Source organism: Cottoperca gobio, chromosome 16, assembly GCF_900634415.1.
Source record: "Cottoperca gobio chromosome 16, fCotGob3.1, whole genome shotgun sequence".
Classification (NCBI taxonomy): Eukaryota; Metazoa; Chordata; class Actinopteri; order Perciformes; family Bovichtidae; genus Cottoperca; species Cottoperca gobio.
Genome location: NC_041370.1, coordinates 19,997,605 through 20,285,962, shown reverse-complemented (window position 1 = coordinate 20,285,962; position 288,358 = coordinate 19,997,605). Strand labels below are relative to the sequence as shown.

Genomic DNA, 288,358 nt, shown 5'->3' with positions numbered 1-288,358 from the left:
ATGAGTCAGTAGAAGTCAGTAGGATACATCGTCTGAGAACAATGTCTGTATAAATAAATTATTTCACCGGATAAGTAACAACTTTGACCTGCTGCTGGTGCTGAAATGACATCAGGGTTTATCCTCTGGGGACTAAGGATATCTGTTCCCAATAGTTGTTTAAACATATCCCCAAAAAAAAACAAATGACAACCTCATGGTGCAACTAGAGGAAAAGTCAAGGGATCAGCAAAGTCAGTGGGATTCATCCTCTGGGAACCATGAATGTCTGTACAAAATTATACGGCAATCAATTTTGATAGTTGTTGAGATATATCCGTCTGGACCAAAGTGATATTGACCGACACTGCTCTCCTACACAGCTAGTAAAAAAGTGCAAGTGCTTTACGTCTTTGCAGCAGCTTACTGTACATGCTCAACAAATGTAGCCTACTGTGTGTGTGTTTGAGTGTCTGGATGTACATGTCTGTGTGCACATTCATATTTCTGTATACACATACACATGCTTTTTACACTACTGATTCTGCAAACTTTTCAATATCATGCTTTAAAAAAATAAACTGTGCAAGGATGCCATTTACTTAATGATGTTGCAGCTGGTATACATTTTGTCCTGACCGGTGTAGCTGAGGGAGGCGAGCTTGGGAATAAAGCAGGAATGTGTAGTGGGTGCTGGGCAGCTGGTGGCTGAGCCCCGCTGGGTCGCAGGAAGCAAGGCCAGGCCAGCCACATGAGTCTCAGCTGATTCACACACCCAATGCCATGCACACACACAACCCAACCTGCTCACCAGCACGTATCTACTGCAACCCTGTCTCCTAAAAAATTACGTTCCAATACAACTAAACTGCATTCTCAATTATGTTTCGAAGCATATTTTTGTAAATTTAAGCTAGACAAAAGATAAAAAGGCAACAAAACTACGTGCTTAGGTTTAGTAAAACATTATGGTTTGGCTTAAAATAGGTCTGTTTGCTTTGTTATTTAAGTTACAGACATAAATTATAATTCTTCAACGTTGACTTTGACGCTCTCCTGGGTAATAGTCCCGTGTTTGTTTGACTCACCTGTCCACCCCAACCACGCAAGCTCCTCCCTACGCGGACTTCCCCCGGACTTTGCTTAGAAACGTATTTGTGATACGTCAAAAATAAACGTAATCTGGGAGAATACATTTTTCTCTCAAAACGTAGTTGTCAATTTTATTTTGTTGCATGGGAACGTACATTTTAGGAGACCAGGCTGATCTACTGTACAATCTGTACAAAGAGGGCCAAAACATCTGTGTGTGTGTGTGAAAGAGATGGTGCTGGATGATAACCATTAAAGCACAGAGCCAAACAGAATGCTTAAAACAGCTTGATACTAATTAAAATAGACATGTTTTTAATCATCTTTAAGCCTGATCGCTATTCACCCGCCCAACGAGCTGCACACTCTTCAGCAATAATCACAAGTTCTCCCTGTTTCCTCACAAAATCAACTGTTGACCACAAGTTAATGTAGCTGGCTCTCAACTTTAAAACTAATAAGGCAATTAACGATTACTGAGCAGAGTTCTTTCCAATGAAGCGAGAAGTTAATATTTCTTAGTGTAACTGACTCAACACCAATTAGCATCAAAACACCAGCTGTATTACAGTAATGACATGGCAAACACTCAGGTACCAGACTTATCAGTCTGCCCACAGCCGTGTCACACCATAAAATACTTACATGTCCAAGGTTCCTCACAGCATTTATAGCAGGTGCTTTTCCTTCTGTTTGTTCTCCAAACCTTATCAGCTGATGAGGGGAATGCAGGGATATTTCGGGAAGAATGCACCGCACCTCCACTTCCTCTATCACTTATTGTTAAATACAATGCTTACGTAACTACCACACGGGATTCAGATGAGTGTGAATGTGTACCTGAGGGAACTGAACGCCCATTTCTGCCATATAACTTGTAGCCTTTACTAACATCCTCTGGACCAAGCTGACCTCCAGTGACCCTCGCAGATGAAAAGCAGGGTAAAGTCCGTGTTTTAGGGCCCTGGCGTGGTAATTCTTTTGGGCCCTTGCCTGTTGTTTCCGGGACAGACAGAACATGTGGTGAGTTGCTCTCACATGCTCCAATCAGGAAACATTTTTCTCCCCCCCAAGCTTGTCTAAGAAGCTCATAAAAGGACTTCCAGCGGTCATTTAATGACATGGCACGCATTGTCATCAGCTGAGTCACATAAACACTCCCTGACATGCCAGCTAAAGAACTTTATCATCAGCACTCAGTTTCTTATGTATAAAAGGTTGTTATGCACCTGAAGAAATTGAAATCATACGTATACAGCCAAGGAGGAAAACGGTAATATCTGGAGTCTGGATTATTCAAAGGAAATAAAACATGAAGCAACATGTTCCCCATACAATTTTCCAATTTTCCATGGGAAATTAGCTAAATGAGGTAAAAGCAGTAAGCAGTTTGGATAACCTAGTCATACTATAGATCCCTCTTCTGTGACGCCCTCAACTGGTTACAAGTGGAACTCCCTGCTCTGCAAAACCACAACATCCTGCAGACTTTACTGGCATGAAATAGAAACGCAACAAATAAATCATTTTCTTGTGTATACATTTCAAATTAAGAAAATAAACAACAATGTGTTCATGAGCACAACGGGTACTTCAAGAAACATTTTAGCAAGAGCATGAAATTAGACCAGAACATGTGAGTCACAAATTACAAATCACCGGGGTTTCAACCAGCTGAAAGATATTTCCCCATAAAAGCATAAAAGGTCAACTTGTTGTTTTCTGATAGTCTGCTTCTCGTTGAGGAACTTTTACAGTAATTGCTGGTTCATAATTGGTGGAAATGTTATGTTATGTTACTTAAAGCAATAAAATAGTCCATTAACATGCCATATTTAGCTCAAATCAGCTGCTATATTAAGAGTTAAAGGGATAGTTCACCCCAAAATCAAAAGTACAAATTCTTCCTCTTACCTGTAGTGCTGTTTATCAATGTAGATTTTTTTTTATGTGAGTTGCAGAATGTTGGCGACTTCAGCCGTAGAGATGTCAGCCTTCTCTCGCATATGGAACTAGATGGCACTCTACTTGTGGTGCTCAAAGTGGCAAAGATAATTAGAAAACTCAACAGCAATGTTTCTTACCAAAAATCATGACCCGGTTACTCAAGATAATCCACAGACTTTTTTTTTTTCTACCAACCTACACCCGCCAACGATTATCAAGTTTGCTTTAAGTAGATGCACACTTCCTTCTGCGCAATGATACGGTTGGCGGGTGTAGTTTGGTAGAAAGAAAATAGTTCCTACTTGAAACTGCTCACAACAACGTCTGTGCATTATCTTGAGTAACCGGGTCAGGATTTCTGGAAAGAGAAATTGCTGTTGACTTTTTTAAAAGCACCACAAGCCGAGTGCCATCTAGTTCCATTATATTGGAGAAGGCAGACATCTCCACGACCGATATCTCCAACACTCTGCAACTTGCATCAAAACAATTTACATTAATAAATAGCACTACAGGTAAAAGGATAAATATGTACTTTTAATTTTGGGGTGAACTGTCCCTTTAAAATTTACATGAGCGCAATTACAAATGAGGAAACATTAAAGTGCAGCATCAGAGAGACACTCCTCGGCTGTTCACACCAGTATGTATTTGGTTATTAGTAGTTGCTATGATACCCACATCCTCTCTTCCCACTTCTTTGTCAGAGCCTCCTGTGATTTAGGGCACTATATAAACCCTACTGGGCCAGCCCTCTGTCCTTTTCTAGTTGCTGTCATTGTTGCGGAGCACAGGCCACAGTGTTTGGCTGCTCCAGCTGAGAAGAGAGCACCTACTGGGTTTTTTACCACGATGATGAGAGCCGCTCTGCTCGGCCCAGTCAGCAGGCAGTGGATAAGGCCCCCCGAGCCTCCCCCTCCCTCATCCTCCTTTAACTTCCCTCAAGTCATGATCTGGCCCGTAAATTAGTACCGGGAGAAAAAATAGGTTCTGTAAGATGAAACTGGGTTTCTGTGTGTATCAGCACACGACTTAGGGGAGACAAGAGAGAAGAAGCAGGCAGTAAATCCATTGGAGTCCACTGATAGCGCCTGTTTGCACAGCCACTGCCGCTTCCTTTGATCAAATGGCTGGGGGAGCGGGGGGTCGTGTGGCGCTGCCGAAGGTCAGCTATATATTACACTCCTAAAAGTGATTACTGAAATTCTTAAGTGAAACCATTCTGCTGCCAGGGTGTGCTCTAATCCCCTGCAGCGTTGTCTGGGCCGGGGCTGGGGCCGGGGCCTCTCTGTGGATCTGTGCGCCCAGCACTCCTTTTCCCCCTTCCCCACTTGTGTTTTCTATCATCAGAGCAGGCCTAAAAAAGAGCCCCTACATGGAAACATGGCCTATCCAGTTGCAATATCAACTGGTGGGGCTCGGAGGAAAGAGAGAGAGAGAGAGAGGAAAGGTAGTGTCAGGAAACATGGAAATATGCACACACTTCAAAGGCTGGGGCAGCAAATTAAGGGTTAGGCATTGGACACGACAGTAAGTGGCCTTTACATCAGAAACAGGGTAAACAATGTCTGGATTGTGTTTCGCTTCTTTCCTCTGTGTTGTTGCACAGAGACCCCCCGGCTCTGCATCTGCGCGCTGGCTGTGCTGTAGGTAGAGCACTAAAACAGCTCAATGCAGGGTTGTTGTTGTTTTTTCTAGCAAATAATTTTCATCAATTGAGTCATAGTGAAATGTTTCGTATCTGTGCCACCAATGTGTGTAAATGAGTGGAAAATCTGACATCAATTTTGCAGAATGATCTGCCTAAAAGAGTATGTCATTTAATAAAGCCTCTGTTAAAATTCCACAATTTATTACTGCTTGCTAATCCTTGCCACAATGTTGCACTGCGACAAATCAATTACAAGCGCTTACGAAACAGAAGTGCTGCTTTTAAGCGTGAAACAAACAAGCTTGAGGAAAGAAAACTGCGTGTGTGTGTGTGTGTGTGTGTGTGTGTGTGTGTGTGTGTGTGTGTGTGAATGCATGGTTTCTACTGCAGCGGCATCACAGTTGAGATCGAGCCAGCTAACATGATCTAAACAAGAATTATGTGAAGTCATGCTCTATGAAACTTTATACACATTTGCTGATCATTACCTAAGATTGCTTTGTGTTAACTTTGGCAGGCCTGCTCCTGGCTCTCGGATTGAAAAAAGGGATGATGTATTTCCTCTTATTTATTATTTGCGCTGGGCTACCGAGAGAGAAAAGGGAGGGGAAAAAAGCGAGTGTGAGTGGTATGCCTGTGACTGGTGCACCGATGCCAGGAATAACAGAGCGAAACTTGCTCCTCGGCCTCATTAGTGTGTAGAAAACAGATCCCAGGAGACACAACAGAGTGTAAATATATTTAAAACTCTTTACACTGCAGGATGCTACACGCCAACGTTCCCAATTTCTGCTTTTTCTTCCTACTTAAAATGAGAATGTAAACGCCATCGAGCGCTGCAAGTGTGTAGGCTTCAAAAGAGTTGCAACCCCATGTTGCACGTCTCATAAATTCTAGTGAGGGAATTCAAAGAGAAATTTATCGAGCATGGCATTCACACATGTTGACAGTAAAGAGGGCCAACTGCACACCGGGTCTTGGGAATTTGTAGCAGCACATGGCCCCTTCTTTCGCTTTGAAACACCCTCTTTGACCCTTTGTCTGCTTGTGAAATGTATTTGCCCTTATGAAAAAAGATAGGAAAATAGGAAAAAGACACAAAGGACCTCAGCAGTGTCCTATAAATTAGAGATGTCAGATATACTGTTGTCAACATAGGGAGATTTATCTATCGATGTTACATGGCCAGGGCTTGAGATACAGTATTTCTTCTTAAACCATTACCCCCTGAAACAGGTGTACTGTTATCCTAAATAAGGCAACATGCTATATCATCATCACTTCCCAACATTTGTTATAATATGAACACCTCCTTGCCATCTGTTTCTACCCAGCGCTGCCTTTTCTTCACTTATTTGTACAGTAAGGGAAGGTGTTTATGGTCTTTGGATGTTGCCAATTTCACTAGAGAGAGGACTGCAGAGCACCTATGGGATTCAGCATACAGGGCCACACTTTTGGCTCCATTGCCTATTGACACAGCTGCTATCATGGTGAAATTATCCGATTCCAGGGGTGGTGAATATGTCCGCGCACACTTACCTACATGCAAACAAAAAAAGCACATGGAGACATACATCAAATGTTTGCCTTTCCCTTTTTAAATGTCATTAAGTGCTGCTCAGACACAGCTTGATGTTGACTTTGGTGGAATAAGGGCGCTCTCACCCTTTGTTGTTGCTTGAGTTATGGTGGTTCATTCAGAGGCTGCCTCACAGGATGCCACAGAGCAGAGGTGACTCACATGACTCGGACTCAAGTCAGACTCAAGCCACAAATTTGATGAGTTTATACTCGACTTGACAAAATCGAAAAAGACTTGAAACTCAGCTTTTGCCTTTTGACTTGAAAAAACTCGATACCTAAACCCCGAAGATTAAAAAGTAAGTTATTCTTTTTAAATGTGCCAAGAATAAATCATGTTCCCTTCATTTCCTGAATCAACTAACATTGACACTTTTCACGCTCAGCAAGTCGACACTTAATTCCACAGATCCACTTTATTTGAACCAATCCAACAGCAGCCAATGAAGTTGCCGGAGAGAACCATAAAGAACTAACGTTATGTTACAGAGCCATTTGGAAAATGATACCAAAGATACATTTTTTTGCATATAAAATCTACGTGGTGGGAAAAAAATAAATGTGCAGTATGCAAAACGTGCGGGTCGAAATTGTGAGCGCATTATGTCTGGTTTAGGACTAAAGTTTAGGACTTGGATCTTAACTTGGGACTTGTCAGTCTTTAAATGAAACACGTCTGTCTTTACACGGAACTTGACTTGGGACTTCTCAGTCTTGTATCATTGTCTTCACATCTTGTACTTGAATCAGGAATTGACTCGGGACTTGCCTTTATTTGACCTGGGACTTGAGTGCAAAGACTTGAGACTTGCAGAACCCTGACCTCTGCCACAAAGTGTATCTTCCTCAGCTGCTGCTGTGATCACCAGAACAGGTCTTATTCAATTCTCCACCGGCCACATCCAAGCTCTACAACTCTGAGCCAACGAATAGGAGAGTGGGATTTTTTAAATCATGTTTTCCTTTTATTTGGACAACTCTACTTTTCTAGTTTTTTTCATAATGTGCAGAGTCATCTGGTTACTGTACAGCTGCTTGGCAGAGCTGTGTAGGTCTTGAGTGATGGAGAAAAGCTGAGAACAGAGAGTGAGAAAGTAAATAAAAATCTGTATGATAATAAATTGCATCACTAGTAATTCTATCCAGTGCCGCTGCACGGTGCGCAGAACCCTTTTTATATGCGGGGGCTCGGGGTGATCTGCTGATAACATGGGGATTGATGTAGGCCATTAAAGGAGCGTGTGTGCCGGGGTGGAGGGGCGCATTACATTTGGCCCCCACAACAGCACTGTATATCAGCATGTTGTCACCTGGGCTGATGTCACAGCAGGTCCTTCGGCTAAGAAAACAGCCTCTCTGTCTTGGGTGGGTGACCAGCGCAGGCTCACTCACTACCCACTAATGTGCTACTTGTGCTGAGGGGTGCGTTGTTTGGGGTTCACGGCCTCTCCAAATGTAATCCATAACCAATTAAGCATTGTGCGTGTGTAACTATAGAGACCTTGCAACAAAACAAAATGATGTGGTTCAGCATGTGGATGGAAAAAAGTGAAACATAGGCGGCTTCAGGACCAAACATTCCTGTTATAGTGCTGTTTTTATTGACTCGATGGGGAGGTTATGAAGTTGCACGACAACATTAAGGAACATACACGTTTTATGTAGACCATCAGGACATTGTGGAGAGCTCATGGCCGGGCTTTTTTCTACCTCTTCATGAGGTATGAGCTTAGTGACTCTCTCACTGGAACACTTTGGTCATTTCATATATCACGCAACAAGGACCTTGAAACAATCTGACAACCATTTTTGTCCCCCGGTGCATCCACCTCTCCCTGTGAACAGGGTCACTCCTGTTTATCTTGTCATCATCTCTTTCTTGCCACGGCCCTCTCCCCCCCCTCGGGAACATTGTGTTATTCTGGGATGTGAAAGCAGCAGCAGGCTTGTCATTACAGGATCATGGTTCTTTGGATTTAATCAAAGGACAATGTTAATTCCCAGCACCAGCTGGGTGTGATTCATGGTAAACAAGGTAAATAACGGTTCTGTCCCGTCTCACTTTTGTTCTGGTTCCATCTTTGAAGGACCAGCTGTAAAGCTGCACGCTGTGTTGATACCTGGGATAACACACTACATATACAACTAGCCAGTGGTGGAATGCAACTATGTACATTAACTAAGTAAATTTAAGGTAGTTGTACTTTGCTTGAGTATTTCCATTGTATACAAGCTTTTACTCCACTACATTTGTCCAACAGCTTTAGTTACTTTTCAGATTCCAATTTCCCTCTCCCTCCTGTCCACTGAAATTCATTTATCTCCAGATGTGTTTATTCTGAGTGTTTGTGATTAACTGAAGGACTAAGTGTTCCTTTGTGTGTTGAAAGAATTCTCCTATTTCTCAAGCTAAATATATTTTTAAAAACCCTCTTGGATCCATCGTCACAAATCTTTTAGATCTAAATCTAAAGGTTGGAGTTACGTGGTTCACAGGACAGAGACACTACAAACATGAGGATCTCAAGGCCCTGTCACACAGTTCTGTATGGCAGAAACATGCCGGCGTATATGAAAAGTAGCTCAACATGTGTCCAAAGTCCAAATACGTCCATCTTTTCCACAGCGGTGTTATAGCTGACGTATACATAACGTATACATATTTAATTATTATACGCATATCAAACATTAATAGTGTATCACTTACTTATTTAAAACGTGTCAGAGTGTCTGGCCAACGGAGCTGGAAAAGTGCCATCTGGTTCACGTCATGCTGATGCTGGAGAACGGCTAACATGCTGAACGCTAGCTGTACTGTAGAAACACGTTTAATAAGTTACTCCGTCGTCAGGCATCATCTTAACATAGGTTACGAATAGGGTATCCACTCGTTGTCAATACATTGGCTGTAGGATTCACCGTCAGCCGATGTAGCCCATATCTAACGTTCCTCTAACGTAGTCACGTAGGTATTCACGTACTATATTTCCGTAGGTAAGTATTCACGTATGTCTAACGTAACGTAACACGTCGGGTACGTCCGGTAATTTTGAACATGCTCAAAACATCAGCGTTCAACAACGCACCCCAGCGTAACACAGTGAGTTCTTAACGAATACTACTTCTACCTTACCTTATATCTACGTAAACCAGCGTGTTGCCGATATTTTGTATACGCCATATTTTTGTATACGTTATGCATTCGTTGGGTATTCGTCTGATACATTTTGTATTAGTAAGTGATACTCTATCAATAGGTTAGACATGTGTATCTGTATACGTTCACTTTTCCGATCCGATGAAAAGTTGGACGTATTTGGACTCTGACTAATTTTCGTATGTGCCGGCATACGTTTCTGTCATACAGATGTGTGACAGGGCCTTTAGAGAATATGATGCATTGCTGTAGATTAAACTACCAACAGTAAATAAAGGAGCTGATATTAACACAATCTTAAACATCTACAGCAATAAAATGCAACATAAACATTAATACTAGAAGTGATTTTTACACTTTTGCTAGTGGAGATAATGTGTAAATTAAATTATACTGACTATTTCTGCACCACGAATTCTTCACAGACAAACAATGACGCTTTATTTATGGCCTCTGTCATAATCCAACTTTCACCTTGAGATGAACTTGAAATGTACATTACGTTGGTCAAATGACTTTCTTGTGTTAAGAGAGCAAATTGAGACATGGCCCCTGACATCATATAAACATTTAATGTACTATTAACAATATTTTTAAGCATTTACTTCATGCGTTGCATCGTCATGGCAATACCACCTCAAACATTCAATACCATGCGCATTATAAAGAACTGCTACAAATGCTTTAGTTAAGACAATGAGGTCAGGACAGTAAAAAGATTGAATGAAATATATTATTATTTTTACATATCGATTTATTGTTATTATCACACTGTGTTTTACTATATTAAAAATGATTGTTGTTCAATAAATCAAACATTCATTATTTATACAGCATATCTCTTATACAAAGGAAAACTAAACGTGCAAGGTGAGTGCATAAACACATACGGTATGTGATAACTGTCGTCACAGAAGTGCGTGTAAGCATTTCGCTGATGCAAGAAAATCAATTAATTAAAAATATTTTGCGGCATGATAATATAGGCAAATGGTAAAAAACTAAAATTATGTGGCATGCTGAGCTAAGAAGGCTCTTATTCTGTGGAGAAGCTCTTTCTTGACGCTGTCCGGCACCAAGGCTGCAAAAAGGAGAGAGAGAGAGAGAGCGAGAAAGAGGGAGATTATTTCAAACTGATACAAATTTACTACAAAACTTGTGTCTATGCTCGTACCCACATCCATTTCTAGAAACATAACATCTCATGACTGCACCACCTCCTACTGAGGCTGCTGCCGGTGAAGTAACCGGCATGTCTGTGTCCTGTATGACGGATGCAAAATCATTGCCGTCTTTGAGGGAATGACACTAAAGTGTTCTGCTTTAACTCAACTTTACACTTCACAAAATGCAGTGAAAGTATATTACTAACATGTATTTCACAGTGTTGACTTTTAGGGTGGAGTTTTAGAAATCAGTGTGGGTAGCAGCAAAAATTACAAAAGCTAAGCCACAAAATTGAATTACACTAAAGATCTACCAAATAATCAAGTTCAGATACCTCTTCCTTTAGGAGTGATCTCTACCACCAGGTCCTCCACAGTGACATGCTCCAGGCCTTTTTCTTTGATTACTTCTGAAGAAAAAATAAATAAAATAATGTTTCAACAGAATTTATACGAGTTCCATAGCAAACCATTGCAATTTACACTCACAATCAATTACGTATGTACTTTAAGAATGGACATCATTTAGGACTTAATAAAGCTGTGGACGTTTTATTACAGTTTGGGGGGGTGTATTTTTATCTCACTTCAAGTGTAGCGCTACAGAACAAAGTGAGGATATACACATCAGTGTTATTATTGATTTCATTTTAATTAACATTTTGGACACATGGCACAGCAGGCTTTTTCACATGAGTCATTTTGACATGTTATTGTTGGAAACGCACAGGTGTAGATAATAAAATTAATGATGGCTGAATTCCATTTAGCTCCTTATTAGTACCACCTGTGCTCTTCCTACTACAAGTCAAAATATCTGCTGTGAAAAATGCCTGTTTGGCTTTGAAGACATCTTTTTCATTCTAGTGCTTTTTTCAGTTCAGTTTGACAGTGACACACTTCTTATGCAAAGAACAATTATATATTGAAACATGGGATCGAAATGTAAACAAACCCTCACAGTGAAAATAACAAACAAAAAACTAACTCAGAACCTGCCTTTAAACTGATTAATATGTGTTAACTAAGTCAGTGCTATTTTCTAATGCTGTAAAACGCTTGTGTACATTAGTATGGTTTGTTAATAGAAATGTTTTGTTTGGTATAGAACAATTAGTTTCTATAATGTAAGCCCTTTGGATATGTCTGAATATACCTTAAATTTATTTAAGCAATTAAACTGGATATTTAAAGTGGGAATTTAAGATTCATAGAGTGTAATTAGATGATGGCATTTTGTCATTTTTACCTTTGCAGTGAGCTTTCATCTGGTCCTTCCATCCACACTCAGTGAGTTTAGCCCGCAGTAACTCCTTCAGTCTATCAATAAGATGCAAACACATGTCAATTTATAGCAGGCTCAATTCATTCATTAATAACAGCTGACAACTTCCTCATCTTGATGACAACATTGATGATTGTGACCCTGATATGCACTATTCAGATTGTGCAGAGTGATGCTTCTCTGCATGCTGGAAAAATAAATATGTAATGCAGCAGCCGTATTCCTTGAAGCTATTCAGCAGTTCAGTATTCATGGCATGTTAAACATATAACAGGCATGTTTCTGCATTATAACTGCTGACAACCTCTGTCTTAACTCATATGTTGAGAATATCAAGCCATACCATTGACACATTATATAGATATTGACAAGTAACATCTTTCTTTGGGTTTGGAGCAGCTACACATATGCTCTATATTTAAACATATTCCAAGTTAATTCCTCAAGTTTCCCTTGACAGTAATGAATACAATACATTGTTAGTATCCCTAAACAATACTTCTAACTGTTATTGTTATATAGCACAGATTTAACCAACATTAGGTGGAGTATTGAGTAAAATAGAATATGCTGACGCTAATAGTCAGTGTTGACACAGTGCGTAAGGGCGGCAATACTACGCTATAACTTAACAGCCTGTTAGCTAACGTAGTTTAATAGTATTTACTACTTGTTATATCAAGCTGTCTGTAGTGTTTTCTGTCACCTCTCTCGTTCCCCCATCTCGGTCAGCTTCTGGTTTACTGTTGCCTTCATTCTGGAGTCTTTACTCATAGTCTTTCACCTACAAGGAGACAGACGTAACAGTTTAAATGTAACACAGCGTAACGTTAACGTAGCATTTGCTCATGCGGTAATTTACAAGCTAACATTACGTTACACTTGCTAAACCACTCTAAACAATTGTACCACGCCCAGCAGCTAACGTTGACTTACGTTTTATAAGTCAGTAAGTAAAATATTAAGTTATCAACGTTTACTCACACGCTAGAGAAGGATAAATAAAAGAGGTCTCACTCCTCAGTTGTACCACAACCTTGCCAGACTCTGTGGCGCAGATGAAAAAGTTAATATGAAATGACGCTAACTGGCACTGATAACACGGCAGGCATATTAACAACAACCATCTTAAAACCCGACAGTGCCTATCAGCTAAACTATGGGTTTAATTTACGTTTTAAGACAATTTAGCATCAAAGTTGTATTTGATATTGCTCTAATGAAAAGATAGGCTTTCGATGTTCACGTCTTTTACCATCAGAAACTACATTCCGAGCAGGAACACCGATTTGTACAATGGTTCCTAGGCCTCATTAAATGCAACACTCCGTTACACCACACAGCGGCAGTGTGGGTTAATGAATTTAGGTTCAGGTTCGGGAGCAGACTTTGACCTCTCACCTTATACACCTTATAAACCTTTTCAGTTCAGATGGGCAGCAGTAGTGTGTGTATTTTGCAGTCGGGGAACAGTGATAAAAACAGTTGTTATGGTGACTAGAAGTGCACACAGTAGTGTACATGTATTTATAAATGCGCTCTGATTGAAGCAAACACACTCAGTGATAGTGTTTATTTTAAGTGAGGTTGAATGAAATGTTATTTGCTTTGTTTACAAATGCAACGTATCACAGGCGCACTTGTGGGAGTCTGGTTCTTAGACCAGTTGTAAAAATGATAACACACTCTAATGCCCTTGAGCATCCCTTCATGAAGATGATGATGTTCAATGGCATTAGCCGTTAGTAGGTGTGTGTACATGTATTTTTGTACATGTGTTATCCATGTCTGACAAAAAGAGGCTGTTCTTGTTGAGCTGAGTTTGAGTTGTGCTAAAATGTTTATCGTACAATTGATACATCATGCATTTACTCGTTTCTAAAGCCACCACATTAAAAATGTTTGAATAATAATACAGATTAAACTAAAAGATTGGAAAATAATATATTTTTTAGTTAGCTTTTAATTAAAAGAAGACATTGTTGTCTCCAGGAACCATCACCTTACCATGGTGGAGAGGTTTGTGTGTCCCTATGAACCTGAGAGCTGTGTTGTCTGGAGCCTTGTGCTCCTGGTAGGGTCTCCCAAGGCAAATTGCTCTCAGGCGAGGAGCCAGAGTAAGAATGGTTCAAATCGACCTCATGAAAAAAAGGGAAAGAGAAGGAGAGACCCTGCTCGGAGGAAGCCCGGGGCCCCCGTCTGGAGCCAGGCCCAGAGGGAGGGCCCGATAGCGAGTGCCTGGTGGCCGGGTTTGCCACGGAGCCCGATCGGGCACAGCCCGAAGAAGCTACGTGGTGCCTCCCATCCATCCTGTGGGCCCACCACTCACAGGAAGAACCGCTGGGGTCGGGTGCGCTGTCACACGGGTGGCAGTGATGGTCAGGGACCTTGACGGACCAGACCCGGGCAGCAGAGTCTGGCTCTGGGGACGTGGAACGTCCCCTCTCTGTGGGGGAAGGAGCCGGAACTAGTGCAGGAGGTGGAGCGCTACCAGTTGGATCTGGTGGGCCACGTTGGAGTTCACCACAGCGGACGAGACGGTCGCCTCCCTACGCCTTCGGGTTATGGGGGGGAAAACTCTGACTGTTGTTTGTGCCTATGCTCCAAACCGCAGTTGGCCTTCTTGGAGACCCTGAATTGAGCCCTGCAGGGGGCTCCAGTAGGGGACTCCGTAGTCTTGCTGGGAGACTTTAACGTGCACATGGGAAACGATGGAGACACCTGGAGAGGCGTGATTGGGAGGAACGGCCTCCCTGATCTAAATCCGAACAGTCGTTTGTTGTTGGACTTCTGTGCTAGTCACTAAATGGCCATAACAAACACCATGTTCGAACATAAGGGTGCTCATAAGTGCACGTGGTACCAGAGCACCCTAGGCCAAAGGTCAATGATCGATTTTGTGATCGTATCATCTGATCTGAGGCAGCATGCTTTGGACACTCGGATAAAGAAAGGGGCGGAGCTGTCAACTGATCACGTGAGTTGGATCAAGGGGTGGGGGAAGACTCTGGACAGACCTGGTAAGCCCAAACGGGTTGTGCGGGTGAACTGGGAACGTCTGGAGGAAGACCCTGTCCGGGAGATCTTCAACTCACACCTCCAGCGGAGCTTTTCAGACATCCCTGTGGAGGTTGGGGGCATTGAACCAGAGTGGGCGATGTTCAAAACCTCTATTGCTGAGGAGCTGTGGTCTCAAGGTCTTAGGTGCCTTAAGGGGCGGTAACCCTCGAACACCGTGGTGGACCCCGGTGGTCAGGGAAGCCGTTTGACTGAAGAAGGAGTCGTTCCGGGTTATGTTATCCGGGAGGACTCTGGAAACAGTTGCAGGGTACCAACGGACTTGAAGGGTAGCAGCCTCTGCCGTGGCAAAGCAGCGGGTGTGGGAGAAGTTCGGAGAAGCTATGGAGAAGGATTTTTGGTCGGCACCAAGGTGCTTCTGGAAAACCGTCCGGAACCTCAGGAGGGGGAAGCGGGGAACCATCCAAGCTGTGTACAGCAAGGGTGGGACCCTGCTGACTTCGACTGAGAAGGTTATCGGGCGGTGGAAGGAGCACTTTGAGGAACTCCTGAATCCGACTAACACGCCCTCTATGGTAGAGGCAGAGCTGGAATCTGATGGGGGACCATCGTCAATTTCCCTTTTGGAAGTCACTGAGGTAGTCAAACAACTCCACAGTGGCAAAGCTGCAGGGGTTTATGAGATCCGTCCAGAAATGCTAAAGGCTTTGGGTGTTGAGGGGCTGTCTTGGTTGACACGCCTCGTCAACATTGCGTGGAAGTCTGGGACAGTGCCTAGGGGGTGGCAGACTGGGTGGTGGTTCCCCTATTCAAAAAGGGGGACCAGAGTGTGTGTGCCAACTACAGGGGTATCACACTTCTCATCCTCCCCGGTAAAGTCTACTCCAAGGTGCTGGAATGGAGGGTTTGGCCGATAGTCGAACCTCTGATTGAAGAGGAACAATGAGGATTCCGTCCTGGACATGGAACAACGGACCAACTCTTCACTCTCGCAAGGATCCTGGAGGGGGCCTGGGAGTATGCCCATCTGGTCTACATGTGTTTTGTGGATCTGGAGAAGGCGTATGACCGGGTCCCCCGGGTGATACTGTGGGAGGTGCTGCGGGAGTATGGGGTGAGGGGGTCACTTCTGAGGGCCATCCAATCCCTGTACGCCCAAAGTGAGAGTTGTGTCCGGATACTCCGCAGTAAGTCGGACTCGTTCCCAATGAATGTTGGCCTCCACCAGGGCTGCGCTTTATCACCAATCCTGTTTGTAATTTTCATGGACAGGATATCGAGGCGTAGTTGTGGAGGAGAGGGGTTGCAGTTCGGTGGCCTGAGGATCTCATCGCTGCTCTTTGCAGATGATGCTGTCCTGATGGCATCATCGGTCTGTGACCTTCAGCAGTCACTGGATCAGTTCGCAGCCGAGTGTGAAGCGGTTGGGATGAGGATCAGTACCTCAAAATCTGAGGCCATGGCTCTCAGCAGGAAACTGGTGGATTGCCTACGGGTAGGGAATGAGCCCTTACTAAGTGAAGGAATTCAAGTACCTCGGGGTCTTGTTCACAAGTGAGGGCACAATGGAGCGAGAGATTGGCCGGAGAATCAGAGCAGCGGGGGCGGTATTACATTCGCTTTACCGCATCGTTGTGACGAAAAGAGAGCTGAGCCAGAAGGCAAAGCTCTTAATCTTCCGGGCGATCTTCGTTCCTACCCTCACCTATGGTCATGAAGGCTGGGTCATGACCGAAAGAACGAGATCACGGGTACAAGTGGCCGAAATGGGTTTTCTCAGACGGGTGGCTGGCGTCTCCCTTAGAGATAGGGTGAGAAGCTCAGCCATCCGTGAGAGACTCGGAGTAGAGCCGCTGCTCCTTTGCGTTGAAAAGAGCCAGTTGAGGTGGTTCGGCATCTAGTAAGGATGCCACCTGGCCGCCTCCCTAGGGAGGTGTTTCAGGCACGTCCAGCTGGGAAGAGACTGGGAAGTCTTGGTGGAGAGATTATATCTCCTCACTGGCCTGGGAACGCCTCGGGATCCCCCAGGTGGAGCTGGCGGATGTGGCCCGGAGAAGGGAAGTTTGGGGTTCCTTACTGGAGCTGCTGCCCCCGTGACCCGACCCCGGATAAGCGGTAGACGATGGATGGATGGATGGATTGTTGTACCTTACTTCATGTGGTAGATAACTGACAACATCGTAAGCTGAGGAGACCTTTACTTGATGATCTGTCTGGTGTGCATCTTGGTTGTTTTTAATTATATATTATAACATGATGAAGGATTTCATTATTGTCATTATACTTCTGGACCTAAGGTAAAACAAGCTGAGCAAACAGCGTCTGAAAACTAGGATTTTTAAACGTGAAACTGCTTTATTCAGTGTTTTCACCGGTTCACCTACTTCCTACAGTAAAGGCTGAACTGAGGTCAGTTGGGAGCAGTGCGACAACATCGCAGCTTTATGAGCAGCAGTGTCCTGAATGGACCTGAAAGTTCATTTCATGTACACACATACAAACTTCCAGTGGCGGCTCAGAGGGGATCTGCACGCTGTGTGACCTCCTGGGGCTGACATTTGAATGTCGCCGCTGTCAGTCACCAGTGAGGGGAGCTCTGGTGCCAAACGTCCTGATTTGGTCAATGACACTGAAGATCCTGCACACTCAGAAAACAGGTATCTGAGACAGCCATGTGCCAAAATGTTTGCATCCATTTCTATCAAGTTAGATTTGGAATAAGACCGGAAAAAAATTAAATGTGAAACAAAGGATTTTTGGATCATTATAAAAGCCTTGTGTCTTGGAATGACGAGCTGTTATTATACACACTGGTTTTCGAGTAACAAATGCATGATTCAAAGTTGCCTTCAGCATTGTGGAAATCCTGAATCAGACTATAATTGTTTGGCAAAGAAATTGCAAAAACATCTTTGTCTTCCATCTGTTAAATAAGTGATTAATTCAGGAAAGCTTCCAGTTGTGCTTTAAAATATATATATATTAAAAATGTAATGCTGCTTTTTATCTTTCTTTCATACCTTCTTTAAGGGCAAAGCATCACATATTAATGTCTATCATTGAACTTTTATCATCCTTTGACAGCAACTTCTCCATTTTTCCTCAGTTATATCTTTTCGACCTCGAAACCCTTTGCTTGTCAAGACCTCTTGAGTCCTGCCTCGCTTCTTTGAGGTTATCACAATATTCTCTGCTGTCGAGGCAGGGCTGAGTGTCTTGGATCACCCTATTAATGTAAAAGATAGTAAAAGCCTGCAAATGCATCTCCAGAGAGAATTCTGTTCTGAATGTAAAAAACATTACGATTCAAGAAAAGGTGAAAAAATGTTGCCATGATAATCTTTCTCAGTTCCAAAAGGGTTAGGTAATACGAAAATCATCTGTGAATCAGTTTTGCCAAATGGAAAACAATGTTTTTGCCAGGATCATTTTTGTAATTTACTTTTTTTTTCATCTGTGAAAACAGGTGGAAAAAATGTTTTAGTAGGTGAACTTTCCTTTTTGTCATTCAAATGTTTGTTGTTGTAATATTCATTTTGGTCACAAGAGGCTGAAGTGCATCACTACTCCATGTTCTAAATAAGACTACAATAATGTGTAATGTAATGTTTTCTTCCAGGTAAATTTTAAGTTATCCATGCACCATAAACACAAGGTATGTATAATTTATCATGTAACATTACTGTCATGTCTTTCTTTTGGCTAAAAATATTGCTAATCTGTCGCTTTTAGTTCTATTTCTGACCATTATTTGTTTCACAGATGAAAAATAAATGAACTCAGAAAGATTATCCCGGTAAAACCCTTTTTTTCACTGGTTCTAAAGTTAGAAACACAATTTAGATCAGACTTACTAGCATACTAAAATGTCCACTGTTTCATTCCAATGCACAAATCAAGCAAAAGTTCTTGATGTATACAGTTATATTAATAAATCAGAACTTTATCGAGTCTAAAGAAGGGTTTAAAATGCCTTTTTATGAAATATATTCTGCGACACAGCTAGCACTCCTGTTCTGCTCAGTTGCTCTGTTTAATGAATAACTTCACTGACCTCTGTATAACTTTCACATGTTTAATTGCTTCTCTTTTACTTACTTTCCCTAAAATCCAGTCGGGTCAGATTAAGCTGCAACTGACAGACGCTTACTGCAGGACAGCAAGTCTGAAAATAAAGGAGAGAATAAAGTGACAAGATGACTTTATACGTAATGCATGAAGCTCACCGGGGCTTTAAACATCATGCCCATAGAAGAGAATCTACCTTTTGAAATCGGACCAAAATGTACTCCCTGTCTGTCTTGACGGTAGAATTTAGTATCTCTTCCTCTCATGTTCAAGTGCGAAATGCCTCCTCCTGCACCGTCTCATGACAGCCTGATTGACGCTCTACCTGCTGGCCTTTCCATGTGAGTGCAGGTTTACATGACGCTGAGAAAACCTGTCTGTCTGTGTATGTGTGTGTGTGGAGCTCTAGTTAATAATCCGCCTCTCTGCTGACAGTTGGCCGACATGATGAGCAAAGAGTGACAAGTTAAAGTTTTATTACTGCTGGTGGTCATTTTCTACAGCTCAGACACAATCTGAGGTGTTTATACATCTATTTAGTTTAGTGGACGTGCTCAAGCAGATGCTCCTTTGGGGAAAGGGGAGTGCCTCAGTGCAACAAGGTGTATGAAGACATTCTCCACTCTGAGCTTTTCGGATCTTCCTTATCTGCTCTCCCTCCCCCCTCTACGATTGGCAAAGTGTTAGCCTATTATCTTGGCAGAAGCAGCCGGAGGCAGCTGGACAGCTAGAGGAGATGTTCTGCGCTCCCAGCAAGGCAACAATCCACAAGTATTTTTCAATTGGGTAGGCCTAACCATAAACCACGAGATACAGTGGTGGTGTTTTTCATTCGCATTGCATGAGGTGCTTCCCTTTGTTTCATGTGAAGGCAAAAACATTATTTTAATTCTGGGATATTTTGTTTCCATAAGATGTCTTCTTTCAGACAAGTGAAAAGAAAACATCCAAAATATAAAAAAAATGTGATATAGTTATGTTACTAAATTTGTCGCTTTGCGTCTTTGATTTCTCCTAAAGATAAAGCCTAATTTCCATATTTAAAACTAATATTTCAGAAATACTTGTAATACAAAAAATAGTTATGGATACGTTTCATGGTGATAACTATTACCGGTAGTTTTTTTTGTACCCTATTCCCCTGTAGTGTGTTGCAAAATGTATGCAATTTTACAATACATATCTTTAAAGGCTGTTTTCTAAAAATGTGTTTCTCAGCTAGAAATCTTTACTTTCGTAGCACCAACATACACCAAACATTCCACTTTCATTCCTATCTATAGTCTGAAGGTTTTTACTCAGGGGCTTGTTCATATATCATTCATAATCCTATTTAAAGAACATTTTATTCTTAAATATATGGTGAAAACTAACCCATCCTAATACATTAAATTGGCTGCATTTTGCCACCCTCAAGCTGACAGCCCTGCCCACCCTAAGAAATCAGTTCAGTGTCTGATGTGCTAATAATAGATATATGGCTCTTCACACTTGATTGAATTGCAGGGAGAATTCTTACAAGATGCAACAGGAAACGTAGGAGGCGAGAACCACCTGCATTCAGCCAATAATAACTACTCCACAAATTACCATTTACATCTTAACACGATGACTAATTAATGTTGAGCAGAGCACAATTAATCTGAGCTATTGTCTTCCACTGACAAACAGCAGTAATTATCTGTTCCTGTGATATATATTTAACATGCTTTGTAAACTAGTGCATTGTGGGAAGAACAGCACCACTGTAGGGACGGACAATCTGTGCTCTTTTGTTCATTATACAATGATTCCTTTAACTAATTCCACTCATGAATTAATGTTGAAGCGATACTTAAGCGAAGTTTAAAAGTTGTCATGACGACAATGAATATTTAAGATGTTCCATTTCCTGACTGCGTAGCCTCCGGTGTCACCAGAGTATAATCTCTAAATGAGCAATCATTTCCAATTGCAATCGTCTCTTCCAACTTTCAAAAAGCATTTTTGCAGAAGATTCCAGAGGAGGGAAATGTGCATCACTCTCAGCCCTCTGCGCCCCCCCCCCCCACACTCCTCTCCAAGGGCATTGAACAGATTTCTCTGTACTCCACTGTTAGCATACATTGTGTGTGGGCATTTCCAGTAACTTGGACTTTTTGCACACCAAGAAAATCCCCAAGAAAAAAAAGTCTTTGTTGCAGACTCCGTAATGAAACATAGTATACATGTACAGCTTATCAGTATGTTCCTCACATAGTTTGGCTTCTTCTCCGTTCTAAGGGAGCACAGTTGTGTTTTTTTCAGCACACACCGGTGAGCGAGTTGCAACATTAAATGGCATCATCGCTCATGCTTTGGCAGTCTGATAAGCCAGAGGATCATCAGTGTGTGTGTGTGTGTGTGTGTGTGCGCGCGCATGTGTGAAGTTCGGTTATCTTATTGGTATCGGCCGTTAGAAGCAGGTAATTGTCAGTTATCGATATTGGCTGATAAAAATTCATAACGTGCATCCCTACTTGAAAACATATACTTCACTTCTAAGTCATGTTATGCTGGGAGTCTCTCCCTTGTTGTTGGTTAACACAGGGGATGGGGGTGGAAGGGGGGGAGAGAGTTTCGCAGAGCAGTGTGATCGCTCATGCTTTTCCTGTATGTCCATGTTGGTGGGAGAGGAGTGATCTGTGTGCTCTGAGGCTCCCCGACTTCATTACCAGGAAGGGCAGCCGGGCTTGATAAATGGTCCACTTGGTGAGAAACATTTGTCACCTCACTCACAATATAACACGTAGAACGCAAGCCTATACCATACACACACACACACGCACAAGCACACGCACACGCACACGCACACACGCGCACACGCACACACACACACACACACACACACATAACACCAACAGCAAACACATGGCTTCGCAGAGTGTAAAAAAGAACTTAAAGAAAATGCAGTGAGTTCTTTGTCAGACGAGAGCAGTTACAGGGAGACAGAAGCACTAATCATGGTGTCAGTGATGAAGTGCTGAAGTGTTTGCTTCTGACTGGATACGCTGTCACAACTCTGCATTCCTCATCACATTGATGAGCTCCAGAGTCTTATAATTCACCACCACTAATGCGTGTGGGAATGAAAAATAAGGATCAATTACTTTGCTTCTCAACTTTGGAGTGAGTTGGCACTTTTCGTCTGCCAATGTGCTTACTGAATGTTAAGGGACACTACAGACGATTACGCTAAACATTTTAAGTAATAGATGATCACCATGAAACTTCTCTTAGTTGATTACTTCATTAAAACAATTATTTTTTGTTTTCTTAAATATTATGTTTTAATATGCAAATGAGGCATTATCCCTATAAATATGTGCATGAATTTCTGTAACAGAAATCTGAATGACAGATTCAAAATGTTCTTGACATATTAGAGTCAAAGGTTTTTACTGAAGGAATTTAAGTACTGTCAACAGCCATATAAAAAAATTATATATTTTTCGCCATGTTTCTGGGGAATAAAATGTTCTACAAATCAGGCTATGAATGATATATTATCAAACCCCTCTGTAAAAACCTTCAGAATATAGAGAGGAATGCAACTTCAAAGTTTGGTGCATGTCAGAGCAACTGAAGTGGAGATTTCTGGCTCAAAGTCTGAGAAAAAACTAAGTTAGAGGAAAATGGCCTTTAAAGAATTGTATGGTAAAATGACAAACATCTTGTAAGACACTACAGGTGAATCGCATAAACATATATAAACTAATATATATCACCACGAAACTTGTTTACTTACATTAAGACAATATTTTGTTATTTGGTATTAGTATTAGTTTTCTGAAATGTTATGTTTAAATATGATAATGAGGCATTATCTAATGCTAACTTTTGGTTTAATTTAGAAAATATCTACAGAAGCAAAGAGACACAGTTAGTCAAAAAAAACCTAAATGTGTATTTTAAATGTTTTATTTCCACTAGTCTGAAAGAAAACATGCTAGGGAAGCAAAAAAGCCGAAACTCTCAAAGTTCACCAGTGCATGAAAAAACAATGTGTTGTCCTGTAGTGTCTTGCATTAATCACACCTGCCCTCATGCTGGATTTGTCACTCTGTTTGCTGTGAAAACTGGGATTGTCCCGCTTGTGTTTTTATCTATTGGAAATGTTTAATATATACTAATTTAAACAGTATCACAATTTCTTAAAACTCACCCATCTTGGCAGCTGGTGATGAGTAATCCTGCCAGACGCTCAGCACAGATGTATCTGATATGAATGTAAAGTATATTTCTTAATCTGGAGTCTGGTATGAGTAGACATTGATCGATGACTTCTATGAGGCGAGACAGAGCAGAGAGAGGATATAAAAAGTCTGTCTGGTAAACAGAAAGGTCATTAATGTGCTCAACGTCTGTGGGTAATCTCACCCTAATCGTATTTTCTTTTCACATGGTAGCATCGATCATCTTATCCAGCCAAAGGCCCTACTCTGTTGTCAAATTTAGATTTCTCACTGCTTTTGCAATCACTGCCTGTTGCATAAGCTTTTAAACACATTGATAATGCTAATTACATGAGAGCACCAATAGTCAGTTAGATGTTTCTTACTTTTTAATGAAAGCTGCAGGGAAATTTGAGGGATAATTTCATTTTGAATTCATACAGCCTTTTCCACTAAACAATGCTGTATAAGATCACAGCATGTCTAATTTCCCTCTTCTTCTTGCAAAAGGTCAAATTTCTACTTGAGTGAGTTTTAAAATTGGGCTCAGAATCATTCGCCCATGAAATACTGCGTTCAAGGTGTACTCTGAGCGGCTGGGTCACAGGTTCAGGAGTATCTACACCGAAAGTGAAAAGATTGAGGTCCAAAATGTGGAAAAGATTGAATTTCAAATCCAAAGATACAGAGACAATCTTTCATCCATTTATCTCCTGTGTCTTCACTTCTCTTGAACAAAAACCTATTGACCGGCTAAAGACTGTGCACAACCCAGGTGTTTTTTTTTAATCAGAACTAAGAGGTGGGACCACATCCTTTATCCTCCTTAGACTAGCTTGGATTGATTGTTTTGAATACTTAAGGGATAGTTCGTATTTTTTAAAGTGGGGTTGTACAAGGTACTTATCCATAGTCTGTGTATTACCTGCAGTAAATGTGGGTTTGCACACACCTAGTCTGGAGACAGTACCGGCACCGACGTGAAGCAGTTAACAGCCACTAGACTACAATGACAAAACAGAACCATTTTACAAACATGGGAGTTACTGACTCGATCGGTTAGTTTGTTATTTTTCTTATTCCTGCATTTTACTTGCACCATTATGTCTTTTGCACTGTACTATTATATTTCACTATTTCACTTTTTATTATTCAATTTTATTTCTCTTTTATGTAAATAGAATATACTAAATATACTATATGTTACATTGTTGGATGAGGCTGGGACTTGCATATGACAATAAATCTCTGGAATCTTGAATGAATCTTAAATCTCCCGTGTTCTGTGAGGAGTCTGGTGGCTTTGAAGAGGACAATATAACGGCTTCAGTTCAGCATCACAAAGGGCTGTCTGGTGGCAAGGTAAAGCAGTTGAAATATTTTTAATACAGAGTACACTCAAACTGATATAGATTTTTTTAGATTGGCCTTTTATTAGGAGGCTATAATAAGTTCTGCTGCTGCCCGCCTTCCACTGCAGTGCATTGCTTTTCTTTCATACTGTTACTCCTGTCTGCTTCTTCAAACTACTGTAGGTAATACACCGAAGATGGAGATGTTCCTCATACAACCCCCCTTCAAACAATCAGAACTATTCCTTTAGGTCTCTGTGGCCTCCTGGCTATATTTGTGACTATTTGTCACATCCCTGTAGCTTGTGCTCCTTGGACAGCACAGGTGGCATTACGGTTGGGTTAGATGGAGATATCAGTTGCATTGGTAACAAAACGCATCAATTTATCTGTGAACAACCTGGTCATGAGGTACCGGAAATAATGAAAATGAGAAAGCGGAGGCAGACAGAGAGGCAGAATTAGAACAGCAACAGCGGGGGGGAGACCACTTGTGACATGCTACAGTAGCTGCTCCAGTGCTACTCACTCCTGCTGTTAGGAGTGCTGTTAGCCCATCCATGTGTTTGATTCAGACCGAAAATGTGGCGTTGAAACACTACAGGGGGGGTGTCGTTCTAGACAGTGAAGAGAGAGGATGCGTTTCTTTATTCAATACTATTAGAACAAAGATGATACTGAACCTATCAGTAGAATATCTACCCTTGCAATACAATATCGCTTTTAACAACTAAAATGTGATACATTTTTTGTGAGGTTATGGCGAGGCATTTAGATCACTTGATGAAGAATAAGGAAAGATCTTGATTTAATGTGGGAAGATCCAGAGTGATTTGAGGCACAACAACATTTCCCCAACCTTAACCAATGGGCCTAAACCTACTCAAGCAAGTTTTTGCGGTACAAAAAGGAAGCACTTCTGTCACTTAACGAAACTGTTGCCTGAGAACATAATACAGGCAACTATTATGTTAATTATACTAAACACTTTGGAGGGTCGTACCCATAGTGTTAAAATCCTCTGAGCAGACTTTGGTTTGAACAAGGCTTTGCTTGTGCTCACTGTGATCAAGTAGATCCTGGGTAACACTCCCTCTTATCAAAACAGAGTCACAGCAAGACACCAAGGGCTGGATGCAACAAACCCTTATAGTAAACAGTGACCTATAGTGTGTTGACGTAGCATTTGTTTGGTTAACATCCTCTGCTACTTTGGTATTGCTCCAAATAACAGTACAAATCCCCATAAGGAAATATAACTCGCATTGTACAAGAAGTACAAATGTGCCACAACATCCTGATGAGGTTGCTGTTTTTTAGACTTGAATTATATGATTGGGTTTTCGTCTAGTACAACTAACTTTGACATTTAAACCAACCTTTGTCACTATTAGCTGGGGGTCATTAACCAGGCTTCAAGAGACATTGGAGATATCTCAGTATCAACGCAAAGCTGTTTCATACTTGCTTAACACCGACTTCACTTACAAATGGACGAAAGTTCCTTACTTTGGGCTCGTCCGGGAATTAAAACTACGACCTCTTGCACCCAAAGCGAGAATCAAACCAATAGTCTAACGAGACACTCAAAGATAAGTTCTGCAATAAGCCTCTTTCATAGAAGACATTGTGACATCTCACAGTAGCAAAAGCACAGGTGTAAATTATGTAGTGTCCATCTACAACGAGACTGACTCATTCTAAAAGTATGAAACAACCCTTCACTATATCAGGTTGCCACAGTAACTACAAGTGGATGGCATTACCGTGAATGGAACATCGTCAGTTGTTATAAACACATTGTGTACTCTCTGAAAAGGGGTCATAAACATCCCTGTAAAGGTTAATACACTACCTAATTCTCCTGCCCAACGCCTGCTTTTTCCAGTTGCTTATCTTCATTTAATGACCTATTAAGTCATGAGATTTGAAGAGGAAGGTTTTAATGTCACAAACAGTTGGCAATGGCTCATTTCATTTTCTACCACTGCTCTGATTTACTCATATGTCTAAATTAAATATGCAATGTTTTTCCTTTCTCATCATTTCTGTCTACATACAGGAACATTTCTTTTCATAATTAGTTTTGCTGACAAGAAGAACCAAGTGCTTTACATTTCATTAGAATCTGAACAGTATTATGAGAGGCAGAACACACTAAACCTGGCCACTAGGCAGACTAACTTAATAGAAATTTAAGGGGAGAGAGGCTACTTCAGTTCAAGAACACAGAACACATCCTATTATTATTGCTCTGCTGTATTGTTTTTCCACCCCAATGGACCTGCTTTTAACATTTTCTCTAAAGTGCACCATTTAAAACAATGAGAAGAGAAATGACAAACAAAAGAGAAAAAGCCGAGTTAAAACCCGTTAACAGGCTACATGATGAAGTCATTATATCAGCGTTCGCAGGAAAGAAGGTCTTTAAAAATGCAAAACTCAATTGTGCTACTCTCGACTGCACTTTATAGATGTTGTATTCTTATATATATCTGCATAAGTTTTAACTTTGTATTGGATGAACAGTGCTCTCTTCTTCATTGTGAAGTCATGCATTCAATCATTATCATGACGGTGACGGCAGTTGAGATCTGCAGGAGATGAAGACAAACATCTCCTGCGGCCGCTTTTCACAAATGTGAAAAGGGCCGCAGTCTTTTATGCGGTTATGAATCCATATCAGTGCTTAAACATTTCTTCTTCCCTTTACTTTTCTGGTTTAGGGTCATACAATGGACCTATTGTCCTGACAGTAACCCCAACAAAACGGAATTGATGAAACAATATCCGCTTTTCTTTATTTTGGATAAGACACTTATTGGTCATCACTTTTCACATATGAGTAACAGAAGGTATGAGATGTGAAGTGCGTGCGAGGACACAACACAGTTTAGACTGCAGATGAGAAACTAATCAAATGAACAAGACAATATGTAAAAAATACAAAATAAAATACAAAAGTTTTTATTACATCAAAATGTAAACAACAAGATATATGGATTGAAGTAGGCAATATTTTGGCTGGACTGAAAATCAATCATGTCAGTGTGAATGAATACTCAAAGGCAACATAAATAAACTCTATGATAGATATTCTCACTTCTAGTTTTTCTGCGAAGGTAGATCTCTGAGGAACATGTTGGAGGCAGTCCATTCGGCAGTAATGATGGCAATTAAGTTTCTGTCCCACAGAATTTACAGATGGAAGAAATACCTGTTACTGGTTCCTCTTGGGCCATAATATTTCTACACTTGTCTCAAGACTTCTTTTCTTTCTTCCACTAAGCTTTCGTGAGGAATCACCAGCTGTGGATATGGAGAACCCTGGTAAGCTTTAAAGCTAAGCAGATGCCTGTTATTTGCACATTTTGTCACCTAGTTCTAAATATAACACAATACACTGGCACAAGAAAATGAGCAAACATGGAGCTTATGTTAAAACAAGACTAGAGCTGCTGCCAAAGTGTAGTTTTTGCTTAGGAAGGTTCCTAACTGAGTGAAATTACCCAGAAGTCTCTTAAGTGGCACCCATGATAACAGCTATTCATATTCTCTAAATGCTAAGGAAAGGTGCTTTAATGCTTCTTTACTTATTTCCTTTAGAATAGGGAACACTGGACCATCACTGGAGATAAAGCCGTCCAACAATTACCTGCGGCAGCAACATTTAAAGCAACACACCTTTTGGTGTCCGCTGTTTCATTGTACACTATGTACATGTATGAAAACATCCTTCTTAGGAAATGTGATTCTGTTTTACACAGAAATCAGCATTGAGTTTGTCACTGTACTCATTTTCTATGGATTATAAAAAAACACCCGGCGTAGCATAGCTTAAGTGCAGTCGGTATCACGGTGTTACTCTGTGGCACAAAAAGTGGAAAATGAAAATGAATAAAGTTGACCTTCTGTGGCTCACAGTTATTTTTTGCACCCATAATTAACTACCAATGTTCTGTGAGGATCTGCCATCAGCACCTCGACCCACTTGACCCACACACACTCCCCTGATGTGTGACTGAAGATTTTACACTTGAAAATGAGGAGAAGGAAAACAGAAGGACAGCAGGCAGGTAAAAACAACACTTTTACAAAATTAATACTTTGTTCTTCTTTGTATATCTCTTCCAGTGCTCAAAAGGATTGTGTGTGCGTGTGTGTGTGTGTGCGCGTGTGTGTGCGTGCGTGTGCGTGCGTGTGAATACATTTAATAAAATTAATAAACACTGTTAAACCACTGAGTACAAGTGTATCTGAATAATCTATGACATTCTTGTTTTCCTTAAATATAATCTGTGTGGCTTTGTGAATTGATTTTGGAACACCCTGGGCTGTGATAAGCCATTCAAATATGTGATATGGGGGTTATCCACAGTCTGTTTATGTGCAGGAGGACAACACTATGCATAAATTAACTGTGTACGATAACCTATTCATAAATGATCTCCTGTGAGTAAATAAAAAGTCCACAAGGCAAATCCAATTCAAAGGCTTTAGAGGTCAGTTTCATTTCCCATGTACTCATCACAGAAGTTTGGAATAGAGTGAAAAGGGCAGTGAGAGCCGTGGAGGGAAAGTAAGCTGCAGGGAATATCAATAGCTACACCTGCACAACTGATTACATCCAGTCATATTGACAAGTTTTTCAGTTTCCAGCCTGAGATATAACGGTGGAGAAGGAAATACCAAACATGGAGCATCAACGTCAAAGCCGACACTCACCTGTGGAACTCATGGACGTTGTGGATGTCAGCTTTGTTAGATTTTGGTAGTATTTTAATGATCTCAAATCTAGCTTTTGTTTATGTAGAACTCAATCTCTAAAAGCTTAAAAAGGGTCTTGAAAGGTTTTTTGGGTTACTTACACAAAATATCTTGGCAATACCATTACTTTGCTGTTGGTGATCCTGCTTGAGAACAAAATAATTCGATTTAATGTGTTTATATGCATAATATCCTGGCTATGAACGGGTTGTGGAGTATCCCTGTTATGTGTTGCACATATAAACATTATAAACATCATGTTCTGGTTTCAGAAGCCCGGATAAGTATTTTTCCCCGTTTTGAGAAATGCTACCTGGAGTACATCTAAAGAAACCGGAATACTTTAGCATGTAAACACCTTATCCATGTTTGTGAACATGCTTTGACTGCTACAGAACATAATGACTGATATGGTAAGAAATGAAGACAAAACTGCACACAGATGACCCAGATACTGTTGCTCATGTTCCATATACACATCATATCCCAAATAAGATCGAAAATGAGATATAGCGCAAACACCAGCTTACTCGCCCATGTTAACACACTCAGGGGTGTATTCACAAAAAATTGATTGCTGTTGCTGATAGAACAATGAATTGTGCATCATTTGCAATTGCTCCTTGCCCTGTCTCAAGGTCCGACTGACAAAAGATATTGCTAAAGACATGATATTAGAGCGCAAACACGGCCATTAAGTTTTGCGTCAGATTGTAATTATCCATGTGGCAAAATGTTGCCTTTGCACCAAGAACACAGTAGGAAGAACAATTTATTCAGAATGAACAATTAAGAAATAGAAAAATACAATTTTCAGAACGTGAGCTCCAGGTCCTGACTGACAAAGTGCAGAGGCATTCTTTAAAACGTCAAGCAAGGAATTTAAACGTGACAGAGAGAAACCGTACTTTTAATTGAATCTCCCAGTCTGTCATAATGCTATGAATGCAATTCATTTTCCACTAACTCTCTGAAAATGATTATAATTCCACTGTAACTGTGTGTGGCTATTAGCGCTGATCGTTTTGATTTGGACTCTTTTTTTCAATGAGGACTATTTGCATAGAAAGGGGACATTTTTGTGCCACATATATGCATATGACCTAATTTAAATGCAAATAGCACAGGACTGCGAAGATGCTATTTGATTGGCAGCACATTTAGGGGTGCGTTTCACCCTTTGCGGGTGCTTTGAGAGTTATCCGGTTTCTTTTTATCTTAGTTGTGCAGGCTTAGCGGTTGCAAAAACAGAATGAAAACCATGTAAACTGTAAGCATGTAAATAATTTAGGATTTAAAACAGTTTAAATGACAAACCCACAATGTCCTTTTGGTTTGTTTATAAGAAAACTCCACAGGGCAACTTTAAATGAGTATTTCAGAATAATGGGTAAAAAGGATGTGTACATATACATTGTTGCTCCGGCTTCTGTGTGTGCTCCAACACCAAACCTTGTGTTTGATATATCATTTACCAACAAATTGTGTAAAGATTTTAGTTTGGACTGGGCAACAGAGAGAGAGGAGCCTTCATCACATTAAAGGTAACTGAATTGCTGAAATCCAATTTCTGTGTGTGTGTGTGTGTACATGTATGTGCATGCATGCATTTGTATGTTCTCAAACAGGTGCCTTGAGGCTCTCCAGTATCTCTTGTTGCTGCCATCCCAGTTGATTGACACTCATGCCATCAAGTGGCCATCTGCTCCTTGTTTATTCAGACTGACTCACAGCTGCTGTAAGGGGTTGTAAATCAGGTAAATTGATAAAGAGACCCATCTGTGTTGTGGCAAGATAGATGTTGCTTTGCAAAGGCCTGATATCAGCCTCTCATAGAGCTTCAGATTGTGTCTGTGTACATGTGTGTTTGTATGCAATCCCAATTGCATTCTCAATCATGGTACAATAAACCCCTCTACTTGAGCTCCTTGCATCATATCGATTTCTACTTCTTGCATGTTATTTGAAAAAATGTCAACGAAGCTGCGGAAGATCGGTCTGTGCATGAAGTGTAATTCAACTGTTTTTGTTCACATTGTATAAAGAAACAGGCCAGTTCAGGGAGTATTGCCTAATTTCATTGTCCTAATCGTGATAATGCAAATGTATGTTGACGCTGTTAATGCTTTGCCTATGTAATTGTCACATTTATTGCAAGATAATAAAAAGGTTAATCGTTGTCAGACGATAGATTTCGGCCAACGCGTTCCGCTTTTTTTGCTCTTCAAAGCCTGCTGGAACGTGATTGTAGTCTGTGTAGTATTGGCCAAACAGAAACCAAAACACATTTTATAGAGACTACATTGAATAAAGATCTGCAATGCAATTCAGTGCACCGAGGTGTCAGCTTATTCCATTATCTAATTTGTACAATGAAAACTGAACAAGGAAGTTGAGAGCTGATAACAGACCTGTGCAGATAATGTACAAATATACAAATAGACTACATAATTCATAACTGTTATACAGTTCAAGGAAAATCAATTCTTACGACTCATCACAGGTCGCAAGTCTATACAACCTTTAATGTTCATGCAAAATAACAGATTAAGTATCCTGACATTTGAGAATTATGTTCATTGTTTAGACTATGTGTTTATTTATTTAGCTAAACTCTCCTTAATTTGACCCCGGCAGCCAACACGCTTCAAAACACGCACTTTTACTTAGAAGACGAGTTGTCTCTGTTTCCGGCACTCGACTTCCATGTTCAATTTTCATTGCACAAGTTGGATAATTGAACAAGCTGACGCGCGCTTAATTGCATTGCACTTCTTCATTCAGTGCGACAATAATACAGGCAAAGCGCTAACAGCATTTAGGCAGTTCACGGTCGTGATTTGCATTATCATGAGTATGACAATGCAATTAGGCAATACCTCCTCAAAGCGAACTGCAGATGAGTTATGCTTCATGTACAGACCCATATCAATATATGATGCTTATTGAGTCTAAACAGCCAGCTATGTGCACAATAAAAAGATGATTCCCTTGCGTGATAGTGCCATTAGTTTGTTAATTAGAGACGGGTTGAAGAGAAGTGGTAACTGAGGACCTCAGAGGGAACAGGTGGTATGGTGAGCAGCGGTGCGGTGTGGCAGGCAGAGGAAGCAGGTAGACTGTTAAACAGGGAACAAACATTAATTCAGGTAAAAACAACAAAGAAAAAAAACTATTCTCAAAGATAAAAGAACTTGGCTTAAGTGTAGCTACCACTAAGAACAATGGAACATTTGGAATTTAAACCAAAAATAAATTGGTCTGGAACCCGAAAAGTTGGTTCCCAGCTGGAAATATTTTTTTTCCCTTGACCTTAAGTGTGAACTGTGACGACATAAATGGGCATGTCATATTCTCCAGGTTGTGAAATGATTATTAATCATCCAAATTCGAGAGGCTCGAGGAGTCATTCAAAAGTAAACTTAAAACACATCTTTTAGCATCAGCCTTTAACCTCTTAGTCTTCCCTAAAACACACAACTACGATTGTCCAACTTACACTTTTGTTTTTGTATTCATGGCTAATGCTGCTGTTGTTTTTATTGTATGTATTGTATGTGTCTAAGTTTCCATTTGTAATGCTTTGTATGTCATTTTGTGCGTTTTGCTTATGTTGCTCATTGCTGTTTTTATTATATGTACAGCCCTTTGAGGCATGTTTTGTGACATTGGGCTATAATAAACTTTGACTTGACTTGAAAGAGAGGACAGAGTCTTGCATATAATAGTCTTCTATGTCTTTTTATCATTAATAGTTGTTCCCTGCTTCTCGCAGGTAATCAATGCGATCCGCCGTCCTGCTACTGCTGTTTACCTCCATTGTGCATTGTGCACTGCTCTCTTAGATGACACATCCTTGATTACAATGGTTCCACTCAGAACTTGTGGAAACAGGTTCAAGAACCAGAGCTAATTTGGTGTAAACGGGGTGAGAAAGGCAAACTGGGGAAATAGAAACACACGGAAACACAAAGGAGAGACAAGGGCACGGACGTAGCCGTGACAGCCACCAAATCTTAGTATGTAAGGATATTGATGGTGACATTTCAATCATGGAGTCCTTACAGCAAATTATTATGGGTATTATGGAACTGATTTGCAGATGAATAATGCATTAGGAGATAATCGGGCACACTGTTTATGACAACACCAATGGTTGTCATATAGAAACTCAATGTGCACTCACTTTCTTAATCTCTTTTTTTCTAATCTCAAAAGTCTTCTCGATGCAAATATGTATTGTGGCACTGTGGTGTTTCTAATTGATCACTGCCACTGTTAAACTCCAGGAGTGGAATGAGATTAAATGTAATAGGTTAAAGCTGCTGGGAATAAGAAGCTCAGGTTTAAAAATGTATCAGAGTGACATTCCTCATGGATTTCCAGTCTGCCCAATACAAACAGGTTTTCCATGTGTCTGTCCAAGTCTAATGCCTTTTGTGGGGGGATTAAAGTATATCTCTGTTAATTCTACAAGATATTATGCTCATGCCAATATTATCATCCACAAACAATACTGAAGCAGCACACACACACAGACTTTGACAGCCATGTGTGCCGCTCAGCACACAGACTGAGACAGCAATCCCTCCCTCCCACATAATTCAGAAACATGTCCGCTACAACTTCACTCCCAAACCAACATTTTCAAAAGCCGCCCGGTGGGATTTGCAGTTGTTGCATGTGTCACATGGATTTTGATGTAACCAGTTTGTTTATGCGGAGAGGAGGATAGAGCCTGCCACGGCCAGCTGCTTGTTGACACTTGAGCAGAACCTCCCCCAGTCACCATTCTTGTTTCTAATTTTCCTCTGCTCCTGATAACACACTCTCTTGATCCTCTTCTCATTCTGCATTCATAGACTTTTTCAGCCTTGATTTGAAAAAAACGTTTCTGAGGGAATAACAGTAGCACTGTCACTGATGTTGAATTGTGCTCATGTGTATGCGTGAGGGCCTTTTAGCAGGTGTCTCTACCAATTCTTCAACTGCTCTTGACTCTTGTCATCGCAATCAAAGCCATACTTTCCATACAGGAGTGCAGTTGCCAGCCTGTGTCAAATTCAAGCAGCAGAAGGCAGTTGGATTAATCTTCGACACATCTGCTTGTGTTCACTCGTTCCAATGCCAGATCTTGAGTGGCTATACACTCAAAGTCCAATGCATTTTTAAAAGGCTTGAAACATAATAAAGTCTATTTTTCAATAGATTTTTGTGAGGATTAACCACACGAGGTACAAAATATTCATTATTAAGATTTAGAGGTGCTGGAAGGCAGATTGTGTGTCAAGGTCAGGAATGCTGTGTCCAATGTTAAGGCCCTGTCACACATTTCCGTATGACAGAAACGTATGCTGGTGTCTATGAAAATTTGTCAGAGTCCAAATACGTCCAACATTTCATCAGATTGGAAAAGTGAACGTATACAGATACGCATGTCTAACCTATTGATAGAGTATCACTTACTTATACAAAATGTATCAGACGAATATCCAACGAATGCATAACGTATACAAAAATATGGCGTATACAAAATATCGGCAACACGCTGGTTTACGTTGATATAAGGTAAGGTAGAAGTAGTATTCGTTAAGAGCAGGTGGTGTTACGCTGGGATGCGTTGTTGGACGCTGATGTTTTGAGCATGTTCAAAATTACCGGACATACCCGACATGTGCTTCATAAGATATGCAGACGTTACGTTACGTAAGATATACGTGAATTCGGAATACCTACGTGACTACGTTAGAGGTATGTTAGATATAGGCTACGTCGGCTGACGGTGAATCATACAGCCAATTTATTGATAACGAGTGGATAACCTATTTGTAACCAATGTTAAAATTATGCCTGTATAGTAACTTATTAAACGTGTTTCTACAGTACAGCTAGCGTTCAGCATTCTAGCCGTTCTCTAGCTCTCTGATACGTTTTAAATAGGTAAGTGATACGCTATCAATGTTTGACATACGTATAATAATTCATTATGTATTCGTTATGTACACGTCAGCTACAACACCGCTGTGAAAAAGTTGGACGTATTTGGACTCTACAAATTTTGAGCTACTTTTCACTTATCAACCTATTGCCGATATTTTATATACGCCAGCATACGCTTCTGCCATACGAATCTGTGTATGGCGTGTTTGGCGTAACGTCTGCGTCCTTCAAACGATCAAACTTACCCTTAATTTATATCAACCTATTGCCGATATTTCATATGCGCCGGCATACGTTTCTGTCAAACGGATATGTGTGACAGGGTTAGGGTTAGGGTTAGGGTTAGTTTTTTCATTGTACATTTGTAATTTGAATAACATCTCATCGATAAAGAATAACTATATAAAACAATGATAAAATATATACAGTACTTGTTAAATATTGAGCTATGCCGCACGTAAGATCAGTGATATGACAGCTAAGGTTGCCGGTTGTCGTAGTAATGCAACATTCTTTCAGGCAGGTTCGTTTTCCGGAAAATGATATGATGCTGCGAAATGCTGATAAATCTCATTGTTCCAGATGACTAAATTGAGATACTTTTAAACAAAACATAAAATTGTAAACTCTTAAAATAATAAATAATAGGATACTTGTTTTTTAGTCATGGTTTGTTCAATATGTAAATCCACACAGGTCTGTATTAATTTTACTTCATGTTGTTAGGTCATACATGTTATACATTTTACATCTTATTTGTTTTGTGAATCTACCATAAAAAACATACGAGAAATTGCTGGCACTCAATTACAGTTTTACAAGTCCCTGAGGTTTACACATGAGTACATAAACAAAGAAAAGTTGTTCCTATTATTACTAAGCTCCGTATTTTGTATAATCCTCAAGAAAGCCATCAGAAAAGCGTTAAAGGTCAGTGTGCGCATCTCTGACGACGCTGTTGCCTTAACCGTGACAGCTCGGGCTGACAAGGGAGCGTCAAGAGACTGATCAGAGCTGCAGCAGCCTCCCTGTGCGAGGCCTGTCCACCGTTAACATTTCATTCTGTCATGCACTATTGTGATAAGCCGACGTCTCCTCAAGCTCGGGTGAAAGAGGCTGACAGCTCATTTCCAGCAAAAATGGCAAAGGCCTGTTAATGTGTATGCATTTGTGAAACTAAGAGCGCAAACAGGTGTGCTACGTTTAGCTGTGTATGTGCTACCTGTCATGTGAAATGTAAATGTCAAATCTCTTTTGAAAACCTTGCTGAAGGTGCTTGCTGTGTAATGGATGATTCATACAGTAATGGCATATAGCAGTGAAAGGCTTTTAAAACTTCATTCTGGGCTGTGCTTTGGAGTACCCTGTACATGCTGGTTGAAGTGAGCTATTATATTGATATTTCTATAAATATCTTGGCTGTTCTCATAATGATCATGTATTTCTATTTACTCCAAGCTTTGGAGATGTGAGCACTTGACCATTGTATGCTGCCCTCAAAGCAGCGAGTAGAGATCTATATTTCTTTGTTGCAATCAGCAAGACACCAAGCTCACTGGGGTTCAACAGTAGCTGACATTTCTCCTGTCACGCCATCCAGTTCAACCCGAACTGAGGTTGAACAGACAGCCCCCACCCTCCAGCCTCCCCCTTGTCGAAACTTACCACCAAAGTCGACAGCTGTAGAGTCTCACTGGCAGGGTAGGAACTGTGTTACATTTTTATAGGTATTTGGTTTTCCTTTCAATCTTCATTTAATCTTCATTTTCAGCCTAAATTACTGTGTCACAAAGCAGGAAATGTGTTTATGTGTTAACTTCTATGTTCCATTATAAAGGCCAAACCAACAAATAAAAAAAATATTTCTGTGGATTCACACCCAGGAGCAAAATCCATGCAATTTTCTTTGCTCCGTTGACCAACATCAGGCTGTTTAGACAGGCTATTGTAGACTGTTTGCTGTCGTACACCATCAACTTCAATGTTCCTACTCTATGCTAATGCTACGCTACAACATGAGAAATGCATCTAATTGTCCAACAGACGTGACCACTTAAAATGGAGCAAAATCCATACAGTGCCGGCTTTATTTAATACTCCTCTGTCTGAATATTGAATTGCAGACAGTTATGACCATAGACTGTATAAGAGAAGTAGGACTAGGTCACAGTGATGTCACCAAGTGGTTTGCGGACTATGGTTTTGAAGCCACGAGTTTGGCACATTGGTTATCGCCATATTGGTATTTAGCCACCATCTTGTTTTTGACACAAGGGATAAGAGGATGGAGCAAAGTAATGCTGAACAAGAAACAAGAAAAGACAACAAACAAGAAAAACATCCAGATTGGACAACGCTGTGGTAGAAACCTGTCAATCAAAGGTAACCACAATGCAAGGCACACCCTGCTTTATTGTCAATTTCACTCTAAATATGTCTTTTGAATGAGGTTTGTGAACATGATGTCCCATTAGCAACCAAGCTAATGAGCTTGCTAAATTACAGTTAGCAAGGTCATGAGGAGAGTTTTTCTCTCTCTCTTTATTGACTGAAATGATGTTCAGTACATTCTGGATAAACAATAAACCAGTGTAGAGTTTAAACTGTACAATGCAGAGAAAATATAGCTGGTGATAGCTCAGGGATTTATTGTTTCTAATGCTAGCGTATTCTGGCTGGGTAGCATGTAGCATGTAACTTGGCAGCTACAGTAGTTCACTTGCCGCGCAAGTAGTCGCTACACGACCAAGCTTATAGAGTATGCCAAATATGTTCATAGAGAAAAGCCGATTAATTTCACTGTGTGTTTCTTAAGATCATACCAGACCTCAAGAATGGAAATTGTAATGAATAATGAATGCGATCTCTCACCTCTTCTTTCTACAGACAACTGGGTGGCAACATGTCATAATGCATACAAAAATGTATTTGCTCAACAGGTTTTTCTTTTAAAACTTGATACATGTAGATAATTTATTTGAATGAGACAATGTTTTGTGAATAAAATAAAACATGTAACGAGGTGACATGTAATTATGGGACTGGCATGTATACAGAGCAAAGCTGTTCTGTTTCTTCATGGCCTAAAAGCTGAAAAGCAAAGAGCTTTTTTTTCCTCACATGTGACTCATCAGGCTGAATCTCTAATGAATCTGTGATGATATTACGGAAGGAAACTTTAGAGTAAAGCTGAGCGTATTCAAACTTCTGAAGTGAAGAGCTTTGAAAATCGGATCACTCTGTCTAAGCCTGGTAATTGATTTTCTGTCTGCTATCTCCAAAGTCCTCTCTCTGCCTTTCTCGACGGTCCCGAGTATCTGTCTCTTTTATTCCTTCTCTCTTTGGCTACTTATCCCCCTCTGTCTGCACTCACCACCTCACTCAGCCATCCAGCGGGCCTGTCCTCATTAATCAGGCGTGTAGGCAGCATGAAGAACAAGGGTATGTTAATATTCTCTGTCAGGAGCATGCTGCACCGCACACATGCCTGCTTGCGTGCTTACTCCTCTTCCTACCTTCTAGTCTCCCTGTCTGGCTGTCTGCCTCCCCCTCCTGTCTGCCTGTAGGTGGCCAAGCACCAGCAGGGTTTAATGAGCCTTAGAGGACAGAGGTTTTGACATGGAGCTTTGCTGTTCATTTACGTCAGACCTGCGAACTCAAATGCAGCCTATCTCTGGGCTTGGTCGCTCACGCTGGGTGTAGAGAGAAACGGTATGATCTTAACCTTGGGCTTGTCACTTTGCTTATCACAAGTGACAGGTTTATCAAACCGATAATCTATAATGTGTCACATGTGATCATTAAAATGATGAGGTGACGATTGCAGTTTATGAGGTGCCTAAATAATAGAAGATGGAAAAGGTTAAGCACCCTTTCAGGTTACGGAGAATCATGCACAGAGTCTCACTCCTCTAAAGGAAGCCCACATGAAGCAGAAATATCTCTCCTCAGTCCTCAGGCACCACTGGAGCCACTAAGGGGAATGGATGGGTGAGGTAAGTGTAAGCTGCTCTGGGCAGGAAGACTCAGGTGGAGTGCAGCGCAGAGAAGCAACCATGGACCTGAGAGTTCGTTTTTTTCCCATCCAGGCTGTCAAGCCAGATCACACCTTTACATGTTGGACTGAAGGTTAAAAGAGAGTGTCATCGCCCCCTGAGGTAACTTCCTCCTCTGAAAAAAAGAGTCAGATCCTAGAATAAACCTTAAAAATTCTAAAAACATTTAGCTCAAAGGCGGAAGAAGCTCAGTCAGTGGGGACTTGGCTTGGGAACCATCATTATTTGTCCAAAAACTACATATACCTACAGTACATGTGAGTTCATAATGTGTAACTTGAGTTTTCATCTGTGAAGTGCTTCAATGTTATTGTGCTTCCCATGTGAAATTGATGATTTTGCTTGTAGTGTTTTACATTTCATGCGTAACATATCCAAAATTCCAAAGTCCAAAACATGTTCACATATAAAAAGGTTTTGTCTCACATGTGATACATTCCTTACTTAAGGTCCTGTCACACATATCCGTATGGCAGAAGCGTATGCTGGCGTATATAAAATATCGGCAATAGGTTGATAAGTGAAAAGTAGCTCAAAATTTGTAGAGTCCAAATACGTCCAACTTTTCCACAGCGGTGTTGTAGCTGACGTATACATAACGAATACATAATGAATTATACGTATGTCAAACCTATTGATAGCGTATCACTTACTTATACAAAACGTATCAGAGCGTCTGGCCAACGGAGCTAGAAAAGTGCCATTTGGCTCACGTCATGCTGATGCTGGAGAACGGCTAGAATGTACTCTTGTCGCAGCCTCTCAGCATCCTCCATGCTCTCTGATGATGGGTTGATGTATTCATCAAGACGTGCTGTGAAGAAGTGAGGATGAGCTACTCACAGGGACCCTATATACTATATTCAAATCCCAATAATCTCCCAAAACGCTAGCTGTACTGTAGAAACACGTTTAATAAGTTACTCCGTCGTCAGGCATAATCTTAACATAGGTTATCCACTCGTTATCAATTTATTGGCTGTAGGGTTCACCGTCAGCCGACATAGCCTATATCTAACGTACCTCTAATGTATTTACGTAGGTATTCAAGTAGGTATTTACGTACTATATTTACGTACTATATTTACGTAGGTAAGTATTCACGTACGTATTCAGTATTCACATATGTCTAACGTAAAGTCACTTATGTGTAACGTCTGCATATCTTATGAAGCACACGTCGGGTACGTCCGGTAATTTTGAACATGCTCAAAACATCAGCGTTCAACAACGCACCCCAGCGTAGCACAGCATGCTCTTAATGAATACTACTTATACCTTACCTTATATCTACGTAAACCAGCGTGTTGCCGATATTTTGTATACGTCATATTTTGGTATATCTTATGCATTCGTTGGGTATTCGTCTGATACATTTTGTATAAGTAAGTGATACTCTATCAATAGGTTAGACATGCGTATCTGTATACGTTCACTTTTCCAATCCGATCCGATGAAAAGTTGGACCTATTTGGACTCTGACAAATTTTTATATATGCCAGCATATGTTTCTGCAATACGGATATGTGTGACAGGGCCTTAACAATAGAGAGAACTTTAAATTGGCTAACTGAAACTATACATTTATAGAAAGCAGCAGAGGGGAAACAGAGGTTTCTGTTGATGCTCTTACTAAATTTTGCTTAAGTCAAGTTGGTGATAAAGCAATAAGTAAACCAAGACTTATAAATTCAGTCTTCAGTTTGGCTGTTTGGTTTTAACAACTCTTCTAAAAGCTCTAATTACTATGGTTACATCAAATGACTTTCTTGTCATAAAAAACAATTAGGTAGTGTTGCTCCCAGCGCTCCCTCCTGATGCTGAAAAAGAGCCAGTGCAGCACAGTTGACAGGCAACTCCTCCGGGAAGCTGGAACAGGGAGAGAAGCAGCGATGCAGTGGCTGAATCCTTAAATTGAAAGGATTGTGTTTTGCTAGTCTTAATCAATTTTGAATGAAGTTTGGTGAAAAGGCATGAATGCTTCATTTATCAAACAGATAACTTATCCCAAACACTGTCAATGCCTTGCAGCAAGATATTAACATAACATCTCAGATGGTAAATCACAAAGTGAGGAGGATGACAAGATGAGGACATGAACTGATTTAATCATCCTTATCCTTTATTTCACCTCGAGGATCATCCAGGAAGGGTCTTCATTTACAACGGCTGGAACGAGAAATGGGAAGCAAAATCAATAGAGTGAAATACTTAGTTATATTGAAGGATAACACATCATTGAAAAGTGTTGTAATGTAATGTAATTCATGACAGAATATAACATTTTAAGTTCAAGAGCTGAAATAAACCAAGATTGTTCTAGCTGCATATCTCACAGGATGGCAATGTCGCTCTGTCGGCCCCCCACACAACTATTAGACAGATCGCTATAACATTTAGTACAGACATTCACAGTTCTCCCCCAATGTATCTTAAGAACTTCCATGGTCGTGTGACTCTTCCTCTCGCCCCGCCATGAGGTTGACATTTGTGGTTTTGGAGTGAAATGTCTTCACTGGATGGATTACCATTACATTTGGTAGACACTATGATGTGTGAATTCTAATCACTTTGTTGAATTTTTAACTTTTCATCTAGCACCATCATCATGTTAATTTGCCCAATACTTTGATTTACGATCAAATACCTACCAATCTAATGACATTCCCATCAGCCTCAGCTGTACTTTGTGTTTAGTGCTAATTATCTCCGCCAGACCTAAGCCTTTGGGGAGATAATGTATGAGGTTGTGTGTGGGAGTTTGTGTGTGTATCTGTCCCAACTTTTTTTTTTTTGCAAATTAATAACTGTATGCTTGTGGACCGTTAGTGGTTGCAGTGATTCACAATAAAAAAAAAGAGAAGACTATTTTATTTACTGTTTTGTACCGCCATTGACTGCTGACTTTCTAGACTAAAAACAAGCCTCATCGTCTTTTTGCAGTCCACATTTTAGCCTTTTTCTTGGCTCAACCATTGACATCCATAGAAAAGTTTGACTCATATTGAACAGATGTGAAGATAAATTCCATACCCGATATGTGATGATCCACTAAAGTTGGGCACGATATGAGATGAATGAATTGCTGTTTTGTTATCTTCGCCGCCATCTTGACTTCACCAGGAGGTACAATTGAGTGAGACTTTTTTTGTTGGGGAGAGGGAGACACATCTGGCGGTGCACTCCACTGAGTGTACTTTACTAGTTATCAATTATAAGCATGCACACATGTTAAATTAAGATGGTAAACATTTAACATGAGCATGTTAGCATTGTCATTGTGAATGCGTTAGTATGCTGATGTTAGCATTTAGCTCATAGCTCTGCACGACCTCTGGTGAGGCCCAACATACTGTAGCTCTTCCAACCTTCAGCGTGAGCAGAGATCTAATCAGCCAGGACATGTTTCAGTAATATTTGGTGAATTACTTAACTTAAATGTTTATTAAATATTGAGTAGGACTAGGCAGTCCTTCAGCTTCAGAATCTTGTCTTGGTTGGGGAACTCAAGCCTGCCTGTTGTTTTTCACATACTCAGTGCTGGTGAACCTACTGTTCTGTGCCTGGCGTTGCCTTAGTGATAAGTATCATTAAATAAAATTACCTTTTGAACTAACAAAATGAGGAAAAAGAGGACACAAAGGTTTCAACTCATAGAAAACCAGTGTGAATAGGAAGCTCAAGTCTCACGCTCATATGACCTTTCTTCTCCGCTCCTCCTTGGGTAATTATTACTTTGATGTAATTGAAAAAAGATAATTTACACAAAATGAAATGTCTGGGCCATATTCAGTCATTTTAATTAACCAATACAAAACATGACAGTGTGTCTGGCCCACCGTGAATACATAAATGCCGTTCAAAGAATTGGCTGCAATTATTTTGCTGTCTAGAAGAAATGTTGAATAACATGTTGTGCCATTATTAAGCAAATTATTGGAAAAGCATCTCTCATGAGACCCAGTATAATAGATGTAACTAGATGTTACGCTGCTGTTTACAAAATGATTAAACAGACCATACTGCTGATAAGGCTGCAAGATTATATGTAAACATCTTCCCATCCATCCATCCATCCATCCATCCATCGTCTACCGCTTATCCGGGATCGGGTCGCGGGGGCAGCAGCTCCAGTAAGGAACCCCAATCTTCCCTTCTCCGGGCCACATCCTCCAGCTCCGACTGGGGGATCCTGAGGCGTTCCCAGGCCAGTGAGGAGATATAATCTCTCCACCGAGTCCTGGGTCTTCCCCGGGGTCTCCTCCCAGCTGGACGTGCCTGGAACACCTCCCTAGGGAGGCGCCCAGGTGGCATCCTTACTAGATGCCCGAACCACCTCAACTGGCTCCTTTCAACGTAAAGGAGCAGCGGCTCTACTCCGAGTCTCTCACGGATGGCTGAGCTTCTCACCCTATCTCTAAGGGAGACGCCAGCCACCCGTCTGAGAAAACCCATTTCGGCCGCTTGTACCCGTGATCTCGTTCTTTCGGTCATGACCCAGCCTTCATGACCATAGGTGAGGGTAGGAACGAAGATCGACCGGTAGATTGAGAGCTTTGCCTTCTGGCTCAGCTCTCTTTTCGTCACAACGGTGCGGTAAAGCGACTGCAGTACCGCCCCCGCTGCTCCGATTCTCCGGCCAATCTCTCGCTCCATTGTCCCCTCACTCGCGAACAAGACCCCGAGGTACTTGAACTCCTTCACTTGGGGTAATGGCTCATTCCCTACCCGGAGTAGGCAATCCACCGGTTTCCTGCTGAGAGCCATGGCCTCAGATTTGGAGGTGCTGATCCTCATCCCAACCGCTTCACACTCGGCTGCGAACCGATCCAGTGACTGTTGAAGGTCACAGACCGATGATGCCATAAGGACCACATCATCTGCAAAGAGCAGCGATGAGATCCTCAGGTCACATCTTCCCATGTTAACATCAAATAGAGAAGAGCACATCCCCTCCCACACTTATTGAGATATCATTTCAAACCCTATTTCCCAAGTCTATTTTCCCATACACTTAAGATTCTGTTCCGCATGCAGAAGAAGATCAGCTGACTGAACTCATTACCTCCACCCCCACAAGTCAAAAATAAGTTTGAAGCCAGTCGGCAACTTTTTCAGTCTACTGCTTACTATTTTGTGCAAGTGCATATAAAATGTATGAATAAATGAGCATCAGATGTCACACTCAGCCCCTCAGGCAATGTATTTTGCAATCAAAGCCCTTACTGTCAATTAATAGCAATTGACTGGCTGGCATTTGTTTAATAAGCTACTGTCCATGAGTTACCTAAGTTGCCTCAGGCTTGGCGTTTGTAGTTTAGGCCTGTGCTGTCCTAGTGTTTCTGTTAGTTAAGCACTTTGTGTAGAACTAAAGTTGCCCGCTACACTGTTTATCAAATGAGGCTCAGTGTAACTGGTACAAAGAGTTTGCATACAATATAACTTGTTATCTTAAAAGGCTTTTTTCTATATGATTAACTAGAACAAAATGGCTAGGCTTACTTTAGACTTAAAGATTGATGCCACCCAATTATGGACGAGGCCCATTATAATATTTTTGGCTATGCTTTCCATACAGCTTTTACTTACTGAAAACAGACTGAACCAGGCCCATCGCCACGAGGGGTCTTAACCATAGCCTCAGAAATTCTAAATAACAACAACATTGGTACGAATGTTTCAACATTGAAGAATACATTTATCAATCAGAGCATTATCAAAGCGCTAAATATATTTAGAATGTATGAACGATTCTCTGTGTAACAGTAGTGTGCAGCTTGCAGCTCTCTATCTTTGACTCTCCCTTCACTTCTTTGTCGGTTCCCTTCTGTCTGGGAAATCGGGGGAAATGGATCTAGGACCGAAAAGCAAGCAGCTAAGAAATCAAACTAAGTGACTCGTTCTGTCTATATATCGATCTGCTCCGCTCAGCCCCACACCTACACACATCCATTGCCACACAGGAAACAGCGCTGACTGGAAAAGAACAATGAGCAATAGTCATATATATCTCAGGAAATAATTTTGTTGTTTTAATAATTATTCTATTGATATTTAAAGCTTAAACACTTGGGGGGGGAATACAACTGAGAGGGCTCAGTCCCCTTAACTGAATTCATTATATTTTGTGAAAGAAATTGCCCCCTTTTCAACATTCCTCTCAGTCACTTCATTCTGGCGCTTGGCCTGGACTGAACCAAAACAATAAAGCTGCAGGCTGTAAAACCAAAGTAATGACCTGAAAGACACTAAAATGCACCTGGAGAACAGAGAGAAACTGAAGAGTCAGGGGATCATTGCTTGTTGGTTTGTGACTGAAAGTGACACTTTTTAAGTAACACATAGACATGTTTGCCATGTTTATATTCAGATATTGATAAGCGCAGACTTTGCAGTTTGAATATGTTCACTGATTTACCTTTTTTGTAATTAAGTACGTCAAACGTAAACAAATATAATGTGTTGTGAGTTGGAGAACCCAAGCTGATAATGTTGATGTTGCCAGGCAGACGTGTGTGTGTATGCAATACCACACAATACACTTGGTGATTTATGAGCAGAGCCAGTTAAACAGGCCAGTTCTCCACTCAGCTGAAATTGCTATCCCTGGCAAAGCTGATGGTCAACCATGGTGTGGTATCTTTTACAAGGCTCACAAATCAACCACCATTTCATTCTACAGCCTATAGTGTGCCTAGTCTTCCATTTTATAAGGCAATTGATCTTAGTCAAGGCAAAAAACCTGAAATGGCAATTTCTGAAAGGAGATACATTTATATCTACTGTATATAATTATGTTTCTCAGTAAAGCTGAACATTTTGATTTGAGTACTTTCTGGCCTGGATTCCCCCGTAGTTACAATGAAGGTCAAACTAAATCTCATGTTAGTGTTTAATAAGTTTGGTCTTACTCAAGGCTCAAAGTGTGTTTTCTTTACATTAACTTTCATCTATCTGCTGAACTATAGGGAGAACTACTATGATAACACATAACTAGGTCAGGCTTATGTAATCATATATACTTGACACACAATGACAAACACTGGTGCTGGCCTGTGAGAGCTGTATGTCAGTTCCCTAAGGGGAAAAGAGTGAATAAATGTATTTCAAGTGAACAAGTTTGTCAATACTAGTTGTTTTACTGCGGATGAGATGCCACCCGCCTGATGTGACCACACATCCTTGCAGTTATCTGCCATTTCGGTGTATGTTTAGAAGTCTCCCCGAGGAATTATGTTGTGTTCAGTTTGTGATGGAGGGAATTCAGCATGTCCAGACCTGAGCCCGGCTCCACTATTTCACATTTATGATAAATAAATTACTAACCTACAGGCTGGAGAAGATTCCTCAAACAACTTGTCTTGTTTTTCTGTGGAAAAGTCATGTTGATAGATTGGTGTTGATGTTGTGGTTTTTTTTATGTGATATTATAGCCTTGTGAAAGTACTGTAATATAACAAATCATTCCCATTTGTAGCAGATGGAGGTCAGCTCGACAGGACTGAAAGGTCAAAACTGAAAAGATAGCTGGAACAGATTATTACCTGTACGGATCAGTGAATTTGCTTTGATGTCACACACGGTTATACATGTTATTACTAGTGGTTTAATGGCAGTGGTGGTCATAGTATTTCCCTAACCTTAACCATAAGGGCTGTGTAAACCTAGATCTAATTACATGCAGGATGCAAACCCCAATCTCCAGTGTGCTGCACATTGTATTTTCTTTTATCTAAAAAATAGAAAGAATTGTCAAACACTGCTTACACCAACTGACCCTCAGTTTAAGCTAAGTTCTGATAACGCCCAGGAGTGCGTTAGAGCGAAAGTGAAGCTTTTGTTATGTCAGCATGCACAAGGGTTTATTGAACCAGATATATGGGCTTGAATCTAATAGAAGGAGACTGCAGAGATCAAACCAAGTTAGTGTTCATTTAGCTATTATTGGTCGAGTTAATGAAAGAGGCTCTTTGTTTATCATCATCATTCATTATGTTTTCTCCACTGCAAGGGCACTGCAGAGGGAACTTCATGCTTTCTCCACTGGAATGGCAAAGTAGAAGGCATTTGATCATGTTTTCTCCACTGCGAACTGAAGAGGGCACACACATTGTTCATTATGATGTTTTACTGTGTGAGTTCATACTTTAGGGACTGTACATGAAAATGGGGAGCAGGGCTGAATTGTAAATTCAGTTATATCAAAAAACAAAGCCCTCCACTGCGTTAAGAGTTTCTTCTTCGTACAAGTCAATATATTTATAGACAACAAAATAAAAATAAATCAATAATCGATGTTCACTGATTTTTTTAAAAAGGAGAGAATGATCTAGAGAGGGACATTGGAGTGGATCGTTGGCCTAATCTTCTGTGGAACGCCTGAGGGTCATCTTACTGTTAGCTCCTGAATACAGGAATCTGCTTCCAAAAAGAAATCTATTAACCTTTAGAATAATTGCAAAGTTCATAGAGAAGTGAGACCCGATTTACGTCTCACGGTTTAACAAAAAGTAGTCACCAAGCCTTGCCACCCATCAATAGTTATTAGACATATTCAAAAATACTTTCATGAATATAATCTTAAGGGTATAATTAAAAACTTCAACAAAGGGTAATTTATATTCCTGAAATGAGCAGCGGTAAAACGGAGGTTCTTTCTGTAAAGGACAGCTAAGCTCCTCAACAACATTTTCTTCCTCTATCAAAAGGAGAAAGGCAGGTCCAAGGTCAGGCTCTTAGCTGCTCACCCTGTCAGCAATATGACGGGAATGTGTGCTGCATAGGAAATGTGCTGCGCTGTGCATACACACCTGGCCCTGCTCCCATCCAGTCACTACCACACATTCACATCTCTCTTCTGTTACAGCTGTTTTATTCTTCTGTTTTTTATGTACAATTTGGTTGGAAGCAAGATACTTATTCAGCAAATTAACTAATTATAAAGTCTCGATGATACTTTTATGTATATAATAGAGCCTGCACTATTGTTGGATGAGGTTAATATTGATTGCACAAGTATATTTACTCAAGTGCACTTCATTACACATTGGAGGTACTTGTACTTTACTTGATTAGTTCCATTTTTAATGCAACTTTATACTTCTACTCCACTACATCTTAAAGGAAAATATTGTACTTTTTTTTACTCCGCTACATTTATTTGACAGCTTTAGTTACTTTTCAGGTTATAGTTTTACACCCTCCTTCTGCCCATTGAAAAGCACATATCTCCAGTTTATTTTGAATATTTGTGAAACTGAAGGAGGAAGTGTTTCCTTATGTGTTGAGAAACATCTCATACGTCTCAAGCAAAATAAACAATTTAACACAATGAATAATTTTACTTTACATTGTGCTGATAATACTTACTCTACATAGGTAAAGTTTTGAATGCAGGACTTCACAGTATTGGATTAGTACTTTTACTTCAGTGAAGCATCTGGATACTTCGTCCACCACTGATTGCTTGTATTTAAAGTTTCCTTACTTTCTTCATACCTGCAAGAGAATGGAAATGTTCCATTCAAATCACTGACTGTGTCAACATACACACTGTCAGCAACAGTCACAAGCAAATACCCACAAATCCTTATGTTCATAAGGAACAGGTCAGTGGTGTTTGAACTGTACAACCTAAGACCATCATCACAGATAGGAGCTAAATGACCTGAAGATCAATACACATCCATATGACACTTTTCACATGTGACAACAGAATCTAGAGCACCAGCTGAGGAAACAGAGGCACTCATTGTCCTGCAGTAGCTCCTGTTCGACAAAGAAAACACAGATTCAGGTGTCTGTTGTTGCTACTGTTTACCTTAACGCATTGTCTTGATTAATGTTGTACACTGTTTTTATAGCACTCTGAAATACCTTGGTAGTGGATAATTACCTTGTTGATGGTAGTAGCCCGTTTATTTTACTGTTGCACTTATGCTGCGTTCCAGACAACTTGGAACTCAAAACATTGACCTACTAGAAAAAATACTGTAAGTAATTCCTACTTCCAAATCCATCTACCCCGAATTTATGATGAAGCAGTTGTCTGACAAAAATGGAAGCACCCATTTCAAATGGTACATGTTAAGGACCACGGAACGAAAAAACATAGAATCCAAAATACACAACTCAAAACGTGTCGGACATTCAAACAAAAAGAGCTTTAATCCAAAGTTTATCAATTAATTTAACAAGAACCATACACTTGATTAATCTTTACAAGATCTTACAAGACGAACTGGCACAAGACAAGGGGATACAGGACTATTTATACATGAGGTAAGGGGACACAGGTGACAACAATCAGGGGCGGGGCAGGCTATCACAGAAGCGGGAAAACACACAAATCAGGAAGTTAAGTGACCTGGAACGAGAGGGGAAAGGTGGGTTTCAAAACTAAACAGGAAGTGCAAGACGACACTAGACAAGAGTGACGGTAACTTAACATCACGTGACCTGAGAGATATTAAACACTAAACATGAACTAAACTATAACATAAATACATGACAAACATTAAATAATCTGACGGGACATGATAGTAAACAATCAACTAAAAGGCAGCATAAAGTATATTTGCTATATGTGCTACACTGTACATTAAACAAGCAGAAATGACTTCTCTCTATGACAGTCAAAAAAAAAGATGAAAAAGTATGCAACGCAATGAATTGATCCACATCACCTGTATTTCAGTGCTAACTTCACATATTTGTGTAACTGTGTTGCATAAATCACACTCCTGCACTAATCCTCTACAAAACCTACCTTACAAGTGACAAGCTCATCTGACACAAATTGTTTTTTTACCGCCTCCTCCCCTCCGGCTTTATCGACCACTGATATGTTTCATAAAGGCTGCACTCCCGTGAGAGATTTCCTGGGGCGCCTGAGAAACAAGCTGTGACTATAAGCTTCTTTCATACTACGGTCTTTCTCCTTCTGTGAACAATTTGATTGGCTGAGGTGATGGAAACATGAGCCTGCATGGTCTTAGTTTCCCCTATTCAGTCAGGATTCATCATGCCTCACTTGGTTCTACATCAGTGCTGGTACAGCTTTTGTCTTAGAGCTGTTTTGCAGATTGACTTGATTTGTGCTCACACAAAATTGATGTCCCTTTTAACCACAAACTAATTCCACAGGAGCTTTACTGTTACTGCACAAAGAAGCTCACGCTCTCTTGTTTTTCTATTTTATTGCTGTATTATGTTTTTAAACTAAAAGCTTTTGTCCTCTGCTTCAGCGTTCCAAGTAATGGCTCTTTGAAAACTTGCTTCACATCAGAAAACACCAAACACATGTTTAAAGTAACTGCACTTTAGAAGAAAGTGTCATATGAAAATGTCCATGAGTCATTCAGGAAGGTACACTTAATTGAGTTGCGTCATAGAAATTTCATTCATGATTCATAGCGTGATCATTTATATAACGTGATTTATTTTCTGCTGGGAATTAAAAACACTGAAACACACTAAACTACATTCATACTTGTTACTTAAGACTTGTTTTTATGTATGTTTACATTGGTTTGAGTCACTGATGGAGTCTGTAGGTCATTGATTAAACTTGAACAAAACAAATGTGTCTATAGAGCATTAAATACAACAGAGCTTTACTTAAATTTAAGGTAATTAAATCTTCCACAGTTCTGATTTGCTCTTCTACTTTGACTTTTATTTTTCATAAAAGTGGATGTTATAGGCTTACACCATGGACCCATTTTGTCTTGGGGGGACAGGGGATCTTTAGGGGGAGATAGCATGTCATCAGTCACTTAGAAGTGGTGTACATCATCTGAAAGCTAGGAACCTGAAGATTAATGTAAAATGCAGCTCAGTGTGTCGCTAATGATAAACATGTAATAAACACTGTTTTGGTAAGGCACCTATTCAAATGTTGAAAGGGTATAAACATTATGATCTAATGATATTAGATTAGATTTATTTATTATGGTATTATGACCACTCACAAATGTTACCATTTTTTAACAGGATGTTAACAAACCTTAACAATATCAAAAACCTTTGACATTTGGAGGTTTCTGCAAGAATTGTATTTTTCAGAGATTATGGTAGATAGCGAGCAATTCTGTTGTGGAAACTGCTTAGAATCCCCCTTATTGTCAACATACCTGGGAAAGCCATACAATGATTGTCCTCGGTCTATAGATTGTGTTTGTAAAGTTTTACGAGGCTGAGGTCACAGCTCATATTACACAGTGAGGTCAAATTTCAAAAAATGGTCTCACTACAATGAAATGGGGATGAACATCATCACATGTGAGTGTCAGCTTTCCTCACTCGAGCTTTAAAACTGAGCCTGCTACAGTAATGTTGGACGAAGACAGCAGGGGTCCGGGGGAAAGAGAGAAATTTCAAACAACACCAAAATCCCAGTTGATCATCAGACTCAAAGGGAAGCTTGTGCAGGGTTTCAGATAAAGGGTCAACCAACAATCCCATGAGTTCGCTTCCTTTAATCCAATCAGCAGGTTAATAGTGAAACTGGTGGGCTTATTGGTTTGAGAGAGAACTCCAGAAATTGTCCCATAGCCTTGACCTCCCTGTGATTGTCTGCTGTGTAAGTTATAGTGGTTGTAGATCTAACCAATGTCTTTTAACCTCCTGATTTATGGTCTAGTACAGGGGTCACTAACAGGTGGTCCGCGGTCCGCCAAGTCCGGACCCAGACACCGACCTATCCGGACCCAGACCTATAATCAATAAATTATTAAGGGATTTTCAATTTTGACAAGGCGCTTCTATTTTAACCGGCACAGCTTTTCTTGTTTTTACGGCACTGGTTTAGCGGTTCAAGAAACTCACAGACCATGCAAGTTAAGCCATTCCATGTTATGCTACTCAGTGTGCATTCCAGGCGGGAAACATTGTGACTCTGAATACAAACAGATGAGAGGCGAGAGGTGCGTGACAGGCGGGAAGACGAGTTAGCGATACAGGGAGAGAAGACAGAGAAAGGGAGAGAAACACAGACGAAGAGACGAGTGAGCGGCAGACAGGGAGAGAACAATAACTACTCATGGCACTCTCCAAGAAGAGAAAAGTCAACAGAGCTTTCAACCCAGAATGGACTCATTCGTTCATCCTTCCCACTGGGAGCACAACACCAGCGTCTCATATGCTCAGAGACCGTGGTGCTCATTAAAAGTGGTGATGTGAAACACCACTATGAGGCAAAGCACTAAATTTTTGACCAAACAAACCCACTCAAGTCTGAACTGAGGGCACAGAAAATAAGCACTCAGAGCCCAATATGATGTTGATTTGTGACAAAATAAAGCAAATAGGCCACCTGTCAGCATCATCAGCCACAGAACAGTTTAACCCAGGATGTGCTAGTCTGGGTTAAACTGTTCAATTGTTAAGATGTGTTGAGAGTTAAATGAAGATGTGAAACAGTTCAAGAAAAAGGGAAACTCAAGCTGCTGCTACACTTTATTGTATTCTTCTAAGATTAAGCACTTTATTTTAAGATGCACAATTTTTCAAAAGCTATTATATTTATTTTCAATGTTAAGTGACAATAAATATTATCTAAATGTTTATAAATTGAACTTTCTTTATTAGATTTGACAGTCAGTTGATGACGTGCAGACGTTGATACAGCTACAGCTACTTCAATATATATCACACTAATTCATAACGCACGTTAGACATTATGATGCTCTAGACCTTTGCTCGCGGATATTTTCTCTAACTGGACCTCTTATAATTGTAGTTGAATACCCCTGGTCTAGTACATACATAGAATACATACAAGTATCATGTAATATGAATCCACATTTTTATCTTTTTGACAATCTTTTTTTTGTGAGACCATAAACCAATGCTTCTGCTATACATAATTAAAATTTTCATTTGACGTATTATTGATTTCTTCAAATGTTTTATATTCAGATACCATTACATTGTTATGGACAGGCCTAACTGAGAATCAGTTTTACATTTACATTAGGGCTGTCAAGCGATTAAGAAAATGTATCTAATTAATTACAAGCTTTGTGATTATTTAATCTAAATTAATCGCATATAATCAATCAATAATCATTTGCTGTGAGAAGCAATTCAAAATATTCAAATGGATTTTGGAAGATGAGTCAATGAGTAGGCATTATAAACTGGTCAACATGTCTTTTATTTCAATACTCTTTCTCCAATAGATCGTGTGCATGTGACGTCACACTTATTTCCCAACCCGGAATTCAGCCATCTTGGTTGTATATACACAACCAAGACTGCGGCCGTTCACGTGTGAGTTGCTGCAATTTTCTTTGTATTTAAACGTCTAAGATTGAAAGAAAATGCCAATCGTGTGCGCAGTGTATAATTGTGGTAATAACACTACTCGTGACCCAGTGAAACGGCTATTTAGATTTCCTAAAATCATCGAAAACAACGATCCACAAAAGAGGGATGAATTGCTGTCTACCGAACGCCGTAAGCTGTGGTTTAGCAACATAAATCGTAAGGATTTAACAGAAGAAAAAGCACAATTCACCCGTCTGTGTGGCGTCCACTTTATAGCTGGTAAGGGCTCATGCTAAAGCTAGGTTTTCAATGTTTATGTTAAACATTTGTGCTTATGATATTCCCGAACACTGTAAGACCTTACTTCTCGTCACTAGGAGAAGTGGCAAAGCTTTATGATAGCAGCCATTTGCTCTTTTCTTCTGTGCATGTTTTTGTTTTGCTTATTCTTGAGCCTACTTCACTTGCGAAAAGCAAAGCACCAATGTGAGAACCTGCTTCGCTTAATCCAGCCATACAATCACAGTGTGCGAGGATAACATTGCCGCTCTTCTCACTCACAAACCACGGCTTGAGCGGTGTATCTCAAGCTCTTTGAGAGTGATTTACACGGGCATGGACGAGCACCGTTATCTTTCACTGGTTTTGTAAGAAGACTACCAACCCAGCCAGAAACAAAGAAATTATAAGCTTCTAAACTCTTGTATGCCTTCATTTGTGCGTTGGTTTCCCACAATGTTTGTAGCACAAGGTAGTTCATAATATCCAGATATTTAATCGGCGGTAATGACTCTAAATCCTCAATATAATCCAACGGCTTTAGCGTGTACGGGTCAAGGCCGCAAATTTGGACTTTTTCCTCTGAATCTTGCCTTTGCAGAGGACTCCAGAGAGTCATAATACTTTGAAGAAGTCGGAGTTGTATTGTTGTTGTTCACATTGTTGATTTGTTTTCCAACCAACATGGCATCGCACGTATACGTCACACAGTTTTGTCACGTGTTTGCACACTACCTATAGCCTATCTTGTTTGCCACAATTATCTTAGACAACACAGACCAACAGTTTGACAAAGTGCAATTTAATATCTGGCATAAGATCTTTCATTGCACAATAAACAATAGCCTATGTTGTCGCGGCTTAAAAGTTGGGTCATTTGACGATTTCTCTAAAGCCTCCGTTAACCCCCTGTCCTCTACCACCTGCAGTCGATTACAATCCATTTTGCGATGAAGTTGTTAATGTGTCTCAGGTAGACTGACTCATTCTGCGTCTGAACACCTGATCGAGAGATGACGAGACGGGTCGCTCACTTTAGCATCAGCGGTGGTGCTTGCTAGCTCCGAGCTAGCTGCTAAGTGCTTTGCGTTGAGGTGATATTTCAGGCTTGAAGTTTTCCGATGGTTCGAACATTCTTTGCTGCAGGAATCTCACAGAACGGAGCATCAACATTTACATCCGGGAGTTTATTAATGTAAACTTTCCTTTCACTGGGCCAAATAAAGTTTTCTCATCCGCGTCATCATGTTGACGAGGCTGCCGTGGCTGCACCGTGTCAGTGACGTAAAGAGTCAAAGGGGGGGATCTAAGAGCGCGATTAATCTGCGTATATTTTTTTGTTGCGTTATTTTTTCTGTGATTAATTAATCGAAATTAACGCACTAATTTGACAGCCCTAATTTAAATGTAAACTGTAACTGTGAAAACCTTCAAGCACCTTGTCAGAAACTGATTAGTTACCAATCCTATCTGAGCTGAACTTGTTCAAGGTGAAAACTAATGATAGCTTTCCAAACGAAAAATACACCAATGATGACAGCCAAAATACAGTTTCTATGTCTCCATGCCAGTTGTGATCGGAACCATTATGCCATAGGGTTGTCTGTCCGTCCGTCCGTCCGTACAAACCACTAGCGGCCTGGAGTGAATTCTTTCTAAACTAAAATGTACTTAAAATGACCGTTCTTATCTACATGGAGTGAACCACATGGCACGAGTAAGCTCATGTTCCATGGTGGACATTTCAGTAATTCACATAGTTACAAACAAGAATGTGTTGCCTTGGTTTCACTCCGGATCTCTATCTGATCCTTTGAAATGCACAAAGCAGATTGAAAAAATTGGAAATAATTTAACTAATGAAATACTTGTGGTATTAGAATTGATTACATTTAATTATTGAGAAAAGAGACAGTCAGAGCACAAACATAATTATCTCTCCTGATCAATCCAATGAGCTTCCATCATTTCCCCCCCGCAATTTAGATGTAAACTAAGCTTTTAAATGTGTACTGATCATACTGAAAGTAATAAATGATAATATTTGCATTCTGTTAGGGGTGTTTTGCTTTTCAGTAATATCGGTGGCATTCAACAACAGCTTCCAGTTTCCAACAGGTTCTCCCCACTCAATGACACCAGCAGAGAAGCCAACTCTGGTTATCGGTAGCTCTATTCTGAGACACGTGAGATTTGAGATACCAGCGACCATAGTCAAGTGCATTCCTAGGGCCAGAGCGGACGACAGAGAAGCACATTTAAAACTGCTGGCTAAGGAAAAACATAACAACACTAAGATTGTTATTTAAGTTGGCGGTAATGACACCCGATTGAGTCAATTGGAGTGCACTAAAATTAGTTGTAGAATTGGTGTGTACATATGCAAAGACAATGTTGGACTCTGTAGTTTTCTCTGGTCCTCTGCCAAATCTAACCAGTGACGACATGTTTAGCTCCATGTCATCATTCCGACGCTGGCTGTCATGGTGGTGTCCAGATAAGGATGTGGGCTTTGTTTGTTGGTAATTGGTGGACTTTCTGAGACCAGGAGGCAGAGATGCAGTTTTACACGCTTCTCTGCGCTTCCATCCAGGCAGTCACCCACTCAAACCCCCATAGTGACTGTGTCTGCCCCACGACCACTGAAATGAATTAAATCAATAGTAAACAAAAGAGGAATTATACATAAAAATCTAATAAAAAATTAACACCACAGCTACAAATGTCCAACTAAATAGAAAAATGTAATGTGGACTCTTAAACATTAGATCTTTGTCATTTAAAGCTGGACTAGTAAATTATTTAATATTAGATAATTAGATGTGATAATCGCTGAAACCTGGCTGAGACATGAAGAACATGTCAAATTATTACTTGTGTTCCTCGAGGCACAGGCCGAGGAGGTAGAGTTGAAGCCATATTCAACTCAAGTGTATTACTCAATCCTAATCTAAACTATAACTCTTTTGAAAGCCTTGTTCTTACGCTTTCAAACCCAACATGGAAAACAATACAACCAATTCTCAAAATTATCATCAAGTTTAGTCCTTAAAACAGATAAAGTAATTACTGTAGGTGACTTTAATATTCATGTGGATGTTGATAGTGACAGTGTTCATGTAATACTGAGATAATACTGCGTTTATCTCATTATTAGATTCGATTGGGTTCAGTAAGAATGTAAATTAACCAATTTACTGTTTTAAATACACCCTGGATCTTGTTCTGGCATTGAAATTGAACATTTATTAGACTGTCCACATAATCCTCTTTTATCAGACCATTTTTTAATAACTTTTGAAGTCCTGTTACTGGACTACAAGCCATTAGGTAAAATATCCTAGGCTTGATGTCTATCTGATAGTGCTGTGACTAAATGTAGGGAAGTGATTCCATCTGCACTTAATTCAACATGATGTCTCAATATCAATGTAACGGCACATAGGGACTATGCTAACTTTAGTCCCTCCCAAATTAATCATCTTGTTGATAGTGTTGCAGGCTCACTGCTAGAGCAGCTTATTACTCATCATTAATAAAAGAAAATAAGAACAACCCCAGGTTTCTTTTCAGCACTGGAGCCAGGCTGACAGAGCCACAGCTCCATTATGTTACGCTGGGGAGAAGGTGAGGACTCAAATGTAGTACTCTGGACGAGGTCTTAACAAAAAAGCGAGTTTTATTGAAATAAAGCCGAAGCTAACAAAATACAAAAATACAAAGTAACAAAAAAACACAAACCAATCAGGGGACAATCAGGGGACGAGCAGAACACGAGCAGAACACGAGCAGAACACGAGCAGAACACGAGCAGAACACGAGCAGAACACGAGCAGAACATGAATGACAATCTGAGAAAACACACTGGGGCAGACAGGGATAAATACACAGACACCAAACGAGGGAACAAGACACAGCTGGGGGAGAAAGGAAAAAACACAAGGGCAGAGTAAATGGACACAGGAGGAACAAATAAACAATCAGAAGGGGAGGGTAAAGACACAGACAGGAAGTACAACTAGACATATAACAAGGGGGCGTGAACACTTCAAAATAAAATAGGACACCAAAGAACAAACAGATCGTTACACATTAAGCATTCCAATATCGCTCAGTAGTAACGACTTCATGAGCTTCTTTAACGATAAAATTATAATCACTAGAGACTAAATGAATCACCTCCTGCCCTCAACCAGTACCGACTTACTGTATCTTCAGCCACCGGATCCACAGCTGTAACACCTGAAATATATCTAGACAGCTTTTTTCCGATTGACCTTAACCAACTAACTAATCTCTTAGACCCGATTCTAACTTAGCTTTTTAAAGAATAATACCCTTACCCTTAATTAATTAATTAATTAATTAATGTATTTATTAACCTATATATGATCAACCTGTCTCTATTATTTGGCTATGTACCACAATCCTTTAAAGTAGCTGTAATAAAACCACTTCTTAATTTCTTTAATTTCTGGATTTAGAATGCATCATAGCACAGAACGTTACCAATGACCTTCTATTGGCATCACACAAAAGACTTGTCTCTGTTCTTAACTTGTTAGACCTCAGTGCTGTAAGGTTCTGTACTTGGACCTATTCTATTCACCTTATATATGCTTCCTTTGGGCAATCTTATAAGGAACCACTCTATAAACGTTCATTGTTATGCAGATGATACCCAATTATATCTAACTATTAAGCCAGATGAAACTAATCAATTAGCTAAACTTCAAGCATGCCTTAAGGACATACAAATGAGGATATCCTACAACGTTTTGATGTTAAACACAGACAAAACGGAAGTTATTGTACTCAGCCCCAAACACCTCCGAAATGCATTTTCTAATGACATAGCAACTCTGGATGGCATTAATTTGGCCTCCAGCACCACCTTAAGGAATCTTGGCGTTATCTTTGATCAGGATTTAACTCCCACATAAAACAAATTACAAGGACTACCTTCCTACGTAACATTGCGAAAAGAAGGCCCATCCTGTCTGAAAAACGATGTAGAAAACTAGTCCATGCATGTGTTACTTCAAGGCTGGATTATTGCAACTCCATATCTTCAGTTGATCCAAAAGGCTGCAGCACGTGTATTGACAAGAACTAGGAAACAATATCATATTTCTCCTGTATTAGCTGCTCTGCACTAGCTCCCAGTAAAATCCAGAATATAATTTAAAATCCTTCTCCTCACCTACAAAGCCATTAATGGTCAGGGTCCAGCTTTTTTTTAGAGCCATGCACTCCCATGCACTCCCAGAATGCAGTGTTCCTTGTGGTTCCTAGAGTCTCCAAAAGTACAATTGGAGCCAGATTCTTCAGCTGTGCAAATGTGTAATTTGTGATGTTGGACTACATAAATAAATGTGATTTTAAATTTGATAAAAGCAGCCACCTCAGATCCCATACTTTCAATAAAAGGAAGATTGAGCACAAAACAGTGGGTTGACTGGCATATTTCGCCCCTGCATTGTAAATATTTAATTGAGGCAACTCAGTACAATAATAACCGGTGGGCAAGGCTGGTTCTTTGTGACTGAACAAAATCATTTTAATTTCAGTAATGTATAAGAACCAGGCATGCCTTACAAGAGAGAGTGCAGGAAGGAAGGTAAGATGATTAACAGTTCAGAACCCAGATCAATCCCAATGGATTTTTCCTTTGTCTTTACACCTGCAATAGCTCAATAGCTCATTCTAAAAATAATGATTGTGTACCGATGCAACACCTGATGATTTTTCTAAACAAGAGATATTTGTTAAAGTGCAGGATGTTTCTTGTAGAGCTCACTGGTCTAAGCAACTATATAAATAAGGCAATATGTATGGCTTAGTTGGCCTGGGTTGAGTTGATGAATGCCCCTGAGGAATAAAACAATTAAAGATCGACAGACTGAGGTTCCAGGAAATATCAAATATGTATGCGCATCAGTGTGATGGGTAAAATAAAGCTTGAAAATTAGATTGACTGTAGGCTACAGTTTTTCAACTGTGTTGGTCCTTTGCCATATAAATAGTAAAACATAGATTTGCAGAATGAAATACTATACATCTGGTATAATATATTCTCAATCCAAGAATAATTCCACGGAGGATGGCTAAATAAATTGACAAGCATGCAAATGAACTGTTGAGAAGGAATAAGCGCCATGATTCATGTGGGAGTGAATGGTTGGTGCTATAGAGGATACCACAGCAATGTTATTTTCTCATGCAAATGTATCGGCATTCCGCTGATGGCAGAAGCATCATTTCCCTTCTTGTTACTCATTTTCAAAATGAGCATAGAAATGTACTCTAAATGTAACAGGGCTGGAAGGCAGAGGCAGGAAAATAAATGAGGTTCATTGGTGCAGCTGCCCACTGCTGAGGCTTTTATTATAATGCCTCATCCTCTGGGCTACTTCAGCCCCTCAATATAGCTTTACCTAATTTAATACTACAGAACACACTGTCATTCACTCACCCTTCTATCATGTCTCGTTTTTCTTCCTGCCTTTGTGTGCTTTCCCGCCTTTTGTGATTTGTTTGCCCCGCCCTGATTTGATCCTCCTGTGTCTAATCACCCTGCTGCCCTTGCGTCTTTGCCTGCCTCCTCCTGCTGTGTCCTGTTCTTGTGATTAGTTATCTGTGTATATACACCTGTGTGTCCTATTGTTCTTTGTCGGTTTGTTGTCTATGCTTCCTAATGTGATTGTTCAGTCTGCGGTTATCCCTGCGTTCATCCTGGTGTTCCCTCGTGTTCCCTTGTGCAAACCTGGTTTGACCTATTTTCTGTTACCTTAGCCTGCTTCCTCAGTTTTGTTTTATACCAGTGTGTAGTATTCAGCTTTGTTTATTAAAGCTCTCTTTACACAATCTGCCTGTTGTGTGTGTCTTCTTTTTAACTGCACTGAGACACAGACACAAGAGGTTGAGGTTGAATGGGAGCACTATTTACAGAGTGAGAGATATTTCAAATGCCATAACTCAACAGTAAAGTGGAGATTTGAATCACCTTTGAACCCTATGAATATGGAAATAGAAAAATGAGATGGGGAAAGGTTGGGGATTAATTCTGCCTATTTGAAGTACAGTTCTTTTCATTTTGATATATGAGGTCCTCTCTCTCTCTCTCTTTCAATATTGTTGGTCACTGGGTCAGATCAAGAGCCATACATTACATGGCTATGTGACATGGCAGACTACAAATCAGATCCTAACCAATAGCATATATGTCATCACAGTTTTAGAAAGAGAGGTTGTTGGATTGGCTGGTTGTATGTAGACTGAGCTGTATTATATTTTACATCATTTATACCAGCCATTAACATGCTATCTGTATGTGGATTTCCTTTCTGGATAAGGTAAAGTGCATGTTAATATGAAGTGTAAGTGAACACCAAACACATTGTGACTGGAATGCCATCAGATGGGCCAGTATTATTAGTAGTATTAATCTAGTAGTATTTTGATGCAGAAGGTTCGCCGGTGGTTAACATTTTAACACTGGTTAACATTGTGAAACTGCGCGGTTAACACTGTAAAACAAGATTTAAAGTTGTGAAACGGTCGTGGTTAGGTTTCAGCAACAAAACTACTTGGTTAGGGTTAAGAAAAAGATCATGGTTTGGATTAAAATAACTATGTTTATTACATAATTTAGGGTTAGCAACCAAGGTAACGTCATGTGACATAACTTCTCAGCGAAAATAACTTAACTTTTGCTTTTACACAGGACACAAATGCTGGTTCCCTGGGTGCTTGTTTGACACATCCCTCACTCGCTTTCTCCCACCCTTAAGAATTTCTCACTCTTAATAACACGTCCATTGCTCTGAGCGTCTATCAAATGGTTTACATTGGAGTTAGTTGAAAGCTTGGTGGTCTCATACAAATGCCAAAGATGTGCGTTGTGCTTCGGTATCAAAAATGCAGAGGGCCAAAAACGCATCTGATGCACTTGGAGTAAGACCAGGCCTGGCCTGGAGAAAGCTAGTAAGTAACAATCGTTACCAAGTCTTGTTTCACAAAAAGACAAACAGCTGATGAAATGTTCAGCGGTGGTCAAACAGTGCCTCAGTGTTCCCAGGACATTCTCTCCCAGCACATTAAGCTCTTTTCAGCTCTATAACATGGCATGGGTAATTACTGTAATATATACTCTATTGCCAGCATTATCAGTTAACCAAACAGAGGGATGTATCATCAGTCAGATATTATCTAAAGCTGCTGAACATAAATTCTGCGGGTGTCATATTGTTTGTGTTGAAAGTACAGTTTTGGCCTCTGATAGCTTCAGTGAGACTGAATTTGTGTCAAAGCAAGTCGCCACAGGCTGAGTGACTGCATTATGAAGCATCATCGGCTCTGATTGATGACCTCGGTGTGGTCATACCTAATACAGAAGCTATCTTTGCCTGATTCATGGCGGTCTTGGATGAGGCAGTTTCTTTAATAGCTGCTGGTAATAGATCAGTAGAAATTAAGGTTGCAGGGAGTTGGAGAAAAAAAGAGATTCAGAGACAGTCAAATGTAGCAATATTGCACCACCCACGAGGCGCTGTAATTATCGTCTGTTTATTATAGACAAAGAACAATAAAAAATACAAAACAAAACATTGAACAGCAAGAGCAGAAAAAGCTACCTTGAGACAGAAATGTGCACAAAGCAACGCCTCAGATGGAAATACATCAGATGTTAGATTTTGTCATCTTTGTGTTGAGCTCACTAAAGCTTGCGTTCATGCAGCAAAGTGTGCGTGGTGCAGAACAGAAGACATTTCCATTACAACTGTTATCGGTATAGCAATGTTTTGCCAAAAACAAAATGTGTTTTAACTGAGAGCAAAGGGAGGAATCAATAAAATTGCACAATGAGAGGTACTTTACGCTACAAACTTCAAACCTTTTTTTTTATTTGTCACATATTAAAGTTTGGTTTGAAATTATAAAAAAACTCACTAATGGAACGATGGATCAAAACAAGCTATTTTCCTTTTTTTTAAATGCACTTGCGGGCACACATTTGAAAACACAATATTTAATTTCACATTGCACTGCACAATTCATTTTAAGCAAATTTACAATAAATGAAAAGCCTGCTCTTCAGAATGATCAGGTTTCTACATTTAGTTAACCTAGTATTCATTCCCTCTGAGTGCTCTTTAATTTATACATACTGTATGCATAGCTCAAACAAACAGCACAAAATTCCTCTTTTAATAGCAGGGTGAGCTATACATACTGTGGATTGCACCAACTCAAGTGTGGCACTTTGTTGTGATCTATTTACACATTCCATCATTGCTCTGTGGGATTCGCTGAGCAGAAACATCACCAAAAAGTGCTGCACTCTCAGGCAATATCAGTGAATTACTGCCACGACAGTTATCTGACCCTTTGACCAACAGCCTCTCTGTCAGGGTTACATATTTCTTCCTCATTATTATACACTGGCCACTGACTACACAGACTACTCACAGTTTTCACAGTGGTCGTCTTCACAGTGACCAAAGCAACATAAAACTTTTGAGTGTCAGCCACTGTTAACATCAAAGTCCCTGTAGGAATCATTAGAGTCCAGGAGGTTTTAAATTGACACAGCAGGTTTAAATTAGTGTCTGTAATATCTGTCCTTTTCTTTACTTGGACCTTTTGAAAGGGTCATGTTATTCCATATCTGTGCTTTCTCTCTACCAGTGTGGTTGAAATGTCCCGGTTCATGGTGGGCAGGTATATGAACAAATAGGAAATACTTTTGCTACAAGTTATCCTGGGTACCAATGACATGCTAGGACTTGACCATATAAATACTGATTGTGACAGAAAAATGTCCTTTATTAGAAAATTTGAAACTTTGATATCCTGTAGATAAATTAGATAGCTTGACGACATACTATTACATATTATTACATGCTACCCAATCCCAACACAGAGACCAAGCTATTTCTGTCATATACAGATTTGGCCAAGTTACTTGAAAAATGTAATAATTTAAACATTACATATAATTAATTAAAATAAAGTTACTTTACTAATTACTCTGCAGAAAAAGTCATGCGAATTAGTTACATTACTCGTTATTTTACCATTGGTGACTTTTACACAACTTCAAAGCCTCCACATCCACACATTACATCTCACGTGTTTACCATGTGTAGAGAAGAAAACACAGCCAGCCTACAGTTTGGAGGTATTTACTGACCAACACCAACAGCTAGCTTGATGTTAGCCGTAGTGATGGCAGCGTGTCTATGTTCCCTCAGCTCTATGTTCCCTCAGATCAGTACCTCCGGCGCACATAGGAGACGTTAGGCCTCAGGGCTTTCTGCCAGAAAGGGTCTATATTAACCCAAACCATGTTCTTTTAATAAGTTATTTTAATAAGTGAATAAGTGTTTAAAATGCCATGCATACACACATGTATAATCGTCACCAGTCTTCATTTGCAGAGGGAACGTTGGGCCTAATTTGGATGGGGAAAGAAATGCATAGGTTCTGAGGGAACATAGGCCTGACACCCTAGTGACTGCAATAAATCTCGTTAGCAAGACAGCTAATAGGACACAATATGGATATAAGAAAAGTTTGAAGTTAACAGGAGTTTCTTTTCTTTTGGTGGAGGCTATCTACATATAGGCATGGCACTGCTGGTTGAGTTAACTAAACACATCACTGCAACTGTTTTGGTATCAGAAGTTGGATAGTTAGACCATGGATGTTCATTCCTATGAAAGTTTATCAGTGTTTCATGAAGCCAAAAAAGTTTGACTTCCTGGGTATCTATCCAGATCTCCATGGGCCCATAGAGCAAGCACACTAGCCTTTCCTTTAACCCCGCCTCTCGACCGCTCGGTCTCGTGCTCGTTCACATGAACGACAGAACCGAAATAACTCTAGATTCGGCTACAACTTTTAGAACATAATGATTTAATTAAGGGATATTGTAGTGTTCATACTGGTGAGCTGAAGTACTTCAAAAATAAATGATCAGCTGATTTACAGATGTCTTTTTCCCAACGTAAACCACAGATCATATAGTTGTAATTACACTACACTATGTCAAATTGGCTCAAAGCCCGGCGCTGTTCCTCGGGGCTTGAGTTAGACAGTAGAGAAGTGCACTTCCTTAGAGGAAACTTTTGTGTGTTGATACAGAAAGCGACAGCTCAGCAGCTCCAACAACCTTCAATGGTAAAGAGTTGCCGTGGAGAAACAAAGTAACGGTCAGTAGTGTGGCGTTACTTTGGCTGCTTATGTCACATTTCCACTGCATTATACGACACTGGCTCGACTCAAACCATTTGTTTTGGTTTCCATTAACAGACGTTTTTGAGATAGTCCCAAACAGGACAAGGCTAATTTAATTAAGAGTCTGACACTAAACTGATACTTTAGGTGATGTACAATGTTAGCGGGAGGACAGGAACTAATTTAAACCTGAAGCATCACCATATGATACTGCACACAAAGTGCAAGCGCTTGCACTCTCACCAGTAATTAGACCCACCCTTAGGAACAAGTAGCTCTTAGAGAAACACCCCTGCAACAAACTGTAACATTACTGACCCAAGATATGAGCTCCATGACTGCAAACATTTCACACAGCGGGATTCATAGGGATAGACTGACAGGATTGAATATTTTATGTTTCATTTTGGATAATTTAATCATTTAAATAGATATTATGTCTGCAGCTTGCAATATTCTTCATTTTTTTTCCGGGTTTTGCATCCTACTTAGGATGACTTCATTTATATCTCAATAAATATCAATAGAATTTGTTGAATATTTTGTCATATCACTCAGCCACATGATATTCACTTCGGAAACTTTCCAATATTAAGTGTGACATATTTGTCTGGTTCTGCTTTGTGTGGAGAGAGAGGAAAGCAGGTCACTTTAATTTAGTTTCAGTTTGTTGTATCAATAAATTCTACCTTTGCAAGGTTTGTGGATGCTCCCTGCTCTTCTTTTGTATACAATGCTAAAATCTTATCCAAAAAATCAAATAGCATCCTATTTTGCTTTTGGCAAATTGTCTTTGCCAAATAAAAGAACCATTTCCAAGAGAAAACACCTTGGTGAAATTAAATTGTAAGTATCTGGGTAATTTTTACTTAAAACTTCTCTGAAATGTCCCATGGGTGACTAAATCCATTCTACAGCTGCCAGAGTCTCTGCTATCCTCTTTAAGTGCAACGTTTTCTTTGTCAGGCTTTGCCATCACTCCCTGACAGGGATAGGTTTTGCGAACGGCATCTTCTTGGCACTTGGTAGGATGCTTGCAGGTAAGTACTGATCCGTTGGAGTGGTAACATCGTCCATTTCTGTCGTGAAGTGGTCAGGACTTTCCCCATTGGAAGACTCCTTGATGACACTGTAGGTGAGCGCAACACTGTAAGAAGCTGGTTTTTCCATACGCTGTGGGCCGCAGTGACACAACTTCTTAAAAGCAGCGCGGAACTTCTGGGACATAACGTTGTAGATGACCGGGTTGATGGCGCTGTTTAGGTAGATGCAGAGACGGCAGAAGAGAAGAAACCAGGTGTCCAGGTAGGCATTGTCCAGGAAGGAGTTAACCACCACTAAGGTCCGGTAGGGCATCCAAAGTAAGGCGAAGAGGATCACCACCACAGCCAGCATCTTTGTCACCTGCGTTAAAAGAAAATGCAATCACATAAAACTGGACAATTATTTTAACTTTGAGTGTTTTTCATGCACATGAGTCTATACACAATGTGCCACAGCACAATAATAAATAATAAGCCTTTTTCACAGCAGACAAGGTGTTACTAATAATATTAACAATGTTTTTAGTGTATCCGAGTGTCCCAGTAAGACGAGGCTGCATATCTATGTTCCCAGGGGCCTATGTCCCCCTGCTCAATATCCTTATGTTCTCAGCGTGTGTTTTTCCCTTGGTCATAAATGTTCAATAAACACTTTTCTATGTCAAATGTTGAAATCACCCAGTTTATATCCTGCTGATGTTATGCTCCTTAAAACCTTCGCCTTAAGTTTTCTTGACTTTAGACATTAATATATTCATAATGGCAGAATGTATTTTTACCATTCAAACGGCATTTAAACAATCCACCCCTTTTTTATTTTGCTATTTGAACTGTGAAGATAGCCCCAACCAATCTCTTACAATGAGAACACTGGGAACATAGGAATGATCAGCATATGGTCACAATTTGTTCAGTAATAGCCTTTCAGTTTATTAATATACAACCTCTCTTAATAGCCATTTGTTGGTGGCAGAGTCCACCTTTAGCTTGTGGGATTCAAACTATCTACCCACATACCAGGGATTCACAGGAACTGATGCATTTATGTATTGGCTGCACTGTAAACCGTTCCTTTGTCGTATTTCGGATAAAGTAGCTACACAGCAATTGAATTCTGGTAGCCTGTAGTATTGAACCAATCTGCACCAGTAACCACAGGTGTTGTCAGGACTTCATTCTTGATGGGTTATATATTTAGGTCTGTGATAGGTGCACAAGCCATCATGCCCAAGAAAAGTAATTTCCACCAATGCCTCTCTCCACTGAAGCAAGGCAAGCATTCAGTTCTTTTCAATCAATGACTGATGCTGTATCTTGTCTGTGAACACCGCTGCATCCTAACCACAGACGGTAAAAAGGGAAATCCACACACACACACACACACACACACACACACACACACACACACACACACACACACACACACACACACACACACGTTAGTGAGGAGGTGCAACAGTATGGAACATGGCTTCCTCATCCAAATCACTATGTTGTTTTCTTCTATATAGACCCAATTCACTGCAATGTCTCTTTAAAGTCCCGATGCTTATGATAATACGATGATTCTGGGCTACAATCCCGAGGAATTCATTATTACTGAATCTGATTGCGAAGTTAAATTTGATTGCAGGTATTCGATTGCAGGTATAATACACGGCGAGCGACAACGTCTGTGGCGTGATAAGGTTTATTCAACCTTGCAAAGTGAAGCGGTGTTGTTCCTTGACAAAAAACAACAACCTCTTTGTTCTCTTAACAAAGAACAAAGAGGTTTATTTTCAGATAGTTAAATTTACTACATTGATCTCAGAAATGATTCAAAAGAAAGCAGCATCACAACTTCACAACTTGAAGATGAATGCATCATAGACGGAATATAACTACAAGATTGTGTCAGGTAAGAGATTTATCAAACTTGTAGGTTTTCCACCAACAATAGTGACACCATCTGTGTGGGTAAAAATGTGACTCTAAACAAAGCAAGCTGTTCCTTGGAAAAACTTTAAAACCACCCTATTGTAGATCTCATTATCAGATCTCTCTTTATTTATTCAGATGCTGTTAATTAATTTCCAACAAGGAATACTGATCTGTACACTTCCATGCTATTAAATTGTATCCATATTTATGTTGTGTCATCTCGGCTGCAGTCAGGTGAAGATGATTGGATTGGATGGGGGCACTGGCAGTGTCATCAGTGAGCACAATTCCTAATCGTGGATCCTCATTACTGCTTGACCTTCTGGTCATTCAGTAAAGGTACATGGTAGATGGTATGTATTGTGTCCACAGAAACACATGTGATCGTGTGTTTGTGGTGGTGAGATAAACACCAGCCATACTGATAGAGAAAACGCCAAAAGCCAATTTGAGTTGGGATTAACTGATTAGACAGTCCGATAGAGCACGGAGCTCCCTCAGGGTACCACACCCCCCTGTCATTCCAGGAAGGCTTCTTCCCGTGATCTGATAAATAAACGTCTAGCTCTGCTATCTACTTGTCTGTCTGCCACAATGTGCCTGTAGAGAATTCTGCCTTATTTTGCGAAAAATAGGAACTCTTTTCAGGGTGTTTTTTACAGAGGGAAGAAGAGGATTAAAACAGCCTGGGATAGTTTGAATGTAATACACGTGTGATGACAAATGTGTTTTTGTAAGGCATGCACGTAAATACACACACACACACACACACACACACACACACACACACACACACACACACACACACACACACACACACACACACACACACACACAGCCCTTGTAAAGTAAGCACCCCTTCAATATAAACAAACCTTGAAAACTTCAAGAAAACTTTTTTTCAGTTGTTTTCTGTGAGCCTCTTTATAACGAGTGTACTTCCAAGTTTTAAAAAGGTGGATCAGCTCTGATCCACTGAAAAAAGATGCACTTCATTAGACTCAAACTGAAAGTTAATAAGGGCTGGCAGCACTTTGATGCACTGCATATAAAAAAGGAGGTAAGTAGGGGAGCTCGGGGTCAGTTCCAACATTTTCAAAGATTATTGCAAACACATTTTTATAGAAAGTGCTTAATTGTTTTAATCAGTTATAGATACACGCCTAATGGACCAACAGTTAACCCCTAGTACTGTGTTTGGGCTCCAGGAGATCCTGGGTCCTCTTCAACAGCTAAAATAAAACATACTTAAAGGTTTTCTATATTATATTCAGAACATTAATATTTGTTGGGGCGTCGTCCACAAATCAAGTGTCCATAGACAAGATACTGAACCTTAAATTGTTGCCGAAAGCACACAGCCATTGGTGTGTCAGTGCGTGTCGAGGAGCAGTACTTTAGATGATGAGCAGTTTGGCACCTTGTATGGCAGCCCTGCCATCAGCTCTGCCATCAGTGTGAATGGGTGAATGTACTGTACAAGAGCTTTTGGTGGTCAGAAGACTAGAAATGCAAGTCCCAATGTAACGGCCATCCTCAGATTCCCCCTCAGATTAACACTGTTAGCTCTGTTAGCACTGTTGCCTTTTTTTGTGCTGTTAGCACCGTTAGCTGCTAGCCACCGGCTTAGCCACCAGCTTAGCCATCGCCATGTTGAGAGCTGTGTGGAGGCAATCCCTCTATAATAGAAGGATATTTAAGCAATAGCTCACGACAGGACGTGGTATATGGTCATTATATCACAGTTAAGGGGCATGGTACAACCCCCTTAACTGTGATATAATGACCATATATCACGGTCTGAAGTGAGCTATTGCTTTTATAAAACGGTTGCCAAGTGTGGCAATATGAAAGAAAAATACACACTCCAATTTAAGTAGTTTTTATTATTAAATAATGATGTTCAAAATAAAATAGTCCCTCCGTTGTCTTCTGCACAAAACATAGTGCGAGGTGGTTGCTATGCAACAACACTAACAGCCAGCGGTGTTCTGTTCGTTTCGGGGTTTTTTCCATTTGGTCTACCTGCTCTTCACGTAGCTCTGCATGTCGTCTTTTAGGGGCTTTTTTCTCTGGAGATAGGCACTGATCGATCCACTCCTCCAGAGTAAAGCTTTGTAAGTTTGTTTCTTAACAGACGTAATTTAACAGCTGTAACAGTTGTAGCTTTTTCACAGACGCGGAGGGATACTGACTTGTTGTGAAAAGTAACTACAATTCTACCTGTGATATACGCTCATTATACCACGGCTAAGAATCAGATTGCTTGATTTGACATGTCTGTTTTATAAACCTATATATACATTTTTAAGAAGTCCACTACAGATCTTCTGTTTGGGACATTTTGGTCGGAGACTCCGATTTAGCTAAATACAAAGGATTTTCATATGCTCTATATCTGTGAGTGGTGTTGTACTTTTTCCCAATTAATGTGATTGTACTTTTATAACAGCGCAGAGCGACACGAAATAATCTTATATGGTGTTACGACAGTGCTCTAAACTCATTACCAGCCCCAACGCTGGTTTTGTTTTCAGCCTGTGAGCCAGTTTATGTGTGTGTTCATGGCAAAATGTGCTCCTGGAGACACCTAAAGTAGTGGGAGCCACCACAGAAGCCATTGTGAGTAATTTGCGAGGTGTTTTTTTCTGCAGTTTTCTGTGTGTGTCTGTGGACAGATTTTTGTTATTGCGATAGTGACACAACATGCGAGATACAGTGACACAACTTTAACAGATGTGTAGTTGAACTGTTGGAACTGTGTGTAGGTAATTTAATATTTTGACACATTAATATATTTTTGCTATGTTTTCCTTTGGTTATTGTTGTTGTTGTTTTCTATAACTGTTTATGCTGCTGTCTTGGCCAGGTCTTCCTCATTAAAGAGATTGTTGATCTGAACGAGCCTTACCTGGTTAAATATGGGTTCAATTATATATATATAATATACTATTATTATTATTATTATTATTATTATTATTATTATTATTATTATTATTATTATTATTATTATTACATTCATATCATTGGGGTATGTGGGACCCAAAACAATGACAAACACATGTCAACCAAACACAAGGGTTACTGCTAGTACATGACTTATGTAACTTTTTGTGGGATCAATACCTGCATGGTGTGTGGGGTCAATTGTAACAGTAGTCAGTGCATTATTCCACCTTTCTTGGAAATCACATTACTAGTGATCTAGTTACATTGCCCAGTAACTAGTTACCTATGTTGTTATGAAATTAAGTTGGTTTTGTCTTACAATGCATAGTGTTGTGGTTCTCTCTGACTTTGATATCATGTTTAACCCTCATCCTGCCAACTGGTGTCTCCGCAGACCCCAGAGCTATACTTTTTGTCATATCCCACCGGTGCTTTAATCTCATCATTTAAATGTTTCACGACTTTGCCAATCGAAGTGCTTTCTAAAGAAAATAATAATATGCATACTATTTATTGACTTTATATTTCCAATGGCTCTTAATTTAAAGTATCACACACTATCTGGGGGTCGGGGAACTCTGTCAGTCATTGTGATGGACACAGACACAGATTTCCTCATGTAGTCTATTTTCTTTTTACACTATATGCACATCAACTAACTTATTAATTATAAGTAAGTAAAAACAATTATTATCTGATTTTTTTCCAGATGACAATAATTACACAGCTAATAATGTTTTTGAGAATAAAGAATACTAAATATGTTGGAGTATGTAGGATGAGGCCAACTGATATGAGGGGACTGAATGACATCACTCAAACTTGTTTCCGATTGGAGGGAATTGAAGTGACCTGTGGTCCAGCTGGCCCCATTATCCCCTACTCACACAAGTGCAAACACAATGATTGATAACACAGTGATAAAGTTGATGAACAAACAGTGTCCCACCTGTCTGCGCGAGGCGGCCGTGGTGCTGCTGGAGGAGCAGGTGCTGATCATCCTCCCTCCCTGACTCGTCTCCTTCTTCCACTTCTTGCTGCTGCCCTTGGGATCTGAAGGCAGCGGGTTGAGGAAAAGTATCCGGGCGATCAGCCCGTACAGAACCGTGGCCAGCATGAGAGGCAGCACGTAAAACACCGCGAAATCCGTGAAGTAAATGGGCAGGTAGTAACTCCTGGAGACCTTGTAGGCGCAGCTGAGGAGCACCACGTTGTCGTACACCAACGTTTTTGTGTCCGACAGAAAGAGCCACATTACGCAGTAGACGGAGGTGAGCGCCCACACCAGCATGATGATTTTCTTCGCCCTGGATAAAGTGCACAGGAATTGCGCTTTGATGGGGTGGCAGATGGCGATGTAGCGCTCCACGGTGAATGCTGTGATGGAGCAGGAGGACGCGTTTATTCCCAGATACTGCAAATAAGTGATACCCAGGCAGCCCGCGTAGCCGTACACCCACTGTCCGTTCAGGGCGTCGGTGATGTTGGGCAGCCCGGCGGCCGTCAGCACCATCAGGTCAGCCGCAGCCAGGCTTACCAGGTAACAGTTAGTGGGGGTCCGCATGTGTTTGGTGGTCAGCACCACCAGTATCACCATCACATTCCCCACAATCCCCATCCCGCATATGAGGCACACCAAAAACACGCTGACCACTTTGTATTCACCTGTGTAGTCAGTCCAAACACCCAGGGTTGTTTGATTGTCCTGCACTGACGTGACATTCTCCATAGTAATGTTATCCATGATGAGGTTTTCCATAACAAATAAATCTGAAAAATGCTCAAGGCATCAATCACAATAATTCATTACAATAATTTAATAATTTCACCCACACATAATCCAGTCCACGTGCCTTTTCTTCTCCACAAAACCCACTTGCTGATATTGCAAAGCCATCAAATAAAGCTAGCATTCCATAAAAAGCAGATTGAGCCTTGGTTGTTGGTTGAAGTTTTAACTTGGTAGACAGAGGTGGTGTTGCAGGCAGCTCCACGCCCTGCTCCTGTCTCACTGCTCCACACAGTCATGACTGAGAGAGAGCTTCCTGCAGAGCCTCATACATTCACACACAGTGAGGTCACAGCCGGGCTCCCACTAGAACCACACACTTCTCCTTTCTTCTGTCAGGGCTTTAGGAGCTTCAATTATTGTGTTGCATACATTTTTTTCAGTTTTATGAATGTATTTGTCTACAGTTATAACTGATGTACAGGTCACAGATGCTGGATAACACTATAATATAGTTATAATTATATTTATTGATATATGATCACACTAATGAACACATTTTATAGTGCACATGTACAAATCATAAGTAGTGGAGAGTAACTACATTTACTCAAGTACTGCACTTCTGTACAATTTTGAGGTACTTGTACTTTATTTTCCACTTCCTGTTCAGCCAATTCATATTAATAACACAAAATATAACATAAAACGTTATTGACCTCTTGCTGACATTTACCAGCTACCAGCAGTATGAAATTAAATAAATACAATTAAAAGCTCCTCCTTTACCAGCTGCAATATTAAAGTGATAAACACACAAATACATTAATGATTATAATCCAATAATATAATATATTCTGAAATGGGCTGTTTTACATAATGAGTACTTTAACTTATGGTACTTTAAGAATATTTCAATGTTAATAGTTTGGACATTTTACGTGTAGTATTTCTACACTGTGGTATTACTACATTAACTTAAGTAAGATATCTGAGCACTTTGTCCACTCTGCAAATCCTTCACAGGTGGAATAATGTGTATACATTACTCCAAAACTTGTGAAAATACATTATATATATTACAACTATGTTTTGTTGTTAAGCATTTATTATACAAACGTTGTTGATGCTTCATAAGAGGAATAATATTGACAAATGCAAGATACTTGAAAATGTCCTTGTATCTGTTTTGCAACTACATTATAGAGTGTGAGTGTGTTATTGAGCATGTATTAATTAATTTAGGTAATAAATATAAATGATGAAGCAGCATATGACGTTTCGGGATATAAGAAGGACAATAAATGATCCCATAAAGCACAATGAGATCATTCTAAATGTCTTAATATGAATAGAATAGTGATATAGATATAGAATCGGAGGGATGAAACCCTCTTTTTAATGGTTACACATGTAGAGCACACAGCATACAGCACACACAGTGAAATTTGTTCTCTGCTTTTAACCCATCCTAGTACCAGGAGTCTAGTACTAGGAGCAGTGGGCAGCTAATGTACAGCGCCCGGGGAGCAATGGGAGTGAGGGGGGAAGGGGGATGTCAGGTGCCTTGCTCAAGGGCACCACGGCAGGGCAGGAGGTGAATTGGGACCTCTCCAAGTAGCAGTCACACTCCATTTTCTTTTAGGTCGGGTCAGTGACTTGAATCAGCAACCCTACGGCTCACAGTCCAAGCCCTTACTGACTGAGCCACTGTCGGCATGCTACAGGCATGCTGTTACGTTATTATAGGACTATTATAGGACTATTATAGCAATGGAGGAGATTTCAAAAAGAAGGACAAGGTCACTTTAATGATATCACTTTTTAGTGCAATATTGTGATGATGTGTTATTTCATGTGCTGGATCCAAAGTGCTCACAGCATGACTTGAAACCATGAGAGAAATGACAGCAGCATATTTACACTGTTTATTTCTGCACTCTGTGTCTGTAACTTAGTACAGCAGTTTGTCACTATTTAAATTGTCTGACACTTCAGCATCGGCTTCACTTTTCAGATCTGGAGGTCGCATTGGGTACCCACTGTTCAGTTAGATTACAGCATCATCATGTCGAAACAGAGGGGTGAGTTCTTTAGCGCTATCACAACACCCATGGGTGGCATGGTTTAAAGCAATTCTCCTCCCTGTGTGTAAACACCTGTGACATTAGACAGAGGAGCTGAGGGATGTGCATCTGATGGAGCTGCTTCTTAATTGAAGAGGGAGAGAAAGTCCTCTACTGTCTGCACTCGTCTCCATCTGCTGGTTATCCACTGTGGAACATTAAACTGAGACATACAAGTTTTATGATTTAACTACTCGTGATTAGCACCCCACCTCCCCCCTGGTGTTTTAGGACCTGCAGCCAAAAAGATAAACAAACTGGCTGAGGTTTCAGGCAGCCGCTCAGCATTAGTCCAGATTAGTGTGATTGTTATTCCCCGGGAAACTGCATGGGTTTGAGTGAAAATGAGAAGGCAGAGGATGAAAATTACTCAGATCTCAGCACAGCAGGCGATGCAGCTGTTTATATTACTGTCTATCTAACCTTCCCAGGAGGCTGGGTTAGCAACGAGAGCTCAGCAGTGTGCAGGAAAACTGCCTGGGCGGAAACGAGGCTCCGTCTTTAGGCTACTTTTTGTACTGTAAACAGATTAACTACAGATTATGTGGATAAAAACTAAGATTACCTGTCTATTAATGACAGATTTTTTAGAAGCAAGAGGATTCTCATGGTTTTAAATGCTCTTAAATCTTATAATCTTCAGCAGGTTACTTCGCTTTGGTAAACAGCACAGTCCTCCCAGAGATTTAATATCTGTGTACACATAATTTACCACGTGGTATTAATTTATTGTCACGTCTGTATCGATCCCCTCCGCGTCTGGAACGTCGGCTAAATTAAGTGTTTGGTTCAGGTGGGAGACTGTGACAGGTCATCACTCCTCACAGTCGGGGCGTCGAGAGGTAGAGTAATATAATTCATAATTAATACCTGTAAAATACTTCCATGTCAGAAACAGCAGGCTTGCCAAATAATTTTAAGTGCATATTGATTTTATTAAAAAAGGTTTTGGTTACTGTGATTCATTTCTGATGCAATAATATTCTATGGAGATTTAAGCCTACATAAACTACATGGGCTTGTAGGCAAGCATACTGAATGTCTTTATTATTCTAAGTATTTACTTTATGATCATAACTGCAACACTATTGGCTTATAGACTGATAAACAACCTCATTTGATGTAATTGTTTCTCTCACACTAAATTGGAAACTGTACTGCTAGCTGACAGCAGTGCAACTGGTGGATGAAGTATTTAGATATTTAAAAAGTAAGTTAATATTTTGAAGCTTAATTATGAGTTTCATCTTACTGCTTAACTGTCCAGCCCACAACTGTTTTGGTTCACTTTTAACCATACTTTTTAAAAAAAAGTGTAAAAACCCACTGGACACTACCAGCTCAGCAGCAGACAGCAGACACAGAAAGTCCTCATTATCCGGATGAATGCTTGTGAGTAGCATAATAATATAAACCATTTGATTATATTTATAATCTGATTCATTAATGTCTGAGCAGCATTTACTGTTCATTTTGAATGCATGTAAATATTCACGCACTGATATTCAACACTGCATCCTAATCTGAATCTGCAGAACATTTCACTCTAAAAAAGAATAAAGAGAATAAAATGGAAATACTCACAAGTACCTCAAAATTCTACTTAAGTACTGTACTTGAGTAAATGTTACACAAATGTTACATTTAAAATGGTTTCCACCACAGATCAGTGCATACTTCTCCTCATGCTGTTCTCCTCTCCTACAACACTGACAGTGGGTCTTCACTGCCACCTCGTGGTCAAACACTGCAGCTGAAACATTAAATAAGAGGTGAGCTAAATTATTATAAATATTTGGACCATGATCACATTTCCTAAAGATGCAATTTGTCTGTAAAGTCTACTGACTGTGATTACGTTGTAAATATTTAAACGTGTGAGAGTAATGGCTGCTAAAGCTTCCACACAGCTTTGTTTGAGCCTTTTCTACAAAAGATAAGAAAAGGCCACTTACATTGGTAAACTGGAATGAAGCCAAACTGATGCTTTGACCTGCAAAATGTTACTGAGCTTTGAAAATCAAAAGTTACTCTAATTTAATACCTAACTATTTAACATTTTGCTCCAGGTTTGTTTCCTTCCTTTGCTTCTAAATCCATTTATATTTGTGAAATGCATTCTTTCACATTTTCATTTGGACTGATATTTCACCTCCAGGGATTTTCTTCTTTTCTTCATTGGCGGACATAAAAACAAACCATGATGGAGATGTAACGGGAATACTCCCTGCAGAGGAAATGAAGAAATGTTGTGAGTGATTAACTCACCATTGCAAACACAGTCACAAATTCTCAACAACCTGACTTCTGTGTTAATATAATGCATTATTCATAAACTGCAGCTTTTAAAAAAGAAGTACTTTTATTCCTAATTGAAAATTCAAGGTAAACATCCCAACAGAAATGCAGAAGCAGAATTCCACCTGTGCCAGCAGACTACTCAATGATTGGCTCACTATATTCACAAAATATAATTGACAAATTTGGACTGAACTCAAGACTTTCTCATTTATCTAATGAATGAAACTCATCCCATCTGAAACGTTTGCCTTGTCCATACTAAGCAGCTGCTCTGACTTTGCTTCACCATTCAGTGAGCTCAAGGATACCGAGAGCCAAACTGAACTCAACTGTGCATTTGTCAAAACAAATGGGATCCGGTGGCTGAAACAAAATGTTTGTTGTGTTATAATTAGCGCACCATTATAACTGGGCACATCAGAGCAGCTGTAAGAGATAATTAGTGCTCTTGATGGAGACAGAGAGGTAGAAGACGGGGAGAGAAAATTATCATCAAGAGCTATTGAAAGTGTTACAATTCAAAAGTTGCTGTAAGGGGAATAACATTACATTAATTATGATAAAGAGGCGATAAAGAGAAGATGGGTCGATGGAATGGATTAATTAATTATCCGAGTCGGCTTGCTTAATCACCAAAAGGCTTTTTCCTTAAGTTTTATCTTTCCTCAAAACATAAATCTTTGCCTGCACACACACACACACACACACACACACACACACACACACACACACACACACACACACACACACACACACACACACACACACACACACACACACACACACGCATTCCATTATCCCACAGTGTCTGTGTTGAGGCCAGCTTCACCACTTCAATTAGTAAATTCACTGTAAATTAACTTGAAGGTCCAACTGCTAAATATTTCATAAGAGTGTCTGCCACAACCACCACACCCATCCAGGGGGGAAACCCTCCATACTGAACCTCAGTCTGCCTTTCCTTTCTCTTTATTCCCTTGCCATCCTGCTGTCTGCATGCACTCCCGTCTCTGGAAAGCTTTTTAGAAGCTACTGGAGGGTTCGCGTGCCAGACTTCCCAAACAAACCCAGGGGGATTATATACACCTGCTTATTAATAATCTACAGTACCCTGCTGTCGTGACACACTGCCCTGCCGAGGACCTCGATATGCTCTATGGCAGCAAGTGGTGAAGTACAGTACTGAAGGTTTACTTTCTTTGACCTACATCTTTTTCAATGTGTTATAAAGCTAAATAAACTCAAATAATTTTTGTCTTTGATTTGACTCTTACTAATTAATTATTTTCTTTTATCTTGAATTCTGGATTGGGTTGCACCAAGGGACCACCTCACATCAGATTTTAGGCCCTTCCGCATTATCTTCTCTTATCAGAATAAGAGAAGATAATGCGGAAGGGCCTACAATCTGAATTCTTTCTAATGACTCCACTGGTTGAACAAATAAGTCTGATTGTATAGACGTCTATGAGAAAATTACCCTACTTACATCCATCGTCTACCGCTTATCCGGAGTCGGTCACTTGGGGTATGCGCTCATTCCTACCCGGAGTGCCATGGCCTCAGATTTTGAGGTGCTGATCCTCATCCCAACCGCTTCAAATCGGCTGCGAACCGATCCAGTGACTGTTGAAGGTCACAGACCGAAGATGCCATAAGGACCACATCATCTGCAAAGAACAGCGATGAGATCCTCAGGCCACCAAACTGCAACCCCTCTCCTCCAGGATTACGCCTCGATATCCTGTCCATGATAATCACAAACAGGATTGGTGATAAAGTGCAGCCCTGGCTGAGGCCAACATTCACTGGGAACGTGTTCGACTTACTGTCGAGTATCCGGAAACAACTCTCGCTTTGGGCGTACAGGGATTGGATGGCCCTCAGAAGTGACCCCCTCACTCAATACTCCCGCAACACCTCCCACAGTATCACCCGGGGGACCCAGTCATACGCCTTCTCCAGATCCACAAAATACATGTAGACCGGATGGGCGAGAGTGAAGAGTTGGTCCGTTGTTCCACGACCAGGACGGAATCCGCATTGTTCCTCTTCAATCAGAGGTTCGACTATCGGCCAAACCCTCCTTTCCAGTACCTTGGAGTAGACTTTACCAGGCAGGCTGAGAAGTGTGATACCCCTGTAGTTGGCACACACTCTCTGGTCCACCTTTTTGAATAGGGGAATCACCACCCCGGTCTGCCACCCCCTAGGCACTGTCCCAGACTTCCATGCAATGTTGACGGGGCGTGTCAACCAAGACAGCCCCTCAACATCCAAAGCCTTCAGCATTTCTGGACGGATCTCATCAACCCCTGCGGCTTTGACACTGTGGAGTTGTTTGACTATCTCAGTGACTTCCATCAGGGAAATTGACGATGATCCCCATCAGCTTCCAGCTCTGCCTCTACCATAGAGGGCGTGTCAGTCGGATTCAGGAGTTCCTCAAAGTGCTCCTTCCACCGCCCGATAACCTTCTCAGTCAAAGTTAGCAGGGTCCCACCCTTGCTGTATACAGCTTGGATGGTTCCCTGCTCCCCCCTCCTGAGGTGCTGGATGGTTTTCCAGAAGCACCTTGGTGCCGACCAAAAGTTCTTCTCCATAGCTTCTCCGAATTTCTCCCACACCCGCTGCTTTTCCTCTGCCACGGCAGAGGCTGCTGCCCTTCTAGTCCTTTGGTACCCTGCAACTGTTTCCGGAGTCCTCCCCCTTCTTCAGTCGGACGACTTCCCTGACCACCGGGGTCCACCATGGTGTTCTAGGGTTACCGCCCCTTGAGGCGCCTAAGACCTTGAGACCACAACTCATCACCGCAGCTTCAGCGATAAATGTTTTGAACATAGCCCACTCAGGTTCAATGCCCACAACCTTCACAGGGATGTCTGAAAAGCTCCGCCGGAGGTGTGAGTTGAAGATCTCCAGGACAGAGGCTTCCTCCAGATGTTCCCAGTTCACCCGCACTACCCGTTTGGGCTTACCAGGTCTGTCCAGAGTCTTCCCCCACCCCTTGATCCAACTCACCACCAGATGGTGATTAGTTGACAGCTCAGCCCCTCTCTTCACCCGAGTGTCCAAGACATGAGGCCTCAGATCAGATGATACGATCAAAAAATCGATCATTGACCTTTGGCCTACGGTGCTCTGGTACCACGTACACTTATGAGCATGCTTATGTTCGAACATGGTGTTTGTTATGGCCATTCCATGACTAGCACAGAAGTCCAACAACAAACGACCATTCAGGTTTAGATCAGGGAGACCGTTCCTCCCAATCACGCCTCTCCAGGTGTCTCCATCGTTACCCACGTGTGTGTTGAAGTCTCCCAGCAAGACTACGGAGTCCCCTACTGGAGCCCCTTACAGGGCTCCATTTAGGGTCTCCAAGAAGGCTGAATACTCTGAACTTCTGTTTGGGGCATAGGCACAAACAACAGTCAGAGTTTCCCCCCCCATAACTCGAAGGCGTGGGGAGGCGGCCCTCTCGTCCACCGGGGGGAATTCCAACGTAGCGGCGCTAAGCCGGGGACTTGTGAGACACCCTACACTGTGCTGTGAAAGGGCCCAGGGCCATCCTGCATCCAAGATATGGTCACACCATACACCTCAGCCTGTCCACTATGCTCTGCTGCTGCCAATCCGCTTACTTCTCCCTCACTACAAATGAGAAACGTCTTCCGTTGCACACTGAAAACTCACCTGTTCAGACCGCTCCATTGCCCAAATAATAACACTTATACACTTGCATGATTCTTGCCATTTGTGTTGTTGTTGCATGTTTGAAAGCACTTACTGTAAGTCGCTTTGGACGAAAGCATCAGCTAAATAAATGGAATGTATTCATGGAATCTGGTAACTACGATAACTCCAATGCAACGCGGCTTTACTGTGTTACGACCAGGCAGCAACTTCCGGTACTGGAAGTGAAGCCATTGCACAAGTGCCATAAACCTGCATTCTTTCTAATGGCCAGCAGAGGGGAACTTCACTGGTTTCAAAAAGAAGTCTGATTGTATAGAAGTCTATAAGAAAACGACCCTACTTCTCACTTACCAATGTAAACATGAGTTTATGGTAATTTATACCTAGAACCGCCGAGTGGGTCATTTTTACCCCTCATAGCAACAGCTGTATAATGCTGCTCTTGACTTTTACGCCAGCCCCCGGTTGCCTAGGTGTCTTTTGATAAGCAGGCTGTCATATAACAAGCTATAGATAGCTAGATTTGATAGATAGACATGGAAATAAACATGAGTGAGCAAGAATCTGATGGGAGAGAGATCAATGATCAATGATCAAGGCTCAGGCTTCAGGTGACAGGAGACGGACCAGCCACTCATATCATCACAACAGCACTCCAACACTGTGACAGGACAGGTGAGCCGAGCTAAACGCATCCTTCTAGTTAGACATATCCCATTTAGCAGTTTGTAGCTACCTTACTGCATCTAAACTTCATATGAATATGTATATTATTAAGTGTCGCCTCATTCATTACTGGATCCGTGCCAGCTGGATGAGACTCGCAAGGACAGAATGGTCTGGAGAGAGAGAGCGCCCCCTTTCTTATTCACATAGCGTAATTAAAGGAACATGTTATTAACCAAAATTAGTTTGAACTTTTACTTAATGTTCTTAATCTACAATAAGTAAATTATTTAAATGCGTTAATTATTTTGTTGTTAGTTTGTTGTAGACCACAGTTTACTGATTCATTTTGAAATGTATGAACTTTTTGATCTGTAATTAAATAAACTAAAGCAATTGTATAATGATTAAACCCAATAAAGTGAATTTTAAATTGTTATTTTCTTAAATCTTACTTATTATTTAAAGAAATAGATGAAAATGAACAACTTAACTGTTACATCTCTGCCAGCGCTGACAGGCTGATGGAGTGTTGGTGGTTCTAGTGATGAACTGCCTTCACATGATAGAAAAATGCACTCTTCATGTAAATTAATGTCTTGTTGAGCGTTTGTTTGTACTTTGCTCCACCCTCTCATGTCACTGCTGGTTCCAAACAAAACAAAAATGGCGACGGCCAAAAACCCAAAGGTATAAGATAGGTTGGTAAGGTTAGAGAAGCCAGCAAGAGTAAACTAGATTATTTAAAGGATCCAACTGAAAAACCCCTAATGTTGTCAACTCTTTTCCAATGAGCGTAGCTAGAAGCACTAACTCCAAAAGTCACTAAATCTAGCGAGAAAGTCTGTAGATAAGCCCGTCCAATCATGTCGTTCGGGCCGAATGACATGATTGGACCGACTTATTACAGTCCAGCAACAACCACAGATTCTGGGTATGGTGCTACCCATTTGAAATGTATTCATGTGAACATTTGTGAGTTTGAACTTAAGACAAGCTGATGCAGCTGGCCTCTGGGTTTTTTCCTGTTCCTCATTCACACAGTTCTACTCATTAATATTCACACATATCTCACACAGTCTGCTAATGTGGGACACACTGACCAGCTTCAGCAGCTCCCAGAGCAGCTGGAGGTTAAGTGAACCCAGTCACTCCCTCATTCATTAATTGACTTCATAATTCACGCTCCAACACATACACTAACCCACTCTTCTCCATCTTACTGCTGTATTTGGATCATCACCTCCATCACCTTGTGATATCTAGAAAAAGCAGTGCTGCGTCCATGTTTCATAATTTCTATTCCGCATGTGGATCCATGCCTGTGGCAGGAGCCACACTATGAGGATTTATAGCTTTCAGAAGCACCAGCTACCCAGGCCGCCCCTCCTCTTCCGAGCCTGGTGTCCTTGACAGCAGGAAAAGTGGTGCACTGTTGCAGGAAGATAGCATCTGATAGTTGGCTGTTGTTACCCTACAGACGAGTGTAGTGTCAGATTTCTAAAGGGGACTAAAATCTGACCAAACGCACCATAAAATATTATGATCCATCATTAAATGACCCGGGAGTATCTCTGAACCCCCCCCCCCCCCCTCCCACACACACACACACACACACACCCCACCCCCCACCCCACACACACACACCTCTGCAAACTCATTTCTACAACAAAAATGGTGGAGTAAATCTTTGCCTCTCATCTCTTTTTTTCTCTCCCCCTCCCACTCTCCCTTTCTCTTTACTCATCTGTTAAATGGAGCCTTGTTGGGAAATGAGCCAAAGCCGTTCACCCAGCCACAAGGACTCCAGGAAAAGTGGCAACTATATTTATAGCTGCTGCCTGCTTGCGCTAAATAAGGCGGAACAGCCAGAAAATTAATATTTATTCAGTTTAAAGTGGGATTAAGCTGGTTGGCCCATCAACCAATTAACATCTCACTTACAAAGTTTTACTTTCCAAGAAAATGTAGGTGTTAATTGTTTATCATGTATCTTCAAAGATGCCACGTAGACATGGACTCTGAATATGTGGAATAAAATGTGATAAACCTCCCAACAAAGATTTGCATGGGGTCACAGATCAGATGCCCTATTTGATCTCTAGATTAAACATGGATTAGAAAGGCTTTGACATAGTGAACAGTAATCTTCTGAGAGGGAGCAGGAGAACAGATGGTGCATGATACATGCAGTTTAACAATGCTTTCTGCACAGCACCGCTGGATAGATGTTTCTGTTATGATGACTGATTTTTGCATGCATGTCTGTGATTTGAATTTCCTCTAAAATCACAAAAAAGAGCCTACAGTAGTCTATAGTGTAACTTTGGGTGTAAAATCACATTATGAGTATGTATCTCTACTGGTACCAGTATAATATGATCCCTGTGGTATTCAGTACTTCATAGCAACCTTGTGAAACTTTATGGCACTCGAGCTCCTGTAAATTCTCCTGTAGAGACTTATATTATGTCTTTGTGTTATTTTTTGTATCTCATAGCTGGCCTACTAACCTGTTCTTAGCCTCTATAGGAGCTTTACAGTTTCTATGGCATCAGATTCTCCTTAAAAATGTTTCCTCCGGGTGGGGCTTTGCTAGTAAAATCAGATCGTTAGGTCCCAAAGGTTCTGGCTCAACCCTGTAAAATCTTCATCCCGTTGGTGTGTTGACTGACTGGTAGTGATCTCAATCGGCTCACAGATAACGAGGCTCCTTTCAGCGCCACAGCGCGGGCAGCCGAGGCTCTGTGTGTGGGAGGGACTAACGGAGAGCTCTCCTCGGTGCAGCCCGCCGCCACAGCACCGAGCAGGGAGAGACAATATATTCAAAGCTATTCACTGATAAGGCTTTTTTTTGTCTCTGTCCCCGTTATGTGATCCCCACCTGCCTGTGCGTCTATGAAGAGGAGAGGGCGGAAGCGATGGTGAAGTAGCGCGGTGAGTTTCTGTCTTTATATGTGTGCAGCCTGAGGAGGGTTTTGTTGGGGATTAGAAACAGATAAAAGCGGGTTGTGCATGACTGGTCCACCCTTAATGCAGAGGAGCATCTCACGTCTTCTGCTGAATTCTAATAAAGTGTTCAGGAGTATTTCGACACATATCGTGGATGTATTGGATGCATTTCGTGTTAAAACTAGCTGTAGTGTGAAATCATTTCATGATGATTTTCTCGGATGTAGACCAACTGTGGTTATGTAAAATGCTATGTGTGATTTAGTGTGATCACAGTTTTGCTCAGGCATTCATTATATAGGCTGTGTCCATTTTAAAACTGAATTAGAATATAATCTCGGTTAATACGTGGATTGTTTTCCTAATTGGATACAGAGGCATTTGGCTAATCACAGCCACTATAAGCGCCTTTCAAAAAGGCTCCACTGATTTGTCTTAGACGATCTAATCTAACTTTGAAGTGCTGTTGATTTAACTATAGCCTAACTATAAAGATACATTTTGCGCATCGTTCCAAAGTGTTTGCGCATTGTGGATATAATGTTTCACCCTTTGAGGGCAATCTAATTAAGATGCACCATTTAACTTAGAGCTGGTGTGTGTCCTCTTGTTAGGGATGCTGTGGAGTGAAAACATCGTGGGAGGAAGGCTCAGAGCGAACCAGCGGGTGGTGAAACGCGAATGGCTTCGCCAGAGCTGCTTTCTGCGAGAGGCAAGCAGACCGATCTTCCGGACGTCCTTGACCGGGTTTCCAGCGCGCTGCTGCATGCCCGAAAGACGGGTGGATCAACAGGAGGAGCGCTCCCAGAGGAGGGCGTCTGTAACCCGGCCCGCACCTGCCATGGCCGGTGTCATTCAGCACCAAGGACGGCGCCGCGCAGGGGAGGCGCAGAGGTTAAACTCGGTCACCTCGGCGAGGAGAAAGTAAAGGTTTGTTGCGACGAGGAATTAGAGACATCCTTCACCTATATTGATGAGAATGTTAACCTGCGACTGGCCAGCCCGGACACTAAAAGTACTCACAGGCCCGTGCGCAACGGCGAGCCTTGCTCTGAGACTTTACCGGAGTTTTCCTTCATGTCCGAGGACGACCTCTCCTTCGGAGAGGGCCCCGGGACTTCTATAGACTACGGGTTTATCAGTGCAGTCACGTTCTTGGTGACCGGGATCTCCTTGGTGATCATCTCCTATGCGGTGCCTCGGGACGTGGTGGTGGACCGTGACAGCGTGTCGGCGAGGGAGATGGAGAGGCTGGAGATGGAAAGCGCGCGGATAGGGGCCCACCTGGATCGGTGCGTCATAGCGGGGCTGTGCCTGCTCACGCTGGGCGGCGTGGTGCTCTCCACGCTGCTCATGATCTCCATGTGGAAGGGGGAGATGTACAGGAGGAAGGTCATTGCTTATTCCAAGCGCTCCGCCAAATTGTACGGCTCCATCAGCCTGAAAACTAGATCCAGCCCCAGCCACTCTTCTGCGCACTTGTCCCTGGAGGACATAGAGGAAACTTTAGCTTAAAATGCTCCTCTATGTATGAACCCTTTGTGTATAACAGGAATTAATGCCATTCACACACATTATCTAACATAGTGTAGCCTAAAACTGTATTTATACATTCAAAGTCTGCAACATGTTTTGTCTCATACTGTAGAAATAGCTTAAATACTGTATTGTGCATCCACGTGGCAAACAGAAAGGAGAAGAAAAACACTCAAATGCAAAGTAAGGAATTGCCAGAAGAAAAAAAACATCATGTTTTATCTTGGGCTGCAACTAACGCTTATTTTCATTATCGATTAATCTGCAAATTATTTTCTTGAATAATCGCTTTGTCTTCGAAATATCAGAAAATAGTAAAAGATGTCCACCCCAGCTTCTCAAAGTCCATGGTGATGTCTTGCAATGTCTTTTTTTGTCAGTCCAAAACCCAAAGATAGTCATTTTAATATGATATAAAACCTACATTCATACATCAGGAAATCTCCATATCTGAGAAGCTTAAAATATTTTCTTCCTTTTTATGCATGAAAAATTACTTTAACGATCAATCAAGCATCAACATAGTTAGCGATAATTATGCTGTCGGCTAATCGTTGCAGCTCTAGTGGTAGCAAATAGTTTCCCAATGACTTACAATGGCTCCAAACCACAAAAGTGACTCAAGAGAATGTTAATAGCTTTGTGTCACATACACGATCACGTTTTTTTTTGTACCCAGGATGCAATCTCTGAGAGCTTCCATTTATTATTAAGGCTATTCATATTTAATGTGACTGTCTCCAACAGCAAAATTGTGCACAGACACTTTTCAGGAAGCGAGGGGAAGTGTGTGTCCGCAGGGCAGGAGAGTGGAGGAGAGATGTAAAGCTGTCCCTGTCCACTGTGATGTGGGAGCATCAGCTCAGTGGTCCACATAGTAATATCCAGTGACAGTCACTCTGGTACAGTGCTGAGGTAAGCCAGTAAGCCCAGCGTCGTGCATCCGAGCCAACGCTCCACATCGGTTTGTTTGGAGTGAGCAATTTGACTGCATTTGACTGTGCCGAAACACACCTCTGCACTGGCTTCCTCCTTTCTGCTCTCCTCCTCCTTTTACCTCCATCTTCTCTCTCCCACAGGAGACTTTCCTTTCTCCTGCAGTGTTTCAGCGCTCACCTCAACCTATGAACACTTGTATATTCACACTAAAAGTATGTGGAAAGGGTCCTGGACGACCACAGCCAAGTGCCTGTGACATTTCAAGGTTGACAAGCCTTTTCCTTACCTGCCTCCTCTCATTTTCTCTACGTGAGGATGGACTTAAGAACGCCTAATCACACATGAAAGAGTTGCCCCACTTCCCAAAACCTTAAGCCTTCACTACTTCAAAGAGCTAATTACATTAACAAAGTGAGGTATCATTCTTTTTAAAAGGGTATATTTGATGTCATCGCGGTGATTCACCGAATAAAATATTGCTGATGACACAAAAAGCTTAGGAAAAGAGGTTTATCATGTGCAGACTTGCTAAAAAAAATGTTAATGCCCAGACAAGTTACAAAGCAACTTCCTGTAACATTTTCTATGGTGCCTGGGTCTATAATGCATTAAACACATGCTTATAATGCATTATTATATGCTTATAGTGCTTTATAATTACAATTATAAGCTCTCATGAATATTCATAATGCTTTATACAAATAATCACAACACGTTATGAAGCATTTTTGAATGACGGAAAGGTCAAGTATCATAATACTTCATAATTGTCACTTAATTCTAACAATGATCATAGTGTATTGTAATTTTTTGATAGTTGTAATACATTATAATCACTGTGATAATGCATAATAATATGATTATTATAAGTGTTCATTGGGTGCTTTAAGTGAATAACATTCCTGAGATATAGGCATTTATAATACATTACAAGCTGGTTAGAAGTTACTATAAGTAGTCAATATTTGCTTTAAGTAAAGTGAAGAAATATCATAATATCTATGCAAGAGCAACACGCAAAATGTTGTAAAACCTATGTATTTGTCAGAACAGAATTTCCAATTTGACACAACCTTTTGATGAACAACAACTGAATAATGGACATTTAAATTTCGCTAATGTAATGTTTCCTCATAAAACAGACTTCACAGTGAAAAAGGTTTAAACCTTTCCTGTAGCTGTATATTTTACTTTTATGTAAACGTTTATTCACCAAATGATCATTATAAAATATTTTACAATAGGTTATAATTATTGCAATAAAGCATTATGAATATTTATGAGTGCTCATAACTATTTATATACAGTGTTATGAACAGATAACACATTATAATTATGTTTGTAAGGCATAGGTGTGATAGAAAGATCTAGATTTGAGTTTCTGTCTTTGCTCAGGCTCTTTCTCCCATGCTGTCTGAAGAGAAGAAAGAAGAATAAAGAATAAATAATGCCACACAATTCTCTTTAAAAACATTTTTCATGTAGGCTATCCTATAGGCTCATGAATCATGCAGGAAGCACTAGAATGAATTATTTGCATATATTCATGTACACAGCCAAAGACAAGCGTTAATGATTCTTATGCAGTGTCACTGTTACCTTGGTTTCTGCTCCTTTCATTTCTCAGGCTTTTAGTCCTTTTCCAAGGCTTATATTCAGAACAACATGAGTGAGCCACTAATAATGAGATGTGTAGGCTGATTGCTCTATGGTAAACAGCTCGAGGCCACAGCGCTGTTGTGTTTTCCTTCAGTTGCATTGCTTCTTTGTGTACTGTCACAGCCAGTCCATTGCACAGACTGATGAACCAGTCAAGTGAAAAGACTGGATCACGAAAGAAGTATCAAGCCGGCATTATCATTCAAAAAACATTTGTTTGCAGCAATGAACTAATGCAAGTTTGTGTTATTACTGTATCATCTTCTGTGACCACAGAGCCGACAAGTGTGTGTGCATCCCTGAAAAACAGCCATTACAGTACGTCCTGAAATGGCAATAAAATGCCCAATGAACAGATTTCCAGTAAAGGTAATAAAAATTAATGAACCATATGAGGCAATGTTGTCCTGTTCTCTTCGCAGAAGCTGTAAATCCACTACCAGTATTACAGATGTTAAAGTGATATTTCATTAAGCAAGCTTTTCAGGCGTTGTTGGCCGTGGAAACAAGGTGCGACGCCCAAGTGCTGGACGCATTTCTTACCGCTTCCTTTTTTCTTTCCCTCTCACCAATATATTCAAGTGAAATTAAACTTGTTCGCAGCCAACAACAATACTACTGATGCCAAAGATTCTGTATGATAATATTGAGCAAATTAATTAGAACTCTAGCAATTTAATGGCCACATAACAGATGCAGTGCATCAGTGCTTTCCACTCTGTGTCAGGGTCACATTCAGAGGTGGCATCATCTGTGAGAATATCACTCTCGTAACACACAGAGGATCATAAATGCCGGAGGGAAGCCATTAACATTGCAGACTTCAAACAAACTCATCTGCAGCATGTAATGCACTACGCTGTAGGTTTTCAAACATACTATACCTCCCCCCTCTCTCTCTTTCTGTCCTCCTCCATGTTTGGCTCCATGCCTCACAGCCAATACCAGGCTTCCCCTCATACAGCCAACTAAACGTGTTTGGAGGATTTAATCAGGGATTTGCTTGAAGCGACAGCATTTTACATGGCAAGCTCAAGTGTATTTCCAGAGGTCTCATGCATAAGCTCTTTATCCTTGAGCAGTGCACAGCTAAGTCACCCTTATTGATATTTGGTTGGTTCCTCTGTAAGTCGATCCCTTCAGGTAAGGCCGGGGAAGGGCTTAGCTGCTGCCATCAGCTAATTTCCCAAAGGTGTTATTACACTCCTCCATCTAGTCAATGCTTATCCTCTGAGTGTGCGCGAGTACGTGAGTATTTATATGACTTTGCAGAGGGGTTGTGTGTCATCTTAGATTAAAGAGATGCTGACCCTAAAATCATATCAAATAGTTTCTGTGGAGACATTCCTACCTTTTCCTAATAAGGCCTATATATACACACACACACATATATATATATATATACAACACACATATATATATATATATATATATATACACACACACATATATATATATATAGATATATATATACACACACCATATATATATATAGATATATATATTATATATATATATATATATATATATATATATATAGATATATAGATATATATAGATATATTATATATATATATATATATATATATCTATATATTTATATATATATATTATGCACAAATATATATATATATTACACACACACACGAACATAAAATATATATACCACACATATATTACCAACATTAATATAGATACAAAACAGATATAAGATAGAATAGAGTATATATAATACCACACACACACAAAAATATAAATCTATAAATAATATAGAGTAGTATATATGGATAATATTATATAATATTATATCCATCAAATATATATAGATATATATATATATCTATATAACAACATAATATCAATATATAGATATATCAGCCATTATATACACATTATATATATACACACAATATATATATATATACACACACACATTTATATATATATACACACCCTATATCATATATCTATGATATATATATATATATAGAGGTTAGGTATACCAAAGTACACATAATAACAGCAAAATCATCCTCAGGTTATTAAAGTTCACAGTTGCATCTGTATGAAATCATCTTTATCTCTGCGAGCATATGTACCAGCTCAAACTTGTTTATTTTCTGAGTTCTGCTTGTTCTTTTTTTGCCCTAAACCATTTATCTGTCTCATGTTGTGCGGGAAAGGCATCTTAATTTTTTAAGTTGCAGATAACACCTGCTGCTGCTTTAAGTGAACGCAACACAAGTTAACACACATGTGGAATTTAGCCCTATGGTGGTCGGAAAGATGATCCTCTGAGAAGAGTAGAGAACTCAAGAACAGAAGCCCTGCTGTGACCAATGTATAACCCAGCATGTGTCTTCCTGCCAAGACCCCACAGATATAATAACGCTCTACATTGTACTATCGTTGCATCAGTTAGGCCCCTGCAAGACAAGGTTTGCATCTACTCACTCTGATCTTCCTCAGATGTTCCTCCTCTCCCTTAAGGGAGGTGAGAGGGCAGAGCAAGGGTGGAGAACAGGAAAAGGGAAAAAGAAACCTTTGAATCAGTCATCTCCCGAAGGCACAGCGTGTTTCATTTTATACACTGCTTCCTGAACTAATGCCACTGATTTGATTTGTCTAAGGTAGAGATACACTTGAGCGCTGCCTTATTCACTTAGCGACTTTGAATTATTGTTAATGGGTGTGTGAATAGTTGGACTTTCATCGTGAGATGACAATGAACAATCAGGAAGACCTGAAGTAACGATAAAATCAATCAGGATTTGATACATGGCACCATCCAACGATATCCCCGTTTCAGTGCACCAGAAAAGTATACAGAACCACAGCTTGAGTTCTTCTCTCCAGTCCAGTCCAGTGTGACTGCAGTGAGCCACAGGGGGAGGAGAATAGTCTGGCTGAACCTTACCTCAAAGAAAACCCCAGCAGGTGCCAGAAACTCCCCAAACACTAAAAGAACAGAGCTGTTGAAAGTAAACAAATTAGCAGTTGGCTTTTTATGTTGCCCTTAGGTTTGTGGGATTTCATTAGAGTTGGAAGTACATGAAACCACAGGTAAAAACCCTCCTGGATGCAAAAAGACACGGTGTGTGTTTGAAGCGATAACCGCTGGGCCATTCCAAAAAAAGTACAGACTCTGTCCAGACCCTTAGCTCAAACTGTACATAGAAAGGACACAAGAGGGGGGAAACCTGCTAGCATGAAGAAAGACTTCACAATTTCTAAAGGTCTTTCTCAATATATACTACATCTAATACAAACCTGGCAAGTTGATATCGGGAGTCCAACCTCCTGAGAAGACAGGTACATTGTTCACTCAAATTGCAACTAGGACAGAATAATTCTTGTTTTACATCACACTGCCTCTGTTCATTTGCTGTTATGAAGCGGGCCTCAAATCTCATGCAACACTCACATGGTATACCTATCTCAATGCAATGTACTGTATATACTGAGTTTACCCTCCTCTAGTTATTTTTGGTCACTCCCTGCTAGGGCTGGGTTTCAGTACTCGGTAGCGATACAGTATCGACTGAAATACCCCAGTACCAACTAGTATCAAAATTATACCTGATCTAGAAAATAAATGGCCATTTGTATGGTTTTACTTGGCCCTCTATTGCAGCAGCTAAAACCCATACAGTCTGTGGTGTGGTGAAATCCAGTGCGGTATAAATAAATGTTTTAATAATTTGAACACTTTCAAAATGTGTGTGAGTGGTGGTGCCATTATATGCAACTGAATGCTTCCATTAACTTGATAGGTAATAAATGAAGTAGGAAAAAAAGGTACCAAATGAAGTACTATATTGGTATCTGCATCACTTTAAGGGTACTGGTATCGTAATTTTTTTAAACGATACCCAGCCCTACTTCCTACTCTCTGCTCTTCTTTATAGGGAGTGACGAGGTCGAGCGTAGATGTCAAATATCAGTGATCAGATATTTTACATTCAAATAGTCACCAAACTACATAAGTTTAAAAAAATGTAATTCATTTAATCAGGCAATATTTTTGAATAATTGACTTTGTAATTGAAATCTAAATAGTTATTCTCTGCTACATAAAGCTATTGTACACAAAGTAATTAACCTTTTTGAATGACATTGTCACAATAATACAACTTTTATTAAAGAAATGTACATACTACCCAATAAATAAAGAAAATATTTTTAGTATTAACTAATTGCCCACAGCATTTAAGATTATAACAACTGGAAATGGCCTGGATCTAAAAATATATATATATATATTGTTTTTTACATATATTTATCTACTAAAAACAAAAATGTGCCTCTTTTTCCCAATGCTCAGCCAAAGTCGAAGGTCATATAAATTCACTAAATCTGTAACTGCAAACAATGATGAAATACATTTTTGTACCGACAATTTAGTAGCAGCCGAGCCATGTTCAGTATTAGCTACAGTGGGATTTTAAATTCATATCAACAGGAGATGATGGTGCACTGTTGAGGCATCTGTTCAACGAATGACTCACATATCCTGCCGGATGATATACAATGCATTCAGTGTAAATTCTCAATTCCCATTTCTCTCCTATATTGAAAACAGTCAGAGAGAAAGCACAAAGGAGTGGATGAAATAACATTTGCATATTATACAATAGAGATTCCCTGGTTATGCTTGTCAGGAGACTGTCTGAGGAAGATGGACAGTGTGATTCAGTGTCCTCTGTGGTCTCTAAATGTGATGAATCCAAAATATCCACATATTTTCCCAGACACCCTATCTCTTTCATACTCCGGTCCAGCCAGCAGGCCATGTGTATTGGGCTTCACGCTTCCCAAGCCCCTTGCCTGCCTTCTACAGACCACGACTTCCTTCCACAGGACCCCTGCCGCTCGGCGAGGCCCTAAGGCCAGACCACTCGTCTACCCAACTCTAATGGCTCTGTTTAGTAACTCAGAGCCTTTCGCAGTTGAGCCAAGAACTCTCCAGGAGTCAAATGGCGAACCGGCGCACATTCTGACAGATTCCATACAAATGAAACAGGTCAAGTTGCTCCAGCCTGTATGGGATTTCATGTCGCAGGGTGTCCTTAAAAGGACCACATAAGAGGTTTTCATCTCTGGGGAACTTTTGGGGGACCACTACAATACCCATGATGATTAGCAAGGTGTCCCTCAAGAGTCTCCCACTGGCTCTTAGCAAGAAATGGATGAACACAGTTGATTGCACTTTGTGGTTCTAAGGATGGCCTCTCAGTATGTCTGTCGGTCTGCCACTTTGGTCCAGATTAAAATATCTCAACAGCAATTGGATGGATTGCCAAGATATTTTGTAGAGACATTCACAGTCCTCTGAGGATGAATCCTAATCACTTTGGTGACCACCAGACTTTATCCTCTAGCGCCAACAGTAGGTCAAAGTTTTGACTTGTCCTATGAAATATCTTAACATTGACAGGATGGATTTGCACAACATTTTGTACAGACATTTATGGTTCCCAGACCTTGTATCCTAATGACTTTGGCGTCCGCCTGACTTTTCCTCTAGCACCATGCAACAGCAGATGTTACATTTAGCTGAAAAGCACTGCTGTTCCTAAGTACTGCCTCACAGAGACCCTACTGTGGTAGTGCACTCTTAATCTTATAGAAAAGTCAATTACATGATTTAATTATCTCATCCACTTTATTGTAGTCTACAAAGCATAGTATGGTCAAATGAACTGTCCTTCTGCCATTGGCTGGTCTTTAATGACAATGAAAAGCGAAAGCACAATCTGTTCTTAGGACCACCATGATTACACTGTGTTCTGTGCATGTGTGATACGACTGCCAAGCCTTAGTGAAGAAAGAAATCCTGATGAAAGCGTCTTGGGCTTGGTCGTTCATTGAAAAAGAGAGAAAACTACAGAAAGAACAACATGTTCATAATATGGTCAAAAATCGGGACTCCATGTGTTGATTCTCAGAAATATCAAATGATTTTCTGTATGAATACAATATCTCCAGGTTGGACTGGTGCTGACTCAGTGTTAGTTGAGAACATGTGAACAGAGCAGCAGTAAAATCATGTTGGATCCTCATACGGCACTTTGACACTTCCCGTATTGAGCCATGAGATTTATTGAAGGGCCATGACAGCCGTTGAATTGATTTCTCTGTGTGGTCAGGAAGTGAATCTCAGACCTTCTCGTGCAGACCAAGCATGCCTATACTGCTACATGATAGTTTCAAACATACACGCAGTTCCAGAAAACATTAATCCCCAATAGTATATCATCTTTGCAAGATTAAATAAATATGTCCTTTTTCCAAACCTTGGTAAATGTGAGGAACTGAGGCAGAGATCAACTAGAGTCTACTTTGCAAATATACAGCACATTGTCTGTTTGAAAAGTTACACAGGATAGGCATTTGCCAGTCTATCGTCCAAAAGGTGGATTGCTTAATAAAAGCAAAGCAAGAGCAACATCATTGTATGCTTTTTAAGCTGTTGAAGAAAGACTTGATCAATTAATTTAACTGCAGAGCTGAATGTTTCTTTTTAGTAAATATGCACATCCATCACGCATCCACAGTCCATCATTTGATATGCAAAAAGATTTAAACATTTACCAATCAAAAAGCCAAAATATTACCTGATTGAATAACCTGAATTTGACTTGTGATCAACATTTTATGTGCAGTGGGAAATTAATTTAAAAGAATGTCTTGGTATATAAGTGAATTTATTAGCAAAATATTTTTACGTATCAATGTTGTTTAATCTTTCATCATAGTTTTATTTATTAAAGTAATACATTTATTGTTTTTCCTACAGGTAATAAATCCACTTTTTCGCATTCTGTCAGTCAGCTGTGCTCTGAAATTCTCCAGAATGATGGCATAGTTTGTGTTTCTTTCAATCACCAACTGTAAAACTTGGACAATATGCCAACACACCAACACTGCTGGTCTTATTGATTTCAATGTGTGATAAAACAAATATGATGTGAAATGAGTCCCTTCCAGCACACTGGCTCTGTTTGGAACAAACAGTATTTGTATTGTTATCCAGAACACAAGCTTATTATTAGCAGAATAGTAGAATATAGAGATTGTCCAAACACGGTTCATACTTCCAGTTTAATACTTGACCACCTAACTTAATGTAATGCTGATTAGCCTTATTTATTTATAAACACTTATGGATACATGTAGTTGTAATTTAAATGTACAAGAAATTAGCAAAAAATTATAATAATACAACAATAACAATACGCTCATTAAATTTAGTAGACAGCACCGCCACTGCTAACACTGCTGTGCACTTTTTGCTACTACTAAAAATAACACTACCAGCAGCTGGGGATTCACAGCCACTGGCTTTGTTGTCATTCAAACCCTCTCCACTTCAGCATCCATATAAAGCTCTGGCTTCCCACTTGACTGGCTGATGGTGAGTGACAGCATCCCTGATTCACTAAATCCAGAGCTGGCCAGCTTGGAGAGAGGAGGGTGAGCTGAGATGCCAGCGAGCTGGATCAGGGCATGTGTTCTGGATGATTTGGTACAGGCTGGTCTGGGCAGCCATGAACAAATCACTGCTTCTCTGCTTCTTGATGATGGACCATTTGCTTTCTATATTTTACTGTCAACAGACAAGGAACGATCGATCCAAACCTATAGCTCTTATTTTGGCTGGAGGGGCGGTTGGCGGTGGCAATGATATCAGCAGTAGCAGGACAATAAGTAATGAGATGGTGTGTATCACCAAGGAGAGTTATTTATTCTAATGAAATATACCTAAAGTGCCAACCCTTGATCTGTCACTTTGAATAATGGTGGTATGTGTGTCTGTAGGATGTAGCCAGTATCATTAATCTCTAGGGACTAGGTTTAGACCAGAGGGACCTTTTAACCCCTTCGAATAGGTAAAAAAGCTTAAAGGGACAGTTCACCCCAAAATACAAAAATACATATTGTTCCTCTTACCTGTAGTGCTATTTATGAACCTGGATTGTTTTGGTGTGAGTTGCAGAGTGTTGGAGATATCATCCGTAGAGATGTCTGCTAGGGACTCGGCTTGTGGTGCTCAAGGCGCCAAAAAACTCAACAGCAATTTCTCTTTCCAGAAACCATGATCCGCTTACTCAAGATTATCCACAGACCTTGTTGTGAGCAGTTTCATGTAGGAATTTTAGGAAAACTATACCCGCCAACAAGTGAGCACCAGCCTCTCGTCCATGAGTAGATGCAAGGGTCCTGATTACTGGAAAGAGACTTTGCTGTAGAGTTTTTCAAATGTATTTGTTTGCCGTTTTGAGCCCCACAAGCCGAGTGCCATCTAATTCCATTATATTTAAAAGACGGCAGACATCTCTACGCCCGATATCTCCAACACTCTGCAACTCACACCAAAACAATCTAGATTAATAAATAGCACTACAGGTAAAGGGGAAAATATGCATATGAAAACTGCCCCTTGAACTCATCCCTGCTCTTACTCGTTCCCCCTGCACCAAGGAAGCTCAACCTATTCCCCCCTCTCTTACAAATGCTCACGAGTCAAAGTCAGCTTTTCCCATGTAGATATACCACAATCCAAGTCTATGATACCATCGGTTCTAGTTGTAATTCAGAGGAGAAAAAGGCGTTTCGTCTTTCCTGGTTCAAATATGACCACCAAGCATTCAGGTAGACTTGCAGACTCTACTCCTTTAAGGGCTTGATAACACTCCAACTATGTATCAAAAGAAAATAAGAACCATAAGAGTGTTGACGCACGAGGGCAAAACAGTAATGCTCTCAGTCAAGGAATTTAATAGTTTTGGTTTTTTAATCCCACTCGCTGAGACCTCTAGGAGGAAAAATAGCCCAATTTGGGCTGCGAGGAAACCGGACCGGTCTCGATCTTGGACTGAATCATAGCCTCCACAACAAAACAAATTTGCATCAATGATTATTTTCCAAGAGGGAGAAAAATCTTGCAAAAACTTTCCAGAGGTATAAACAGCGCAATTATTGACAAACAGTCACCACAAAGGTAACCTTAGCCTTCTGACGAGTATGCATGGTTCAGCATGTGATATGCATTACTTATCCAGATCTTTACAAGCGTTGCATTGCTGTACGATACAGTGGACTTAATGTGAGCAGGCAGTGGCAATTGAGATTATTGAGCTGGACTAAAGTGTCTCGGTCGTTGAAAGAGAAGGTAAACTTTATTGGACCTTGCATAATTTGATATGTTAAAGAAGAATCTGATCTCCTCTTTCTGTTCGCTGTGATGTTGTTGATGCTCCTTTTGGATGTGCTGATACACAGCTACAATATCCAGCCTGGTGTCATTTAAGTAATTCTACCTAAAGCCTGTGTGATAGGATATTACTTAAAAAGACGGGCTTCAATCTTTTTACTTTTATTCAGTGGTGAAAGAAGTACTGAGATCCATTTCTAAAGTCAAGTAAAAATACTACATAAGTGTAAGTTCTGCATTCAACATCCTACTTAGTACAAAGTACAAAATCTTATCAGCAAAATTAACTGCAATTATCAAAAGTGAAATTACATATGTTATAATATTTGACATATTTTATTTCTTAATACAGAGGTTGTAATGCATACGCTACTGTTGTAGGTGGAAGTGCAGCTAGTTCATCTACTTTATATACAGTTAGATGGTTTATCATACAAAAAGGTCACAATATAAATCTGAGGGGTTGTGAGATGATTAATGGTGGAAGGTATTTTACACAAATGTATCTTATTTATGCTTTTATAATGAAAAAATTGATACTTTTATCATTTTGAGCTTTAAACTACTATTTAAATGAAATTCTAGCTGCCAGTATGCGTCAACAGACATACTTTCAGACGGTCAAACCGCTTCTAAAAACCCCTACCACCATGTTGGAATTGGGGAGAGGGCTGCGGCTAGTCATTTCTGTAATTACTTTCCGAAACCAACAATCCGACATTCACACCTCTTTCAGCAGCAATCGGTCAGGTGAGCCATGAAGTTTTCGATTCTGTTTGTCAGCAGGATTAAGGAAAATTTACAGGCCCAATTTTCATGAAACTTGGTGGAAGGGTTAAGCATAAGCCAAAGAGGGACCCATAACATTTCGGAGCAAATCATAATCATGGGTCAGTCACACGCATTATTGTTTTACTTATGGAGGTCTGCGGTCTCCGAGTACCCTTTTGGTTCTCTGTAGATTCATCACCCCTTCCACATCCTCACATTGTTTCACATTGTTATTTGATACCATAAACATATACATTTTTGACCTGCCAAGTGACTTGTGGAAGCATTCTTGATCATGAGCAACCACGTGAAGTAAGTTTGTTGTCTGCCTCCATGGCATATCTAATTATTTCCTCTCTGTGCTTCTTCTGATGCATAACTGATGAATAATTAAGAATGGACAAAGTGGCTCACTGCCAATATGGATTGTAATGCATTATGCTTTTTGCAATACAATCTGCAAATGTCGAATGTGTTACAATTAGCTGCAACAAGACTGACTGTGGAGACCCTCCATGCAGCACCTACACAAAGTGTTTTTATGTGAAAGATCCCACTTTGATCTAAGAGGAATATGTGGTGAAATTGGACTCTGTGGTTTGGCTCTCTGGGAGAACAAAGAAAAACTTTAGCCAACACTAAAACTGGGGGAAGGTCAAGGGGGCAACCGCAATTTAGTTGATCAACTGTGTCATTTAATATAAGAAATGTAATGATTAATGTGTGAGAATTTACACCTACCTTAGATTAAAGGAACACGCCTGTAACATTAATGTGATCACTCAAACCCACATTTAACAAGTATCATTAGTGGCTCTATGAATGTCTGGATGTTTTAGCGTTCTTGAAGTAGAAAAATGCATAATTAAGAGCTTTTTCTGTCCACAGTCCAAATGAACAAAATGTCCATTAAAATGCTGACATAGGTAATGTAGCTGTAGGCTTTGTAGCTTATGCTTTTTATACTCTGGCACGGATTCTAACTATTCATTTGGTCGAGGACCCAACTCATAAACTGGGTTCTTTTAATTTGTTTTTCTGTTTTTCTTTTGGTCTATTGGCTGTACCTCACAGTTCAAGCATTCTCTGAGTGTTTCTGTTCCTTACTTTATGTGTCTCCATGAGCAAACTCCCACAAACAGAACTCTCCCCCAATTAGCATTTATTAAAAAATCCCTACCTGGAAGTATTGGCGGAAACTGGCTCCAAGATTTACATGGGTAAGAACTGTATGAATAAGAGATTCTGTTGGGTTTACACTAAACTACGTAAATGTCTGAGAAATGTTACAGTAGCTGCCAGCGAACTGGAGAAGCGCTTTGTCGTTGTGCCGTGGCCCATGCTGTACGAAGTCCAAGCACTGTGGAATGAGGAGTGCTGTCTGGGAGATAGAGACTGAGTGGAACCCATCACTATTACCTTGGCTGTTTGTGGTCGTCCGCCTGCCATATCCCTCTCCCCGCAAGCAGATGGTAGCATCGCTAGCCTGCCAAGTTTACACTGACAAGAATGTGTGTGTGACACGAGTATCCATTGGTGTATATGTGTGTACGTGACCGCATACATTATCTTACGTGGCAACAACACGCTAGAGTTCATTCAGATCCATGGCGAAAGCAGGCTACTTGAAAATTCCCCCTTGTCTTCCACAACAGAGGGTGTATTGTATGTTTGCGCGTCTATTACAGATCGTGTCACAGGGAAAGAGAGTGATGGATCTTGACTGGATATATGTGAGAAAGGATGTAATACGGTAACCTTATGCTGCAAAATGAGACGACAAGTGAGCAGTGGGGAAACGGATACAGTCAAAGCGAGTCAGCAGACCACATTGCATGACAGTATGTCCTGCAGATGTAGGCTTGAATCTCTCACGGATGCCATAATCTACACATATCAAACCACACCAGGCTGAGTCAGGCGTTTCAACGATTTGTGTTTTTTAAACCCCTCCATGTTTGCCAGTTATCATAGTTGGGGAAATGAACAGTGACCAACCAACCCAGAGACGGTGGAGGATATAAATGGCTACCATGAGGATAGAGGGATCAGCCAACTGATAAATTAAACTATGCGTGGCCGCAGCTCCTATGCGCACATATGGGTGTAATTAATAACAATATTGCTGGAGATTACTACATTACATTACATTACAGGTCATTTAGTAGATGCTCTTATCCAGAACGACTTACAGTGAACTAACTACAGGGACAGTCTCCCTGGAGCAACTTGGGGTTAAGTACCTTGCTCAGGGGTACAATGGTGGCTCCAACAGCCTTGTATTTTTTAAATGTTACTTATGTAAAAGAATGCAAGTAGACTCCACCTAATTTATCAATTAGCAAAAGTAAAAGTACTCATAATGCAGAAGAATGACTCCTGTCATTGTGTTGTATTATCATATTATAATGCTGGATTATCATTAATACATAAGGGATAATGTATAGTGAGCGGGTCATTATTGACACAAAATATTGATTTAAAAATGCTTCCACAAAAATAAATAGCCCGCTCACTGTGTTTGTAGATCAGACATACATCCATAGCAATTTCTGCAATTGACTAAATCAGTATTCAACAAAGCTGTGTAATAAGGATTTATAAATGGCCAAGCAACATTTAATACTGGATTTAGATTTAGCTGGATGCGATGGAGCTTGTTTTAAAGCAACAGTCTAAAAAAACAAACACTTATTAGCTTTCTTGAGAGTTAGTTGAGAAGATTGATACCAATCATGTCTGCATGCTAAATATGAAGCTACAGATAGCAGCCTATCAGCTTAGTTTAGCTTAGCTTAGCACAAATACCGGAAGCAGGGAAACAGCCGACTGGTTCTTTGCTTTATAATACCTGAAAAGTAACTAGTTACTACAGCTGCCACATCTACTAGGTCGTCCTCAGACGGGCCCTCCATCGGTGCTTCCAGTCCATGCATCTGGCTAGCTCGCCAGTATTTTCTGCTCCCGCATCTTTCCTGAGTACATCCACATATGTTTTTGCGGGACGCCCTCGTGATCGGTGCCCGTGTGTTGGCTCCCACAGCACAAGTTTGCTGGCTGGCAGCTCTTGGTGTCTTTGGCAGTGACCTGCCAGCCTCATTCTCCTGACCACTGTTTTCTCACCCACCCTTAGCGCTCCCCCATACAAGTGCGTGTTGGTGACATGCTCATCCTTGTTGATGCCAAGTATCACAGCAGCATTCTCGTGTAGCACCCATCTAGGGATTTCTGCAGGGTGGGCTTCAGGATCCAGCATTCACTGCCATACAGGAGAACAGACTCCACTGTTGCATGGAAGAAGCTGAGTTTCATTTGTCGAGGGAGGTTGGAGTTCCACACACAGGTCATGCCATTCAGGGCCCTCCATGCAAGCGCCTTCCTCACTTTAAGGTCTTGCTCGGACGAGTTGACCCACGAGCCCAGGTATTTGAACTCATTGTCTTCCTTTAGAGCAGTGCCTCTAAATGGTCCGGGGGGATGTTATATGTTATGAACTCAGTTTTCTTGGCATTTAGGTGAAGGCCAACCTTGGCACACTCTGTCTCCACTCTGCCCAGGAGTTCCTGTGCTTGCTCTACGCGGTCAGAGAGCAGACTGATGTCATCCGCATAGTCCAGGTCCGTTAGGACTAGAGCGGGGTGTCGTCTCGACCTCCTAGGTGTTATTGTGAGGCCGAGTTCTAGCTCTCGTCCACTGATGGCCTTCCTGAGCGCATAGTCTAGGACTATGATGAAGAGGAAGGGGGCAAGGGTGTCCCCTTGCAACACCCCAGCCAAGATGTCAAACTCTTCACTGTTGCCATCTGGGGTTACCACCTTCCCTCTTGTACCCTTATATGGCCCGGAGTAAATTGGAAGGGACACCATAGGCCTTGAGTACCTTCATCATCTCTGTGTATCGAGTCAAATGCCTTTTTGAAATTGATGAAGCACAGTACCGCTGTCAGGTTGTTCTTCTTCTTAACCTACATCTGGTAGAGTAAAAAGTATTACTAAAACGTTGTCAAGTATATGTAGAAAGTATAAATTAGCATAAGTAAATAGTCAAGTATGCTACAGTTCAAGCATCTCAAATTGCAACATACATTGCTTAAGTTATAGTCTACCATTAACATTATGGTATGTGGGTAATCAAAATGGAGAGCAGGAAGTGTTCACACAGCATCAAAGCTACAACGTGGAGGAATATGTGAAACATTGTTCCCAGTTGGAATGAGGTTTGGCACCATGCCTTGAAACTCCTTTGACTCACTGTAGTAAAATAGTGTTTACTATTCCTGGATGGTGTCATGTCAGTGTACACAGATGAGATGTCTCACAATGCCTATGGAATAATAAAAGAACGCGTTACAGCTTGTATGCATTCATAAATCCATGTAAAACTTTGTCTGTAGAATTTCCCCTACTTCCACATACTCCCAGGCTCTGTTGCATCCCTCTCCGGGTATAACATATCCCTCTGTGGTTGCCATTAACATTCACCCAGGAAGCTCAATCAGTAGCCAATACTGGTTTTCCCTCCTTTTTGTAATTAGGCCCCAGGCCTTGTGTGGGGTATGCCTGTGCATTCTGGCTTAGAAGACGCCCTGAGAGGGGATTTGCGGTTTGGGAAGCCTGGGCTGGAAAGAACAACTGTCTATTGGAGCCAGCAACTTGCCCCTCTGATTTGACACGTGCCCCACGCTGTGACAGAGTCTGCAGACAGGATGCAGCCTCGACATGTGCACGGCCGAGGCTGCCACTGCCAGAAAGCCTGGAGCTGAGAAGCCGACGCAACAAGCAGAACGTGGAGGCCACAGAATATCCTCTGGAAGAAGATCGCAGCAGTCTGGAGCCTCCTGGTCAAGAGGTCTGAAGAGTACAAGCATGGCCTGAAGACAATAGTTTTAATTCCACGGGCAAAAGCCTTCATATTGTGGAAATTACCACATGCACTCACAAACTCAAGCTGACACAAAGGCATACCTGCACATTGTCTGCACACTCATAATCACACTTCCATAACCACACATTCTCTCCCTCACACACACACTTTTCTCAGGGATGTTTCTGCCTTGAGAGGAAATTCTTTCCCAGCATTGATGCCCTTGGAGAACAAAATTGTGGAAAGGGGGAAATATTACAGAATGAACAAGGAGATATTGTGCAATAACTAAAAAACTTTTCCAGATGACCTTACTGCTTCATATGCAATGATTGCATTTTATTAGGCAATACAAATCTCCCCCTTTGCACATAAACATACCACCTCTTTATCAGTACGTAGTGATGCAGTGTAAATGCTCTCTCTGTGCTGTGTAGGATGGATGAATGAGATGTGGTAAACCCTCAGCACAGCGTCCAAGGCAAAAAAAAAAAACTGCTCTGATGAAGGCATACTTGTCAAACATTATTTTCCACGACCTGAATCCCATCATGAAAACCGAGTTCATTTGACACGACAAGTTACGCAAATCTATGCAAATACACCAGAATGAATAAATGTGCATTTATTATGATGCATGTGTGTTAATATTCAAAGCTAATCGAATCGGATCACAAGCTTGGAAGCACATCGAGAGTTTCTGATTATTGTGAATTTTGTTAAAGTGAGTTCTGGAGGGTGACTGCGGTAGTTATCTCCTCACATCTCTCCTCTACATGTCAGGTGTTATTTGACTGATACATCCTCACTGGTCCAACCCTGCATCTCCATTTCCAGAGAAAAGGGAGTGGGTCAGGCCATCCTCGCTCATAGCCAAAACACTACTTTATCACCGGGCCCGGTTGTGTGACTGGACAGGGCAGGATTTAGCACTGCATGCCTCATCCATCTTTAGCGGTCCCAGCCTCTCCCCCTAAAACAGACAGAGATGGATGAGCTATAGCTGGAGCTTGCTCTCCCCTTCCACTCACTCCCTCACCTTGGGAAACTTCCCCATGCTCGATGCATCCTGAGCGTCACGGAGCAGTTTGTCTTGCAGCCCTCCACTTTCTTGTTCCTTCTCAGTTTCTCTAACCCCGACCTTCACTGAAATCGTGTCTTCTACCTCCACTTTGATCTCCCACAACAAACCCTATTTCTCTGGCCTTTCCACCAGCTTCATCCTCTGCTTCAAATAAGACTACTGTCATGCTTAGTGGCTCTGTGAATCTGTACTTTCAAGGAATACTCAACCCACAAAATGACCATTTGTAAATCAAATATTCACCCTTGAATTCCTGAAGAAAACTTAGTTTTTCTCTCATGCCTCCACGGTGAATAAAGAATCAAACAAGAAACACATTAATTCAAGTAAATGGGAGACGCATTAACAACAGGAAAACTATATTAAAACCTCCGTTTACAAAAACTCTCACGCACGAGAAGCGCGCCTGCGCTAGCCTGAGACAGTTAATGCAGAAGTGTTTGAAATAGTAAAGTTTAAGCCAAAATGTTTGGGTTTGGAAAGTAGTAAGCAAATTATTAGATTAGGGATGTGAACAGTGAGAATACTTTTGACCAGTTACACAAGTTGGTTTACAGGTTAATTTAATTTAACAGCCGAAAGTAAGCTCTCTGTGTAGACAGGACGCACCGCGGCGAACTGTACTAACTGGACCAGACTAGATAAATGAGACTTGAATTGTCCTGCACGACACATGTGAGGGTTTGGAAAATGATTTGTTCATATACAGTAGTTTGGCGTCGCTAAATGCGGTCCTCATTTAGTTAAATGTTCACCGTTTTTAAAATCCTCATGCACCGCCAATGCGATCGAGAAAAACAACGTTTTCTTCAAGAATTCAACGTAACACGAGGTGAGTAATAGGTTTACAAATGGTCTTTTTTTTTGGGTGAAGTACTCCTTTAATTTGTCTCTGAGTGCCAGCCTTCAGCAGTTATAAATCACCGTCATCACCCCTACTTTTGATGAATAGGATGATTAGGCACGGCTCTATCCCAGTGTAAACTCATCATCCCAGAGCTCATCCTGTGCAGCTAACCTGGCCACTGTGGAGCAGCCCAGGACAAGCAAACTCTTCAGGGGCTAATCTCCCAGGGAATCCAGGATTATGGGCAGCACTAATAGCGAATCCCCTACACACACTAAACTGAGCCAGCGGCTTAGCGGGGTTAGAGGGTTCTCTCCTCGCCTTCCTCTGTCTTTTGGTCTTGCTGTCCAGGTATGGGCCGACGAGATGTTCATAAGCTCTGAACTTGTGGGACAAAAGTTGAAAAGGGCTGTCAGGAGCTGGAGGTGTCGTAAACAGTGAGAAGTGGTGCTAAAGCTCTACAATACTCTGCACGAGGCAAACAGCTATTTTTCTTGACTCTACAAGGATATGTTTGGATTGCACATCTGAGCGCAAGGAACAGATTTATCAGAATTCATGACTGATAAATGAAGCGTAACACCACTTTTCTTGCTCAGCAAATCAGAGTTGCAGAGTGGCTAGAAATAACACGTACAACTACAGGTTCAGTTAGATGATGTTTAATGCATGAGAGCAATAGCCTACTTCCAGGTGTGTGCGGTCACTCATTGCAGTCAGTCAAACGTTTTACCCAAAGCCATGAGTTCTTCATCCAGACTACAGATGGCACTATTGCCTCAGAATGGCTGGCACTGGATACTAATATCTCACAATGACTGATCGACAACCTTAATTCCCCTAAATGACCTTTGCAAGTACAGAAATGTTTGCATGGAAGCAACAACTAAAATGAATCACTGCTTCAAATCAAACAGCTTTCACCCTGCAACTCTTCAAAAAGAGCTTCATTTAGCCTCAGCCCTTTTCCTGTAAAAATAACTCCAGTCAGTTTATGCTGAAACGTCCCCCTGGCTTTCATTGGTTCCGCCAGATTGGTGAGGCAAATCAAACGCAGACACATTTATCCACTGACCAAGGCCAGAGTATTAAAAACTTGAGCAAACGGCTTTCCACACTCTGGGCTTTTGAGCTGGTGACCTCTCTCAATTTAAAAGGCGTCCAAAAAAAAAAAAAAAAAAAGAGCATGAACTCAAGTTTTCCATCAGCCGAAGACTGACGAGACAATTGCCACGACTTAATAAACAAAAATAAATGGAAGTAACAGCTGACCCTGCACGGGTGAGCGACAGCTTTAGATGATCGTTTGGATCAATTCAAATTCAACAATTGCACCAAGTGAACCGAGCGTCTAACAGCAGAGGAAACCAGCGCTGCCTCAAAATGTCTTTCCTCCCCGCCGGTCATGAAAGTTCCCAGATTCGTGAATATCATTTTTTATTTGTATTTTCCAACTTGGGCGTGCTAATTACTGGCAGCGTTCTGCGAAACTCTCTAAACTGAAATGACAGAGGTGTTCTTCAGTGTGCTGAAGTTGGTTCAGCTGCTGTCCAAGGTAATTGAAAGGCAAGATTTTGCAGCTGGAAACCACTGGGAATGAAGAGAAGCTTTTTTTTTTATGTCCCTGTTGTTACCACTTCTCCCTTCATAATGACAAATGTCTTTCATCCTTTTCCAGGACATTTATAGCAGGTTCAAATATGTCAATAAATGTCACTGCTGGACATCCAAAGAAACAACCGACTAACTGCTGCTACAAACATAACACACATAAAGAAAACGTAGAGGCAATCAGTTCTACTTTTATTAAGACATTTTGATAGATAAAGATGTTTCATTTACAGACGGAAACAGTAAAGGACCTCAGTGCAGACAGGTGGGATCTCCACATTGTCTTTATAAATAGCTTTTTTTGTACAGCTTGTTACACGTGGTCACATGGTTAATAGCCTTGATGTGCTAATTAGTGATATCAGTTAAGAGACGGAACCTAAAAGACAGCATAGGATGGGGATGGATAAAATAATCCACAGCTGGGTTAATACTAAGTAGAACATGCTTAAATAAATGGGAGTACTTTGCTGTTGTGAGTTCCAGATGGGTGGGGGAAATATTTGCACTTGAGGGAAGCAAATGTCTTCCATCGTCCGTGTCGAGTTCAATCAATTACAGAGCCAAACTTGAAGGGATAAAGAAGAAAAGAAAGGGATCAGTTAAAGATCCGGTTGTGGTCACATTGCAAGGCTATTAGAGCTGCCGTGTTGCTCCGAGTGGCTGTGCGTGAAGAGGAGGCTGGAAGGAAGGCGAGGGAGTCTACGACATGGTGATCTGCATGGACTCCAGCATCTCCTCCACCGTCTTCATGGAGCATTTGTTCTCCTTGGTCCCGCGGCCGGCCATCTGCGTGTCGGAGAAGGAAGGAGGAAGACAGAGAGAGAAGAGAAGAGGGGAAAGGAGAACATCGGCTCATTAGGTCTCTCCGACAACAAAAGCAAAGAAGAGCCAAACACACTTGAACGCGGCACCACAGAGGACATGATAAGAAGCACACATAATCGGAGAGGCGACAGACTTATTAGATATTATTGGTAAACGGGGTCATGTAAAGTAATAGAATAACTCTCGGCAGGTTTTTCCTCAACTGTTGCATAAGAACCATTTTGTGATCCAAAACAGGATGCCCACATGATTAGTCCACTTCCATGGCCTCTAGTCCAGGAGTACATAACACTCCGCTCTAATTTCTGCACTGTGTCCGAAGGGTTTCCACAGGAAGTGCCGCAAATTATAATCCACAAACACATCCAGGATTACTCATGCGTGCACATACGGGCACACGCTTTTTTCTTCCCAATTAAACTTTGCAACAGACAAGGCATCCCCTCGAAAAATACCAAAGAGAAAGACAACTTCCTTAACCTTGGGCAGGGGGCCAGGGGTGTAATAAAGGGTCAGCCTAATTAACCTCCCTTCAGCCACATTTATAGATGGACATAAATCTTTACGAGATCTTTCTAAAAGAAGTTAAAAGTGTATTTTACAGTAAATGTAGCGAACCGATCCCACTGATCTCACTTTCCTTTGTATTTACAGTGTGTTAAAAAAACACTTTGAGCTAAAATGAGACGTAAAACCAACATTATTTATTGTTAATGTACAAGACTAGAAGTCTACAGCCGCACAAGGCAGTGGTGCTTTGAGCTAAATGCTAACATGCTCATGTTCAGCCAGTAGAGTGTTAGCATGCTAACATTTGTTGATGAGCACTAAACACAAGCTACAGCTCAGGCTGAAGCGAGAGTCATTAGTTTGGCAGGAATTTGGTCAGCAACCAAAGTATTGGACACATGAACATTTTAACCTGATGATGGCGCTAGATGTGAGGGGATCACCAAAGTTATTACAACTCATCCTGAGGGGGACATGAATCTCTTTATCAAATATCAAACATTTACTTTAGAATAAGGAAAGGAGAAACTACCTCATAACGTGATGAAAATCTAACAAAAGGGTTAAAAATGTGCAAATTAAGCCACAAAGTGATTAGAACATTTTCAAGACTTTTAAAGAAACCTAGAGCTAAATATAAATGAAAAGAAACACACTGTGGCAATGCTCGCCAATACATCCCAAAATCTAAAAGTAAAATCTACAGGATCATTTGCAGCATAAAATCATGTAATAAATCTAGAGACAAACCTGCTGCTGTGTAGAAGCATTGCAGATTTGTCAGCAACAACTAAAACGCAGCTGAACAGCAAAGGACATGCACAACACAACACAACAGCATTGTGGGGGTCCTTTCAATGAAGTCATTATAAACACAGCATTACCCCCCGAGTCAAACACAGACAGGGGATAATGTTTCAATGCTGCATGTCCTCCAAGGTGAGACATGAGCCCCCTGAGAGCGTGTGCACACTTGGTCAGACAGAAGCAAAAGCACACACACACACACACACACACACACACACACACACACACACACACACTGTAGACATCAGAATTTCAATACTTGGGACACACAGTTGGCTGAAGTGATTGTACCCTCGTAGAGTACGTCTCGGCATTCTTCCAAAACCACACACATCCCCTCCTCTACATTTGATATTTTTGTGGAACAAGACAGCGAAACGGACGATGCTATGTTCAACATCCAGAAATGCTTTGAATGCTGCGAGGCATTTATTAATTCGACATTTGGCCAGCCTTCCACAAACAGGAACCAACTGTAGCCTAAACCTAGCCTATACTGTATTTCCATGGCTAACGTTTTTTCCTTCCTCTTTTGCCAAACTCCATCTTAAGACAGGGCAGTTGGCTAAGGTGTGCAATTGGCTACGTCATTTCCAAGTGTGACTCATTCTTCTAGATGTAGGGTGTGTGTGGTGGGGTAGCTATAATGATCAGTGCATTTCATTGCCTTGCCGGCTAATGCGCCATTACCCCGGGCCCGGTAGTCAATTATCTCCTCGGCCTGAGGTGAGACCACCACATTAACTCCTGCCCTGTTCTACAACAGTAGGAGCAGAGCAGACAGCTCCACATCTATTTAGAGCTTCCGATAATAGAGTCATGACGCAGCGGGGTGCCTGTGGTTCGTGACAGAGGAGCTAATCAGAGAATCTGTTGAGAGAGTTAGGGCAGGAGGGCAGGGCCGTGTAGTGCTGCTTTGAAGCCCCCCGTACACCTACGACCCACACATCTCCAGCTCCTTTACATGTCAACCGACCCCACCGAGGTAATTGCATTTCTTCTTTTTAAATGAGCCCCAGTCAGTGGTGACCTCTCGCTGACGTCTGCTCCCACTTGCACTCACCTGCCCACCTTTTTTCTCACACTGAGGTATGACAATCACCAGGTACCGGGGCCTCATAAAAGTGGACGACTGACACGAGCAACGCTTTAAAAAGGGGGCCATCAATCAGCGCACACAAGCCCACAGCAGCCTGCAGCTGTGTGACGGAGGCCCACACCGCCCGCCGCTCCCTTTTAAAAGATCTCAGAAGTCATTTAACTGGAGGTGGGGAGGCAACCTTACACCTTGTCATTTAACTTGTCTCACACAGCAACCACAAAAACACATCTACAAGCGCACATGTGCCAGGCTTACATGCACGTACTGTACATACACACTCATGGCTGAGCTGAGCTCCCAGCACAACCCCTATATCACCAGGCAACTTAAATAAATACAAGAGGTTGTAGAGCAGGGCGAAAGCTCACATCGTGCTCCCTGGAGGACAAAGGTGTGACTGACTGAGGGGTGTCATTATCATCACCGGGGGGCTATAATACAATAGCATAATAATGCAAGAACACCCTTTAAAAGAGCAATTCACTTCAATTGAGATGAATTGGAATGTCAAAAAAAAAAAAAGATGTATATATATCTATGAAATCTATGCCCATGAAGCTTTTAGCACAAAGCATCTACCGAACTGAAGACAGATGTGTGTTCTGTGGGTAAACCCTCTGCCACACCGACAGAACACTGGTTATGCTACTGTCAAATCCCTGTAACGAGATTCAGAGGAAGCCCCAAAGTAATGTTATACGCGTCTGTACAAGCGTATTTAATATACTTATACACAGCCTGATAACTGCCTAAATTATAAATATAAAGTTTAGTGTATTTAGTGCAATATGCCGGGAGAAAAGAAGGTTAATTTTCGGACAGTATCAGGGTCCCTGGCCGTCCCGCCCAAGCCTGAACCCTGAACCCTTGTAATGTTACACTTCGATATCGGATTTGGACGCTGCAGAGTTCCCGCCAAATATGATTTTCTTTTTCACACTTTGTCCCCCTGCTTCTTTTAAGTGGCAGATTTATGATTTAAAAAGTTAGCAGTTTAAGATATTCATCTTTCCTCCTGCTGGGTTCAAAGAGTTTCTGAGAGAGCGAGGTGAGGTCAGCGAGCGTACATATCAAAGTGACGGCTGGTGTGAACTCCACATCAATCCAGGCATATGATTGACTAATCTTGGTGACCAAACCCACCTCTACATTTTTCCATTTATCAAGGAGATCTATATCTGCACACATATGAAGTGGTAACCTAATTTAAAGCAAGCGGCACCTCTTCAGTTATGATATTTTTAACCCAAACCTAAAAAAGGAAGCAGTAAAAAGCCTCGAGCTCTTCCGTGACACTTACTACAACAGCCATTCACCGTGACGTTACTCACATGCACACTTTTTCCAATAGAGCCCTCATACTTGTCTGAGTGCTCCACATGTGAAATGTGTCTGTACGTGTGGTGAGACGAGGTCTTAGAGGCTCAGCGGGGAGCCTCTTTCTCTCAAAAGGACCCACACATGCTGAGCAAGAAACCGCTTATTACATGTTTAACTGTCGATGCCCAAATAAGCAACACATATGGCCAGCATGGCAAATAAGATTTTTTATTTTTATTTATTTTTTAATATGCTTTTGGGTTGCTATAACAACGGCATAAACCATATTAGTGATACCATCTGAGCAGCTCTTCACTTTTTCCCCTCTCTTTGCTTTGCGTGCATGTGCGGACGCTAATATGTGCGAACACACACACACACACACACACACACACACACACACACACACACACACTTTATCTCCCTTGTTGGCTCCCTTTCTCACCCTCTGTACAGTCCTAAGGAGTCACAATGTATTCCTCAAGTTTCCTACATTTCACTTCATTCACAAATGGGTTCATTGGCAAATCAGATTTAATTTCAGGGACTCAAATTTAAATATCTTCCCTGATAAGTTAATTCAAGTTAATTCACTCTACAGGTGACTCAGGTAAAAAAAAAAAAAAAAAAGTAACTAATAGATATTATCATGAAACTTAAACCAGTTGACTAACTTTGATTAATTTAGGAGAAATCTACAGATGCAAAAAGTTAGTAAATGAAATACTAAATGTGTATTTTTATTTTCTTTCCCCTAGTCTGAAAGAAGGCATGTTATGGAAGTAAAACAGCCCAAACTATTAGCCTGTAGTGTCTCGCCTTAATACTAGATGTACATCTAGTTAAGAACGCTGCAACTGGAGAAATAACATTACAACGTATAATTAGGCTCGTCACTTTACTGGGGACCTCCGAGATGCAGTTCAAAGGCACTTGAGGGTCACTGAACCTCACATTGAGAACCACTGAACTAGACAACTCTCTGCTACAGTTTATCGCGATTGTGGTCCTCGGAGAATCAGCCTGTGGCTCCGCGAGGAGCTCATCTGTGAGGCCAGGGTGTGGAATAAAGTCTTAGCAGACGTTGTGGCCTTAAATCAACACATTAACAGTAAATGTACCCAGACACAGTGAAAGACACTAAGGTTGTTATTACAAACACTGCAAGTTGAAGGCCTCCTTCAGGGCTGCTGTGCGTGCAGGGGTCATTTGGTGGTGGTGAATGCTTTTCACATATTATACAAATGAGGGGATTTTTGATATTGTGTGCAAATAGCTCATGAAAGCTAAAACACAACAGAAGAGTCATAAGAAATAGAACTGGTGGTTTGCAGTGTCTGGCGGAATGAAAGGGGGAAAAAGTAAAAAAAGAAAAAAGTGTTTTGGTCGACTGTGAGAGGCACCAAAGATAATGGAGGCTCGACAAGAGTAATGAAGATAGTGGCAACTATAACACATGTAGTGAAGCTAGATTATCAAGCCGAATGACAATCGTTACGCGACTCACCTTATAGGCTCTATTTATTTGAGCGGCAGCCCAGGCAGCGTACTTCATATTGTCCTTCTTCACCTTGGCACTGACTTTTGGACTTGCAGCGATGTGACTTGCAGACTTGAGGAAAAAACAGAAAAAAGGGAAGAAGAAGTAAAAGGAGGGAAGAGAGGAGGGGAGAGGGGAGGGGGGTGTTTCTTATATCAAAACTTGGTGAAACAGCAATAAAAGCGTAATTGAGATGAATGTGCAACCACTCTTACCATCTACCACTCCACTAGTCATTGTGGCAGAAATTAAGAGAAAAAACAGACGTTGGCCTGAAGACACGGGAGAAATCATTTATGGGGAGGGAAAAAGTGAGTGTTTTAATGCTTCATACGTAAATTGTCACTTAACGGGGACCTAATTTCTCCAACACCATCGATTCACTGCGATGAAAGAACCTTGTATGTCTTTAAAAAAAAAAAAGAAGAAAAAAAAAGAGTGGCGCGCAGTGAGAGGAGCGCTGTGTGAATCACGGTCTCTGCCTGCCCTGACAGCTCCCCTCCGAACCACAAATCCCATGTCTTTCCCATGTTCCTTCCATCATCTCCACACAGCAAACCCCAGAGGGCTTACCCTGCATGCACTTCAAAGCCCTCTGTTGAAACTTTAACTGCACACCAATCAACCTGGCCCTGTTTTTTCTTCTACAAAATGGTTTGGCTTCTGTATTTTTTTAGTAAGCATTTTCTTTTACTTAATTTACTCAAGAGCCTCATTTAGATCCCGTCAACCCAGACAGGCTATCCCGTTATGGAGGGGAATCCCCACGCAAATGTTGTGAGTAACTAACCCACAACTGTGGTCAGGGCTACCAGGTCTGAACTGACTCAGATGGTGCGAGATGGTGAAAGTTTCCTGTCCTTTCACTGAACTTCTTGCACCTGTCAAGATCTGGACCACCGAGACTTGCTGACAATCTGCAAAACACACTCTTAAGATGGATCTGTGACTGATGAAAAGAATAAACTCCCACCTGAAGTATCCATTAAAGACCCGGGTGTCAGTGGAAGACTTGTCAGGAAGCCGTACAGGGGCCTGCTCTGTGTCCAGAAGCGTGGGAGAGTTAACAGAAGCGTATGTCTTGGTTTTGACCCTGCCCTGCGCCTCCTGTACTCTGCTTACACCTCGGAGCAGTTTCAGAGGGTAAGGAGCTGCTGCGAGGTGTTTGGACTACCTGAAGAATCCCAGAGAAAAACACTGGGGGTCTCTGTGTTCGACCTGCTTCCCCTCTCCACCTTTTATTCCCTGAACCACTTCGTTTGTGTTTTTATGTCAAGTCTCACTTACATATGATGCATTGGCACTAGCAGACAACATCCTGTTTAAACAAACATGTACATGAAAGGGCAGAGACTACAATCAAACTGGCAACTGGTCGGATAATTTGCCTTTGACAAAATGCTTGCAGCAGTTGTACTGCTCTCGCTTACACTTTTTTCTTACTCCACAACTACTTTATTTATTTAAGTCATAAACATAAAAAAACGTCTCACCAAAGGGGTATTATTACTAAAATAAAGAGCCCCAGAGGGGCAGACTTTTTCCAATGCTGGAGTTCATCGTCTGAGTCAGCAGTGAGCTGACCTGTCTGAGAGCCCCTTCTTCGCTCCCCCCCAAAACACACACACACTAGAGTACAGTTGTGCTTGACACACTCAGTGGCCAGCCTCAACCTTGACAAACCACAGGGCTAAAAAAGAAAAAAGAAAAAGGCTCTACCGTTTTGTTTTTTGTGTTTTCCTTTCTCTCCCACTTTCTCTTCATGCAAAGCAGTACTCACCATGTACAGACCAAACAATGCCCTCATGTTTCGGTTGTTCAGCCTCAGCGCCTGGGCAAAATACTTTCTGGACAGCTCCAGGTTTTCCAGCCCCCCCTGAGTGTACTTCACCTGTAGGAGAAGGAGGAGGAGGAGGAGGAGGAGGAGGAGGCATTAAACACGGCCAATAAGCTGTGCTAAAGGGCAGCTCGAGCAATGACAGCATGACATCTGAATAAGCAATACATGACAACCCTGTGTAAACACATCTTCTTTCATGAGCCTGTATTCCCAGTGACGTTAAGTGCGCGTCGGTGTCTCTCGGTTTTTACAGAGAGGCACCATTCACAGAGAGCTAACATTTATTCCACAGTTTGCCCCCCATGCTCGATGACGGACATCCAGGCGGGTATACCTACCTCAGCGTACTGCTCACAGTACAAGTGATTGTGAGGATTGGTCATCATCAGCTCCTCCAGGCAAAACGCGGCTTTTCCATAGCTGTGGAAATGACAAGGAAAACAGTAAGCCGATTGATACAGCTGTGGATGTGTCATCCTTTAGCTTGCTCAACTGTGAAGCACAACATATATGCCCAATAAATGTACAGGTATAAATCTGAATTCAGAACTACGTGGGGTGCGGGTCAGTTTAAAGCCTATGTTGTGGAGATGTGTTAAGATCCACCACATGACGTGACGTTTATTTACAGGCTTGCAGTAAAGGTTACTCAGTCCAGACAGCTGGAAAAGGTAAAAGCCTATCTAGTGTGGTGTTTTTCCCTCCTTTGGGGACACTGAGGATCAATCTGGTCCGTCTGTGTGTGTTTTTTCAGCTTTAATGTGTAGTTAACTACCTTCCTGAGGTCAGCACTACAGTAAGAGCTGGCACACTGTGCCTATACTCAGATGAGATCACTTCTCAGCAGCAGACTGCTGAGCTGTTGACCTCACACTAATCTGCTGCCACTCCACTTCTAATACACAGTTTCCCCTCCACAGGCCCAGGCCAAGACGAGCTCAGATACAGTATATCATTGAACACAAAGCCATAAAACGTCTGTACACCTAACAAAATAGAAGCCAACGCACACAGAAGCAGACCTACTGACAGAAACTACTCTGGCTGTCTATCAGCACATCCTGAAAGTTAAAGGGATAGAAACAGACAGGAGTACCAGCATACCAATAGCAATAGCAATGTACTGCTGTGGATGGGGACAGCAGCAAAACAGCCCTTTCAGATGGGGAGCTGGAGCAGTTATCTATGCACTCTTCACAGAACACGGCTGCCTCGACTGTGAATCCGAAACTAACCCTTTTAATTTTGCTTTCCAAGATTGTACTTGTTTTTGAGCGATCCTTATCAGATAGAAGAAATACCGAAAGACCACTGCTTCTACACTGGTATAGATGGGGAGTAATCTCACCGCTAGAAACGAGGTAAATGCTAAGATGCAACGTTTTTTGCGGGAACCAAATGAGCCGAATGTTGTCTGCCACAACATGAAGAACCTATTGGTCCATTTAAAGTCCGCCATGGTAACTAGCTGAAAGATTAACAGCAGAGGAGGGGAAAGGAAGGTGGGGACGGAGAAAGAAAGAAATAAACAGGGGGAAGGGGTTTAGTAGAGGAGGGGGGAGATCAGAGGGCTCTGAAGGTTGGGGGCTGCTTACAATTACCACTTCCTCTCCATAAAGACTTTCAGATGTGCTCATGCAGTGGCCGTGGCCTGCAACAGAGCCCTCTCCATCAGCCATCAACCAGAATCTTGTACCAGAGCCAGACCCTTACCTCTTCTACTCTTCCTCTAAAGCCATCTAACCCCCCCATCACGAGCTCCTCTGTACGACAGCTCCTAAGCCTACTCTTCACCACAGTGCTCGAGTAAGGTTGTAGCCACCATCATGTGCGAGGCTGTAAGAATCCTATTTGTTTATTTTAGAGGTTAGTAAAAACCATCAGCAGTGGCCTTCCCCCATTTCAACACCACAGTCTGACTGCACATAAGACTGAAATGGATTCAGAATACAAAAAGTATTCATATTTATCCTGTAATTGCGGATGACCGGTCCAATTTAGTAAGTCTCGCAGGCTGGGTCCGAATGAGAGCCAACAGTAGATTACGACCCGGGGCTTCGTGCAAAACTGGCAAACAGACAAAATGACCTCCCCGTCTAAACACCGCTGGCATGAGGAGTGTCAACTCAGAAGCTATTAATTACGTTTTTAATGAGTTAACACTGGTGCCTGCTGCAACCCAACAATGGCAGGGCAGAGACGCACTGCTTTGTGTACTTTTAGCTCCCAGGGTGTTGCGCAGTGAGGGGAGGAGAGTTTATTTTTCTTCATCGCTTCTCCATCACCCTCTGTTTTCTCTGGCTGGGGGGGGGGGGGGAAGAAAAGTGCCACCACCTTCTCCTGGGAATTTCACAGCAAGTGTTCTCTCTCTCTGACCCCCCCCTGCTCTATCCCTCTGGAAAAGAGTTAGCGATAATGCCAGGCTATCCGGAAGAGGAGGAGGAGGGGAAACGGGGAGTTTGTAACCCAAAATAAAGAAAACAAAGAAAAGAAATTGACACGCCTGTAGATAAGGGGCTGTGGGAGTGAATGGTGTGATATTAGAAGTGTTGGGATAAGCTGGGAGATAATCCTCTCACCCCTGGATTTCCTCTGGCTACTACAGCAATAAAGCCTCCCAGACAAAAGCATGAAATATCCAATAAGTAGCCTTCTCACTGCGCTACACATTCCTGCTGCCACTGCCCTCGCACCAGAGCAACCATAGAGTCAGCGTGCCCACACACACACACACACACACACACACACACACACACACACACACACACACACACACACACACACATGTAGAAAACCACAGTTCAACTGCAGACACTGCTTCACTAACTTCTGAGCCCCAGACAATTAAGGAGGGATAAAAGGTGACAAACAAAATAAAATAAAAATGTCTTACAATGTTCTCGTCTGTCTGGCAATTCTCCTTGGCAACTGAGATATCAGCGGGGGGCCAGGGAGTCTTTTTGCTCTCATATGTAGGAGAGGGGGCTTAAGACTGAAATCCTATTAAACTACTCTTATGTGACAAACATGGACAGGGCTCCATTCAGACCCCTGGCTGAGTCAGGCATCTCACCGCCTTCTATTGTGGCCATCCAACGGCCCGCTGGAGATCAAGCCATCAGTCTGATGTGAAGCTCCGTTAAACTGACAGGTACATCTCCAACATATGGCTGCCTTACTGGAAACATGGCACTTTTTATAATCATAAACATCTGCCATTAAAAAGGAAGAGTTCAGGCTAAAATAACAACTTAACACGCAGCAGATATACCTCAAACCTTCTCTTCAGAATGTATACAGTTTGCTATGCAGGAAGTTTGGACCTATCCCGATTGTTTTGTATTCGCTTTCAAATTCACATTCATATGCGTTGTTGTTGGTGGTGGCGTGCAGCATGGAGATGCCATGCCAACTTGTTTTATGAGTATAAGTACTTATGGTTCTTTTTTTGGCTTAAATGTTTTAAAGTGAGGTAAAGTGTGTGTGAGTTTAAACAGACACCTGGCTGAATACACTGCTCATTTCCTGTTTCACATCTCCTTTTCTGGTGCCTTTTCTCCATTGACATATCTACCGTTTCTCCCTCGTCATGGTTGTTTATCAACGTTGCTCTTTAGAAATCAATGCTCCATAATATGCATTAGATAATCCAATGAAGCAGAGATCTTATTTTATCCTCCAACTGTGTAAAAAAAAAGCTTCAGTTTACCCACTACAGCGGGTTGAAATGTCTTGCTTGATTGTCTATTGGCTTAAATGTGTTGTAGTTATAAATCATCCTGGGGGTTTAGCCTAACTATATATGTTATGTTGCATTATTAAAAAATATTTACTCGTGTTCGTTGATGTAGAGCTCTGACAACTCATGCCACGCTTCTTGGTCCCCAACAAACCTGTAAACACAAAATGACAATACATTACCTTCCTTTTAAAACAGGGAATGCATTTGTAACCTAGTCAAGCAAAACTGTAAGTATAATATTACAGTCATCACACTATCAAGTAGGAGAAACAGTTTGCTGGCATTGCATGCACACGTTGTGCCAGCTCAATTGAAAGCAAACTGGGTTTTTAATTAAAATAAAAGCCAGGGGAGGAGGAGGTGCCTGACCCTCTCCCCCCTCTTGGAGAAACACTCACTGCTCCAGATACTCATTGAGCTCCCGTATGGCTTCAGCGCTCTTCCCCTGGGCCTTCAGTATGGAGATCTTGCGCTTCCTTGCTGCCTGTAGAGCAGAGAAGTAAACAGGATTAGGAGCTCAGCTCCTCGAGTGTTTGTCCGAAGGAGGGGTGAGAGGATGAGTGAGTGTAAGAGTTGTGAGTTTTAAGTGTGTACATTAGCGTCTTTTCAGAGCACCACAATCCTTTTTCCAGGTTTCGCTGTGAGACTGAAACATTTCTATAAAATGAATCAGCACTTTGGTGCAGCCATGAAGTTAAAAGGACAAAAGGCACAGACACTTTTGACACCAAAGTTTGTCAAGTTTATTCATATTATTGCTGGGAACATTTAAATGAATATAAGCCTACCAACACATAATTGGGGCTAGTTAGTGGCCATGTCCAACAGGAGATGGACACACACATCCATGTTTGAGAGTTGGAATAAGCTCAGTGGCTGAGATAAAGTGGTGAGTCATCCCTTAACCAAGTGGGGAAAATGGCACACTCCCCCAAACCCCAACGCCTGTCTTCCTGCCTGCACGGCACGCATCTAGCACTGCACCAGCCCAACTGACATCAGCTGAAAATTGCTTTCCGCTTCGTTTTGATGTTGGAGTGACCTTAAAGTGGATTAGATTCTCATCAATCTGAATTAGAAAGTATTACTCCTGCGGCTGCGACTTTTCCAAATTTTCTCCAAACCCTCCTCCTCCTTCTCTTGGTAGTAAGTGAAAACCTTCGGAGGCTGCCGCTCTATTAGAAGCGTACTGCCCTGCCACAGCTCATTTTATTTATGGCCTGGCACTTGATTGAGTAGGGCTTCCTCTCCTGCGCTCCTAACCAAAGCCATTGAGGGCTGTGTGTGAGTCATGTTTAGGGAGCTGTAAATTTGGGCCCGACACTGCCGTCACAAGAAATCCAGTTATCCATCAAGCTGCGACGGGGACCTGCAGAGACACTGCAGCCCTAACTGACCAGCCATACTTTAGCCTCTCAAGAAAATAGAAACATAGGAAACAGGACAAAGAGTTGATCAAACAAAACAGCATTCTAACTTCTACCTGCACCACAAAGCTTTCTATTCCCAAACACACTGTTCACATCTGTGTGTATTTTTAGTATCAGAGAGGTCAGAAGGCCAACAGAGAAAATGAATAAAATATGTTATAAAGTTATTAAGCAACAAGGGACAGTGAAAGGTCAAACCTTTACTCCTTCGTTTATGTCGTCTGACACTATTTTACATCCAGTGCATTTCACCAGAACTCGATGCTATGTGAAATTCCAGAATGTATACTCACTTCAGACTAAATTACAAGCATGTGGGATGTTTCTTTATCCAATACCGAAAAAGGGAAGCACATATTTTTTTTTTTTTTTTTTTTAACAAAACACTACAGCGATGATGAATGTCAATTTTTGCACTTGGGAGCTCCCACCATCAACACACCCACCTCTCTCGACTCCCAACTTTTTTTTCTTTCTTTCCTAGATAAAGAACCACTTGGGGCTCAAATGAACATATGGAAGTTGGTAGCCCAGAGAGTCACACAGCACTTTATTAAACGAGAAGCAATTCCAAACCACTCCTCTCTCTCCTCCTTTCTCCAACTAATGATCCAGAAAAACCTGGCAGTGGTTCTGAAACCTCTGTTGTCGTGATTCTTTTTTAATTAGTGCTCCGAGGAGACTTAGGAGTGAGGACTGGATTATTTACATCACCCCTGGCACTTTGCTACGACCTACCGCAACCTCCCCTTATAATAAGAAACATCACAGCAAGGGTGGCACACCTCACACTGTATATACTTGCAATTGGACAGAAGAAAAAAAAAACCTGTTCAAGGTCTGCTTACATTTGTACATAGCAGCAATGGAAGCGGTTATTTTAATTAGGATCAATTACGAAACATGTCATTTTACTATCTGTAAGTCAAACTCCATTAGTTTTGTGAATATACTTCACATTCTCGTGGTGAAAAAAAATCTGTATTAAGGATTTAAATTGCAGATGACTTAAACAAATATAATCTTGTCATACAATGAATCTGTAATTGCATACGATTGTGGGTCCACCTCAGGAGTTGTCTGTATGACCTCAGTGGCTTATTTAAGAAATATGAGCTTTTTATATTGAACAATTAGGGTGAAATGGGAGCGTTGGAATTCAATATTAATGCAATCACTGAACAAATAAGAAATGTGGTGCATACTTGTATGCAAATGGAGGCGGTACTACATAATCTGAAATACTCACTATATGAAAAAAATAAATGAAAAAGAAAAAGGTGGAAAAAAACGCATTTACGCACACAGACAAGAATTTTGCCAGATCATTGCTGTAGGTATTGGAACATAGCAAGCAATGGAAGGGCTAAGAGTTTGAAACATTTTTTGGACGCCGCTATGGCAAAAAAAAAAACCTTGAGCAATTTTTGTTGATTCAACAATTTTGGTTAATGGGTACCACATCTATTCCACAGCCTGTAATTACAACAGCTCAGTTTCCAATCTCTGCTTCGCATGCTGGGATGCCTCGCAAGTCTTCCTTGTGGTCGCCAATTTTCCGCCATTTCTCAGGCCCGTCCCCGTCTCGATTCTTAAGAGCATGTTGGAGAACATGTAGGGAGGAGATAGCCCTCTCTTTGAGACAGGTGACCTAAACGATGCCATCATATAAAATCGCTCCACCCTCGGACACTACACCCAAGTCATTCAGGACAAGGATTGTGGGAAAAAAAGGTTTAAGGTTAACATCCCAGGGACAGAAGACCCATTTGTCTGTTTTGTTCCATTCCCGGCCCCGGGTTTGACTGACAGCCTGCACTCGCTCGGGTGGCAGTATCCAGCATGCAGAGACCAGGAAACAGACCATTCCCTTTCCGAGGATGTCCCTAGAATCCCCAGAGAATCTGTGCCATGTTTGGGGAGGTGTCCGGGGATTTACTGAAATTACAACTCCCTTTGTCAAAACACTGGCTAAATGTAAAACAATTTGTTGCAGATTACACCAATTACTTAAACATAACTTTGATGGAACAACACTCCTTTTGTATATGAAAATTAATGCGTTACAAGGAAATAATGTGATTTGTGGCTTTAACTTCAATCTTGTGTGGGACAGCAAAATATTTTCTAAGTCTTCACAGCAACAGTCCCAGTGTCTTTTCCTTGTCAGACATGGCAAAAAATTAGGAAAGTAGACACTGTGCTCTGTAGCATTTGTTTTAGGCAACATCATCATTGCGGGCAGCCCATGAAAACATTCCCTGTCCCTCGCTTTAAAGGCCGAATTTCCAATCGCACTAGCAACAAAAGCAGAAAATAAACAGAGATGGTCTTGATAAAGTGACGGTGAGAGTGAGACACGGTGGGAGGCAGCAGCTGTGGCTAGGTAAAGATGAGGAGGCTATTCCTCTGTGCCACAGCGAGAGCAAGCGGGACGTGTGCATCAGAGCGTGGTCAGGATTATTAGTGTTTTGCAGTAAGCCTTCCATTTGTTTAAAACCGATAACCGACGATGTGAAGAATCTTCGCATGGCATCCGAAGCACAAATGTCTACGCTGTGTCTGTAGGACTCTGCCAGCTGAGAGAAAATGTTTTAATATATCTAAAGCGATCCATATGTCAGCGTGGCGCAGGAAACTTGTCGAACATCTTTGGGGTAAGGGGTGAGGGGAACAGCCAAAATAAATAAGGTCATGGTTTCTTTTGAAAACCCTTTAAAAGATTTATTTTCTCGCATGGCCACATGTCCTTATGGAAACAATTATCAGCAGGTACATTATGCTTTGGGTTGGTGGTGTGGGATTGGCAGAACACTGGCGAGACATGATTCTGCAAGACACTGATGAATAGTGGTGTGAATCTTTGATTTCGATTCTTGGGGTCACGATTCAGTCCAAAATCGATTCTGGATTCAAAAAAAATCTGGATTCAGTACATACGGGCGCTACTTTCAGGATCTTCTCCATTCGACTGTGTGCCAAGAATGACGCTGTGGGAAACTATGGTCTGACAGAAAGTAGAGTGTGTGTAACATTATGTAGTCGTTATAGTTGAAAAGGTTGAAATTTGATCAACTGTTTGCAATAACGTAAACACATAAAGGCAAACCTAAGACAAAAAGATAACATGTATTTATGTTAATCCCGCACAATTAAATACTTTTTACTAAAAGAGTATTTCTCAATTCTCAGTGACTTCAAGGAAAATAAGTTGAAGTTATACAAAAAATGTAAATACTGCCCATTTCAAAAATATAATTGGGTATAATAAAAGGCTGCTGCCTGTGTGTGCGGCGCCAGGTGGAAACCTGCAGCCCTGCAGCAAGAGCCTGACCAAAGAGGCCCGCAGACAGCCATCCAACGCGAAAGATCAAAGTAAGCGCCGTAAAATGTCCGCTGTTATCGGTTATGTCATAGGTTTATTAACCGGTGGGGAAATGTCCTCACCGTGGCATCCCCACACAGCGGACCATGCACCTGAAGCCAGTAGACGACAATGAAGAAGGTGGGACAGCCCTGTTCACTCAGGGAGGGGATCTGAAAGGTCCAGTAAATCACCATCTTCAAAGGCCAGACCTTTATTTACGCTTAACTTCCACCAAACATGTCTGCCACTGACTAAGACCATGAATCACCCCCCACCTACCCAGCCCCCTCCCTTGGGTGAAAGGCTGATGAGCAGTGTGGTTGAGGTCAGAGAGGCCACAGGGAGTTTAACTTCGCAAACTTACACTGCTGACACCAAAGTGCCTCGGCAGAATTAAAGGCTTCCAAAATGCTGAGACCACAAAGCGAAGCAAAGTAGAATTCTAAGCTGAGGGACTTTTCCCTTTCTTTCCCTGCTTCTCTTACCGTATTGGTGGGGTCGTCTAGGAGAATGGCATCATAATGCTTGCTGGCCTCGTCGTACCTTCAGAGAGAGAGAAAAGAATACAAATTTGTTTTTTTTAACCAATCCCAGTCCCCAAGTTGGGTAAAATTAGGTGGTGGGGAAATCAAACACAGTTCAAGGTAATCAAGTTTCTGTATACAGCGTGGCAGGTTCCTATGATTACAGTGAGGCTGTTCAGAAATCAGTGGTGATCTAAAGGAAGAAATAAACACTCATTTAACGTTAAGGTTGCTGGTCACACAGCAGACATTGTGAGAGGCTTGTATCACTTCACGATGAGTCATGAAATCAATACAAACAAAGCACCGTTTTGAAGATTATATTTTCATTTGATTGTATCCAATTTGATTCACCTTTAAACAAAATTAAATTGCCGCTTTAACATCGGTCCAGATCCGCAGCCGAGTTGTCGGTTCAGTTGTCCGTCTCTTGGCCCATACATAATACCACAACACACACACCAATGTGAACGCAACAATATCCAACACGGCGCACCTTAAACTGTTGGACTGAGCCCACATGATTCTGTTTAAAGGGAAAATTTATGAGCTGTAAATATCAAATCATACGGTAAAGAAATCTGGGAACAGGAGGTATGTGCACTTCACTTGTCATGTCAAATCAGGCTCAGCAGGATGATTTTAGAACTTTTTTTTCTACTCTGGGTAATCTGCAACTCTGACGTTTAAGCAGCTAAAGGCAGGATTCAGTGATCAGAGCCCCGCCCACAGCCTGCAACAGACAGAAGCAACTCTGGTTCCCATTAGCGCTGAGAAGCCCCACTTCCAGCACTGCTGCTTCCCTCACTATTCACTTTATTACTCAGCCACACGTTGGGAGATTTCAGATGGCACCAGGCGACCACTCACGAGCCACTTTGATTTGCTTTATTTATTTAGGAGCCGTGTGTGTGTGTGCGCGTGTGTGTGTGGCGGGGAAGCGCCATGCTGTTTGAAGCTGTGTCATTCATGTGTAGCTCTGTCTGCTGCCAATTAGATCCCAATGTGCCGTTTATTTAATCTGACAGTGCCGAAGCAATCACTCTCAATTATCACATAAACTCTGACATAACCGATAAACCAGCAATGGCGATCCGGGCGGGGAATGCTAGCGAGGTAGTAAACAGGTTGCATTACCCTTACTTTCAGCTCAGTACAGACTAAAATACTCCCTGTTTATATTTTTTGCTTGTGCTCTCTAATCTGTTAACTCTTTTTTTTTTTTTATAAACTGCAGATTCATAAATAAAACACATTATTAGAGGGAGGGGGCGGGCGAGTTGTGGTGACATGTCAATATTTACAGGGCCAAGACATTCTCGCAGTATAGGAATCAAAACAGTACAGGAAAAGAAAGCTTGAAAATAGAGAGAAAAAAATAGAGAGAGAGACGAGGAGTAACAAAATAAGGAAACAACGGAGGAATAGAAACCAGAGAAAATTGAGGGACCCCCAGAATAACATTGGGATCCGACCACTTCCTTCCCGGGAATCCCTAACTCAGGCTAAAAGGGCCACAGGACTACCCAGTGCTGAACCTTTCCTCTCTCCGTTCCCCTTCTTCTCCAAAAGGAATGCTGGGTGATCCAACATAAACACAACCTACCCCACACACACACACACATACATACATACATACATACATACATACATACATACTGCACTTACACACACCGGGACCACTGTACCACTTAGGATCCGCTAACAGTTTCTCGCCCCCAAACCTCCCAAAGTACCATACATAGCAGTGCCTCTGGAGCTTTTGGTGCCCGATGCTTACCTTTCCAAAGCCTCCAGCCTCATGCCTGATAATCGCTTCACTCTGTGGCTATCTGGAAACTGCTTCCTCAGTTCCTGTAGACAGTTCTGCAAGGATGTGGGCAGAGGAGGAGAGAGAGAGAGACCAATTATAGTTGGCTGTAATTTAAGTTTATGTTTCACTCTTTGCTCTCACACATGTACCTCTCCAGATATGAACCACCTGTACTGAACATATGTCAGACTTTGCCTATGTTTCAGCTAAACTGACCTTTTCACAGTCAGTCCAATCTACTGTTACTACTGTATGTGAACCATTTGGGCAACCACGCTTGCTACAATAAAAAGGGGAGTGAGGATGCTCTCTGCCACTTCCTCTTCTAAACAGAGGACGTGTTTGATCGCACAGCAGTGAAAGAGCTAGGGAATGGCTATAAATCTCATTCAGCATTATACTGAATAAGATGAAAAAGTCTGCAGTATGACCCGATATCGAAGCGCTATCCATCAGCTGAAGGCTGCTCCTCATGCTTTTTCTGTCTGGCAGCGGAGCAGCAAGCAGAGCCAACAGACAACTAAGTCCAATGACTGGATTCTGCCTTCGCTGTACTCAATGACTCATTCTTTTTGGGAGTCCAATGGAGTCGTTACATCCATACTGATTAGAGATGAACCATTTCAATAATCAAAATAATATTTTTTTTATATCTCATGTAGATTTGAAAATGATCAGAATTATGAATATTTAAAAACATGAAGACATAAACATCACATTAAGCCTGAGGATGGCAAATGAATCGTGATGGGGGGAAAAAGCAGTTTAACTCCATAAAGGATCATGGCCAAGTTCAGCTAACACTTGAAGCATGCTTCTCCGCTCATTTGCTACACCCTCTAATTCCATCTCTGAGCAAATTGTTTTTCCAAAGAACAGACTAATACCATTTGGCCAAATAAAAATCAAGATTTTCACATTTGGCAGAGGGGGTACTGCAAAGTAGGAATGGCTGTGAGAGAGTGAACGATGGCTTTTGAAGCTCTAGGGCGTGTGAGGAAGAGCGGTAAAAACTTACCAGAGCCAAGTCATCCCGACTGCAGTCCAGCGCTGCAATCATCACCTGCTCATAAATAATCCATACTGGGCAGAAGAGACACAGACAAAGAAGACTGTGTTAACGCCCTTTCCATTCCACTGTCTGCTGTAACATGTAAAAATGATATATTGAACTGTACACTTGACGTCCCCACTTACGAGTCTTTCCCCAACAGCTGCACATCATGTTTTTTAACTCGCACAAACAAGCTTCCATGAAGTGAATCAGCAGCGTAAGAGTTTATTCTAAGAACTTTCCAATTTCATTTATTATGTAATGCTACATTTACTATTTTCTGTATGCAATTCATTGAAGTTAATGTTCAAAAACTAGACATTCATTTCAAACTTGGACAGAACTACGACCATAAATGCAGGACCATTTCAGATAAACGTCCTTATGTAAGGCATTAGTCATGTTATTCATTCCCCCATAGTGAGTTGGTAATAAATTACTAATTCAATTTCAGTAATAATGTTACATTTGAAGGAAATGCAGCGTAACATTATCAACGACAATTTTAGAAAATAAATTGGTTATAATCAAATGTCAAACTTGTCAAAGCTTAATGTCAAACTGAAGCTGAACTGTATGAAAAGTATTACCCTACACCGCCACTCAGTTAACTTTCCTCATTATTAGATGCCTTCCGCACACTTTGTATAGTATATAGTAGTAGAACAGAGACATGGAAAATGTGATCTTTGAAGGTATCAAAAGGAGCATTGTTAGAAAAACACTGTTGATGTTTTGTGAAACCAAAAGTAGCTGAACTAACATTTGTGTGAATGCCATGCTGTTTCTCATCCCTCACTCTGGGTGGTGTGAATGTGTTAACAGTAACTGTAGTTAACATGCCAACAAGTTTCAACAGCTTGGCTCGATGTGGTTGGGTTTACAACATTATGTGTCCGTTTTCACTAAGAATACATATGAAAATATCAGTTTCAACATAAACACAATATAACATTTATTTGATCAGTGGGTGATGTTAAAGCATTAGTGATACGTGTATATAAAAGGTTCTGAATATCCTGACGCGCCTCACCACGAATAGAATTATTAATGAATGTTTATATAATCATTTATTTGTTTTTGAAAGGCGATTATATTTTTAATCCCCAGAATCTTCCAGAAGGCTTTAACAACAGTCAGTTCTTAAAGAATAGGCTTTTTCACATCTCTGCAGCTTGTCTTTTAATAGAAATGGGCTAGAAAAAAAGACGATGCATTTTGTTCTTTACTGTGACATAATACTATATACTGATCTGTACATTATGTTGTAGTTGGTCATATCAACAATAGTATCAATATTAACCATCTCCGTTTTGTCTACTTCCTACTCTATGATGCTTATTGAGAGTTTAGGGTGGAGATCTCATAGTTTAGTATTGTCAACATGTTTAGTTTTTTTTTTAGATACATAAAACCAATCTCAAGCGAATCTGAACATTTCAGCACTATTGTACTATACATATGTTATATGTATATACTTGTAGAGCATGGCATGTTGAGCACCATTATTAACAGGCACAACCACTCCTTTAATACGTTTCACTTGGTGGTTAGCTATAAAGTTAAAAAATGAATGAAACGTTTATTGAAATGTTGTTTCATTCAGTCAACTGTAACATTATACGTTCTGACTAATAGCCTGGCTACAAAAGCCAATTAATGGAATTAATACAACATGTTAGACAGACAGCTCTGACAAGCAGACGGGACATGTTGGGCCAAATGAACACCCCCTTCTAATTGAAAAGAATAATAAAATCCAACTCCACCCAAAAACTGGCAGGTGAAGCCAAAACAAACAAAATGGCTTTAGTTTTTCTTGCCTTTAATGATTCCAACTCTTGCTTTGATAATTGCCATCTCGTTTCACAGCCAATTTAAGAGCTGGTTTCAATAAAACTAGGGCATGTTAAGTGTTTATCCGCGAATTTTGAGGACTGTATGAATCATACAGACTAGGGGGAAACAGGAGAGTTTTACGGGCTAATGCAGCAGGACAGTGCTGTTGTAAGGAAGACCATGACCTTTGATATGTTTATAGTAAGTAAAACTCACTCGTGCTTCAAAAATGTAATCTTATGAAATCAACAGCATACTATACTCAGTGCATTACTAGGCACCGGATTATACTTACTATTGCACCTTTCCCATTACAATTATTGTCTTGTTATCTTGATCTTTGCTTATATAGTATGTCTGGAATATATTCAGTTATTTTCTGCTTTTACTGATAATCTACTTGTCTATTTTTTGTGAATTTGCCAGCTCTTCATCTAAGACACCAAAACAAGGTAAAAAAAAAAAAAGAAAGAAAGAAAGTTAACTGGTTTCCATTCACGCTTTTCCAAGTTAAGTATTTTACCTTTCCCCCTTCAAATCTCCTAAATACATGTCTGATGGAAGCAATCTTGTAATTCTGAACTTGGCTTTTCAGCCATGACTGTGTCTATCTGTGTTTTCCACATCACAGGAAACCTAAGATCCTGTTTTAGAAATGTATCCAAAAGAAACATATATACCACAAAAGAGGAGAAGAAAAATCTAGCTAGCAGAAATCACCCACTTAGATCAATCATATCTCACAAAGTTGTACAGATGAACCCACAGTCAATAACATTAGCCTGGCTGTGGGACATTTAGCGGTTTTCAATACCACAAAGAAGAAGATCCTCATTCAACCATTTTTTTTTTTTTTTTTTTTTTTACTTTGAACAGACCTTCAGTCTGGACTAATCTTTGACTTTTATAATATGATGTCAGTACTGCCAAAAGAAAATGATGACAAGCTGTCCTTTGTGTTCTGTTCAAGTTAATCATTCCATATATATATATATATATATATATATATATATATATATATATATATATATATATATATATATATATATATATATATATATGGAATGATTGACTGAATTATTTAGTATTTAGTCTTGAGACACTTACTGTCATCTCCCAGTTTTGATGCATGTTCATTGATCAGCTCTTCGCCAACATCCACAGTTTGTTCACTATTTCTGCAGTTATCGTCTCTCCATTTACGCAGCTTGTCTCTCATCTCTGTAGACAAAGTTGGTAAATCATGAGGACAGATGTAATCTCCATCAACAGTTTTCAACACAAGTTATCAAACCTGGTCCTTTAACTCTGGGTATGCAATACTACACGATACGAGATGAGAGTGTGAAAAGCAAGACATCACTATAATGTGCAGTAACGTTTTTCATCAATTATCCGTCATCTGATCTGATGAGACTGAAGTTACTGGGGCTAGTCAGACACCACAAAAGTGACAACCATTACATTTAGTTCAAATTATCGGATTATTAGAGAAATAAGTACACCTCATGACCACGGTGGTTATGTGTGTGCTAGTAGTGCACTCACAACTAGATAAAATGGCTCTAACATTACAATTGCATTGTTATTACAACACTATATGTGTTTTGCAGTACCAGAAATCTATTGCAATGTAACGTTAACTTATAGCTGACGTTAGCCGTAGCCATGACTGCCTCGCTATGACCGGCTAGCATGCTTTAGCAGGCGTTAGGTGGTTTTCTGAAAGTAGTCAGACACCGCGTGCTGCTTTACATTGAACCCTACTTTAGCACAGTCTACACTAAATTACAAATGACGGCGATTGCGCTGGTACGGGTGTACTGTATGGGTCTACTGTATGGATAAACTCAATAAGTTTGCTAACGATGCTAATAGCATGAGCTAACTCCTTTACACGCCGACGTATTAGCTCGTATTTTCAGTCTGCTCTTGCAAATAAAAATACCAGGAAAACACCGAATGCATTTACAAATATAAAAACATGTCTCAATGACACTTGAGGAGAATCTATTTAATAGTCTGTCTTACCTTCCCAACCCACATCGTACATTTCTGATACCGACGCCATATTTTCTCTTTTGACAACAGACGCCGTGGCTACGTCATGGGCCAGCTGTGGACGTGCCTGACATTGTTAGAAGGTAAAGATATTATCACTTCTTTGGATAGTGAACAGTCTATGTTCTATTGTTAACCTTTTTTTCTTCGTTAAAAAATATCTGTTTACGAAAATTTTAATCCAAAAGCTAAAGTTACTCATTCAACCCCATCTTTTAAATAGTAGGAACATTTTATTTTTATTTTGAGTCTCTGAAATTGGTAACAAATAAGTAAAGTAAATACAATTATTCAGAGATGTTTGTTTGAAAGAGTCTGTCACCAAACAACTCTTACTTTTCTTTCCTGTTATTATTATTATTATAATTATAATTATAATTTTTACTACTTTCTGTACTAGTTATTTTTCTTCTTTCTTTATCAATTATTGTTTTATGTACTGTTAATTTAAATTGTAAATTGAAACAAATGCTTCATATGTTAAATGTTATATTGTCGATTCATTGTCAATTTTCTTGACTTAAATAAAGTTGATAAAAAAGCCAGATTTATGTATTATTATTTTATTATTATTAATAAGAAATAATCATAATAATAATAATAATAATTCTTAAATTAATCACATCTTATAACACTCTCTCTCTCTCTCTCTCTATATATATATATATATATATATATATATATATATATATATATATATATATATAATATATATGTATAGTTACATATGTATATCTACAGAATCACTTAATGTATTCAGGTCTTAAGTCTGGTGATTTTGACTTTCAAGCCCAAATTGCACATGTTCATTGCACAGGGCAAATGTGATTCTAGCATACTGTAAACCTAAACTTGCATACCCATTGCACTGTTCAGCAGTCAGCAACATGCAGTATGATGGTTAGCAGACATGTACAATCCAGATGACGTCGTTTTCATGCTCCATTTCCATTTTTATATAATCCCCCTACTAAGTATTGGATAGGACAGTCGGCTGAGCCTAATCTATCAATTTCATCCGAAAACCTGAAATGTGCTTTCCAAGCACATCTACCATTTTATCCTGATTTCCCCCAGGAGCCTCTGTGATTCTCATCTCCTCGCTATGTATGCTTGCTTACACACTTCTCTTACCACATTACACACTTGTTGATGTGGACTCAGCACAAACTTGCTTACAGAGACATTTTAAAGATCTGATGTCATATCCAGTGCTTCTCGCAGCCTACTGTTATGCATACTTTGTCAATATTCTATTGTGAAAAGGACAACAAGGAGAGGTTTCTCTGAAGGACACTGACATTGTAATACAGCTTAGCATCACCAGTAATGGGCAAGTGCACAAGGGAACGATGAAACGTCATCATCTCTGTCAAGGATGCAAATAATAAAACTGTGTACAGTTTAAGTTACGCTAAGCGTTGGCGATGTTTGCGCTTGTCATTTTCAAGTCTGCACATGGCAGTCAGTTGATATGTAGCTGGGTTTTTTCTGGAACACAAAAAAACCACGTTAAAACAATCGCACACTGTCCTCTGGGGTAGAGGGGCTTTCCCCTGTCAGCCAAGTTGCCACTGAAAGCCAGGGCCCTAACAGTGACCTGCAATAAACACTGTGCAGCGGGTGTGACTCTTTGGATTTCAGGACATGACGGTGAAAGCACTCTGTGAACAAGCTGTCTATAACTTTGAGATGCAGCTGGATGTGGTGGTGAAAAAAACCTCTTGACATAAGGCGACTGTTTAACTTGGAGAAGCTCTCTGGTACAGTAATGTCACAATATGGGAGATCAATTGCAGCCATCTGAAAACCCGGATTGTACTACTTGACTGGTGCTTACGTAGGTTTCCACGCACTGGAAGCCCCCACATATGGCACACAGGACAAGCAATATATTTTCCTTTTCAGTCTCCATGTATGAAAAAAAAGAAGAAATATTCCAGTAGAAACACTTCACAGGCATTATATTTTGATTTCTGACAGAAGCAATCAGAGTTGGCAATCTCTAAAATGAACAGTTATGGACTGAAAATTGAGGTAAGTTTGAGGTGCTCTCTGTGGTTTTCGGAATAGTTCTTGTTCCATCTAGATTTCTTTCTCGTTGGTGTTGTACAGTGAGTTGCGGAAAATGAAGACAGATGCAATTAGCAACAATGTTTGGACTCAGCCTTGTGGAGCCGGGCGGCACCGTGTTTACTTTGAAATCTGATTAGGTCCCCTGTCTGACCAAGTTGCTTTCACCTCACCACGAATAACTCCGTACAGATGACTTCAGCACGCTTTGCCTCTGATGGACTCCCTCTATTGCACCTTTGACCTCACCCATATCCTGAGTGAGAGGCCCTGAGCGGGAAATTATGGCACATCACACAATTAGGCTTCCTCACTCTCCTGCTCTTCTCTCTCTCGGCCTCAGTGCCAAGAACAATATTCAGCCCCATGTCAGAGCAGCACCACGCTGGTAATTGACATTACTCACACGGTACGAAGTTTAGGATGTATTGCTCCCCTGACACCCCTTGTAGTGGCGCGATTGCTTGTTGTGGATTGGAGTATTACCACATGTAGTATATTATGTGTAGCGAGATTGGTTTTAATAGCCAAACGTCCTTTCTCGTTGAATTCGAACAAGGATTTAGCATCACCACGCGTGAGATTACCTCCGAAAGCCTTCAGCACAGGCTGTATGTAGGTGATGGCGTTCATCACGACGAGTGATGGTAATTTAGAACGAGAGAAAGTCATCCTTATAAGCTTTGATTCAGATTTGATTTACACAGGAACACATTCCTGTGCTCCTGCTGGAATTTATTACAGTAAAAAAAAAACATGCCATTTTGGAGGATTTCACATTCAAGCCTAATCTTAAAAAACCCTCATGCAGTCTTATTAAAGAGAGAGTTTGATCTATAAGAGAGTATTTGGCAGCGACGTGACAATTTTGACCCCTCCGAGCCAAATATTGAAACATTTTTCCCTTTCGTATCCAAGAATCACATCATCTCCATCCTAAATTGTGGCAGCTGGTGAAGTTCATTCATTCCAGCCGTATTTTTTGTATGGAAACATAAAGCTCTTCTACAACCTCTCATGGGGTCTGAGTTGAGGTTTGACATACATAGAAGTCATGACTATTGTTTAGTGGTCTTACTTTCTTTTCATTATTTCAGAGTGATTTTATTCAGAGGCCTCCACTTTGGTATATAAACACAGATAATAGCAATTATTACACACATTTTGAATCCGCAGGAAGAGGAATATTCAAATCCCATCCCGCGTGCTGTGGAAGCCTGTAACTCAACAGCAGAATCTGGAGTTATCACATTTAATTTTTTTTTTCTGCTGAATGTTCGTGACCGCACATTTGGAGATAGCGCCGCGTTCTCTGCAATGTCATGTTTTAAAAACAAATTTAAAAGTAAAAATGAAGTTATGCATAACGAGAGGAGCGAGGAAGGATTAGAGGGGTCAACTATTGATAGAGTCCCCTGTGAGCCTTCTGTGATAATGTGTGTGAGTACAAGTCACTCCTTGTTTGTGCAGCAGCAGACATGTGTTGCGCAGATGTTCTGCCATGCTTGGTGCCGTTGGGTGCTCGCTGGAATTTCTTTTTAAATTGTTTTCTGGTCCATAGGCCCGGTCAATATCCTTCATCCCATCGCCATCATGTGTGGCAGTGCTGAAGTCAGCAGTGGGCTCCGGATCAGGAGTGCGGGCCGCTGATTTATAACCTGACATGCACTCGGAGCGAGGTGATGCATATCTAAAAAGTTTGCAAAAGGAATCATTGAAATTCATATGAGATGCTTTGAATCCAGATTCAGAGCAGGGATGCTTAGCTTTGCAACATGCAGCGGCGAGTCGTTTGTCTTTAGGTCTTATTGATTTACATTTTGACAGATATCAGAACGAGGCCAGTGGTGGGTGTCTCTGGCAGTGTCCACTCTTCTCCCGCTCTTGGATTCATTTGTTGACCAGGAAAGCTTCCAGGGAACTGGAGAGCTGAGGTTTTTCATGGAATATTTGGCCTGTCACTCCGACGCCCTATAAGTTCATCCCATTAAGGTCGAGGAGTATTTTCTGCAAGACAAACATGATGGATAACTGTTTTGCATGCTGAAATGTGTTGGTGTTCCTGACAGCATCCCTGTTTTGAGCCTTGGATCATGTGTGTCATCACTGCTTTGATTTAAAGTGACAGAAATGGAGGGTGACTGCTCATAATGACTCCACTTTTATGAGTTATGTTTAAAGTTTTGCTAAGTCCAAACCCCTTCATTCACTCGCCTGGCTGGGTACTGTGGGAGTTGATGGGAACAAATCATTAGTTTCATTCACTCTGATAGTTGGGTTGACTGAGAAGCACCTTGGCAGGAGGAGATTACATATCGCAGAAGCATTGCCAAGTCATAGCTAAATTGGAGAGCAGACCACCGTGAACTGTATCCACACATCTGATAAACAACAATCAGTTTGTAGTAACTGCACAATCGCATAGCCTTGGCTTTAATGGAGCAGCTTGACGTTTTAGGAAGTACGCTCATTTCCTTCTATGCCGAAACAAGGGGAAACAGCTAGCCTGGCTCTGTCCAAAGGTAATAAATTCCACCTAGCAGCACCTGAAAGAGATGGTAAACACATTATATCTTGTTTGCAGGGGTTACATTTGGATTTGTGAGGTGGTGGCATGAAAACGGTTGACTGTGTGGTCTGTGGATGTTCCTGATTCTGGAAAAATATGTTGTTTTTGAATTTTAGAAATATAATTTTTTATAAGCTGTACCACAAAACTAAATTCTATTCACATTCATTATATTGGTGACATTTCAAGTACAACTAGGGAGGAAATATAACTTTTTCATCTTTAGCTCTTTCTACTTACTTTCTTATTAATGTATTGGTCATTTGGGTGAAGCAACCCATTAAATGCATTTGAGGGAAAGAAGTTAAACTCTGTGAAGCACTTGTGAAGTCCGAAGAAAATAAATACTACAACCCGATCTATATAGTCATAAACTCAATTACATTTATAAATATATTAAATGACCTTATGATTTTTAAAAATTGCATCGAATTTATGTTTTACAAAATTCCAGACAACTATAGTATCTGCTTAGTAGAGCCTACAATACATTGTGTTTTCATTATTAGTTCTTCTATCTGTTGCCTTATTTTATATTTATGTAGTAATGGCAATACTGCAAACCTTACCATTATTAAGGCTTAGGTGCAGCACCAAAGTAGTTTTGGGTGCTGGTAATAATGATGATCCAAATTGATGTGAAAATGCATATATGTAATTAAAAAACGTAATATGTTCTTTAACCCACCAAATATGTACACCTTAGTCTTCCCCAACTGAAAACTCCCAGTAATCCACTTGAAACGCCAGAATTTCTTCTTTGTGATTCTCCAGAGGAAACAATATTTGGACTTTTGCTGAAAATAAAAATGTACTTGTGAATGACTCATCCTCTAACTTGGAATCTGTGTGCAACAGCTTAACTGTTTACTGTGCAGTAAAGCATTTAGGTGAATAAAGCTACCGTAAGATCACAATGCCCCATCAGAGGCTTTAAACATTGAAGTTGCCACGGCTGTGCGCACAGCCCCTCTCTCAATTTGGAGCCATGCTTATCGATCCTCCTGCTGTGTGATGGCCACAGCTATTTAATAAAGTTAAAGAAAAGGAGCCTACATGTGTTTGGTCAGCGTGAGACAGTGTCCGCGAGCATCATAGGATTAATATAGCTGATACTCAAGATATTACTGAGTGTCCAGCAGGAAATTGCCTGGATCCATCCCTCTGAATTACTTTATTGTTTGTCTTAATCACCCCTTACCCATTTCCCCAAAGCGCTGCAATTTAATGGGTTTGGCTTTGCTTTTCTCTAAGGGGATGGATGAGCAAGTTGGCACCAGAAGTTTTAAAAAACATGGGTTGTGGATTGTTCAGGCCTTAATGGGGCTCAGTGGCTAGGATTGTTGGGTTTGCAAATTTCAATATGTACTCCACACATACTCCTGCATGTCTGAGACTTATATTAGCGAATGTTAAAACTGCTCAAAGGCTTTGAACATGTTTTTGTGTGCTCAGGATGTTATCACCAAAATAACTTTAGTGTGGTGTCCTGAAAGAAAGTTGACCAAAATATGAAGAAGGGAAAGAAGAATCCAAGCGCATGATTTTCTGAAGTCCTATCTCCCAAGACTGTCTGTTTGAAACAAGAGAAACCAAAGCAACTTCATATCAGTGTTTAAAAGTTAAAAGATGTATGGTGTTTAACCTATCTGTGAATACTTATTGGCTTTGCCTGGACCGGTGAAGATTCCTCCCGCTGCTTCCTAATTCAATATTGTGTAATAACAAATATTATTGCCTGCACATAAAATCCAACTCAAATTATACTGAAAATGGATGACATAATGCATGTGTTTATGTAACACGGAGGAGCAATTATTGGGTTATTATTTTGCACTTAAATAAAGTTGGAAGGACACACAGAGGTTTTCCTGCTTGGTACGGGAATGTACAGACATTATTACTGCGGCGAGGGGATTGAACCTTTGTAAAAAGCTATTATAGCTATATATTTGTATTTTAATATATAAAATATTTAATTAACATTGTTAAATTAGTACATCGTGTTTAAACGTGTTTCCAAATGTCAACCTTAATGTCTTATTCCCTGTATATTACATTAGGCTATTAGATTCTTGCATATAACATCTTATTGGAACTTCTAACATGCACCACCAATATTCACATTAATGAGAGTCATATCCTCTATATAACTTTCATTAATGTGTATATTGGTGGAGTCAGCAATTGTGCACTTCCGGTTCCCTCGTCCCGAAGTCGATGTGTTTTTTGAATGGGTTTGGTTTTAGTTCGATCTGTGGTTAACACAAGCTTCAGAGATTTTGATGTTTTCTTCTACGACATAAAATACGTCAGTAAATAACCCACTCGTGAATTTAGAAGCTTTTAAATGTCTTTAAAAAGGGTGTTTGATTAAAAAGTGGCTAAATGAGACTACAGAGGTTATCAGGGACATTAAGCTTCCTCATGGCAAACACCATTCTGTCTTTAGCTTAGTGGTGGTTGTCATGTGACCGTAGTGTAATTTGTTTATAGCCTAACATTAGCTTTTTACTGCCGATTGCATTTACTCTTCAAAATTCAAAAGTGGTGTTCATTTGTGAAGACTATCTTGCTGAACAAAACGTTGAAGTATCATAAAATGTTCTTTCCTGAAATATTCCCTAATTCTATGGACCAATCCTATTGGCTTTTTGTCGAGGAAACCAGGGCGATGATCACTTCTGGGTTGGCTCCCTATATCTCATCCCTGCAGCACTCTATAGAGGCAGAACTGTTGTCTAAAAAGCTCACATAAAACATTTAGGAAGAAAAATGTATTAAACTACCCTCCCTGTCGCTTCTCAAAAAATTCCGAACACCCTGCCTTTAGCCAAAAGAAGAAAAAATACCTTATCACTTTTGTGACCCCCTCTCCCACCCTAATAATTTACAGTCCCTGACTAGAACACTTTATCATTAAGTGTGGTTTCCTGGGGGGAAATAGGAGGTTTAAACATCAAATATCACGATTATGCAAAACACAAAACTGAAATATATAAAAATATATTTTAACACAATGAATCATTTCAATACTTCAAGAAAATTGACAGAATAATATACACATACAGCAAGAAGACATGAACTTGAAGAAATGCATATATTGCATGCTAGCTGTTCACATTAGTGAAAACTGTAATAAAAAACAGGAACAGAGGAAGTATTTCATTGTGACCTTATAAAGCCAACATAGTGGCAGCCAAACTGGCTGGAGCTTTTAAGTATTCGAATTGAATTATCTAATAGAGGCAATTTCCCAAACGGTACTTGTTGCCAAACTGACCAAATCACTGTATGGGTGACTCTTTTTTCTTTACTGCAAAACCTTTCCTGAAATGAAGCAGACGACACAAAGGAGGCTTCAGCAGAGTAAGCGCTGTGTTTTCTCTTTTTTTTCTCATTTTAAGAGAGCTGCCACTGAGCCAGAGCTGCCTGTGTCAGAAGCACCCAGTAAAACAGCAACTGGCCATGGTGAGTGGTGTTTGTTTATGACTCATTTCTACCTGCCATCAGGCGAGAGGGAGAAGTGGGAGTGAAAGAGAGAGAGAGCCCAGTGGTAACAAGGGAAGAATTGTGCGAGGACACAAGACAGTGGCGTGTGGTGGTTAAGAAAACAAGGTACTAGTGAAACCTATTAGAAATGGGTCATTTAGTGGCCAATATTGGCTGTTGTTGGTCGGGTATGGTCGACACATGGGCACCTTTATGAGGCAGCTACTGAATTAAAGGAGGAGAAAGAAGGACGGTGAAGACATTCTTACCTTATGGAAAAGTCAAATTATTGGAAATAATCTGGTTGTTTTCATTCAAATTCAGTAGGCTTGTGAGTGGGGGTTCATCATGACTGTATTTGGCTCCCATGAAGAAGTCATTCCCAGTCACACACAGGCTTTTAGAAAAAAAAAAAAGATTGGTGGTGTCTGGAGCAAAGCCTATGTCTTTAAATTCAACAAAACGTTCACTTGGATTCCTCTTTATAAATTAAATGAAATGTTTTACTGTGTCAACACCACAAGGAAAATATGGGAATTTTGATAGGTTTACAAGTCACAGTAATGCAGAACCAATGAAGCAAAGAATCTATCTATCTATCTATCTATCTATCTATCTATCTATCTATCTATGATGTTGAGAATGTCGCTGATTGGTCAGTCCCTCTTCACACAGCTGCGACACACATCCGGTTCCCTTTCCCCGGAGCAAAGATGGCGGAATACGACCTCACCACCAAAATTGCCCACTTTTTAGACCGTCATCTCGTTTTTCCTCTGCTGGAGTTCCTGTCTGTCAAAGAGGTACGACACATATGAACATATAAACATTCCGTTACATTGTTTTAGCTATTTAAATAAACTATTAACACATTTTGAACCGTTTTTAAAGCCATGTGCTCTCAGGAGCTGGGCATCTTTTCTGTAGCTGTGTAAAGTAGCCATATTTAACCAGAGTGGAGCCGGAATTGTAGCCTCCTGCCTTCAAAATAAAAGTTGAAAAACACGTCACCTTTGACAAAAACGATAGATGTTCGGGGACAACAGAATAAAGGAAATTGGAGAACAACGTTCAAGCGATTAATTATATGCATTTAGTTAAATACAATCAAATATTACGAAAACAAAACTTATTTTGTATGTTTTTTTACGTTGGAAATAATGTATCGGAAGTCCTCCTTTTGATTGTGGTTAACTTTACAACTTTACAGTGGTTAAGCCAGCCACGCGCTGTTTTAGATTCAGATGATTGTAGGAGTGCGCCTTTGTTAAATTCAGAGAAGTAGCTACTAGCAGTAGCTAGTTTGTACAATATTGTTCGGTGTTTCTGCCTCACACGTTATCACTCTACAGGTCCTCTGTCTATGGTGTTGCCGCCTTGTAGCTAATTTATATACCGGGAAATGAACCAGTCATAACTGGGCTCTCTGGGGCGATGCTAACTCTTGGTAGCTGATACAAGTGCTTAATCTGCTAAAACAACATAACAAGTTGGAGTACACATTACGGCAACTGTTGAGACGTATCGCTTAACCGTTGAAAGATATGTATTAACAATGTTCACAACACTTTACACAACTATTAGGGCCAGCAAACACTGCGTCGGCTAGCTAAGCTAACCTCTAGTTAGAATTCTAAAGCTAACGGCGTCAGTTATTTTTTTCAGTTGGCTAGCAGTGACTTGAACGTTGTTACCTAGTAACACGAACAATAGCCAGAATAATTTTGCAATAATAATGTTGTGCTAATACACCCCCCCCCCCCCCTGTTATATATAATTGGCCATGTTTCTTAGATCTACAATGAGCAGGAGCTGCTTCATGGAAAACTGGACCTCCTCAGTGACACAAACATGGTGGACTTCGCCATGGATGTGTACAGAAGCCTTTTTTCTGATAAGGAAATTCCCCAAAGTAAGTGTTGACGCCATGTGAATACACACTACTCATCCCCATTGCTCAAGCAATAACACACACAACCACATTAATATTGCATATTATATTGATAGAACTCAAAGGGTTACAACCACTCACTCCATTGAGAATTGATTTAGCAGTAAAACCTTATTTCACAACGTTTTCCAGGCTGTTTATGGTGTTGCTGTAGAAGCTAATGACTTTCTTTATCCTCCCTGTGTCAGCTCTAAGGGAGAAGAGGACAGAGGTTGTGGCCCAGCTGAAGCAGCTGCAGTCAGAGACGGAACCCATTGTGAAAATGTTTGAGGACCCGGAAACAACAAGGCAGATGCAGTCCACCAGGTAAATCGTGTTATATTTTCAATCAAGAGTATTATCTTTCCCCTTTTATTTAATCGTTATCCTAAAATAGATTATTATGAAAGGCTTGATTAGCCTTAAAAGGGTTGTAAAAGAATATGATTCTGGGATTATTTAAACCTTTTATTTGAAACAGAAGACTGCATAGCAGCGTTGCAAAAAAAAACATGGACAGGATTTTTTTAATTCCATGCAAATGCATTTTTAATGAGAAATGTTTTGAGCCTTTTCAGGGTTTTGTGTGCAAAGACAGACGCAATATGTTGTGGTTAACCTTATTAAGACTGCATTGTCGTCTACAGTGATTAAAATACTTTGGTTACATTCAGTCTTTATCCTCTTTTGTTTCTTGGCAAGAGTGTGTACATTTAATCAAAAGCATTTTCCATTTCCCCCTCTTTTCAGCTTTTACTGGTTTGTTATATTATGTTAGTTGGGCTGTAGACATTTGTTTCTTTAAGACACAAATTTGTAGTAACTGTTGTGTGAGATTTGAAGCCTGATAATAGCAACATTGACTTAGCACATGTTATTGTTAGTTTGCTGCCACAATGAAGTATGGAGTTAAACCTCCTTTTTGGATGATAAATCATGTGTCTCTCTTAAGTTATGCATTATTTTTTCTCCATACCATTTGGATTTGTAAAACAATGAGAAACTCATCTGGGGTCAATGAAGAATCCTCTCAAAAGCCAAAGGACATGCAGCGGTTTTATTCCACCATTACGAGCTAAATGATCCTTGATGTAGTTGTTTGTTTTTTAACATTATTTCTGCTTTATTAGAGGATCATTCAGTGCAGCAAATGAGAAATATGTTGATATTTAAACCCCAATGTCCTGTCCTTCTGAGGTTAATGCACACAGATCCACAAAGCATTGTACCGGGTAATAGAAGCTAATGCTCCCGAACCTAAAGTACTTTTATTAAGCAGTTAGCTAATAGGCCTTTATGTCATAGCAGGCTTTATTTGGACTACTGAAGCCAGAAACAAAGCCCAGCTATTAGGGTAAATCATGTTAACACCATATCAATCTGTCATACTAAGATGCACTCTGGATTATGAACATCATTAAGATGATCTGTGATGTATGTTCTCATTTGTTTGGACTTGCAATGAAAAGCAATTTTGTCTTTTTGAGTCAACATGTGTGCCAATGTCTCTTTTACTTTTTCAGTGCAGAAGGTGGCAGTAATGCTGTGCAGACCTTTTCATGAACAGTTGCCACTTAGACAGCTCAGCAGCTAATTCTCATCTAAATCTCATAACAAGTGCAAAGCAAAATATATATTGTTGCATTTATGTTAAGATGTTGTGTCAGATTTAAAAGTAAACAAGAAGGCAAAAGAGGCATTTTGGATGCTATGGCCAGTGGCTGATAAATGATTAGGATCTGTGTTCCCACAATGCACAGCAGGCTGACATTCCACACTACAGGGACATCAGCCAGGAGCTTATACCAATATTTTCGACCATCCTTCGATAGCCGCCAAGCAGAGACAGTCCTGTCCTGAAGCAGTGAAGAGTCCTGCCTCAGCCTACATGAGATTCACTTATCACACTTGTGGCAGCAAATACACACTAATATTTTCACATTATAGATGTGAAAATATCCTAGAAACCAAGGCTGTACCGAATGTCATATGGTCTTTTTTTCTTTAATGTAACACTACTAGAAACACACATCGTTTAAAAGTGGTGTCCACATAAATAGCTTGATTTTAAGGTTAGGCAGTTTCATACCTTTTTATTTTGACATGCCAAAGACTCGAAGGCTGGGCTGCAAAATCAGTATTCACTTTCCTCACCAGACATAATTTGTTAGGCAAGGCTAGCATATATTTGTAGTAGCCAAACCAAATGTTATAAACAGCCCATCACACAAAAGTGAAATGGTCTTCATTTATATACATGTCTTGAATTAGACCAGAAGTGGAAAAATGTACCTGAATGGGACTCCAAACACCAGGATGTCAGCCAAACAGCGACTCAAGTTAAATGGCCTCTAACTGGGAACTGTCTTCTTCTTTTTGCAGAGATGGACGAATGCTCTTTGACTATTTGGCAGAAAAACATAACGTAAGTTGGCCTGATTTGCTGACATCTCACTTCTGCACTGCATTTCCCATGGCTCTTGTGTGAACCCATGGTTGTTTTAGGGGCGAAGTGGGAGGGGCAGGCTGAGCAGGGAAATGCAGAATTACTTCCCGAAACCCTTAACTCATTTTCGGGGTTTGTATGGCTTGCACAAATTCTGCGGACATTTACATTCTGTGGTGAATTGTTAAGAATAAACGGACTAGCTCGGGACTCGTGGATAGAGCCGCAAGAATGCCGGAGGTTCTATATTTACCGTGATGTTTGGCTTCTTACCCTCCCCTCCATCGGTCCCCTCCCACTCCGGTATCCCGCTGACCTGCATGCTGTCCTCAGTGCACCTCCACACAGCTCAGTGCCCCTCAGCATGCTGTGGGAAAGGCTTGGGCGGTTATACTGAATCTTTAGTGAATGGCCTGACGTCAATGCACACTGCTGTGAGATACCGGACAGCAGGAAGCACAGTTAAATATAGTAAGACAAGTAAGCTTGAAATGATAGCCCTATAAATATGAATTTCTTATTCACTTCGCATGACCACTTCTTGGCAGATTTGCCACCAAAGTGAAATATTATCTTGCGATTCACGGCAAAATACCACTGATATGCTACAGCAGTGTTTACTCTACATTCATTTCGCAGTGGTGGCGCACCGCAGCAGGAAAAATGATGTTACTGCTTCAAATATGAAATTAAAATGAGATTAGAGTACAATTTAGTTACGATGATCTAAAATATATTTGATGTAGCCCCCGTGTTTGTGAATTAATATCTTTATGATAACTGGGGCAGCAGCTACTGATTAACTTCATTTTCGATTTAATAAGCAATACATTCATTTAGTTGATCATTATTTAGTCTATGAAACGTCAAAAAATGGCCATCACAACTTCACAGAGCCACACTTTGTCTTCAAATGTTTGGTTTTTGTTTGACCAAAAGTCCGAATACCAAACTATTTAGTTTACAATTAAATGACAAAAACAAATCAGGAAATTCTCTCATTTGAGAGGCTGGCATCAGATAATATTGGAACGGTTTCACTATTTCTGCTTGAAAAATGACAACTATTAATCGATTATCAAAATAGTTGCCAATTTCTTTTCTGTTGCTGGACGTTCAGCTCTAATGACAACACCCTAACCCCAGACCGCCAATAGATATGACACAAAACTGGGATGTCCTTAGGCACCACAGCTGCATAAAATTAGAGAGCAAGCCCAATGTCTGATTTAAAAAAGATGTATTGTTTGACTTGGTCTGACAACGATTCCCATTTCCTGTGTTTGTGACATTGATACTTTTGTATTCCTCTTAAAGTTTCGTCAGGAGTACTTGGACACGCTGTACAGATATGCCAAGTTCCAGTATGAGTGTGGAAACTACTCTGGTGCTGCAGAATACCTCTACTTCTTCCGCGTCTTGGTAAGTTTTCAGCGTTTGTCATTGACGTTCAACACCAGTTAACATTAATAGTGATGTTTTACTAATAACCGTACGCCTTACCCCACTTAACAGAGTGTCTGTAGTATTTTATTATCCCCATTTATATACTGGCTGAATGCATTTCTCTGACATATTAAAATAGAACATCACATTATGTTTGCCAGATTGCTTTAATTCCTCAAAATGCCAATGCTTGCATAGGAGAGGAAAAGAACACTTAGAAGTAATTGAATGTGAAAAGCTTACGTCATTGCCTATTCAATTCCCTGCACGTCTTTTGTATTAGGGGGAGTCTGCTCCTCTAAGACTTGAGTAGGATCTTTTACTGGGCCAAGTGATCAGTGGTGGACTGCATAATCTGTCTGTAGTCTTCTCACGGGCGAGCCTCAGTAGACATCTTATTGATTTGAGTGCTGTGGCCAGAGAGTCCCTTGTCACGACTTCTGAGTTTATGGTGTGCTTAAGTTATGCAAGGCATCTCTTTAGTTAGCATCAAGAGGGTTACACACACTTTGCATGGTGTTTCAGGGAGGCTGCGCATGTACGGCTGCTTTTTCTTATCTTAATTTAAAATGAGCTGGAGGAAAAAGACAACTTTATACAATACAAATAGTTTGATTCAATCATTTTCAAAATAAGTCCAATGTATGTTTTGCAGAGAAGGATAATCATAGTTCACAGAGCGTACTGGCAATACTCTTGTTAGTGCACATGCACACTCCCTACTTCCTCTATAAACAAAGAGACTTGTTGCCTGGGTTTTGGCATTTGTGGCTTCTCTCCCTTTGCCCTCAGAAATGAGTGAAAGATGAACTTGCCAGTGAATGGGCTTAAAAACCTCACAGTGGCCTTGGTAGAGGAGTTTTGCCACATTCACATTGGATAATGTGATGTTTTAATTATGTGAAATATGCCACACATGTGACACCACATTTTAGATTTTTAAACAAGTTGACCCATAAATGTTTAACTGTTCAGCTTTATCGTCTGTATTAGGTCTTTCTTTGATTTAAAAATAAAAGGTAGACTAGATGCAGGTAACTGCATCATTGCAGTAATTAGTATTCTTAGTGACGTGGAAATGTCCACAGTAGTGGACATGTCAAGACACGACTACTGTCTTGGTTCAAAGTACCTTCACACTGTTGACTAGAATGGTACAATTCCAGTTGCTTTGAAGCACTGCACCTCTGTAAGTGACATGACAAAGGCTTGTGTAATATCAACAGACTTGTCACTGTGGGTCTCGTTGGAGTGATCTGGAGGAAAAAACACCAAGTGGACGTTGTGTGGCTCCTATTACTATTATTATTATTTTTGGAGAGAGAACCAGGAAGTGGTACCAGGACTTTTCACACATTGAAGATCACAACCATGGAGTTTACCAAGTGGTGTGAACTTTTCAGCAAGTATGAGGTCTGTATCCAAGGTGATTCCATCATTAGCTATGCAAGCAGCAGCGCCTTGGTGGCGTCAGTTGTTGCCTACTCTGGAGCGGCCTTCAAGGTCACATGTAGGGCATCTTCAAGCTTGTAGCCACCCCCATGTTGACTTAGATCATTGCTCCATTTTGAATAACACCAAATGAAAATGTAGCTCTACGTTGACTCCTTTGATGTCATCTTACATCCAGTGTTATTAAGTTCAACTCAACTGCATGTCCTATAATGACCAGTGGAACCAGTCTGCATAGTGAGTGCTTTCCAAGTGTCACTCACTTGTCCTCCAGGAGGACTCCTCCTGCTTTTCTCTTTTGTTCAGCATTTAGCTTTGCGGTAAAGCAAGGACTCATGCCAAAGCCAGCCCTGAAAGAATGGGCAAGAATAAGATCAACATTTTGTCTATTCATTAGAGTGAAAAACATTAAGACCGTCTTTGGTTCCTATTCTAATTGACATTTGATACTGCACTGCGTTGCCTCTTGTCTTTCGTCAGTGACTCCGGCTAGCCATGCTCATTCACTATGTTGGAGTGAAAGACTTGGCAGTGACTCTGAGCGGTGATGAACCCTCTTCGCTACAAACAACCCTCTTAACCCAAAGCAGTTGGGTACTTCATTTGATGGGTTTTTCACTGATCTGCTCAAATCTGTAGAAGGAAGAGTTTCATCCGAGACAAGATGACGGGTAATTCCCCCAAGCTTTCCACTTCCACTCCCTACCAAAAAATCATTGAGGAAAGTCTTCAAAAGGACATATCCCACTGTTCCAACAACAGTTGTTTATGGCTTTGCAACTCAGTCTAAATAAAACCATAATTGCTTTAATTGAGGTATGTTGTTCGAGGTCCAGCACAGATTATTTTTTCTTTTTACCCCTCAAATTGTTATACCCCTCATTTTAAGTTCCAGGCAGATCAGGATTTGTAACTAGATATCTGTTGCTTCCTCTTGACAATGCAAGAGGCTTTTTAGACGAGGAAAAGGTAGAAATGGATTTCATTAGTGGGAGTCAGTATACTGCTCCCCCCTCCCCTCTTTTTGGTGTTTTGTGGACCTCCCATCCTCACAGGCCCCTTGTCTGTCTCTCCCTCCCCCGTATGGGAGAGGTGAGGCTCCATAAAGTCATTTAACGTGGGAAACCCAGTCAATTAAACGAAGGAAGCCAGCCTTGCAAAATCCATGCCTCAGGTCTTGTTACAGTGTGGCCTAGCCCGAAAAGAGCAACTTATTCATATCATCACTTAATGCAGGGATTGAATGTTAAGAATAAAGATTAAGTATCCCGACGGATCACCAGCACAGTAAATTTATTGTTGCTGGTCAGTCAGCGAAAATGTGCCCGCTTCACAAACCAATGGAAACTTAAGGTAACTGCTGGAAAAACCCAGGTATTGAAACTTTTCTAGCGTGGCCACTAGTGAAAGCCAGACTGTGTGTGTCTGAGTGTATGTATGTGTGTGTATGTGTGAGTGTGTGAGTAGAAAGCTGCCATAATGACCTGGAGGTCAGCCAAACATAGCAGGCAGGGACTTCCAGGAGAGGGAAAAAAATAACAAACAAAACAAAACACTTTCAACAGATGAAACGCTGACCTTTCCACTGGCAGTGGAGCCAATTTTTTTTCTCTAGCTGTTACAATACTGATCATTCTTGTGACTTCTGCACTTTCATTCGTAATGAACCCAAGTTGTGCTCTGTGATCAAAGAAACTCTGCTGCTCTACTGGGTGGATGGACACACCGTCTTACTGTGTTCTCTTTTGGGGGAATACTACAGGAGATTTAACAAATATTTCCCCCTTATCCGCTACTGTCTCATATTCTAGCAGTGTGGTTAAATGTTATCAGAGTGTAACTGGTCTTTGCCAAGTAAAAAAAACAAAACCTTTTTACATCCGAATAATCTTCCCAATTTGTGGGGTTCCAGCGGAAACCTGTTCTTTTTTTAGTGTTTCCTCTACTTGTGCATCTGTCGTGTCTCACAGTCCACTTCAGCGGCTGTCCGACGGCGTACGGGGGTGTGTGGTTAGGATCTAGGCTTCTCTGGCCGCTCAGCAGACACCCACCCTGACTTCCTGCTTGACTCATGTCACTGCGTCTGGTGTTTGGTGTTATCGTGAACTACTGTGTCACAGAGTTTCCCATGAGCCCCAGGGTGTAGTCCAGTGTCCACTACAGAGTGATTTTCAACCTGTGTTTCATTACCTGATTCTTTTTGTTTGTTTTAGTCTGTTCTGGAAATCAGAAACAGTAGCCTGTGACATTTTTTGAGAGTAATTATCCTCACAAAAGTGTCTTGTTAGCGTCAGTTCATATTTCAGCCTAATTACCTTGTGATAACGACAGTTGCTGAAGGTAATGGATGGAGAGTATTGCACTTGTAGAGTAAAGCTTGCAAAAATGTTAACAAAGCAAATCTCACTGGATACATAAACTCACATTTAATGTACATTCAGTAATATTATTTGGCAGGTTAGTTAATTTCATGTTTTTAAGACATTTTTTGGTGATTATTTTGGTTTTCATTCTCACCACTAAAGCTGTAGTTATTTATATTAATTGTGTATGTGTAATATATAGATATAGATATATATAGATATAGATATAGATATATATATAGATATAGATATAGATATAGATATAGATAGATAGATAGATAGATATTTAGATATCTATAGATGTATCAATAAGAATATAAAATCCCCATCAAGTGGTTTCTTCAGATTTTCTAAGGAACTTTTCACAAATCAAGATTGTTTAATTTGCCTCGTACTCCAGCTTGTTCGTTTAGTCTGTCGTCTCTCTGTCTGTCTCTCTCTCTCTCTCTCTCTGTCTGTCTCTCTGTCCTTGTAACAGAAAGCAACAGAACGTGCCCTTGGGTGGGGATGATGTTGTTTCAAAGATTGTACTGTATAATTGTTTCACAAATCAGCATTGTGCAGCAACAATGTCACACTTCATTAGATCCTAAAACATTCTCATAAGAAATATGTTCTGGGGTCGGTGCAGTCTCCTGCCACCCCCTGGGTGCTATTCTTTCAGGTTGATGATTAGCTCATTTTTCAATTAATTGAAGTCAAAGGCACATTTTTGTCTGCAAACAGGACAAATGACCTTTGAAATACTTGCAGTAACTAAGCCCATAAAGTAACCTATGATGCTGGCATTGATTCTAAGTCTGTCATTGCTGATACACCATTAGTTTTGAGGACCTTCAGCATTACCCTATCAAGAAACTCCACTGTAACCAAAATGTTTTAGTTCTAGCAAACTGTTCAGCTAGCATAGTGACACACATGTTCCAAATGTGCCTTTAACTTAATGTGGTAATCTATTATCACACTGTATGGTGAACTGCAATGCGGTGGTTGTAGTATCTAAAAGTGCAGCAAATTTGTTTTTTATTAAAAGCTAAACAGTCTTTCATGATCCATTTCTCTTTTTCTGTCAAGTTCCATTCCCTTTGAATGACATAATTTAATCCATTTATCCAGTATAAATAAGAAAAGTGACGGCACAGAGCAGCAATGCCACTGAAGCCAAGCAAGCAGTGGCACTGTTTATGTCAACCCGTATGAGGAAAATGTGGAAAAACTTGTTTTGTATGTTGTGGTGTTGTGTGCTTCAGGTTTTAACAATGCACCATGTCTGTTCCCAAGGTCCCAGCTACAGACAGGAATGCCCTGAACTCTCTGTGGGGAAAGCTGGCCTCTGAGATCCTGATGCAGAACTGGGAGGCTGCCATGGAGGACCTCACCCGCCTGAGGGAGACTATCGATAACAACGTAAATGCCCCACTTCTCAGAATTTGATACCACATTTAGATTCTCTTACCTAGACTCTCATATTGACATTTCACTTTCACTTTCTAACTACTTAGGAACTTGGATTTGAGTATGAAGTGGTTGTATGATTGATTGATGGTCAGTTAGGAGGCAAGGAATAGTTTTTTTCTTGTGCATTACAGGAGAATAGAACAGCTTGTATGTGACTGGCAAAATGTAATTTTTGTGTTTTTGTGGACTTCTTTTTCACTTTCCTTCTTTTCTTCCCACCTGTCCAGTCTGTCACCTCCCCTCTCCAGTCTCTCCAGCAGAGGACATGGCTCATTCATTGGTCTCTCTTTGTCTTCTTCAACCACCCCAAGGGTAGAGACAATATCATTGAGCTCTTTCTGTATCAGCCACAGTAAGTAACGTTTTCTATTTAATTTAGTTTCTTGTTTTAACCCCCGCTTTTACATCCAGGAAATGGCAAAATGTTGGCAAAAGAATATCAGGAAGTATTTGTAAAGAAAAGATCCATTTCCACAAAACAAGGGCAACAGGAAAGGCAACGTTCTTTAGCTTGGTTGAACCTTGTGTTTATTGGCCCTTTTAAGGTACATCTAAATCCATGAATACATTTGTCACCATTTGGTGAAATTTGTCTTGTTAAATAAAAAATATAAACCTTCTTAATTTGTGTAGATCTAAAGAGCACGCCGGGTCTCGCGGCTACGTAGTGTGTGATGCAGAGGGTTATGGGACGCAGGGGAGTGAATCAATCCTGAGAAGCTACAGCAGCTGCACACTAAAAGCAGTGCATCGCAAAGTGAAGCTTAGACCTACTGTCAGAAATGTTACCTTTTTTCATTCCAAAGGATTTTGCAGGCCAGGAAATATAGTGATTTGGTTGGTTATAGTTCTGGTTGATTCAACCAAAAGCTTTCGTGTTATACTTCTTAAGAGACTAAATAGCAACTTTAAGACTCTGTATTTTGATAATGGATGTTCCTGGCAAATAACCTTTCCTTCAGTTGCGTTGTTATATTGAGAACATTTGTCTGATGTTTTGCATGTGTTGTGAGATACAGTATGCGTGTGGTTTTGATATTTCAAATGTTATCTTTGTTTAAGTATTATTATTATTATTATTATTATTATTATTATTATAAGAGGATTTGGAGAAAAGGTCAGTCATTTCATAACATCAAGTTGATTTCAGAGAAAACCATCTACTTTAATAACACATTTTTGGGTGGTGGGCTTCTTCATGAACCCCGCTGGTATTTTTTAAAGTGGTTTCAGAAGTGTGTTTTCGTGTGGTCTGTTTACTCTCCAAGTCGAGAACGAGGCCATGTGTATCGCAGATCGGAAACTTTATACACTGTGTTAAAATTTGCACACCGCCTATTTTGATGTTTTTGGTCCCTCCCCCTGTTCTAATTGCAGGCTTGTATAATTGTACAGATGATTGGACTCCACAGACAGTATGACAGGAGACCACAACGCAGCACACTCAAATGTCTGGTTCCCTGAATTTTACTCAGTTTTTAATTTTATTGTAGATGATTAAGGAGGCCTGCCCAATAATTACTCATGAAAAGCTCACCCAACCATCTGTGTGGACAAACTGAGGTAGTTTTGTGTGCTTTGCAGTTTCACAGTCTAGAAACCTCATGTTTTCCCCACTGAGGCTTGGCTCTTGCGTCCCAATCTTTTGACCAGTACTTCCTTTGGCAGAAGTCGGTGACCAGTGGCTGGCCTTCAGCTCCACAGTATGACCTCTCTTACCCCTGTAGTCAGCAGATGTTGGTCCAAAGCCTTGTTTGTGTACTCTTGACAAACTGCACAGACTTCAGGGGAAACAATGCTCAGTATGCAAGTATGATACAGGTGCATACTGGATCAAATACTACTAGGTCAAGGATCCCAATTTGACAAGATTTTGCTTCAGGGACCTCCACCTGAAACGATTTTGGCTGTTAAATATGATTAAGACCATCTATAGTTGTCAACTACAGTCGAGGAGATAACTATAGAGGGAGTGAAACCTGAGATCTGAATAGTCACACTTATGAGCCTTACTCTCATTGGGTTCACTTCTATGGTGAATTAAATAATGAAAATAAACTGTATCCCATTTTTCTGGGGTCCCACTAGAACCCCCTCAAGGACCCTTAGGGGTCCCCGGACCTCTGGTTGTGAACCACTGGTTTTTATCACTTGGTTAATTGTTCAACATTATTTTCTTCTCCAGACGTGCCGTGAAATGGGACCTTGTTACCCTGTCCCTTTTCTGTGTTCTCCCACAGCCCCCCCCCCCCCCCCCCCCCCCCCTTGAACAGAGAAAATTTGAACTCATACTTGATTTCTTGGCTGCATGCCTCAGTAGCATCTTCAGCAAACCAGTGCAGCAATGCTTGTTGCCTCAAAAAAAGAAAAAAGATGAAGTCCCCTAAGTGGAGTAGGGTGAATGCCCCCCAGATTTGGTACAGTGACTCATGCGAGATCGCTTGCTATTGGAGCCCCCCCTGGAGAGTGAGTAGGTGTAAGTTAATCAGGAACACAGTGCGGAGCGTTGCGGTTTTCCACGGGAGTCAAGCAACTACAAAGGGAGGGAGGGATAGAGCCCTCCTAAAACCAGAATGACTATGGCCCACAAGCAGCCCACTGCTGTTTTTAGACTCAACATCACTACTGCCACAGGTCCCCCGTCCCTTTAATTGTTTCAGCTAATTAAACCGTTGTCGGCACTCTTTCTCTGAACACCATGTCTCCCTCTGGCCTTCAAAATTAGACCTGTAGGGGCCCACTCCACTTCCTCTTTTCAGATGTATTTGGTCAATTTGTGGTTGAGTGGAGGGTGAAGTTCAAAGATAGATATTTAGAAACCAATAAGGAGTTTTCGTGATAAGTTGATGTCTATTGATTGCCATCTCAACAAGGAAAGTGCTGTGTGTGTGTGCTTGTGTGCGTGCAGACCTTACATGTTGTTTTTTACAGAACCCTGTCTCCTGAGTTGGTGTGGGATTAGAGTCAGCCTGTAACAGCGTCCTGTCTCTTATGTTCAGCCCTTAGCTAGTTGACCTGTGGTTGAAACATCAGTCCCTGATGGATTGTGTTTCAGCTACTGGGCAGGTCCCTGCTCACTGATCTATATCTTCTTGCCAGGGTTTCCTTTTCCTCCTCCCTCTCAGGACACTAATGAAAGAGACAGCTTAAAGCTGGGACCCATGTCCAGAAGTGAGGGTCCTGTTAGGACATTTATCTGTTAGCTGCAAAGGCTTTCCCTGTGTTCTAAATGCCAGGAGCCCAATAGGCAGCCAAAATGTTCTATTATGTGTACTTGTAAAGATCATGTCTTTGCTTACATCAGTCTGATGAGTGATTACCTTTTATCCTCCCTCATTCCAGATACCTCAATGCTATCCAGACTATGTGCCCACACATCCTGCGTTACCTAACCACAGCGATCATTACAAACAAGGATGTCCGTAAGCGTCGGCAGGTCCTGAAGGATTTGGTGAAGGTCATTCAGCAGGTACCACACTTTTTTCATTGTTCACCCCAAAATGCACACAGTTATCAGGTCAATGCTTATAGGCCATACAGGCTTTGGATGATGAGTAATTGTCTGACCATGCAATCCAATAGCATACAAACGCTTCCTTTTTAAGCTCACAGTGTATATGGTTTTGGGTTCAAGCTTGGAACCCATTACTTCTGGTGAATGTGTTAGTGTACCGATGCCCTCTCCACCAATGATGGTAGCTACTCCAGAGATCTTAGCACTACCTTGGTGGGTTGATGGTAATCATTAAAACATGTGCCCAGTGCGCTCTGTTCTGTGACCTCAGGTCAGCTTGGGACTCTCAAACCATGATTTGGAACTGCTCAGAGTTCAGAATGTGTTTTCACTAAAGCCCTTGTAAACTGTTATGTTTTTTTCACTTTTGTACTCAGCAGGTGGTTATTTTGACTACATAGTCTTTATTGTCACTGTCTTAAACCAAACTAGGATTTTGGTTTCTGGACATGCACCAACCACCACACAATCGGCCACTGGTCAAACCCAATCAGTCTCATACATCTGATTTTTTTGCCTGTCAAATATACACACGCATGATGGTTTTACGTCGAGCACACAGCGGCACAAATGGTAACGCCACAACCACACACAACGTGCTCATTGGTAAGTTTTGTCTCGGCGTGAGTAAGGAAAACATAAAGGTTGCAATTTGTTACACCTGCAAGTAAAGAAAAAAGAAAAGCTGTGGAGGAACAACCTACAAAAGATTATCCTATAACTTGGTTCAGTTTTGGAGAAAATATAACTTATTTAATAGTCAATGTTTTATTATGTAGCATTGAATTAATTTTTTTGTAAACTGTCTATTATAGTATGCACAAATCAGAAATAAAAGAACCCATACATAACATTTACATTTCATGATGTTTAATGTATATTCCTGCTTTTATTCTATTCAGTTTAACAAATATAAACATTGACTTTGTTCAAAAATGTAAGCTTTGATTCTTAAACAGATGTATTTAGGCATACTAAGTGATTTTTAAAAATATATATATTTCATTCTTTTCTTTAGGAATCTTACACCTACAAAGATCCAATTACAGAGTTTGTGGAGTGCCTCTACGTGAACTTTGACTTTGACAGTGCCCAGAAGAAACTCAGGGAGTGCGAGTCGGTGAGTAAGCACTTCAGTTAACCTCACCAACATCCATTTCAACCTTTTGTTCCCAAACTATGGAAAGTCTCGGTTTATTGTGCCTCTCCATGACAAAACAGAGGTATACCGAGGATCTCAGATTTGCAGGTCAGACTCCTGAACTTTTGCTGAAGAGCATCGTAGTAAATGTTGTTAGTAATCATATGATCTCGGTCTGACCTTTTGCCTGATCACACAGCGTTTCTATTTGCTGGACTTGTGTGTGGGTCCAGTTCAGTCAGAACAGTGATACTCTGTGCCTTGTATCATACTATCAGTCACAATACCACAAGCTCCTCTTGGACACTGCATGACTCAGGCTTCAGTCAGATTTTACTATGGCCTGTAATTGACCCATCAGGCTAGTAGTTAACAATAAAAGCTTTATAAGCAAAAGTCTCCACAGAGGCGTGCAGACACTCGTTTTAAAGAGGGAGATCTGTCATAGCACCGCCATTTAAAGCATTTATTTCAATTTTGGGTTGTAATGGCTAAATGAGTGATGTGAGAATAGAATATGACCATAAAAGTCCTCTTTGTATGTTGACTGCTAAGCTGAACACACAGTGAACACTGATCAATGTGATTTGATAAGTTAAAGTGACCTCAAATATGGAATTGTGTATTAGAATGCATTAGTTCTAGCTAGGTGTACCTAATAAACTGGTGTACATTTTATGAAGGAGAAAAAATATTAAACACTTTAAAACACAAGTTATAACAGTTCAGTAACACGATAAACTGCAACCTTAAAAATATTTTCATCTCTCTGATACAGTATAAAATTATAGTACGTTTATTTTTCAATCAAGAAAATGTGGTGTCTGAAACTATAAGACAATGTAAAAATAAATCTTTTGTTTTAGGTCAACTTCATGCCAGTACAAAAACTAGTTTTTTGTCTACAAATGCAAAAAGGTCTAGTTTTATCTTTTAAGAAATTTATTTTTCGTGTAGATAAAACTAGACCTGCATGTCTGAGTCTTATGAAATTCTGCCAAAATTGTTTTCTGTGCAGCATATTTTGAGATATTACAATGCATGTGTTGCAATTCCATTCCGTAAGATACAACAGGTGGATACAATAAGAGGAATGCCTGTAAGACAAAAATGATAAATGATATATTGCATTGATTGCACAAGTCCAGTAGACCCTATTATGACGGGCTGGTCAGATTCTTTAGCCGGATTCAGAACGAGAGCAGGTGTCCTAACTGGTGTTGTGCTTTATCTATATTATGCGTAACTTGATCTCTTAGTTCATTCTTTGCGTACACAATGTAATTTCCCAACAGCCTTGATTATTTGGACCTGCAGAAGAATAAAAGGCGATACTCTGGGTTATTTGGCCCTTTCCTCATGTTTTGCCTCTCCACGATAAACCTTTTAAAATGAAAAACATGTGGCCTGATCAAATGGCTCTTTGCCAGGAGTAAATGTTTATAAATCATGTCAGCGGTTTGCTGGCAGTTCCGTTTGGTTTTAACCTATTTTTTTTATCCAATACAAAAAGTCTTCGTCTTCCCAAATCACTGTTTAAAAAAACGAGGAAGTTATAACCAAACTCACTCGGGAAGATTTGTTTTTACTTAGTTATTCCCTCAATAAAATCTCTTCGTGGCCAGAAAAAATCCAAAGCATGTTCCAAGAGAAAATTAGATTTTTCCTGTGTAAAACCCTCCAGGGCCCTTCTCCAAATGATGAAATGTACTATCAACAATATTAGAGTTGTATCCTATTTCAGCTAAGACATGACACACGCACTCAATCACTGACCTTGTTAAACACTTGCACGCACTTTGTAGGAACTCTCTGGGTTGGTCTTGACCTCTCCTCGTGGGGTTCTGTTTACAGAGACTCTACTGTGGTTAAAACAGATGCTCAAAACCAAACTACTTCTCAGGTCAGAGCCCAAGTTATTCCAGGTGCTTTTAACACTGGTCTACCTGTCAGTCTTATCAGAGCATGTCCATTTGGCACACAAGCCCTCTATTGACCTCATTCATTTCACAAGCAGGTCTAGCGAGCTGGGTGGTTCCAAAAATGTTTAACAGCACTTTTTAATGCATTACCTGTGATGGTCTGCAAACATTTTCCCCAAAGTGGTCTTGTTTGAAGTCAGTATTTGCAGAATCCCCTGCAGAAATTCACACGTAAGCCTTCAAAAAGCGCATTATTTCAGAGACTGTGGAGTGATTGAGGTAAACCGATACCCCTTTGCGATCGGCTCTCGCCCTGATGAGCATTTGTAATGCATCAATTTTGAGCCATTGGCAAGATTGGCACCCATCTATTAACTGATTGCTGTAATAGCAAGATATGGGTATTGTTTTCAGCTCTCTTGTCTTCGTTGCTTTCAAATGGTTTAAATTGTCCTGTTCAGACTGTACAGGGGCTTCTTTTGTTTCCCCCCCCACTTCACCCAAATCTGGAATCACTGTCAGATGTTAGATGCTTGCATGTCAAAGATTGAAAAGTATAGGCCCACCTATAGTCAGACCTTCAGATTGCGCATAAAAGGGCTCTTCAAGCCCCTTTCAGAATTTGTATAAGCTTTGTGGTCTGAATCCCAGATGACAGTAATTAGGGTACTTAACTGTTCAAAGTTTATCAGCTCTTAGATAAGCGTGGTCATATCTGAAATGTGCGTTGCCTGATAGCGCCATGTAGTTGGGATTTATTCAAGCTGAACTATGGGCAGATAGGAGCTTTCTAAACTTAAGCAAACATAGAGCTGGTAATTCTTGGAGAGCTTTTGAAGCTCGAGGTCTGTGATGTGAAATAGCACTCGATGGAGAGTTGGAATGCAGCAAGCAGTGAGAAATGGGAGCATTTCACACAGTGGTACCTCTGGGGCCATAGCTGGGTCATGAACATTTACAGTAGATGAATTGGCCATGTGCAGTAGTGTCAAAGAGTCCAAGTAAGGCCGTATTTCTTACTGTAACAAGCCACAGGTGATGCAGTATATTTTCAGGCTGAAAAGACTTGCTCTCATCTGTGAGTTTATTTGGACTGGTGGTGCTACAGTTGTTGGATGACTGGCGATCCTGCACAGTGGAGTTGACACTGAACCACCAGACCAGATGACAGGTGATAAGTCACCGACAATGTGGTCATCTCTGTGGTTGGCTCTGTTCTTACTGTTCCGTCTGTTGTGGTGGTTTATAGACATTGAAGGTTTCTGGTTGATTTGAAGCACCTTGCGGGGCCTGGCATTGCTACCCTACACAGGGATCTTTCATCTGCAAAACCTTTGTCAAAACACACCTTTTGATAACGGAAATGTAGCCAGCATGGTCCTCCCTTCCCTGTTTACTCTGAGCATTTATCAAAAACAGATTGTAATTTGATTTTAGTGAATAAATTATTTCCTTAATTGAATAAGACATGAGTCTGCTAGAAGCAGACTGATTGAAACTTGTGATGCTACACTCATGACTATCCATTGCTGTTCAATCTGAAGGGTCCAGCTCGATTGTTCTAATGAATCTAAGAAAAGCTCTGAAATAATATAATAATAATCTGTTAAATCACCATCTATCGCTAATGAGGTAGCACAATAGTGATTGAGCCTATGGGCCACTGATGAAAGTATTGCAATATTTATATATTTGCAGTATTACCAACTGTGGAATGTGGTGACATTCCTGGAAAAAAATCCAGTATTGAGTTACTGCTAATGCAAAGCAAACATTTCCTACTGCTGCAGCTTCACATTAAAAGCATTTAAATGGCGAAACACACTTTTATCATGACGTCGTCACAGGAAATCGCTATCGTTCATCAAAAGTGCGTCTACAAAACAGCAGATCAGTTTGAAAAATTGCAGCGAATAATGGAAGAGTCAGGCGCAGCCACAGTGAGCTGCACAACCCCTACTTCTCAGCCAGGTAACCGACTACTTTCACTTCCGCTGTTTGCAGACTCGTGTCGTACGCCTCATAAAATCAGATCACGGTTGCTCACAGAATGATCGAAAAAGGCCAATTATTTCCTGACTTTCTTTATGAAATCGATAGTTTGTTTTGCTGCCCCATGTAATCTAGGACCTGTAGTATTAAACACCAATTGCCATTACCACCAGTAAATAGGGTGTCGCCAAATCAACAAGGACTGAAATCTTAAGGATTGCCACATTAAACATTTGTAAGAAACTTTAAGATTGACCTATAAACGCAGATATAACTCTTTGTGTAGTTTCTACACTGCTCTTATGTTACATGCTTTCTGTCTCTTAGGTTCTTGTGAATGACTTCTTCCTGGTTGCTTGCCTGGAGGACTTCATTGAGAATGCCCGCCTCTTCATCTTTGAGACCTTCTGCAGAATTCACCAGTGCATTAGCATCAAGTAAGTCACTCAATCCAATCCAAACTAAGCGAAACTAACATTTGCATGTTGAACTTCTGGGTTATGGTGACAGTGTGTGGGGGAAACTACGGTTGCTTTTAAATCCTGACCATGTTGCGCGGCAGGATTCAGACGCGCATCACTAACAGGAAGTCCTTTTTGCTATCACCAGACTTTGTAAGGAGTCAGTAAACAGGAAGTAAGAACATTGGCTTTGTGTTTAGTGGAATTTTCCTCGCAGATAAGTGTTTATTGCCCCTTCCACACACAGCCATGCTGACCCCACACATTTTGAGGATTAAGTATTGTGAGGTTTAACTGCTTCCAGGTCTCCACAGGTTGATCTGCTCACTAAACTTTTAAGACCACCTGTCCGAGGCCAATTCACAGAAAGTTTTCTCTCGGGAAGAGGTCAGGGTTAGACGGCTTTAGACGTTCCCAGCTGCTATAACAGCCGGGAATCTTTCAGCTCCATTGCTTTCGATGTAGGGAGGTCAAAGGGTTTTGTAGGTCTTTATCGACTCCTTAGTTCAAAATCCAGTTTAGTTACATTAAAATAAAATTGACCTTGAATGACTCCACAAAACCAAGAAATTTAGTCAATGCTAATTATAGTGAGCATTAGCGGAAAGACTCAAAATATTATAGTAAATGACTGCAATTAAGATAGATTATAGGATTTGGCTGCCTCTTTACATCAATTTTAGAGAGTGAGAAAGATAAAGAAAGAGCATTCAACCTTCTCAGCCATTAATATTCATCTTTGTAACGGTGGAGTTGTGCTTGTTGTTGCATCTAATCTGTGATATCGGGTAATACATACGTTATCCTTTTGTGAGGCCTCACTAATTTACAGTACCAATGCTTTCAGAAGGCTACGTTCATAGTCAATGCTGAAGATTTGAAGGAATGAGTGCATTTTAAATATGGTCCAAGAGAGGGAATGATTTACTTCTGTTGACATGAAAATGATTGCATTGACTGTTATATAGAGCCATGGAGGTCTGTTGTCAAGGTTGAACCGTGGAACATGATCAGACCCTGTCGAAATCTCCAGTTGCAGATTGTCTGGAATTGATTAGGAGTCCTGGTTCTTTTTGGCAGACTTACTGCAATTGTATCCATTTACTTGTTAAGGACCACAAAGGTTAGTGGTAACACTGAAAGAGGAAGTCGAACGGTGATTTTTCTACTTTTCACCTTTTTTCTGAATCGTGTGCTCTTGTTTGTTGAGGTTTCTAAAGCAGGAACTCATATCAGGGGCAGTTTTAGGGATTTCTGTATTTATTTTTGGTGGTGTTATGACGATGGACACAGCATGTCTATTTTGGAAAGACACCCAATTTCCAAGTCATTAGTCCTCTACCCAGAAGCCCTTTTGCACCCAAGCGTGGACTCAAATGAATTTGATGGCTGTTTTTAATGAGGACATTTTTACAGCTGTTGGCTATGATGGTTTCACAGATATTTAGCTCGCTTTTTGCTCACAGCTTGGGTCACAGAAGTAGACCAGAAGTTGGCATGATTGAGTTATTATATGCAATAAAGCTTAGGTCTTCAGCAGGGGGTCCGCGACCCCCAGGGGCTCCACGGAGGTACTGCAGGGGGGTCGCAAAATTGTTTGTAGATAAAGCAATGAAAAAAAAAAATATTTTTTTTTATATATATATATTTTTTTTTTGCTCTGCCATTCACATTCCCTCCTCCACTGTACTTCGCAAAGGTTTGTCTAGACTATTCTGTTTCCCATGTGTGTGTTTCCAATGTGGCTTTGTTTTCCCTGTTTGATTTACAGTGTTTATTTCCTTAGTCCTTCCAGTGGCGAGACCCTGCTTTGACCTCAAGCGCACACTTGTCCTTTGACATTTTAAGTAAATGCTTCAGACAGTTTTTTCCCTCTCCATCACCAGATTATATTTGTACACAAATGCTCAATGGTAGTTGGAATCAGTGCCTTGTGTGTTTGGATGTAACACTGAAGATCTTTCCACCTCACAATTGAGTCATTAAAAAGACCACATGATCATTTCAGTTTCCCCGAAAAATCAATTTTACCCCAAGCCGAAAGCGAGGTTGCTCCAAAAGGCTCGGAAGTCTCCCAAACACTATCATATGTTAGTGTTTAACAATGCATTCATTTCAGGCCAGCCGTGTTAAGAAGGGGGCTACTTTTGAGAAGGATCCCCCATCCTCTTCTCTCTTCTAACAGAGTTAGACCCCAATGCCTGACCCCTCTCTTCAAGTGTGAGGTATTGAGACCCAAAGGAGTCTCCTAGCCTGAAGTCGAAAGCGCAGGAGCCAGAGTGAGTAAGGGGTCGAAATGAAAGTGATCCCCTCTCCCTCAAGGAACAGGATCATGGTTGTGTTAAATAAAACCAGTCATGGAGGCTGTCTGCTTGTCTTAAGGGCCAAAGGATGTCAATAGTGGCGGTTGTATAAATCCAACCCATTCTCAGATCTCCCTCCTTTTCTTTCTTTTTTCTTCCCCTCGTTTCTTCGCTTCACCCTAAGGTTTAAGTAGAGGTAGCTGCTGTACACCTCTCAGAGAGACAATGAGATATAGTAACCCTCCTCTGATATACAAATGTCCTTCCTGGGAGGAAAACATTGCCAGACTTTCTTGTATAAATTAGATTAGAGGACTTTGGCTGGTACAGGCCAAGGCCCTGGGCCTTTTGGGGGCACTCTGTGTTATGTTGCACAGATCACGTTTAGAGGGGTTAGGGGTTAGCGTAACTCCCCAGTGAGGAAACCAGATCATGTTTGTTTTGATCATCATATCTGACCTGGACTTGACTGACATGTGCCCCCACTTTACTGAATTGCCAAACAAAACACCCAGTACCCCTGCGCAGCAATCACTTAATCACACGGGTAACATGGGAACCAATAACAAATTTCATTTAAGTTTGCCTTAGATTATTTGATTGTTAGGTAAATAAAGCGAATGTCAGTGAATATGTTGGAGTGGTGCTCTTAACAGGTGCTGGCTATTGTTTTTGTAGTTTTGAACTGTTGTAGAGCGAGATACAGGGGTGGACATTTATGTATTTGTCTATATATTGTGAGGCTTAGAGTTGGCAGTATTTGTTTGTTTTTATGACTTGACAAACTCTCACAGAACGAGAAATAAAATGGGTGAAAAGGAAAAAACTAAAAAGATAACAAGTGACAAAATGAAATCAATAGGATCCCTTTAGTAATTCAAATAATTAGTTTGACAACACAGATGCATTTAAAACTGGAATATACATGACAGGTAGAGCGTATTCACTGTTTTATGTAGTCCCACTTTGTAATGGTTTTTAGCAGTTATTTCTTCCAAAAGTAAATTGTCTCTTCAATTTATTTGTTGACAGGTGTTAATTGGTAGTGATTTTTGATGCTGTAGATTGAGTTGTCTTTGATTTCATTATATGGCATTACAATATTTTGTATTGCATTATATTGAAACATATGCTATTGAGCTATTAAGCTACCAATAAGAGCTACATCTATTTATCAATGTGCAATTTACATTACATGCAACTTAAAAAGGACTTAAATCCTTGATGCTAACTGTCTCTCTGTGATCGCTGACATGTGTTATCTATCACAACCTAAACTTGTGTTTCTAGACAGCTGCCACTTTCCCAAACTTGTTAGGTTCCCACTAATCATCCATAGGAGCAATTTGATTGTCAAGCATCATTTTCTCAAGGTTTTGATGGCCTGAAGTGTAATCCGCTGTGTTCGTAGTTAGTTGGTGTGAGTGACAGGTTGATCAGTCTCTCTGTATCCCTTTCCTCTGCACATGAATCAACTCACCACTGGTGCTTTTCCATCTCATTATCCACCGCCTGCATCTCTTCACTGTGGTGAAAGTGTTGAGAGATATGTACTGTCAGACCAAACCCTATTTTGCTAATTATGCTGAGGTAATGCTTTTATTTTTTGTTTATGCTTTTAATGCCCCATCCAGACACTGACATCATTTCACTTCCCTTCTTCATGTGGTTTTGCCACCATTTGACCAACATTCATGGGTTAGAGAGTGGTAGTATTTTTCTTTTTGAGCCTTGAGGTAAAACAGACAAGTCCCAAAGATTACTTTCCACTAAAAGAATGTCTTAAATAAGTCAGACCCAGAGAGCGACAGTTAAAATCAGTCTTGCTGGTGTTGGGATATATGTGTAGAGCTGTGGCGTGTTCCGATTCTAGCTTACTCACTGAAGGGGTCTCTCACAATGTGATGAATGGACCAGGAAGTGATAATTAGTAGAGTAAATTGTTTTTATATAAGCCTTATAACTCCTATTATTTTGAAGTGTGTGTGTGTGTGTGGATAGGTAGGGTAATTGTGGGCAGTGCACATAGGGGTTGAGGATATTTATTGGGGCCCTTATATGAAATGCGGTAGGCGTGGAGGGGGGGGTGGGGGTCAGACAGGAGGAAGGGGGCAGGAAACGCGGGGGGCTGGGGGTATCGAGGGGGGTCTAGTTATTTTGAAAGCCACAAGGAAAGCCAGCTGCACTGGGGAAAGCTTTGGATCAAAGAATGCCAGCCACCCTCATACAACCGCCCCCCCCCCCCCCCCCCCCCCCCCTTCTGCTGTGACACATCCATGTCTAGCTGTATCAAAGAGCAGGCCGGTCTCCAACCTGGCTTTCATTTTGAGGGACAGTCACCGTATGACCAGTGTGTCATGACAAGCTTTAGCAGCCAGGTGGGAGAGAGTGTGTCCAGGACAATGGTACAAAAATAATAATAAAGTGATAAGTAGCCACAGAGGCTCACACCATGGGGGTGTCCCAGCCCTTGTAATTGAGTTATTCATACAAGTCTGTAAATCAAACTAGTAGAGGGCTATTAGAAGTGTTTTCGGGGAAGTTTTCATGTTTTACACCTTTTTCCCCAAATACAATATGTTGGCCATTTATTAGCATTGTCTAAAGAAAATAATGACTAGTCACTTGGCACCTAATGTGTAACGTCCATCATAATGCAGTGTAGTGTTGACTGAGAGTTATTGCTGTACTGTATATGGATCAACACTCAGAGAGCAGCCCAGTTTAATTGAAGTCACTGTTTGCAAAGGACTCATCTTACAGAGGTATTTGTAACAACTGCAGTGATTGCCTGAGATAAAATACAAATAAAAGCCCTGTGCAGATGAGCCACATATTTTAATGACCGAGTAATTAGTAATAATAAGCAGCAGTAATTCAGTCATTTGAGCAAGAATATGGGGGATAATTTTGGGGGAATTTATTACATATACGAGTTCCTCAGATATGGTAATCTTAGTCCCATGCCAGCGGCGCTTGAGACCTTAGCCAGGGTCAGCATCTTTGGGTATTCTCTTCATTTTCGATACAATTTGTCTGAGATAGACATTCCTACCCTTTCTGTTGGCTTATGCTGCATTCCAGACAACTCAGAACTCAAATAGTCTGACGTCACACAGCAATGGTGTCACATATTGTGAATGGTAAACCATCAACTAAAAGGGCAAAGTAATGGATCTTTGTCTTAAGTTAAATAAAACAATACATGCTGTCATATAGTGAAAGCTGTTCTGTGTGTAAAATTGTTTTGGCTTTGGGGTTGGAAGTCGGATAATTCAACTGGGAGTTTCTGACCTCAGACTTTAATTGAAACAAAGCATTATAAACAGGTTAGAGCCTCACGCCTCTCTGCTTCCTCAACAGCATGCTGGCAGACAAACTGAACATGACGCCCGAGGATGCTGAGAGATGGATCGTCAATCTTATCCGCAACGCCAGGCTTGATGCAAAGATAGACTCCAAACTGGTGAGCCCTTCTTCTTCAATTAGTCGGCTCGCCACTTAACTGATTAATCAAAGCTTTTTTTAACAGCCCTTTGCAAATTGGGGGTGGTAGTGACAGTCAAATAGCTTTTAGATACTCCTGCTGTGTGACTTCAGAGGGACAAGGAGGCATTATTTATGTCCTGATTTTGTAATTGAAGGGTGCACTGTCAGGACATTGTAACTGTAATATCTCACCCTTGCTAGGTCCTCTTTGTGAGGCTCCATGTTGAAGCTGCATGTTTTGGCCTACACATCACAACAGTTCTCTGTAATCAGCAAATCACAGCCCAGTCCTCCTGAATGACATAGAATTATCTAGATGGGCCTACAGTATATGTGAATAGGACCACTGGTTGATGTTTGTAGGATGGTGTGTCTGCAAGACCAAATGTGATTGGCTTATTGGTTGTTTTTGTGAATCCCTTGTCCACTTGTGTCTGTATTTCTAGGGCCATGTGGTCATGGGGAACAACGCCATATCACCTTACCAGCAGGTGATTGAGAAGACCAAGAGCCTCTCGTTCCGCAGCCAAATGTTGGCCATGAACATTGAGAAAAAGCAGGTCCAGAGCACCAAGACCGAGGTGAGTAACGCACATACTGTACATACAAAATGCTTACAAACCCACCCTTCACAGCTTGTCGCTGAAGGCAGCCACCCCTTCCCTATTAACTGATTAGATTGCTAGAAGGTCAACACAAACTCAGGGCAGTTCAAAGTGTCTCAAATACTCAGCTCAAAAGAACAAGGCCAAAGAATGTTGATTAACAACCATCAACAAAAGCTCTCTTTACACGAAATAAGCCAGTAAGAGCAAGTTTAACAGAGCTGATGCTTTCATCCCTCCATTGCTCTTCAAAGGCCTAATGACAAGGTAGATTCCAAACAACCATAAAACGATGCCTGGGCTCTGTGACTCAACTCAGCAACGTAAATAAGGTGGACCCTCACACTAGCTTTTGGTGAACATTACTTAAAGCCTAGAGTTCCCTGCACTTAGGACCTGCTGCAGATGTCTGGCTCAGGGTCCAGTCATCCCATTTAAGTGTGTTTTTGATGTTGACCTTGTGTGTTTTAGTGGTATGTAGACCGTTCAAGCACTACAACTACAGAGTGTCATAATCACGCACATACTCTGAACGGTGAGCTGTTGCCTCGCACAGCTTCTCACTCCTTGAAGACACGCACGTCTGTCAAATCAGATTGATGGGCCTGACACCTGACAGCAAGGCCACAGAGTTGCAACAGACATGTTAAATGTTCACTTTTTAACTGTGCAGCTCTTGAGGGACTATCTTTTGATGTGCTCAGTTACCCTCCTCCCTATTGTTTGAATATTTGCAGCAGGAGTGCTGCCATAATCCTTTCCTGTAAAAAAGCAAAGACCCCCTCATTAAGGAGTTTTTTGTAATTAGACTAAAGAGGCAGCAAACAACTTGCAGAGCACCATTACTTCCTGCTGTCCTCAAGGCTACAAATCACTTACATATAGAGAACATTTACTGCCTACCATCTGGGACGGCTGCTTAGGGTCCCTGTCAACTCTCACAGCAAAAATGTCAGTACTTAACTGCTTGCACATGTATATTACTTTTTCACATTTCCCACAATCAACAACAACATTTTGTTTTGATCGGTCTCAGTGATCTACAAATTGTCTAATTTTATGTTTTCTTCTCACTTTTTTTCTTCCAGACACCAAACTGGGCAGGTCAGGAAACTGGATTTTAGCCACACAGTGCAGATGGATCCATCCTAGTCATTGTGTCTTTTCTTCCACGCTTTGTATCTCAAGGAGCACAGTGCTGTTTTGCACTTGGTTCAAGTCATCACCAATTCAATAAAAGTGACCAACAAAACATTTTTCACCCATGATTGCCTTATTTCTGGACATTACAAGCTGTGGTTTGAGGTTTGAGTGGTCAGACTTTTTTGTATCGTTGACACTTGATGAAGTTTTAATGTGTGCATTGAGTCACCGAGTTGGACAGTTAGGACTGCTGCGTGCGATGCGGATCATGCGAGCTGTTTAGTCTGTTGGTTTTATGGTGTTTTTAGTGGTTCGCTTCAGCGTGGCAGGCAGTCCTGCTGAGGGGGACGTCAGCTGGAGGGGCAAACAGAGGTGATGTACAGTTACCAGCGGTCACACTCTCTGCCAGTCATTCTGTCCATCTGAGGACATAAGAGAGCCATAAAGAACCATTAGCCAGACGGACACAATCTTTTTAATGTCCCGCCCCACCCCCGCTCTTCTCTGCTTTCGACCTTCTCATAACTCAGTCCTCTCTGTCCCTCCTTTATCGCAATTGCTCACAAACAGGCTTTTATTCCTTCACATGCCTTTCATTTTCTTCTACTTATGGTATAACTTAACTACTAAACATGGATTCTGTGTAGAAATGCACCTGCTTTATTAGGCTGAATCAAGTCTGGAGAGTGCAAAGGGTGTCATCGCTTCATGAAGTGATGTATCAGACAGAAATATGACTTATTCAAATAACGGAACAATCAGAGTGAAATGTATTTTCTCTGTATATTTCTGAACAGTGAACCGACTACAAGATAAATCATTACATGGTGAACCATAGAAATAGTACGAAACTGTGGCCATAAACATCTTTTTAATAGGGAATTAAGCTGCACTGCTTTACCTCGGTCAGTACTGTTTCACATGCAGGTGGTTTACGCACCTAGTCGGGATCACTGACCGAGAGCATGAAGCTCCAGTCATTCAGCACTGCTCTGTTTTTGTTTCCATCTGTTTTGTTTTGACCTATAATAAGTCAGTCCTGGCTGCCAACCGCAGCGCTTCAAGGTGGTAACTGCAACGTGTCTGAGTGGTGGAGCTCACTATATGTGTTTCAAGAATAAAATATTATTTATTCATTAAAAGTACCAGCATATTGACTTAAAGCCCCTAAAAACTTGGTTTCGGATCTTACATTTCTCTTTATCATTGCTCATAGACCATCTACACATACTGGGGTTGAGCACATTGATTCCTTATTAACCAAGGAGGTTATGTTTTTGGCTCACTTTGTCTGTCTGTCTGTGTGTCAACAGGATTACGGAAAAACTACTGGCCCCATTTTTAGGAAACTTGGTGGAAGGGTGTAGCGTGGACCAAGGAAGAACCCCCACTGCATTTTGGGGCGGATACAAACAAAATTTCACTTTTATTAACATTACGAGATAGGGCATTTGTTCTGCATTCATGTGTCGGAATAATTGAAAAAATGTGTTCCCGACTCAGAAAATTCACAGGAAGAGAGATCAGCGTGTTCAAAACGCTCTGGGCGATCAAATACAACAAGGAATGCGCTATTGGTCTTGCCGGAGGTCTATGCACCGAGTGAAGATGCACCGTTTCTATTATTAATAGTTTAACAGTCAAAAGCTCCTCCTCATGCTCAGTTAGATTAAAACCCTACAACAATTTAATTAAGATCCTGATTGGTGCACCAAAGTAAGTGACATCTCCTTTTTCCAACAAAGCCCCGCCCACTTAAAAACTATTGAGAAGAACATATTAAAAACATAAATCTCTCTGAGGAAACAACCAAAACTGTTCTGGCCCAAATGTTTGTATTCATGTATTCCGTGGCCTAAAGGAGAAACTGATTGAGAAAATAGGATTTCAGTCCATTCAGTCCAAATCCATTGCAGCCGCTGTGTTTTCAAGATGATTTACAGTCTCTGTTCTCTGTAACGGAGCCAAAAACTAACTTTTTTACAGCTTACAGGGGCTTAGAGTTGCATATTCAAAGGCTAGATTTTGACCAGATCACATGATCTTCATCCGCAGATGGAGGTTTCTTGGAATTGTAGATTTCCATTTTTTTTTTTTATCCATTTCCTTTTTCAATTCAAGCTCCAGAACAGCTAAATGGACCTTGAGGTGAGAGAGTTGTGTCTTCTGGATTCATGGTGACAATAAAATTGTATATTTACGTGTGGGCTGTAATGTTACAGCGTTGTTTGTGAATGTCATGTTAGATTTCTTCTGGACATTGACCTTTGCGTCTTACCACTTTGGAGCCACAAACATGGAGATTTTCTAAGTATAACTTGAACTTTCCCAGTTTGCCTCATTCCTATCCTATCCTTTGACATTTTCGAGATTTGAGAGGACTACTGTGGCCTGGAACTTTTTTCCTTTTACCTAGTAAACTGTGACGACAGCCCACGCTGAAGAGCGTCCAGTCTGGATCTCTGACGGACGGGGTGTAGAGCAGCTCCCCTCATTGCTGTTATGGCACTGAGGGCTTTGTGCCAGACCATCCAAATGCTGACGTCACCTCCACTTATGTGCACTGCAACGAGTACGAGGGAGGGGAGGAAAAGGAGAGGAGGGATGGAGAGAATAAAGTGATTGGTTTACCGGCCCCCTTCTCCATGACACATCATGAAAATAAAAGTGCTGGAGGCCTAAATTATCACATTCACCTTAACTGTGCACTCTCAGATGTTGTTTTAGAGAGGAATCTAAACCAAAGGCACTGCCTGCGGCTAACAGCCCTCCTCACCACAATGTCTGTCACTGCTCTCTGGATAAATAAAGACCCAAAGTCAGGACAAAGGTCACTATAGGTTTTGGCAAGGAAACCCACGATTCCTCCTTTTTTTCTTTACATATTGTTAGTGCCCCCCCCCCCCAAAAAAAAATTCTATCAGTTCCAGTGACGAAATGGAAACTTTGGTGTTTGAGTGAGTGTATGTTTTACTGCCTGAGGTTAGATTTTCGTTTTATTTTCACTGGTTTCTCTGATGTTTAAAGTGTAAAACCAGCGTGTAAATTATTGTTCTCATATTAAGATGGGAAGCCTGTGTGATCTCTGACGGCACCAGACTTAAAATACAAATATTTTAATTTTCATCATAATTTTAAACTGTTTTATATTATCATTATTGTCAAATAAATGAAGTCTGTGTTTGTTTCCCCCCTGACTTCACACTAGTTTGGATCATGTATAATCACTCACATGGACGATATAACTCTCACATGTAAATAATTTCTTGAAATAAATAACAGATTAAGTGCCACACCTAGTGGCTGAAGGGGGTAGAGCATTCACAACTTGTATTCCAATCAGGATGGGAAGCAGTTGGAGGGTGACACAAATAATACCAGAACTGCATTTTATTCATTATCAATTGTACTCCTAGCTACAGTGTGATTCTTCTCCTAGGAGCCTCTGTGACTAACTTCGATAACACCACTGTCGCATCTCATCTCTGATGTGTAATTGACGAGCAGCGTTTGAATGTCACAGGGGTGGATGGTTGCCAGCCCCCCCCCCCCCCCCCCCCCCCCCCCCACAAGGTAAGTTGGTTCTGACTGAAGGACAATCTGCCTCCATTGACCATCTCATATGTTGATGAGTTCGCGTGGGTCAGTGTGAGAGGCCCGGGCCTGGAAAAAGCCTGAATTTATTGGATGATTTATTCATGTCCCACAATTACAGCCTCCCCAACGATTACCATTAATTTCAGAGGAAGGAGGGTGGGGGCGTTTTGCTGGGTGCGCAATAAAAGAGGCGTGACGAGATGGTTGACTTGAGGAGCCACATCATTACACACATTATGTAGATAATTGCTTTTTTTTTGGTGAACCTCTAATTATTCAATAGGGCTATAGTCAGCGGAAGAAAGCTGAACCGAGAGAGTTAGATTTACTTCTTTCTTTTAAATCGACAATTGAGACACTTAAATTTGAAACGTATATTAAGAAATCCATAAAGGAAAAAAAAGCAGCAATTGCGTTTTAATATAAGGAATCGGGATTCCCATTGAAAAATAATTTAATATCTAAATATCCTGGATGTTGAAATAGCCTAAAATAAAGTTTACCAGGCGCAGACAAGCTGCAATCCTCTTTCCCCTTAATGACAAACTTTTTGTTTCCCTGTATGATGTTTCCATCTTTTTTACGCTCACTAGGACCCAGAGGCAACCTCGTATACCAGGCACTGTGGGTGAGTGCGTGCAGGGGGGGTGGGGGTGGAGGGCTGAGGTGGGGGGAGACTACACTAAATGTCATCTTCAACATCTTAAATAAGAAGAAACACAAAACGAGAAATCTCCACACGTGACAGCGGCACGGCGCTATATGAGCAAAAAGGCAGCAAGCATCAGGACCAGTTGGGAGTCAGTCACCGCTCAACCTCAGCAGCCCGGCAGCGCGCAAAACGCACACTCACTCACCGGCTCTCGTTTTCCGTTTTAAAGAAAGCAAACACATGTGAGTTTTGTTTCTGCTGCACTTACTACAGGAACACGGACCGGACAAGCCCCAGTGAGGAAACGCAGGTAAACGGAATCTAAGATTTTACAGAAAGGGAAAGGAAAGGAAAGGAAATCCCCCTTTCACCGCGACCACCTTTTTTCCTCTTCCTCGGACTTCTCTTCTGGAGACACAAGTTTCTCACACAAAGAGGGATGCTGCATGTTCCCGAGCCGCACTTGCACTCAGAGGGAACCTAAAAAAAAAAGTGGACCGGAGCGGAATTACACTTAATCTGATGCAAGGTATACACCGGCACGTTATTTCACGGAGCGTCTTGGCAACTATTACGCACGGCTGCGCTTATTTCTTTTTTGCAAGGGGCGTTTGAGCATTGCCTTTGTATCTTGTTCCAACACATTAACACACAGAAGATCTATTCTTTTTTCTTTTCTTTAAAAAAAAAAAAACCCACCCTCTTATCAGTTCAAGCATCATTGTTTAGGAAGGTGTTGATTTCATTACACTGTTATCACAGTAACCTCCTTTGTCATTCTTCCCGCAGAGCACCAAAGCGAACACTTTTGACTGGAGGATCAGCGCGCTTCATAAAATGATCCCAATCGGCGGCGTGATAACCTGTCGCATCTCGTCTGATGTTTGACACATTTGAGGATCAACTAAAAAAACTGGAGGAGGACATTACAAAGTCACAGAATTCATCCCGAGCCCACAACTGCTGACACCTTTTTTTTTTTTTTTTTTACTGGAGTCCGAACAACTGATCGCCGTCCAGATGCAGTTTCGACTCTTCTCATTTGCCCTGATCGTATTGAACTGTATGGAGTACAGCAACTGTCAGGCGCCGTCGAACCGCTGGAGGAGAAACAAAAGAGGTAATGTGGGGTTGTAGCCTACAGCTCTGAAAGGAGCATCCAGGGGTGGGTGGGGGGCTTTTAGCAGATGGCTTAAGAGTGTGTGTGGGTCACGGGAAGGCAACAGTCCTAAACAAGGCTGCTCACACATTTTGTTAAACGTCCGCATGTGCGCACAGAGCAGGCAGATAGTCCGCAAAAATGACATCAAAGTATCTCAGTTAGATTTTTTTAAACGCACAGGTGAGAGTTGCCGATCCAATTCAGGAACATCCCAGAAACTCACGCTGTAAGAAAATTATAATGTAAATCACAATGTGGTCGTAGCATCTGATATAATCTATTAAGCTCTTAAAATACGATTTCAGAGACCGGTAGCTAATGCATAAAATGTGCGCAAAATTGGCCACGCGTGTGGCTCTCCAAAGTGAATATAAAAACTCTTTGCGTCCTTTGATTGGCTAATTGTATTTAAAAGCACGATGTCAGACGGACTATTAACGCTTACTTCCCGATGCTGTGCCCCCAACAAAGGGCTCCCTATATTATTTACATGTGAAACTGCTAAAAAAGCTGCTGGCGCGGATCGGTCTATAGAGAGCTGGCGGCTTATGGGAGGAAAGGGGAGGGGGGTCGTATTGTTGGAGTTATTTAATGAATAGATACGGAATCCCCTTCCCCTGACTTATGAATTGCACATCTCCACTCCAGCCCCCCTTAAGCTGGTTTTAATTGATCTCATAACCACTTTGAACAGTTGGTAGGAAGCCCGCATAACAATCGCTCAGCGGAGGCGCAGGAGTTGAGGAGGGGATCAGCCCCTTTGTAAATACTACTCCATACTCTGAATGAATGAGGAGACAGTGGGATTAGTAAAGTGGCCCCAGTCGAGCCCTCTCCACAGACCGGTGACATAACACCAAGATCCTGAGGGTGACCATGAGAGAAGTCCGAGTTGCGCATGGGGCGCGGACCTTTGGGCAGCGCAAAAACAGTCCGCACAGGATATGCAGGACAGTAGAATCATTTAAAGTCAGGGGAGAGAGAGAGAGAGAGGGGGGGGGGCTTGTAAATTGTAAGGCAATCACAGATTTAATCATATGCGCTGAGTGCCAGGGGGAACCTCCACACTGTGCGAGTCCTCCACTGCCCATCTGCAAATAATCAGGCAATCACTGCGGGATACTGGCACACACAATTTTTTCAGCTCCTCTGTGTGTTTGTTTCTCTGAGGACTGTGATATTGTAGTATATACCAGATAGAATGCAGTCTTATTAGTATGATCCATCTTTTTTGGGAACTGCTTAAATCTGGAGTGTATTTTGGATGGTCAAGTAGCAAAACGAGTCCTAACGTTTGTCTGTGGGTGCCTCTTTATCTGTGAGAAAGAGGGAAAGAGTGAGAGAGAGAGAGAGGGGGGGGGGGGGGTAACCAATGGGGATGAGATCAAGAGGTTAACTTACACATTTGACCTCAAGAACAGCTTTAGGCTGAGCACTATAAGCTAGACATTGTTACACTTCCAGCTCTCAGAACGGATGTTACACTTGTCAAACTAATCCCATGCAAATATGTACAGGTTTGTTGGCCCTTACGGTAATGTTGAAAGTGTATGTGTGTGTTTGGAGAGGGGGGACAGCACTTTGGGCCAAAGTGCCATTCTAGCAAGCGTTGGCAGCCGGCCAACCTTTCGGTATTTGCTTCCTTCCTTTATTTATCACGGTTATATTGAAAGAAGCATGTGTAAGAGATCATCGTCCAATAGGCCCAGAAATGCTTGAATATTTTTCTAGCCCTCAAGGTTCCTGTGACAGCTTTATACACAGCCTGTCTGGCATGCATGCTGGAGCTATCCAAACCGTTCAGGAGTGTTGAGACCCAGACGCGTTGTTAGAAACTCAATTTGGCCTGCACACTGCACTCCCCAGGCATAGCTGTTTTATGGGTAACAAAACACATCCTGCATAATGTATTTTTTCATTTTTTTACAAGCACGAAAAAAGGTTTTGCCATTGATATACTGTGTGTGCAGCCACATGACCAAGGGAGGTGTAAGGGGTGGAGATGCCATGATAATTAGGGGATGTCAAGGAGAAAAAACAACATTGCGTATGACTCGAGCCCGCTGAAATGTATGATTGGAGGCGAGATTGGGATCTTTGTGTGGTTTCTGGGCTGATCTTGTCTTGCTCAATCATTGCATGGAATGACCCAACCTCCCATTTGGCTGTGGTAAATGTGCATATACATTTTTTTTTTCATGTAAAACAGATGACAGAACATATTAAATTTACACCTCTTTATCCCCTATCCTGCCCACTGGAAGCGGAGGAAATGGTGCCAATGAGCCCTTCTATGATATCATAGCGAGACACAAGAGTATTACTTTTCATTTTTATTCTCTGGCTAATGATGCCACCTGCTGACTACATAAAATCAGGCTTGAGTACCAGTGCTGCCTGCAGGAACACAGACACGCAGTGCTGAGACGTTTAAACAGGTAATGAATAGGTAATAGCAGTCGAGAGTGGTGAAAAGTTGCCATGTGATACCGTTAACCCCTTCCCCATCTACCCAAAAAAAAACAAATTTGAATTCCCAGCAGGCTGCAGCATGTGTCAGATCATATTCAACTGTGTAATCTGTTACTTTAACAGCGTTCCCAGATGTTTAAAGGACAAAAGTGATTAAATGAAACTAATGCAGCCTAGCAGGGTGGAGGGAGTGAGTTCAGAGATGCATGACATTTTGCATAGCCCATGACGGTCAACAAAAAGGGTGTGTGGTGACTTTTTTAAAGCCAACATATGCACAAAGTATTCATGATTTTGTGGCTGAATGTGCTATTCTTTCAACAAAGAATCTGTAAATCTGTCTTCTTGACACTTGTGATTGTGTTTATTTATTGTTGATAATAAAGCAAAAAGTAATTTGGAAATTCTTAAGTCAAATGCAGTTTTTTTGGCAGTATAAATGTAAAAACTTGGAGCATCTTTGGATGCCGACAAGTAATTCAAACACAGCAGCCTCTCTTTCTAAGCCCTGGAAATCAGGCCTCAGTGTGCTGAAAGCTCACATAGAGTCCCAGGTTTGTGGGTGTAAGTGTTAATGTTGGAACCCGCTTCTTTCAGCGCAATATAATACGTTGATTAAGTGCCTAACGGGGAGGCCAGCCTTGCCACTCTTGCCTTTGGAAAAAGTGAAAAAAGCCCCTGCTGATGGCACGTCTGTTAACAAGGCTTTCTCACATGATGCCACTCTAATCCAGGTGATGTGAGGCCTTTTTTGTAATCCCGTTTTCACAGAATTAGTTTATTTATTTTACTCCTCACTTAAAAGGAAATGGCGAAAAGTGATCTGAGATTTGACAGCGTGGAGGAGGTTGTGCCGGTTTGAAGAGAAGTGGGGGCTTTTTAGGGGATGAGGACGGCATATTTAAGCAGATCAGCTGGAAACGGCTGAATGTGAACAGCATCACCTGAGAGGGATTACAGCGAGCCGAGTCTTGACCTGAGCCTGAGCTCCGGAATCAAGGAACAGAGCTCTGTCTTTTTCCCTCCCAGGCCTCCATAAGTGTAACTTTGAGTGTGTGTGAGAAAAAGAGTACAGGGAGACACACGGACACCCTGCAGGTGCATGTTCCTGATTCTCTAATCAAGACATCAAATCCAGAACAATGTACACACACCAGCGCCCCACCATCACCCACCTCCAACTCCTCGACCAATCGCATCCACGGTTTGTCTCTGGGATTATCATGGCCATTAAGGACAATGATTCACTTATGCGCTGTATTGATAAATCACATTAGTCTGACCCAGCCTTCGAACTCTGTCGAAAGACTAGCTCCTTGTTTGACCTACTAACCCATGCATGTCGATCCCGGCCTGTAGTGCAGCTCCTGCTCCGAGTCACAGCGGTATCAGATGAAGCCGGTGAAAGGCTCCTCAGTGCGCTCATGCCATGCTACACTGCCGAAAAAACCCCAGCAGAGGAAAAAACATGCAGTGGCATGAACTTTCTGCTGGAGAGAGAGACACAGAGAGAGATTCTTTCGGGCACCACGTGACAAAGTGGCAGATGATACGTTTCACTTTTTCCCCATTGAAAGAAAAATTCTCCCGTCTTTCCTGTATCTGTAAAAGTCATCCTAATGAATTGAATTGGCCAAATGATCCTTTATCCCACGTTTTTATGCACCAGGTTTGTGAGTTTGAAAGAGGCGAGGAGGTGGGATACATATTCTTCTATCAACTCTGTGGGTGTTGCTCCATGTTTCATTATTTCATATGGATGAGAAAGCTTCTCACTTCTGCACACCTCCATCTATCACATCTCAGTGAAGAAACATTCATTGTGAGCAGATTAGTTTTTCTGTGGGAAATACACAAGGGGATCTTCTCTTCCACCCTCAATCATTGTCAATCCCCTATGCTGGCAAAGCTAAACGCCAAACAGATGGTTTTATTTCAGGCTACATTTTATCACACAGTAAAACTTCATTTTTTCCGGAAATGTGATATAAAATGAACGTATTATATAAAATCATCTTATAGACTCCATTTTTCCTCCTGGTGATTGGAAACTCCCAAGCAGCAGACACAAACTGCAGTGTCCCTGCAGAGCGCAGGGGCGATTTTGTAACCCTCACCAATGCCCATTCCCTCAATTGCACACTCCCCCGAAGCAGTTACACCTTAATACGTTTCCTTATAAAGCTACTAAATATGACCAGCCAATTTGGTCCGATTCTCTCAAGTTTATTGGGCCGTAAAAATTCTAATGTGGGAATCATTTCGAAGTGCCACACATAAAACAACAACACAAAAGGAGCATTTTTTGAAAAAATGACTCATACAAGGGCTTCACAGGTAGGAGAGCTGCCCAGAGCTGGAGACGGAGCCCCTAAGGCTTACACCAAAATGCACTTCCAGACTACTTACCTCTCACATTACTAATACACACCTCTAAAAGAATTCAGTGAAGAGCTGTTTTGAGGTAATGACGTGGGTACAATAGGCATCCATTGTGTTTTTTTCCCCAATGAATTTCATCATGGGAATTGTTAAAAAATGACCAATTTCCCCTTAGCTGTTTACAAAATAAAGTAACTAAATCAAACTGAAACTTAAAGGGATAGTTCGGATTGTTTGAAGTAGGGTTGTATGAGGTACTTATCCATAGTCAGTGTCTTACCTGCAGTAGATGGCCGTCAGTACGCCCCACGTTTGGAGAAACAGACAGGAATTACTGCACAGAAGCAGAGCAATATACAGCTGTTGACGGGGGCAGGAGCTAAACTTATTTTAGCGATGTAAAAGAAAGGCCCACCTTAAAAAATCAATATGAGTTTAAATGTATGCTATATTTAGAATAGTTTCACCTCTTTAAGCAATGGGCAAGGGAAAGGGTCTTTTACTGCAATGTTTGTTTGTGTTATCGTTTGGCAAATCTGCACTAACTAAAGCCAAGCCAAAGCTTAGCTTCTGTGCCGACTGCCGTGCACTGTAGGTTACACACTGACTATGGATAAGTAGCCTTCCTCATAGGCCTACAACCCCACCCTTATGTCTGTGCGGTAAATATGTAGCTGGAGCCAGCCGCTGGTTAGCTTAGCTTAGCATAAAGACTGAAAGCAGCTAGCCTGGCTGTCTCCAAAGTGAACAAAATCCACTTGTGGCTCTAAAGCTCAAACATTAACCGACGAAGCCACACTAGCTGTTTCCAGTTTCAGGTCTTTATGATTGACTAAGTAACTAGCTGCTGGATGTAGCTTCATATTTACCGTACAGGCATGGATGCCATGCCGTTGTCTGAAAATGTTTCCATTGGACGTATTTTTGGAGCAATGGGCTTTTGATCCATTGGGACTTTTTTCAGACTATTGGGGTTTGGGAATAATGGGCCTTCGGAACAATGGGCAGTCCCCCAGACACGAGAGTGGTATCGATCTTTTCATCTGACATTTTGGAAGAAAGTAAATAAGTCTATTTCCTACAGTAGTGTAACTACTTTTTTGCATGCAACTTGTTAACTGAGCCTATTTGATAGGCCATAAATTTGATTTTTCACCTGCCCCAAAGGAGCCGTACAGATTTAGGAATCGACGAGCTTTGGAAGGATGCTTAATGTCTAATGTTGCAAAGGCCACACTCTGTATATGCTCTTGTTTGCCATGTCACTGTGTTCTTCTGTGTGTACCTACTTTGCATTGATCTGCAAGGCCTGGAAATCTGAAACTCAAGGAGGCCCCTTAGAGAAAATACACAGACGTGTGCAGAAACAAACAGACACACACACTGACTCTAGTTTGACGCTTGTTTGCATCAATGCCTGTTCGAATGGCTGCCGCTCCAAAAACAGCGAGGCATGGGGCTCTGATCGCTACCCCTGTGCCCACCCCTTAACACTCGACAGATGGACAAAACTCCTTTTTCTCCCCCCCTCTCCCTACTTTTATGGGACCTCTAATTATGCTTACACTCCACATCAAAATAAAGCTCAGCATGCAGTGCCTTTGGTATGGAGAGGAAGTGAGCTGGTCCGATGCAATAAAGGGTCTCTCTGCGGAGCCCGTCTGTAATTTGGAGGCCCAAGTATGGACACGGAGAGGTAAAGGTGCAGCTGCCCCCAGTCAAATACTAATGTGTCCATTTGTGGAGTTTCAGCAAATCTGTAGCATTGATATGCTCCAGTACTTGAATACTTGATAAAACAAGAACAATAGTTTTTTTTAATTTAATTTTTCTGCCAATATGATGATGAAGTAATGTGAAATATATACCCAACACACTTTAAATGATGTGCAAATATGTGACAGAAATGTTTTGCCCCACCCTTGATGTATTCGAGCCAGGGACTGTAGGCAACCTCTGTTATGGTTTTGGCTGAGGTTGGGGTTAATGATGGTAATTGGGCACCCTTAGACTAAATGAAGACTTGCCTGTGGAATTAGGCTTGGACTAGTTGGGACAAGAGCTTTGAATGCTACAGTGGGTAAAGCTTACACTGGGTTTTGTTTTGTTTTCTTAGGCATAGAGCTGTGTTGAGGCTGGCTTGTGCGTCTATCTCCTAGCTCTTAGGTCCTGTGGTGTGAGGAGAGGAAGGCTGCCTGCGGAGTGCAGAAGCACCCGGTGTGTTTTTAATCAGGAACAAGGCTGGGAGTCATTACCGGGCCTCGCTGTTGAGCTCATTGTCTCTGACTCCCTCTGTGGAGAGAGAGGAAGACAGAGAGTGAAGGGCGGATAAACAGAGAGGGCAACGTAGCGTGCATGTCAGATGTCTTCGAGGGTCATCCACTGTAGATTTATGTGGTCAGAAGAGAAGGAGCAAAGTGATGGGAGGAGAGGATGCGCAGAGCAGTGGAGGAGTGATTGAATGAGACATACATCTGTCTGTTATCAGAGCAAAGCAATAAGATTTGTAGATCAATCATGTAATGTAAGTTACAGTACGTAATATTTTTGTCTCAAGGCAGCAGAGTGTATCGCTTGTTTCACTGTAGTTGTTCCTGCTCACAGCGCAATAACTGTTGCTCATCTTGATGAGCTGCATCTATGAGAAGAGAGCACCTCTGTCTGTCTTTACACAACTTCTAGCTAACTTGCTAGCATCCTAGATGTCAAGCAGTAAGCACATTAGCTCTGCCCCAGGTAACAGTGCTTTATGTTATATTGGGTCAAACCTGAAATCAACTGATTTCTTGGCCATTTGGGGGCAGCAGAAACAAGCTTTAAACATAACATTGACATATTATTATCTCATAAAGTTGATGTGGCTAACTTGTTAACGGAGAGGTATTTAGTTGGTTGCGATCTGCAACCTCACTGCCCTGAGATTTGAGTAACAGTCACATTCACATGGAGTTGTGTTTCTGGCCACGTAACAGATGTACGTCCAATACCCACTCTTCTTTTACTTGTGGTTTGGTCGCCACCATTTCCTGAGGAAAGTCTTTTGGTCTTTTGGTGCTTGGCAGGTTGCGGTAGGTTTTTTTTGCAAAAAACAACTAATTATCTCTAGAAACAGCAAAAATGCGAGTTGCAACACTTAACCAAAACATTAAAGACGCGGGCTATAAAACCAAATCAATCAGCTGAAAGACACTAAAAGGCGCAGTAGAACTGCAAAGTTGAGTGATAATTCTCTGTGTGTTCGTCACTATGACTACGACGGGCACCTTGCATGGTACACATAGACATTTGCATATTCAATGTGTGGATTGTTAGGCTCTGCAAATTCAAACATGGATCCAAAAATGGATCCAACAGTTTGTCAATCCAATTACAGTTTGCAATTTGCTTCCATGAATGTTGTAGAAAAAATCGGAATAATAGGACAAAGACTCAACAAATGCAGATGCTTCCACACAGGGCAGTGGGGTCACTGAATGGTTTGATGAAAAAGGTAGAAAAAAATTGTAGGCCGCAATACATACATATATAATAAATGTGCGTGGAAAAACCTCAGGTGTAATTGGATACAATGACAATCGTTCACTCTTTCCACAGTTCACTGATTTGAATTTTTCACTCCTGCACATTGGATGATGCTTTCAGTTCACCTGTCACTCAATGCATTTGTGTTGTCAGTTGCTTTCCCAAACTGAGATATTTCTTCACCACTGGGCCTGTAATACAGTGCATGTCTGAGCCAGTTGTTTTGCGGTTGTGGTCGTCATCGTTGTTTGTCTTGTTATTGTCTGTATTGACTCAAGCCCATGTATGTTTCTGTGCTTCGCTCTGGCTGCACGCCACGCCACGCAGGCCCAGGACACAGATACACACACATATTTTTTAAAAGAGCGTTTAGCACATTTTTATGTTGTCAAAGAGGACATCAATTGTGGTGACTGCTTTTGACTTTTCTTTCTCCATCAGGGTTTCTTACTAATCTTGTTTTAGGCTCCAGACAATGAAACAAGGCTGCGGCAGAGACGAATGCTACACAGAAAAAGTATAAAGCTTTAAAAGAAAGAGAAGTCCATTAACATTTCCGAGATTCCTTCACTCCCACCCACCCCCACCCCCCTAGTTATGCACTTGTATTACATCTTGGCTGACTTCTCCTTAACTGGATATTATTTTATTTGGACTGGGGCCAGGTCTCAGGAGCGGCAGCCTTAGCTGTGTAAACAGCTGTCACCCACAGGAGTCATAACTAATAGGTATCTGTAGACAGGGGTCACATGTAGTTTACATGTTTACCAGCTAATGGCTTTAGAGATGGTACTGCCTTGGTGCAGTAATGGGCAGTAGTGAAGTGTAATGGACAGTGTAGGGCTGGTTATCATCAGCATCACAGAGCACGAGGGCACACATGCATATATGCATATGAGTGGCCAGAACAGTATATTCTTAAAAAGAGCTTACATAACTTTTAAAGTTAAGGGGTTATTTTTTTGCAGAATAAGAGATTGCATCTAAAACATTCTTTTTCTGACTGTTTATAGAGGAGGAGACTCCAGTGGTTGAGTTATTGCAAAGGTCTTTGGTACTTTGGAACATTGTTGTAACTGCAACCAATACATGACAACCCAATTTGCCACTCATTTGTAGCAGTAAACACTGTGGCGTGTAGGCACAAGACAGGTACAGCTCCATGCATCTGTAGCTTGCATGTAATGATACTCATGCCACCCAGATACTTTGGAAGTCTCCATTTCTTCATCCAAAAGTTTCTTTTATCGCAACATCTAACACCTTTATTAGATTCTAGCTCACCTGCATACCAAAGCTTACTTTTTTTCTGGCAACAATTTACATTTCCACACTCAGAAGCACACGTAGTACTTTTACGGAAAGGAAATGATCTTCGCACCAAAGTTATGTGCTGGTCTGTGGAGGCCACTCACACTTTATGAAAGCATTTATTCCATTTAAGTCTCACAGTAGAAAATAAATGTGTGCTCCTGAGTGTGGCCTTTTGGAGCCAGTTGCTGTTAAGAAGCCCGGTAAGTGCCAGCCATTCAGGTGCACTTCTGTGGTGGTTTGAGAACATGAGGCCAGATGTGATCCAGACACCTGCTAGAGCATAAGGTGGCCCCTCTCAACTGGATACAACACAACAAACTGTATATCACAGGCCTGTGAAACACCTCAAGTGAACTTCTCTCTAAAGTCTTTGTGTGTGTGTGGTGGTATGTGCATATTGGAATAACCCTCAAGTTATTTAACACTAGTGCAAAACCTGTTTAGGCAACACAACTTCTTGGTTCGGTTTAGTAAAATATTGTGCTTTGGGCTAAAATAAGTATGGAAATGGTGTTACTTAAGTACAGAAATCACGTACCAAATAAATCAACGTTGAGTTTCACAGGAGACACAAACATCGGTCTCTTGTCCCGTAGTTTTGGACCCACCAATCCACCCAAAACGTTCATCCCACGCGTATTTGTCACTCTTTATACTTCAAGTGTACATGCTCACAATTAAGTGGGTTGGTTACAAATTATAGTGCATTACTTATCATAGGTATAAGTACGAACAATGTACTAAAACAGCCCGAGTTATTGATCAAGACATGGTCATTTGAATACAACTGGGACAACAGGTTGGCAGGTAGAAAAATCTTAGCTTCTGTCTAATATTTAACCCTCTATCCACCACAATAATGAAAATATTGTCCGCCCATTCCACCAGTAGGAAAAGGACTTTAGTTAGGTGATAAAACTAGCAAAGTAGTCTTATTTTACCATGAGACACTTAATTGTAGATATTGGATCCAACCCAGTTTTGCGGGGGAGAAAAATAATGCTTTGATGTTTAGGTTTTGTTGTTTTTTTGTGGCAGGCACCATGTGTGAAAGTGAGACCATGTCTTTGCCAAATGTCCCCTGTGGTGCACTCCACTTTTGACCCTGGCGATCACCTCACATCTCTCTGTTTTGCTCGGCGGGCGAGGAGGGGTGCAATGTTGTATCTTGTTGAAGGGTTAATGAGGTAGAACTCTGTAGCAGACGTCCTATGAAGGGAGATGGAGGCATAGGCTGTATTTTTGGTAGCAAGTTGTTTTTCCTTGCCTTTTTATTGTTTTGTCTAAAAAACAGAGCTTTGTTCTTCCCTGAGAGCACATGTCTATCAAACAGTATGATGTCTTCTTCCCATTCTGTTGATGAAACTTGAGTTTGTTTAGGTAGCGCTCTTTTGCTCATGCTAACTAGCTGCCTCTTCTATTTATATCATACAAACAAGAAATTTAAAACTCAGCACTTCTTGTGTGTCAGGATTTTTGTCTTCATGAAAGAATCATTAAACAAGCTATTTCATGCGAGTTCTAGCAATCAGCAATCAGCGGTTCAATGTAACTAAGGGCATTCACGCAAATAGCCTACTGTACTTAATTACAATTTCCTTTCCAATGTAATATTGTTACATTTGGACAGAATCAGGCTAGCTGTTCAACCCTGTTTGCAGTCTTTGTGCTAAGCTAAGCTAACCAACTGTTAGCTTCATATCCAGCGCACAAAGACAGCAAAGTATTTCGTGAAATGCCCCGAAACTTTTTCTTTAAGTATATTTAGCTCTGGTAATAAAACAAATTAAAATATTGGTTTTAACTTCTCTGACACATAACTTCACTTGTTAATATTTATAATAAACATTGATACTTTTGTGTACTTCTGATTGAATGATCCATCCAGCTTTTTCTAATTTTACTTAATTGAGGAACTTGGTTTCTTTTCCCAGCAATGTCGGTCAGTGACAAGAAGTAATAAAACACTGTTTTCTATATTAACATTTGATAGTCTTTTACTTTACAATCTGTTTTTATGTAACACTTCAACAAAATACGAATATTTCCCATCTGGCTTTGCAGCTTCAGTATGTTTTGCTTTCTGGACAGTATGACAAATCCACATCCAACTCGAACTCTGTTTTTCAGATGTGAGAGCTGGAAGTCGGGATGAGTTTAGTCAAGGTGATGACAAATGGGGAATGGAGAGTGAACACAGTTTAAGTTGTGAGAGACAGAGAAATGCTACATGGGGTGCAAATATGCCAAGCATGCCTGCTAACTTTACTGATCCCCGCCTGTGATGTCCTCGTTCTCCTCCGGCAACGAGGGAAACCTACGACCAGGTCCCGCTCAGCAGCGTGTGTGTGTGTGTGTGTGTGTGTGTGTGTGTGTGTGTGTGTGTGTGTGTGTGTGTGTGTGTGTGTGTGTGTGTGTGTGTGTGTGTGTGTGTGTGTGTGAGTGAGACTGAGTGAGTGAATTACTAGACTTCCAGCCCGTTGAGCTACAGGTGTGAAAATGAGGTGTGAGGTTTATGTGTGATAAATTACCAACATGTGGGCTAATCGGAGCCACTCCACCTTTTCATCCACCCACTTTCTCTTTTCCCTTCTTTTCTTCTTTCTGTTGGGGGGAAAACACATTTCTCCCACAGCTTGAGTGAATTTGAGGGAGTGTAAATATTGAAATATTCAAAGGTTCAAACTTGTCCCTTTCTTTTGGGGCACATTTCTTACTTCGCACTTCGCTTGTACTTCATCTGTAGTTTGTATTTTATTGGTTACAGTCAAAGATTCTGGAACTCGGGGGAAAAATCTTTATATCCATCTATGTTATCTTTGCTCTGTTCTCTGAATGGAGGAACACTTTCCCCACAGATTAAAGGATTTTGTGGGAGGAAAAACTTTAAAATATTCAGAATTTCACAATAAAGTAAAATATTTCAGCTAAATCTCTCATAGCATCATTAACACTGCATCCATAGTTTGCCATTGTCCTAATTAATTGACATTCCTGCAATAATGTTGACTATGGTACTTTCATTTTGATGCCTTTGATACATTAAGACCCACACTAGCAAAAATAGTCTAGATGGGTGAAAACTGCTTCTCATCAAAACACATTTCTTCTTTTTCTTCATTTTTGGGCACAAGCTCCATCAGTTGCACATGGTTGAGTACATTTTTTAACCTACTGTATTTTGCAAACACCTCCTGGACAGATGAAGTAATCATTTCCAAATGTGGTATGCATCATCTCTGGACTCTCACGCCTAAAAGCTATAAAAATGTATTTATTAAGTCCAATCCTCAAAACTCCTACAAATGTCATCATTTCATCATCATACTTCATTTGACACAATGTTAAAGTTTCCTATTGACTAAATCTGTAAAGTCTTAGTGCTTAGTTTATCCATATGGCCTTTGGAACCCACCAAGTTCCATTCGCAGCTGTATTTTAATGCTAAAATGCAGATATTAGATCATGTTGCATTCATGGAACAACACTGTATGTATGATGCGAGTTGCTGAGAAACGGTGGAGATGTCGGAAATTAATGGGGCGTTTCACAAGAACTTCAAACTTCTTCTTTGCAAGAGTGAATAAATAAAGATGGGCGAGAGAGGAAGAGCTGACAAGAAACATAAACCACATGCTGGTCTTCTAGTGCCTGCCGAGAGAGTGATAAAATCCAGCCCCGTCACCTCCAATAGGTCCCTCATTCCTGATTGTCATAAAGTCCTTTAGCACCTGCACAGACCAACCGTGGCGCATGAAGCGAGTAACACCGTCAAGAGAATCAAAGGCAGATGCCACTCAGCAGGAAGTTCCAGCTTGATTTAAAAAGAAAAGAAGAAAAAGATAGATAGATAAGAGATAAGAGAGCCATTGTTGGTTTAAGTCATTTAGCATGTGTAGAGGTTGAGGGAAAATCCTACTAAATGTGTGATGTTTCATGCATTATATTGCGGTGAAGTGTTGCAATTCACACAATGTTTTGGTTTAACCACTTTAAAGCTTTAAACCTATAAATGCAGCATCACCAGTAGTTATTTTTGTGTTAAAACAGCTTTAGAATGGATTGTTCCTCCACTGGAACAGAAGATTAAGCTGATTAGAGGTTTGCATTGTTTTAGTGCATTGTTTAAGCTATGTTGACAGCGACAGTGAACAGATATTCCGTTGTTTTCGAGGCTCGACTGAACTTTTAAACATTTTACGGGACCGCAACCCACAGTGAAGAGGCAATGCTGTGACTTGACCACCACATGAAAGTTATTCTCTCCTCTTTTTCCTCCTGTGTGACCATGGAGCTTTCCATGGCGGTCACATACTTGCTATGGTCAAGGGTGCTCGTGTCAAGTGTCCATCAATGTGGCAGAGAGTGTTAAAAAGACTGAGGCGCATACTGTGAGATTAGGTCAGCTGGGTCACCTTTTATTTAAAATTTTCTTCAAACAAGAATCACACATCCAGATGTGGGATTTGACCCAGGACATAGGATTTAAGTCATAATCCATCATAAAGATGTTAATAAGGAAGTGAATTTACCGAGGGGTCTTCATATAGAGTTGGAAAGAGTGCAGGGGGTGAGAGCCAAGATGAGTTCAGCTGGACAGATGGGCTAAAGCTGCAGAGAGCGTTTCCAGATTGACTCTGTCGGATTGGCTGCAGGTTCAGAAAATATAGGACAGAGATTTATCAATACACACTGTAAAGGTTACATTTTCTGGAGAGCTAATATAGTTAAATCAATGTTAAGGCTGCAAACCCACAAAATGATCCACTTGAACTATGTACCTTTTAAGAGAAGAGATAACACATTCTTCCTCTAACCCTTACAGGTTTGGTATGACCAGTCGCTTATGGTTGCCATGTTAGCTAATGTTAGCTTCAGGTCTGACGAACATTAATGAGTCAGTTGGCCGACTTTATGACTTTTAAAATTAGCTTATTAACTGGCTAATTATGAAACAATCCGATCGTAGACGTTGCCTGTTAACTCCATTCTAGCGTCTCAAGTTGATAAACAATTTATCGGCACACGGAAGAGGAAGTCTTGACCCCGATATCCGCCGGCTACACCGCAACCCCAGAAATATTGGATGTTACCCCAGAGGCTAAATCATCTTCAGTACAATGGGTTCCAAGCTTGGTAGTTCTTCTGTTCATCTGTTAGCTTGGCTTTGCATAAACTGAAAATGATAAAACAGCTAGCGTGACTTTGTCAAATTGAGAACAAAATCTCCCTACAGTACCAGCCCCTATGATCCTCACTGATGATTAGGTTAGCCTATACCTTAATTGTTTAATCTGTACAAATACTGCGGTTTGTCGCTTTACCAGCAGAGACACTGTTCCTGAGAATGTTCTCCATTTTCTTATTGAACTCAAACTGAGCAAATTTGCTTATTTCCCAAACTGTTGAAGTATTCCTTTAATAACAAGCACTTCATACAATGATGATTCAAATGTAGTTTTCTCATCTGCATGTGTATGTGCTCAACCTGTTGAATCTCACCAAAGTAAATTACCTTTAGCTTCTGTTTTTTTATTGTGCACTTAAAAGCGCAGCTTTAAATTGGCTCCCATTTTCCAGTTGCCTGTTAGAACCGAGGCTGCCTGTTTTACCCATTCACTATATAAACCCGCCACCCTTTCAAGTGAAGGTTGAAATCTCTGCGCTGCCCGTCTCGCTTGGTGGATCTGTGTCACAGGAACACTTTGGCCGAGCTAATATGTCTGACAGCAAATGTGTTTGCTCAGTCTCATGCTGCAAAATCATTATAAGCAGCAGGACTGTCCTAAATTATAAACACGTGCTTACAGTATGATCTGTTAAAGTAAACTGGGGGAAAAAACGTGGATCCTAAAACCTGACTATTTCCAGCTGGAAAAGAGTTGGAGGCAAGTCCAACATATTTTCTGCTAAATTGGAACAGAAATGTGCCTTCAGCGCACAGGCTTGAAGTACCCCCCTCTTACCCCTTCTGTTTTTTCTCCACAATTTTTAAGCTAAGTGCAATTTCCAGTTCCATGACAAATAAAGTCACGGGCCTGAAAGTGGGGGGTTTGATGTAATTTTCCATGTACTAGCTTTTAACGAGCTTGAACAACGTTGAGACGTTACAACGGCTGGTGAACTCTGAGTGTGAGGGTTGACACCGTTGGCTCTCTTGCCTTTAACAGCTACGCAGTATAATCCTGCATGGTGAGGTGGTTTGAACAGAGATCCAGAAAGCGCCTGTTGCTTCTTACGATTCTGCCCGTCTGCTGCACTACTGATCTGTCCCGTATCTGCCCTTTCTCTCTCTCCAAAGCTTTCTCTTTTTCCTTTAAAGTGGAGCAGCAGTAAGCTTATACCATCATTTAGGGGGAGGTGGACAATAAACAATAATTGTCTCAGTGCCACGAGGAAAGCGTATAATTCTGTTGGTGGATATGATGCTTTCCACATGAGAGCGCACATCTTCTTGACCTGCTGCTGCTATGCGACTCCAAAACTTGAGGTTTGCCATGGCTGCATCTTCACCATATGACATTTATATTTAGTATAGATGTAGTGAATCCACTTTTTTTTTCTTCGTGTTACTTGATGAAACTTCTCAGAGACTGTACTGTAAGTGCCTTTCCCAAACAATGGACAGTGTGGCTGCTGGTTAGTTGCATCCACAGGCTTTATTATTAGATTTACATACCAGGGGCCCATGGAGAGTTGGAAGAGAACTGTGAGAAGAGAAACTGTTGTGTTTTTAATATAAGCTTGTGTCCTCCCTTTGCCAGGTTTGGAATTCCCTGCTGCGTTACGATAGTGCATCAAGTCCGCTGCATTTCCAGATCAATTTAGTTGTTAATCAAGACACACATTGTCCAATTTGTATCCTGTGCTATCATTTTCAATTCTGTGTGGTTTAAAATGATACATGATAAGACAAACTAGAGTCTAATTACAACAACCATCTCATATATGTATATGTCATATACCTCTGCGCCCAATAACATCAACTGCAAATATTGATACATTTCAGTTCGGGAAAAAATCAATAATCCTTACAATAAACCAAACTGACAGCAACATACATGTACATGGATATAAATGCTTTGGCATTATGTAATCCAATTTTGTCCATAAAACATGAACCATAAGGAAATGCTACTAAACCTTTATTTGAAAATCAGATACGGTCCAGTTTGTATAGTCCACCTCTGACATGATGGCTATGATAAAGTTTATTATATTATATTTCTATTACTATAATGCATTTTCTTTATTTCATTCTTTAGCATTATAATAAAATTGTCAAATTTAAAGAGCTGAAAATGGTTCCAAAGTATCAGGTCTCAGCAGCGCTGGCTCTAAAAGTCGGCTTACAAGAACCCGCATCAGTGAAACCCTGCGTAAGAATGTTTTCTTGTTCTCAATGTTACGTTCGGGGCTCTAAAAGAAACACAAAAATGATGTGCAATTTGCCTTGTTAGGGTTTTGGGTTGCAGAAAGTTTGAATGGGTCAATGTGAATGATTTCATGGTTAACAGTAGGTGAGTGGAAGGCAGGAAGTGAGCTGGCCGTGGGTGGAACCCCCTGTATATGTGGAGGTTTTTGGCAGCCTCCAGCGCAGTCTGTCACGCTTGCTTTGGACTCATAAAAACGTACCTGAGACAGAGTTTGGGTTTCTGCTGGATCTCACTGCGACCCTAATTGCTTTTGAGCTGCTTCAGAGAAAACCTCCCAACAGGGCTACGGCTGTAGAATGAAAGTGCTACCCTACAAACATGCCGTCATTCTACATGTTGTTTCGAATTGAATGAAAGATCAGAACTTCGCCTGGACATGCTAGATACTTATCAATGAATATCTGCGACGCCATTTACCGTATAATACTGATTCTATGGTCTCACTTTTTTCATGTTTTCAAAAGTTTCAAAGATGGTGACCACTAAAAATGATTGGTCTAGGACAGTGGTTCTCAACCTTTTTTGGGCCAGCGCCTCCCTATCCATTATCCAGGTCCCTTACCCCCCCATCAAATAAAATGTACGCTTCTTTTTTGTCTCCCCTAAATTCTGATGTTGATTATTATGCTGTTTGTATTATTCTAATTATTATTATTATTCTTAGTATTTATAATTTATATTACATATATATAGATTATATTAATTTTGTATTTCAATTCTTATAATATTTTTCTTATTATTAGGCGGCTATACTATGTTATTATAAAAACTCAAATTCTCTGAGATTGAAGTTACATAATAAAATTTCAAAAATAATAATAAATATTATATTATTAAACAAATGTTTTGTTGTTTTTACCTTCATTTGCCCTGATACACCAGGTACCCAGGGAGCCAACAAAGACATTTTATTAAGGAGTGTTAAACAAATGCAACGGTAAGAAGATTCAAACTTTAATCTGTGCCATAGACTGCAGCCAATCAGAGACTGGTCAGACATTCAAACTGTAACCGGTGTTAAACACAGAAGCCTCAGAAATGTGAAATAATTTGCACTCTCGATAAACGAGCACAAAGGAACAAGTCTGAGGCGCTGCCCCCCCCCCCAACAGAACCCCGTGTTTTATTTTATATAAATATATAGCGCCTAATGTGCTCTTTTATTAAATAAACCAAACACTTATGTTATTTATCTAATTTATGTGCACGTTTTCGTGTTTACGCCGTTGCTTTGCGCATTCACATTACTTCCGTTTCGCGAACAAACGAGAGAGGAAAGGAGAGGAGAGAACGACAAAGTGCAAAAAAGTAAAAAATCCAACACATTAATTATAAATGGAGCGACGTCGACCCCAACCTTCAGAAACTCAGCCGAAAATATCCGCGTTTTTTAAACACAGCCTGAATCAGCAGCATTGATGCTGGTGTTAGTTCTGCAGGTGTTAGCTCTGCAGGTGTTAGCTCTGCTATAACGTTAGCGCTGCTGGTGTTAGCTCTGCTGCTGTTAGCTCTGCTATAACGTTAGCTCTGCAGGTGTTAGCTCTGCTATAACTTTAGCGCTGCTGATGTTAGCTCTGCTGGTGTTAGCTCTGCAGGTGTTAGCTCTGCTATAACGTTAGCTCTGCTGTTTGCTCTGCTGGTGTTAGCACTGCTACTACGAGCAGCCAGAGTGCAGCCGGTCTGCTGCTGGTCCAAGTCCCGACCAGAGTGTCAGTGTTAACATTAATTCAGATTAGTTTTATTCATGGTGTATCTTTGGAATAACATTAATGCTTTCGAACAGTGGTGGCTGAGGGGGACGGCGCTTGTTTTTCAAGCTGCACTTTATCGCTCTGCAAAATAAAAGTCTAAAAACACACAATGTTAACTTTATTCAAACGCACTCGACTCGTCCTTTCAGCTTGTGCAGTTTGGCATGTTTCGTGCTGTAATGCAGCTCGAGAGCCTTTTCCATGACCGCAAGTGCGTCCACACAAACACTGGCCTTTTACTTCCACAAAGAAATAAGCGTTCGTCCATTTCTCCTGGAACATTCCGCATCCACCTTTCTCTTTGTTACACTTGCCATGCCGCGTTTGCTGATGTCAATGACCGTCTCGTTTAATATTGAAGTTTTTGACATGACGTGACCACGTGATGACACGTTCCGCTCATGTTGTGTTCAAGTACACGTGAACGCCCCCCTTTCTAAAATATTGCTTCCAGCGCCCCCCGACGTCCTCTGAACGCCCCCTGGGGGGCGCTGCCGCTCCCGTAGAGAACCCCTGGTCTAGGAGTTTGTTTAATACTCGAAGTTTGAGGTAGGGCTGCAAGTAATGATTATTGTGGTCATCGATAATTTTCTAGATTAATTGATTCATCATTTGGTCTATGCAATGTCAGCAAATAATGAAAAATGTCCGAGGTCATTGTAACTGCTTAGCTTAGCATCATTACATGGAAACAGCTAGCTTGTCTTTAACAAAATATGCCTATATCACCTAAATAACATATTTTATATAATTTGTTTAATAATATGTTGTTTTCCACTGTTTATAGATTTCTTGCTAAGCTAAGCTAACAGGGTGCTGGCTTCAGATTTATATTTACACACATTCATAAGAGTGGAATATCTTCTCATCTAACTCTCGGCAAGAAAGCAAATATAGCGTGTTGCCCTAAATGTTGAATTATTCTTTTAAAACAGGCATACACATGAGTTAAATTTCCCCTGGTAATTTGCAAATTAACACCGAGATTTCTTCATCAGTCACAATATACTGTTGATGTGTGAGGAAGAGGACGAAGGATCCTTCATGTGGTCCATATAGAGCAGCAGCTTTGTAGCTTGTAGACATGACACATTAAGGCACTTGTTAAGTTAAAAAGTTCTTGCGGAGGCATCTTCAGTGATGGACCCTGGCTTTTGTAAATATAATACTTGAGGCTTAGAGGGCTCACCAGTTAGCTGTCAGAAGTGGGAAGTGTGGACTTGTTTTGTTTCACGTAACATGTATTCTGTGGTTGAAACCATAAACGACATTGGGTTTATCGTGCGCAGGGAGTGGCATTCCAATGGCATGTATACACTCCTCTCCTGTTTTAAAAAACATGTATAGTAAACCTGGTATTCGTAATTTCACAATGACCACTTTCTTTCTATATGTCTCGGTCACTTTGGTTTCAACATAATAGACAGAAGATACGCTCGATGAGCCGAGGTATTACATGATTTGTGGGGAAAAGAAGAAGCTGTAGTGAACTGTCGAGCTTCTTTTCAAATCACGATTGACATTCAGATGGACAGGGTTTGAATGCGTCTGCTAGTTTCAGTTTCATCATGTTCCTGCCAAATTAGGTTAAGCTGCAATGAGCAATAGAGACTTCAGAACTAACACTGAACCAGTTTCCGTTTTGATTTTTTCTTCTTTAGTGTCACTTAAAAACATGGCTGCTACATGCTTTGGCAAACTGTTTTCAATTTAATACCAATAAAGCACACTGAAGTAAAGATCTTTTACTCACAAGCCTGTTCCAAATACTTTTTTTCAACAATTTCAGTTCGGCTGTGAAAGAACTACTCTTATATTTCTTCTAGTCTAAAAAGTCAGATTCCAATGAATGAGTGTTTTCTTTAAGAGTGGCTGAAACCTGCTGGCCGTCGACAGATTGATGTAAAGTGCGCAAGACATTATACCGGTAGTGTAGGACGTGAGTTGGACGGCGCTGCACCAGACACTGTGAATTGTGGCCTCCTTCCTGACATACCTGTGGCCTGAACCTCCAAACCTTTCCACTGACACACACACACAAGCTAATCTCCCAAGATCAGCACCAAAAGAGTTTCTCTGCGCTGAATACGGCCTTTCCTTCCCCCCTTTTTCTCCCCGAATCGTACGCTAATTCCAGGATGTGGGATCTGCTGCATTCGAATGATTATGTCGTCCCTAATCAGCGTGCATTGTGAGATTAGCAACCAGCAAAACAAATGTTTGACAACAAAGAGTGAGCTGGATTTTTGAGCCAGAGTCTTGAATAAACGTTTTAAGTGACTGTAATTTCTCTACTGATTGACTGGCCAGAGATCTAAGATGACCACAAGCCCTGATCTAATTTTTTTTCTATTATTGCTAGGATAGTATTGTTAGCACTCTGTCAGTAGTTATAGAGTTGAGCCCGCTCGTAGGAGAAATAAGCTTTCCAGCTTCACAGTTCTTTACTTTTGCCAAGTTGGCTTGCCCTTCCTGACAGTGTTGTGTTCAAGTTTGGCGAAGGGCAGAGAGAGTAAATGTGACCAAATTAATGTGAATGTCAGTTTGCTGTAAACACATCCCTAACTGTATATTCTACAGAACTATATGGTTAAGTATGAGGTTTGGTCTAGTGTCGCAGTTTAGTTTTACTGAATGGAAGGATTGACAAAATGAAATGCAAGATATATTTGAGAGTATTCTGTTTGTGATGTAAGCTGAAACACTTTTAATACAGCTGTATACAGCTTAAAAAGAAAATAAAATACATTTACAATGAGTGAAAACATATACATATGAATAAATATCAAGATATAAATGCTTACATATTATTCTAACAATTCCTGCAATGCAAATGATTTAAAAAAAAGAATCAGAAAGACAAAAACACTTGACATATTGTACTTTACAATCACAAGTGTGTGTGATGAATTGGCTCCGAGCACACACCCCAGCTAGGCTGTGATCGATGGGGTGTCGCTGTAAACCTCATCCCTGAAGACCATCAGAGACACGTTCTGATTAGCACTTAATCTCACTTCCATCCACCCTGGCTTCAGGAGAATGAGTGTAGCTTGGCAGGGTCAGCATACCTCTCTGAAAACCAGCACACCAACAAAAGAAATGAAAAAAGATAAGTCTGACATTCGCTGACTGATTTTCACATGATTACAAACTGATGCTTGCACTGGGCCCACTTAGCGCTCACTGTCGTCTGGGTGAATCTGTTCGGAGAAATCTAATATGCGGATCGACGGCCAGTAACGCAGGCGTGCTCTGCTCTGTCTCTCAGGGTTTGTCCAGTTTGCTGCACAGTTTTTTATTAAGCGTTGTGGTAGGTCGCTCAGTTTGAGCGGCACTGTTACCCGGTCCCTGCTTGTGTTATTTAAGACTTGGCTTAGATCAACTGAAGTGTCTCTCGTTTGGAGAGATTGGATTTGCCCAAGGACATTTTCCTGTAAACGGGACGCTAAGGAGTTTACATTGCAAGTCACTTATTGTGGAATGGACTGTCTTCTTACTGGCTCCTTTGTCTTCCGCAGGCAACTCGAGCCGAGGCCAGAGCCACTGCGGTTTTTGGGGGCTTTCGTCGGCTGTCTCAACACAATCGTTCAGGAGGCCAGCTTTGACCAGAATTAATGCAATATTCACATTCATAACCAATCAGGGTTCGAACGTTGAGAGGGGAGCCAGAGTTTGCATGAATGACAAATTGTTGAATTGGACATATTTACTATGAATTATAGAATATCCTGCTGATATATCTATTATGGTTGTTTTGGTTTTATTCTTGTACTGGGCTTGTCAGCCCTCCCACAGTTAAGTCTGTTTCCTCGAGTTCACCCTGTCCTTGTCATCAGGTGAAGTCTGGGTCATCTGCACATAAGGGATGATATGACAATCTAAAATAATTCTGCTTTTCTTTTCCTAGTGCAGAATAAACAGCCTTCTAAACCACCATATTAGATGCATCTTCCAATTTCGGCTGTAGAAAAAAACCTAACAATAGCGCTGACCTCATATTTAAACATTACTACATTCTCTTCGGCCCACACATGATGAGCTGTAGGACCTATGCTCACTGTAGCATTACCCTAACCCTAATTGGGATTATGTCACCATCATGCACCAGGTAGCAGGAAACTGCCAGGAAATTTGAAAAACCATTGTGGAAACTTCTTGAAAATTGGGCACATTGTTGCTCAAGGTAGGATGCCAAGAAGATTGGTGTCTTCGCGCTGTCTAGAAGGGAAAGTTAAAAGCATATCTGCCACTGTTTACAGGACGTTAGCAAAGTTTTGAAGCCAGTTAGCTTGTGTAATGTTGTTGTAAGGCATCATGTGGTGTTTTTTGTATGCTCAAGTTCATTCTACGTGTTGTCCGACCATGTCTCAAGGCCAAAGTCTTTATTGCTGTTATGAACAACCATATTCGAAAGGGGTGAAAATCGCTGGTGAACCTCAATTTGCGAAACTTTGGGAAAGCTCTCGCAAGACTCGCTGACTGACAAACTATCCTAACCTTAACAATTTTAGTCAACGCCAAAGCCATCTCTCAAGAGTTTTGCAAATCGTGGACATGACCGGGAAAATCCTGCCATCATAGAGATTGCTGAGACATTTAAATTCAGATTACTGCATACACTTTAGTCAATATTTCCTGAACGGCAATCATGCACTCGAGGAGAACTCATTTGTTAACACAAAATTGTCATAAATAGTGTGAAGAATAAAAAAAGAAATTAAATTATGTTTTCTCACGACCATAACCCAGCTAATTTCAGATAGTTGCAAAAAGTTGTTGGAAGAAGCCCCAAGTTGATACCAGAAAAATGTTTGTGGGGAGGGTGTTTCATATATTGTGTGACCGTTTACTTCCATCTTATTAATCACCTTCAATGTTTACTCTTCTGTGTTTGTCCTACAGCTAGCTATGGAGCGTACCCCATCTGTAAAGGCTGCTCGGTGTGCTCCAGGGACAACGGCTGTGTAAACTGCCAGCCCAAACTCTTCCTGTTTTTGCGGAGGGAGAGGATGAGGCAGTATGGGGAGTGTCTTCACGACTGTCCAGCCGGATACTACGGCATGCGCAGCCCCGAACTCAACATGTGCTCCAGTAAGTCCTCTCAAGTTTTTAACCCCCCCAGCCTGCCTTGCACTCCCCCCCTACCCCTCACACTCCCACTCTGCTGACTTTCCTCTTCTTTTCCCCCAAAACCCCATCTTCCCCATACACACATACACAGTCCCTCAACATCCCCTTTTTCCCACAACACATGATTTATTGTCAATTACCCCAAGGAGATACACATACCTTGCAATTTGAACAGCTCATCCGTTCACACAGGTGGATGTAAGTAGTGAAGCTTCGTCTTAGCAGTGTCTCCCTCGGGATTTAACAGTGAACTCCAGCAAGGATGAGCACTGTTTCTCATTTCTCCCTTTACACCTACAATACCAAACATCCTATACTCACAAGGATGTTTGAAGGCATGAAATCCAGTTGCAAATTTAACCAAGATGCACTGAAGATTCAGCCAAACCTACTCCAGAGACTCAATCCCCCACATTGAAAGCCCTTTTGGCCATGTCATTCAATATCTTCTGAACTACAAAGGTGATTATATATTCGCATTAGGGAATGAAACTAACCTCTTTTGTTGCCTGCCTACAAGGGCTTGTGGATTTATAATTTCACTAGACAGTGTAATTTCTTGGCAGCCAAAGTAGCTTTTGACTTTGAACAGAAAGCCAGTCACAATTGAAGTGTCCAGATCCTCCACCAACAACTGTGCGTTCATTGAAGTTTGTCAAGAAAAATCTAAGCATTAAGTGCAGCAAAGCCCATAAGATCATCTAATTTCTAAACTTGGCTCGCTTTTAATTATTGTTTCAGCGATAAAACCATATTAGATATTTTGCTAATCGTCTCATAATAGTCTCATTGTTAGACATATTACTCTTGTGGTCTGCAGTAAAAATATTCAATGTTATTTTTTACCACATGTCGTTGTGGAAAATATTGTTTTGGTTCAATAACTGAAAACAGACCACACACTCTGAATTATCTTTAGCTGTTTAGAAAAAAATTGATATGCTCTCATGATTCTCGTAAAAAAATAACTCTAAAATCCAATTAATGAAATGTGTCCCTCTACTCCTCAAGTAGCACCTCAATCTCATAACCTTATTTTAACATGGAATATGCTCAGAGAGAGAGAGAGAGAGAGAGAGAGAGAGAGAGAGAGAGAGAGAGAGAGAGAGAGAGAGAGACAAAGAGACAGAAACACAGAGACAGAAACACAGAGAGCGAGAGAGAGAGAGAGAGAGAGAGAGAGAGACAGAGAGAGAGAGAGAGAGACAGAGAGAGAGAGAGAGAGACAAAGAGACAGAAACACAGAGAGAGAGAGAGAGAGAGAGAGAGAGAGAGAGAGAGAGAGAGAGAGAGAGAGAGAGAGAGCCTTTATAGCTTATAACACAGAGCCAGAGGTGTTGGCTGAGTGTTTCATATGAAAACCGAGAGGAACTTGAACTCATTTGGTTCCCTGAGCCAAAATCCTGACAGACGAAAGCGCCAGAAGACGGTGTCCGGACCTTTAGGCCCAATAATGTGAACATGTAGCAACCGCAGAATAAACACTAAATTCTGCTTACCCAATCACTCCCGACCTAGATGCAAGTACATCCGCTGGCTTGATTTGATTATGAAAATAAAAGAGCATGTTAAAGCTCTACCAGACAACTTTGGATGTTGGTACTTAGATGGTTTAAAGAACTGAAACTTCATTACCCAGAAATCTGGCAGTTCAACGTCGGAGCATGGTCATGTTTAGCTGGACAAGCTGTGATTCTACATTAGTTTTGGGCATTAATTAGTAACATGTTTCACCAACAAGTAGCATGGGAAGAGGCATCAGAGCATAACAGTTGCGGATTCCACAAACACTCTGTCTTTGATATTTTGGGGGTCGGCGTTGTTTTCTGTACTTTTAACCAATAACAGTCATTTCACCCTATTTTCATGACTCAGAGAATTGGAAGAGAAAGACATCTTGTTCTCTGGTAAAATAGTCTTTTTAAAAATATTTTACTTTAACTCTGCTATCCTAACCACTGTTGCCTATCCCCATGGTAGCTACAGTACATTTTGACTTTAACTGATCCTGATGTGCGGCAAGTTAATCTGAATCCATCTCTGTACAAACTGTTCAGAGAACAACATCTTGTATTGTCACGTAGCATCAGATCTTAGAGCGAGACCCACTTTGATGTGATCACTGCTTCAGTCATGGCTCTCTAATCCAGTTTCCTATTTGACCCTCATCCTCAGCCGCGCTCTGCATGTCACTTTCACTAGACAATTCACATCCAACCTCCATAAGCAAATATTTTCTCAGGTTGGAGGCTAATTGTAAGGTTAGTGAATATTATTTGTGAGTTGACACAGGCAACTGGTACAAGAGCGCAAAGGCACAGTGGACAAATGACGCGGTGTTCTTCACCGATGCGGTCAGAGCAGCCGGGTGCTCCTGGTTTCTAAAGAGGCCTGGAACATGGCATTACGTCTCTGTTATCATGAGCGTTTTAAACACAGGCTCTGAAATCTCTCAGGGACCAGCTGCTTATTATTACACCAGAGTTTGTCTGTGTGATCTTATCTGATTCAAGAAAAAATAATTGTGGACTTCCCGGATAAAGGAAAACAAGAGCAAGACAAGCAAGAGGCTTGTACACTCATCCACTCGCTGGCTGAAACCTCACTTTCTGTTTTTTCGACGGGGCTTCCAGAAGCATGTGACAGAAGGAGCCATGGGTGGAGAGAAGGGGTGAATAAACTTTTTACTCTGTGAGCTAGCAATATGCAGTTTGACACTAGGAAAGGATAGTTTGACCAATAAGGAGCTTAGTCAGTATCATACTGCTAATTTGAGATTTAAATAATCAGTTTGTGAGCATTTGCATGTACAGTTTATTTTAATTTTTTTTAACTTCTAAAAACAGCATTTAAAAAACATTCTTCCATATTCCTGTTCAGCACCATGGGTGGGCTGTAGAAGTAGAAGTGAAAAGGCAAATGGTAAATAAGGTAAACTTAAAAATATATTGCCAGGCTTTACCTATTCAATCACAGAAAATTATGGAATACTGTACTTTATTGAAATAAAGAGGTACAATATAAACTATACAATTTGCAAAGAAATCAGCATTCATTGCTGGTTTTAGAAACTTATGTTCCTAAGAGTTAGTGTCGTAAATACGTATAAAGTAATGATTCCTTACTTCTTAATTGTGAATACTGATTTAATGACCTTAAAATGACAATAACTAATTTTTCAGGACTACTTGAAAAACTGTGCGTCACTTGATGAATTTTTAATTTGCGGCTCACTATTCTGGGGGGATTTCCCTACACTGCAGAGAAAATAACGCTATAATTAGAGCCAACAACAATGTTAACTATACTTTCCGCAACATAACATAACTGGAAGCCCATTTACAGCTACACTTCACACACCAAAGAGGCCCGATAACAGCCATTACTGAGATATAGCTGGTTCGTTAGCAATGCCTTTTGTGTTGTATAATACCTTCCTGTATGTCCATAAAGTATGTTCTTGGGTCTCTGCTTTGCAAGAACTCTTTTCAGCAGCTAATTGATAGGATGATATGAGCCATAAACCATATTCAGTAACGCCAGTGTTATCCACAGGGGTTCTTATCAGCAGCCCAGAAGAGGGCCCACACCAGTGTCTGTGGGTGTCAACCCACCACTCAGCAGTGAAGATTTGTAGCAACGCTCACACAGTGCACTGCTTTATGTAAAGCCAAATATGTCTGAATGCAGTGCAGTCATGCTCTCGCCTGAGTCACATCTCATAATACCTCGGTTTTAACATACATTCCAAAGCCAAAGCATATTCAGTCATTTTGTATCACATGCAAGTTTTCTGGTGAAAAGAATTATGAGCTACTATCCGAGCTGTCTTTTAGAAAAGAGAAAGTGTTGAGAGGGTCAGCATGGAAGCAAGGCTGCATTCAAAACTTCCTCCCTCGGGGCGTATTATGGACCCCCCACTGCTACACACACATACACACTATAGCCACCAACCCAGATGCCTTATCCTACTGCAGCGGGCTTTAAACACGCGGAAACCACAGCTGTGTTTGCTGCCAACCAACAACCAGAGACTCCTCTGCCAGAGGTAATTGTTTTGGATTGCCAATTGTGATTTATTTTTTACTGCATTTCTCCCACTAAGAAAATATTTTACCTAATCCCATTGTTGTATTTCTCGCTGCTTTGTCACATCTTATTACATCTGGAAGTAGAAGGTGATTGGATGTGCCTTTTCCAAGATCATTTTATTTATTTTTAACATACACCATGGGAATTTGTTGGGTTGGAGGTGGAAAAGAGCCATGCATCATGGGCCTCAGCCAAATTGGTACCACGGCTATATAAAATAACTAATATGGGTTTTTGCAACCTTTAGCTGGCAGCCTCTCTCTGTCTCTCATTCAAGTTCTCTCTTTCTCGCTCTAATTCTGAGCTTGTGGGTATTTCCATTGCATAGTCTAACCAACAAAAAGACCAGTTTCTTTTGGCCTTTGAGCTTTACCAAGGGACATTTAATCATCACAGCTTCACTAACTGCTCTTTCAGATTTGCCAGACAATACAATGGACCCAACAAACCAAGCCCTGCTCCCAGGATATTACAGCCAGATGCAGAGTTGAATCGGGTTATTTCTCACAACTTCATTGTGCGTACTTTATTGTAAGTGGAAGGGCTGTCTGTGCTTGACCACTGTCTGAAGCTTGAGCTGTCTGTGTGTATGTTGAGCAGATACAGGAGCAGATGGTGGTATATCACAGACTGTATTCCTTGAAGTGAAGAAGCTAGGAGGACCTCTGACACATCTGTCATCGCTGTTCTCTCTCTGGGAGATACTGATTGACAGGAACACTACCTCTGCTTCACCTAGCTCTACGCTGAGATGCTGAGGAGCACCCAAGTGGATAAAACTCCAGCTCAGTTAGAGTTGAGAAGAACATGGCAGCTCTGGCCTTTGCCATGAGCTCCTGCCATCAACAGCTCCTGCCATTGACAGCTCCACACGACATGGCTGGGTGGCAGCGAGCAAGCCAAAGCTTCCATGTCAGCCAAAACCGGGGCCTAAAGTGTAGGTCAGTGCTGTTCGATTCAGAGGTTGGAGGCAAAGGATGGAAAAATAGGGCTTATTTTCCCCCTCACACTGCCAGGCCTTTTACGACACGGACACTCATACTGTGCAACGTCGGTTCTGGTTAGGTTTGTGGAGGAGTCTGAGACTGATGAGTAGTCTCACAACCCACCTAGAGCTCAGATAGCATGAAAAACCGAGTCCGGAACACGAGAGGTCCATCTTCACAAAATGATTTAGCGCCCTTCTCTTACACGGTGAAAACTTATGTAAATAAATGGAATGATTACACATGGGACTGTCAGCCTGCGGGAACAGCAGTTCACTGAAGCTGACTCGAGGCTTTGAGTGTGATAAAATCGGCGGGTTCCCTACCCGGACCACAGCTAAGGGACTGCCAAGCATGCAGCATTAGATCAGGAGTGACATCATCACTCAACTTCAAATGCACTTAACATGTAAACCACATACAATTCAGCGACACGGGGGAGGTGGTCAACAACTCTTCAGATCGCGCACCGTCAGTCACTTCAGTTTTTAAAATTCTTCTCAGAGCTGAAACACAAGGCTTTTCCTCCTGTCTTCATAATACAACTTACAGGCCAGAACCAGCCGGGAGATAATGATGATAATACGTTTAAGTCCCAGGAACAACGGGCCTTCAATGGGATCTGATGACCTCATTATTTCTCATTAGTCTCCCCGAGGCACCTATATGAAGATTTTAAAAGGTGGTCCAGAGGTTAATCCTGCAGGGAGAGTGAACCCGCTCCCCTGTATCAGTTTCTGGAGCTGCTGGCCGAGCTGCCTAACTGCCCATTGATCAGTGTGGGAGCTTCTCCAGTATCACAGATAGCCCACGCTGTCCCAGATAGCCTTTGTGCCAGATAACTGGACAGAGGGATAAATATCTGTCATAGCGATCCCTTCCTACCCGTCTCGCTCTCTGATGACCTCTGACCCTCCAGCTTTGCCTCCCTGCATTCTAACTCCCATGGAGCCACATTGATGTGTCATCCACCTCATCAATCTCACAGAGTGACATAATTACTTATCTTCTATTTAGAAATTTCCGGGCATTTATGCCTTACTACATCTGAAACCGACAGTGATGTTTTTATCAAAAAACTTGTCAAGTGCTACTGCTGCTGCAAGGATACAGTATTTCAAACATGTGTTGCTCCTATTTACTGTCAATAACTGAGGATTGCACAACAACCCCAGCGCTTGAGAGTACTGCCAGATGTTCTTGTTCCCCCCTCTTACTCTGTTAGTTTTTTGTTTGGGAGCTAAAAGTCTCTTAGGTGATGACAGGCCTGGGAAGTGTGAAGGGTAAAGGACAGCTCTGTGCTTTTCAATTAGCTCTGTGATTTATTAGCCTGTTCCTTGTATTGGGTTTGCCTTGTATCAAGCCTGACTGATTCAGTGTCACCCAGAGCAAAGTGGATGAGAGGCAAAGAGCTAGAATAAAAAAGACAGCAAAACGCTATACCTCGCACACATTCCTACCCAAAATCTCCACAGCACTGCGTAATTCCGGAGATCCAAGACATATGTTGAGATATAAGATAAAACGGAGCAAAACAATTCCAAGATAAGATAATATCAAAGAATTGAATTAATAATGTGATGTGAGAACACAGGAAATTACTAAAGAGATCAGTGATTTATGGTCAGTGTGTGTACGTTTTTCAGAATGTGGAGTACAGCTTCATTGCAAAGTGGGTTTATCTGCAGCCATATCTGATTGGTATGTGTGTGTTTGTGCATAAATGTGTGTATCCATGGTTTGTTTAGACTGGTCGGGAAAGCGTGAGACCAGAGTGAGTGGGCAGAGGCCATACTTTAGGGTTCAAAGTAAAGTGGGGAGGGACCCCCTCGTTTTGGAGGAATGTCGAGGAGGAGGCCTGATGGTTAGCTGGAGATGGTGTAATTAAGGGGTGTGATTGTGAGAACCTTCCCTTCCCTGGGCCCTGCAAGGGTCACAGATAAAAGAGCAGCCCTCAGCCTCCGTCTCCACTCTCACATGTGGAAAATCACAGTAACGCAGGTTTACACGGCGAGAAAAGCGCACGCGATAATGCATGGTTGCGTCCCCTTGCAAGAAAGAATTAGATGAGCAGATGACACCCTACCTGCAAGCGGTGGGTGATGGTGGCTGCAGGTTACCGATTGTGGTTCCCCGACATTGGAAGCCCATTGGGCCACATAGAGCCTGTAAGGAACGTCATAAATTAGCCAGCTCTGGGAGGCTCCTTCTAATCATGTGGGCCTGCGCATCGCCCTGTTGGTGTGGTTGTTGTAATTTGGCCCTGCCTGACGTGCTATTTGCAGAGCAAGAGCTTGATGACACATTGCCCAGCCTTTCTTTGCAAGCGCGCCGCTGCGTGTTACGCGCAGCAGGCAGGGTGTGGCGTGGGAGGATAATTGTGCTGTTGTGTTTGCTGACTAAATGCATCAGCATTTGTTTGGCAAGGTGGCAAAAAAATTGTTGAGCCCCCACCCACAATGCCTCCCTCTTTCTAACCCACCTTCAACCTCTCATATTGTAGCCAGAACTTAAAGGATCCTCACAGCTGGCCAGCAAAAAAGAAACCTGACTTCCCAATAATCCTCAGTTATGGACACAAACATGGATTGGTGCAGTGTGGAGTGATAAAATAGCATATTAAAGACACCTAATGGGATGTATTCTTCCTGTTCCAGCACATCGTTAGTTGAAAACATGTGAGCTCGTGTGTATCCAGACTATTGGATGTTAGTGCAATATTTTGAAAGAGGCCAGCATGACATAATGCCTCACTGTCTGCTGTTGTGTTTTCACACAGCCGATTTGCTCACTCTGAACAAGAACAGGAAGATGAAAAATAAAATATCTGTCAAGCAAAACACTTTTTCTGAAATACACTCGAGCCCTGGATAGAAATGATTCACAGGACATTGACAACTTTTTTTTGCAGGAGAGACAGCATAATCCTTTCAAGAACCCCTTTCCCCTTTCCCCAAACCCCTTAGCTTTCGATCAACTCCAGATGAGAAGGTTGCTCAGACCCTGAAGACTCTTCTCTTTCTCTCATTCTTCCTCCAGGGTGCAGGATAGAGAACTGCGAGTCCTGCTTCAGCAAAGACTTCTGCACCAAGTGCAAGTCAGGCTTTTACCTACATAAAGGGCGCTGCTTTGAGAAGTGCCCCGAGGGCTTTGCCCCGCTGGAGGAAACCATGGAGTGTGGAGGTACGTGAAACAACACAAATATGTACAAAAAATTAAATAAAAAATCAAGTGTCAACCTTGTCTTTTTGAGAAAGGTCTAGCTGCAGAGCTCCAGGCTTGTGCCCACTTCCTCCGTTGGATCCTTTCGGCCCGAAACAGACGATCATTAGGATATGATAGCATGCATTGCTTAGTTTGAATAAGCCACACGACCCTCACCGATAACCCCAAGTAAAAAAATATAATCTTAATATTTTGATATTACTGTAACTGTTATAAAGTTAGGTAACGTTAGGCAGCAAATAACTTGTACTAACCTTATGGGTTTGCTAACGTTAGCTAGCTATGCTAATGTTGTTAGCACAACACTAGGAAGAAAAAGTTGAAATAATTCCATTCAGCTTTTAGTATTTTTTCCTGTTGCGTTAAAGTTAATTTGCTAATTAATTAATTAGCATGGCTAGCATGGCTAGCTAATGTTAGCAAACGCATATGGTTAGTAGCCTACAAGTTATAAGGTTGTATTGTTTAGCTTGGTGTTATTGGTAGAGGTTGCGTGGCATGGACGTGATACAATGTATATATACACTACTATATAGACTACTTTATTTATTAACGATAAAACAATACACTGCACAATATACTGTGGCACGTACAATTGTTTATTGATAAAGAAGCACGATAAACACACATGATTTTCCATCTTGAGATGCGACCCAGCGATGGAGGTGAGCCCGAGCCTGGAGGATATGCAGCGGGACACTATAGTATCTTTTATGCTTTCTTTACCTGTAAACAGTATTCTATAACTTCTCAGTTGGCCTGCTTATTTTGGACCGAAAAACTAGCAGTTGAACTGGGACAACACACTAAGAGGTTACAAATACCAGTAAAGATCCTTCGCCCTGTGTTGACCTTGACCTGGGGTCTTTGACTTGCCTTTAAATTGAACTCTGCTGTGGTTTCACTGCACATCACTGCTTCTGTGTGTCTTTGCAGAGGGCTGCGAGGTGGGCCAGTGGAGCGAATGGGGAGCCTGCACCAGGAGAAACAAAACCTGTGGCTATAAGTGGGGTCTGGAGACCCGGACGCGGCACATTGTAAAGAAACCACCCAGGGACACAATACCCTGTCCCACCATCGCTGAGTCCAGGATGTGCAAAATGGCCCTGAGGCACTGCAGGAGAGGTAAGGATGTTATGCAGCCATATGTTGATGTGTGTGAGAGACATATTCTGTCAGTCGCTCCCTACTCCATCCATGTTCACTTTAAAGTTTACACTACTCTGGTAAATATTAAAGAAAACAGCCCACTTATCCCATAGGAGAACTGTTTCCCCTTCTCAGAGTTCCACCTGCTTCATGTAACCCTTGTACCTTCCACTCAGCTTTGTTTTTTCAACGTCTGAGTTTTTGAGGTGCACAGTGGCGTATCCGTTCATGAAATATCAGTATTTTTCCATGGCGCCCTTGTTCGAGCCAGTTTTTTTTTTGAGGTATATTTTTCCCTCCTTCCATCTCCCTTCCTCTCCTCCGTGGAATTCTTCAAAGTACGAACTGCAGGTTTCCTCAATGGCCGTCTCTGTTTCCTCCCGCCAGCTCGAGAGATATTTGCGGTGCACACAGCATGTATGTCAGGCCATTAAATGAGAAGTCAATTCTGGAATTTCTCTCTGTGAATACAGCTAAGGGAAATATTTTTTTTCAAAAAGTAAACCATCTCTCTCAGACGGTCCAAACACACCATTTGGGGCGATGGCCTCAGTTAGCAGTGCTTTTAAAATAAATGTCTTTACCCTAATGTACTTTCATGTCTCTCATAAACTTTGGATTAGGATAGGCCAAGTGTAAATATTTAATTCACCAAATAAGGAAGCAATTACAGTGGCAGATATCATTCAGGCTGTCAAAAAAAAGAAAAACATTGTTGAACAGAAAGAGGGAAATATTCTAACCTCGAAGATTTCTCTCCATTTTTGGCCTGGAGTGTTGGACGAGAGACTCATTTAGTGAAGTGGTGAAAGAGTAAATAAACTTGAAATAAACCCTGATAGTTTCTCATATTTCAGCACTAGTAAGGCAGTCGCTGCTCTCTGGGTTGGAAACTGTGATTCCATGGCACATTTAGTTCCTAAAGCCTGTTTTTTAGGGAAATTCTTCCCAACCCCCATGCACCTCTTTGTGACTTTGCCGTGGCTGCTTGACCTTTTCCAACAAACTTTATGACCTTCTTTAATTAAAATTTGGCATTGTTGCTCATGGTTACTGCCATTAATTATCTCAAGCATGAAGTCAGTGATGGAAAGTTGTTAAGTCTAAATTGAGTGAATAGCAGAACCATTCTTCTTCAGTCCTTTATAAACCGACAGCAGACTCCCCATGTCCATCTTACTTAGAGCTACTGTTCATTGCAAACCTCTCAGTAGAGTTCCTAACCTAATGGCTGTGTGGGGAAAAGCTGTGTGTAAACGTGTCACTGTGGGTGCATCGTAGGGCTCTTGGGCTCGTGAAGTGCTGCGGTGGCCCGTTTAATAAAGGTAAATTTCAGACTTAGGCATGTGTTGTTAATTCCTCACCGCTCGACCGCTAGTGAAAAGTCCCCACTTGGCAAAAGCCAGTGAAATGCAACACTCTTCAGTTCAAATAAATACAATGTAAAAATTTAAGCTGCTGAAGTCGAACAGGAGGAGATCCAGTGCTGTGTCGCATGAGAGCTCCACCGACTGACGTTGTAAAATAATCACTTCCCGTGAGTGATAATAAAGCAAAGTCCAAAGGGAGGAGTGACCACTGTCTCCTACAAAATTACATTCCCATATAACTAAATCGCATTCTCAATTATGTTTCATAGAAAATTCCTTTTTCCAATCAATCAAAAAAAACTTTATTGTCATTTAGAGATTATACAATGTACAATTCAAATGAAATTTCGTTGTCCTGGCTTACTGTAAAAGTGACTGTAAAAGTGATCATAAATATTTAAAAGTGTCGTGGTGCTGATGCATGAATATAAAATAAAATGTGTACTTAAAATATAAATGTACTTTATATAAATAACATATATACACTGTATACAATATATACATTTAAGAGTTCTTAGAGAGGAGTTCACATCACATTGCTCAGGAGAAAAGTTATTTCTGGTTCAACAGTCTGACGGTTTGGGGAAAGAAACTGTTGCAGAATCTGGTTGTTCTGCTCCTTATGCTGCGGAACCTCTTGCCAGAGGGCAGCAGGGAGAACAGGCCATGGTGGGGGTGAGTGGGGTCTTTTATAATGTTCTGGGCTCTGGTGAGGCAGCGTTTATTATCAGTGTCTCTGATGGAAGGAAGAGACGTCCCGATGATCCTCTCCGCTGTCCTCACAACTCTCTGCAGAGACTTCCAGTCTGAGGTGTTGCAGTTTCCAGACCAGGTAGAGATGCAACTGGTCAGTATGCTCTCTATGGTGCCTCTGTAGAACGAGGTGAGGATGGGAGGGGGGAGCTGTGCTCTTTTCAACCTGCGCAGAAAGTGCAGGCGCTGCTGTGCCTTTTTCACCAGTGAGGTGTGAAGGGACCAGGTCAGACTGTTTGTGAGTTACACCCCCAAGAACTTTGTGCTGTCTGTGGTCTTCACTGCTGAGCCGTTGAGGAGGAGTGGGGGGGGTGTGACAGTGCTGCTTTTTCCTGAAGTCAACAATGATCTCTTTTGTTTTGTCAACATTCAGGATCAGGTTGTTGGTGTGACACCAGTCTGTCAGATGTTTCACCTCCTCCCTGTAGGCCAGTTCGTTGTTGTCCCTGATGAGTTCCACCACAGTTGTGTCGTCCGCGCACTTCAGGATGTGGTTCGTACTGAACCTGACACAACAGTCGTGGGTCATCAGAGTGAACAGCAGTGGACTCAGAACACAGCACTGTGGGGAGCCGGTGCTCAGAGAAATGATGCTGGAGGTGCTGTTTCCAACCCGCACATGCTGGGGTCTGTTCGTAAGGAAATCCAGCAGCCAGTTACACAGGGGGGTGTTGAGGCCGAGGGGTCCCAGTTTGCTTACCAGATGCTGGGGGATGATTGTGTTGAATGCCGAGCTGAAATCCAGGAACAGCATTCGCACATGGGTGTTCTTCTCCTCCAGGTGGGCCAGGCTCAGGTGGAGTGCAGAGGAGATGGCGTCCTCTATGGAGCGGTTTGGGCGGTAAGCAAACTGGAACTGGTCGAGATTGGGGGGAAGTATGGAGATGATATGGTCCTTGACCAGCCTCTCAAAGCACTTCATCATGATGGGGGTGAGTGCTATCGGCCGGTAATCATTCAGACAAGTGATTGGGGATTTTTTAGGCACTGGAACAATGGCTGCTAATGGCTGCTGGAACAATGGCTACTTGAAACATGTTGGAACAATAGCCTGGTCCAGCGAGGTGTTGAAGATGTCCGCGAGGACATGGGCCAGCTGGTCGGCACAGTCCCTGAGCAGCCGTCCTGGAATACTGTCCGGGCCCGCCGCCTTCCGGGGGTTAACTTTCTTCAGCGTCCTCCGGGCATCAGCTGTGTCAAGGATCAGTGATTGTTCATCATGCTTGGGAACAGCTTTCATTGCAGTTGTGTTGTTTAGTGCCTCAAAGCGTCCAAAGTGATTATTGAGGTTGTTGAGAAAGATTGTGTTGTCCTCACAGGGTGGTGGAGCAGCCTTGTATCCAGTGATGGTCTGAATTCCCTTCAACATGCGCCTGGTATTCATGGCATCATTAAAGAAACTCTGGATTTTTTGACCATGGGTGTGCTTAGCTTCTCTGATGGCACGGTCCAGGTTGGCTCTTGCTGATCTCAGAGCCACCACATCACCAGATTTGTAAGCGGCGTTCCGTGCCTTCAGCAAGTCACGTGCCTCCGTAGTCATCCAGGGTTTCTCATTGGATTTCGGTCACAGTTTTAAACATGTGATTAAGGTTGTAGAAACAAAATAAAACAAAAACGCACAAAACTACTTTGGCTTTTAAAAAAAAGTATATTTGTTACGTTATTAAATATAAATAATAAATAATACATTAAATTAAGTAGATTTTTGGTTTCACACAAGACAGGAACAGCCCACACCTGGGTAAAGGTCCTGTGCTTGTTTGTTCCACCTATCCACCCCAAATTGTTCATACCTCAGACTTCCTAAGTATGATTAGAAACATATTTGTGATTTGTCAAAACAAACATAATCCAGGAGAAAATGTTTCTCTCTGTGTCCCAGTTTAGCCGAGATGCACAAGGACAACGCGAGTGATCTTCTTCCCTCTATGTCTGCAAATATCTAATCCCTCTGTAAAACATACACAGAGAAAGTAAAGCCCAGATAATGTCAAGAGGCGAAGAACTCACAGCAAACATGACGATTTCTATAAACCATGTCTGATGTGTTCCATACAAGGTTGCTGATCAGTGTAAACACCGTATATCATTTGCCCTGCTGGGATTCATTAGCTGTTCTCAGTCGGTGTTTGGCCAGAACAGCGTTGTCCTGATGACACGCTTTGTCCCCAAAATGGTGGGGAAAAGCGCACACGGACAGACAAAATATTTTAGGGTGTCACAAGCGCTGTTTCCATTTAACTGTCAAGCTAATTTTAAGCAGACTTTTGACGTTTAGCAAAAGGTTTGGCACGTTTCCAACAGCTGAGTTGCACGTAGAATCAAAAAGCCATATTGAATAGTTTGACCTGCTTATTTATTGTTGGCAGTGAGATTAAACAACCGCAGCATTATTTATTTGAGAAAAGTGTCCCGGATGCTATTAATCACTTTAGATCAGAAAACATCAAGCGATTAGAAAACCGTCCGTGTATTGTTGATGAAAACATTTGTCAAATTCAACTCCAATTTGGTTTTCATATAATACTTCAATTGATAATGTGCAAGACAATGGGCCTCATGCATCAACATTGCCTTACATTTCTCTCATATTTCTCTTCTATGCTACAGTATATATAGAAAAGTTCACTTCAGATGCACCAAATGTTTTTAATCATCCAAATCTGCTCTTACCCAGCTGTGCTGAATAATGCATCCCACTTGATCATAAATTAGAGGCGTTTATTATTAGCATAGGTTACGCCTCTAACCACTATATAAGTGCAGGTGTTGTGCCGTGTGCAAATACTGGTGTAAGAAGATGAACTTTAGCAGTGGTGAAATCGAGGTACTGTAAATAAACTTTACCAAAGTAAACGGGATTCTCCAAAGCGTCAGTACGGGAGTTACAGGACAATCAGAAAGCATTAGTTAAGCCATTCAGAAACTGAACGCTTGCAATTTCATCCTCCAAGATTCTTTATATAGTCTTAGTAAGGCTCAATGAACAAATAGCATTTCTCTAGTACACACATTTAAAAATCCAATCATTATAATTACTGTAATACTTATTTAAAATGTGATTATATCATATTCATGCTTTCAAAATCGAGAAGGTTTTTTCTTATCCTCCTAGAGGAATAAGGAAGTCTTGTCTCGTGGCTGCTTGGCTGGCGTGTTTGCCAGGCGCTTGCATTGTGCCCTTGAGACGGTAAAACGAGTGGTGCTCTGAACAGGCTATAAACAATAAAGAACTGTATTAATAGCTGCTCTGGTGCTATCAACATTGACATACTGGATTCCCCCCTCTCTGTCTTTTGAGCTGATGGGAGGAGAGGAGAGGAAAGGTGAGGGGATTGATAACTCTGCAGCGCCCGGCTGTTCCATATTGATACCATTAAGGAGTTCCCTATAGAGATTTCCCAGCAACCCCTGTCACCGGATTCACTGGTTACTGGTAACAGACGTGTGCCACAAGTTTGATTGCTTTATCTCTGCTTCTTCTTTTTTTTCTGCTAATCTTATGTTGCCAATCAATCCATCTGGGTATTTTCATTTATTTCTCTATTTCCCACCCACTCTACTATAATCTTTGAACAAAAGCTGCTTCTGCCATGTCAGTGACATTAGATATTGTGTAAACAATTTAAAATGTGAAAGCTCTCCAAACTCCCACGCTTAATGTAATCCTTGATTTGGGATTTAAGAGGGACTAAAGTCCAACACAAATGCACCATTGCAACCCAGGCTAATTTCCGACAGCTTTACAAATCGGATTTCAGATTCTCAGACGGCACAAAAGTCTTTATGGTAGCAGGTTGGAGTGACATTTGTGCAGCTCTGCTTGCTTGATTTCTAGATAAAAGTAGATTCATTTGAGGGGCATTTGTAGAGCAAGGAGGCGGCCAAGCCTAGCATAGTTAACCCAAACAAGAACAGAAGTTTTACGATATGAAGTTATGGAACAGTAAAACATTTATAGCTTAGCAAATTTTGGAACTGATAACAGAAATATATTTAAGACCTGGTTTTCCAGAACAATGCGGTTCGATTTACACTCTAAAAGCTTCTACGAGGCCATGAAGACTCACAGTCACCCTGCCAACCTCATGGAAAGAGAAAGGAAAGGAAAGCAGAAAGAGGAAGCATAAGAAAGAAAGAGTATATAATGATATCTTTGGCCATTGGATTGTGTACCTGTACTTGGAGAGCTACAGGCCTTTGAGGGAGTATCGATCTCCCGTGTATGTAACCAGAGAAACCATTAGTGATTGCGGGCTCAATCGAGGCCAAGCCCTCTATTCCATCAGTCATCTGAGTGATCAGATCCAGCCACCACTAATACCGTCTGTCATAACTTCTATGTGCAGCTTGTGTTTGTACTGTAACTCTTATAACTAGTCATGATGCCCAGTCTATTCCCAATTGCCATCAATTTGAAACCCTGGACAAACAAGTTACACGTTCTGTGGCTGGGGTGTAGAAGAGGATAAGACTCAGTTTACCACCTCATCACTCCTCTGCAGTAGGACATCTGAAGGCCCTGCATGATCTTCGTCTGTTTTTAAGACCATGGACATGACAGAAAGGCGGGCAGTTGTTTAATTTACCCCACAAGCACCTACAGTCTGGTGCAGAGGACCAAAGTGAACCCAGATCCGCCCCAGATCGACCAGGAGGTATTTGGTTGACTGGTGGGATTTAAGCCAGGTTCTGTCTGAAGCCAGTGTGGTTCTGCGGTGAATCCGCAGAGCTGTGGACCTCCTGGTCCTCACCGTCTGCGAACCATCTGCTCCAAAGTTTCTGCTCCTGTAAAACGATGCACAGAGTAACGGTGATTGCCTTTAAATCCGCTCTGGAGGAAACTCAACCGCCTTGTCTGTAGTGCACACTGCTCGTGACACCAAACAATTCTGGTTTCTGGCAGCCTTTCCGTACGAGCAAGCAGTTAACGCGTGTGCATGCGTACTAGCATGTGACACACAATTTTGGTGTTTATACTCGCCGAGCCAAGAGGTTTAAGCTCTGGCGAAAGATGCCATTCACTTCTGAGTATTTTAGTTACGCAGTCAGTGTGATCACATCTGAGTCTGGCCTGTGTTTGGCTTGGAAACCCCACATGCAAACACATTTCTGGATGTGTTTTTGTCAGATGAAAACTTTGACCATGAGGCCAGCTTTTTGTTCTGAAACAGATGCACGCTTTCAACTTGATGCTAATAGATGGAGCATGTTCTTCTCGTCTCAGCAGAAGAGTTCACAGTGCAGCAACAATCGTGGCCTGCTCGTGCCACCGCTCTGAATGTAAAGCATTTGAGGTTTGCACTTCTGTTCATTCATTTACTTATCTCATTATTCTAATTAATGTTTCCCGGGTGTGCTCTACGGGAAGTCAGGACTGGGAGAGCTGGTGCACAGATGACAAGTCCAGCTCTCATTTCTGCCACAGTGGAATGACGGGTGATGATTACCAGCAATATCTGGCCTAGGTAATATCACGGACAATCCGGATAAGTTCTTCCCGCCAGCGGGAGCGGCGTGAGGAGGGTTTTCCCAGGACAGAAGAAGAGCACTAATTGGCATCCGACCTGTCACAGTGATTATGTGTGCCTCGCACTGCAGCCTGTTGTGACTGGGGGAGCCACAGCTTAATCTTCATTTAATAAGGCCGCTCCATAGGGGCTGACACAGTAGCTGGTGAGAAGGCCTCAGAAGTAGCCTGCCTCCTTTGGACAGCATGTATGGCCTGGCTCCAGACACAGGGTCTGGATTTGCGTCTAACTTTGACAACCCCCCCCTACCAAGCTTGCATCGGTCAGTAATTTAATTAAATGCTGCAGAAAATTGTTTGTGAAAAAACTACATACAGAAACATAATGATGATTTCCTCATGCTGTACACAGGACTGTGAAACTGTAAAGCGTAAAGAGAGTATTTTGGAAGCTTTGCACTGTGCTGTAGTGAATAGGGTGAAGAGGAAAGACACATCAACCTGTCATTGACTTGGCCAGGTCTCCAGCATCCCCATGCCAATGGCGGTTATGGTCACCGCTGCGGTCTCAGTCACAAATTCAGTTTCAGCTATAAAATATTTGCAAATATCTGCCATAGATAATTATTTTTTTCCCTGCTGTCTCCACGCTTATGTTTCATATCTCCTACTAACCAGATGAAAATTGATTATCTAAAGTCTCATGTCTGGACAGGCAATCAACACTTGCTTTATGCTGATGTTCTCAAACCAAACTTTGGGGTTTATTTTTCTGCCTCCTGTGCAGTTTAGCGGTGTTAAATCTTCTGTCGGAGGAGAAAGTCATTACCAGTAGTCTCTGAGACTTCTCTGCCCTGGGTACATTCCTTTTTGAGGTGGGTGGGTGGGTGGGGGGGGGGGGGGGTGATCCTGGAAGCCGGGGGTTAGAAGGAGGAGGAGGGGGTGGTGTCTCTGATTAACTTCCCACTAAGTGCCCCTGCTCTCTGACCAAAATAAATATGGCTGCTGTCATTTTGTCAGCAACTGTCTTCAGAGAGCAATATTTGAAACACCCCATGATCCTGCTGGCTTTTATATGGAGAATCCATCGTCATACCACAGGCATGAGCCATAAACATATGGAGGCCTTTCAAAGACCAGGGGGTGGAGGGATGGAAGGAGGGAGTGGAAGAGGAGGGGTCAGCAGTGCTCACTGGGGCTCCATACTCCACATTATTGTCATCTGGTCTTTTCCAAGCAGGAAGAAAGAGGAGGGGTGCAAGTGAAGAGTTTTTTTTTTTCACACTCTTTGGCCCAGTTGAGTTGTGGTTTTGCTGAACTGCCTTTTGTAGACATATGTACACGCATAACACAAGGCACTCCTCTTTTTAGTTTGACTCACTTTATTGTAAAGCATGCATTGGTAGTAATGCTATTCCAACTAGAAGAGCACTCAGAGGGTGCAGACCTCCGCCAAAGCCATGCCCTGTCTCGCAATGTTAACAATCCGTCCCATGATTTGTATCCCCTCCTAATAATGGGTTCTTCCTTGACCCATGCTCCACCCTTCCACCATGTTTTAAAAAAATCGTGCCAGTAGTAATCCTGTTGACAAACAGACAAACAAATCAACAAACCCAAACGGAAATATAACCTCCTTGGCGGATGTAATAAATCCAGACTAGCGGATGTAGATATCTTTCTACCATACACTTTGATGTTGAGTAGATGTCCATTTGACAGCCAAAACATCCAGAAGTCTATTTTTTATACTCAGCCATGACTACAAGCTGCATACTGTTATGAAATCATGACCTGAATGCATCATTTGTAATCTTGAAAACCTGCTTGTTCAGTGCGACTTGCGAGGCTTCCATTGTCACCGTTCTGGCAGAGGAAATGAGGCATATGTGCTGACATCAACAGCCCCATCAAAAACAGACGTACACAAACAAACAAAGTGGCAGCAAACTGGAGGGGGGGAAGAAGAAAGAGAAGGAGGAGGTGGAGAAGGGGGAGATACTGTACAGAAGTGGAATGTTTTCATGTTCTCTTGTCCCACAAACGGGAGCTATTTCCCCCCGCTGAGCAGTATATGGGCTGATATTGCCCATGACACGGTCGTGGGCCGTAAAAGGTTCCCTTGACGGGCAGTTTGTGCTGTTACACCCTGTGATTTTTTACAGCAAACGAGACACGGTCTGTGTCTTTACAGGGATGGATGGCAAGAGCTTGTGATGAGAACTTTGATGTAGAATTGGACTCATATATGGACCTCTTTTTTGGGTCTCTAATAAAATATCCAGCCAGAGACGGCTACTTGTGATATGACAGATGTTAGCCCCTGAACACAGTCGGTGATTATTTCCTCTTCTTATATCAGAAGGCTGACCAGAGAAATCGATACAGTGATGTGTTAATGGATTTTACACAGCAGCTTCAGGGGTGGCAATCTGTAAAAACCTGTAATGAAACCTGCTTACCCTGCTTTTAAATTGATGGGTATAGATTTGGTGTGTGCTACGGTGAGCCAAATGTAGTTTTAGAGGCTCTTCCACTCTGACAGGCGTAAAATTCTTGGAAAAATGTTCTACTTTAAGTGTTTGGAATGGTGAAATTTAACAATATCAAATACACAAAATATAATCTGTTTTCTGCTTCAGTCCAAGTGTCTATATCGACTCCATATTTTGTCCTTTAGATTTAAGTCCCTGCAGCTCCTCTCTCTGTCGGCCAGACCTCCAGTCTGACACTGCTGCCAGCTCTCCTGTGGGCCGCAAGCACTTTCATCTCCACATCTCCGCCACACCAGGCATATGAGGATGCACACACACTTACAGACACACGTTTACACAGCCAGAGTGCGAGAAACACGTAATAGACACTGGCAAACAGTAAAACAGACCTCACAGGCAGAACAAGTCGCCACATTATCTACTCTTTTCCTCGTCCCTGTTTCCATTCTCTTTTCCTGTCTCACACTCAAATGACACTCTCTCGCTCATGTATCATATATCAGAGTGCTGAGGAACAATGCGCATGCCGCAGAGGAGGATGCGTTCGCATGGCGCACAATGTTCGAGGCAACGCTTCTTGCACCGCCGTCCTTCCTCTCCAGTGGTCTGGCTGGAGGAGTAAGGAAGGAAGGCGAGGAGCCTGAAAACATCTGGTGCACAGTTGCACTGGCTCAACCACCAGAAGCCCCTCTCCTCTCCTCTCCTCTTCTTACCACCGTCCTTCCCTCTCTTTCTCCATCTCTGGTGGGCGTCTTTATAGAGACATCACAGCTTTTAATTACAGCTGGTGATTCAGAGAGAGGCTGTGGCTTCTGACCAACTCATGTCCATGAGCGTGGACAGACATGCAGACACAACAAAGCAGCAAGTATAGACCTGCTGGCCATTTGGTGTGTGTGTGTGTGTGTGTGTGTGTGTGTGTGTGTGTGTGTGTGTGTGTGTGTGTGTGTGTGTGTGTGTGTGTGTGTGTGTGTGTGTGCGTGTGTGTGTGTGTGTGTGTGAAAATTAACAGTGACAAATACAGGGGGGATGCAGACTAAAAGCAGAGCCATCATAGTGGTAAGTAGAGGCCAGGGCCAATTTACCCAGGTTGTAGAGCACTACACTCCCATCAACACAAAAAATAAAAAACACAAAGGTGATGTCACAGGTTAGTAATTTCAGTTTAACAGAGAAAATGCTAGTACAACTCAGTGACCTTAAAGGAATAATTCACCCACAACATTTGTATATCAATTAGTCACCCTGTGTTACCTTAAATCCTTGTAGAAAATGTGTTTTTTCTCCCATACTTCATTAGTGAATAAAGAATCAAAAAACGGGAAAAGTCTTCATGAATTAAGTTAAAATTCTACCAAAGCATCCGTTTACAAACTCAGGGAGCGTACAGTGGGTTGATCAGAGATTTCTCGCCTTCTACTGTTAACGTGATGCTGATGTAGGCGACAAGACTTAACCAAAAGAGTAAAGTAAAGTCAAATCAAAAGTAAACTCAAAACTATAAACGTAAATGTAATAAACAAATTAATGTATTTAAATATACATTTTAAATGAAATATGTATGGTAATTTAGTTTAATATAATACAATATGCTATACAAATATAATGATCCCCTATAATAAATTAAATGAGAAAAAGGCAGTGTTTGCACAACATCATAAAGTTGTGCGCTGTAAAATAACTACAATTGTGTCTAAATCTTAACATTTTCTAGGGTAGGTGACCCATTTGGAACACATTTAGCGAACACTTTCCTCATGTTTGTATTTTGAGTGATCTGCTATGCGAGAGAATGAATATAACATGATGGCTCTCTGAGGAAAACCTCAAGACATGATTGAGTGGTCGGTGTCATGAAACTCAACCCATTCCCAGGTACCATATCAAATCCCTTCAAACGTAAATGCTCCTTCCCGCTGGGTGGCAAGGTTCAGGACCGTGATCCCGAACAGGCCTTGAGAATTTTTTTTCGGATTAGTGGGAGCTTAAGCATCCCTTTGATTTGATTCTTTTCTCCTTCCCCTGCTGCATCTCTGACAGATGCTGCTGCTGCCTTCTGGAGTACACAAACCTCTCCTCTACGAGGTGAGACCCTGAAATGACCGTTGAAATTGCACTGTAATCATACACAGCTAAAAACAACAAGAAAATGTCTGCCATATGCCTCAAAGCCCTCTGTTTGTGTTTTAGTAAATTGAAGGGGGATTATTGACAAAAGTGGGAGAGCCGTGCCTGGATAGAGGAGCTGAGCGGCGGGTGACTCTTATTGGCCGTGTCTGTGATCAGATCTGTCAGAGCCACTCAGCTGTCTGTCTGCCTGGTGTTTGACAAGTGTTTGATGCAGCACAGGCCTTAGAGAGGATCAAGCCCTTCCTGAATTGGCTTTACCTCTCTCCCTCGTGCAACAGGAGCTCTGCGAACACATCAAACATACCCTCCCCCCCCCTTTCTTCCGCTGTGAACTAATGAACTATTTTTATCAAAAAATCTGTGCAGTCTGTTGGATGATCAGAGGAGACGGAACAACAGTGCCTTTTGAGAGTTAGTCGAACAATCAAAGAAAACAAAAAACGCCGGCCAGACTTGATTCCCTCATCACTGGTCATTGCATGGGGATTGCAGCATGATCCTGATGGCCCCTGTCTCTGTTTTAGTGTCTAAGCCTGTCTGATTTAGCTTGGCTCCTCGCTTGTTAGGGTCTGGTCCTGTTGTGGGACAGTTGTGCTCCATGTCCAAACATGTGAGGGATTTCCTCCATGGGTTTCCCAGTAGAGAGACTGGCGGATAAAAGGACTTGTGTAGAAATGAGATATAAAGGGGGAATCATGCTAGACAATTTCCTCCTATATCCTTCCCCTTTCCCTTACAGACCCACAGAGACCAGGAGGATGCAGACCAGGTGGAATTAGAGATTGAAGAGTGTGTGCACGCACATGAACACACATACGAACTAGAAGGGCACTCGCAGCGCAGACATCCACCAAGGATGTAAAGTCAAATAAGTGAATGTTGACTTTACTTATTTTAATTTACATCTGCAACGTAAATAAGATTCAAGATTTTTAATGTAAACCAATCCCTGACCTCTTACTAACCCTAACCCAGTAGTTTTGTTGCATTTTTGTTGTTTTGTTTAAATTTACAACGTTAACCATGTGTTTAAAAATGGGTCCATAATCCAGGAGAAAAATGTTTCCCTCAAAATTGAAAATGCAGTTTAGTTGTATGGGAACATTTGAGATATGTTTGGTGCACTCACATACCAAAGTACAGGCTACCTTGGACTGTAGGCATATACTTCCTGCCAGTAGTAGCCAGTGTTAACAAATGCTTGTTGAAACCCTCATCCATCCTTCCCTCCTTCACCTTATAGCCCCATAGGGGTGCAGAAAGCCCCCTACTCTTAGGGCACCTTATTGCGTGCTCCCACATGGCTTAGTTAACATTTTATTCCTTTCCATAAAGTGGGGTGGTGTGCTTTAATGCAGAGGGATTGTTTGTGAAGACCTAGGGGCTCATGAGAGGGGTCTGAGCCAGGTAAATCCACAGGCCAGGGCTCTCAGTTGAGGGTTTGCCCCCCCATCCCCCCTTTACCCGAGGCCCAGACTCAACAGATCCTGGAAATGCAGATTCACCTCCTCGGATAAATAGCGAAGAGGATGTGCTTTTCCTACCTTGATCCATTGGCAGTATGAGGGTGCTTTTAGAAGTGCACAGTTAATCCTGTTGGGGTGCTGGTTTACCTCTGGACTGAGCTTATTTCATTCTATTAGTCAAAGGATGCCAAGCCTGATTTGCTATAAAAAGGAAAAGGTAGTGTGTAAAAGTACACTAAACTGATCTGCCAAGTCTAGCTTTTATTAGCTTTTACTTCTTAATGGCACTGCAAAGATAATGAACTACATTGAGCAGCAGCAAGTGTTAGTGTGTCAGTGTAAAGACATGGACACGTAGATGACAGTTGTTTCAGAGTAGCTTGAGAGCAGCTTGTTATCACAGATTGAATAGAACAAATAAATCCATGCGGGATCTTGAAGATTATTAATTTCATCAGCTCAATGCAAAACGCTTATCGGAAACTAAGATGAATGACTATCATAACTCTGGGAGACATTTCCTGCTTTATATCAAAGCATGTGGGAATTATCAAAGCCTTTATGGAGGCCTCATCGAGATATAGAAGACGTGGAAATCAAAGCGGAGTTCTTTGGCCCTTCTCTTGTTTTGAGTAAAGACAAACAGAGTCCACATCTGTAGTAACTTCCCTGCTAGAATGATGAATTTGCTACTGTATATCCCAGCAGGTTTCCTGATCTTTAGATCGGCGGTCACATTTGAAACCACGCCCTCATATGCTGCAGCTATCTTCAGCTCAGCCAGTCTCGCCCCCATGCACACAACGAATACAAAAACAAACAGACCCACACCAGCGGCAATCCTTCAGGAGCATCAGTGCGAGGCCTCCCTTTGATAAGTGCAGAGCTTTATATTTTTCTCATCAGAAATGAAACACAACATTAAGCCATTCATTAAAGTCAACTAAAGCTAATTATCCCTCATTTACCAAAGTGCCCGTGGGGCAGGAGAGCCCCATATACTTAGGCCCAGATGTGTCGATGAGTCAGTCGGGAGATAGCAGACCGCAGAGGGGGCTGCTCACTTCTCTCTGAGTCCTGTGGTTTCAAGGCGCATCAGACTGAGCGGGCCGGTCGTGATGCCTGTTCGCTGCATGGCTGTTGATGTTACCCTCATAACAGCATGAAAAAAAGTCGATAATGATCAGTTATATGCTTTAATTCAAAACTGAATAATGAAGAGAGCGTATCAAACCTCACTAGCTGGCACACTTTCTAAGTTTTGCCGTGGCTGAGTCACATAAACAGCAGGCTTCCATTCAAATGACCTCTCATTGCTGCAGGGGGCGACAGTGCACGTACAGTGCCGTTCAGCTTTCTGCTTTTAAGATGAACGGCAAGTCGTTACATTTTGGCAGCTTCAAGCGGAAGTGGGAAAACCGTAACGGTTGGCAGGATTTCATAGCCCAGAAACCATATAACGTCATGTGATTTAACTCCTCAGACCTAATTTCTTCTTCTCTGTGTCTGGTACCCCCACCAGACATTTAGAAAATAATAGCTGAGCCGCTTTACCACTGGGATGAGGAAATCTAGCCCTTGTTGCCAGTTGTTGCAGCTTAGGAGAGACATATTTATATTTTTTTGTAAAGTTTATATGAAAGAATTTCTGTTGCTGAAGCAGTTAATAGAAGTTAATTTGGTCAAAAAGGAAATAAGTTGTGTTTTTGCTTGTTCTTCCCTTTCTGATGAAATTGCGTGAATGCAGTGTTTGCCCATATTCGGTTAGCCTACAAGCTTCGCCCTGGTTTTGTTTAGAGTTGGAGGGTGTGTGATCCCTTCAGCTTCACTGTGTGGACAGGACCTCTGGAGCACTATGTGCAGTCACAGGGGCTCAGCTAGCTGTTGATAGTCAGTAAATACCTCGGAAGATGTGATGCATGGTTTTGAAGGCTTTGGGGGTTGTTTAAAGGGACTTTTTGCCACACAGATGTTTAAAGAGATTTCATGTATTCCTCAAGTGCAATGCTGTGTATCAACTTTTGAGGATTACAGTGTCATGTTGACATGCCAGCATCAAAGTGCGCCTCAGAAACCTGAGAAATCATGCACCAAGTTTCCAACTTGGAAATCTGACCTAAGGGATTTTGCCATTTCATTTTTCCTATTACAGTAGGAAGAAGTAATTCCCAACTTTCCAACATTTCTGAAACACAGCACAAGTGTGTAAGTGAAGGTGTAGTAGAGGAAATAGCTCTGGAAAGCCAGTTCTTATTTTTTGAGCTTTTTGGAAGTTGGCCTAATTTAACATCTGTCATGAAATGTTACAACTTGATAACCTACCTTTGAGCGCTGGAGCCAGAGTTGGTAACTCAAACAGCACAAGGGGACAGTTCATTTATTGTGAAATGCAGCAGAGCATGACTTTGAATTTAGACTGATTGAGAAGAACTTTAATGTGCGGGGTCATCATCTGTTCTGTAGCCTTCCTGGGCAGGTTATGGCTGCTTCTCGCTGGTGTGATCGACCTTCTCCAGAGGGGGAAAAAACATGCTGTTTGCACTGACCATCAGGCGTATTAATCACCGTGTCAGTCATGCATGTTTTGCGGGGACTTCTCTGCTTAGAGACGTTAATCTCCTAGTTGAGTTTTCGCTTTAACTTACTGTCAGTGAAACGAAGCTTCAAAAAGCCGAGCGGTGAGCTAACCTGCTTTTTAATCTCTGCGCAGATCCTCCGCCGGGTCATAGATGAGAAAATAATGACCGACTTAATCCCAACATTAGCTTTTAAATCGGAATGCGTATGTTTTAAATCATTCTCGCCTCATAGCGCGGTGATAGTAAGCAGAGCGTGGGGGGAAAGGGAACGAAGAATGAAAGAGTGAATGAAAGAGTGTGATCCAGAGTAACCTTGTTAGGGCTAAGTGACGCTGTGCAGAGAGCCTCTTGTCAGTTGGTTGGCAAGATGAGCTTCTTGTAAATGATTGTCCTCTCTGTCAAAAGGCTGATTTCTTTTTTCCTACATCTGACGTCTGGGTCTCTGCGGCAGTATTTCCCAGTAGTTTCCCTCCCAAATATTGTTGCTTTTTCAATTTGTCTGTAGTAAATGTTCATCCTTTTTACACTTGAGCATTATTTTCATCTGTAACATGTTCTCTGTTCCAATTCCCTCTTCTACAGCATTTCCCTGCAGGGAACAGCACAAAGCCTACGCCTTAATGAACTATTGGTCACTTGAGGTCACACCACCGTGTCCCACCTATAAATCATCAGAAAACTAAATTCAGCAGCAGTGTAGGGCATTGTGAACATCCCTAACCTTTTCCCAGACAGAGGAGTTGTCGGTGTGTAAGCAAAAAGAGCACTGGCTGGCTACAGAACCTTTCCCCTTCACAGCATTATAAATGTATGTGTGAGGAGGCCCTTAATGGCTGCTAATCCAATTTCTGCCACTGAAATCAAATCTCACTGGCGCCAGTAGTTCTCTCCTTCTCTCACAAATAATGGCCTCCGCTTTGGCCTGTTGATGAAAAAGACGAGCCGCCAAAAAATCCGGCTTTACCTTCCTTAAGTCCACCCGAATCTTCTTCAAAATTGTTTGGAGGTTTTTTTTTTCTGTCCCCCCCCCTCCCTTTCCTATGAAAGTCATTAATTGACTGTCTGCGTTGAGTGGAGGGATGGGGGTAACAAGAGAGCAGAGGAGAGTTTTCAGCAGTATAGGATGCCATTTACCGTATGTCTTAATGCCTTCTCGAGGTCATCCATCGATTTTTGTCAAACCGCAAGCAATGGAGATAAGATTAGGCCTTCGATTCCTGCACTGCCGCCGGAGCCGTTAGTGGATGAAATCACTTGGCTTGTGCCGAGAGTCAGTGCATTGCTCTTTTTTAGCAGGTCATAGCCTCTCTCATTATAGGGTATCATACACATACCCCCGCAGTAGCTTCAGGGCCAGCAAAGAAAAAAAAAAGTACAAAATCTTCTAAACTATGCGACATAAAGGTAAATAAAAGCCAGAGAATATGACACTGTTGCATTACGCAGACTTTCTCTCATAAACTTGTAAACTTGTGCATATTCTTGAGTTTGGTCCCCTTTTCCAAAACAAAGATATTGGCTTCGACACAGATGAAGGGAGCTTTGGCTTGGCTTCCGTCCCCCTGGATATGGATTTGACTGATTATCTTTCAGTACATCAGTTGGACAAGTAGTCATATTGCCATTCCGCAAAGAGATATTATTCTGGAGAGCGAGCCTAATAATATGATATGTCTAATAACGCTTAACTCTTAGTTGGACCTTCACCATGCAGTCGTCTCTATTATTGCTGAGAGCCTCAAATAGCACTCGCAGGGACATGGAGAGGGGAAAAGGGAGAAGGAGAATGATGGGGAAGAAAAAGAAAAGCAGTGGATCCCGGCTGGCTTTGAGAGGTTATTGTGGAACGTCCACCACAGTGCGTGCAGATGAGTTTAATATTTATTTGCTCACTGGTTTGGCAGCTGAAAAGATTGGAAATGGCACTAAGTATTTATCAAGCTCACATAGGTGATACAGAAGCTCACAATCACTGACGAACAGGCATAAAGGGCATGTATATCATTCACAAAAGCGCGCACACATGTGCACGGACACTTAAAAGAATTCCGCAAAGGTCATTTTTGACAGCGGTAAACAATCATCCCACCACAGGCTCTGCTTCTGATTCAGAAATACAAAACATTTTGATTTGCTCTGAGATTTTTGTTTGTTTGTTTGATTTAATTTTCATTTCAAACTCAAACACAAATGTCAAACTGGCAGTGGGAGATTGTATCTATGAAGGAAAACTAAACATTGGTGAAATTATGGTTTGCTGTAGTGATAGTAAATGCAGCCAGAACGGAAAGAAAAGTATAAAGAAGGATTATAATTTTCTGATAAATGCCATACTACTTGATTTGATCCCCAGTTACGACGCAACACAAAGACAGTAAATGATTTGAAGCCTTCTGTGCCTTCCAAGACTAAATTATCTCTACATGCTGTAAGATTTATGAATTTGTTCTTGGTTCTGAAAGCAATTGAGATGACTTAATAATTTCTTTCCAGGCAAATTAAACTGTTTCCTCTGTGAACCCTGGTAATCAGCTTAAGTGATTACATCGGCTGTAAATATGAGATGATGAAAGCTCAGTGTTCAGAATGCGCAGTGCCCTGAGGAAAGGCTAAATGGGAGTTCTTGGGCAGATATGACAGACCATCTCTCGTGTCAGATGCTGGGGGAAGGGGTTTATGTGGGGATTGGTTGCCCTCTAGCTGTCAGCATTGAGATTGGGTTATAAAATATGGTCTGAGATTGTAATGTCCGTGAGTTTATGAAGTGTCATTAGTCAGTTTGGAGAGTTTGAGCTGAAACACATTTAAAATGCTGGTATTGAGTCTGATTGTAAGTATTCAGTGTCTGCAGGGGAACTTGTCATTAACTTCTGGACAAACAAAATAATATGGAGAAGCTCTTATCAATACACTGGATTTTGTAAGACTAAGTACGGTATCCTTACAATAGCCCAAAGCTGGTGAGTTCTAAGATGCCATTTGAAAGTGATGACTGGAAAGCACCAGACATCGTTGATATGTTATAAGACCTACATAATACCAAAACGATTACAGCTACTGCACTCTGCTTTTGATGCTTGAAAAATCTACCAGAAAAATGTGTTGTTTCTGCTTTCTTGTCCATTGTATTTGTATGAAATACAGTCCACAGCTCATAAGGATTAAATGTAGCTCTGTTTGTCTAGGTGTCTGTCCATCTATCTATGTTGAAATCAATATAATAGATCAATTCGTAACCTAATACGTTTGAATATGTCATTTTAAGGTAACTTAACTACAGCAAATCACATAAATTAGACTAAAGTCAAAAGCTGAGCTATTGATACATGCTAACATCAAGCTAGTTTCCTTTAGCAGGAGTTAGCGTCATTTTTTCTTTATCATTTCATGGTTTAGCTACTGCGTTATTTAGCTATGTATAAAAGCAAGGTATTGGTTAATCAAAATGAATATTTATCATTTCCAGCTAGGAAAAAATCCAAATGTGAGTTTAGCAATTTTTTTGGCTCAGTTTTGAAAATACTGAAAAAATAGCATAGAAGCAAAGAAGGAAGGGGTGAAGTGATATGATTGGCTTACGTTTAAATCCAAAGCTTTAAAGTTGTCTTATCAATGTAAGATGACTAACCAGTGTACCTATGAAATCTATCAGCATATTAGACCTTTTGAGCTCAGTCTGCACGTGCAGCTGCTGAATTTGTTTCTTTTCTGCACTTTCGTGTGTGTGCCTATGTGTGTTATAAGCGAGCAAAACTCTCTGCCCAGTCCTGAACTAGCCAGGAAAAGTACTTTTTAACCTAACTCTCACATATGTATTTGTGTTTCAAGCAATTGCAGTAAATGCAGGCTTTTTCAGTTTAAATGCTGCCCTGCGTCCAAGAAATGGCCCACGAAGTCTTTGCCCGTTGCAGAGGGAGTTTAATGCTGCACATGTACTTTATTGCTGTCAAATGTAATTTGTCTTGAGTTGATTGCCGTGTTTATCAGGCACCTAGCAACACTGTTTTGAATGAAAATTACCTCTTTAAAGAGCAATTAGGAAAACAAACCTATAGGCCAAATGCCGTTCAGCTCCAGATTTACAGTACTTTAACAAACATTATCATACCGTAAGTCATGCAAAAAATCTAAAGTGGCATCAGCTAAGCAAGTGTACAAAGTCATGGTAATATTTTTCAATTGAAGGCCATGAGATTTTGATGGAAGAGATGTTAAAGTTGTTTTCAAAGGGTGATTTTAACTGGGAGCTTTGTGCGAGAAACTTTATTGCCATGGCTCAGATTGGAAATGTGACTCAAAATAACAAGATTAAATTAATTGCAGGAAATAGCTCTGAGATGGTTTGATGTTTGCATGCATCTGTATTATTCATTGGGAGACCCTATTAGCAGAGCAATATCTTGCGTTCTCATGCGTGTCGGCTTAAACGAGTGAATATTTTCAAATCTACCTCACAGTGTAGCCCTGAGAATAGGAAATAGGTCTTTTGTAGGGGTGCTTAAAATGTCACCGCAATGCCAGCACATATAGGAAGGCAATTATAGATAATGCGACATTTAACACTGTTAAACACTGTTACCTATTTTTCGTGAGAGAAAAAGCTTGAACAAGTGCAGTAATAAGAACGAGAATCAGGCAACGAAACGACACAACTTGTTTTTCAACCACGTTTTCCTGTGCTTCCCCCCTCAGCGAACCATAGCGTGGCTTGTTTCTTTGTGTTCTAGATCAGGATCCAGATAGCGTCTCATCATCCAAGCCTTACTCCACTTTTCCCCCCATTAGATTTTCTTTTCCCTTAAATTCCCTCACACTCACTCCCCCTCGCACACATACATCTCGCACACACACCTCGTTATCTTATTTGTGGCCTTGGCAGCCAGATTGTTGCCTTGCGGTTCGGTAGCCAGAGTTTGCTCTGTGACAGAGAGCCGTGGGTGCTGAATCTCCACCACACAAGCTTCCATGAGAGCAGGAAGTCAGTTCCCAGCATGCTTTGCCCATCCCTGTGAAACCTGGGATGGATTAACCTTGGGCTGGGGGACCTTTCCAACTTGGAAAAGAGAGTTATGCAATTTCCCATACTTATCTCCTCTCTCTATTACAGTGACAGTGAAAAGTGTTGGGCTAAATAGACATTAGTTTGGGGTTGGAGTAAACCAAATCCTGATATGTGTTCCCTCATATAAAGTTGACTTCTTTATGTAATGCAACCTTTTTCATTGACAACAGTTGCAGAACTTGTAAGACATTGCAGGGCCTTTTCGGAATCTTTACGAGCCATATCAATATTACAAGCACACTTTGATTCTTTTCAGCAGCTTGTAGTTAAAATCAAATAAAAAGATCTTCCTATTCCATCACCTTTTTAAATTTTTCCGAACTCTTGGACGGTGTAATCAAATCCAAGCTCAAGCCCCAAATCCTGAGTACTCCATCCCAAAATAAGCAGGTTGGATTCACATAATCCATTCCACAGCAGTCTGTTTCATGACTGTGTTTTTACATACTACCGTTTTACAGTAAAATCAATAGAAGTGGAGCTCACAGGTCATTAATCTGTTGCTTGAAAAGCAGTCCTTTGCTACCTTCAATATGTTGCGTCAGTGGTTGTTTGCCAGGACATATTCTGACCAGATGAACATAACATTGAAAAACTTTCCCGAATTTGAGTCTGACGGATGAGTGCAGTCACTCGTACAACAGCCCTGCCCTGGTGCACTAAAAGCAAATATGCTTAGTGCAGCACCACACAGTTGCCAACAATCTCTTTATAGTAAGGCCAGGTCAATGAGGCTATGTGAAGTAACTGTTTCGCTGTGTGGGACTGCATGGATCTTTTCACAAACAAAATACCTGATAAATGCTGACATTTTGGATTCTTTTTTCATATGGAGGCCTCAGAGCTTCTCTATATGGACTCAGCTAACACACATATGTGTCCAAAAAGATGAGAATTTATAGGAATTCAAGTTTAGTGGATTACATGGAACCAATATTCCTAAACTGGAACCTAACCGTGCCCATGGTTCGCTTTTAGTAGGATTGCAATATTTTGATTAAACACACATTGTATGCCTAAAATATTAAAGAGAAACCTATTGTTGACACAGGGGCCCTCTATAAGATGTGGCCGCAGGGTCACTTTAGGGCATGGTTTGACACCCTGATGAAAGCTTGATGCCAAAATGCATCAGAGTTTGTTTTTAGGTCTAACATGACTATCCCATTACAATAAAGGCATTGTTTAAAAAGAGAGTACCACAAAGTTTTCTTGTGATTTATGTGTCTACATGTATTCTTATCCAAACAGCAGCTAAACAAACTCTATTTGATTCCCGGAAGCACTCCTAGCCACACATTTTTTAGGGCATTTACCATTTTAGTTCATATTGTGTTTCGAACTGATTTACAATTAATCAAGTTTCCACAAAGTAATTGTCACATAGGCAACCTTTGGCCTCCAGGGCCCCTGAGTGTCTGGAGCCCCAGGGCAGTTGGCAGCTTTGCTCGGCTGGTAATCCAACCTCAGTCATCATGTAACATTTGCTCAAGAAACAGATCTCATTAAATTGAGTAGAAGGAGTTTGACTTGAGGTTGTACGAAACACAGGATAGCCGTTACTTGGAGAGTCTAACAAGTGTGAGTCGCACTGATTAAAGGGATAACCATTTCTCTCTTTTTCTCCCTTCGTTCCCAGGTGGCTCAGGGAAGCACCGAACCAAAGAACCAAAGAAGAAGAACAAGCAGAGGCTGCGGTTTCGGGCCCAGAACCAGCACAGCGACCACTTGGCCTCTGCGCGCACCAGCCAGTGAGGCCTGAAACTACGGACTTCCCATTGAACAAAGAAACCAACGCAAAGCTGCTAGCCGCTGCTGCACCCATATTCTGATCGACGACTATCACGAACCCCACCGCCTCCCCACCTCACCCCCCTGCACCCCAGGACATAACCATGACTCACAAGTCCGTCACTACAAAAAATATATGTCTAACGTGCGATATCGGTATCAATACACTAAACACAAGCTTCATGCCTCTGCCTCCCCCCCCCTGCTGCAGTGATCAGCCAGGTGACTCTGTTCTCTCAGCCCCACCCCTTGCCTTGTGGACCTTTACAGTTGACATTACCGTACTCATTTCCCGTCATTAACAATGTCATTAACCGTGCAGGGTGATGGAAAACGGAGGGGCAACCAGAGAGACGGGAGAGCCAGATAGAGGGAGGTGGATAGGAGAGGTAGTGAGGGAGTTGGCAAGCTAAACTGCTCGTGGGAGTGGGGGGTTTTGGACCGGGGCGGTTGAAAAAAAGAGGGAGGATGAAGAGACAAAGGAGATTCGGCTGAAGCAAATGATGCTGATGGACAAGAAAATGGCATCTTGAACTGAAAGAGACTGTTTTTTGTTCCTATATATTTATGTCAAAATTACCCTCACTTTCCCCTCTAAATGGAGACGGAGCGTTCCCATGTGTGGCCTTTATGTTATGTACATTTTTGAGAGTAATATTAAAGAAATTACCATGCATAGTTGCAAAGTATTTTATTCTCAGCACAAACTGTTTACGTTCAGACCGCTTTATGCTCTAACTGTATAGTGTGGATAAAAAAAAGAAATGTAGTTGTTCGACTAGCATGGCAACAGACTCATGTGTACATAGTTTATCTAATTATGAAAGCTTATTACTGTATTTTCAGTATTGACTTGTTCACCGTTCTAAATGTTTTAGAGATAAAAAGGTTGTAATACCAAGCTACAGATTAAAATGATTAAAAAACAAATAATAAACATAGCCGCCACATAGCTATTTCATTTATATGGTATATATTTGATTTATTTATTAATTCTATTTTGTATTTTCTTTTGTTCAGTGAGAACTTTTGCCTCATACTGTTACTCTTATATGCTGAAATATTCTTTGAGTTCCTTATAACAGTGCATATCTTTAACACGTGGAGAAGGTTTTTGTCTGATGTCACACAAAGTGTTGTATTACATTCATTTTGACCTCATCTACTGATTTCAATGTTTTAAAGAAAAAGAAAAAGAGCTAAGAACAAAACTATGCTTTGACGTATTCTAGGTTTAATTATTAGGATCCAGCAAATGTATGGTCATAGGACTGCATAAGTGTACATTGTGTTTTATTAAAATACATTTCATGTGACTGTATGATGAAGCCTTTCATTATTGTCTATGGCTATAATATATGTGGCTAAACTCCGAAACTGCTGTTTCCTTGTCTCACTTCACTGTACAATTATGTGATTTCAAAAACATTTGTGAAATCCATCATGTTGAACTGCATGACACAAGTGCTACCTCCAGCCAAAGGATTGGATATGGTCGATTGGGCCTTAACAGCATGACGGCACTGTTAAGGGTGTGTAATTCACTATGACGTATATACATGAATGGTACAAAACCCAGTGCATGCCGTTGGTGGCTTGTTCATTTCCAACATCGTACCGTAATGCCCTGACAACATGGATTTGGCTGCGGCACTCGCCCTTCATCACGCACACACATTCGATCACCTCTTTATGTGATGCATGTTGCACTTATTCACTTTTGTGGTCCTCAAAACATCAAATAAACACATTAAAGAAAGAAGTCGTCTCTAGGCTAAATCTGCCTGGTTCACGGGCAAAGAGAAAATGTTTTAATGAAAGCCACGGCTAATTTAGCAGATCCAGATCCACACTGTATAATCATTGTCCCGAAAGAGAAAAAAGCTGAATCTGCCGGACAGCTTAAGGATGCACAGTAGCAGATGAATCATCACTCTGTGTCACATATCATCCTGGGAGACACAGACCACAGTCTTCCTGCTCTGGATAACCCCCTGGAATCACACATGATATTTCCATAGGGAAGCTTTTTATATGCTCCGTGTCACTCTTGAGGCCTAATACAGAGGAGTTTTAAGGGCCTGAACATCTTTCACAGGTGTTCAAAGTGGCACGGCATGTTGTTACACAGGAGGCCATTCATTTTCACAGTTTAACACTTCAACCGAGTGACATTAGCGCTCTGGTGCCCCGAAATTGACAAAATGAAGTTAAAGGTTTAAGTAAAAAAAATAAATTAATATAAAGAATAATAAGCCACGTACAGTAGCTTAATAGGGACACGCCAACAAATCTTTAAGGGGTTTTGCACTAACCTGAAAAAGGTCCCGATTCTAGGTGTCAAACCATCAGCATATACCTGAATGGTAAAACATGGTAATGTATCTAACCACAAACATATTTTATATGTGTTAATTGTTATAAATTATAAATATGAAGAAAATTAAAAAAATGCACATTGTCAGTGTAAGTTAACAAAAAGCCCATGTCCAAAGTAAACCGGGTTGATTTTGAAAAAGGACCTTTTATTTTAAGTGTTCACCCCTGTTCAAAGAACAACCAAATTATACGACTACTACTACTACTACTACTACTACTACTACTACTACTACTACTAATAATAATAATAATAATTATTATTATTATTATAATTATAATAATAATAACGTTACAGCAAACATATGACAGTGAGAAGCATGGTCAACCTTAGAATACAATTCAGTTCATTTAAAGTCTAATAAAAACTTTATTCGTCCCTAAGGGGCAATTAGGTGCTCAGCATATATTATAAAAATAAATGGATTATTAATTTAAATTAATTTGGTCTAACTTTAGCAATTAAGGGCTGCTCGTATGTATGCAAACTCAACAGCAAAATGTTAAATATTTCATTAAATATTTTTCCCCAAGAAGGTCAGCTCAGGTCAAAGAGGGTAAATGGGCTGTTGCTGAAAACAAGAGAGACATGCATCTGAAGATAATTATGAAGATGGAAGCATGATGTCTTTGAATTGCTGAGTAACATTAACTAGGTAAGTTATTTGTGTTTGCTCGCCACTGTTACCAGAGTTAATCTAGTGATGCTGCAGCAGTATGCAGTGTATGAATGATTAACATTACTGGCTGGTGTAGTTTTATGATGAAAGCTTCAGTTAGGTAGTTAGCTCAGTGTGCAGCTAGCCACGTAGGTCTACTATACATGAACGTTGACCATCTCATTATCACATATGCTTAAGGAAAATAGGAAATGTGGTGAAGAACAGAAAAGGTTGCATATTTAAAATAGATAATAAATGAAATGTGTGTCTAGACCAAGTAATGAGGGAGTTGAACAATTTAAATGAGCTTTTTGTTATTTGTTTGACTTCTCTGATAACCTTTTAACACATATTGTCAGCTGCGTTACATTATTGTCACAACATTGCACATTATTTTAAAATATTACAATACAAAATGACAAAATGTAGCCAGATGAGCCAACTGGGGAATGAAGCAAAGCAAAAATGACTGTTGCAGAGAAAGGAATAAGGCGTAGATGTTGTGAGTTGTTTTTGAAGACATCTGCTGCTGGTTACAAGTTAATGAACGATTCACAGATGTCATCCCCTGGGCCAGACTATCACTGCTCCAGACTGAGGGATTAAACCTAAAGCCTTACGGAGAGGAACTGCACTGAAGTGGATTCATTAAGCACAAGACCACCACTACAGCACACATTGCAGCGTCCACAATGGAAAAAAAAGGCGTACAAAGAGAATCACATTGCACATTTTAAAGGAATGGGTCTCTTTACTTCCCCTCACCTTTCCCCTTCGACATCAATCCACTCATTTTTTTTTCTACTGCTGTGAGAAACAGGACACTGATGGTATTCTTAGTGTTGTTAAGAGGGTAAGCAGTCATCCACACATCAGAAGGAACGGTCCTCCCTGTGTAAACCACTTCTGGAAACTGTACGTGTTGCACCCTTGCTTCAGTGTGTGCCCGTGTTTTACTGTTTGTGCTGAATGTGGTTAGGTGGCTGAGACTGAAGCTCCCTTTTAATCTGACAGACAGCAGTTTCATTAGTTCTGTTGGGTCCTATTATTAAAGCATGCTTCAAAGGCACAACAAGTGAAACCACTAACAGGATATGACCCAGTGGGCTCTACACTGTATAGATCACTGATGTCAATCTGTTCTTTTAAAGCAGGTTGTTATGTCACGTAAATGCATCTATTGTAGGCTACACACCCGAGGTGTGGACTCGAGTCACAAAGCCGATGACTTAAGACTCAACTCAAAAATTTGAGATTTGAGAAAACCAGACTTGCAACTCAACTTGGACTTGAACCTTTAACTTTTCATGCATGAATTATCAGATGACAAAGTAATAAGTAATGTTTGTTTTTGTCCACTGCAATGGACGCCAAGCATCAATAGTATACAAAGCGATTCAATGAACTCAACATAGATCTGAAGCAAATGGTTTGCATACACATAAGAATATTTAATAGCAACTAACATGTTTTTTTCTGACATATATTCAAATCCATTGAATCACTTTTTGCACCCTCGATGCATGGTGTCAACTACTGGACGGATACAGTATACATCACCTTACTGAGAGCCAGTGCGCAAAAGAATTATACCAAAGATAATTTTGTTTGCATAAAACTATGCAGTGCTCAACAAAAAACAGATTGTCGATTGTCAATAAAACTGAAGAGTTTATGACTTAAAACTGGTGATAGTCCTAGTGGTCTGGTGGTACAGCTACCAAATACAACACCAGATGGTTTTGAGTTCAATACCAGGGCTGCCACCATTGTGCCCCTGAGCAAGACACTTAACCCTGGGGTTCACTGTAAGTCACTCTGGATAAGACTGTCTGCTCAATGACCTGTAATATAAAAACTCAAGACTTATGACTTGAATGCAAAGACTTAAAGGTTCAGGGACCTCTACTCTACATTCACATATACTGTAGCCTCCAGTGAGTGTGGCACATGTGACACATTCATTCTAATGCAGATGGCAGAAATGGAAGTTATGACATTGGTGTGGCAAATGAGATTGCCTGGGATAATAAATGTTTCAATAATTTGCAGTTTTTAATAACTGTATAATGAGCCATAGCTTGCCCTTAGAGTTGAGGGAAATCTTGGAATCATTAATCTTCATGCGGGTTAGCAATGGTGTTTGGCAGGGGCCGAAACAGCAACGAGTAGGAACATAGCGGTGTCAAAGCACGAGCACGTCTTAATATTCTGAACAACTTTGCCATATGTTAGCCATCATGGTGTGTACAAGCCCGCTAAATGGTGACATTAATGGGTGACTTTTATTACTAAACTCGCTCCTAATTGCAAAAATGCAATCCAAAGTCAACTGTCAGTGCAAATTTGGGGCTTCCTTTTGGAGTTGCTAGGTTACAAGTTAATCCCAAAAATAAATATGTTCTTCAATAAAAGCAAATTGTCTGTGACAGTTATTTGCTTTTCTGCAGAGACTTTTGAAACGGGAAACAGTAAAAATATCCTGAGCTGTACAATACATGACAATCAGTCATTTAGCCCTTCCACATGTCCCTCACCTGCTGGACAGGAAGTGAGAAAGATTAATGTTCTTAGTGCTCACCTTGCACATTAATATCACCATGCTGTGCTTGATTTGACAAGTTGGGGAATATTTATGAGTCACTTGTTGTGGCAGTGTTTCTGCGGTTGGGCCTCATAACAGCAGGTGTATTGAGGGCATGGGAATTTTTTATCACCATCTATTACCATAGGTACCGTAAGTATTTTTTTTGGCTTATTTAACCCCACAATCCTCTGAAATGCCTGGCTTTTTCTTTCACATTGGGATCCAAACACAAAGCCATTGTCCCTGTTCACTTGAGGGGAATATAGGCGCAGCAGAGCAGCTCTGTCCTTCCTCTCAGGATGTGGCACGCAAGGGCTTTATGACCTGAACTCAATCATACTGCGCACCTTAAACATATTATAGGCCGGGCAAATATTCCGTCTTACTGGTGCTCTGAGAGCCATGGGCACCACCATTATATTGGGCTCAAGAGCCAGCTGGTGAGGACAAATCCACAAGGATTCCTATTTTCCCCCGTCTGACTCTTTGGCAGCGTCACTCCATTCATTCAATTTTTATATGTGCCTAGTAGCCGTGTTACTACCGCTTTCAAGGGAGAATTAATCGGAAACAGGTCTTAATAAAGTATATTAAGACCTGCGGAATTGGATATAATGTGCTCAGTAAGGGCCCAGAAGGGTTGTATCAGAGCCATAGCTGACACTTGTGGCTTCTAGGAGCGGGGCTGTGTTATTCTGTAGTGGCACTGCGCTGGTTCCAGGGGGGCTATTCACTTGAGCCAACTGTTGCATTGTGGGTAAGCAGATTTTAAGTGGGTATGAGCACAGCAGGGGGTAAAGGAGGGTCTCATTGTCCAGGAATGTTTATCCCCCCCCCCCCCCACGCCTTCATTCAAGGCCGGATTATGGAGTGCCATGGTTCCGAAGCAACCTTTGCCTCCACTTGGAGGGTCTGCGGAGGAAATATTCATTCATACATATACACACATGTACAAACAGGCATTATCCTCCTTATAAGAAGCCGGGTTGATTGCTCCCTCAAGGCAAGTAGGTGGAAGTGGAGCCGCTGCTGCCGGGTGTTGTACCTCAGTCTCGCTCGGATCTCTGGGAAGGCTGGAGCCAGTGATGCTCCCAGTGTGAGCAATGCAGTCATCATCCTCAGCACAACACATTTTATTGGGCAGTGTGTGGGTTGTAGAAACGTGTTTAATCAACTCAGCTGTAGGGGAGGTCTTGACCTCATGTCAGTGGTTCCCAGCCTTGATTTCGAGTGTGTGTGTGTGTGTGTGTGTGTGTGTGTGTGTGTGTGTGTGTGTGTGTGTGTGTGTGTGTGTGTGTGTGTGTGAATGGCTCCCAGCCTTTGTCGTGGAGTGTGACCTGCGGTGGAGCCTCTGGTTCACACTTTGCTCTCTGCTGTTGTTGGTTTAAGTGATTAACTGTAGAAAGTGATGACTAATCTGTCTGTTAAGCGTCTGAAACAATTGCAGTCAAACGAGATATTACAGGCACTTGTATATGTTATGCGGCCCTTTGGATCCAACATTAATAGAGAGTAATTCCAGAGTTCTATTCCACAGTGTTAGATATTCATTTAAAAAAGGTATTACTCACAAGTCATCATTCACTATAGACATTAGTCTGTGAAATGTTTTATTTTTTACCAACCACAGATTAAAGTTAACTCATAGGCTTTTCAAGGAAATTAAATAGTCTAATTTCGTGCAGGAAAAAAGAAACGTTTGATTTAATCATTTGTTTTATGCATGCGAGCAGCGTGTCTGCTGTCCGGTCGGTTGGTCCACCACTTTGGTCCAATTATCTTAACATTCATGGTTCCCAGGTGATGTGTCCTAATGACGTTGGTGAGTTTCTGACTTTTCCTCTTGCGCCAGTGTGTACTTGAGTGAAATTTCTTGACAACTATTGGACGGATTGACAAGAAATTACATTACATTTATTTAGCTGAAACTTTCATCCAAACCAGCTTACAATAAGTGCATTCAACCATGTAGATACAACTCCAAAAGTACAAGAATCATGTAAGTACATTAACGTCATCGAATATGCTGATCTTCTTCAATTGCTATGGTTACAGAGAATAAGAGATGGACAAAGACGTTTTGTTTTTCCTTTCATGGGCCGAGGTGTATTCTGAACAGATCAGTTTTCAGTCTGACAGAAGATGTGTAGAGTTTCAAGTACCAGCGTCGTCTCGACAACAGTAACATCCTGTGAATTCTTCTGCTTACCACCGGAGCACTTTGTACGGTTTAAATACGCTAGCTTGGAGATTTATAGAGCTAGTATACTGTAGCTCACCGATGAACAGGCCCCTAATTGCTGCCTGCCTGCCTGCATTGTGTTTTGTGTGTGTGTATGTGGGTATGAGTCAGATAAAATAAACCACATGGTGTGTGTGTGTGTGAGGAAGCTGAACAGAACCCTCTGCTCTCATTTACTATCTCCTTGTGTGGTTTGGCAGCAGCTCTGTTGGTATGGGGGCGTGCAACGGGCATCCGTCTGGGCGAGAGGCAGGCCTGGCATGCCGCTTAGCCCCCTGCAAGGCTGCATGAGGGTGGGATCAGAGCAGGAGTCCGCCAGGCTCCAGACTGGTAGTCTGTGCATGTGTGACTGTGAGCAAATGTGTGTACATACACGTCTGTGTGTGTCTGGGTAATTAAATCGTAATCACATAGGTTTAAATAGCAACCACAGGTTCGCCATTGTTCTGCTTGTCACTTGCAATATGTTGACCCCTCTGTATTTTGTTTTCACCATTCATAGCCCTATCACAGAGTCTATCTGAGTCTGTGTGTTCCCTAATCATTTCTGCGCTTAGTTAACACCAGACCATTTATTTGACCTTTGTGGTCATTATAATTGTGAGGCGCGATCCAGCCATGCTGAAAGTAACACAATACCATGCATACCACCATGGCTAGATGCCATACCTCCCTTCACTCTACTGGATAACAAGCTAAGCACAGCAGAGCTGAGCTGGGCCTGTTTAGCACTTGGGACAGCAGACCACCCTTTGGAAAATGATGTTGCCTCTGTAAGTGTTGTTTGTTTGAGGCCAGTGGAGGATGTTACTTCCTTAATACCCCAGTAATTTGGCCAACGTGGTGGCAGACATTAACGTGTCAGTTACAGCATCCCCTATTTGTCAGAGAGTAATGCCCTTACACTCTCTCTTCCTTATCTTCATAGTTTTGTGTTATTTACACATTATATATTTATTTTTTGGTTCGGTTTGTTGGTCTGTTTGTCTGTTTGTCAGCAGGATTAAAGAAAAACTACTTTCCGGATATTCATAAAACTTGGTAGAAGGGTGTAACATGGGCCAAAGAAGAACCCATTAAATATTGGAGCAGATCCGAATCACGGGGCGGATAAACAAACTCATTTTCAGTTTCGTTAACATTGCGAGACTTTTATGCTGCGTTCATGTAGTGTTGGAATAATTGGAAAATGTAGTTCCCCTCAAGTCGCAACAACATTTCAGAAAGTCATCAAAATATTTGGTACACATTTCATGGCTCACCTCATCCTTTTGTTCTTTGTTGTCACACGAATGCTACAATAAAACAGGCTTACGACACGTCTTCATTGTAGCGTCCATGGTGTTTCCACATTACGACTAAAAGCCCATGAACAAACCAAAGTCGCTAGATTGACTTCCCAACTGGGAAGTGGGACCATACGAGGAGCAAAATAAATGCACCGTTGGCCTCGGCTGAGGTCTGCGCTGTCTGAGTGCCGTTCTAGTTGATTGTATGCAATTAAAGCTCGTACAGTACACAGAGGTAATGTGTAATGCTTTTATCTTAAATTGACACTTCATCCAAAACACTTCTCATCTTGATCACATGAAATTATTTTGACGAACTGAATGTGATGGTCCCCAATAGTACCTTCAGGTACAGTACCAAATATAAGTACATAGTAACTTCAGCATGACTTAATCCAGTGACATTAACTTTTGAATGTCCTGTTAATGAATTGCTCATAGATAATAGTCAACGTCATGTTCTTACTCCAGTGAATGTAAAGGCAGAGCTCTTCTAAATACAAATAAAGGTAAGTAAAACAGCAACTAAATGTTTTAGCAGGGAGATCTTAGTAGGGGCTGACTTGTTATCTAGTTAATAGATAATAGTTAATTATTTCAAGATCACTTAGATATTGTTTGAGATATTTGGTGACTTTTGTCAGCTTTTTGAGTTGTTCCCCCCCTGAGAGTGTAAAACATGCCGGCATTTATTTAAGCCACTGTTGCTTCATCACTGGCAGTACATACTTGCCTCCAGGAATGGGCTTGCATCACTCCCTGGGTGATGCTGGGAATGGTTATAGGAAATTCCAGAGGAATAGAAATGGGATGTTCTCCAGTTTTGATTTTTCTGATGTTGCAGAGCTTTATCATCTCATTTTTTATACCATTTTATATATTCTTAACTTTACCTAATCCTCCAGTATTTTTATGTTAGAATTTTATAGTTGTTGTTGTTGTTGTTGTTGTTGTATTGTTGTTTCTGGTTTTTATCTGCTGGCTTTCCTTCTGGAAATCACTTTGTAATCTTTTTAAGAAAAAACCTATACATATCAAATTTATTTTTATATTGCAACAGTCATTTTCTTACAATATAACCAATTTGAAATTTTGACCAAATTTTTAATTAGAATGATTTAATGTCTCACCTAAAATAACTTAAAACATTCTGTATTTGAGTTCATTTAAAAATGTTTTACATTACCTCAGTTTTAGTAATTAAAACCCTGTGTAAATATCTTAAGTGTAATATGTTTATAGTCATGTTATCAAAATAATTGTCAGTTTAGTCCTTTCACATTACGACAGTCATTTTTAATTTGAATGGTGCTCACTTCTCTTTTGATCTCAGCTGCAAAATGTTGTGAATGTAAAAATAAAATACAAGTAGGCTTTTTTCACAACAGACATTTTTACTTGTCATAATAGGAAAAGCACAGGTGTTACAAATAAAAATAAAGTTGTCAATTCACGTGTCCCAGTAAGTGTGACAGTGAGCCCACAACAACACACCAGGAGCCTGGAGAATAAGAAGCTAAATTGAATTCAGCCAATAATTCAGGTTTTCCTACTGAGACATGTCAAAATATCTTCTGTGAAAAAGGTTTACTTATATTTGTAATTAAAACACTTTCAAACACTTTCATAGTGACGTTCAAGTGTATTGTGATAATAAACTGCAGTATCAGATGTTTAGCACAAGATGAAATCTAGGAACATCTGAATTTTGCAAAAGTTGTTGCATCAGAATTCCTCAGAATCTGCAGCACAATCCGCAGACGCCGGGGGTGCAACAGCCGCAGCAAAATTTACACTTAACACCGCGCTTCTGTCTGTTGTTGTACGGCATCTGTGTGAGAGACAAAAGACATGAGCAATGTGTTCGTCTGCAGCCTCATCACTCTGTGTATTCTCTCTCCTGCTATGGAGAGCATCAGGGCACTTTGTAGGGAAAACACACATTTATTTACATTTAAATTCTCTCAATGTATTTGGCCAAATTCCTTCAGTTAACTTCACATACCTTCCACGAGTCCACTGATGTCTCCTCATGTTCAGTAACTGGACTGTCATTGCTCATTGGCTCCTCCAGCTCCTGCACCTGTTGATGAATTGTCAACATTTACAGTAGGAGACACTTTTTAGCATTTTGACAAAACATTAACAGTTACTAAGTTAATCAAATGAGTAAAGTGTTTACTTCAGTGACAGGGACAGCAGAGCTCTCCTGGATACAGATAAAGGTGAGCACGACGGCCACTGCAACTGCAACACTGAATGTCTTCATCTTAGGAGGGTTTCACTGCTTTAAGTTAAATCTTTGACTCTTGTGTTGACTTTTGTCAGCTCCTTAGACTTCTTCACCCGTCTGATGGTTGAGTGTGTAAGATGTGCTGGTATTTATACTCACTGAGGCCTCTGTTGCCTCATCAATGAAAGCACCTGCTTTCATGAAGGGGCTTGCATCATGGGGTCAAGGTGGGATGCTGGGAATGAAAATGGGAAATTCCTCACCCATTGTCATTTGGACATTTTCTTCTTTCTGTTCAACATATCAATCGTCAACTTTTAATCTTTTATTGTTATGCTTTGAAATACATTTATATCATAGAACATAATGTTTCTGCTTATTCTTAATTCTCAAGCATTTTATCAATGCAGAACCCACATAGCATGCAATATTAAATTACCAATTTAGTAATCAGTTATTGTCAACTATTTGGTTTTTTAGCAACTTCAGTTTATCCAAATATATTGTGCAATAAGCAATTTCCCCAACTTCACAATCACTACTAACATAGTAGTCACCTGGGGCCAGTTGTATAACACTCAGTGAAGATTCATGACTAAAACTGTGTGTAGACACAAATACAGAAATATGCATACACAATCTTTACTTTGGATTCATAAAGCCACACGTACGTTCATTATGGAACTGGGCTAAAACCAATGTGTCAGTTCCCGTCATAGTCTTGTCTTTTTGTTTGCCAGCAACAAATGTTTTTAGCAGATCCCCACATCGTTTTCTGGAAATGGTGTTTTGTGCAGTTTGTGTGCCATTTATTTGTCATCATTCAACCCTTGGTGTGTTTTGTTTGTGAACATGTGTAAGAATATTGGGCAGTGTATTGACATGTTTCCATTAACGTCTCACACCAAACTCATAGGTAAACTTTTATCATTTGGCTAACCCTAAGTGTGTTGATAACGTGTCTTTGTGCAGGGACTAGAGGCCGATGCAAACGTATGCTTATACAAAATATACTTCCACTCTTTGTTATAATGAAGAATATAAAGAACAATAATGGCACCTGATGATGACACAAACAATCAATTAAACTACAGTATATTGTACAAAAAGCAAAATCCCAGACTTATCTCACTCTCACTTACTGAAAACATGACTGACAGAACTTACCTGCTTCCAGTAATGTGTTTTGAATCACAACTGACTGATGCTTGGAACAGAAATGGGAAATGTTCTGCTTTCAACATTTGGCCATAGTGTTACTTACAGTACCCTCTTCTATGAGGGGGGCTTGCATCACTCTCTGAGGGATGCTGGGAATCAAAATCTGAAATTCCTCAACATTAATTGGAAATTCTCTATTTTTGTCTGTTCCACATATCTATTATTAATTTATCTTTTCTCCTATTGCTTTGTTTAGAAGTACAGCGAAATAATCAAAGTTATGCTTAATATACATATTCTGTACTTTGAAGCAGCTTTCAGTTACATACAATGAAAAACCCACATAACTTACGATATTTGAATGAAAGCCGATTTTGTAAACGCTAATGTTTGTTGTTGTGTCGTAAATAGAGCCTGATACCAGCTTGCTACATCACTGCGGTTAGCTTGCTAATGAATGATAATCAAATAATATGCTAGTTTCTTGATTAGGGTTAGGGGTTAGTGCTAACATGACCAACTCTAACTTTAAGCTGCTGTGTGCGAATGTGGAATTTATATTGTACAACTAGGCTACAGCTGCTAGCTAGCCAAGAGAGTCTTCTTTATCAAACAATCGAGTTAATGTATAACCTTCAACGAGGCATGGAGCAGTAGTGCTAGCTGGCTATGCTATGTGATGCTTATGTGTTGAAGATGTGTAATTTGTTTTGTACAGTTGTTAATTGTTTCTGCTAACTTATCAATACAAACTTTTTAAAATTAATTATTAATTTACAAATAACAGTATGGAGTTGTTGGTAAATTACAATAACCTACATTTATTTAATTGTGCCATTTATCAGTCAATGTAGCACTTTGAGCTTTGTTTACTCAAATGAAAAGTGCACTTATAAATACAATTTATTATTATTATTATTATTATTATTATTATTATTATTATTATTATTATTATGTCTGTGAAGTTTGAAATTGAGCTTGATTGGATTTTTATACTTTCTATGTATTAGTATTCTTGTCTGCATTAGTTGTTACTAAGTTTGCAGGAAACATGACATTTATATCATCAGACGTACATTATGCTTTCATGAACTGGCTCGATATTAAATCACTGATGGATATCAGAGTATTGTAGAATTGAGAGAATAGAGAAAGCCTTGAAAGTTGAACTATGATAATAATTTTTATTCATAAACAACACTTTTCCAAACTATATTCTATTCACAGTTACATTTATTGTTGATAGACTTTAGTATATGCAGACACTTGGCAAAATATGTAATCACATCATATGCAGCCATAAACTACAGCAAGATCAAATCAGAAACATCCTCCACATTTACATGTCATAACTACAATTGCTTCAAGACAAAAATCAGAACAAAGTATTATTTAGTGTTTGTTGCAGCAGAATTCCTCAGAATCTGCAGCACTCTCCGCACCCGCTGAAGCCGCAACAGTCGCAGCAACGTACACAGTCAGCACCACGCTTCTGTCTGTTGTTGTACGGCATCTGTGTGAGAGACAAAAGACATGAGCAATGTGTTCGTCTGCAGCCTCATCACTCTGTGTATTCTCTCTCCTGCTATGGAGAGCATCAGGGCACTTTGTAGAGAAAACACACATTTACTGTCATTTGAATTCTCTCAATATATGTGTTAAATTCCTTCAGTTAACGTCACATACCTTCCATGAGTCCACTGATGTCTCCTCATGTTCAGTAACTGGACTGTCATTGCTCATTGGCTCCTCCAGCTCCTGCACCTGTTGATGAATTGTCAACATTTACAGTAGGAGACACTTTTTAGCATTTTGACAAAACATTAATAGTTACTAAGTTAATCAAATGAGTAAAGTGTTTACTTCAGTGACAGGGAAAGCAGAGCTCTCCTGGATACAGATAAAGGTGAGCACGACGGCCACTGCAACTGCAACACTGAATGTCTTCATCTTAGGAGGGTTTCACTGCTTTAAGTTAAATCTTTGACTCTTGTGTTGACTCTTGTCAGCTCCTTAGACTTCTTTACCCGTCTGATGGTTGAGTGTGTAAGATGTGCTGGTATTTATACTCACTGAGGCCCTCTGTTGCCTCATCAATGAAAGCACCTGCTTGCATCATGGGGTCAAGGTGGGATGCTGGGAATGAAAATGGGAAATTTCTCTGCCACGGTCATTTGGACATTTTCTTCTTTATGCTTTGAAATACATTTATATCATAGAACATAATGTTTCTGCTTATTCTTAATTGTCAAGCATTTTATCAATGCAGAACCCGCATAGCATGCAATATTAAATGACCAATTTAGTAAATCAGTTATTGCCAACTATTTGGTTTTTCAGTAACTTCAGTTTATCCAAATATATTGTGCAATTAAGCAAAATCCCCAACTTCACAATCAATATTAACATAGTAGTCACCTGGGGCCAGTTGTATAACACTCTGTGAAGATTCATGACTAAAACTGTGTGTAGACACAAATACAGAAATATGCATACACAATCTGTACTTTGGATTCATAAAGCCACACGTACGTTCATTATGGAACTGGGCTAAAACCAATGTGTCAGTTCCCGTCATAGTCTTGTCTTTTTGTTTGCCAGCAATAAATGTTTTTAGCAGATCCCCACATCGTTTTTTGGAAATGGTGTTTTGTGCAGTTCGTGTGCCATGTATTTGTCATCATTCAACCCTTGGTGTGTTTTGTTTGTGAACATGTGTAAGAATATTGGGCAGTGTATTGAGATGTTTCCATTAATGTCTCACACCAAACTCATAGGTAAACTTTTATCATTTGGCTAACCCTAAGTGTGTTGATAACGTGTCTTTGTGCAGGGACTAGAGGCCGATGCAAACGTATGCTTATACAAAATATACTTCCACTCTTTGTTATAATGAAGAATATAAAGAACAATAATGGCACCTGATGATGACACAAACAATCAATTAAACTACAGTATATTGTACAAAAAGCAAAATCCCAGACTTATCTCACTCTCACTTACTGAAAACATGACTGACAGAACTTACCTGCTTCCAGTAATGTGTTTTGAATCACAACTGACTGATGCTTGGAACAGAAATGGGAAATGTTCTGCTTTCAACATTTGGCCATAGTGTTACTTACAGTACCCTCTTCTATGAGGGGGGCTTGCATCACTCTCTGAGGGATGCTGGGAATCAAAATCTGAAATTCCTCAACAATAATTGGAAATTCTCTATTTTTGTCTGTTCCACATATCTATTATTAATTTATCTTTTCTCCTATTGCTTTGTTTAGAAGTACAGCTAAATAATCAAAGTTATGCTTATTATACATATTCTGTACTTTGAAGCAGCTTTCAGTTACATACAATGAAAAACCCACATAACTTACGATATTTGAATGAAAGCCGATTTTGTAAACGCTAATGTTTGTTGTTGTGTCGTAAATAGAGCCTGATACCAGCTTGCTACATCACTGCGGTTAGCTTGCTAATGAATGATAATCAAAGAATATGCTAGTTTCTTGATTAGGGTTAGGGGTTAGTGCTAACATGACCAACTCTAACTTTAAGCTGCTGTGTGCGAATGTGGAATTTATATTGTACAACTAGGCTACAGCTGCTAGCTAGCCAAGAGAGTCTTCTTTATCAAACAAACAAGTTAATGTATAACCTTTAATGAGGCATGGAGCAGTAGTGCTAGCTGGCTATGCTATGTGATGCTTATGTGTTGAAAATGTGTAATTTATTTTGTACAGTTAATTGTTTCTGCTAACTTATCAATACGTACTTTTTAAAATTAATTATTATTTACGAATAACAGTATGGAGTTGTTGGTAAATTACAGTAACCTACATTTATTTAATTGTGCCATTTATCAGTCAATGTAGCACTTTGAGCTTTGTTTACTCAAATGAATAGTGCACTTATAAATACAATTTATTATTATTATTATTATGCCTGTGAAGTTTGAAATTGAGCTTGATTGGATTTTTATACTTTCTATATATTAGTATTCTTGTCTGCATAAGTTGTTACTAAGTTTGCAGGAAACATGACATTTATATCATCAGACGTACAGTATGCTTTCATGAACTGGCTCGATATTAAATCACTGATGGATATCAGAGTATTGTAGAATTGAGAGAATAGAGAAAGCCTTGAAAGTTGAACTATGATAATAATTTTTATTCACAAACAACACTTTTCCAAACTATATTCTATTCACAGTTACATTTTTTGTTCATAGACTTTAGTATATGCAGACACTTGGCAACATATGTAATCACATCATATGCAGCCATAAACTACAGCAAGATCAAATCAGAAACATCCTCAACATTTACATGTCATAACTACAATTGCTTCAAGACAAAAATCAGAACAAAGTATTATTTAGTGTTTGTTGCAGCAGAATTCCTCAGAATCTGCAGCACAATCCGCAGACGCCGGGGGTGCAACAGCCGCAGCAAAATTTACACTTAACACCGCGCTTCTGTCTGTTGTTGTACGGCATCTGTGTGAGAGACAAAAGACATGAGCAATGTGTTCGTCTGCAGCCTCATCACTCTGTGTATTCTCTCTCCTGCTATGGAGAGCATCAGGGCACTTTGTAGGGAAAACACACATTTATTTACATTTGAATTCTCTCAATGTATTTGGCCAAATTCCTTCAGTTAACTTCACATACCTTCCATGAGTCCACTGATGTCTCCTCATGTTCAGTAACTGGACTGTCATTGCTCATTGGCTCCTCCAGCTCCTGCACCTGTTGATGAATTGTCAACATTTACAGTAGGAGACACTTTTTAGCATTTTGACAAAACATTAACAGTTACTAAGTTAATCAAATGAGTAAAGTAGTTTACTTCAGTGACAGGGACAGCAGAGCTCTCCTGGATGCAGATAAAGGTGAGCATGACGGCCACTGCAACTGCAACACTGAATGTCTTCATCTTAGGAGGGTTTCACTGCTTTAAGTTAAATCTTTGACTCTTGTGTTGACTTTTGTCAGCTCCTTAGACTTCTTCACCCGTCTGATGGTTGAGTGTGTAAGATGTGCTGGTATTTATACTCACTGAGGCCTCTGTTGCCTCATTAATGAAAGCACCTGCTTTCACGAAGGGGCTTGCATCATGGGGTCAAGGTGGGATGCTGGGAATGAAAATGGGAAATTTCTCAGCCACGGTCATTTGGACATTTTCTTCTTTATGCTTTGAAATACATTTATATCATAGAACATAATGTTTCTGCTTATTCTTAATTCTCAAGCATTTTATCAATGCAGAACCCGCATAGCATGCAATATTAAATTACCAATTTAGTAATCAGTTATTGTTAACTATTTGGTTTTTTAGCAACTTCAGTTTATCCAAATATATTGTGCAATAAGCAAATTCCCCAACTTCACAATCACTACTAACATAGTAGTCACCTGGGGCCAGTTGTATAACACTCAGTGAAGATTCATGACTAAAACTGTGTGTAGACACAAATACAGAAATATGCATACACAATCTTTACTTTGGATTCATAAAGCCACACGTACGTTCATTATGGAACTGGGCTAAAACCAATGTGTCAGTTCCCGTCATAGTCTTGTCTTTTTGTTTGCCAGCAATAAATGTTTTTAGCAGATCCCCACATCGTTTTCTGGAAATGGTGTTTTGTGCAGTTTGTGTGCCATTTATTTGTCATCATTCAACCCTTGGTGTGTTTTGTTTGTGAACATGTGTAAGAATATTGGGCAGTGTATTGACATGTTTCCATTAACTGTCTCACACCAAACTCATAGGTAAACTTTTATCATTTGGCTAACCCTAAGTGTGTTGATAACGTGTCTTTGTGCAGGGACTAGAGGCCGATGCAAACGTATGCTTATACAAAATATACTTCCACTCTTTGTTATAATGAAGAATATAAAGAACAATAATGGCACCTGATGATGACACAAACAATCAATTAAACTACAGTATATTGTACAAAAAGCAAAATCCCAGACTTATCTCACTCTCACTTACTGAAAACATGACTGACAGAACTTACCTGCTTCCAGTAATGTGTTTTGAATCACAACTGACTGATGCTTGGAACAGAAATGGGAAATGTTCTGCTTTCAACCTTTGGCCATAGTGTTACTTACAGTACCCTCTTCTATGAGGGGGGCTTGCATCACTCTCTGAGGGATGCTGGGAATCAAAATCTGAAATTCCTCAACAATAATTGGAAATTCTCTATTTTTGTCTGTTCCACATATCTATTATTAATTTATCTTTTCTCCTATTGCTTTGTTTAGAAGTACAGCGAAATAATCAAAGTTATGCTTATTATACATATTCTGTACTTTGAAGCAGCTTTCAGTTACATACAATGAAAAACCCACATAACTTACGATATTTGAATGAAAGCCGATTTTGTAAACGCTAATGTTTGTTGTTGTGTCGTAAATAGAGCCTGATACCAGCTTGCTACATCACTGCGGTTAGCTTGCTAATGAATGATAATCAAAGAATATGCTAGTTTCTTGATTAGGGTTAGGGGTTAGTGCTAACATGACCAACTCTAGCTTTAAGCTGCTGTGTGCGAATGTGGAATTTATATTGTACAACTAGGCTACAGCTGCTAGCTAGCCAAGAGAGTCTTCTTTATCAAACAAACAAGTTAATGTATAACCTTCAACGAGGTATGGAGCAGTAGTGCTAGCTGGCTATGCTATGTGATGCTTATGTGTTGAAGATGTGTAATTTGTTTTGTACAGTTGCTAATTGTTTCTGCTAACTTATCAATACGAACTTTTTAAATTAATTATTAATTTACGAATAACAGTATGAAGTTGTTGGTAAATTACAGTAACCTACATTTATTTAATTGTGCCATTTATCAGTCAATGTAGCACTTTGAGCTTTGTTTACTCAAATGAAAAGTGCACTTATAAATAAAATGTATTATTATTATTATTATTATTATTATTATTATTATTATTATTATTATTATGTCTGTGAAGTTTGAAATTGAGCTTGATTGGATTTTTATACTTTCTATGTATTAGTATTCTTGTCTGCATTAGTTGTTACTAGGTTTGCAGGAAACATGACATTTATATCATCAGACGTACATTATGCTTTCATGAACTGGCTCGATATTAAATCACTGATGGATATCAGAGTATTGTAGAATTGAGAGAATAGAGAAAGCCTTGAAAGTTGAACTATGATAATAATTTTTATTCATAAACAACACTTTTCCAAACTATATTCTATTCACAGTTACATTTATTGTTGATAGACTTTAGTATATGCAGACACTTGGCAACATATGTAATCACATCATATGCAGCCATAAACTACAGCAAGATCAAATCAGAAACATCCTCAACATTTACATGTCATAACTACAATTGCTTCAAGACAAAAATCAGAACAAAGTATTATTTAGTGTTTGTTGCAGCAGAATTCCTCAGAATCTGCAGCACAATCCGCACCCGCTGAAGCCGCAACAGCCGCAGCAAACTTACACAGTCAGCACCACGCTTCTGTCTGTTGTTGTACGGCATCTGTGTGAGAGACAAAAGACATGAGCAATGTGTTCGTGCTGCAGCCTCATCACTCTGTGTATTCTCTCTCCTGCTATGGAGAGCATCAGGGCACTTTGTAGGGAAAACACACATTTACTGTCATTTGAATTCTCTCAATATATTTGTTAAATTCCTTCAGTTAACTTCACATACCTTCCATGAGTCCACTGATGTCTCCTCATGTTCAGTAACTGGACTGTCATTGCTCATTGGCTCCTCCAGCTCCTGCACCTGTTGATGAATTGTCAACATTTACAGTAGGAGACACTTTTTAGCATTTTGACAAAACATTAATAGTTACTAAGTTAATCAAATGAGTAAAGTGCTTACTTCAGTGACAGGGACAGCAGAGCTCTCCTGGATACAGATAAAGGTGAGCACGACGGCCACTGCAACTGCAACACTGAATGTCTTCATCTTAGGAGGGTTTCACTGCTTTAAGTTAAATCTTTGACTCTTGTGTTGACTTTTGTCAGCTCCTTAGACTTCTTCACCCGTCTGATGGTTGAGTGTGTAAGATGTGCTGGTATTTATACTCACTGAGGCCTCTGTTGCCTCATCAATGAAAGCACCTGCTTGCATCATGGGGTCAAGGTGGGATGCTGGGAATGAAAATGGGAAATTTCTCTGCCACGGTCATTTGGACATTTTCTTCTTTATGCTTTGAAATACATTTATATCATAGAACATAATGTTTCTGCTTATTCTTAATTGTCAAGCATTTTATCAATGCAGAACCCGCATAGCATGCAATATTAAATGACCAATTTAGTAAATCAGTTATTGTTAACTATTTGGTTTTTCAGTAACTTCAGTTTATCCAAATATATTGTGCAATAAGCAAAATCCCCAACTTCACAATCAATATTAACATAGTAGTCACCTGGGGCCAGTTGTATAACACTCAGTGAAGATTCATGACTAAAACTGTGTGTAGACACAAATACAGAAATATGCATACACAATCTGTACTTTGGATTCATAAAGCCACACGTACGTTCATTATGGAACTGGGCTAAAACCAATGTGTCAGTTCCCGTCATAGTCTTGTCTTTTTGTTTGCCAGCAATAAATGTTTTTAGCAGATCCCCACATCGTTTTTTGGAAATGGTGTTTTGTGCAGTTAGTGTGCCATGTATTTGTCATCATTCAACCCTTGGTGTGTTTTGTTTGTGAACATGTGTAAGAATATTGGGCAGTGTATTGAGATGTTTCCATTAATGTCTCACACCAAACTCATAGGTAAACTTTTATCATTTGGCTAACCCTAAGTGTGTTGATAACGTGTCTTTGTGCAGGGACTAGAGGCCGATGCAAACGTATGCTTATACAAAATATACTTCCACTCTTTGTTATAATGAAGAATATAAAGAACAATAATGGCACCTGATGATGACACAAACAATCAATTAAACTACAGTATATTGTACAAAAAGCAAAATCCCAGACTTATCTCACTCTCACTTACTGAAAACATGACTGACAGAACTTACCTGCTTCCAGTAATGTGTTTTGAATCACAACTGACTGATGCTTGGAACAGAAATGGGAAATGTTCTGCTTTCAACATTTGGCCATAGTGTTACTTACAGTACCCTCTTCTATGAGGGGGGCTTGCATCACTCTCTGAGGGATGCTGGGAATCAAAATCTGAAATTCCTCAACAATAATTGGAAATTCTCTATTTTTGTCTGTTCCACATATCTATTATTAATTTATCTTTTCTCCTATTGCTTTGTTTAGAAGTACAGCTAAATAATCAAAGTTATGCTTATTATACATATTCTGTACTTTGAATGCAGCTTTCAGTTACATACAATGAAAAACCCACATAACTTACGATATTTGAATGAAAGCCGATTTTGTAAACGCTAATGTTTGTTGTTGTGTCGTAAATAGAGCCTGATACCAGCTTGCTACATCACTGCGGTTAGCTTGCTAATGAATGATAATCAAAGAATATGCTAGTTTCTTGATTAGGGTTAGGGGTTAGTGCTAACATGACCAACTCTAACTTTAAGCTGCTGTGTGGGAATGTGGAATTTATATTGTACAACTAGGCTACAGCTGCTAGCTAGCCAAGAGAGTCTTCTTTATCAAACAAACGAAGTTAATGTATAACCTTCAACGAGGCATGGAGCAGTAGTGCTAGCTGGCTATGCTATGTGATGCTTATGTGTTGAAAATGTGTAATTTATTTTGTACAGTTGTTAATTGTTTCTGCTAACTTATCAATACGTACTTTTTAAAATTAATTATTATTTACGAATAACAGTATGGAGTTGTTGGTAAATTACAGTAACCTACATTTATTTAATTGTGCCATTTATCAGTCAATGTAGCACTTTGAGCTTTGTTTACTCAAATGAAAAGTGCACTTATAAATACAATTTATTATTATTATTATTATTATGTCTGTGAAGTTTGAAATTGAGCTTGATTGGATTTTTATACTTTCTATATATTAGTATTCTTGTCTGCATAAGTTCTTACTAAGTTTGCAGGAAACATGACATTTATATCATCAGAAGTACAGTATGCTTTCATGAACTGGCTCGATATTAAATCACTGATGGATATCAGAGTATTGTAGAATTGAGAGAATAGAGAAAGCCTTGAAAGTTGAACTATGATAATAATTTTTATTCATAAACAACACTTTTCCAAACTATATTCTATTCACAGTTACATTTATTGTTCATAGACTTTAGTATATGCAGACACTTGGCAACATATGTAATCACATCATATGCAGCCATAAACTACAGCAAGATCAAATCAGAAACATCCTCAACATTTACATGTCATAACTACAATTGCTTCAAGACAAAAATCAGAACAAAGTATTATTTAGTGTTTGTTGCAGCAGAATTCCTCAGAATCTGCAGCACAATCCGCAGACGCCGGGGGTGCAACAGCCGCAGCAAAATTTACACTTAACACCGCGCTTCTGTCTGTTGTTGTACGGCATCTGTGTGAGAGACAAAAGACATGAGCAATGTGTTCGTCTGCAGCCTCATCACTCTGTGTATTCTCTCTCCTGCTATGGAGAGCATCAGGGCACTTTGTAGGGAAAACACACATTTACTTTCATTTGAATTCTCTCAATGTATTTGGCCAAATTCCTTCAGTTAACGTCACATACCTTCCATGAGTCCACTGATGTCTCCTCATGTTCAGTAACTGGACTGTCATTGCTCATTGGCTCCTCCAGCTCCTGCACCTGTTGATGAATTGTCAACATTTACAGTAGGAGACACTTTTTTGAATTTTGACAAAACATTAACAGTTACTAAGTTCATCAAATGAGTAAAGTGCTTACTTCAGTGACAGGGACAGCAGAGCTCTCCTGGATACAGATAAAGGTGAGCACGACGGCCACTGCAACTGCAACACTGAATGTCTTCATCTTAGGAGGGTTTCACTGCTTTAAGTTAAATCTTTGACTCTTGTGTTGACTTTTGTCAGCTCCTTAGACTTCTTCACCCGTCTGATGGTTGAGTGTGTAAGATGTGCTGGTATTTATACTCACTGAGGCCTCTGTTGCCTCATCAATGAAAGCACCTGCTTTCACGAAGGGGCTTGCATCATGGGGTCAAGGTGGGATGCTGGGAATGAAAATGGGAAATTTCTCATGCCACGGTCATTTGGACATTTTCTTCTTTATGCTTTGAAATACATTTATATCATAGAACATAATGTTTCTGCTTATTCTTAATTGTCAAGCATTTTATCAATGCAGAACCCGCATAGCATGCAATATTAAATGACCAATTTAGTAAATCAGTAATTGTTAACTATTTGGTTTTTCAGCAACTTCAGTTTATCCAAATATATTGTGCAATAAGCAAAATCCCTAACTTCACAATCACTACTAACATAGTAGTCACCTGGGGCCAGTTGTATAACACTCAGTGAAGATTCATGACTAAAACTGTGTGTAGACACAAATACAGAAATATGCATACACAATCTTTACTTTGGATTCATAAAGCCACACGTACGTTCATTATGGAACTGGGCTAAAACCAATGTGTCAGTTCCCGTCATAGTCTTGTCTTTTTGTTTGGCAGCAATAAATGTTTTTAGCAGATCCCCACATCGTTTTTTGGAAATGGTGTTTTGTGCAGTTTGTGTGCCATTTATTTGTCATCATTCAACCCTTGGTGTGTTTTGTTTGTGAACATGTGTAAGAATATTGGGCAGTGTATTGAGATGTTTCCATTAATGTCTCACACCAAACTCATAGGTAAACTTTTATCATTTGGCTAACCCTAAGTGTGTTGATAACGTGTCTTTGTGCAGGGACTAGAGGCCGATGCAAACGTATGCTTATACAAAATATACTTCCACTCTTTGTTATAATGAAGAATATAAAGAACAATAATGGCACCTGATGATGACACAAACAATCAATTAAACTACAGTATATTGTACAAAAAGCAAAATCCCAGACTTATCTCACTCTCACTTACTGAAAACATGACTGACAGAACTTACCTGCTTCCAGTAATGTGTTTTGCATCACAACTGACTGATGCTTGGAACAGAAATGGGAAGTTTTCTGCTTTCAACCTTTGGCCATAGTGTTACTTACAGTACCCTCTTCTATGAGGGGGGCTTGCATCACTCTCTGAGGGATGCTGGGAATCAAAATCTGAAATTCCTCAACAATAATTGGAAATTCTCTATTTTTGTCTGTTCCACATATCTATTATTAATTTATCTTTTCTCCTATTGCTTTGTTTAGAAGTACAGCTAAATAATCAAAGTTATGCTTATATACATATTCTGTACTTTGAATGCAGCTTTCAGTTACATACAATGAAAAACCCACATAACTTACGATATTTGAATGAAAGCCGATTTTGTAAACGCTAATGTTTGTTGTTGTGTCGTAAATAGAGCCTGATACCAGCTTGCTACATCACTGCGGTTAGCTTGCTAATGAATGATAATCAAATAATATGCTAGTTTCTTGATTAGGGTTAGGGGTTAGTGCTAACAATGACCAACTCTAGCTTTAAGCTGCTGTGTGGGAATGTGGAATTTATATTGTACAACTAGGCTACAGCTGCTAGCTAGCCAAGAGAGTCTTCTTTATCAAACAAACGAGTTAATGTATAACCTTCAACAAGGCATGGAGCAGTAGTGCTAGCTGGCTATGCTATGTGATGCTTATGTGTTGATAATGTGTAATTTGTTTTGTACAGTTGCTAGTTGTTTCTGCTAACTTATCAATACGTACTTTTTAAAATTAATTATTAATTTACGAATAGCAGTAAACAGTAAACAGTAAAGTTGTTGGTAAATTACAGTAACCTACATTTATTTAATTGTGCCATTTATCAGTCAATGTAGCACTTTGAGCTTTGTTTACTCAAATGAAAAGTGCACTTATAAATACAATTTATTATTATTATTATTGTTATTATTATGTCTGTGAAGTTTGAAATTGAGCTTGATTGGATTTTTATACTTTCTATATATTAGTATTCTTGTCTGCATAAGTTGTTACTAAGTTTGCAGGAAACATGACATTTATATCATCAGACGTACAGTATGCTTTCATGAACTGGCTCTATATTAAATCACTGATGGATATCAGAGTATTGTAGAATTGAGAGAATAGAGAAAGCCTTGAAAGTTGAACTATGATAATAATTTTTATTCATAAACAACACTTTTCCAAACTATATTCTATTCACAGTTAAATGTATTGTTCATAGACTTTAGTATATGCAGACACTTGGCAACATATGTAATCACATCATATGCAGCCATAAACTACAGCAAGATCAAATCAGAAACATCCTCAACATTTACATGTCATAACTACAATTGCTTCAAGACAAAAATCAGAACAAAGTATTATTTAGTGTTTGTTGCAGCAGAATTCCTCAGAATCTGCAGCACAATCCGCAGACGCCGGGGGTGCAACAGCCGCAGCAAAATTTACACTTAACACCGCGCTTCTGTCTGTTGTTGTACGGCATCTGTGTGAGAGACAAAAGACATGAGCAATGTGTTCGTCTGCAGCCTCATCACTCTGTGTATTCTCTCTCCTGCTATGGAGAGCATCAGGGCACTTTGTAGGGAAAACACACATTTACTTTACATTTGAATTCTCTCAATGTATTTGGCCAAATTCCTTCAGTTAACTTCACATACCTTCCACTGAGTCCACTGACTGTCTCCTCATGTTCAGTAACTGGACTGTCATTGCTCATTGGCTCCTCCAGCTCCTGCACCTGTTGATGAATTGTCAACATTTACAGTAGGAGACACTTTTTAGCATTTTGACAAAACATTAACAGTTCCTAAGTTAATCAAATGAGTAAAGTGCTTACTTCAGTGACAGGGACAGCAGAGCTCTCCTGGATACAGATAAAGGTGAGCACAACGGCCACTGCAACTGCAACACTGAATGTCTTCATCTTAGGAGGGTTTCACTGCTTTAAGTTAAATCTTTGACTCTTGTGTTGACTTTTGTCAGCTCCTTAGACTTCTTCACCCGTCTGATGGTTGAGTGTGTAAGATGTGCTGGTATTTATACTCACTGAGGCCTCTGTTGCCTCATCAATGAAAGCACCTGCTTTCACGAAGGGGCTTGCATCATGGGGTCAAGGTGGGATGCTGGGAATGAAAATGGGAAATTTCTCAGCCATGGTCATTTGGACATTTTCTTCTTTATGCTTTGAAATACATTTATATCATAGAACATAATGTTTCTGCTTATTCTTAGATGTCAAGCATTTTATCAATGCAGAACCCGCATAGCATGCAATATTAAATGACCAATTTAGTAATCAGTTATTGTCAACTATTTGGTTTTCAGCAACTTCAGTTTATCCAAATATATTGTGCATTAAGCAAAATCCCCAACTTCACAATCATTACTAACATAGTAGTCACCTGGGGCCAGTTGTATAACACTCTGTGAAGATTCATGACTAAAACTGTGTGTAGACACAAATACAGAAATATGCATACACAATCTTTACTTTGGATTCATAAAGCCACACGTACGTTCATTATGGAACTGGGCTAAAACCAATGTGTCAGTTCCCGTCATAGTCTTGCCTTTTTGTTTGCCAGCAATAAATGTTTTTAGCAGATCCCCACATCGTTTTTTGGAAATGGTGTTTTGTGCAGTTCGTGTGCCATTTATTTGTCATCATTCAACCCTTGGTGTGTTTTGTTTGTGAACATGTGTAAGAATATTGGGCAGTGTATTGACATGTTTCCATTAATGTCTCACACCAAACTCATAGGTAAACTTTTATCATTTGGCTAACCCTAAGTGTGTTGATAACGTGTCTTTGTGCAGGGACTAGAGGCCGATGCAAACGTATGCTTATACAAAATATACTTCCACTCTTTGTTAGAATGAAGAATATAAAGAACAATAATGGCACCTGATGATGACACAAACAATCAATTAAACTACAGTATATTGTACAAAAAGCAAAATCCCAGACTTATCTCACTCTCACTTACTGAAAACATGACTGACAGAACTTACCTGCTTCCAGTAATGTGTTTTGAATCACAACTGACTGATGCTTGGAACAGAAATGGGAAATGTTCTGCTTTCAACATTTGGCCATAGTGTTACTTACAGTACCCTCTTCTATGAGGGGGGCTTGCATCACTCTCTGAGGGATGCTGGGAATCAAAATCTGAAATTCCTCAACAATAATTGGAAATTCTCTATTTTTGTCTGTTCCACATATCTATTATTAATTTATCTTTGCTCCTATTGCTTTGTTTAGAAGTACAGCTAAATAATCAAAGTTATGCTTATTATACATATTCTGTACTTTGAAGCAGCTTTCAGTTACATACAATGAAAAACCCACATAACTTACGATATTTGAATGAAAGCCGATTTTGTAAACGCTAATGTTTGTTGTTGTGTCGTAACTAGAGCCTGATACCAGCTTGCTACATCACTGCGGTTAGCTTGCTAATGAATGATAATCAAAGAATATGCTAGTTTCTTGATTAGGGTTAGGGGTTAGTGCTAACATGACCAACTCTAACTTTAAGCTGCTGTGTGGGAATGTGGAATTTATATTGTACAACTAGGCTACAGCTGCTAGCTAGCCAAGAGAGTCTTCTTTATCAAACAAACAAGTTAATGTATAACCTTTAATGAGGCATGGAGCAGTAGTGCTAGCTGGCTATGCTATGTGATGCTTATGTGTTGAAAATGTGTAATTTATTTTGTACAGTTAATTGTTTCTGCTAACTTATCAATACGTACTTTTTAAAATTAATTATTATTTACGAATAACAGTATGGAGTTGTTGGTAAATTACAGTAACCTACATTTATTTAATTGTGCCATTTATCAGTCAATGTAGCACTTTGAGCTTTGTTTACTCAAATGAATAGTGCACTTATAAATACAATTTATTATTATTATTATTATTATGCCTGTGAAGTTTGAAATTGAGCTTGATTGGATTTTTATACTTTCTATATATTAGTATTCTTGTCTGCATAAGTTGTTACTAAGTTTGCAGGAAACATGACATTTATATCATCAGACGTACAGTATGCTTTCATGAACTGGCTCGATATTAAATCACTGATGGATATCAGAGTATTGTAGAATTGAGAGAATAGAGAAAGCCTTGAAAGTTGAACTATGATAATAATTTTTATTCACAAACAACACTTTTCCAAACTATATTCTATTCACAGTTACATTTTTTGTTCATAGACTTTAGTATATGCAGACACTTGGCAACATATGTAATCACATCGTATGCAGCCATAAACTACAGCAAGATCAAATCAGAAACATCCTCCACATTTACATGTCATAACTACAATTGCTTCAAGACAAAAATCAGAACAAAGTATTATTTAGTGTTTGTTGCATCAGAATTCCTCAGAATCTGCAGCACAATCCGCAGACGCCGGGGGTGCAACAGCCGCAGCAAAATTTACACTTAACACCGCGCTTCTGTCTGTTGTTGTACGGCATCTGTGTGAGAGACAAAAGACATGAGCAATGTGTTCGTCTGCAGCCTCATCACTCTGTGTATTCTCTCTCCTGCTATGGAGAGCATCAGGGCACTTTGTAGGGAAAACACACATTTATTTACATTTGAATTCTCTCAATGTATTTGGCCAAATTCCTTCAGTTAACTTCACATACCTTCCATGAGTCCACTGATGTCTCCTCATGTTCAGTAACTGGACTGTCATTGCTCATTGGCTCCTCCAGCTCCTGCACCTGTTGATGAATTGTCAACATTTACAGTAGGAGACACTTTTTAGCATTTTGACAAAACATTAACAGTTACTAAGTTAATCAAATGAGTAAAGTGTTTACTTCAGTGACAGGGACAGCAGAGCTCTCCTGGATACAGATAAAGGTGAGCATGACGGCCACTGCAACTGCAACACTGAATGTCTTCATCTTAGGAGGGTTTCACTGCTTTAAGTTAAATCTTTGACTCTTGTGTTGACTTTTGTCAGCTCCTTAGACTTCTTCACCCGTCTGATGGTTGAGTGTGTAAGATGTGCTGGTATTTATACTCACTGAGGCCTCTGTTGCCTCATTAATGAAAGCACCTGCTTTCACGAAGGGGCTTGCATCATGGGGTCAAGGTGGGATGCTGGGAATGAAAATGGGAAATTTCTCAGCCACGGTCATTTGGACATTTTCTTCTTTATGCTTTGAAATACATTTATATCATAGAACATAATGTTTCTGCTTATTCTTAATTCTCAAGCATTTTATCAATGCAGAAGCATTTTATCAATGCAGAACCCGCATAGCATGCAATATTAAATGACCAATTTAGTAAATCAGTTATTGTTAACTATTTGGTTTTTCAGTAACTTCAGTTTATCCAAATATATTGTGCAATAAGCAAAATCCCCAACTTCACAATCACTACTGACATAGTAGTCACCTGGGGCCAGTTGTATAACACTCAGTGAAGATTCATGACTAAAACTGTGTGTAGACACAAATACAGAAATATGCATACACAATCTTTACTTTGGATTCATAAAGCCACACGTACGTTCATTATGGAACTGGGCTAAAACCAATGTGTCAGTTCCCGTCATAGTCTTGTCTTTTTGTTTGCCAGCAATAAATGTTTTTAGCAGATCCCCACATCGTTTTTTGGAAATGGTGTTTTGTGCAGTTTATGTGTCATTTATTTGTCATCATTCAACCCTTGGTGGGTTTTGTTTGTGAACATGTGTAAGAATATTGGGCAGTGTATTGAGATGTTTCCATTAATGTCTCACACCAAACTCATAGGTAAACTTTTATCATTTGGCTAACTTTAAGTGTGTTGATAACGTGTCTTTGTGCAGGGACTAGAGGCCGATGCAAACGTATGCTTATACAAAATATACTTCCACTCTTTGTTATAATGAAGAATACAAAGAACAATAATGGCACCTGATGATGACACAAACAATCAATTAAACTACAGTATATTGTACAAAAAGCAAAATCCCAGACTTATCTCACTCACTTACTGAAAACATGACTGACAGAACTTACCTGCTTCCAGTAATGTGTTTTGAATCACAACTGACTGATGCTTGGAACAGAAATGGGAAGTTTTCTGCTTTCAACATTTGGCCATAGTGTTACTTACAGTACCCTCTTCTATGAGGGGGGCTTGCATCACTCTCTGAGGGATGCTGGGAATCAAAATCTGAAATTCCTCAACAATAATTGGAAATTCTCTATTTTTGTCTGTTCCACATATCTATTATTAATTTATCTTTTCTCCTATTGCTTTGTTTAGAAGTACAGCGAAATAATCAAAGTTATGCTTATTATACATATTCTGTACTTTGAAGCAGCTTTCAGTTGCATACAATGAAAAACCCACATAACTTACGATATTTGAATGAAAGCCGATTTTGTAAACGCTAATGTTTGTTGTTGTGTCGTAACTAGAGCCTGATACCAGCTTGCTACATCACTGCGGTTAGCTTGCTAATGAATGATAATCAAAGAATATGTTAGTTTCTTGATTAGGGTTAGGGGTTAGTGCTAACATGACCAACTCTAACTTTAAGCTGCTGTGTGGGAATGTGGAATTTATATTGTACAACTAGGCTACAGCTGCTAGCTAGCCAAGAGAGTCTTCTTTATCAAACAAACAAGTTAATGTATAACCTTCAACGAGGTATGGAGCAGTAGTGCTAGCTGGCTATGCTATGTGATGCTTATGTGTTGAAAATGTGTAATTTATTTTGTACAGCTGCTAATTGTTTCTGCTAACTTATCAATACGTACTTTTTAAAATTAATTATTATTTACGAATAACAGTATGAAGTTGTTGGTAAATTACAGTAACCTACATTTATTTAATTGTGCCATTTATCAGTCAATGTAGCACTTTGAGCTTTGTTTACTCAAATGAAAAGTGCACTTATAAATACAATTTATTATTATTATTATTATTATTATTATTATTATTATTATTATTATTATTATTATTATTATTATTATTATTATTATTATTATGTCTGTGAAGTTTGAAATTGAGCTTGATTGGATTTTTATACTTTCTATATATTAGTATTCTTGTCTGCATAAGTTCTTACTAAGTTTGCAGGAAACATGACATTTATATCATCAGACGTACATTATGCTTTCATGAACTGGCTCGATATTAAATCACTGATGGATATCAGAGTATTGTAGAATTGAGAGAATAGAGAAAGCCTTGAAAGTTGAACTATGATAATAATTTTTATTCATAAACAACACTTTTCCAAACTATATTCTATTCACAGTTACATTTTTTGTTCATAGACTTTAATATATGCAGACACTTGGCAACATATGTAATCACATCGTATGCAGCCATAAACTACAGCAAGATCAAATCAGAAACATCCTCCACATTTACATGTCATAACTACAATTGCTTCAAGACAAAAATCAGAACAAAGTATTATTTAGTGTTTGTTGCAGCAGAATTCCTCAGAATGTGCAGCACAATCCGCACCCGCTGAAGTCGCAACAGCCGCAGCAGAATTCACAGTCAGCACCACGCTTCTGTCTGTTGTTGTACGGCATCTGTGTGAGAGACAAAAGACATGAGCAATGTGTTCGTGTGCAGCCTCATCACTCTGTGTATTCTCTCTCCTGCTATGGAGAGCATCAGCGCACTTTGTAGGGAAAACACACATTTACTGTCATTTGAATTCTCTCAATGTATTTGGCCAAATTCCTTCAGTTAACTTCACATACCTTCCATGAGTCCACTGATGTCTCCTCATGTTCAGTAACTGGACTGTCATTGCTCATTGGCTCCTCCAGCTCCTGCACCTGTTGATGAATTGTCAACATTTACAGTAGGAGACACTTTTTAGCATTTTGACAAAACATTAACAGTTACTAAGTTAATCAAATGAGTAAAGTGTTTACTTCAGTGACAGGGACAGCAGAGCTCTCCTGGATACAGATAAAGGTGAGCACGACGGCCACTGCAACTGCAACACTGAATGTCTTCATCTTAGGAGGGTTTCACTGCTTTAAGTTAAATCTTTGACTCTTGTGTTGACTTTTGTCAGCTCCTTAGACTTCTTCACCCGTCTGATGGTTGAGTGTGTAAGATGTGCTGGTATTTATACTCACTGAGGCCTCTGTTGCCTCATCAATGAAAGCACCTGCTTGCATCATGGGGTCAAGGTGGGATGCTGGGAATGAAAATGGGAAATTTCTCAGCCACGGTCATTTGGACATTTTCTTCTTTATGCTTTGAAATACATTTATATCATAGAACATAATGTTTCTGCTTATTCTTAATTGTCAAGCATTTTATCAATGCAGAACCCGCATAGCATGCAATATTAAATGACCAATTTAGTAAACCAGTAATTGTTAACTATTTGGTTTTTCAGCAACTTCAGTTTATCCAAATATATTGTGCAATAAGCAAAATCCCTAACTTCACAATCACTACTAACATAGTAGTCACCTGGGGCCAGTTGTATAACACTCAGTGAAGATTCATGACTAAAACTGTGTGTAGACACAAATACAGAAATATGCATACACAATCTTTACTTTGGATTCATAAAGCCACACGTACGTTCATTATGGAACTGGGCTAAAACCAATGTGTCAGTTCCCGTCATAGTCTTGTCTTTTTGTTTGCCAGCAATAAATGTTTTTAGCAGATCCCCACATCGTTTTTTGGAAATGGTGTTTTGTGCAGTTTATTTGCCATTTATTTGTCATCATTCAACCCTTGGTGGGTTTTGTTTGTGAACATGTGTAAGAATATTGGGCAGTGTATTGACATGTTTCCATTAACGTCTCACACCAAACTCATAGGTAAACATTTATCATTTGGCTAACCCTAAGTGTGTTGATAACGTGTCTTTGTGCAGGGACTAGAGGCCGATGCAAACGTATGCTTATACAAAATATACTTCCACTCTTTGTTATAATGAAGAATATAAAGAACAATAATGGCACCTGATGATGACACAAACAATCAATTAAACTACAGTATATTGTACAAAAAGCAAAATCCCAGACTTATCTCACTCTCACTTACTGAAAACATGACTGACATAACTTACCTGCTTCCAGTAATGTGTTTTGCATCACAACTGACTGATGCTTGGAACAGAAATGGGAAATGTTCTGCTTTCAACCTTTGGCCATAGTGTTACTTACAGTACCCTCTTTTATGAGGGGGGCTTGCATCACTCTCTGAGGGTTGCTGGGAATCAAAATCTGAAATTCCTCAACAATAATTGGAAATTCTCTATTTTTGTCTGTTCCTCATATCTATTATTAATGTATCTTTTCTCCTATTGCTTTGTTTAGAAGTACAGCGAAATAATCAAAGTTATGCTTATTATACATATTCTGTACTTTGAAGCAGCTTTCAGTTGCATACAATGAAAAACCCACATAACTTACGATATTTGAATGAAAGCCGATTTTGTAAACGCTAATGTTTGTTGTTGTGTCGTAACTTAAGCCTGATACCAGCTTGCTACATCACTGCGGTTAGCTTGCTAATGAATGATAATCAAAGAATATGCTAGTTTCTTGATTGGGGTTAGGGGTTAGTGCTAACATGACCAACTCTAACTTTAAGCTGCTGTGTGGGAATGTGGAATTTATATTGTACAACTAGGCTACAGCTGCTAGCTAGCCAAGAGAGTCTTCTTTATCAAACAAACGAGTTAATGTATAACCTTCAACGAGGCATGGAGCAGTAGTGCTAGCTGGCTATGCTATGTGATGCTTATGTGTTGATAATGTGTAATTTGTTTTGTACAGTTGCTAGTTGTTTCTGCTAACTTATCAATACGTACTTTTTAAAATTAATTATTAATTTACAAATAACAGTATGAAGTTGTTGGTAAATTACAGTAACCTACATTTATGTAATTGTGCCATTTATCAGTCAATGTAGCACTTTGAGCTTTGTTTACTCAAATGAAAAGTGCACTTATAAATACAATTTATTATTATTATTATTATGCCTGTGAAGTTTGAAATTGAGCTTGATTGGATTTTTATACTTTCTATACATTAGTATTCTTGTCTGCATAAGTTGTTACTAAGTTTGCAGGAAACATGACATTTATATCATCAGACGTACAGTATGCTTTCATGAACTGGCTCGATATTAAATCACTGATGGATATCAGAGTATTGTAGAATTGAGAGAATAGAGAAAGCCTTGAAAGTTGAACTATGATAATAATTTTTATTCATAAGCAACACTTTTCCAAACTATATTCTATTCACAGTTACATTTATTGTTCATAGACTTTAGTATATGCAGACACTTGCCAACATATGTAATCACATCATATGCAGCCATAAACTACAGCAAGATCAAATCAGAATTATCCTCAACATTTACATGTCATAACTACAATTGCTTCAAGACAAAAATCAGAACAAAGTATTATTTAGTGTTTGTTGCAGCAGAATTCCTCAGAATCTGCAGCACAATCCGCAGACGCCGGGGGTGCAACAGCCGCAGCAAAATTTACACTTAACACCGCGCTTCTGTCTGTTGTTGTACGGCATCTGTGTGAGAGACAAAAGACATGAGCAATGTGTTCGTGTGCAGCCTCATCACTCTGTGTATTCTCTCTCCTGCTATGGAGAGCATCAGCGCACTTTGTAGGTAAAACACACATTTACTGTCATTTGAATTCTCTCAATGTATTTGGCCAAATTCCTTCAGTTAACTTCACATACCTTCCATGAGTCCACTGATGTCTCCTCATGTTCAGTAACTGGACTGTCATTGCTCATTGGCTCCTCCAGCTCCTGCACCTGTTGATGAATTGTCGACATTTACAGTAGGAGACACTTTTTTGCATTTTGACAAAACATTAACAGTTACTAAGTTAATCAAACGAGTCAAGTGCTTACTTCAGTGACAGGGACAGCAGAGCTCTCCTGGATACAGATAAAGGTGAGCACAACGGCCACTGCAACTGCAACACTGAATGTCTTCATCTTAGGAGGGTTTCACTGCTTTAAGTTAAATCTTTGACTCTTGTGTTGACTTTTGTCAGCTCCTTAGACTTCTTCACCCGTCTGATGGTTGAGTGTGTAAGATGTGCTGGTATTTATACTCACTGAGGCCTCTGTTGCCTCATCAATGAAAGCACCTGCTTTCACGAAGGGGATTGCATCATGGGGTCAAGGTGGGATGCTGGGAATGAAAATGGGAAATTTGGACATTTTCTTCTTTATGCTTTGAAATACATTTATATCATAGAACATAATGTTTCTGCTTATTCTTAATGGTCAAGCATTTTATCAATGTAGAAGCATTGTATCAATGCAGAACCCGCATAGCATGCAATATTCAATGACCAATTTAGTAAATCAGTTATTGTTAACTATTTGGTTTTTCAGTAACTTCAGTTTATCCAAATATATTGTGCATTAAGCAAAATCCCCAACTTCACAATCACTACTAACATAGTAGTCACCTGGGGCCAGTTGTATAACACTCAGTGAAGATTCATGACTAAAACTGTGTGTAGACACAAATACAGAAATATGCATACACAATCTTTACTTTGGATTCATAAAGCCACACGTACGTTCATTATGGAACTGGGCTAAAACCAATGTGTCAGTTCCCGTCATAGTCTTGTCTTTTTGTTTGCCAGCAATAAATGTTTTTAGCAGATCCCCACATCGTTTTTTGGAAATGGTGTTTTGTGCAGTTTGACTGCCATTTATTTGTCATCATTCAACCCTTGGTGTGCTTTGTTTGTGAACATGTGTAAGAATATGGGGCAGTGCATTGAGATGTTCGCAATTATGTCTCACACCAAACTCATAGGTAAACCTTTATCATTTGGCTAACCCTAAGTGTGTTGATAACGTGTCTTTGTGCAGGGACTAGAGGCCGATGCAAACGTATGCTTATACAAAATATACTTCCACTCTTTGTTATAATGAAGAATATAAAGAACAATAATGGCACCTGATGATGACACAAACAATCAATTAAACTACAGTATATTGTACAAAAAGCAAAATCCCAGACTTATCTCACTCACTTACTGAAAACATGACTGACAGAACTTACCTGCTTCCAGTAATGTGTTTTGAATCACAACTGACTGATGCTTGGAACAGAAATGGGAAGTTTTCTGCTTTCAACCTTTGGCCATAGTGTTACTTACAGTACCCTCTTTTATGAGGGGGGCTTGCATCACTCTCTGAGGGATGCTGGGAATCAAAATCTGAAATTCCTCAACAATAATTGGAAATTCTCTATTTTTGTCTGTTCCACATATCTATTATTAATTTATCTTTTCTCCTATTGCTTTGTTTAGAAGTACAGCAAAATAATCAAAGTTATGCTTAATATACATATTCTGTACTTTGAAGCAGCTTTCAGTTACATACAATGAAAAACCCACATAACTTACGATATTTGAATGAAAGCCGATTTTGTAAACGCTAATGTTTGTTGTTGTGTCGTAAATAGAGCCTGATACCAGCTTGCTACATCACTGCGGTTAGCTTGCTAATGAATGATAATCAAATAATATGCTAGTTTCTTGATTATGGTTAGGGGTTAGTGCTAACATGACCAACTCTAACTTTAAGCTGCTGTGTGCGAATGTGGAATTTATATTGTACAACTAGGCTACAGCTGCTAGCTAGCCAAGAGAGTCTTCTTTATCAAACAAACAAGTTAATGTATAACCTTTAATGAGGCATGGAGCAGTAGTGCTAGCTGGCTATGCTATGTGATGCTTATGTGTTGAAAATGTATAATTTGTTTTGTACAGTTGTTAATTGTTTCTGCTAACTTATCAATACGAACTTTTTAAAATTAATTATTAATTTACAAATAACAGTATGAAGTTGTTGGTAAATTACAATAACCTACATTTATTAATTGTGCCATTTATCAGTCAATGTAGCACTTTGAGCTTTGTTTACTCAAATGAAAAGTGCACTTATAAATACAATTTATTATTATTATGATTATTATTATTATTATTATTATTATTATTATTATTATTATGATTATGTCTGTGAAGTTTGATTGGATTTTTATACTTTCTATGTATTAGTATTCTTGTTTGCATTAGTTGTTACTAGGTTTGCAGGAAACATGACATTTATATCATCAGACCTACAGTATGCTTTCATGAACTGGCTCGATATTAAATCACTGATGGATATCAGAGTATTGTAGAATTGAGAGAATAGAGAAAGCCTTGAAAGTTGAACTATGATAATAATTTTTATTCATAAACAACACTTTTCCAAACTATATTCTATTCGCAGTTAAATGTATTGTTCATAGACTTTAGTATATGCAGACACTTGGTAAAATATGTAAGCACATCATATGCAGCCATAAACTACAGCAAGAACAAATCAGAAACATCCTCAACATTTACATGTCATAACTACAATTGCTTCAAGACAAAAATCAGAACAAAGTTTTATTTAGTGTTTGTTGCATCAGAATTCCTCAGAATCTGCAGCACAATCCGCAGACGCCGGGGGTGCAACAGCCGCAGCAAAATTTACACTTAACACCGCGCTTCTGTCTGTTGTTGTACGGCATCTGTGTGAGAGACAAAAGACATGAGCAATGTGTTCGTGTGCAGCCTCATCACTCTGTGTATTCTCTCTCCTGCTATGGAGAGCATCAGGGCACTTTGTAGGGAAAACACACATTTACTTTCATTTTAATTCTCTCAATGTATTTGGCCAAATTCCTTCAGTTAACTTCACATACCTTCCATGAGTCCACTGACGTCTCCTCATGTTCAGTAACTGGACTGTCATTGCTCATTGGCTCCTCCAGCTCCTGCACCTGTTGATGAATTGTCAACATTTACAGTAGGAGACACTTTTTAGCATTTTGTCAAAACATCAACAGCTAATAAGTTAATCAAATGAGTAAAGTGTTTACTTCAGTGACAGGGACAGCAGAGCTCTCCTGGATACAGATTAAGGTGAGCACGACGGCCACTGCAACTGCAACACTGAATGTCTTCATCTTATGAGTGTTTCACTGCTTTAAGTTTGTATGTGAACTAGATTTCTTCAGATTTGTTGGTGACTTTTTGTAGTTCTCTTGTCTGATGGTAGAGTTCGTAAAATTTGCTGGTATTTATACTCACTGAGACCTCTGTTGCTTCATCACTGACAGCATGTAGCTGCTTCCAGGAATGGGATTGCATCTCTCTGTGTGATGCTAGCAATGGAGTAGGAAATTCCCGAACAACAAAAATGGGAAATTCTTTTTTTAAATGTACACCTATGTCACTGTTCCACAATATCAAATCATTCATTAACTGTGTTCTTTCTTTATGGTTTTCTATCCTACAAATGTATTCTTATACTTCATCTGTACTTCAAAGAATCTTTATATAACAAATAATGAAAAGCCAAACATGGTGAACATACAACATGAAAATGGCGGCTGATTCTGTAAAAGCTTTTGTTTGCTGATGCTTCAATTAAACAGTGTGACATGTAAAGATATAACCCAAAAATATTCCAATTTTCTACTGGACTTCCCTTAAACACTACAAAACAAATGTAATCTGTCAATGTAAAAACATCAGGTTGTGAATGATAATTCAATAATGGTGGACATGACACAACAAAAAGGAAACCTTTAGACATTTCATGATTATCAGTGGGCTCTTTACGTTGTTGCTTTTATCGATATGACCTCAGCCTTACAAATATGTTGTGCAAAAATTTAAATCCCCTACTTAATTCTCATTTACTGAAAACCCTGTTGACCAGTGTGCTTGGCTCACGTGACCCCAGCAGCAGTGTCAACAAACAGTGTATGGCATGTATGGCTCTACATCTGATGACATTTGGAGTGTTACCTTATCTTGAAATCACTATTTAAATTAGCAACCCATTTCTAGCCATGATGAACTCATCTTTTTTCACGGCAAATACTAGCTGCGGTGGAAACGTTGTCTTGTGAATGGGATAGTTTGAGAAAAGGACTGCTGGAGAGAAAATGAAAGCACCAGTTTCACCCCACTCTTGTTACTTTGGTTATTTCCTTATTTTGGCAATGCTCATCAAAACCCTCTTGGATCCCACTATCGTAGATAAAACATCATATAGTGCCACTGTGCAAAAGAACATGATGAATACAAATAATGAAATACAAGGGCTGTAAATGCTGCCTAAGATGCCTCTATGCAGTACTGAACAAGGTGTGAAACATTAATGCAATTAAATATACTGTATTTCATTGTTTCTATTGTTCATCTTTAAATTGGTTTTCTGGCTCAAAAAAAGCTAGTCACCATTACTGTACAGAATCACTTTGTGGGTCATTGGTTTTCATGTTAAAACTACTTTGTGTAGTTCTCTTAATTTACCTCTAAAAATCATTTGATAATGTCGATCATAAAATTCTACTTAACTACAGTCTTTAGGTCTCACACATATTCAGTTCCACAGTGACCATGCCCTAACAGCCTTGTGAGGAGCAGCCAATGGGGAAACTCCAACACTCAACCGACCAATGGTGTAACTTCTTCGCTCAGTCAATAAGTCAGGGACAGACTGTTGAGTTTAAAGGGCTGGCCCTACTTTGCTGCGTTCCAGCCAAAGATAGTTTTTAAAAATGTTGATTTGTCCTTTAGATAATTAAGTAGATTAATGTTAGCCAACACGAGCGCGAGCTACAGGATGCTGATTGCAGTTCCCTTAACGGCCACTGGTGTCATTAATACAAAGGATTTTCTGAAAATTACATATAGTACCTTTAAACTAACACGTTTCCAAACTATTTCGGTAACATTTATTGTTCATACACTCATTACATAATATAGTGATAAAAACATGATGAATTGCACTCTAGGGACCCAGCTTGAGCAATTTTGCAAACCTGACTTTGACTGCAGTGACCAAAGCTGTTAAAATGAACCCAGGGATGTTTTAGATCTGCAATATGTGAATGACAAATATTTGAAAAAGCGCAAATAGCTGCGACCGGGTACACTGTTTGATATCAACATTTTATGACCTTGACATAAAATGTAGCATTCAATGTAAGGCAGCAATACAGTTATATCATATAGCCTACTTTGTCTGTACTCCAAGCATAATTTTGGTACATACTATATAATTAAGACACATATTTGAAAGACCTCAGTGGTTTCAAATATCCATTGCAATAATACAATCCCCCATTTACTCTATTCATTATTTGATAACCCTGCTGGCCCATGTGCTGGCTTCAGCTGACCACAACGTTATTGTCAACAACCACAAATGGGCTCTAAATGGCTCATATTTTGTGAAGAAGGGGAGCATTACCTAAACTTTCAACCGCTATTTAATCTAGCACATTATGTCCAGTCAAAATGAACACATGTAAATTCAATCCTGTGTCCTAAACATTCCGTTCCCATACAACCAAACTGCATTCTCAATTACGTTTCGAGTGTAATATATTTTCTCCCAGATTAAGGTCTCAGTTTTAAACATGCGGTTAACATTTTAAATTACAACACAACTACTTGGTCAGGTTTAAACAATACAATTACTTCTACTAGGTTTAGCAAAACATCATGGTTTGGGTTTAAATACGTGTGTTTGATATGTATTTTAAGTTACGTACAGGTTAAGTATGTTACATACGTTTATTTTTCTTCACTTCACTTATAAGACGTTTCTCTCAGACCACGGGAAGTATCAAAATATTAAAAACAAAAACAAGGATTTTTTAAATATTAGGATAAAAACAATGTAATAAATGTAGTGCAAATATAGATTAAAAAGATGTGAAGGTAGACAATGCAAGGCAAGGAACGTGTATTTATATCGCGCATTTCAACAAAAAGGCAATTCAAAGTGGTTTGTAAAAAATATTCAAAGCATCAAGGCAAAGTGCGAAAGAAACACATTTTAAATTACATTTAAATCCAATCATAAACAATCCTTAAAGAGCCAAGAGAATATAAATAAAAACTCAAATTGAGTAGCAGTTATTTTGTGGTGTTCTGTGCAAAGTGAGTGTAGACGTGTATGTGCGTGAATGTTTGCATAGGGAGAGTCTTATGCACTGTGCGGTGTGATGGGTAGGTTACAGTCCAGACTTCAGTCAGACGGGAGAGGGTTCAGCATCCTGGTGCATGAAGCTGTTACCCAGTCTGGTGGAGCGGGCTCCAAGGCTCCGGTGTCTTCTACCAGATGGCAGGAGACTGAAGAGGCTGTGAGAGGGATGGGTGGGGTCACTTGTAAATGTCCAGGAGGGAGGGGAGGGAGGCACCAGTTATCTTCCAAGCTGCATTCATTATGTGCTACAGCATAATGAGGTTGGAGGCGGCGCAGCTCCCGAACCATACAGTGATGCAGCTGCTCAGAAAGCTCTTTATGATGCGACAGTAGAAGGAGCACATGATGGGTGCCGGGGCTCTTGCTCTCTTTAGATTACGGAGGGAGTAAAGGATCTAATAGGTTTTCTTGGCCAGTGATGCAGTATTATTTGTCCAGGAGAGGTCCTCGGTGATGCGCACACCCAGAAATGTGGTGCTGCTCACCCATTCCACAGCTGTGACGTTGATGGTCTTGAGCTTGGGCTCTCTAGAAATCACTAACCTTTGTTTTCCCTACATTTAGAGAAAGATTGTTATGCTTGCACCACATGTCCAGTTGGTTGACCTTGTTTCTGTAGTTTGTATCGTCATTGTTGTTGATGTGACCCACAGCAGGTGTGTCATCAGTTAACTTGGCTGCAAATATTCTGACCAAATAAAGCTACTGTTGGCACAATCACAGCTGACAAATTCACCTCTTCAGGCAGATCAATATACCTCTCTGCCCTAGTCTGGGGCACTGACCCTGTCCGTCCCTGTCTCAACAATGTCCTTTCCCATCGCATTTATGCTCCTATTAGGAATTAGAACAACTTATATAACCAAACCCCCCACATTAAGCATCCCCCCCATGCTCCATGTACCTCTCACACCACATTTAGATACCACAGGTTATCTAACTGTCTACAGTGCTGGTATTTCATCTGCATTTCTGTGTGAAAATAAAGATAAGAATTGATCATGGCCTCTAACAATCTCTAGTACACGACAGCCACAGAGTTAATCCACTGTTCTTAGTTTGCTTCCGTTGTGCTTTCCCCTCCTTCCTTGCCTCCCCATGCATGGCAGTTAGTGCCACAGTCATGACTAGTGAGACACAATACTGGGAACTTTGCCAAAGCATGTGTAACACAGGAAGAAAATCCAATGGGAGACCATTGTAATTAGTCCAATAAATGTTTTCACTTGGATGTATTCGAAACAAAGCGGGGCTTATTACAGCGCGCATGGGTTTTATTGTGAGAGCTTGTAAGCGGATGATGTCTTCTCCATGGAGTCAAGGGGCACTGCTTTTCTGTGGCAATGAAACAATTTAACAGGAGCCCTTGCACTAACAAAACCAGTGTTCTGCTACCGTGGACGCACAAAAAGTTAAACTGCTACTCTATTTCCTAATATGAGGATGTAATAAAAGCATCAATGGATTTTCCCTTTTAATTTAAACTCTTTTTTTTAATCCTTTTCCACCAATCCTGATAAAAGCTATATATAACATATACCACTGCAAAGGCACACTGGTTCTAATTAAGTAACATGGATGCTTACGATATAATATAATGTGCAATATTGCTGTTTAATTAGGATTATAGAGCTTCTGAGACGGTTATATGTGTTTAACAGTTTTACAGTAGACTGAAGTCGCGTACATGCCCAGAACAACATTTCGCAACCTGTAGTACCTCCGAGTCGTATATGCAGACACACACACAACCCGGTTTTAATGGGCTGGGGCCACCATTAAGGGCCCTGAAGGCTTCTGCGATAGATGTGGCTTTCCAGAGGGTGCCAGGGTGGGGGGAGGGCTAGAGGGGGCAGAGAGGGGGTCAGGCACATTCACCACTGGGTGTCGGCCGTCCCAAATTGCTGCCACATGAATGGCTTGCGCACTTGTGATTAAGGAAATTAAGTTATGGAGGTGTAGAAGATGGTTTATAAGTAATCTGGATAGGTAGGAGCACTAAGTAACATATAGTAATATAGAGTAAACATGGGACGTGGGGTGACTGGGTGTACATTATGGCATCGATGAGTGATATAAGAGGCCGTTTGCATCGTGGTCGCCATGTGGTAAAGCCTACAAAGCATCCAGTCAAAGAGCTTCCACTGGCCTCTAATTTGCCGCGCCTGTGTCCTGTGTTAGTTAATTAAGCCACAAGATAGCCAGTCAGACTCAACAGTTTTTTTTTTTTTCTGCCCTGCTTCCTGGGAGGCGATATATTTAGCCATCTCGTGTGGCCCTGCGAGGTGGTTGTTTTGAGGTGACAGAGCTGTCTGTTGCGGCCTGCTTGGTCGCAGCCTGTCACGCCTGTAAAAATGTTTGTGAAGTGAAGAACCCAGAAAACTGTGGTCTGGTGCCAAAAAAGGGTCTTCGCTCATTCTCAGCGCGTAATGACAGAGCAACACGATGGTCGCACTTGGTGTGCTGTGAAGTCGCTCGCTCATTGCCTCTGAGCCGTAAACAACAAACTTCTTTTTATTCTTTTATCAAGCATTACAGCAGAGAGTACATATGTGTGGGGGGGAGGAACTTATTTGTTCAGTACCCATCTTCTGTTTAGATCTCATTAAACGTGCCTAGACTACAATTAGCATGGAATCTTAATTTGCCTGGAAAGTTAATTAATCCATATAACGTTCAAGGCAGGCTCGTAAAGACTTATACTCGTATGGCTGCAATATGTTATGGAGACATTTGCAGTGGAAATGCTTAGTCTTCCAGCCACCCAGGAGTATTTAGTAAGCAAAATGGCCTTTTCAACACCGCATCTAGTCTCCCTTTTCAAATTCTTAATGGTCGCCACTTATTCCAAGCAGGCGGTCAAAATGAGGCACACTGGAAATCGCTCCTGTTTTATCCATGTCGCTTTACACCCAGCTTTTATAACGTAACGTGGCAAGCATTACACGATGAGGGACTAATGATATATTTTCTCAGCTGGAACGTGGGAAATGCACCGCGGACCCAAATCAGTGTAGAGTCTCAGTAAATTAGTGTGTGCCGCTAAGTGAAAAGTGAACAGCTTGCCAGAGCTGTACTGGTTTGGGACCCATAGGGAACCCGCTATACCACACGGTGGGAGGGAGAGCCACAGGAGATATCGAACCTATGGCGAAAGGAAGCCCACTGTCAGCGAGAAGTCAGCGAGAGTGTCTGAAAAGCCCAGACTTCACACTCTGACTACTCGGAAATATCCATTTTAATAAGGGGGAAAAGTGGATTTGGCCAGACATCTTCGTTCCTCCCATGGAAACTCATCTGTCCTGGTGTGAGGCGACACCCTCAGTGACTTTTAACTAAAGGGTTGAGCACAGCAGACTTCTGCAAACCAGTAGGCCCCACAGAATGTATCCGCAATTTTCTCCTTTGGTTTCTTTGAAAACAAATTCACGTCCAATCCAATTTGCATGAGCTCCTCTGACTACTGCAGATTGTCTAATTAATACAGCTGTTTCATTTTTTATAGTTTTCTCACATTTTTTGTATCTATTCTTTTTTTGGGAGGGTTCTCCTTTTAAAATCAAAGATCACCACCTCAAGTCTAGTAACAGCTGACTTCATGCCAGCAACTGTCTGTTATGTCTTAAGCCCTATTCGCACGGGAATAGTATGATTTGACGACCTCCAGTAATTTGTAATAATTGTGGAGGTCGTCTGTGATCTTAATCCCGTGCAAATCTGCCTTGTCTGTAATTTGTCAAGTAAAAATTCCACCGCAAATGACCTATCATATTTTGCAAAAACACTGAGGTTATGTGATATTAGTCCCAGAGATGCATATTTGCACGTGTCCCATGTCTTTTTTCTGCCTTTTTCCCCGTTGAGAATTATGGAGGCTGCGTTGGCAATTATAAATGAATGTTTTGACAGACGTTTGGGTGTTAATTCAGGAGGCTCATCTCTCTACACAGCATGGATACGCACTCGTATGACCCCTAGTATATACATAAACTGGCCTATGTAATATAATAATATTTATACTTTTAAATATAAATGTTATATAGTTATTTTCTTATATAAGAGGATTTTAAACAGAGTCTTGACATCATACACTGGCAACACTGTCAGTAAAATCAACTAAAATACACAGGTTTTTATCTATTCTTTTTGTTTTTTCTCCAATAAGGTTCTACATGTCGAAGGTCACCACCTACTTCCTGCTGATTCAAGTTGCTCTGGATACTGCCTGCAATGTCAAACATGTTTTAGTAGGCAGAGGAGATTGAAATACGGGGAGAGTGGGTTTGTCCGGGTGACACTTTCAACAAAGATGTTCAGACATATTGAACCCAGGAATGCATTATAACACCACTATGCCACCAGTACATCCTGCATTCTGACGTTACCATTGTGCAGCTACAGAGCCCATGTAGCTTTTTAGTATGTTGGAAATGGAAACCTACCTCGCTCGCATTTTCAGTGCGCTACAAATGATAGTATCAGTCAATATGCTCTGTTTCTCGCAGTCTTGCATAACAGAGGCACTTCCCTGGATGCAGCATCTAGTCAAAAGGGCATACACAAAATGTTTACAGAAATAGAACGTGTAATCACGTGTACTATTTCTTTAAATACGTTCAATAGAGCAATATATTTGTTACAAATAATGTATTCTTTGATGGTTGCTTAATCTGTTTCTTCCAAAAGATTAAATTAGGACCTACAAAAAATGCTCACAAAGGCTTGAACTCTACCTTGGTTAACTTAAATTTAAATGTTTAAGAGAGCCACATTACCTTTTTTATGATTTTGATTATAATGGGGTCTTATTTAAAACACATGGGTGTAGTAATATTCAGCAGCTGCACAGCTCTGCCTCTGGGGCATTCTTTGTTCAGCTAGGAGGAAGAGGGAAAAAAGGGAAAAGGAAAAGAAAAAGAAAAACTTCCACATGCTAACATTTACACAGTGATTTCTTTTAATTGCACTCTACTTTTTAATTTGCCCTGGACTAATGCTTTTAAAAGTAGGACTGGAGGTATTTTATTGAAGTCATGCCTAGTGCCGGACCAAGTTTTCCTGATTGCTGTGGCCTTGTAGCCTGGCTCTTTCCTACCTGACAACCTGCGTTATTCCTTTCATTCGCTATGTCAAACATGCCACACAGCATTTGGACTTGGAAAGGCGAGGGGAACGCACGGACCGGGCGAGCTTCCTCCAGGTCTCCTCTTCAAAGGATTACGATACATTAGCGTTCCTTGTACTGGGTGAGCGGCAAAGTCGAAAAGAATCATGTTTGTAAGTGGGGTTGAACTGGAAACGCAGATGGCCTAATAGATATATATGTTGCTTTTTAAAGGGGGGAAGAGAAGAATGCTAAACAGATCCTAATCTAAGCAGCCAGAGGGCAGCCCTAATATTTAGTTAAACACTTCCAGTCGTAATAAAGCATTTGTCAAACCGGTGAAAATACATGCAGAATTGATGAGGAGCTTATGATTTTTGGGCATTGGGACATCTTCGGTCCTCTGATACTGCATAATAAAATAAAATGTCCCTTCTGATATTTGCGATTGAGTCGTGTTTTCATTAGTAACTCTTGTATTTGATTGTGTGAGGGACGGATTATACCTGACTAAACTTAAAGAATTCACTGGTGCTAAACGAGGGTCTCCTAACCAACATCTCAAAACTTCTCATTCTGCGGAACACATGGCGAAACTTAAGATCAGTGTAGCATACAAAAGTACCCAGTTTAAAGCACTAAAATCACTCCAAGCCCCAACGAAAAGCCAGCAACGCAGTGGCAATTCATTCTAAGTGTTGTACCTGACAGTGTCAAATTTAAAGCATTCATTTAGATTAATTTTAAAATAAAACTTAAAAAGAAATAAGCATGTACTTAAAAAAGCATGTGGACACATTTTAAGCTTATGTTCTAAATATTTAGAAATAAAACAATTAATTAATTTCTAATGCCACCTTCTGGTATTTCTATTCAATGTTTTACTCATGTGCCACGATAATAACCCCTATGTTCTTCAGTTGACATGGGGGTTTGTCCAGACAATTATTGATATATGTGAGTGTTTGCAATTAAAACAGTCTCCATGGCACACTCTTGCCACCTCATGAATGTTTCTGTAGATTCCTCACTGTGATGATCAGCTGCCAGTTACTTTACTTACTAACTTTATATCTCTGCACACTGCATTACAGCCGCCACAGCCAGGGTGTGAGGAGAGCCTGGCAGATCAACAGTCAAACAAGCCTCTGTCCTCCATTTATAATTACCGCTATAAAAACACAACCAGAGACCAAACGGAGTCATATTTGCAAGGTTAATTGCTGAAAAATAGATGAAGAATTGCTGTTTAGCTAAGAATTAGGTCTGGCCCTGTCACGACCCCAGAGGCTTAAGTTTTACTTTCCCCTATCATGCCATAAAATACTTTTATGATCGCAGTTTCCCAAAGACTTAAGACAGTACCTCTTCTTGCATAGCTGTGAGTGTGTTTGTGTGTAATGCTGGAACCAATATATCAGTTTGTAGATATATCTTTTATATATTATATATTATTTAAATACTTTTTTTGTGTATGCTTTCCCCCCTTCTGTTTCAGCTTCAGAGGTGGCAGTCTGTAAAACCTGCGATTAACCGACCTCATCCTGCCAAAAAGTTATTATCCTTAATATTTTTGCTGTGATTAAATATCCATTTCTAGTGCAGTTTCTACAATGGTGATTCAACCTTTACCAATTTTGTATTTGCCGTTCTGCCCAGTGCTGTTCTGCGCTGATAGGGCTCTCCTGAGAGAGATGTGTAATATGTTTCAAGTTGTTTATTCAGAATAAACAGAGGGAGACCTGGGTAAGCAGTGGTTCTCAACATGGCTGGACAGATGAACAAAAGAGCACCACAAATACCACTCAGTGCTGGCAATAGGGAAGGCAGTGAGGTCATGTCCTCTGGAACTCGATATCTTTTTTCTATTTGACTACTTTAAGGCCATATCTATAAATCTATATGAAAAAACTAGACCGGCAAGCAGCTTACGCAATTCTTATCCTGAGGGACAGCAGTCTGAGGCAGAATCCGAGAGCATGGCTGAATAGAGCTTACGTAAACAGGTGGTTTCACACAGGTTTGTGTGTATAATCAGGCAGGCTGACTCCGACCTGCAGGTGGAGTGTCAGTCTTGATCCAAGAGGGCTGTGGATTATGGGTCTCCCTGCTAAAACGTTTGCCACCAACTCATATTTCATCTCACTTTTAAACTCCATATTACATGTTCCATATTGAGAAGGGGAGGGAAGCTAAGCGGATGTAGTATGCTAATTTCCAGGTTCATACTTGTATTTTGGGTTTCTAGAACATGTTTTTCATGCTTTAATGTAAATAAAAAAAGAAAACACAGTTTATTTCTCATACTGTCTATCTGAATATAACCGTATTGTATTCTGTCTGAAACGCTCCGTTTTAGAACCTGTCTGTTTAAGCCCACCTCTGGAAAAAGCCCAGTCTATGGCATACCTTTGCAAAGGTAGTTCTCCAGATGTAAGTGGAGATACTCATATGGGGGTACTGTATATTGTAATGAGCCTGCATGTGACATAGGACACAAACAACTGACTTGTCTTATTTCACAGTTTGTGGGTCGGGAGACACTCCAGATAGAAGCACTAAAAAAGTGATGCTTTTTCTGAACAGTCATTAAGTAGTATTCTGTTTTTACAAACATTTTCAATTGGTGCATAAAAATCGTAGTGGAAACGCTGACAAAAAAAAGTCTAAATAAAATATTTTTTTATGCTTGGCTGATGAAGTTTTGATATCGATAAAAGCAAAACGCAACATAGTGCAAAAGGAACAGTCTTAGTGAACAAATCAAGACATACATGAAGCATGTGAGTTGAAATTTCAATTAAAGCTTCCGCTCCACTGTGGTAGACGAAAACATCAGATCTCTGTAGTCCGATGTGGAGACGTAACCTTCTCCATGAAACATACATAAATATATATTACCTCCACCAAGGACGTTGTTTTTTTTAGTTAGGTGTGTTTGTTTGTCAGTAGGATTACGGAAAGGCTGCCGGCCCGCTTTTCATGAAACTTGGTGGAAGGGTGCAGCATGGGCCAGGGAAGAACCCATTAAATGTTGGAGTGGATCTGTAACACGGGGCGGATACACACATTGTTTTTCACTGATGGAAACAGCCTTGGCAGAGGTCTTGCGACCTCCGAGTACCCTTCTGGATTCATCATGTTCCCTACATGATCATTATTAATGTAATGTTCGCGTAACAGCAGTGGGTGAAAACATGTATTAATTTGTGCTAAATTTGGATGGAAACTTTGACATATTATTGTTTTAACTGTTCTTTTTTCTTAATCCACATATAAAATGTTCAAACTGGCCTTTAACATCAGTTAGCAGCGGCCTCAGCACTATGATATTGGTACAGTATCAGCCCTTGAAAACAGACGCATCGTCTCTGCACACAAGTACTGTAAGCCTGTTTATGCTGCGTCTTGCACACTCTGTATTTGTTGACATCCTTCATCATGCCGCTGCCATAATATAAGCAGATCTGGATGGTGCTGTTTACTCAGACAAGCTCCGAGTGGATGCCGTTTTTCTGATGAATCGGGCGCTCAGAATAAACAGGAACGCTTCATTAGAGGGGTAAATGGAAAAGTGAGTGTTTATGATCCCAATTACCACCTTTGCTTTAGTGCCTAGTTTAATCATAGCCATATCCTTTTTTTTCCCCCACTCAACACTACAAAGCCTCCCACTACAACACCACACACACACACAAATAAAACTAAGCTAGACCTAAGCGGTTCATTTGTTTGAAACTGCCATGCAACGTGGAAAGGAACTTAGTCACACGTTTATAGATTTAGTGTTCGAGCTATTGTCATTTTTTGTCATTGTCAATGTGATACAAGTTTATTTGCTGACTTGTAAAAAAAATGTGTTTCTCAACTACAATGATGGTTTAGATCCTCGTGCAGTATTCTTCACAAACCGTGTTAGTTTTAAGGGGCTTTACTTTTTAAGGCCTACTCTACGTAGACTGGTGCACATAGTCAAATAACCTGTGGCACAAAACCTTTCACCATGATGATCATCATTATAGTTAATCACCATTCATTTCCAGTTTCACAAGAGCCCACAAGATCAAACATGGAGTATTTTGAGCATTTTCCTATGGCATGGTCTGGAACAACAGTTTGGAGTAATTGAAACAATATGCAGCATATCAACACTCACAGTTACTGAACCATCACCACAGTTTGCAAATATCGTGATAATGACGTAAGCTTGTTTTCTCTTTGTTTGCTGCCACAATAGATGGCACAGCAGCTTGGCCAGTTATATGATACGCCAGCATCACCATCTTGTGGACAGAACAGGTAAAACTCAAATCCACAAAGTTTGTATAGCACCTTTCATACAAACAGGTAGCCTAAAGTGCTTCACACGGCAGGATTAAAAACAACACGTACACAAAAATTAAAACAATAGATTAAATTATGCAAGACTGAAAATTACAACAATGACACCATACAATGGTGGAAATAAATAAGTCATTGAAATAAAATAAATACTAGAGATACAATTAAATGTAAAGACCAATCATTTAAACCTAAATATAAATAATAATTTCTAAATACATAATAATAAATCATCAGAACCTTATGGAAGTCCTGACATCTCGTCGAAGGCACAGTTTTTTGTTCATACTTTTACAGATGTTTGTATAGCACCTTTCAAATAAATAAAAAAAAAACATGGAAATCTCACTTTCTACTATATAGGACCTTTCAAAAGAAAGTGGTGGACGACTATAGTGATCTGACTGCAACATAAAATGAAAGAAAATATAATTTAAGCCTTTAAAGACAAGTAAAAGAGTTGTTTTCATGCTGAATGACTTGTTTCCAAGAGACAAATCTGCACATTGAAGGGTAGTGTTGGTGTAGGTCGACATAGGGAGTGACACGACATCCTTAGTGTGTGTTTGTATATATATATATATATATATATATATATATATAAATATATGTATGTATATATATTGTCTATAATAATAATACAAAAACATGTCAGTTGATTTATTTTGTTTTTTTGTTTTTATTTTAGCACTGTTGTCATGTTCAGGGTTTTTTTTCTTGTTTTTTGTGTCTTCCAATGTTGAAAATTAAGCAAACCATAGTACGGTTTGTTTGCAGAGAGAATATAATCCAACCCAATTGCAACACTGCCTGCGTTTGGACTGACTTGGATTTCTGCAGTAGTCCGATGTTTGCTTGACATCTGGGCCGAAGAGAACATACAGAATATGCAACAAAGTCCACAAGAGTATAGTAAAGCTTCTTTGTACACGCCCCTCAGCAAATACATGTTTTTATTTGGTCTGCTTTAATTTGTGCACTGTGATACCGAACTAAATAGAAAACAAACCAAAACTATACATTTTATTTAAAATTAGCCTATCGAAAAGCTCCCTTATAGACTTTTTAGGTAATCCAGTAAAAAGGGAATTACTATCGTCTAAACGGCTAGTAACGAAAGGGTGAGTGAGTATTCAGCATCAAACTCATTCCACTGGCAACTAGAAATCAAGCAGGGTCAGTCCCAGTACAGTGGAACAGTGGCAAACAACAGTGTTTCCCTAAAAACCCTCAGAGATAAATCAATAAGCAACTACAGTCTTCACTAAAACATTGGCTGCAATCCGATTCTGAGGTTGCATCGAATCTGACATGAAGACGTTTGCGGCAGGGAACTAAAAAACACTTGCCTGGACACAACAAGTCGCTAGTCACTTGAAACGTCTACAATGCGTTACCCAAAGACGTTCCCCCTCTATTATGGCCAACATTTGATTTGTGGTCTTTGTCTCGGAGACGGCGTTTCCTGGATTTGATACATCTTCAGATTTTTTTGCATGTTTCTTATTTCCCTGCGTCTTCCTTTTCATGTTGAGGCTTGGACTGCTGCATGGCGAGATGTGACAGTTCAAACACACTGTGGTTCATTAAAGACATCCTGTTGGCTTGGAGAGGGAAAAAGATCCCGAACCAGCCTACTGCTGCTCCGGTCTGCCCTCTAAACCCACATTGGCCAGACCACATCAGCGCTGAAGCTGGAAATCACAGGACGGCCGTGGTCAACCATGCACACAATACCATTTCCATTTGTCATTTCTTTCCTGCACAATGTTCAATGGCTGGTACGGTATAGTGAGCGTTGCTCCAGGATGCCGGTAAGCTGCGCAGATGGCGTTCTGTGATGTTTAATGTCACGTTTGTAGTGGCAGGGATTCTCACAGCAGCCTCAAATACTGATGAATTAAAGCCTAACTTTACTTTACATCACACAATGCTGATTTTTTTATTTATTTAATGGGACAGATTGTGTTCAAAGTGAGTGTAATAAGAGGGAACAACCACTGGCTGTAACTAATGGCATCAGACAGATGAAACGTGCATTTTGGGCATTATAGGGAGAGTTTTTGGTTTCAATAAGTCATGTTGTAATGAGCTGAAGAAGGAGTCACCACCTCGGTTGACTCACAGGAAGAAAGTCGATAGCTGAGGTTGGATCAGAAATTGCTGGGTTCTGGAAGGAAATACAAAGAAAGAAAGATAATCCTGAAGAATCAACAGCATCCACTGCCCTCATTGTGGAGAGTTAACTTGACGTCTTTTTAGGGAACAGTGGTCACAGTTGTTGAGAGAACAAACATGTAACATTTTCATGTCCTTTTCCTTTTAAAACATACTGTAACTCTCTGCATGTATTGTTCCAAAGTGATACTATTTCAACATATACACCTGCTGTCTTACACCGGGCATGATTACATTGCTACATTATACAGTAAAGTCAGTACAGTACAGTGTGAAGTTGCCTCGAAACAATGACTCATTGTCGATTTTAAAGTGACAACTTTCAACTTCTAGTTTCATGGTGTTTACATCACATTAATTATATGTGGAATTGTGTCCCCTTTTATACGTACCCCTTCAATTTTAGTGGAGTAGTCATTTTGAATGTTACCGTAAACAATTGAAGTCATTTTAAAGCATTTTAGGGTTTTAGGGTCCTACGTCAAACTGGACCCTCAAACGTTTTAGCGTCAAATTGTGACGCTCCACGTACCCGTCCCACATCAGTTTTCGAAGTAAATGGCTGCCTGTAATGGCTGTAGTAATTATGACAGGAATAAAGGTAAATTACTTATGTAACGTACTTAACTTGCTTCACATAGGTAATGTACTCAACTTACATACTTACTTTACTGGAGGTAAAACACAAAAGTAGGCCTATTTATTTGAACCCAAACCATGATCTTTTCCTACACATAGCCAAGTAGTGTTGGTGCCTAAACCTAAACAAGTAGTAACATAATGTACTTAACCTCTTTAGCTCCACCATGTTCAGCTAGTAGCTAACTTTGTCTTTCTGCTGTCTTTCTGGGTAGGTAGTGGACAGCAGACTCCTGTACTGGCTCGGGAATCGTTGGGTAACCCGCAAAGAAAGTTGTGTAACTGGTTAAAAAAATGCATTTATTTAAATTCACGGTTTCTGGTACGGGTGAAATTAACTAAATGCAGGCGGGCAGCGGGTGACAACAAAAATATGTTTTTTTCTTGAGAAATCAGAAAATGATTGTGGAGTTTTTTCACATTATGCTGTATTTTGGCAGATTGTTTATATAGAAATATTGATTGGTGCAGCTTCAATATTTGTCTTCACATTCTTTGACTGAAGTCTGTGAACCACAGACATTAGCAGAAACTTTGTATTTGTGTCTTCATTACTTTTTCCTTGTTCTGGGGATTTTCCCATTCTGTCTTTTCTTCAGAAAGTAAAACACATGTTCAGTGGGTTGACTAGGTCGGCCAGTCAAGAGCATTTGACATGTTGGTCTAGAGAACACTTCACTTGCCTTGTATTATTCCTGCAATGTTTAATATGGATGTGAACACATTCAAAGTCAGCACTTTAACCTCACAGTTATTCTTTCATTTCGAATGCAATGTGCTTGTCTCAGAGAATACTTCACCACAAAATGACCATTTGTATATCAATTACACAGTTGCTATGTGTAGCATCAGCTAAATTAAGAATTCCAGCATGTTATTTCCATTGCCTAGGAAAATATTCATTCAAAATATGTGAACAAAGCAAGAAACCAGAGTAGTGAGTCTTAAACTTATGATGTCATCAAGTATAAAGTCTGGAGCTGCTCCTTAGACAATGAATGGGAGACTGATTTTCTGGACCCACAGAGACTTTTATTTTTTATACCCAAATGATCTTTATTTTATTAAAGTGTTCTCAGTTGTGAAACAGAAAATGTCCCCATATACTCAGAACAATCACCTGGCTGCTGTCAGTATCATCTATAACATCTTTAATTAACTGTCTGAGCAGTTCTTTACACTTGATGACATCACACATTTGAGTTTCACATTTTTGGATTTGGGAGAGAGTTGTTCAAGCTTACTAATATGTTTGTACTGTAGTAGATCATAGGAATAACATGTAGGAATTTTGAAAACGGGCGTAATTCTCTTTTAACATCAGTAAGTTGACCTTACATCTTCAGTTGTTTAACAGAGCTCTAACAATGCATCACCTGTAAACCCTGTGTGAATAAACACTAGAAGCAGTATAGGCAGGGGCACAGTTAAACAATTTGTGTGTGTGTGTGTGTGGGTTTCAATACAGTAGCTGTGTACCCGAGGCTCTCATCCAAACAGCTGGTACCCATCTGTTTCTTCTTCTCCTCCTGCGGCCTGCGGCTCGAGGAGCGAGGTGCACTGGCATGCGGTGTCTGGGTCTGGACCAATAGTGGGGAGGTATGCACTGCAGGAGCGTGCGTGTGTGTATGAATGTGGTTTATGGCGAGCGAGTGCTCCTGTGTGTGTGTGTGTGTGTGTGTGTGTGTGTGTGTGTGTATATGTGGTTTCGCACTCGACTCGTGTATGTGTGTGTATGGAGTGCCATGTGTGTAGATTCAGCGTGTTTGTGTTTGTGCATCTGGCCAGTGCTGCATCCTGCATGCTTGTGTGTGTGTGTGTGTGTGTGTGTGTGTGTGTGTGTGTGTGTGTGTGTGTGTGTGTGTGAGTGTGTTTGACGGTTAGTAATAATCACATTATATATACACTTTAATATCGTTGATAGTCACAGTCATACGGTACAGTGAACATATCTCTAAGTACCCTGCTGACCTCTTATTACCTTCACAAACTCTCCCATGATGCAGTCTGCTCCAACGGTGACTCATTGTGGAGAGAAGCGTTCACTCTTTCCATTTATTGTTTATGTAAATCGTATAGAGTGAACATAACGTTTTCCATGGCGTTCCAGATTTCCGTCATTACTTTATGGCTTCATTGGCGTGACACTCGCTGAAAATATGCGCCTTCCATCACACAAACAGATTTATTTTCAAAAATAGGAGTCTTATGATGTTTTAAACAGAAAAAGAAAAGCTCACTGTGGCTGAAGTGGTATTTCCGTTGGGAAAGGAAGTAGGTGCCTGGTAAGTGCTTGAGGGATAGGAGGATCTTTAATGATGTGGGGAATGTTATGTATGAGGCTTTGTATAAACAAAAAAAATGGTTTCTTCCAATTGCTTTAATAAAACTGTTCTCATGAGGGATTGGTCAAATAATCCATGACCTGCCTTGAACTCAATCCTACTTTTTAATAGAATCTGAGGACATTCTTTTCCCACTGGAGGGCGGTGTTGGTTCAGTAATAATCCCTAGCTGCTGCAGGTGAGTGTGTATGTCATTGGAAACTCAGACGATGTCAGCATCACTGAGGTCGACTGATGCTGTCCCCTTGGTTCCCTTCAGCCTACTCAGTATGCACACACATGAAGCACAAGCCTTCCAGAGACAAACAAAAAGTAGGACCAGGTATTCATACAACACATGTTGTTTGAACGGGGTGGTGGGGGGCACGTCAGCTCATTCTGAGGGGACTCTCGTTCGCTCTGACTTCAGTTGGCACCTGTCCCAGCATGCCTTGTTCAGCACTAAACTGTATGACGATTCAAGTCTCAGGTTTCTAGTTATTTTGGGTTTAGTCAGAGTGGCCGGCAGGAACACAGAAGAAGGGTGGGGTGTGTATGTCCAGATTAGTGATATAAATCAAATCACATTTAGTAGAGCAATATATCAGGCCAATATTGGAGTGGAAAAAGAAATTTTCCAACATCTCTTGATCAATTTATTTTACTTTTTCGCGACTAGTGGGTATGTTTCTGACAATTACTTTTAGATTTTCTTATTTGTAGCCACATCTGGTGATCAGAATATTATATTAGTACAAGGGTTTGTACTCTTACAGTTAGTTAGTATAGTTTTTCCAAGTTAGTTTTTTTCTTAGTTATTTGTAATGGTTATTTCCTTTCAGAAAATGTGTAAAAAATGTTGCTTTATAAAAATATGGAGGTTCTTATTTGGTGGATGAAATAAGTCATATTCATAAATAAACAAGTGGCAAAGCAATGAACAAAAACTAACAAAGACAAAAACTGCCAATTATATTCCAGCCTGGAAATATTGCAGAAGATAATAGATTGTAAAATAAATGTTTATATATTATCAGAAGCTCTGATCTGGTAAATCCTGTGCTGGCCAACTTTTGTCTACACAGAACAATAATACACGACTAATTAATGCTGAGACACAAACAGTCAACTAGTAAAAGTCATAACAGTTCTGTTGCTGTATTGGCAAGAAGTGAAAGTTACAAAGTCTGCACAGGGGAGTGAGAAATATTAATGAATCACAAAGACACTTATTAACAGAGGAAAACTGGTGTTAAAACGTTCAAACATTCAAAAATACATCTTGTGTTAAACGATATAAAAGTCGCATATAGGTCATAAACCATCAAGTTGAAGTCCGATGAGACAGTCTTCCCTGGTACTGTTGATCAGGGATGATATAGAGATGATTTGTATAGCTGGTGTTGGCCTTGATGTTCAGAAGTACAACCTCTTTCATATTTCATACTAAAGACTTTTTGAATGTGGTCAGCTATGTATCTGTAGTTAACAAGACATGTAGCTTTAAAATGATGCTGCCAGCTGTAACTTCACACAGGATGTCATCTTGCCACATTTATCCTAAAACAACCAGACAGCTGGCATCGATACATGAAGGTAGTGCATTAGAAAGTAGGCCATTCATTCGCAACAACTGGCAGCACCGCACTAATCTCAGTTTGCCAAGCAAGGTTAGCCTCTTTGTATAACAATGGGAGAATCTCCGATACCTTTAACTCTGTAGTCATTGAGATAAGAACTCAAGCAGAACATGTTCAGTGAGACTATGCAAATCAAGGTCATCTTTTGAAGGCAGGAAGCATCTTTTCAACTCTCAATTGTTTAGTGTTTAATCTCTGCTCTAATCCTGTCATTTTTATCATAATCTATTTTCATAATCTCCCATAAATGAATGCCGTTTTAAATTATCTAGTCTACTGATTTTGCACACTGATGTAGTTTATCCCTTCCCTCACATTTTGTCATTCAAGGCAATAGGACCCATGCCCTTTCCAGGTGACTGAATGTCTGGTACATGTACTGTACTAAACTCTACACGTCTGGCTGTGAGGGAATAGTCGGACATTTGTCACTGACACGATAATTGAGTTCTCCCTGTTAAGCAGAGGTGAGCTGCACAAGTCTCTTGAGAGCAGCGGGGGAGGAAAATCCAATACCGCAGTGTAAAAATACTCCATTACAAGTAAAAGGCCTACATTCAGAATCCTACTTACGTAGAAGTGCAGAAGTATTCCATGGATTTAAGCAAATGTACTTAAAGTATCAAAAGTAAAAGTACTACTGCGAAAGAAAGGGGATGACTGGTTGGTCGCCTCAAAGGGTCAACAAAACTACTTGGTTAGGTTTAGTAGAAGATCATATTTTGGCAAAAGTTTGTTTGTTAAGATAGTGAAGCTATGGACGTAAATAAAAAAAAAGGTCAACATTGATTGTGGTTTCAATCTTCTGGATGGACGTCCTGTGTTTGTTTGACCAATCCATTCAACCATCACTGACCCCGACCACATCTATACTCACACTTTGATTAGAATGGTTTGGAAGTGCCAAACAAATGCTATCCCAGTGTAAATGGTATGGCAATATCTGTTATAGTGGATAGTATATACTGTCATATTTTCCTCCCCTAACTGCAATACTGTCTTGAGTTGAAATACTGAAATACTGCAGCAAGGTATACATTATTATCCTGTTAAGGTTTTACTTTTTGTTTTAAGGGAGGAGAGTTTGGCTGATTTGCAAAGATGGAACACTTTGCCACTGCGATGCATTTTTTGGGACGGAAACATTTTATAAAGCAGACATTCACTGAAAGCATTTCTCATAACTGCAATTAGGCTCTGTGTGAAAATGTCAGAAACCAGTTTCACTGAGTGGATGTATTACCTGACCTCTGCACTGATGTTTGATTATGTCTAGACTCCTCAGTGCTTAATTTTGCACTAATGAGCTTTGTACTGCAGTGTGGCACTATGTGCTGAGGATGTCCAGTGGTTGCGACATGATAAGTGCCTAGATTCACAGTCATTTCTTTTTACGGTACAGAAATGAATAAATGATAACCCTATTCATGCAAAGAACCTGAATAGGTATACTACTTTATCAGAGAATGCCAATTTCATATTGCTACCCATATAACTAAAGCTAATTGACCAAAATACTCATTGCTGGATACATTGCAAGCATGATTTGTAGTGATATAATATAGAGCAGTGGTTCCAAACCTTTTTAGACTTTGAGACTTGTGACCCCTCATCACAGGTTACAGACTTAGAATAGACATAAGATGTGATCAGTTTAACCAAAATTACCAAAAAACCATCAGAGGAGGAATAATCACTTGGATTATTCCTCTTCTGGTGGTTTTTAGAAGGATTTGTAGAGGCCTGAAGATGTTCAGTGACATTAAAAAGCAAAAGAAATCTTGGAAACCACTGACACGTTTTCACACCAGCATGAATTTATTAAAAAGTGGTGGAACATATTAAGCAATTTCTATATTGTTCGCCTACAGAAAGTGAAAATAGGAATCTGATTGGCTGAGCACTTTTATGAACATAACACA

The 288,358-nt window shown here is 40.6% G+C and overlaps 14 protein-coding genes and 2 pseudogenes across 15 annotated transcripts; 3 read left to right on the top strand and 13 right to left on the bottom strand.

Annotated features, from left to right (window-relative positions):
• Nucleotides 1-9,966: 9,966 nt before the first annotated feature.
• eny2 (ENY2 transcription and export complex 2 subunit) lies at nucleotides 9,967-13,162 on the bottom strand. Of its 2 annotated transcripts, none has more exons than XM_029451746.1 (5): nucleotides 13,117-13,162; nucleotides 12,568-12,645; nucleotides 11,826-11,896; nucleotides 10,912-10,986; nucleotides 9,967-10,491 (listed from the first exon to the last, which is right to left on the bottom strand). In XM_029451746.1, exons 2-5 carry the CDS (start codon nucleotides 12,633-12,635, stop codon nucleotides 10,418-10,420), a joined length of 288 nt encoding a protein of 95 aa, XP_029307606.1. In that variant the 5' UTR covers nucleotides 12,636-12,645; nucleotides 13,117-13,162; the 3' UTR covers nucleotides 9,967-10,417. The 2 variants fall into 2 exon arrangements, with proteins under 2 accessions (XP_029307606.1, XP_029307605.1); XM_029451745.1 differs by lacking the exon at nucleotides 13,117-13,162 and adding an exon at nucleotides 12,846-13,110.
• Nucleotides 13,163-62,323: 49,161 nt separating this feature from the next.
• trhra (thyrotropin-releasing hormone receptor a) lies at nucleotides 62,324-72,719 on the bottom strand. Its single transcript, XM_029450639.1, has 2 exons — nucleotides 71,910-72,719; nucleotides 62,324-66,449 (listed from the first exon to the last, which is right to left on the bottom strand). Exons 1-2 carry the CDS (start codon nucleotides 72,717-72,719, stop codon nucleotides 66,021-66,023), a joined length of 1,239 nt encoding a protein of 412 aa, XP_029306499.1. The 3' UTR covers nucleotides 62,324-66,020.
• Nucleotides 72,720-84,324: 11,605 nt separating this feature from the next.
• On the top strand, nucleotides 84,325-88,959 carry tmem74 (transmembrane protein 74). Its single transcript, XM_029451668.1, has 2 exons — nucleotides 84,325-84,418; nucleotides 85,048-88,959. Exon 2 carries the CDS (start codon nucleotides 85,115-85,117, stop codon nucleotides 85,946-85,948), a length of 834 nt encoding a protein of 277 aa, XP_029307528.1. The 5' UTR covers nucleotides 84,325-84,418; nucleotides 85,048-85,114; the 3' UTR covers nucleotides 85,949-88,959.
• An 18,204-nt stretch (nucleotides 88,960-107,163) lies between these two features.
• emc2 (ER membrane protein complex subunit 2) lies at nucleotides 107,164-130,825 on the bottom strand. The gene is made up of 11 exons (XM_029450843.1): nucleotides 130,708-130,825; nucleotides 129,784-129,897; nucleotides 126,802-126,866; nucleotides 125,751-125,836; nucleotides 123,932-123,989; nucleotides 119,048-119,133; nucleotides 118,741-118,800; nucleotides 115,246-115,327; nucleotides 114,848-114,958; nucleotides 113,035-113,139; nucleotides 107,164-107,749 (listed from the first exon to the last, which is right to left on the bottom strand). The coding sequence occupies exons 1-11, from the start codon at nucleotides 130,745-130,747 to the stop codon at nucleotides 107,663-107,665; spliced, it is 894 nt and encodes a 297-aa protein (XP_029306703.1). The 5' UTR covers nucleotides 130,748-130,825; the 3' UTR covers nucleotides 107,164-107,662.
• An 8,689-nt stretch (nucleotides 130,826-139,514) lies between these two features.
• On the top strand, nucleotides 139,515-166,647 carry eif3ea (eukaryotic translation initiation factor 3, subunit E, a). The gene is made up of 13 exons (XM_029450842.1): nucleotides 139,515-139,674; nucleotides 140,666-140,783; nucleotides 141,011-141,128; nucleotides 143,184-143,226; nucleotides 144,565-144,669; nucleotides 149,790-149,915; nucleotides 150,194-150,318; nucleotides 153,309-153,435; nucleotides 154,499-154,600; nucleotides 158,863-158,972; nucleotides 164,663-164,765; nucleotides 165,235-165,369; nucleotides 166,482-166,647. Exons 1-13 carry the CDS (start codon nucleotides 139,585-139,587, stop codon nucleotides 166,515-166,517), a joined length of 1,338 nt encoding a protein of 445 aa, XP_029306702.1. The 5' UTR covers nucleotides 139,515-139,584; the 3' UTR covers nucleotides 166,518-166,647.
• A 5,099-nt stretch (nucleotides 166,648-171,746) lies between these two features.
• rspo2 (R-spondin 2) lies at nucleotides 171,747-229,897 on the top strand. Its single transcript, XM_029451844.1, has 5 exons — nucleotides 171,747-171,905; nucleotides 195,730-195,918; nucleotides 204,075-204,218; nucleotides 205,197-205,385; nucleotides 228,377-229,897. Exons 1-5 carry the CDS (start codon nucleotides 171,806-171,808, stop codon nucleotides 228,490-228,492), a joined length of 738 nt encoding a protein of 245 aa, XP_029307704.1. The 5' UTR covers nucleotides 171,747-171,805; the 3' UTR covers nucleotides 228,493-229,897.
• Nucleotides 229,898-239,266: 9,369 nt separating this feature from the next.
• On the bottom strand, nucleotides 239,267-240,023 carry LOC115021357 (hepcidin-like). The gene is made up of 3 exons (XM_029451761.1): nucleotides 239,867-240,023; nucleotides 239,690-239,767; nucleotides 239,267-239,515 (listed from the first exon to the last, which is right to left on the bottom strand). The coding sequence occupies exons 1-3, from the start codon at nucleotides 239,951-239,953 to the stop codon at nucleotides 239,420-239,422; spliced, it is 261 nt and encodes an 86-aa protein (XP_029307621.1). The 5' UTR covers nucleotides 239,954-240,023; the 3' UTR covers nucleotides 239,267-239,419.
• Nucleotides 240,024-242,387: 2,364 nt separating this feature from the next.
• On the bottom strand, nucleotides 242,388-243,100 carry LOC115021356 (hepcidin-like). Its single transcript, XM_029451760.1, has 3 exons — nucleotides 242,942-243,100; nucleotides 242,765-242,842; nucleotides 242,388-242,591 (listed from the first exon to the last, which is right to left on the bottom strand). Exons 1-3 carry the CDS (start codon nucleotides 243,026-243,028, stop codon nucleotides 242,496-242,498), a joined length of 261 nt encoding a protein of 86 aa, XP_029307620.1. The 5' UTR covers nucleotides 243,029-243,100; the 3' UTR covers nucleotides 242,388-242,495.
• Nucleotides 243,101-245,397: 2,297 nt separating this feature from the next.
• On the bottom strand, nucleotides 245,398-246,085 carry LOC115020904 (hepcidin-like). The gene is made up of 3 exons (XM_029450963.1): nucleotides 245,929-246,085; nucleotides 245,751-245,828; nucleotides 245,398-245,576 (listed from the first exon to the last, which is right to left on the bottom strand). Exons 1-3 carry the CDS (start codon nucleotides 246,013-246,015, stop codon nucleotides 245,481-245,483), a joined length of 261 nt encoding a protein of 86 aa, XP_029306823.1. The 5' UTR covers nucleotides 246,016-246,085; the 3' UTR covers nucleotides 245,398-245,480.
• Nucleotides 246,086-248,268: 2,183 nt separating this feature from the next.
• Nucleotides 248,269-249,120, bottom strand: LOC115020905 (hepcidin-like; annotated as a pseudogene).
• A 2,305-nt stretch (nucleotides 249,121-251,425) lies between these two features.
• Nucleotides 251,426-252,112, bottom strand: LOC115021200 (hepcidin-like). Its single transcript, XM_029451454.1, has 3 exons — nucleotides 251,956-252,112; nucleotides 251,779-251,856; nucleotides 251,426-251,604 (listed from the first exon to the last, which is right to left on the bottom strand). The coding sequence occupies exons 1-3, from the start codon at nucleotides 252,040-252,042 to the stop codon at nucleotides 251,509-251,511; spliced, it is 261 nt and encodes an 86-aa protein (XP_029307314.1). The 5' UTR covers nucleotides 252,043-252,112; the 3' UTR covers nucleotides 251,426-251,508.
• Nucleotides 252,113-254,533: 2,421 nt separating this feature from the next.
• On the bottom strand, nucleotides 254,534-255,070 carry LOC115021230 (hepcidin-like; annotated as a pseudogene).
• A 2,384-nt stretch (nucleotides 255,071-257,454) lies between these two features.
• On the bottom strand, nucleotides 257,455-258,069 carry LOC115021199 (hepcidin-like). The gene is made up of 3 exons (XM_029451453.1): nucleotides 257,983-258,069; nucleotides 257,806-257,883; nucleotides 257,455-257,631 (listed from the first exon to the last, which is right to left on the bottom strand). Exons 1-3 carry the CDS (start codon nucleotides 258,067-258,069, stop codon nucleotides 257,536-257,538), a joined length of 261 nt encoding a protein of 86 aa, XP_029307313.1. The 3' UTR covers nucleotides 257,455-257,535.
• A 2,464-nt stretch (nucleotides 258,070-260,533) lies between these two features.
• LOC115021197 (hepcidin-like) lies at nucleotides 260,534-261,220 on the bottom strand. Its single transcript, XM_029451447.1, has 3 exons — nucleotides 261,064-261,220; nucleotides 260,887-260,964; nucleotides 260,534-260,712 (listed from the first exon to the last, which is right to left on the bottom strand). The coding sequence occupies exons 1-3, from the start codon at nucleotides 261,148-261,150 to the stop codon at nucleotides 260,617-260,619; spliced, it is 261 nt and encodes an 86-aa protein (XP_029307307.1). The 5' UTR covers nucleotides 261,151-261,220; the 3' UTR covers nucleotides 260,534-260,616.
• Nucleotides 261,221-263,566: 2,346 nt separating this feature from the next.
• On the bottom strand, nucleotides 263,567-264,138 carry LOC115021195 (hepcidin-like). Its single transcript, XM_029451445.1, has 3 exons — nucleotides 264,052-264,138; nucleotides 263,875-263,952; nucleotides 263,567-263,700 (listed from the first exon to the last, which is right to left on the bottom strand). The coding sequence occupies exons 1-3, from the start codon at nucleotides 264,136-264,138 to the stop codon at nucleotides 263,605-263,607; spliced, it is 261 nt and encodes an 86-aa protein (XP_029307305.1). The 3' UTR covers nucleotides 263,567-263,604.
• A 2,497-nt stretch (nucleotides 264,139-266,635) lies between these two features.
• On the bottom strand, nucleotides 266,636-267,169 carry LOC115021201 (hepcidin-like). Its single transcript, XM_029451455.1, has 3 exons — nucleotides 267,083-267,169; nucleotides 266,906-266,983; nucleotides 266,636-266,731 (listed from the first exon to the last, which is right to left on the bottom strand). Exons 1-3 carry the CDS (start codon nucleotides 267,167-267,169, stop codon nucleotides 266,636-266,638), a joined length of 261 nt encoding a protein of 86 aa, XP_029307315.1.
• Nucleotides 267,170-288,358: the final 21,189 nt, after the last annotated feature.

What these genes read in the sequence shown, in the direction of transcription:
- LOC115021200 (XM_029451454.1), bottom strand. Translation starts at nt 252,042, where the DNA reads ATGAAGACATTCAGTGTTGCAGTTGCAGTGGCCGTCGTGCTCACCTTT. An exon ending in CTGCTGTCCCTGTCACTGAA is followed by an intron (nt 251,857 to 251,955) that starts GTAAGCACTTTA and finishes ATTCATCAACAG; the next exon opens with GTGCAGGAGCTGGAGGAGCC. An exon ending in CATCAGTGGACTCATGGAAG is followed by an intron (nt 251,605 to 251,778) that starts GTATGTGACGTT and finishes TCTCTCACACAG; the next exon opens with ATGCCGTACAACAACAGACA.
- LOC115020904 (XM_029450963.1), bottom strand. Translation starts at nt 246,015, where the DNA reads ATGAAGACATTCAGTGTTGCAGTTGCAGTGGCCGTCATGCTCACCTTT. An exon ending in CTGCTGTCCCTGTCACTGAA is followed by an intron (nt 245,829 to 245,928) that starts GTAAACTACTTT and finishes ATTCATCAACAG; the next exon opens with GTGCAGGAGCTGGAGGAGCC. An exon ending in CATCAGTGGACTCATGGAAG is followed by an intron (nt 245,577 to 245,750) that starts GTATGTGAAGTT and finishes TCTCTCACACAG; the next exon opens with ATGCCGTACAACAACAGACA.
- eif3ea (XM_029450842.1), top strand. Translation starts at nt 139,585, where the DNA reads ATGGCGGAATACGACCTCACCACCAAAATTGCCCACTTTTTAGACCGT. An exon ending in AGGCAGATGCAGTCCACCAG is followed by an intron (nt 141,129 to 143,183) that starts GTAAATCGTGTT and finishes TTCTTTTTGCAG; the next exon opens with AGATGGACGAATGCTCTTTG. An exon ending in TCCAGAGCACCAAGACCGAG is followed by an intron (nt 165,370 to 166,481) that starts GTGAGTAACGCA and finishes TTTTTCTTCCAG; the next exon opens with ACACCAAACTGGGCAGGTCA.
- LOC115021357 (XM_029451761.1), bottom strand. Translation starts at nt 239,953, where the DNA reads ATGAAGACATTCAGTGTTGCAGTTGCAGTGGCCGTCGTGCTCACCTTT. An exon ending in CTGCTGTCCCTGTCACTGAA is followed by an intron (nt 239,768 to 239,866) that starts GTAAACACTTTA and finishes ATTCATCAACAG; the next exon opens with GTGCAGGAGCTGGAGGAGCC. An exon ending in CATCAGTGGACTCGTGGAAG is followed by an intron (nt 239,516 to 239,689) that starts GTATGTGAAGTT and finishes TCTCTCACACAG; the next exon opens with ATGCCGTACAACAACAGACA.
- LOC115021356 (XM_029451760.1), bottom strand. Translation starts at nt 243,028, where the DNA reads ATGAAGACATTCAGTGTTGCAGTTGCAGTGGCCGTCGTGCTCACCTTT. An exon ending in CTGCTTTCCCTGTCACTGAA is followed by an intron (nt 242,843 to 242,941) that starts GTAAACACTTTA and finishes ATTCATCAACAG; the next exon opens with GTGCAGGAGCTGGAGGAGCC. An exon ending in CATCAGTGGACTCATGGAAG is followed by an intron (nt 242,592 to 242,764) that starts GTATGTGACGTT and finishes TCTCTCACACAG; the next exon opens with ATGCCGTACAACAACAGACA.
- LOC115021195 (XM_029451445.1), bottom strand. Translation starts at nt 264,138, where the DNA reads ATGAAGACATTCAGTGTTGCAGTTGCAGTGGCCGTTGTGCTCACCTTT. An exon ending in CTGCTGTCCCTGTCACTGAA is followed by an intron (nt 263,953 to 264,051) that starts GTAAGCACTTGA and finishes ATTCATCAACAG; the next exon opens with GTGCAGGAGCTGGAGGAGCC. An exon ending in CATCAGTGGACTCATGGAAG is followed by an intron (nt 263,701 to 263,874) that starts GTATGTGAAGTT and finishes TCTCTCACACAG; the next exon opens with ATGCCGTACAACAACAGACA.
- LOC115021199 (XM_029451453.1), bottom strand. Translation starts at nt 258,069, where the DNA reads ATGAAGACATTCAGTGTTGCAGTTGCAGTGGCCGTCATGCTCACCTTT. An exon ending in CTGCTGTCCCTGTCACTGAA is followed by an intron (nt 257,884 to 257,982) that starts GTAAACACTTTA and finishes ATTCATCAACAG; the next exon opens with GTGCAGGAGCTGGAGGAGCC. An exon ending in CATCAGTGGACTCATGGAAG is followed by an intron (nt 257,632 to 257,805) that starts GTATGTGAAGTT and finishes TCTCTCACACAG; the next exon opens with ATGCCGTACAACAACAGACA.
- LOC115021197 (XM_029451447.1), bottom strand. Translation starts at nt 261,150, where the DNA reads ATGAAGACATTCAGTGTTGCAGTTGCAGTGGCCGTCGTGCTCACCTTT. An exon ending in CTGCTGTCCCTGTCACTGAA is followed by an intron (nt 260,965 to 261,063) that starts GTAAACACTTTA and finishes ATTCATCAACAG; the next exon opens with GTGCAGGAGCTGGAGGAGCC. An exon ending in CATCAGTGGACTCATGGAAG is followed by an intron (nt 260,713 to 260,886) that starts GTATGTGAAGTT and finishes TCTCTCACACAG; the next exon opens with ATGCCGTACAACAACAGACA.
- rspo2 (XM_029451844.1), top strand. Translation starts at nt 171,806, where the DNA reads ATGCAGTTTCGACTCTTCTCATTTGCCCTGATCGTATTGAACTGTATG. An exon ending in CTGGAGGAGAAACAAAAGAG is followed by an intron (nt 171,906 to 195,729) that starts GTAATGTGGGGT and finishes TTTGTCCTACAG; the next exon opens with CTAGCTATGGAGCGTACCCC. An exon ending in CCTGAGGCACTGCAGGAGAG is followed by an intron (nt 205,386 to 228,376) that starts GTAAGGATGTTA and finishes CTTCGTTCCCAG; the next exon opens with GTGGCTCAGGGAAGCACCGA.
- tmem74 (XM_029451668.1), top strand. Translation starts at nt 85,115, where the DNA reads ATGGCTTCGCCAGAGCTGCTTTCTGCGAGAGGCAAGCAGACCGATCTT.
- trhra (XM_029450639.1), bottom strand. Translation starts at nt 72,719, where the DNA reads ATGGAAAACCTCATCATGGATAACATTACTATGGAGAATGTCACGTCA. An exon ending in CGGCCGCCTCGCGCAGACAG is followed by an intron (nt 66,450 to 71,909) that starts GTGGGACACTGT and finishes CTTTTAACGCAG; the next exon opens with GTGACAAAGATGCTGGCTGT.
- emc2 (XM_029450843.1), bottom strand. Translation starts at nt 130,747, where the DNA reads ATGGCGTCGGTATCAGAAATGTACGATGTGGGTTGGGAAG. An exon ending in ATCAAAACTGGGAGATGACA is followed by an intron (nt 126,867 to 129,783) that starts GTAAGTGTCTCA and finishes TCTTCTGCCCAG; the next exon opens with TATGGATTATTTATGAGCAG. An exon ending in CATTGTTTGGTCTGTACATG is followed by an intron (nt 113,140 to 114,847) that starts GTGAGTACTGCT and finishes TTTTTCCTCAAG; the next exon opens with TCTGCAAGTCACATCGCTGC.
- eny2 (XM_029451746.1), bottom strand. Translation starts at nt 12,635, where the DNA reads ATGAGTAAAGACTCCAGAATGAAGGCAACAGTAAACCAGAAGCTGACC. An exon ending in GAGATGGGGGAACGAGAGAG is followed by an intron (nt 11,897 to 12,567) that starts GTGACAGAAAAC and finishes TCTTATTGATAG; the next exon opens with ACTGAAGGAGTTACTGCGGG. An exon ending in GATGAAAGCTCACTGCAAAG is followed by an intron (nt 10,987 to 11,825) that starts GTAAAAATGACA and finishes TTTTTTCTTCAG; the next exon opens with AAGTAATCAAAGAAAAAGGC.
- LOC115021201 (XM_029451455.1), bottom strand. Translation starts at nt 267,169, where the DNA reads ATGAAGACATTCAGTGTTGCAGTTGCAGTGGCCGTCGTGCTCACCTTA. An exon ending in CTGCTGTCCCTGTCACTGAA is followed by an intron (nt 266,984 to 267,082) that starts GTAAACACTTTA and finishes ATTCATCAACAG; the next exon opens with GTGCAGGAGCTGGAGGAGCC. An exon ending in CGTCAGTGGACTCATGGAAG is followed by an intron (nt 266,732 to 266,905) that starts GTATGTGAAGTT and finishes TCTCTCACACAG; the next exon opens with ATGCCGTACAACAACAGACA.